The 247,754-nt window shown below is 42.3% G+C and overlaps 5 protein-coding genes across 7 annotated transcripts; 3 read left to right on the plus strand and 2 right to left on the minus strand.

The window, feature by feature from the left end:
- The first annotated feature begins 2,063 nt into the window (after positions 1 to 2,063).
- On the plus strand, positions 2,064 to 13,715 carry SLC19A2 (solute carrier family 19 member 2). Its single transcript, XM_051781000.1, has 6 exons — positions 2,064 to 2,346; positions 2,461 to 3,066; positions 6,202 to 6,424; positions 9,803 to 9,995; positions 10,865 to 11,006; positions 11,236 to 13,715. Exons 1-6 carry the CDS (start codon positions 2,158 to 2,160, stop codon positions 11,359 to 11,361), a joined length of 1,479 nt encoding a protein of 492 aa, XP_051636960.1. The 5' UTR covers positions 2,064 to 2,157; the 3' UTR covers positions 11,362 to 13,715.
- Positions 13,716 to 17,677: 3,962 nt separating this feature from the next.
- CCDC181 (coiled-coil domain containing 181) lies at positions 17,678 to 26,632 on the plus strand. Its single transcript, XM_051780998.1, is given in 7 exon segments — positions 17,678 to 17,802; positions 20,740 to 20,900; positions 21,421 to 22,398; positions 24,346 to 24,492; positions 25,125 to 25,279; positions 25,858 to 25,963; positions 25,965 to 26,632. Coding segments are annotated over 6 exon segments (1,581 nt in total). The 5' UTR covers positions 17,678 to 17,802; positions 20,740 to 20,762; the 3' UTR covers positions 26,022 to 26,632.
- Positions 26,633 to 27,938: 1,306 nt separating this feature from the next.
- BLZF1 (basic leucine zipper nuclear factor 1) lies at positions 27,939 to 35,306 on the minus strand. The gene is made up of 7 exons (XM_051781033.1): positions 35,202 to 35,306; positions 33,762 to 33,819; positions 32,007 to 32,446; positions 31,168 to 31,367; positions 29,705 to 29,833; positions 28,921 to 29,140; positions 27,939 to 28,739 (listed from the first exon to the last, which is right to left on the minus strand). Exons 2-7 carry the CDS (start codon positions 33,778 to 33,780, stop codon positions 28,554 to 28,556), a joined length of 1,194 nt encoding a protein of 397 aa, XP_051636993.1. The 5' UTR covers positions 33,781 to 33,819; positions 35,202 to 35,306; the 3' UTR covers positions 27,939 to 28,553.
- On the plus strand, positions 35,297 to 124,791 carry NME7 (NME/NM23 family member 7). Of its 3 annotated transcripts, XM_051781035.1 has the most exons (13): positions 35,323 to 35,403; positions 48,550 to 48,609; positions 53,273 to 53,380; positions 56,791 to 56,957; positions 61,972 to 62,082; positions 65,572 to 65,622; positions 68,068 to 68,275; positions 71,581 to 71,686; positions 86,973 to 87,037; positions 87,880 to 87,948; positions 91,516 to 91,617; positions 110,207 to 110,314; positions 124,344 to 124,791. In XM_051781035.1, the coding sequence occupies exons 3-13, from the start codon at positions 53,378 to 53,380 to the stop codon at positions 124,374 to 124,376; spliced, it is 1,023 nt and encodes a 340-aa protein (XP_051636995.1). In that variant the 5' UTR covers positions 35,323 to 35,403; positions 48,550 to 48,609; positions 53,273 to 53,377; the 3' UTR covers positions 124,377 to 124,791. The 3 variants fall into 3 exon arrangements, with proteins under 3 accessions (XP_051636994.1, XP_051636995.1, XP_051636996.1); XM_051781034.1 differs by lacking the exon at positions 48,550 to 48,609 and having other exon boundaries at positions 35,297 to 35,403; XM_051781036.1 differs by lacking the exons at positions 35,323 to 35,403; positions 48,550 to 48,609 and adding an exon at positions 35,595 to 35,706.
- Positions 124,424 to 139,358, minus strand: ATP1B1 (ATPase Na+/K+ transporting subunit beta 1). The gene is made up of 6 exons (XM_051781068.1): positions 139,210 to 139,358; positions 136,505 to 136,633; positions 129,361 to 129,516; positions 128,452 to 128,636; positions 126,486 to 126,566; positions 124,424 to 125,831 (listed from the first exon to the last, which is right to left on the minus strand). Exons 1-6 carry the CDS (start codon positions 139,307 to 139,309, stop codon positions 125,565 to 125,567), a joined length of 918 nt encoding a protein of 305 aa, XP_051637028.1. The 5' UTR covers positions 139,310 to 139,358; the 3' UTR covers positions 124,424 to 125,564.
- Positions 139,359 to 247,754: the final 108,396 nt, after the last annotated feature.

Here is a 247,754-nt window from a genome sequence, read left to right on the forward strand (position 1 = left end):
TTTTTCTAGTAGACTGGGGAGATGAAAAGAGAAAATGTGGAAGAAGGCTAGGGAAGATAGAAGTAAAAATTCAGGGAATCAAATTTTATATTGTTTCCAAAGGCTGAAAGTATTCCATGAAAACAAAATAAGGTGAGTTCTTTTGAGAACAAAAGAAACCCTGAGAAAACCTGGAGTACTTAAACCAAAATTTTTGCAGTTTCTTTTTCTCATGCAGTTTTTGGGGGAGAAATCTAGGTTGCCTGGCAGACCGACTGTGTATCTCCTCAAGGAAAGGGGCTGAGCGAATGTAACAACTCTTGCCAATCCCCTGGAAACAGCAGTTGAGCTCCCGTGGCACAACACTAGGGATTGTTGTTTTGGAAGGGACCAAGGTCACCCATTAGATCCTGTGAGGAGCCTGGAAGTTGTGGGAACCGCTGTCTCTCAGCAGGGCACACCATGGGAACCCCAAGGTTTTATTCTTTCCTCCTGCATCTGCTCGGCATGAAATGATGACCCAGATCAGTAGCAATGCTCTACACCTCCTGCTAACAGCCCATATCCCTTTATCACCTGCTACTGAGTCACATGCCAGCAGGACAGAGGTGCTTAACTAAGAGCTAATTGAGAGGGAACTGTGTGTTTCTGTTCACTTCCCCGGGGTTATATGTTTATCAGTCATCGTTTTGGCTCATTTCACTCTAACCATGCCACATTAAGAGACCAGCAGTTCCTTGCACATGGCTGAGATGGATTCAATATTAACAGGAGCTGATTCTTTCTATGTAGATTTTTGCTTCAAGCTAAAGTGTAGTGAAATGGCCATTGACTTTTTTTTTCCTTCTTCTTTATTTTTTTTCTAATAAACCTTGCAGGTTTATTACAAAAGAGAACATACAGAGAACAACGGAAACTTTGCTGGACCCAGAAGATAGCCAGACAGCAGCAAACCACTGATGCCAAATGATACAGGACCAAAATGTTTATCTGTGTTTTACAGACAGCTGAGTAGTCTTATGGCCCCAAACCCTTTCATAGCTATGTTTATTAAGCTATGATGATGGAGATAGTAATAATATTCTGCAATTCAAGAAATTCTGTTCTGGGACTGAGGAACCTATTCTTGCCCACCCAACTGTGTATAGCCAGGTGCCCTCTGAAAAGCTTTCATTTTGCTTCCTTGATTACTGACTCCAGGTAGGAGGCAAGATATGCAATTGCACAGATGGGAGGCCTGACCCCTGGTGTGAATTTTCCATGGCATCAGCCAATTTGTAGAACAAACTGTAGGTATAGAGTGGGAAGCCCTAGCAGTGGTAGCAATGTGGTGGAGATCAAGGGAGTGGAGCACAGGGAAAGGCAAAACAAGTAGATAAAAAGAAAATGTGGGATAGATTGAGGAGCAAAACAGCAAATTGTTTAACATATTGGCAAAACTTTAAGAATAGTAGTCCTGGGCAAAGCTTTAGATAATGACTTTGAATGTAATAGTTTTATTTTCCCCTCTTGTCTAATATTCCTCCTGGATGAATAGGGTGCTGCTTCATTAAACCACAGAAGCTGTTCCAGCTCTTATAATGCTAAAGGACAATGTGGCAGGGGTCAGCAGCTGAACGTGCTTGGGCCAGGAAAGGAAGAATGAGCACAACACAGCAGGAGAAGCACTTCTTTGTTGAGGTGGTTTTCAGGAAAGGGTTGTACCTGTCCCTGGGGGGAACGGGGAGATCAGGAATTCTGGGGGGAGAGTGACCTATGGGGGTACCTAGCCCTGCCCTTCGGAATGGGGAGATGAGGAATTTTGGGGGATGAGTGACCCACGGCTGTCCCCAGCCCTGCCCCTCGGGGGAACGGGGCGATGAGGAATTTTGGGGGTACAGTGACCCCCGCGGAGCCCCGGCCGTGCCCCGCCGCCCCCCGCGCACGTGTGCTGCCGGCCCCGCCCACAGGGGTGGCCGTGCCCAATCAGAGGGCGGTGCGCCGCCCCGCCCCGCGCGCGCCGGCCAATGGGGTTGGGGCGCCGCTCCGCCGGACGGCGGCGGGAGGCGCCTCTCGGGAGGTGACCCGGGACGGGCCCGCGGCCACCACCGGGAGCGCGTCCGGCCCCGGCAGCGCCTCCACCCCGGCCCCGGCCCCGGCCCCGGCCCCGGCCCCGGCCCGCCCCTGCCCCTGCCCGGCATGGCGGGACCCCCCGGGGGGCGGCCGGCGCGGCGCTCCGCCCGGGCTGCCGGCGGCGGCGGCGTGTGCTGCTGGGCGCTGCCCACGGGGCTGCTCTGCGCCTACGGCTTCTTCTGCAGCGTGCGGCCGTCCGAGCCTTTCCTCACCCGCTACCTGCTGGGGCCGCGCAAGAATCTCTCCGAGACACAGGTACGGCGGCCCCGGGCGCCTCGCACCCCCGCGGGGTGTGTCTGTGTGTCTGTCGGTGTGTCTGTGTTTAGTTTGTGGGTGCTGGGGGTCACCGCCGCCTTCTCCTTCCCGCAGGTGTTCAACGAGATTTACCCGGTGTGGACTTACTCCTACCTGGCGCTGCTGTTCCCGGTGTTCCTGGCCACAGACTACCTGCGGTACAAGCCCGTGGTGCTGCTGCAGGGCCTGAGCCTCATCGTCACCTGGTTCATGCTGCTGTACGCCCAGGGGCTGCGGGCCGTCCAGTTCCTCGAGTTCTTCTATGGGATGGGGACGGCCACCGACATCGCCTATTACTCCTACATCTACAGCGTCGTCGATGTCAACCTGTACCAGAAGGTCACCAGCTACTGCCGGAGCGCCACCCTGGTGGGCTACACGGTGGGCTCGGTGTCTGGGCAGGTCCTTGTGTCGGTGGCAGGATGGTCCCTCTTCAGCTTGAACGTTATCTCCTTAACCAGCATATCCATTGCCTTTGGCACAGCATGGTTTCTGCCGATGCCACAAAAAAGCCTTTTCTTTCACCACGTCTCGAGTCAACAGCTCAGCTGTGAAATGAAGGTGATGGACTGTAAAAATGGATCGGCCGTCCAAGATCATCCTGATGTGCAGAGCGCACCTGGCTGGGAGGATGAGACAAAAGTTCCCTTAAATGGGGAGGGTCATTCAGCAGAGAAACAGGTGAGTTGTGCCCTGGGTTTTCATAAGGAGAAGATGCCATACTGATGTGGTTGTCACACATACATATGTGCATATATGTACGTAGCCGTAGAGATGTAATATCTAACATCAAAAAAGTATCCGTTTGCTTAGCCCACTTTCCTTATTTATGGTACAGGGAAAATTATTACTGGCATTCTTTTGCTGTTTGAGCATGGTAGGCTGCTCCTTAGTTTTCTGAAATTGCTCTCCATGTCTTCCAATGCTATAATTAAAATGCTCTGGGCATCAAATTGCCACTCAATGGTACAAAGCAAGGGATGTCTCTGGGGCACTAAAAATTCAGTATATATACAAATTCTGTGTGTGCTTCTGGATGCATCAGTGACTTGCAGAAAAGAGACAATTCTTCCTGCACTCTCATTTTGACATTTGTTTCTTCGACTGTTGTGCAAGTTGTGCAGTAATAAGCTGTGTAGTAATTGGATTTTATCATATGATCCTGGAAGGAAACTAGTCTAGGAAGGGAACTGCAGTAATTCTTGAGAGCACTTGGAGACAGACATTGATGATTTATAGATGGTCAGAATACAGATAAATTACAGGAAACACCTTTGCATAATAGCAGCTTAATGCAGCCCATGAGAGCACTGAGGTAGTGCCCTGACTTGTGGCTTTTGTAGGCTGCCTAACCTCTAGCAAAGTCATTTGTATGGAAACAAGTGTGCAGACACCCTTGTTGGGTGATGGGATGTGTTGGGTCCCACAAGGTGATGAGTGAGCAGCCTCCAGTTTGGAGGCCCAATGTGTGTGTGTAGTTGCCTGCTGGGCAGGTCACTGCTCTACTGCTCCAGGGAAACACCTGTAGGGGGATTCTCAGCAGGGGGATTTGAGGGCCTGGGGAAAGGTCAGCCTTGCTCCTTGGACAGAAGGAGGCCTTACTTGTTCTGAGAACAAGCCAGAAGGTAAGCACGGCTATTGGATTAGTCAGCAGTGGGTATTTCACTTAGCAAGTAAGCCACAGTTAGCTGGTTTGGGGGAGGCAGCATCCAGGGCTGCTTTCAGCTTCTCCAGCTACAGCTGAGAATTAAAAGTATTAACATTCCAGGGACTTAATCCTGCCCCATCCAGCACGATCTTGTGTGAGCAAAAGTGTTTCTAACTGTGTTATGCTTGTGTGCCGAAGGACATTTGTTAAGACAAGCTCTGTGCCAGTAATGACTAACATATAACTTATCCATCCCTTTTGTTTATCCTACTCCCACTCTGTAAGAGTACATGTGGTTCCAAAGTAATGGTGAATAGTTTAAAGAAGGAGCAAGTACACCCGTGTAACTCCCCGGAGTTCAGTTATACTTGGTGCTAAAAGTTGAGACTATCGTCACACTGGTGTGTGATGATAGTCTTCCTTCCTGAGGTAACGACAACCATATCTCACAAACATCAATGGCTGTAGGAATAATTACGCTGAAGAAGCACTGCCAGGTGGTAGGAGGGCAGATGGGCCTTTCTGCTTTATCAGGCACATGCTTGGGCTGAATGTGCCGAATCAGCTTTTGCAGTGTATGTGACAGTTAGTTCCCTTCCCTTGTTTTCCTGTGCCTAAACTTGAGCTTCATGTGAAATCTTCTGTGTGGGCATTATGTGCTAAGGTCACACTGTCACAAGGTGACCTCTTCCCAAGTTGTTCTCTTGGGCTTTGGAGGAATGGTCTCTGTATGCAGAACAAGAGTTATGCCATTGGCAAAGCACCAATGAAACTTCATGTGTTTAATGAAGATGCTTAGAAATTAGTGACCCTTTAAGGGGTGGAAGAAAGCAAGTTCAGGACAGGGTTCAGGCTGTGGTCTTTGGGAGTGTTAGTAGAAACACTGTAAAATGAGTTTTATTGCTCATGGAAAATAGTCTTTCCCAGGCACGCTGCACAATTCCCCCAGGCAAAGGGCATACCGCCAAGAGCCCGAAGTTGCTGCTGCTGTCTGGAAACCACGCTGAAACTGGACCTGTGACAGCACAATGTGCAATAGCTCAGTCCTGTGACACTGCTGTGTGTTTCCCTGCGGGGAATCCAGGTTCACAGGGGCCAGAGATGCTGGGTGGGCCTTGGGGCTCTGCCCAGTCTCACATAAGTAGTCTAACTGCTCCTCTGAGTCACCCAAGAAGGGTCTTGCTTGTTTGCACAGACTCTGTACATGTGTGCATGCAGCAAATGTTATCAGAAACTCTTGTCTACGAAGTAGACATGCTCTTTTCCTCTGCTGCTGTTGACATAAGTTGGTAAAGAACAGGACTGTAACAGTGTGCATGTAAAAAGCGATTTTGATTGTTGTCATCCCCTGTTGTTAGAATTGATCTATTTTCAATTATATTTCTTAAGGGTCTGCCCCCTAGTGTGCTCTTTCTGGACTGGAAAGATTCATTTTTTTACCTCATGCCATTTGACAGGGCACTTAATTTCATGCCATTTGTCAGGACACTTGTATGTACAGGAGCTGCCATTTGTGACAGCAGTGTCTGGTGGAAGTAGCTTCTGTTTCTCTTCAGATCCCCAGATGATATCTCTCACCTTCTTGAAGCCTTGGTGAGCTTTAACAGGGGTAGAGTGTGTTGTAATGAGATTGCTTCTTTGAATATTAATAAACTCGAAATGTTAGTACCAATGAAAATCTACTTTTTTTGTGGGGAGATATACTCCTCTTTCATGTTCTTTGTGCTACAAAATTTGGATCACGACTTAAAAGTGGCAGTGATGGTTTTTGCCTTTATGATTTAAATGGCTGACTTCTGATCCTGTCTTGTCCAAGTGGATATCGTGTCTTGTTCTTCTGTGTCTCTTCTCTGGTACCTTTCTGTTGCTCATATAACATCAGCAGTTCCTGTTCCCCGATTGGGAGAGCTAGAGATGGAGGGATGCTTGGGACTGAACCCTTTCTCTGCACTTAAGGGGATGGCCCTAGTTAGTGCAGAGACCAGTTCCTGAGACTGTGGGATGAGGAAGCTTTTTATTCATTACTGTGTGGAGGTTTGTGTCCAAGAGTGGTATTGTCACTCATCAGTGATCAGACCACCTGAAACGGGCAGTTTTGTGGGTCAGTGTGAAGTATTTATAAACAAAAACTTTACATTTCTGTCCCCTTCCTTCTCCAATCTATGCAGGAGCAGAAAGTAGACATCGTAAAGGTGCTCAAGGATCTCTGGCGGGACTTCCTGCAGTGCTACTCCTCCCGGACCATGCTCTGCTGGTCCGTGTGGTGGGCACTGTCCACCTGCGGATACTTCCAGGTCATCAACTACGCTCAGGGGCTGTGGGAGATGGTGCTGCCTTCTCATAGCACAGACATCTACAACGGTGCCGTGGAGGCAGCCTCGACGCTCCTAGGTAAGCTTCCCTGACAGACACAGCTAGGGTGCTCAGTGTTGAGTTAGTCACTGCACACAGCTCTGATTCCTGTAATCCAGGACGTAGGTGTTTAAAGGAGCCTCCCAAGTCAGTCTTCATTCTGAAGTATTTGGCAGAAGGCTTCAGGCCTGTGGCTGGCTGTGTGTTCTTGGCTGTCACTATGGCAGTGGAGTTATGCTTGGTTTAATTACTTAGCATCAGACTAAAGGTCCTGTGCTTTTGGTTTTCCTTCAGCAGTGTAGGGAACATATGAAGGTTTCCTGTACACATACAGCATGCAGTGAGCCATGTTTAGTCATTTCAGCACTGTTAAGAGGAGAAGCTATTAAGATGAAAGAAGTTGGTCGACTTGAAAGGGACAGGTAGGTCAGTCAACACAAACATTTGTTTATTAAGTTGTTCAATACTGTTTCATTACCAGAACTAGGACAATAGTTTTTTCACATAGCTATCCTACCCTTAGAGAGGCTTTCTAGATATTGCTGCAGCATGTTCCTTTTCTTTGATGGACTCATTGTTCCATCATCTGCTGTGGACATCCCGTACTTGGGGGCAAAAGAAACCAAGGTATACAAATAAATTATTAGTACTTTCTTGGGCGTACTCACCCGCCTCTTGAAGTTTGGTAGGATGTTGTAGCTGGTTTATAGTTCTAAAAGCTGGTCTACAGCCTATTGTTAGTTGGCTTTGGAACTGTTGGCAAGTTGATTTTGAAGACTTTGGCTATTCAGTAGTCCTTAGTGTGCTAAACCTGCACTTAAATAGCACAGTCATACACTGTTCCTCCACCCTAGCACAATGCTATGGCTCTGGTTTCTTGTTTGAATTGGCTTCCTCTACCATCCTGCCTTGTTCCCAGGAAGGAAAAGAATCGGTATCAAGGGAAGGAAGACCCATAATGTGGTCAAATGTCAGCAGATTTAAAAAAATGGAAAAAAAAAAAAAAAAAGAAAGGAGGGGTATTTTTCAAACCTTACCACAAACATCTTTGCTATAAAGGTCCTTTTTAAAAGGCCTATGAACAATGGACCTGTTAGAAAAAAAGGTGGATGGCACTAAACTCTTGTAAAACTGGAGTTTTTAGTTTCCCATTTTGATTTTTTTTCTCTAGTATCTTTTTTATAAATGGTTGAATCATTTTGGGTGACGTTTTCTGAAAGCAAATTAGCCTCTGGCCCTGAACTGCTCTAAAGACAGAACCAGAAGATCCTTTCAGTTGACACAGATTAATTGCTTGAAAGAAGTAAAGTTTAGTGAAGTAATAGTCACAACTAAAAGCTTGAAGTGTATATCTGGACTGGAAGGGACCTGTTAAGGATGAGCATGCAGTGACCTGACTCCCCAGGCACTAGAGCAAATGCTCTAGCTTCTGATTTCCAGTTAAAATTTATTAATGAGCAGTTTATTTATCTCTGATGTCATGCCATGGTTGTATTTTAGCACAAAATCTTTGCTCTGAGCCAAAGAAATCAAGTTTTTCTAGTGTTCTTGGGTAAGGTTAAGCTTTTTGTTCTCTTCATCATCTTATTAGGTCCTCTTTGCACCATACCTTGAGTTTGAGTTCCATTGTCTTTGAAGGTGGGTGACTGGAGCTGCGGTCGGCTTTATTCAGTGAAGCCTCAGACTTACAGAAGAACATACTGTTTACTCCTCTCCCTTTAGTAGATATACCTCTCCTGGTGCATCCCAGATCTGATTTTTCATCATTTTCATCACTTTCATCACTCTTAGTTATGAGCAGTGTTTGGCAGCCTTTGTGTCAGATGGTGTTGCCATCCTTGCCTGTGTGGCCCTGCAGAAGGGTTTAAGTTGAGCAAGGTGACTCACGTCCCTGTTGGCTTCCTGTCCTGGGCAAGAGAAATAGTATTCCTTCTAGGGAGGTCAGCTGACTGTTAAGCTGCATTCATGCACTTTCTTGGGAATGTCCTTTATCAGGTTGGGTTGTGAAACAACTGGATCAGCTGCAGGTGTCTCATGGCAGGACACAGATTGAATATCTTAATTAGGTGTCAGGCTGATACAACCCTTACACATAGGGAGAGCACAACTTCATGAGTTGCCATGAGATCCCAGAGAGTCATGTCTGTTCCCAAATTTCAGAATTGCTAAGACAAGTAGGAAGAAGGCCCTAGGACTTTACCTTCTTTTTGCATCTCAGGGTTTTGCTACAGGGGAGCCAGACTTTCAAATGTCAGTCACATAGTGTCATAGCAAGCACTGGGAAGAAGAGTTTAGTGGGGGTAATAAATTCCTTTCCCTTGGCATAGCTCCCTTCTTCTGTAGTCTGCAAGATTGATGTGAGGCCTGATGGGATCACAGGCTTGTGCACACTGATGGAACACAAGGAGTCTTGGTGTGCTTGAAGGTTTTCTAAGATAATAGGGCATCTAAGGGCTACAAAGAGCTTAGATGCTGCACTATAGCACTTCTGTACTTATAATGCTGAATACAATCCTGTTTTTCACGGATCCCCAGTAAACCTCCCTTTGTCAGTAGGCTGTTTGTCTAGTTTGCTCTGTACAGCGGTGCTGTTATGCTGTTGGTTGCTATTTGGCTTGTTTGCAGAACAAGGCCTACCCCAAATGGGAATTTTCTATTAATGTAATATGTATTTAGGCTTCTCAGTAGCTACAACAGTGGTTCTGCATGAACACCTTGTCTGCTCATTGATTTGCATGAAATATCACATATTTTCCATCTTGTGATCTGTCTTCTCTCCCCATCTCCCCTTCATAAAATCCAGTCAGAGTTACAAACCTGTTCTGATTTCAAAGGATTGTTCTTGCACAATCAGTAGCGCATGATTGTACCCTGTGATTAGGCTGCATCCCAGGAGATGTGGATTTGGACTCCTCTTCTTACTTACTCTTACAGCCCAATGTGCTGATGACAGTAAATGTAGGTTTTTGTGCCTCCAAGGAGAGAGCTCTAACAGCTTGTGCATCAAAGTAGGTAATGTCTTCCTACCCCCCTAAAGCAGCACAAAATAATTAGCTGAGTGCTTTTGAGAACCAGGGTTTGCATTTCTCAACAGAAGTTGCCAAATTGACAACACTGTCACAGTCAAGTGCAGAGAACTAAGCAGCAGTGGCCTGAGTCCTGGGGCTGTGGAGAGGAGACTTCAGAGGCCGTCAGCATTGACATTTGTATTTTTTTTTTGTCTTTCTGTGAAAGCGAGTGGGAGTTTACAGGGTTTCAGGCAAGGGAGGGGTCAGGAAGGAGAGCCTCTAAGGTGGTCACATTCATGTCCTCCACTTCAATCATGTTTGGCTGTCAGGGCTGTACAACTCCTAATACACGGTCTCCAAATTGCCCCAACTGCAATTACTAATGGTTATGCTTTCCTTCCTCTCACAGGAGCTGTTGCAGTCGTTGTTGTGGGTCACATAAAAACATCCTGGGCAATGTGGGGTGAAGTGGCACTTGCCCTGTTCTCCTTTCTCATTGCTGCTGCTGTATATGTCATGGACACTGTTCATAACATCTGGGTGTGCTATGGATCCTATGTTGTCTTCAGAATTATCTACATGATGCTAATCACGATAGCAACGTGAGTATCTTTTTTAATACAAACTGCTCTCAATGTTACAGCTGTTGTGAAAGTGGGGTATTTTCTGTGTAACAAGAGTCTATTGCAAGGGTTTGTGTGGTGATTCTGGTTGGAAACTGAGGCCTGGAGATATATTTAGCTGGCAGCATGCCCAAGCTTAAAAGTCTTATGACACTAAACTGACTACTTTTAAATATTATATAGTGCTGTTTGCCAGGGGGATGTTTTTTACAGACATGGCTGGAGTGAAGTGTTAACAGATGAGGAGAGGATGATGCTTTGTGTTAAAGCATCAACTCTTCCTAACCTGTAAGGAGGAAAACTTCTTCAGTGTTATTTGTCAGTTTGGGGAGGAAAACACTGTTGTTGAACCACACATGCATAATCACTACGAGACAGCTCAATATGAGGAGTGATGCTGAAACTGGTAACTGCAAAGGGAATTCTGGTTAGGAGGATGCCAGAGGTTATGGACCACACTGCAATGGATTGACACTTTGAGACTGCCAGCATCTCTATGAGATCAGAGTGTGTTGTATCATGTCTGCATGATGAGACCCTTTACATCGAACTGGAGGGCTACTTCAGTAACAGAAACCCAGAGAGCTCCCAAAGTGCCGTTTTAAGGTTTTTTTGGTTGTTTTTTTTTTTTAAAGTTTTGCATGTATCTAAGGTTCTCTTTTAGCTTCTAGTCCATCATGAACCTGTTTAGAAAAGTACACTATCAGTGCAAGGTAATTTAGCTGTGAAAAATAGTGGACTGGTCCATGTAACTCCTAAGGCTGCATAGTTGTCTAGAAACATCCCTCCCATTTGTGCAGTCTCTTTTTCCCCTGTCCTTATGTTTCTGGTCATCCCTTTCTTTCCAGGTTCCAGATCGCTACAAATCTCAGCGTGGAGCGGTATGCCCTGGTGTTTGGGGTCAATACTTTCATTGCCTTAGCACTTCAGACTGTGCTCACTTTGATTGTTGTGGATGCCAGTGGGCTTGGGTTGGACATCTTCACCCAGGTATGACAGATGCTCTTACCTCAATTGATGGAAGGCAGGGAGGGAGGAAGGTAAACCAAGCTGTAAAGCTTCTCAGCTGCCTGTTTCTGGATCAAGGGTATGTAGAGAAATAATCACTGATTTCTGATATTTTAGAGGAGGAAGGGAGCTTATTTATTAACCTTCTTATAAATTTGGTAACTGCTTGATTTAACCACTTCTTTTTATTTTCTTTTCCTTTTCTCTGCAGTTCATGATTTACGCCTCTTACTTTGCGGTCATCTCACTGGTGTTCTTGGTCAGTGGCATATGCAGTATTGTGAGAGCTTACAGAAGACAAGAGCAGATGCAAAGCAGATCTCCTGAAAGCCAGTAGCGCACCAAGCGAAGACTCTTGGTGACTACATATGAAGATATAGATCTATTTTTAATCTCTGCCTTTTCTTCCCAAAACAGTCACCTTAAACGGTATTTGATCCATATTTATACTATATTAGTAGCACATTTTAGAAGGCAAATGTATTAGCTCTTACATAAGTAAGAACAAATATCTTCTTTCTAAAATGCCTTTCGTTCTTCTGTTGCATGTATGGATGTGCAGCAAAGAACAGTAAAGCTTTCTCAAAGAATGAGAACCCTGGGAGGTTTTAGTCTAAGGCTGTCCGTCTGCAGGCAGCTTTGTCTAGTCAACTGCTGCTCTCTCTGTCACTGAGGTGCTGCTGCAGGGCAGAAGTGAGGGCACACTAATGGACCTCTCTGTGGAGAGCCCCAGGCCTGGGACAGGAGGTGGCCTTAGGGCTGTACTCTGCAGTGTGGCTCTCACTGGGGCTACCCTGTGATGCTGGGTGCTCCGTTTTGAGGACTGGTACACTAATGTTTCTGCACACACACATGCTTCCTTGAGGAGCTTGTACTGTTTGTTTCTCCTGCTCCTGTCTTCTGTCGCCCCTTCTGCCAGCCCATGGCTGATCATGGTGCTTCCCCAAAAACATAACTGTGTCCTGGGGCAATTTGTAACACTGCTGGACTGGTTATCAGCAAAACTACTTGTGCCAGTACCCAAAGGATTGTAAAGCTGGAGGGGAAGTTAAGAGGGAGTTTAAATAGACGAGATGCTAATCCAAGGGACCCTTAGACAACTTTGCGTTTGTCCTTTAGGGCTGCAGGTTTCTGTGATTACAGGAGTCACTGCTTCACAACCCTGGGGGCTGAACTGTTTCAGTGGGATGGTGGATGTTAGCACTAAGAAGTAGGGTGACTTGCAGGATTTTAAGCTATTCTTTGTGGCCTTAGAGAACTGTGACTCTGATGACTAAATAGACACCTTCAGTTATGGTAGTTAGCACACTGACTGTCTGAGGCTTTGAAAAATGATGACTTATGGTCTATCAGTTTTTTCCCCCTTATTATAAAATGCCTTTATGCTTCTGATGGGTCTCTGTCCACTAATGCTACCTCTTCTTTCCACGTGAGCAGAACAATGAATGTTTGGAGTGGGCAGTCCTTTTGTTTTGTCCAGTTTAAGCAATTTGGGACTTGCATCATGTCTCTTTTTAAAAAATAATTTATTTTTTCTAAATTGCTTCAACACTGGGAAGGAGTTGCACAGAGTTGTCCTGGGCTTGGGCACCTGGATACTCAGGTGCCGTGATCAGCACAGCAACAGATATCTGCAGTATACTGTGGAAATGGCCTGTGGACTGTCCCTGTTGCTGTGAAGGTTGTGGTGATTTTAAGTGTACAGGAGAGCTGGCAAGGGAGAAGATGCAACACATCGTGCTTCCCTCCATGCCTTCTCTTTGTGTGTTGGTTAGAGGTTCTTCCTACTTTCAGCTGAAGAAGCAGCTTTGGTTCATCACTTGCTTTTAGTGCCATGGAAACTTCACAGCATTGGGGTTGGGAAGGTGTTTTCCCTCTGACTGGGACATTTCTCATCATTTTCTGTGAACCTGAGCCTTTATCACACAAGGTGAATGATTAATGTGTTTGGGATCTGGGGCCTGGGGACCCCTTCCAGGCTGGCTGCTCAGGGTAACCCACTCCCCAAAGCTTCTCTGTGTTTGCAGGCTGCCTCCTAAAACAGTCCCCTAAAGAGGGCTCAGCTGCACTGGCATTTACAGACGTAAACTTCAGCCTTATCCTGAAATGGAAACTTGAAGCCACCCATGTATATATTCCTTTCTCTGCTGTTTTTTGTTTTAAAAAAAAAATCTGAAGCCATGAAATGCTAGCTGATGAGCTGTCCTGGTGCAGAGGTAGTCTGTCCTTTGAGTTCCTTGGTCTGATGGCAGTTGCAGCAAGGCCAGAGGAGTGGGTGTATGGCACTCTTGTCAAGTGACCCAAAGGAGCAGCTCAATTTTAATCATGTTTTTCATACAGAGAGCAAATCTTTGATGGGGAACAGCCCAGTTATTTTAAAAGCAAGCCAAAAATTAACTAACAAATTACAGCAATAGCAATGATTTGTCTACCAAAGTAATGAAACTGTGGCAACTGCAATAGAGAGGCATACTACACTGTGTACATCTTCAGGTCTGCTAATGTATGGGAGCCATACCTGGATGTTGTTCAGGTTCCTAACTGTGCTGTTGCTGTGGTGATGAGGTGACTATAAAGCCTGACTGGAGCTGTATGCAGAGTTAATGATGCCTATGAAATTCTGTAACCATGTTGACATTGTTGGTTTCTAATTGAATAGATATTTTTGTTAAATAAAACTACTTCGAGATATCCTGTGTGGCCAGTGTTTGTTTTCTATCTTGATACCTTGCTAATCCACAGCACTGCTGCTTCAGGTTTTTCTGAGCATCTTTGTAACAAAGAAGAAAACAATATAGGACAAAACACGCAAAAAGAAGGTAGTCTTCAAGAGGCTGGTAATAACTGGCTGGCTTCTGTAGGTTTGCAGAACTCTGTGCAAGTGTCTTGTATTAAAGATTCTTAATTGCTGAACTCTAGTTCCAGTGCAGACTGGTCCAGTGAGGTAAATCATCACTCACTGATGTAGGGTAACCCTGGTCAGGATGCATCAGTCTCACTGAGGGTGACAGCAGGGGAGAGCAGGTGGAGGTTTGCCATGCAGGAAGACCTTTTTATTTACATTGACCTAATTACAAAATTGAGGCCTTAAGGAAGAAATGCTGTAAGTTCTGCATCCTGGCATACCCGCACTTGTCTGCCTTGGAAAGCTGTCCCTGCATTGTGCTTCTAGATGTCTTGCACCTCATAGTACAGGGTGGGCTGGAGGGCAGTGATCTCTGAGTACGTGCTGCCAGTTTGATGTAGGTTGGTGTGGGTAGTAGTCCAGCAAGCCCTCTGCACAACCCGAAAGGCAAGAGAAGAGGGGTGTTCTGGGGAGGAAAGGTGGAGGGGAGGCGTTTTTAGGATTGTTTCCTTCAGAGCTTTATTGCGAGGCAGGAAGGATAGGACTGTCAGCATGTCCAGTTTGCTCTGACTTTCATTCATCTGCCGTCCCTGGGTGAATGCAGGAGTGAGCTGTGCAGGGATGAGTTTAACAGTGTGAGGGATTAAAATCTCTGCTTGTATATGTCAGGAAGGCAGCTAGTAGCTCATACAGGCATATAGCATTACCCTCTCAGGTGGATTCAAATGTTTCACATGCGGTGCTGGTGCAAGGTGCTGTGACAAGAACCCTGAGGCTGCTCCTGACTTCAAGAGAAGCAAGTCCACATCAACAGTGGCAATCCTCCTTGCTCCTCCCATCTCATCCTGCCACATCGTGTACAGCTGAGAGAGCTGGAAAGGGACACACAGCTGCTGTGAAGGAGCTGAATTTCTGCATTGGAGATACAGCATGCAGTGCAGTTTGATGGAGATGAGATAAATACACAGCTCTGCCTGGGAAGCTGTGGCTGTTTCTTTGTTCCAGTTGATGCTCCGGGCTGCTGGAGGTGAGTGTTACTACTGAATCTGTGTGTCCTGCATCAGATCTTACCTGCTGGTAAGATCAAGACAGTACAATTCCTGGACTAAAGCTAAAGAGGGGGTTTAGTTCCTGGGATCACTGTTACATTGAGATGTGCTGGGCTTGTTCTGTCCAAAAAGCAAGAATAGTAAGAGCTGCCAAAGGCTGCTGTTTCGGGAGCAGCACCCACTGCTGTCCCTCTGGGCTAGCACTGGCTGTGAGAGCCCACCAGGGCATGGCAGGGCTACACTCAACCCTGCTGTGGCTGTGTGCATATGTGACAGAGCTGGCTGCTCTGGTGGTGCTCAGGGAAAGGGAAGGGCTCCGTATGGAAGGGGTTGCATTTTCTTCTCTGTTGGTGTGATCACAGCCAAGTACTGGGAAAGAAAGAGGGAATTTGGCTATGGAACTGGGAGCTCTGGACCCTGTTCCCAGTGGCTTCTAATAGTGTCAACTGTTTCCTACATAACATACAAAGGTGGTAAGGTGCTTGTTCACCATTACTCTGGAGGTGTTATGCAGCCTTTCTCTGTGAAATGTACTCTCTCTGCGTGAAACAGTGTTCCCTGAACAGTGTCTGATGCATTAGTGACATGGAAAAGAGCAGCCAACATGTCGGGGCTGGTCCTTGGAGCCCTGCACTGCTTAGCTGCTTTCATAGCATTTTTCATAACCATTCTCTGTAGCTTCTTCACAGATGGGAACATCTGAAAACCTACATTTAATGACATGTGGGTTAATGAATGCATGCATGAATTTAGGTTGACCTCATATCATTAAGTTATCATTACCAAGCATCACAGCTTGATATTCAGACAATGGGGTCTAATCCTTGTCTTAATCATACTGATTTGTTATTAGTCAAATAAAGCATCTCTTGTGAATAAAAGCATTAGCACTGGCTTTTAAGCTGAAGGATAGTCTTATGAAAAAAGCAGAGTGGAAAGCTTTGGTATTGTGCCAAGTTCTCTGAATTTTAGTGTGCTATAAATTTGTCAATGACACTTATCTGTAAAATGTGGAAAATCAGAAACTCGGTGTATTGTCTGCAAGGGTGGGATAACTGCATGCCCTAGATGAGGTCAGTGGTTGAAGTAATTCCAGGTATAGAAAGAACCATTGCCAAGCAAGAACCATACCCAAGTGTTATCTCCAGTAAATATTAGGGAGTCCTTCCAGCCCACTGGAAACAAAACCCGTTTCTCTTTCTTGCTATATGGTGTAGAATAAGCAGAAATCCTGAGGTAGTGGAGTCCAGCCTCCTCCCATGGCATGTGGCCTATGATGACAGATGTCTTCAGAGATCTCCTGAACCCCACCTTGAAGGGGTTTAGCTTTTCTATCCCATGTGACTGAGTGAAAGGGTAACTCTACTCAAGTTACTCTGAGAGTTATCAAAGCCCTGGCTTCGTGGCTGTTTTCTGCATGTATTTTCTTCCATTAACATTAACCCTTTAGTACAGCAGGGATCCTGCCCTCTGAGGTCTGTGGCCTTGTAGACTGTCATCCTTCACTTTGCTGTGCCAGTGTACTCATTTCCAACTGGGAGCCATGGCTGTGTGAAGAGAGTGTGGTAGGCACCATGTCAGTACTGCCAATGAGGACAACTCCCTCCCTCCACCCCTGGGGGGGTCATGCTGCCACAGCCCAGGGCCACGTTCTGGCAGGAGGGTTGAGGAGGGTCATCCCCCAAAATATGGTGCTGGGAAGCATCTTGTGATGCTGCATGAACCTTGGTCACCCTGGAGAGCTGCCGGCAGCTGCTTCTCCTTGCAGGGAGCCCTGCGTGTGCTCCATGGCGAGTCTGATGGTCACAGAGCTTGTTGGGGACCTGCTGACCACAGGGATGTGGCATCCAATACCCATGGGGGCTGTTCAGTCCCCCACAGAGGAGGCTGTGATGTGCCACCTCCCCCTCAGCTCTACTGAGGATCCTGACACCTCTGCCAGCTCCCTGGCCCTGAAGGTAAATTGGGGTGGGGTTTTTTGTGTTTGGGTTGGTTGTTTTTTTTCCAGACGGGAATTAATTCAGGATGTTTTCCTGATTTTCTTTGTTTCTTTTTTTCTCCCCGTTTCCAAGTTCTAGGAGCAAAGTGTGGTTAACACAGAGAGGTGTTTCTCTGGAGAGTCACTGCTTGTCTGTCATTAGTGGTGAGGCACTGGAACAGCTTGCCCACGAAATTGTGGATGTCCCATCCACGGAACCACTCGAGGCCAGGTTGGGGCTCTGAGAAAACTGGTCTAGTTGAAGGTGTCCTGCCCATGGCAGAGGGGTTGGAACTAGATGATCTTTAAGGTCCCCTTCCAACCCAAACCATTCTGTGATTCTATAATTCCGTGATTAACAAAAGCCCGAATTCTGACGCTGCTGGCTCTTGCGCTGATCCGATTGCTCATCATGAATAATACAACACAGAAACCGAGGCTCTTCCCTGGCAAGTGCATAATTTAACAGCATCCAAGGGCTTTCATCTGGACAGGGAGAGCCGCCGGCCGCTCTCCTGGGGAGGGGGGGATGTCCCCCGGCGCCCCTCAGTGTTCTGCTTCCCGTCAATCCCCAGGCGTTAAATGGAATTGTGTCACACGGAAGGGGGGGACAAGGAGGGGGGTCGCGGCGCGGAGCCCCGTCTCCACGGCAACGGGGCGGCGGCGCCTCTCCAGCGCCGTGCCCGGCGGCGGCGGGAGCGGAGCGGGAGGAGGCGTTTGTCCCTCGGGAGCCGCCGTGCGGTGACCGGCGCCGCAGGGAGGTGAGGGGGGGCGGCCCCGCTGCTGCCACGGCAACGCCGCGGGCGGGCGGCGGCGCCTCCTGTGCCCCGGGCCGGGCAGCGGCGGGACCCGGCGGGACCCGGGCAGCGGGCGGGGCGGCGCGTCCGAGCGGAGCAGGGGGTGCTGGTGAGGAGCTTCCACACCGCAACGGCGCTGGGCTCGGGTTTGCGGGTCTGTGTGCCTGTATGTGTGTGTGTGTGTGTATGGTTTAGCGCGAAGGGACAAAGCGACAGAAATCCATCGCTGTATCCCGCCTTTTGCTATGGCGGTGCCTGAGTGTAAGCACGTAGAGGTGTCACTAAGGTGTGCGGAACAGTCCCCCCACAGACACACCCCGGTTGGAACAGAAGCAGGTGGAAATGAAGGTCTGAGATTTTCTGAATACTTTTGGTCCCTCTTAAAGCTGAATCACTTTAGTTCATGAGACCCCAAATAGAATAGCAGCTGAATCCGGATTTTCTGGTGCCATCAGCATAAGAAAGACATGCTGGAGCAAGTCCTAAGGCGTCCAGAAAGTTGATCAGGAGACTGAAGCACCTCCGCTACAAAGACAGGCTGAGAAAGTTGGGCGTGTTCAGCCTGGAGAAGAGAAGGTTGTGTGGAGACCTCATAGCACCTTCCAGTATCTGGAGAGGGACTACAGGGATGCTGGAGAGGGACTCTTCATCAGTGACAGGACAAGGAGCAATGCGTACAAATTGAAAGAGGAGAAATTTAGGACAGAGGAAATTCTTTACTGTGAGGGTGGTGAGGCTGGAACAGGTTGCCCAGGGAGGTTGTGGATGTCCCATCCCTAGAAGCGTTCAAGGCCAGGTTGGATGTGGCTTTGAGCAACCTGGTCTAGTGGGAGATGTCCCAGCCCATGGCACAGGAGGTTGGAACAAAGTGATCTTTATGGTCCCTTCCAGTCCTTATCTTATGTGATTCTATGAAACAAGGACGTAGAACTGGAAATTCGCTCTTCAGCCATGACTACTTTATCTTACAATAGAAGAAGTTGATTTTTATGCTGGTCCCCTTTATTATACTCTAACTAAATGAATTGAACAGTTTTCAGTGTTTGTGTTGAGTGCCACAGGCTAATGTGAATGTGTTTTGTTAAAGGCACAGTTCAGCTGTGCAGGTTTTTTGTCCGCTTACCATAATGATGAAGTCATAGAGAAATAGTTCTTTTGTGCTCAATATGTACGAGAGCAAAGTAACCTCTATTAAGAACCCAGGTACATGTCACCACCCAAACCAACGATATTTGTGAAGGAAAGAGCATTTTCCAGCAAAAATCATTACATGTCATATGAGGTGGTGCAGGAAAATGATCGAAATAGACATGGCGTGGAAAGCCAAGGCAACAGGCTGAAAGAGCTCTAAAAATTTAAATTCTGAGAAATCTAGCATGAAGGAGTGACTCTGGTGGCAAGTGATAGCTTAAAAGAAGTGAAAAAAAAAACTGCCAGATTTTCTCGAACAGCATATGGATCAAAGAAAAGAAAGACCTTTTAAAAGTTTCTGTACAAGTTTGCAGCAAAAAATGCCCAGCTCTATTACCACTTTTTTCTCTTAGACAAATCTTGACTAAATTTTGAAGTCTAAAAGAGCAGCACTCTTCCTTGGATGAAAGGGTTTTTACAAAATGCATTGCAGAATGCATAGACAGATTGGAAACTCCAGATGCAGCCCTTTTTGATTCTGAGGTTCTATGATTCTGGAAGGGCAGGATGGTCATATGGCAAGAGCTGTCTTGCTGTTCCAGGGCCATCCAGAGCTAACTCTTACACCCATATTGCGTTGCCATAAGCTAATGCTCATATCATAGAATGTTAAGGGTTGGAAGGAGCTTTAAAGATCATCGAGTTCCAAACCCCCTGCCATGGGCAGGGACACCTCCCACTAGACCAGGTTGCTTAAGTTCCCATCCACCCTGGCCTTGAACACTGCCAGTGTTGGGGCATCCACAACCTCCCTGGGCAACCTGTTCCAGTGTCTCACCACCCTCACAGTGAAGAATTTCTTCCTAATATCTGTCCTAAATTTCTCCTCTTTCAATTTGTACCCCTTACTCCTTGTCCTGTCAAAACAATCATGATCTTTAGTATGTTGTAAATGGCATGGATTTGTCCTACTAGAGAGACACTCAGAAGTGGCACCTTCCAGCCATAGCAGAGGGTACAAAGAGGACACGAACGTTCAAATAATCAAGAGGGTTTTTTTCCATATTGCTTTTGTAAACAGTAATAAACAAATTAGGGAGGAAATTATGAGTGGTTAAAGCTGTCAAAGGAGCAGGATCAGCTCTCTAGGCTGCTGACTGTCTCCACGTCTTTTGTGTCTTTAAGATGGAGACAGATGCCTCCTACTGAGTGAGCTGAGCCGAGGGGTAGCAGGCAGTCAGCCTGGAGCACCAAGCACCGGCTTCTAAGCAGTCCTTCAGGAGCTGATGGGATCTGTGTGCTGGCAGTCCCAAGATTGTTTAAAAGACTCAGTCCTTACAGTAGCTCACCTTCAGTTTTGTCATGAGTATGACTATATCCAGCCTGGCTAACAGCTTAATGAGTATTTCCCTTTGTTACCCTACTCAGAAATTCAAACCAAAACTGAATATTTTTCTCAGCAGTCTCAGGTGGTGTCTGTGTAACTTTATTTGCCCCCATTACTAGTGGAAGGGATGTGGTTTGAAAGCTGCTGTAAATGCTCAGGCACTCTAGCAGGAGGTTTCTGTCAGGAGTCCAGTCAATGAATGTCTTATTTTAATATGTTGTTATGAGAAGCTTTTTGGTAATTTGATCTAATGTAAGCTGTGGCTCACATGGTTCTTCTAGGACTTGTAAGTCACCTTAATTTGCTTTAACTTAAATCTTCTCCTAGTAGCAGGAGCTGGAAAGGCCAAAATCATTCACATTTATAAACCATCAGTGATCCTTAGTCCTGATGTGCTGTGGCACTGTCTAACGTGGTTGTATTGATACTGCTCACAAATTTGATGTGGGTGCCAGAGGAAATACCAGTGTTCTATATTTGTGTGCCACTGGAGTTTTAAAACATTTTATTTTCTCTCCTTTTTTGTAGTACTACTCTAACACATCACCAAAATGAGCGAAACGGAAGATCAAGGAGATCCAGCAGATATCAGCGATTTAACAGAAAATGTAGAATATGAGGATGATTTTGAAAAAGACCTGGAATGGCTAACCAATGAAGAAGAAAAAGGAAACCTTGTTGAAAGAGAGGTATTTGTTACATTAAATGCTACTTGTCTTATATAGAAGACAAAATTGAGTAGTATTTGGAATCATAAGCACAAAATTCAGTATCATTTGAAATGTGTAGGTACATTCACTGAACTTTGACAAGGAAGGTTATTTGGGATTGTAGTGAAAAACATTTCAGTGAACTAACTGGTTTGGTTATAATTGCCTTTAAACAGAAAATTCAGTGTTCATTGAAAATAATGTTTGTTTCAAAAGTGCTTTTGAGTTCCTTTGTGCAACACTTGTTCAGGTTTTATGCTGATTTTACCCTTGCTTTTATGCACAAGCCATGGTTAGTTAAAATTTGCGCAAACGTGAAGATGGAGAAAATACAAGAGAGTTGTTAGTGCCAAAAAAAGCTGTTAGTATATACACTATTTGACAGCCTTGTTTAGAATTAGAGTAGTTAGTACTGCTGTTCTCTGTTGCTGTTTCTTTTCTCTTTCTTTGATACTGTTCTTTGTTGAGAGAAGAGACTAGTTTATTTTAATTTTTTTAGACTCCTGAAGAAAATGAAGAGGATATCGAAGAACAAATTCTTAAAGCTGCAGACAGCTTTGAGGAAGTCATTGAGGAAATTGAAGAAAATCTAGATCAGCTTTCAGAGGCAGAAGTAAGTGAGACAGTGAGATACTCCACCAGTGAAGAAAGTTTGGAATCCAGGTCAGATACTGGACAGGAGGGCTATGGGTCTGATACCAGTGGAGAAAGCTCTACCCAGGAATCCAAGCTGGAAAGCCAGGATGAACTGAGTGAGATAGCAGATGAGGAAATAAAGCGTTACATCTTAGAAAAGATTGAAGAAGCCAACAAAGAGCTGGAGAATCAGGCTCCTGTGGATCAAAACAGAGAACGGAGGTTAAAATTCAAGGATGAGTTGGTGGATCTTGAAGTTCCTCCTCTAGAAGATTCTGGAGTTTATAAAACTGACTTTGCAGGAGGAGATGATGTTTCAAGTGTGCTATCTCAGTTGCATATTTCTAATGACATGGGACAGGAAAGCACATCCCTTTCACCACGTGCTGGCATAGATGAGGACCTGACAGATGGTAAAATCCTAGTGGAAAAAGATGGGAAGTTTGAACTCTTAAGTTTATGTGATATTGAAAGCCAGGGCTTTTTGCCCCCAATAAGTGTTTCTTTTACTGATATTGAAACTCACCATGTGTCTCCAAAATCACACTATGATTCTTTTGGCACTCTCTCTCAAATAAAGGAAATACCTCCAGTAAGACCAGGAGCACGTACTTTTTCTCCTAGTGAAGAAGAGTGTGTGTATTTCCCTAAACCTCCATCTAACTCTAAGTATCGTCCAAATTCTGCTGTCAATGCTGCAAGAGGTCTGGGAAAACAGAAGAATCCACAGAGGACTCAGTCTGCAGATGTGTCCGTGAAAAGCTCCACTTACAGTCTTTCTCCCAGACAAAAAGAATTACGGAAGCAGATAGAAAAAAGGAATGAAAGACTGAGGAAAGAGGTAAAGATATAGAGAGACACAGTGACCATCCTGTTCCTCTGCATCACAGAGATCATGTGCTCAGGGCATTATTCCATTTTTCCAAGATAAAAGAGTTAGCAATAGCAATAATAATAATAATAATTCTCTGAGATTTGTAAAGAATCTTTCAAAGCTCCTTTCCCACAGAGTGGTGTAGGATCATGCCTTGCTCAGAGGAGAAATTAAGTCTTTATTTAATATGTCCTTCATAGGTAGGCTGCTTTATGCTATACTGTGCTTACTGCTTTTGCTTATTGCCTCTACCTAGGTTCTGTTACAGTCCCACTATTCCTGGAATTTAGCACTTGGTGTCACATCTCCACAGATTACACTGCAATGCAGGAAATTTACATTAACCACAGGTTAATGGCAGGTTCACAGTTGGGTGCTCGTGAAGTATGAAGTAGGCAAATATATGGGAGATTGTTCAGTCATAATATAAAATTTACACAGGAGAATGACTGTGAGAACCCTTTTAATTCTTTCTCAGCTCCTTACTCAGAAAAAATTTAATAGTCAGCCTCTGACAGCTGTAATGAGGACTTCAGAAATCTTTACCAAGGATTTAAAAAACTTAGATGTTTTTCTTCTCTTTGCATTATGATGATACAATTACAAAAACATAACTTGCTTTGTATGCTCTATAAAAAGAGCCTGAAGCATCTGCCATTTTTCTGTGCCATGATGTACTAAGTAAGCTGGCTAAAGTAGCTTCCAAGGTTGCTTTCTATCCGTGGAAATAGGTCTAGCCTGCTTTATTTGAAAAGGTTGCTGAGGCTTAGCTCAGTAATGAGGGGTATGAAGTGTGACGAGCGATTGATGTGTTTTCTGTGCACACACAAGACTAGATCTCGACACCATGCTGTGTGTATTTAAAGTAAAAGGTGGTGTGGTGGAGGCAAGGAAGGTTATTTTCATAACAGCATGTGCTAAATTTCTTCCTCTGTTGGCTGACTTACAGAAAGGTAAGGATGTGTTACCTTATTTCTTCATTCTTGAATGGAATTCTTCCATTCTGTGATGGATCTCACAGGCATGAAACATTTCTTGACATTACTGGAATCCATCTGCTTTATTTTGGTGGGGTTTCTTTCATTCCAATAAATTACAAATTGTAAGTTTAGAGGATAATCTGGAAGTTGTGTGTAGGTAGGAGGAATGGCATATATTTGCAAGAAGAATAGATTTCTGCAAGTGTTGAAATGAGTACGGATTGTAACTTTTGTGTCAAAGAGAGTAAATCCTGGTAAAAAATGTCCTAATCAGCTTCCTGAAGCATTCATTGAAAACTTTTCTCCTCCTTGTAGATACTTCTTTTCAGCTAAAACGTGATTAATAATTAAAAGAAACTTTCTTACATTTTGAAAAAATCAGTTCATTTTGTAAAAAATGTTTCATTTTGAAAAAAAGCGCAAAGCTATTAATACTGCTTAAGTAAACATATTACAACTTCACATCCAGAAAAAAGTCCTTTTTTATAAGGTAGTGCCTGCAATCCATAGGTAGTTAAATATCCTCTAGGGTTTAGTCACCCATCAAGCCTGAGAGCTGCATTCATTTTTAAATTGCCTCAATTTGAAGTGATTTTAAGCCAATCTGAGCTATTGGGCAGACTTAATTTTAAAAGTTTTCACCTGATGCTATTTAAATGTCTGTGAGTGGAGATGTATCATGGAAATTGAAGTAATCACAAAAAGGATTAGACTGAAAGCATCTGAATGTGTCATGAACCGCAGAAGTGCTCCAAGTAATTTCTTCCTAAAAGTAGTATCAGCTATGATGCAGTCTTTGAGTATTCCCGTTTCATTGGTATTTTAGTGTGTCTCTCATATAATTCCAGTGGATTATTTATTGCCTGTGAAGGTCTTTGCAGATTAAGATGATTCTTTTAAAAGCTAAGTTTATTCACCTTTCATTCCACTTAAGGAAGAAGAAAGACAAAGGGAACTAGAAGAACAGAAGAGAAGAGAGAATGAGATAGTTTTTAAAGCTTGGTTACAGAAGAAGAAAGAACAACTGCAGGAAGAAAAGCGAATTCGCCGCGCAAAGCAGCTGGAAGAGTTGAGCATCAAAGTAAGATCTTCATAGGGGAAAGCTGGGATCTACAGTGCTCTTGTTAAATAGGAAAACCAAATTCTAAGCCTGTGTTCTTAGCGAAGTGTAGAAAATTTACAGCGACAGGGAATGTTCTTGTTACATTGTTTTCAGTGAAGAGCCAGATAGACTTGCATGTTTAGGGTTGTTCTGCTTGGCAGGGTGGCTTGAGTGGTGGAAGTGGCATACATGAACTTAACTATAAAATCACAGGGGATACAGTGATACTCCTGTTTATCAGGGGAATGACTTGGGTGAACCCTGCAGTGAACAAGCACCCAGAAAACTCTGGGAAGCATGTTCCTAGCCATCAGAACTTGTTAATGCACATGACCTGATCAAAAGCTGGAGATTCAGATACTGTTCTTAAGTTCCTCTGCATTGCAGTGATGGGTTTGAACAGCTAATTTCAGTATCTTTTAAACATAGCACTTTGAATGCTGGCTCATGTATATATCCCATGCCATATTAGCATATGCTCTAGTTTGCTTATAAAGTATGTTTTGTGGAGGGGAGATGCCAGCAGAGTTCAAAAAAATTATTATAATGTGATTAATATAAAGATCCTTTAATGATAAGCTGTATGTATACATGTCTTTTTTATTAACTAGGAGAGGAATAGGGATCCAGAAGCAGCCTACAATTTATGGCTTAAAAAAAAGCACCGAGAACACATGAAAGAAAGACAGATACAGCTTTTGAGACGCCAAGCTGAGGAACTTGCCTTTTTTCCAAGGACAGAGGAATGCGACAGAGCTTTTAAAGAGTGAGTAGGGTCATTCCTAAGGAACCATATCTGAAACTTTTGTAGTCTATAGCTTGGTACTGTAGTTATGGTACATTTTTACTGCTGAAGTCCTTACTGTTTTGGGGGGGCTTTTTGCATGAATATGCCCTTTTAAACTTACTTACAGTCTAGCAAAAATACATCAATTCCTTAAAGTTGTTAGTTCACTGTTGTGAAATTACTTGTCAGGACCTGAGCTGAAATAGCGAATTGCTTTTGCTAAAAAAGGGATCTTCTCCCTAAACCCTTTTTGCCTGCTTTGGAGCAGGCTTGGGCTGATTCAGTCCATTAAATGAGTATAATGTTAATCTGCCTTAACAAAGTGGGGGAGGTAAAGATAGGTGCAGAAGCAGGAGAACTGGGGTGGAAAGGTAGTGCCTCCTGTGTTTGGGTGTGGCAGCTTTTAGACTGTCTTGGCCATGATACCTAACGTTACCTTGCAGGACAGGGTGACTCCAGTTTTGGGGGGGGTTGGGGGGGCAAGTCTCCTTTGAATGGATGATGTAAAATTTAAATTGCAACTGCCAGTACTTCTGGTCCTCCTTCTCTCTCCACAGATGGCTCAGAAGAAAGAGAGAAGAAAAACGAGCAGCAGAACTAGCTGCTAAAGAGAGAGTAAGGCAGCTTAGATTAGAAGCCAGAAGAGCAAAGCAGATGCGGAACATCCACTGTATTTAGTTTAGAGCCAAAATCCTTTCACTTCACAGACCATTACAGTTGAAAATTTGATGTAACCACAGAGTTCTTGATGACAGTCTTCTTAATTTTTATGGCTTGAGTTTTTGCTCTTTACAGTAACTGACTTTTTGTGGTGTATTTAAAGCTTTCAATTGAGTTTAACAATTACCTTCAGTGACAATGATTTTCCTATTTATTTATTTGTAATTTTGTTGAAAAGCCTGCTTTTATACATAACTCAGGGATCTTCTTGGTTTAACCAAATCTAAATGAGTGCAAGATCCATATATGAGGGTGGCAAATACACATTCCCATCTTTTAAAAGCACTTTATACTTAACTCCACCATGAATTCCTGGATGCAGGCTGTTATGTAAGATGTTGGATTTTTGCTGGATTAATATTGCTATGTGCTGCTGCTTGTGATGAAGGCTGTACCAGGTGTTATGTTGTTGGAAAATCATGTTTCTTGTACTACTTCCTATTGATCTGCTGACCAGCTCTAGACCAGAGGACTATTTTCTTTTTAAGGTTTAAGGAAAGTGGTCATTGAAGGCTAACGTGTAGGTGAGCGTGCAACAGTTTGTAAAACTTATTTCTGTGAGTCAAATTCAGTAGTTTTGTATTCCATGGAATTAAAAGGTTGTGCAATTTATGACCTTTCCTAATATTAAGGAGGCTAGGTTCCCTGTATAGATGTCAATGTTTGCTAAATTTATTATAATAAACTACGTCACCTTACCCAGCTAAATTGTGAACTCTTGACAGAGAACATGCCAAGGTCACTCATGAAATCATAAAGTCAGTGAAAGAGGAGGAACTTTCTGTCCAGCTATACATCCAACAGATTTCATGGTCCTGGCATTGCTCTTCTATTTTTCCTCATTCAGAATGTTTTCTGGAAGTACTGCAACAGACAGAAGTGTAGTAGATGCAAAACAGATTTGCTGTTAGCATTTTTCTCTTTTTTTTTTTTTGAGCTAGTTACAGGCATATTGAGAGAGTACTGGTGTTGGACTGGAGAGTGCTGTCTTGCAGCTTTTGACAACTTAAATAGAGGGCGTGGATGCAGATGAAATTTCACATGCTAATGAGAAACATGAGTAGCAGGTACCTTCCTCCTTCCTGTACCTTCCCTGACACCAAAGGGAAGAAATGCTTCTTGTATCTACCAAGCAAATCCGGGGGAAAATTCACAAAGGTGCACACACACACACACACACACAGACAGACAATATCATCTCCCTAACTGTAGTAAGCTACAACAGAAATGCTTCTTGGTTCATTACCTCAGACCAGCAGGGTGAAGGGTTTCACAGGTCAATGTCATATAGTTCCTTTTATGGTGCATTGAACGGGGTCAGAAATATCACTATATTAAATCCAAAATTGTAACTTGAAAGCAAGCAAAGAAAGTTTATTGTAGTTTTCATCACGCAAACCAAAGCATGATCAGCAACAGCAAGAACTTGTAACTTACTTATCTGACCATAGTATGAGAATCAAAGGAAAACTGGGTAAAAGCAACCATTTCAGAAACCCCTCCCCTAAACTAGACAGCTACATATGGTAAATCTGGGGGTCAAACTGAGAAACTTAAATAGGCTTCTTTGGATTTAGCAGATTAGCTGCTAAAAGTTCTCTTCAAACATATGTCAAGAACTTCAAACCTACATCAAGATTATAAAACCATACAAGTAAAAAAATACTTTTTTTTATAACAGTACTTGTGCAAACTTGGTGCTTATCTTCATCTTCCTGTAATATCTAGGAAGACCTTAGGCAAGGACTGAGTACTAACATTAGGTCAGGTTTCAACACCATGTACTAAAGGAAGTACATCAGTCTGCCTTTTCTGAGGTTCAGCTATGCAACAGCTTCACTCTAGAAGCTGAAACAGCTGAAAAGCCATTATTTCAGCTTTATGAAAACACAAGAATAATTTCCACACACACCCCAAGTTTTCTAGAATTCATTTGAAACCAGTTACTATTTATATATTTAGCTAGAGTTCATTCAAGCTCCTTCTCTTTCTTGCCAGGAGGGCTGACACTGCATATGCTCTTCCCTTCAGAGCTTACAGCTATGAAGAATCATTGCACATATTCCTTTTTATTACTAAATTTAAAAGGCTGCACATAGACGTGGGGATGGTTCATCCCCTTGGCTAAGATTTAAAAAAAAAAAAAAAAAAAAAGCATGGAGCTGACCATTTTCCATTACTTTTTTTTTTTTTTTAATTTAGACATAACCTATCAGCATGTCATTTACTTTGGTATACTTATACTTCTGTCTCCCTCTAAAGGGAAATTTATTAAGATTTGCTAATAAGACTATAAACCTTAAATAGTCATGCCTTTGTAGAAGAAAATAAGTAGCTTTCCAGACTGAGAAGAAGTATCCCAGAGCCTACAGAAATCCTGCCAGTCCCTAACTTCAAGAGGTAGAGAAGCAGAAACTGCATGATTTCCAATGTTAAACCCACCCATTATGAAAAAAAGGACAAAGGGAAGCATGCTGAACATCAACTAGTGTAATTCTTCAGGAGTGCATGTGCAATTGTCTTGGCTGAATTTTTAAAGGGCTATCAGCTCTCCTTGACAGTGATTGCAGCAATTGAAGGTTACATCTTCGTATCTTGTATATGGGTGAAACCTTCCAATACTCTTCTTTGAGGAAAGGAAGGAAGATGGTGAAGCCTCAGAAAAAGAAACTTCTGTTGATGTTTCTGGACGTGCAGCTGGATCCAGTACACGTAACATCTAAGGATGAAAAAATTGAGACTGAAAATATTTCTGTATTGTTTGATGGGTTTTTTCCTTCCCTAACAGCTAGGAAGGATTTCTGCTCAAAAGCAACTTTTCATTTTTTTTCCAAGTTGAAATATCTATCTATCTGTCCAGAACCTCAATATAAAGACTGACACGTATCAAGAGTTCTTACCATTTCGGCCATTTTCTCAGCAGGGGTATTGCAAAACTCCACACTTGTTGAAGTCTTTTTTGGACTGTTGGTGCCAACATTTCCCAGAAGATGTGAGCTCACAGCTTTGGCTAGCTTACAGTTCACAGCTGCTAGCTCTGTTGTAGTGTAAGGCTGGGCACTAGGGTAATATGTCTGTTGTCTCCCCCATTGAAGAGAGACCATGAGCTCCTCCAGCAGCCTGTGCAGGAAGGAAAGAAGCAGGATTAGTGGGCTTTGTAGTCTATACTGTATAATCAGCACACAGCACACTTAAGAGGAATTGTCTCTTCCCAAGACTTACTGCACAAGCTAAATCTTCACCAAAAAGGTGTTTAAAAACAAGGAGACAAACAGGCTATTCTCCAAGACCTCACCAAAACACTACTTTAATAATGTTAAAACTTATTTGACATCTGGCAGAATAAGCACTAAAAAGTCCACGTAGGTAGAAGAATCTCTATGTTTTGGAAGGAGACAGAGGAGACTTGAAGTCAAGACAGTAAGTGATTAAATCGAGAAAGCCTAAGGATATGAGTGATGTCAGTTCCACAGTTTATTACCCCTAAGACTTCACACCTCAACAGAATGGAGAAAGAATTATGTTACTTTTGCTCTTTCAGGTCTAAGACTATACATCAGCATAATTAATTTTTGTTGACTATCACTGAAACAGGTGAAAGTTATTTGATTCTTCTCTGGCCTAGAATAAACTGGCAAAAATGAAGTTGGCACAGAGGTAGTCTGGATTAGAAAAAAACCATACTTCTGTGTATCAATCATCTCCTGACGGAACTGATCCCGTTCATTTAGCAAGTCCTGGATTGCACTTTGGGCATCCCTGGTTTGACGCTGAAGAATTGCTCTGGTATTAGTTAACTCATCAGCCATAACCCTGCAAAAGAAATCTACAGTCAGTAGTGTAAGTGAACAGTTTGGAAGTCACCTTTGTTCTACTACAGATCATCATCTGTCAGTTCAAACTGAGGATTAAGCTGCTGTTCTCTCTCCCCTCCCCCATACAGAGCCTGTATCAACCTAATTACAAAGGACAGGTATTAAGAATAATTTCTCTTCAACTCCAGTCAACACAAGTGCAAAATTCTGTTTTGACTCACTGAGTTTAAACAGTTTTAGGTCACTTAATACAGATCTAATGACAGACATTTCAAAATACCTTTGGTAAATTAACGTGGTTGACAAGAATACTGTGAAAGAAAAAGCTGAATACATTTTTGTTTTACTAACATTTCTCACAAGTATGCTGTAATTGCATCTGTTCACACTCATCTCTAAACATAGCAGCTATGGCTACAGGCTGCATTCATTTACCTCTTTGCCTTTCTCAGGGGCAATGACTAGATACCAGATAAAAGTGTTTAAGAGCTACAAACGAGACAGGTGTTGTCACATTTTGCTGTTGCCATGAGGCTTGGCACTGACCCCTCCAGCAGGCATTTCAAATGCCTGTGATATTCCAAATGCAAAAACCAGGATGACATTTAAAAATCTGAGATAAAAATGAACCAGATTGTTGCAATATTGAAGAGTGTTACTCTAAGCACATTGCTAGGACTCACATCCCTGACCTCAGAACTCCTATTAATGCTAAAAAAACAAGTTAGGATAGTAACTCTTGCTTAGCTAGGACTTGAAAGTACTTACCATTCACCCAATATGCTGAAACTTCTTAAGACCAGCAAATTAAAGGGAGGAAATTGTACTCTATTACCACTTCCTTCAAGCAGCAAGGTCTTTTGTAATATGTGCTAAGCATCATAATTCAGTCAGTTATATCCAAGCACAGTAGAAAATTAAAAATCCTACAACACTATTTACAGTTAAAAGTCCAATTCGCTGTCAAAGGATATTCTGACTTTCAGAGCAGCTTTTATGGTTACAGAAGTCAAATAACAATGGGATTCTGTGCAGTAACACAGTGCTGCACACAGTTTATCAGAATTAAGAACTTCTCTTGCTATGATAGCAAGAACTGTAGTTGAGATTTTAGGAGGTTTGGGACTCACTGTATAACCTTTGAAAAGTAGGACTATTCAGATTTACAAGGAGTTTACTTTCTTTATACCTTTGTTGTATACTCATGTGTCATAGTAGATGTCAGTACAGCTGTTGTGGCTGTCCTCTGCACATGTAAGCACGCTGCAATGAGTGCATGTGATGAAAGACTGAAAGAGAATGCTGTTATGACAGCTCTGTGAGAGGCAATACCTGCTTGCTAGGAATTTGCTTCGCCACACGTCACATTGGATAGACATGCGCTCTAATTGTTCAGACAACTGAGACATATTCCGGCCCAGGACTTCATTTTCTAGGATGAGCTGATTTTTCTCACGAGCCATCCGTTCAAAGTGATACTGCAGATCGTCCCCCACAGAAGCAACAAGTAATTTCTTCAGCTCCCGATTGACCTAGAATTAGACCAGACTCTCTTGTGACTATCAGCAGAGAATAAAACAATTCCTACTTCCAGAATACAGTGCAAATTATTGTAAATTGCTAACAATAAATTGCCTTTCTCTTTACAGAATGGGATGCATCCAGGCAAGCATAAACATTTGAGCCTAATGCATGTTTAACGTATCCTTCTTTAAACTATAACAGAGCAAAAGAGGAAGAATGAAAACCTGCTACAACAAACACAGTTTCAGTAGTATCTGACTCCGGAATCAGTAAGATAACAAAGGATTAGACAAGACATCCACAGATACATTATATAGAAAATTATAGTCACCCCTTTCTATAGCGTGACATTTCTCATTAGTGGTTGAGAAACAAAATCTTTTCTCATGAAAGGATTCATTTCCCTGCAGCCCCCTAATGTGTTTCTCCCAGCTTCAAACCTTTGATTCTTTCATCTGTTGTCAGAGAAGCAGGACTCGATTACTTTGATGTACTTCTACTCTGTATCTTAGCTGGTAAGTTCAAAAAGGAAACTATATGTTTCAAGGCTAGAGTGTCATAGCAGTTCTCTTTGGTCACATTCACAAACTGCTTATATAAACGAAAACAGTTCAGCTGTGTGAGAGAAAATACCTTCAATTTCTTACCTCTGTCTGAATACGCAGCTGATTAGAGAGACCTTCCTTATCCTGTAACAACCGCTTTTCTGAATTTTTCAGCTTTTCAATTGCATTTTTAAGCTCTATCCGTTCTTTCTTGGGATCTGTGGCTCCATCCAACTGATGGAACGTGTCTCCTTTATGTCCCACAGATTTAGCTACCTTAGCATTTTTAGTTGGAACAACATGGGTGATGGCTGCTTTGGGGACTAATATACGAATAGCTTCAATTTCCACTGATTTGTCAGCATGTACTTTCCCCAGCTGCAGAACTCCAGGACTCAGGGAAGAGGCTGTCTTTTTATGTGGGCTGTGGTGGATGTGATGGTTCATAGTGTTGGCTCCAGTAGTTACTTCCACCGATCCAGCTGTCTGCTCCATTTCCATGCCATCGCCAGGTCCTCGAACGGGCGATGAGGCCTCATCAACTATAATTTAGAAATTGTGGAGGGAAAGTTTACCACCTTTCAACTTGGTTATAGTCTCACTGTAACTATTCCTTAATTTCTGTACTTCAAAGTTACAGATTTTAATTGTACACTGCACATGTAAAATAGTCTTTTGCAGCAGCAATTATCAAGCACAAGTCAGAAAAGTCATAGAATGGTTTGGGTTGGAAGGGATCTCGAAGCTTATCCATTCCCCTGCCACGGGCGGGGACACCTTCCATTAGACCAGATAGCTCAGTGCCCCATCCAACCTGGCCCTGAACATTTCCAGGGATGGGGCATCCACAACTTCTCTGGGCAACCTGTTCCAGTGCCTCACAACCCTCACAGTAAGTTCTTACTCAAATGTGCATTCCTCATTAAAACTAACAGTACAGGCCACAAACATTGATCTGAATTGCATTAATTTATATTTCATGCTGCCACACAAGATTAAATGCAGACACAAAAAAGAACTTGCATGGAAAAAATTCTTGACAACATTACTCATAGGCTGAAAGCAAAATCAGGTTTTGGGAGCTGACAGAATCAGAGCAGTTTCATTTTAAAAGCAAGAAATAAATGAAAAACAGCTATTAGCTAGACAGCTGCTGACACCTTAAGAAGTTTAGCAGACTTTTAAGTACTACCTAACATGTGTCTTTAGCTGTCCAAATGAAGGTTTAAGAAAAGCCAACAAGCCAGTTCTGCTCCACTTCTAATCAACAGACACCAGCATTCCCAGTAATGCTGCATTCTGCTCTACAGCCCCCAATATGCACATTTACATTTTTATTTAAGTTCACTAAGTTTTCAGCTGAATGAATTACTATTGTAGTAAAGTTTCCTCACAGTAGGTGAGAGACAGAAAGTTTCTGAGAACATGGCTACACATACTGCTTTTTTCCTCATACTGCAGGCAGTAACGTGAGCCTGTGTCCTTTATCCAAATAATGGATTTCAAAAATGCTGTGGTAACACCATTATATTGCCCTACTTTCCAGTTAGCTGAATCAGTACCAAAAGGTTCTGTATACCAGAGGAGCACTGGCAGATAAGTATACAGATGGCAGTACCAGTGACAAGCTTATTTTTCAATACAAAGCTGGATTAGAAAAAGTAACATTTAATTACTGTTCTACCCAGGCAGCTCTGGTTTTCACTGCAATAATGAAGTCACAGAATTACTTCCTCATAGCTACGGAAAATGAATAAGTTTAAATGAATGGAGTCGTGTACAGCATAACTTGTATTTAGAATTCCAGTTAAAAGCACTTTTAGCCCAGCCTGCTTAGATGTCATATGAACAACCTACCTTTTTCTAGAGACGTCATTTTCTCTTTAGCAGTCAGCTCTTCCTAACTAGGTTAAGTCTGAGGAAGAAATGAGGAGAGGGGTGGAAAAAGTCTTTAGCAATGTAACAGTGACAGTTAATTTGGATTATCCTATTTTCTAGTACAACCTCTAAACTCCAGTTCAGTAGCAAAGTAAAAACCCATCCCAAAACAAAGGAAAACACTCCAAAATTATAAAAACTACATCAAGACCTAAAGAGTTAAAAGGAAAAGGCTGTGACACTTCTAGCACTTGTTTCTTTTTTCATTAAGAGCTGCAGTTCAACTTCTTTCTCTTGCTCCTCATCCAGCTCCTGTTTCCATGCCCCAAATTTCTCTTTCTCGTCTCCCTCCTTTTTTCAGTGAGCCCTCATCTTTCCCCTTAAAATCCTGTAACACTTTCAGAGTACAACTGCATAACCATGCAAAGGTAACCTAACCACAGAACCACAAGGGAAATCCTACACTGAGCTTCAAGCAGACCAAGAGGTGAGGAGGAAACAATGGTAACTGCACAGTTGCACAATTGCTTTAGCCCTGCTTGCTAAACACAGCTTTTTTGATAGTGCCAATTCTAAGCCAAAGAAGTCTAAGCCAAAGAAGTCAGTGCCCTGAGTGGCTGCACATGCTTACTCTAATAGACGAAGTCTACCACCAGCTTGGCCCAAACTACCATCCTGGCCATTCTCTCCCTTATCCACCAATGGTACTGACCATTGCCACCTTCACCCACAGGCCCACCCACTCTCAATTCTACACGTCGCTCATCCCCTTTTTCTTGGGTCTGTCACTAACTACATTAGCTTGAGATCAGTATAACCCTATTTGGTTTTGGTTGTCTGTTGTGATGAACAGAAGACAAAAGAAACACCTTTCCCTCCTTGAGCTTTCTCAAACTATAGACACGGGAACGTCTCGCCATCTGTTGCTGCTACAACTGTAATTGCGTCTTACTCATTTAATAGCATTACACATTAATCACCACTGCTGTTCATTCCTTTTTGATTGAGGATCTCTACTCACTTGAGGAGAACGAGGAGGACAAAAGAAAGAGACAAGAATACTCAATAAAGGGCTCGTTATGAGCATTTGGGCTTATCTGCTCCATCTGAGACCACCTGCTGACAACTCTGCTCCTTCAGTGTTCGCGTTACAATCCCGCCCTGTTACGTGCAGAGGCCGAGTAAGCCTCTCCACGTATCCCCCTCTTACTACATCTCCGCAGGCAGAGCTCCTTCCCTGGTTACATCATTAACACCACGGCCCCTCCCCGCTGACGTGCCCCGCAGAACCCCGGGCCTCGCACAGCCACAGCCACAGCCACAGCCACAGCCACAGCCACAGCCACAGCCCCCCGCCCGCCCGCCCACCCGGCCCCGGCCCCGGCCCCGGCCCCGGCCCCAAAAGCGCCCAGCCCTGACCGTCCCGCAGCCCCGGCGATGTCACGACAGCCCCGACAGTTGTAGCACCCGCGGCTTCCGGGGCGGGCGGGGCGCCCCGCGCGTCGTGTCCGCTCCCGCCCCGCCGCGGGGCCCAGCGCGGGGGCGGCGCTTCAGTTGCCGGGGCGGGCCGGGTGTCGCCATCATCGCCACTATCGCCGTCATCATCGTCACCATCGCCATGGTGAGCGGGGCAGCGGGACCGGGGGCGGCGGCAGCTCCGCGGAGCTGCGTCCTGGGGCGGGCGGTGCCGGTTCCGCTGCCGGGGTGTGCCCGGCTCCGTCCGGCTCCGTGCTCAGGGGCGCCGTGGGGTGCAGCCGGGGCGAATTTTAAGCTGCCGTTCGGGCTCGTGGATGCCCAGCTGTTGGGAAGCTGTTGGGAAGCTGTTGGGAAGCTGTTGGGAAGCTGTTGGGAAGCTGTTGGAAAGCTCTAGGCCGCCCTGCGTTAGGAACAGGCTGGTTCAGGAAGTCGGGAGCGAAGGCAGCTGGTGCGTTTGAAGGAGGGAACGCGTTTCACGTGCGACAGTGTTTATTCTTCACCGGATCCACTGTATAGTAATGCAGGGCAGACGGCAGGATGTCACTGCAGGGGCACTAATAAAGAACCAGTTTGCACTTTGATATCAGGAAAAGGTTTTTTCACCTCGAGAGTGGTCGTGCACTGGAACAGGCTCCCCAGGGAAGCGGTCACAGCACCAAGCCTGACAGAGTTCAAGAAGCGTTTGGACAACGCTCTCAGGCACATGATGTGACTCTTGGGATTGCCCCGTACAGGGCCAGGGGTTGAACTCGATGATCCCGATGCGTCCCTTCCAACTCGGCGTGTTCTGCGATTATAACGCAGCTCAGCTGAGTCCCCTTTTCCCAGGATGGCATGGTAAACCCAGTGTCGTGAAGCTGTTTAAAACTGAATTTCGTATTCAACCATATGTGCAAGACACATGTAATAGCCTGGCCGATGCACCTGCTCACCGTGTAACACCTGCCTCAAGCAGGTCAGGTTTGCCCCAGCCTGTGCAGCAGCTTTGTTTGCACCTCACTTTCAGAACGCAAGATCAGCATTTGCCACTTAAATAAGAATGCCACTGTTTGTTTTCAAATACAGGCATTGTAAGTCTTTTAATCCAGGCAAAACTGTAATTTTTGATTCCCTTGTTGAATTTATTCACACCGGCAGGAGTCCTGCTTTGTGAGTTCCTGCAGATGTCGCTTAGGTAAAGCGGTTGCTTTGTTGTAGCTGACTGTCACTGAGAGTGATGTGTTTCTAACCTCCCTTTATTTCTAGGGTGACATGAAGTGAACTGATTCATTATAACAGTGTTGAATCTTACAGCAACCTCTAACAAAACATTTCATGGTGAATTTGTTTAATTTCTTTTGAAAAGCCTTCAGGACCCACATGATCTGTTGACATAATTCCATTGCATGATGATTTTTATAAACTCAGTTCTCTGAGTGTTTTTCTTGTTATATTCCATGCCACAAATGATGCCAGGGATTACATGTTTTGTCCTTGGTGGGTATAAAGATATTCCATTTTTGTCTTTTATATGTGAAAGAACTTGAAGATTATAACTTCACCCTTTCCTCTTTTCACATTTTTCTTTAGTAAACAAATTTTGTTCTTTTAGCATTTTCCTACTGCTTATATGGTTTTAAAGTTTAGATATTTTCCACTTTGTCTGCAGTTTTCTCTAAACGTGGTGTTTAACCTGTAGGTTGCTTGCCAGCTGCGGTGTGTTTCACTGCTGCTGAGCAGTGCGTTTGTTTCTTAGATGTTCATATTGCCAAATTCTATCATTTTTTTCCTGAACTGTTTTGCACTCTCACTCTAACTGCAACCCACTGTAATTATCAGATTTTTTTCCCTGTGATTTTGTTTTCTAGATAGTTTTTCCCCTTGTATTTGACTTTTTTTTTCCTGATCGTTGTTGTAGTACTTTGCATCTGTCTCTATAGAATTTTCAGATTATCATTTTGAGTTCTGCTTCTAAACTGCTTGCAATCTTTCCCACCTTAGTTGTCAGCCCAGATTCTAGAAGTATGCTTTTGTAGTTTCATTTTCAGTGTAATAAGGAAAATAGGAAATAAAGCAGATGCATGGCAGATCATTGTGGAACACCATTTGACTCCCAGTTTGCAGTGGAAGTATTCCACTATACACATTCCTATATGTAGTAGTCATAACAGCTCTTCAGTTTAGGCCCTAATGCCTTATTCAGCTTGTGAGGCTCTCAGATGACTTAGATTAAAAACTCTGTCAATGCCCTGTTTGTCACACCTGTGGCTTCTCCCTTCCTCACTGTGTCAGAAAAAGATTTGTTCTTGACAAATTCACATTATCTGCTTTTTATTATTGTCTTCTTAGATGCTCAGTGACTGAGTGCTTAATAACTCGTTGCATTATCTTCCTAAAGACTGTCTTTCTTGGGACTCTCTCTCTTGCCCTTCTCCAGTGCCCTGGGACCCTTCTCTTTTGTTTTTCTGTGGCCTTTCAAGTGTTAGAGTCCTGTTTATTTCTTTTATACTTAAAAAGCCATCAGTTTTCCCACTTACATACCCTTCGTCCTGATGTTTTCTCAAAATGCATTAAGAATAATTTGTCTGCTGGAAGCTGATGGGAAAACATGTTTTGGGAATGTGTGCTGCCCAGTTAGGTATGGACACAGCATCCTGGGAAAGGATAAGTTATGTGACTGTTGGATGCCATGAATTTACACACCTGATCCATCTCAGACTTTTTCAAAACATCTTTTCTTGGAGCGACAAATAAAAAAAATATCGTATCATGCTTACACAAAGATAAAGGTTATAACTTTCAGGGGAATTGGTTTGTAGTGTATTTGTGTCAGACCTTACACTTCAGTCATTTGCAGGCAATGCCCTGGAAAGTAGTTGTGTGCATTGTAAAACTGGGCACATCGCTGTGGTGGAAGCCAGGGTAGAGGGAGAAATGTTCTGAAATATCCCACAGTTATTTGTCTAACAGCACCTTGGCTTTACAGGTCTGCTGATCATTGGGAAACAGCTTTCACTGTCATCAGGTGGCAGTATTTCAAGTCAGTTCTGATGCACTCTGGCATCTTGATTGTGATTGTGTGACTCATGGCTGCTGTGGACAATGAGCAGTAAATTCCCAAAGGGAAACCTGCTTATCCCCATCTGATGTGCTCTCCTGAAATGCATTATCCTTTAATGGTACCTTTCATGTAACCATGTGCAGAGATGAATTTGTCCATCATCTTAATAGTGTTAGTTTCTTTTTATTAATGAGTTTGGTGCACTCTGACACTTGAAAGTGTTCCAGATAAAGAAATGCAGCATTTGCCAGAGAGCAATGGCTGACCTGCCTAACTGATGCCATCTGGCATTGATTTTGTGGATGTAGAAACAAATGGTTAGTGGAATAAAAGTGTACAACTACCTTAGTTCTTTTTGCAAAGCGGGGGAAAGTGTATGTGAAGTAGACTCTCCCAGTTGCCCGAACTTGCACTCTTGTAATTTTGACCAAAATCTTGAATGTATCAGGGAATGAGCAGTTCAGCTCACTTCAGCAGAAAATTTTGCAACTTGTATGTTATGTTTGTTACTGTTATCATCATCATCAGTTCATTGGTAAAACCTGCATCTTAGAGAATAGCAACATGGAAAGCCTCAGTTTAGACGAGACAGGGAAGAAAAATGAGTAATTTTTTAAAAATGCTTTCATTCATCAGTGGAAAAGACTGTTTTGGAAAATGGGTCTTAGAAAATAGGAAGTGAATGAGGAATTTCTAGAACTTGACAATGGAGAGTCCTGGGGTTTTCATGGTGTAATGTGATTTTCAGCTGAAGGCTTTATAAAGGCAGTAGAGCTCATGGGGCAGCTGTGGAATATACCTTTGTTTGCAGGAGTTTCATTTGGGATCCAGTAGTCTAATTGCACTGGATGAGCTGGTAAAATGGAATAACTTTGAAGATCTGTCATTCAGAGCTATCATATAAACAGACGAAACTGTTTCCTGCTAATAGACTTTCCTGAACAAGTGCACATTTATAAAATGACTTTTCTTTTAATAATTTTCAAATTACATACTTTTTGTTGCAAAATAGCTGCCATTCTGTCTGACATTTGCAGCATTTCATCACAGGGAAAAATAAAATGTTATAATGCAACATGAGGAAAAAATAAGCAAAATGCTATCAGATAGCCTTTAAGTACTTATTGCATGCTGAGTCTTCCTATGACCATCAAAAATATGTCATGGTTTCTTCTTGAGCTAGTGTTTCCAAGTAATGCTAATTTACTTCTTCAGCAGATAGGCTGTATGCATTGCAGAAGATGTAGCTGGTAAAATAACAGATTCTTTGGCACTCTGTCAGGCAAATGAAAACTGTTAAAAAACCCCATAGCTTTCCTTTGTTCCAGGAGCTCATTTTGATTTCTGTGCTGACATCTTTATGACATTATATGCTATATAAAATGCCACCCTACAAATATGAAGTTGACAGGTTTAGAATCCATGGGATAAATTACCTCCTACTGTAGCCAAGTCTTGGCTTTGGCTTGCAGAAATTGCCATCTCTCTAAAAGTAATTTTAGATGCATTGGTGGCTCTTCTGATAGAGTGGCTGAAATAGGTGACATTATAATAGTCAAAGTTGTCTAGCATTACCTAATGATAAATTTAATACTAATCTCCATTTGTCACCCAGAGTTGGCTGGCCAGATCCTTTGGGTTGTGGGTGCAGATCTTAATAACTTTGACATGTCTGTCCTAATTGTATGCTGGGGTTCTTTTTTTTTTTTTTTTAATATGTACGTTGTCAGAAGGTCAAGAAATTCAGGAATTACCCAGTGAACCATTGCCAGAAATAAAGAAAAGTTAGGAACTTTCAGTTGGTAATAAAAAAATAGTAAGATTTAATGACAGAGACAGTGGTTATTTAGAGAATTGTTCCAGGCAGATTTGACATGGATAAAATTTATACTTAACAGCGTTGTGTCGGAGTTCTTAATTTTTGAAAATACATGTAGATTGTTGTTAATAAAGGAACCCAATAGGTCTATGGAGGATCTGGAGCAGCTTGGAAGGAGGGACATTATCTTTGGGCAAAGAGACGCCAAACTATGATAAGAATCACAGAATCATCATTTAGGTTGGAAAGGACCTCCAACCTGCTCAAAACAGGTCTAACCAGACCAGGCTGTTCCAGCCTCTCTCCAGGCAGGTCCTGAACATCTGCAAAGATGGAGATTGCACAACCCCTCTGGGCAGCCTGTGCCAGTGTTTGACCACCCTCTTGGTAATTTTTTTTCCTGGTATGTGACTGGAATGTCCCACTTGTGTCCTTTGCTTTTTCTGCTGTCGCTGTACACCTTCAGGGATAGTCTAGATCCATCTTTTTTGGATGTCTTTCAGTTAGGTAGTTGTGCTTTGTGTGTTGTGTTCTCCAGACCCCAACTGCCTTGGTGGCCAGTGGCTACTGAACCTTTTATCTTTTTCTGTTTGATGGTGTCTCTTTCCTATAAGCCAAGGGAATAGTGACCCTCCAAAAGGTGAGTTTGGCTGTTCAGTTAACCATTTTAGCTTCACTTTCTAGAATAATATGGTGATCTAGTATAGCCAGATGGGATACTCTGTTAATCATTTACTGGCTGGTGAGAAACAGTGGTAGTAAGTGGTGTGTTTGAAGGGGGCTTTTTCCATGAACCTTGATTTTTAACTACAATTTTGGCTGCCAAGAATAATTACTGAAAGTACTATTTCCTGGAAGTAAGCACTGTGCTTGGCCTAATCCTCCCAAACTATTGTTTGTTCACCTGTGTCCTTATACAGATGGAAACCAGAGGACCTGGTGCCTAAGCAACACACCACAGTCGCTCAGTAGTGTTTTGTGGTTGAAACCCAGTAGTTCTCTCCCAGCCAACAAAATGGAAAGAAAAAATAGCATAAGGTTTGACAAAGGGAGTAAATTTTGTGTGGTTGGGCTTTGAAACATACTGTTACAGTTTAATACTAAGAATGAAAGCTTATCAAGGATTTGCATGTATAAAGAGCATATCCCTGATCAGATGAGCACATAAGAGGTAGAAATTTTTTTTTCCTCATACCATATGCCTAATAGAAATGTCCCCAGTATGAGATAAATTATGTAAGATAGCCCTTGCAAGTTGTCCTGGAGTGGACAGCTCTGATACTTGTCTAACACCTGTGGCACAGACATTTTTGGAGGCTGGATGTTTCCAGCCAGCATGGGTTTAGGAAAGGCAGGTCCTGCCTAACCAGCCTGATCTCCTTTTATGACCAGGTATGACCTAGTGGATGGGGGAAAGGCTGTGGATGTAATCTACCTAGACTTCAGCAAAGCCTTTGATACCGTGTCCCATGTCATTCTCCTGGAAATGCTGGCAGCCCATGGCTTGGACAGGTGCAGTCTTGGCTGGGTTAAGAACTGGCTGGAGGGCCGGGCCCAGGGAGTGGTGGTGAACGGTGCTGCATCCAGTTGGTAGCTGGTCACTAGTGGGGTTCCCCAAGGCTTTGTGTTGGGGCCAGGCCTGTTTAATATCCTTATTGATGATCTGGATGATCTTAGTAAGTTTGTGGATGACTCTAAGTTGGGCAGGAGTGTTGGTCACCTGGAGGGCTGGAAGGCTCTGCAGAGGAATCTGGACAGGCTAGATAGATGGACCAAGGCCAGTTGTCTGAGGTTCAGTAAGGCCAAGTGCTGGGTCCTGCACTTGGGTCACAACAACCCCAGTCAGTGCTACAGGCTGGGGAAAGAATGTCTGGAAAGTGGCTTGATGGAAGAGGACCTGGGGGTGCTGGTTGACAGCAGCTGAGCATGAGCCAGCAACGTGCTCAGGTGGCCAAGAAGACCAATGGCATCTTGTCCAGAACATTGAGGTGTTGGAGTGAGTCCAGAGAAGGGCAATGGAGATGGTGAAGTGTTTAGAGGGTAAGTTGTACGAAGAACAGCTGAGAAAGCTAGGATTTTTTAGCCTGGAGAAAAGGAGGCTGAGGGGGGACCTTAACGCTCTCTACAACTACTTGAAAAGAGGTTTTAGGCAGGTGGGGGTTAGACTCTTCTCCCAGGCAGCCAGTGACTGGACGAGAGGGTATAGCCTCAAGCTGCACCAGGGAAGGTTCAAGTTGGACATCATGAAGAATTTCTTCACTGAAGGGTTTTTAAATGTTGGAACGGGCTGCCCAGGGAAGTGGTGGAGTCACCGTTCTCCGGGGTGTTCAAGAAATGACTGGATGTGACACTTAGTGCTATGGTGTGGTTGGTAAAGTGATAATCAGTTAAAGGTTGAACTCGATGATCTTGGAAGTCTTTTCCAACACAGATGATTCTGTGATTCTGTGAAGAAAGCCATATGCCCACGTGTCAGCAGTTTTCCTGTGTGAAAGGTCCTCATCACCCAGGCTGTTGTGATCTGTTGCTTTATCATTTAGTCATTTCTACCTCCACTTAAAAGGTTACTCAGTTTGAGGCATAGTACACTAGAAAATGATGGCAAACAGATGACTTACTGATCATTTCAGAAGTTAATTCTTGAGTTTTAAATAAGTTGCTCAACCTGTCCCTGGGCACCAGAGGGTGCTCCTGTATTTGCCAAGAATTGGCTCTTCCAAGATGTGTTCCTGAGAGCCTGTTGCATATTCTTTGTTTGCATGGATTCTTCAATAACTGTAACTACCTTAAGTATCTTTTTAAGAAATCACACTTTTTCTACAGAATATTCTAACACACTTGCAAAGAGAGCCACGTGTGAGAGGTCTACACGTGGGAAATGGGGAAAGGTGGGTAAGCACACTGGAGGCTGTGTACCTGTTCTTCCACATTAACGCTGCACCTTTAAGTATGATCCTTTGCTAAACTTAGTATCCCTCCTATTTTTATCCTTTCCACATATTCTTTCTCCTACTGTAGGGAGTGTATTATGCTGTTTGTTTTCTAGTTACACCAATGCTGTCCTCGCCCTGTCCCATGTTCTCTGTTACAATACACTCCGATAACTGAACCATGGTCTCCAAGTCTGAACATCCCCAAATCACTGGTGAGGAGGAGGAGAATTGTGGTCTGGATGCAGCTACTGACATTCTGGGCTAGCAGTGTTTCCTGGTGGCAGCTGCAGGGGCAGTGGGCCTGGCAGCATTTTCTGACTTCTTCCGCAGGTGCCTGGTTCCTGTGCTGCAGTGAAGGTTTTGTGGAGCAGGAAATGAGGAGGAACTGACTGAGCTGCCTCTGTCATGTTTTTGTCAAAATCCAGGAGGATTTATAATGCTTAAATAGTACAGATATTTTAGCTATTAAATCTTGCTGTCCTTCTGTGAAAGGAATGATGGTGATGATTATTCCCATTTTACAGAATGACAAAGTGGGAAATATGGCCTCCTTTTTTAAAAAGTGCTGAACATCAAATGCTCTAGTGCAGGGGGCAGGTGAAACTAAGCAACTTGATCAAAGCTGTGTATGGAATAGGAATCTCTTAGTCAGTGTCTTCATCCAGCAGAGACCTTTGCATCTCCAGGGAATAGCAGTTAGTAAAAAAACTGTCATGACAGAAGTCTGTGCTCTGAAAGAGAAATAAATCTTTGAATTGTAAAACAGATCTTCATAAGATGAACCTGTAATAGCCTGAAACGATTGGCAGAGTTTAATAATATGTTTGTACTTACCCACTTTGCCTTTTGTACCCCACAGAAGTTTTAATTTTTTGACTTTACTAATGGGAAATTGCCGAACAGCTTTTGTCATGAGAATTTCTGTTAACTTGTAACTTGTCATTAGTCTGACTTCAGAATAAAGTATGACCACAACATCTCTACTAGCTGAAACCTGGATTTAGTTCAGCTACCTTAGAATCAAGACTTAACACAATCTGAGGGGAAAAAAGGAGTTTTTTAACATCAACATTTGGTTAAGCAGTAGTGCAGACAAGATGCCTGCAATAGTGAATAAGAGACGTCAGCAGTTGTTTGTCTGCTTCATAGGATCATAAATGGTTACTAGACTGTTATAAGCTCTGACTGCTCAAGGTAGGCACAGCATGTGTGGTCTTTAGAGCATTCACACAAAATCCTGAGTGCTAATTGCTTGTAATATTGGCTGCTGAGGGATCCTCCTCCTTTAGCTGTGATTCCAAGGCAACCAACTAGTTCTTGTTAAAAACGCTTCTCAGAAGATTATTATGAGCTGAGATAATCTGAAAATGCTGTAGGCATTATACTACTTCGAAGTGCTGTTGGCAGCTTTGGTTTAGGTTTTGTAGGTGTTTCCTTTGAAACCTCTACTTCCAGCTGCTTGTAACTTTTTCAAATTTTAACCACTCTATGTGAAAATTTCCAGGCAGATTCTATTGGAGGTTGAAAATTTAATGGACTACCTGAATAAGAATGTTTTGGGAGAAAATGCTTCAGAGTCCTAATTAAAAATAAATAAATAAATAAATAAATAAAATTTTTAAAAAAACAACAGTGTTCACTTGAAACACTTCAGTTTTAAAAATACTGGAAATTGAAAGCTGAGAGTTTGCCAGACGAATATCTATGTCAACTTTTATGTTAGGCCAGGTTTTGAGCCTTTCAGAAATGTTTTTCCTGTAAGTACAGTACCTATTGGAACTTGTAATGGGATGTGCACAGGTAGCTCAGTGTATGCATAGCCCTGTTTTCCTTTCTGGGATCGAGTGTGGGCGCTGATCTCCTGGTTGGAGGGTGAAGACAGCTGAGCGTTCAGCAGCTGACCGTGGCAGCGGTAGTTGTGCCACTAATGGCTGATTAGGGGCAAAGCACCTAAATTCTACTCTCGGGTGTAATTAGTGAGATGACCTGCATTACAAATGCTGTTCTGAGTTGGCGAACAGCTTTGCTGTTGCTTAAATCACTGTGGGACTCTGCTTGAGTTAGTGGAGGCAGATGGACACACAGACCTGCTGAGCACTGCTGACTACTCTTAGGGGAATTAGCTGTGATCATGTGATTAAAAGTACAATAATACATACTATGATCTGCAGCTTTAAAAACATGCATTAAATGGCGATATATTGTCCTAAAGACAAGGTTTACCTGGTCTTCCGAAACTAAACTAAAGTATGGCATCCTTCATGTGTTTTAGGCATGTAATTGCAGAGGATTGAAGTTAGTGGTTGAGAATCTGAGTTCTTGATTCTCTTAGAGACTGGGGGGAAAAAAAGGTTAGGTTACACTAATCATGCCTACATGCATAGGAAGCTTACATAATTTGCATAATCTAGTAATAAAAGAAGATTTCTTAGTAAATTGACAGAACAGCAAAACAGTTTTGCTGATGTGAGACAGAATTGCAGATTCCTAAATCTGAGAAGAAAATTTGAGACCTTCAAGCTTCTAGAGTTGTGTTTATCACAACCCCTGAGTATATGGGCATGGTTTGCTGAACTGAGATCCCAACTGAAGAGGAAGATTCACTTTGTTAGTCCTACAGGGACAGAAGTATCCCCATGTTACTTGGCAACAGATGCTCCAGGCAGCAGTAGCCATATGAACATATTTAGTCCAAAAGGTACCTGAGAAGCCTAAGTACCAGTAATACTGGGAGTCGAATAACTGCGCGTCTAAAGGATGTAGCACAAGTTGCAGGAGGGTAAATGTAAATGAGTGTTTGGCTCACTTAATGGATTTCCAGATATCATTAAGAATGTTACTAATCTAGCCAATTCTTAATTAGTTTGAAATAGTCTAGAATTTGTGTGAAATTTTCAATAGGTGGGATTTGCTTTCTACAAGGAGAGCATTAAAAAGGATACTGCTTACAAAATTCACCAGTGAGCTTCTGAATGTGAGACTTGGATTGAGAATTGTCTGGAGTCAAGACATTGTCACGGAAATTGCAGTTGCCAGATGTTTCTCTATTTGAAAGCTGGTCTTTTGATTTTACTTTTTTGCTAAAGAAAAGCCTGTTGAAAAAGTAGTGGGAGGACCAACAGCAGTGAGGGGGAGGCAAAATTGGAGTTCTAAAAATTATTCCGACTCGTGTGTCAGAAACATGAATAGAAGAGGAGGAGGAAAATGAGCTTTAAGAGACAGAGCTAATTGAGCGCACTATCTACACAGCGTTGTGGATTTAAGTTTTGCCTGGAAAATATCTTGTATTACACAAACTGAAGGTAGAAGATGGCTTGAATAACAAAGCTTGGTAAATGTGTACTATTGGGAATTCATTCTGGGATTTAAGGTGCACTGCAATGCTGAAAATTAGAACACTTTCTACCACTGAGAATGTTATTTGTTAAATACCATCAGCATGTCTGAGGAGTCATGTTTCGGTTTTGCAAAATTGTTGCTAACGTTCAATGTCTTAGCTACTTCTGTGCTTTTTTTTGACTTTCCCTTTCACAAATGGGGATTTTTCCTGTAAAGAATTACTGGTGATGGAAAATTACTTGTAGTATGCAAGTAGAATTTTTTATGCAGCTTCTTTCTGTCTGTCTCAGAAAACCTAAATTTCTATGATGGCAGTTTGTTGTGCGTATCTGACCCCTTAGTTTTCCTGCTGGGAAGTTTGAAATTTGCTGTCAGATTTCAGTCGGATTTGGTAGAGGGATAATGATGTTCCTCCAGGTTTCACAAGAATGAAGGGGGTGAAGAAACTCTCTAATGTGTCTTTTAAGAAAGTCTCTACTGAACAGAACCATAGTTAGACATCAGAGAGTCCAAGTGGGTACAAGCCTTTATTAAATGCCTGAGCTGAAGAGAGGCTGTGGTCACAACAGGGATGGGAAATATGAATATAGAGAACTAGACCTCATTGTTTCTCATGCTTGCAGAAGTACTCGACTTTTTATGTAACATTTTATTACAGATTCCAATTGTTTTAAGTGTTTTTGAATTGTCTTTTTCATCTTTATGTCTGCAGAGGACCATTTTATTGAAGATGTCCTTACATGAAAGAGTAGCACTCCTAACCCACTGGTTGAGACCATCTTTAAAGCTAATTGAAGTTACATTTTTTTGGTCTGGTGGTCTGAATTTATGAGTGCTCAGTGCTGCTTGGAAGGCTTGGCGTAGTGTAGGACCTGCACCTAAAAGCATTCAGCTGAAAATAAGGTAAGGCTAGCCTGATGTTTAAATGGAAGAAATGGGAAAGCTAACAAGTCAACCATTTAAAAAAATCCAAGTGATGCTAGGGCTCTTAAGAAAGCAGGTGACACTGTGACAGTGCTTCTGTCATTGGCCTGCTGGGGGAGTATAACACTGTGAGTAGCTACCTTTGAGGAAGGCAGGGGCAGATCTGGTTGAAATTCCTGGCTCTTGCTCCTCAGACAAGGAGTTTGTCAGTGACTTCCTTTTCATTTGTGGTGAAGTCCTCCTCAGGACTAGGAGGTAGAGTTAAATCTGAAGTGGTGATTACCTGGAAGATGACCGAGTGATTGGCTGTTTATGAGCTTTGAGGAACTGCTTCAAATAATTCGTAACAGGGCTTAGATATCTGCTGTAAGAATTTGATCACACATTTATATACATTTGATTATACATAACAATAACTTCAGGACCTTATTCTGAGAATAATGTTCTTAATGAAGGCAGCTGGTCAGGTCCCCCACTTCACCCCACTGTCTGAAGAGCACGAGGCCGACATCTGTCAAAGGAATGCACCAGCAAATATGGCAATAGTTGGGGTTTTTTGGTAGAACCTATAAAGAGGAAAGACAAGGATAAAGATACATGTTGACTGGCCATTTCAGTAAATACTTTTTTTTTTTTGCCAGAGGGTGGTTGGCAACTCTCAGACATTTGTGATTTTTTTTTTTTTCCTCTAGAAACATAAGATAAGTGTAAGCACTAATGCATAAGCAAACCACCTGATGTTGGAGTCAGTCAGCCTTGTTATATCTTCACCTGAAATGTTTTAAAGTAATTTGTATCCTTGTGCTTTGAAACCCATCTCATCTTTTATAAAAATATTCTTGCTCTTCCAAAGTATTTTTGAGAGTTCCACCAGCCTGGTTTGAGGAGGGAACAGGTTGTGAGAGAAATGTGCCCTTAAAATTGTTGCCAGAATTTTAGGAAGTTTCAGAGCAATCTTTCCAGAAAGCTTTTTTGGTGTATTAGGAGAAATACCCTTTCAGAGTGAGAATAGTTCTGTCTGCTGGTCCATCCTGTTCCCAGTGATTTTCATAGAAACAGCTTGATCCGTGCTCGACTGCAGGTTTTCCCCATGACAGCACGGTTTTACAAAATATAGAACAGAGATATAAGGATGGATTGGATTCAGCTTTTACTGAGGTTTGTGCAGGCTTTTTATTGCTTCATTAGGAGATGAGTCAAATCCTTTGATTCTTTTTCTCTCTGGTCTGATTTCAGAGTCACTGAGTCACTGAGAAAATTGAAGGAGCAGCAGACATGAAGCTGCGCACGTAAAATGTAGCAATCCTTTTCATGACTCCTAAACCAATAAATATGCGGCCGTGAGCCCGTGTCAGATACACCATCCCTGCCGAAGTTCCTGGTGGCATATGTAAGCCTCAAGGAGACCAGGTTGCTAAGAGCATGTCGAGGTGCACTTTCTAGATTCCTCAGGGCTTTCTAATTTTAAGAAATATTTTGTTGCTGTTTCACATGAAGTTCTTTCGAGTTGAAAAAAAAAATTCAATAGCTCCTGATTCCCTGTATTGCCAATTTTAAGAGAAACTCCAGCAAGAAATTTCTAGTCAAAACTAGAGAAGAACAGAAGTACGTTCCCCAGAAGATTGCAATAGCGTGGCAGTCGCGAGGCATCTTGAAGCTGGAAAAGCAAATCCAGATAGATGTTCTGCATAGTTCAGACCAGAGGGATAAAATTGTTTCTCCACCTTCCCGTGAGAGTTCCTTAGTCTCTGAACTGCTGTTCTACCACTGCTGCTTCTATTGAAAACATTTGGAAGATCTCCTTTTGTTTTACTGTCAACAGAAGCCTTTTGGAAGTTTAAAAGGTTTACAGGACAAGGCATCATATCCTGTCCAGCTCCCTAATCATTCTACTTTCTGGTTATGAGCATCCTTGGCAGTTTGGTTCCAGACATATTATTTCCCTCTGCAGCAGAGTTCTCTGTGAGCACAGCTCTTTGCTGAATGCTTGGATTTAGTTTCTAGAACTTGGTCCCATGCTAGCTAAGAATGACTGCTTCCCCCATCACTTTCAGAACTAAGTACAAAATTTATTTTTTTTAATTCAGCTGTACTTGAATAAATGTTTCTCATGTGCATAGAGCCATCCTACTGCAAATTCACACATGCCGATATAAACAAAAAAGCGTAAGCTAGCAAAACCCACATGCATTTAAATGTTTTTCTCTGCAGCTTCTAAGAGGAAGAAAAAAAATATTCTTTCCATCTTCACAGTATGTGAACTTCTGACATCACTGATCTCAATGGCCTTAGATTTTACCATGGAAAGAAGATGTAAAACTTGAGCTCAAGACAGCTATTTTAAAAGTATCAGTATATAAATATAAAGTGCATAGTCACTGCTGGGCTTTTTAATATTGGTGATTTTTCCACTTATGTGAACAGTTATGAAAAAATATTTCTCCTCCATTAGGTATTGCTTGGTTAATTACATAGTCATGAGAGCAGAGGCTATGTGTGATTTTAATGAGGGTATGGTACAGAAATGAATGGAAACTAATTCTTTAAAGCAAGAATTTTCTGAGTTATAAGGTATTTATTTATTCACTTGATTTGTTATTACTTGAGCTGTTCCCAGGAACGTGATTTCAGTAGTGACTAACATGTTCCAGATATTTCCTGTGGGAATGAGGTATCGGGGATCTCTGGTCAAGGGCTGTGATATCTCCCTCTTTCAGGACTCAGTGTTGGTCTGGAGCAGTGTGGTGCATTGAACATGATACCACCTGACAGGTCATTGCTGTTCTCTAATCACTCTTCCCTGGACAATTATTTTCTCTGAGTTTCCTTTGTTAGGAGGATGGACAGAAGCTAAGGATGAAACTTAGCATGTCTCCCTTAGTACTTTCTCATCTTTACAACTCCTTACCATTTTGCAGTCAGGGCACACTAGTAAAGGGTATGTTAGAAAGTTGTTTGCCATACCTGTTCTGTTTATTTAGTGGTAAACTGATGGCAAGTAAATGTCCAGAAAAGATAATTTTAGGGCTGTGAAGGCTTAAAATTTTATTGCAGTTCTTCCAGTGATGGGAAAATGGATAGGTTTTTGTGTTTGGGTTTTGCCTCCTAAATCCTACTCCTCCTTTAAATCAGTAAATCAAAATTTCTGTTCTCATTTAAAATCATATATTATGAGCTTAATATGTACTCACTTTTAAAAACTTGTGTTTTTAAATTAGTTGGTGTTTTTAATGACCTGGAGTGACATTTTTACAGAAATACCTGGCAAGATCTTCCCAGAATATGTTCATCACATTGTGATTACATTCAGTATTGTAATCTATCTGGTTTAAGACTATTTGCATGAATCTGCAATAGTAAGATTGCAGTTCTACTGTGTTTTACATTATACTTATTTGGTAGGGTCTTCAGTTTGCTTTTAGGGTTGAATTTCTTCACTTTGGGGTGGGTGCCTTTAAAACAATTTACATGTTTGCAAATGTATTCTGTTTCCAGTTATCTTTACAGTGTTTGCAGTAAGCTTTTAACTTCTCTACTGCTACTGTTCTCTACATCTCTACATTACATTTATTGTAATAGTTTTATGCTGGTACAACAGAGGAAATTCTAGTTATAGTCCAGGAGAAACTTTAGAGGTTTTGTTTTGGTTATTTTAGAAAACTGCTAGCTCTCCATATTGTCTAGATACAAACCAAAAGTGGATTCAAACTGTGCTGCTTACTGATAACATTTACTGTGTTTGGGTATTAGCTCTGTAGTTTTTTTCAAGTCTAAGTAGCATTTATGACCTTGCCTTTGCTTATGATGCCAAGAGAAGATAATACAAAATGATGATATTCAGCTGAATAAGAAGTAATGACCAGCAGAGACTGCTGAATAAAAAAATATTAATAGCTCAGACACTGAGTAAGATTGAATTGTTCAAGGTTGGATGGGGCTTTGAGCAACCTGGAAGATGTCCCTGCCCATGGCAGGGGGATTGGAACTACATGATCTTTAAAGTCCCTTCTGACCCAAACTGTTCTGTGATTCTGTGGAATAGGACTGTTTTTCTTTTTAGTCAATCTCTTTGGTAGAGAATTGCTTCTTTATAACATCCATCCTTGACAAGGTGATGGTCAAATTAATTGATCAAGTGTCTTGTCTTCCAGTAGTATGAGTATATTTAAGATCAAGGTTGAAATCAGTAATTTATTATTGTCTGCCAACCCTTATTTATTGCTTACTACCAACAACATACCTATGTAGAAAAATCAAGGTATGAGTTTTGACATAAGAGTTTGTTTTGACTTCTATATCTCCAGAACAATGATGATAGCAATGAAGACCCAAGCATGACTTGCTTAAGTAAGAACCAGAAACTGGCTAAGTCCCTGGTTTTACTGGTGGATGCTGCACCCAAAATAGGAGTCTAACTATTGTCAAAGGCTGCAGTGTGTACTGTACAGATAATACAGAAGTTATAGTAGCTCATGTAAAGAAGGTTTTCAGAGCTGTACAGACTTCTACAGATAGAAAAGGAAGTTTTGCATCCCTACTGCATGAGTCTTTCTGTGGTACAATCGTATCTTTGTTTTGCAGTGTCAGGGTACCATAAAGGCTGGCAGGAGGGTGGGGCACTTGCTAAGATGCTTTTAACTAAACAGGTACAAGTATTCATCACATTGTAAAATTCTAAGTTTTTTCTTCATTATCTCATTCTTTCCTGCTCCTGCTTGTGTTAGGGCTTCAACCTGCAAAAGCACTTATTCCTAAGTCAGTGGTAAGCTGAAGATGCTGAAAGAAAAAATGCACTGACAAGAGAAGCAAGATCATGGTGGTTGTTTTGTTGTTTTTTCAAATGTCTGTGGGCTTCCACTCACTAGGAAAATTATTATTCTTTTCCTACTGGTTTTCCAGAATAGTTAATGGAAGCCCACAGGAACTCTTTCTGTCCTGTTGCGTTATGAGCTGTCATTGTAACAACTGAAATGCTGCTGTCTTCTAAAATCTGAAGTACTAAAAAGACCTACCTGGCTGCAACTTAAGCTACCAGTGGTTCCTCAATGTTTATAATGTTTAAGAGTGCAGATACATGTAAAGAGTGGAAGCCCATGGCAAGACCATGCTTGCCCTTAGGAGTAGCAATCAGATTGAGAGGAATTGTGGAAAATAAAAATTAGAGCTCCGTCTAACAGCCATAAAATAACTGATATTGCATCAATAGCTGACAAACATATACCACTAAGAGGTATTAAAACTGCACGTCCTCGTGCCTCGCGTCGTCTTTCTGCTTACTTTGCTGGGGGGGGTTATCCTCTGGAGGATGAGGAGTGGGGAGAAACTGTGCATGTGGTTACACTTGTAGAATTACTGCAATCTGTCTCTCTCGTCGCACTCCTTGAGGGCAGAAAATGAGTTGTAAATGAGGTTGGGCTATTTATGCTTTATGTAAATTTAAGGAAGTTAAGTAGTGAACCAAACTAATGTTGTCCTTAACTTGAATATGTTTATCTCCTCATTAAGAGGAGTTTAGTTATGACTGTTAAGGAAGTGGAAAGTGTTTTCTTGTAGGATGTGTAGAAAACGTGTGAAGAGTCTGTAATTTAGTTGTAGGCAAACACTTTTTTTTTTTTGATGAATGAAGGTAAATCAAATACTTTGATGAAGTTAAAAAGTCTAACAACAACTTCTACAATATTCCGTACTTCATGACTGATGAAATCAGAGTAAGTTATGAGATTGCCTGGAAAACTGCCATGATCCAAGTTCCATTATACTTAAAAGGTGATAGCTAACAACTGAAAAGATGTCACCAGCTGGGGTAGGCAGAAGATAATACGCAGAGTGTGCAAGTCCATTTATTAGTGATTTTTTTTTTTTTTACTTTTCTGATAACAAATGAAGTTTTTTTATTTGTGTGTTTTTACATATAAAATATGTATGCTTTTGGTAATAACCATTTTTGCCCCTTTTCCAGAGTCAAGATGAGAGATATGCTTTCATTGCTGAATGGTATGACCCAAATGCTTCACTCTTTCGACGTTATGAACTTCTGTACTATCCAAAAGATGGATCAATTGAAATGGTAAGAATGAAAGAAAAAAGAATCTTTTTTCATAACTGTAATATCCAATTAAACATTTCATAAAACAGCAAGCCACTGCCTATGCCTATTAATTTTCCATGTAAGAAAATACTATTTAAAATGTATCTTGCTCTGTTTCTAAAACTAAAAGGAAAGTAAAAATACGAGTTCACAGTGAAGTGCTATGTGGAATAGCACTCATGTTTATGATTTTTTTTTCTTTCTTAATGCTTGCTTTTGTGTGGAGAGATTCATTTGCACAAATCTGTTTTCATTCAATCTCTACTTGGGTTTCAGAATTGAAGCTCAGCAACACTGACCTAGTGCTTGAGAAGAATTAACTGAAACTAATTCGAAACAGGGGAATAAGCTTCATCAGGAATTCCAGAAATCTCTGAAGACTAAAATGTAAAAGAGTCTAATCAAAGTGGAGGAAATGGCAGATTGCTCTTAATTTGGTTTTAATGAAAAGTAGGACATTTCAGGCAGTGGGATCTAAATTTTTCCATCAGTGGTGTTGCACAGACCTTTCTGACTTGTGATTCATACAACTGATCCCCATTTTTTATTGATAGCAGATGAAAACAAGCATTTTGCATTAGCAGGCATGTATATAAAAATATAATGTATACTGTAAAGATAATCCTCATAAGCCAACCAATGCTTTGTGCTTCCCTTTAGGAATGAGTGAATGGTTTGGACTATTCCAATTTTTAATGAAGACCTAAGAAGATAAGAATAGCCTAGATTTGGATATTCACATTTAATAATTTAATTTCATTATCAGATTTTAACTTTCCTGCTATAAGTATCAAATGGAAAAATAAGAAGCTAGTGAAACTTGCATTTTCTTAACCCAAACTACTGCTTGCAGAAACCATGATACTCATCTGTACAAGAAGATGCACTTTGCATTTGATGGTTTCTTTAAACAAACTCTATCATAATGTTGTCCCATTTAAGTTAGTTCTTTGTATGATGTCTGTATGTGCACAGTTGTCAAAATGTGAGGATTTTTGTTTTTTCTTTCCCAGAGATGGTTTAATCAGTCAGGAGTTGTAATAATCTTCCTACACAACCGCGTGTGGGCTGCTGAAATTGTTGTTCGTTTCATCTAGACATCTCAAAATCAAGAGCTTTCAAGGTGTTCCTGAACTACTTAATGCCCTGTCTATGGCTTGGTAAACTTCTGTGTTTTGCCAGTGTGCTCTTAGGGGAAGACAGTATGGTATGCACGCAGTCACAGACTGCACGTGTCCAGGACAGAAGTTAAAAATCAAAAATAGATGTGAACACCCTTAGAATATCTCAAAATCACTTTTGGAGTGAGTTTCTGGATAGATGCTACATTTAGAATTCTCTTCTGGAGTTTTTTTTAAATTTCTGCAGAATTCAGGGATTCTTTGTTTCTTTAGTACTGCTTAATTCTTCTGCATCTTTTGATATCTTCCTGAGGAGATGACAACCCGCTCTTACCTTCAGCGTGTCTGAGAAGAAGGAAAGTAATAGATATGAACCAACTTTTCCCCACTTATGAAAAGGATGTTTTTTCCCCTTTCCCACCTCCCTGACAATAGCTTTCTTTTATCACACATGTCAGCTGAAGGTGGAGCAGAGCTGTTGAAGGCATTTGTTACTTGAAATCCTGAGCTTACCTCTCCATTCTGTCCTGTCTTGCTTCCTGTAAACAAAAATGACAGCGGGAATAATAAGAGAAGTTTCCTGCTTGCTTTGCAGCTGGGAAGAAGACAGCATAGATTTTTGTCCAAGGACAGCAAGCAGCTCTTACAGTCAAACTGGATCTCTTGACAGAGGTGCCCCCATTCTCTGAGTTTCCATAGTTAATAACTCTCATGGTGAATTCTGAAAACCTGAATAACTTTTCTTGCTACAAAAGATTTCCTAAAAAGAGAGAAGAAATCTTTAAAAAGGACAGATTCTTAGCAGAGAACTATTTTGTTTTGGGTAATTTATTTCTATATGTACATGGGCAGCAGGGTAACAGTGCAAACAGTCTTGTATTTCTTCTACTGTGGCTTATCATTCACTTTATAAAAAGATCTTTTAAAGAGATCCAGAATTCCACTCTAAAGAAGAATTCTTTAACACAGGTAGATCCTCTTCTTTTCTTCTTCTTGAGAAGAGAGAGACAGTACAAGGTGCTTTTCTAGGAACCATTACTTAAATAACCAAGGAAGTGTTCAGATTTTTAGTCAAGATACTGAAGAATTTGCATATGGCCAAGATAGTTAACACTGTTCTTGCCAAAGTCCAGGAGAAAACACTTAGCTGAATTCAAATGATATTTTTCTTTAAACATGTTGTCATTTCATTCCCTGCTGCACTTGAATAGTGAACACTTAGTAGGAGCATGTATGAGGAGCTAAAGACATTTCAGCAGGGAATGATTCTTCCTGATAATCATGCCCTCAGCAGGAGTAAGTATCAAAATAATTTATATTCTCTGACCTGCAAAGTTTTGACTATTCTGAAAAAACTTTTTTTTTTTTCTACCCTTCTAACAGAAGAGAACTATATTTACACATTTCAGAACATGGAGTATGCAACTTTGCTCTTAAATTTTTTCTTTCCCTCTAAAATTTTTGGGAATGATATGCTTTCTTTTAATGCAATTCTAGTTGATGTATCGTTGCAGTGGAGTACAGTACATGTAACTTGAGACAGAAGGGGAAGTTTAGCCTGAGGAGGACAAAACTCCTCTTTTCATTGGATTCCACTTCCCCCGGAAATTGAAGGCATCTGTAATATCTACCTGCGGTGAAGAAACAGTTCAGCAGGTTACCTGTTGTGCTTTGCCAGCCCACCCAGAAAACTACATGTTAACGTCTGGCTTCTTGCTTGGAATGATGAGATATAAAGCTGAGTGGCCTTGACAGGCTTTTGAGCTCGCAGCTCTAGGCAGTGAGAACATCTCAGCCAAGTGTTGCAATCATCTACGCGTCCCTAATTCTGAGTCCTACACAGTCAAATAGAGCATGGTATCACTGGAGCGATGCCCTGAAGAGGAGACCTGCCAGGGTGTATCTTGATCATTGTGGTACAAACCATTGGTCTGTGAAACAGCGTGGATCTGCTGAGGGAACTCCCAGTGAGACTGGGCAGAGGCATCCACGAGGCACCCGAACCTTTTATCGCAACTTGAATTAGAACAGAAGCAAATTCAAAGATAGCTGTGAACCTGAGACTATTTAAATGGAATACATTTGTAATTGTGGTTTAATCTTCTAAGTTTTCTTGGTATACCTGTAAGTTCAAAGGGTTAGGAATTAAATCAAGTCAGTGATCAGATTCAGTCCTGCAGTACTGCGGAAATTTCTGAAGGTAACAGTTGAGTTTGCCTATTACTAAATATCTTGCTGTGGTAGATTTTAATATTCTTTTTCCTGCAGTACGATATGAAGAACCGCCGCACCTTTCTGAAGCGCACCCCGTATGAGAGCTTACACCTCGAGGATTTATACGTGGGAAGCAAAATTACTGTTTTTTCCCGTCATCTCTCCATAGTGGACTATGGGAATCCATATACGTCTCGCAAGCTTGGGAGCCGCAAAGAGAGGTAAGAAGGGAGGATTTTGAAATCTCCCTTTGTGGTTGGGGTTTCAAAGTAGTTGTTTGCTAGAAATGAGGTAAGTTTTCTGTGCTAATAGTGGGGAGAAAATGTAGCTACAAGTTTGCATGCGGTTCAAAGTGATCTGACATACTGAGAACTGGAGAGAAGCAAAGTGGTCTCTGCTTGTGGGCAAACCCATGACTCCCACAGTTACCTGAGTGTTACCTTCAGGGCCAGCTTCTCCATGGTGTCAACTGCTGGCTCCTCTAGGTCTCTTAGGAGAAAAGAGGGGGACAAGGAGGAAAAGAGTGGTCCTGTTCAGCTTTGTTACTCCCCCAGGGCAGGCAGCAGTAGGATTCTTGTGATCTGTGGATTCTCTTGGGGCAGAATTAATGTGGTAATTCTGATGTGTGCTAGAATTCAAAGACCTGAACCTTGTGAAGCTGCCACCTGTCTCTCTGGGATCTTTGTAGAAGCAGAGAACCTTACCACTCTGATCTGTGTGAGAGTAGCAAATGAAAACACTAGAGACCACTCACATTCTCTATTTTTCCCCACTATGGAGGACTTTTTCTGATAATTTTTTTCAGCATCTCTCAGACTCTGTGTGCATGAGGACAGAAAGTTTAGAGTGAGAATGTCAATAAAAACTACAGGCTTCTTTGTTAAGACAAAGTTTGTTTATAATGGGTGAAGATAAGACTCATCACATATTTTTGGTTTAAAGATTTGCTTTGGAAAAGATGTTAAGAGCCCATCCAAAACCAAAAATATCAGGAAGGACTTAATAAAATGGCACTAAGATTAAATTTACAAGAAATTTAAATCTGGTTTATTGACAGTGCAGGTAATATCTGAATCTGGAAATTAAAAAATTTTGATAATTTACCCCATCTTTTTTTTTAAAGCACACTGAACATTTTCTTAGGTATGATATTCCAGTGAGCCCTATTCACCTACTTGTTCCCTCCTGCTAACTGGGCTTATTTTGAACTCTTTTTGGGGAGTTGTACATAACCAGACATAGAGGAAGAGTTTCAAGTTTTAACACACATCTTTGTCTTAACTGCACAAAAATATTGCTGTGAGAATTCCTGCCTAATATCTTTCCAGAAAGCGTTCTAGTACTTTTTCTCCAAGCTGGGGTTGGGCAGGGTGAAAGAGTAGCAAAGGAGGTAGAGAACACCAGGGGATGGATTTTGTATATATGGCTACTTTTGTTGTTCCTCAGTGGAGCCTTGGGTAGATTATATCTTTATATTAATGTGTATTTTCTGCTCTGTCTAAGCTAACATAAGCCCTGCTTCTGATGCAGGGCTCGTGCAGTTATACCAAGAAAAGGCAGCTTATGATAAAATGACATTTATTCCTGTAGGAGGCATTGCTGACTGCAGGGCAACACTGTAGTTGTGTCAAATGAAGTGGTCTTGGGAGGGGATGAATTTTTGTACTGCTCTACAAAAGGAAGAAAGAGCATTTATGACATGTCAGCTGTTTGGAAAACATTTTAGGAATGTCGACTGAAAGATAACATAGATATGCAAGTGCAGTTACATATTCAGAATAGCCCAGAGGAACATAGTGAAAGATGCCTTACACAGGGAAGGGATTGTCAAAATCCAATTTCTTCACAGAAGCTTTCACTGAGCAAACAGGGTCATATTAAAAGAGTTTCCTTAGGCAAAACAGTTGCATATGAGTTATTTGTCTTTTTGGCCTGTTCCTAGCAGGTTTTACAGCAGTTATTAGTTAATAGAGATAATAAGATTTCTGCAGGGCTTGATAATGCCTAAAATAATCTGTAGTTGGAGTTCTATTAATAATTTTAAGGTTGTTGTATGAGGCAGAATATTTCCCTGTATTTTTCTTGCCTTTGTGCTGTACAGGACTTTGGCAGTTCAGTTCAACTTTGGAAACATGTTCTTTGGTCACTGAATATGTATGCAGACAGAGGCCTTTGAGGGAGACTGAGGAATGTATATTAAAAAGAAAAAAGACTGTTTTGAATTAGGGACCTTTATTTTTGTCAGTAAAGCAAATATGGATGTGACCCTAGGTACATGAGTTACAAAAGAGATATGTAGAAAAAGGCTATATTTGCATAGGCCCTTCCTAGAATTAGGCAAAAATTATTAAGACAGTTTTATGGAGTTTCAGTTTCTATAGCTTCTTTTCTTGACGGTATATCATAAGGAAACCATCACAAACAATAACTAAAATGGTTAAGTGAGCATGGGCTTGCTTACAGTGTGCCACAGAAGGAATCATTAGCATGGGACAGCGATTTCTGTTTCTGTAGTGTTTCACTTGTGATCCTGGGTGGTTGTAACCTGAGGTAAACATTTGTCTGCCTAGTGTGTCCTGTCTAAGTAGACTATACTTAGAGTCAGTATCACTGGTTTTGAAAATGGTGTTAGAAACCTTGTGTGTCAACCAGAAATACTTGTATTCTGTTTTGATTGGGATAGGTTATTCTTAGGCTTCTAGTCATTGACATAATCAGTGTTTCTTCCCCTACAAGACATAAGCCACTGTACATGCAGCAGTCCTATTATTAGAAATAAGTAGATCTCAAAAGCATAGTCACAACATGCTCTGTGCATTGTTCCTTTGATCAGTTCTCATCTTCTGTTGTTTCAGTACTCACTGCAGTACTGTCTCACAGTCCCTCTGAAAATGTAAGCAAAATAACTTAATTTTCATTTTCTCCTTTGTTCCTAAACACAAAACTGTTTCAAAATCCACTTTGTGGACTGCATCCTGTCAAACCACAAGAAACATATTCCTAATTAAAACTAAAAATAGGGCACATGAATCAAAATCCAATCTCAGAAACAGTCTTCAGCATCCTGAGCTATACTTTTTGTACCCTGCATACGTCTGAGAAGCTCACGCTGACATGTTAAAGTTTATATATTAGTGTTAGAGAAAAGGTATTATAAGAGTTGCTCATTGCAGTTTGTATTAATGTGTTCCAGGTAAATTGCTTCATAATGCAGTATTTCTTTACGTATTTGTAGGAATTACAGTATTACTATAAAGGTTGAAAGTAGAAGGACAATTTATTTCTAGCATTAGCAGTCTATCTCAAATAGCCTGTGTAATAACACAGACTCAAAAAGTGTTCCTCGAGGAAATGCAAACGGCATTGGAGATCTCATTCCAGTGGTTAGATCCTTATTGTTCATGGGAAATTACAGTGTAGAGAACAACTTATGCCAGGATGAAGGTTTGTGTCATCGGTCAAGCAGGCAGCTGCTGCCCCTCATGGTCCTCAATCACATGGTACACCCTGTCATATGATAAATAATACCACAAAATGAGGTGGAGCTTCTTTGGGGAAGAGGGGGACAGGCTGTAGGCTGCATGGAGTGTGCTGGCAAACTGTTGAATGTTGGTGAGAGGCCAGACTTTGCTGATCTGAAGATAAGGCTAAACCAGCTTTAGTTTGCACAACAGTGTACTGAGGCATAGTCTTGGTTGTCTACTTCCATGCAGTTCCTGGCCGCATCCTTAGTCCATCTGTCTTTTCATGTCATAGTTCCCAATGGATCTGAGCCTAGGGTGATCTATGTATATGAACTTCATGATGCTTGAGGAAATCTGTTTGTTTTTGAGCTCTGAAGGTCATCTAGGTCTCTCCCTTAGTTTCAGATGAAATGTCGAATACATTCAAATCTTCCGCGTTACATTTCCTAATCCTAACACCTCCCTTGCTTTACAATTGTTGTGAAATGGTCTGTCTCTTGCCAAAGCATCTGTCAATCTAGGGTCACTTAAGGTTCAGAGTAAATGTAGTGGAAGTTCATCCCCACTTCCTATATCCTCGGCAAAAGCTGCTTTCTGTGCTATGCAGGTATATAAAATAGGAAAAAAATAATTTTCAATTATTTGTCTTCCATTTAGGGAAGCACTGCAATAAAAAATTGCCTCTTGGGTAGCCTTCTTTATTCAAAACAGTGTAAAAGATGGAAAGTGCTCTTTAGGATTGTCAGAGATGTGGAGTTTCTGTGATACAGGGTTGAATAAATATGTTGGTTTGTAAGCTGAGCACATTTGAAGCTGACTCACCACAAGATGAATGCAAATAGAAAATGCAATTTTACAGACCTTCTCTTTGTGCTTGTTATTTTTGATTAATAATACGTTTAGTGCTGATGGTGTACTGGGTGCTATGCAAAGCGCACTAATAAAACAGTCCTGGCCTTGGGGATGTACAGTGTAAAAAGATAATTACCCATAAGACAGGATGTACTTGAAAACAAAGATGTGGGGGAGAGTGTCGAGATTTTTGAATTGATGTCCCTTAGAATATAGCTGTCAGTTAGTATAAGAGATGTGATACCTCCTCTGCCATCCTTTTATTGTGTCTATTAACAGTGTCAGCTATTCGGCATGCACTTTGTATGCCATGGAGTTTTTGTACTGTACCAAGTACAATAGAATCTTCTTCTCACTGAGCACTACAAATATTTAAAAAAGAATAATAAAAAAAAATCATTTAACTTTGAGTTTTATGGAAGAGGCCCATCATGAAGTAATATTTTTAAACAGAGAATTTTAGCAGCTTGAATTTTATGTGTATAATGATTAATGTTAGATAGAAAAGGAGCTGAGCAGGGAGGGATTAACAAATCAGTTGTGTTCTAACCCAGAGCTGTGAGTGAGGAGCTGTAGAGATATCCATTTGCTAAGGAAGAAGTGGTCAAAATGATTGCTCTGACAGCGAAGTCAGTAAATAATGACTGCTGGTGGAACACTGTGAGCTGGCTTGGACCAGAGAGCCAAGGAAATTATAATGCACAAAGCTCATTCTTATCAGAATAATGTGTTGCACAGGCATTCAAGAACAGCATGGAAATCGATGAGACACTGGGACTAGGATATGTGACTGTGACAGAATTTCTTGCTTTGATGTGGTGTTTTTTTGTCTGAATATAAACCCAACATGCACACCAAATGCTCTAAGGAAAGTAGTGTTGGCTGTGTCTCTCTACTTTTCTTTTTTTTTTTCCACCAGAACACTGGCTTTGATTAAACCTGATGCAATGCACAAAATTGGAGAATTAATTGATATCATTATTAATTCAGGATTGACAATAACTAAAGCCAAAATGATGCTGCTTTCAAGGTAAGGATTTTTTAAGGTTAGCTTTATTGTATTAAGTATTTTTGCAGTTAAGAATGTTCTCTAAAACTATTCTGTGTTGTTACACACATCAAATTTATTCCAGTGAGTAACAGAGGTAAGACTCATCAGTTTCATAATCCTGTAGATTTCTGAGGGTATGTAGAGATTTAAACTAAGTATCAAAAAGTGCTGTGCAAATGAAGTATGTAATGTCTCTTTATGAATCCAAGGTAGTTACCATATCTTTAGCATTTGGCGGCGTTTACTACTGACGTGTCTTTGTCCTCACCTCATGGCTTCTTCATACAGACTGTGTTGCTGACTACAACAGTGTTGTCCTTAAAGTATGTGGTTTGCTTGCTCTCAGTAAATCTGTTGTCTTAATTTGTGCTCTCAGATTCATGCTTGTTTATGACTGGAAGTCCTAGGCAAAGCAAGTGATCTTCTGATGATGTTGCAGAGTTGGACAGATTTTACTTGCGCATCTTCCTAAGCCTCCCAGCCTTCACTGTTCTCCACTTGCCTCATTGAACCAAAAGATTTAAAAGAAGGCATGCTGCAGAGGAAAGAGAACATGATCATTTTACCTTATGAGACTTTCCTAAAGTTACTGCACTATTTCTCCTTTATTGCTTTGCATATACAATATATTTTTGAAAAGAAAAGCTATGTCTTACATAATACCGTATTTATGTGTTCTTATGGTTTAGCTGTGAAGTCAGGAACAAATTTCCTATACCTCAAAACCTTTTTGGCTTTATGAAATACTGATAAAACAACTATGACTTCTTTCTCATCTCTGCATTCACCTGCTGCAATGTTTGATGATACTGGTCCCAGATCTTTTATTAAACAATTCCAATTCATGAGTTCAACCAAGTTTCTAGTGTTGATTTACAATTCACAGTGTTTTTCAAACCAGCTTTTTCTGTCTTCCTCTCCTGCAATCTGAAAGATTTGATCTGATGAGTTGTTTTGTATGGTGCTTTATTTCAGTGTCTATCTGGGAAGCTGAACTGTTGAGCCAAGTCAGGTGCCTTAGAGTTGACTCATACTGAAGGGAAGAAACCGAGACATGAACTTTTATTGCCTATTTCTATATAAACATTTCTGGTTGTCTTGTATAATTGAAAATAATTATTAATAAGCACAAGATTGTGCTGTGATACTGAATGTATTTAAATAGTGCCTTGAGTATTTTGTGGTTTCTTTGCATACTCTATTTCTTGAGACTGTGCCATTTTAAAATAATAGAACTATGGCTTTGCCAAAGTATCCTACCCTTAGATTTCTGCAGGCATTCTTGTTCAAATCAGCATTATCAACTACTGCTTTCTTTAAAGGCATTATTAACAACATTTATCTGTCAATCACTGTTAAGTAGATTCATACCTTCTGTAAAAGTTGTAACCAAGATATGAAAGTGTGGGCAGGCACTTGTTTCTCTAGTCTCTTCGTTTAATCATATGTCAGTTCAGTCTGTTATACCCATGTGAACACTGTTTTCCGTTCCTTAAAAACATAGAACTAATAATGAAATTGAAAAGGATCTAAGTTACGCAGCACAACTGCACTTTAATATTTATTTCAATTGAATTTAACTGAGCAGTAGAGCTCAATTTGCTTCAGAAATATATCCCTCAAATACTTCTTTGCATTCAGAAATTATAACACTTAATCTCTTTGCATACGCTTTTCATATTTGCTTTCCAAAATTGTTGGGTGAATTAGTTTTAGAAGTGGACTTTCTGGTGAAATAGTGAATTGTAGGCAAAAATTTTTACAGAGTGTAGGTTTGAAGCTTGAGATTGCGAGAGTTCCTGTGTCTAGCATAATTTTTACATCCTGTTTCTGCCTTAGTTAGGAAATGGAAAGAAAGCATATTCACTATATGTTTAATTAAAATCTTTTGGATTCTTAGTGGCTCATACTTGCACTGAACTGAAAGCAACAAACCGGGAATTAATCAGATCATTTTAATAAAAAAAACTAGAGAAAGATGCAACTGTTCTAGCATCGATAAATGTTAGGACAATTAAATTCTTCTTAGGTCCTTCTTGATGTTATTTGTTTGCTCTGGCAATATTTGGTGTAGGTCTGGACTGTAAAGGGGAGAGAGATGTCAAAAGTTCCATTTCAGATGACAGAACCATGCCTTTGTTCATACTTGGAATCTTTTATTTGAAAAATATGCAGGCAGTTTCATTCAGTAAAGGGAGGTGCTCAAAGTGACCAGAAAAAATTAGAAGACTGTTTCTGTAGGTAAAAACAATTTTACAATTTGGAATCTTTTAGCCCCCTACAGCACTGCTTTGCTTATGAACTTTGTACCCAGAGTAGAGGCCAGCAATATTGCTTCCTGTCACTTGTCAGTCCTCCTGAAGAGCTTGTCCTTCTCCACAAGTTCCAGCTTCAGAAAGTGGCACACACCAGGATTTGGAGCAAGCCATGACTGAGCCTGTGTTCTGAACTGGAATTTTGAAGTTCCAAAATAGCAGGTTTAGAGCTGAAAACCTCTGTGGATTTTTCTAGCTGTTGCCATGCAGAAAAAGCGATTTAGTAAGCAAGAGTTAAACATGAGAAGCAACTGGGGAAAAAGACAGAGAAAAGAGTAGGTTGGCTGGTTGCAGGGGGTGGTGGGGTGAAAAGCCACAAAGCAGTATGCCCATCAGAGGATGGATGGTGGAATGTCCTGTGGTGGTCCCCAAAACGTGTATAGTTCGGTAGTGTGGCTGTGGCAATGCAGAGCTTGGAACGGGCCACCACCCTGTCTGAAAAGGGTATTTTTTTGCTTCCTATGCCTTTATTTACCTGGCAATGTGAGGAGACCCCTCATTGCAGAAACCCCATTGCTTTGGAGGAAAGCAGCGTGTAGTCACTGAGGGGATGTGCAAGACCAAATTGAGTTTTTAAGTGTGAAAATGTGGGAGAAATCAAGTTTTAATCTGGAGGGCATTGAGCTGCCTATGGGACTTTTAAGGTTTGAGGATACTGTATAGAAACCAGGTTATGCAATATTTTGTTGTGCACCAATGTAATAAAAAATTAGCCTTGATAAGGAAATGTTCCAGTGAAGCAGATAAATTGTTTGGTTTTGCTTTAAAGTCAAACTTCATTAACCAATATTCCTTCTACAGATGAAAGATGAAAAAAACAGCAAATGGCTTGGCAAGAAGGTGACTCTTCTGCATTGTTTCTCAGCCTGAGAGTGTGGGGACCATCAGTGACCCTGAAATGGGCTTCAGTAATTACTTCCTTCCCAGAGCAGGAGCACAAGGAGTCACCAACTATACCTGTAGCCGCACAAAATATGACAGAAAATCAAATGTAGTTTCTGTTATTGGGCATGAACACCCAACAAGCTGTCCAGCTTAGGAATACATCACCTGTAGAAACATTCTGATGAATGATAGTTTGTGGTTTTCAGGGGGTATTTTATGTGTATATGTGTGTGTATATAGCTACATCTATGTCTTTTTACTTTTCCAGAAAAGAAGCAGCTGATTTCTACGTAGACCATCGAGCAAAACCTTTTTATCAGTAGGTATATCGATTTCAGCTTGACATATATTAAGCTTATTTATTGAATACACAGGATTTATTTACTATATTTGTTACCACAGGACCATGGGAAAATCAGAGCTTGTCTTAGTTGAGTGGAGCCCTTTGCAAAGTATGCATCCCTTTCATCTTCCTCCAGGGACAGATCCTTATTTCAGCTATTCAGGGTTTTAACCCACACTCTTTGCAGCCTGATGATATCAGGGGAATGTCTTTTGTCTTTCAGAAGTGAAAATGCTTCTAGCAAGGCAAAACTTCAAAGCCAAGGGAAGGAGCATCTTCAGGATCAGGGTGGAGCTTGCAGATAATGAGAATTAGGGGGAACACTTAAGCTGTAAGAATCAACTTAGTAGCAAGTACCCCAAGTCATAAGCGACTGGAAGGATAGTGCATGGGGCAGTTCTAATTGTACTGCTACCTTTGGGCAAAATGTCATAATTCCATGATGCTGGACTGCTCCACGTAGCGTGAAAGACCTTAGTCTTTCCATAACTGACCAGATTAATGCTTATGACCCAGAGCTTTTGACATTTCTGCTTTTCCTAAAAGTGCCAGCTTTCTTTTCCTCCCTCTGGATTTGGTAGTCTGCCTCTTCTAGGAAGAGGGTGCTTTGTGTTTTTCTGCCATGTTGATGCCTGGGTTTGCACTGACTTGGTCAAAAGACCTGGTTTCAGTACTGTCATGAAATGCTTGAGAATTAGGGTCAGCAACAGTTCTCCTGCAACAGCAGCTGATTTATTGTGGGTCCAAACTCAAGCCCTTCACAGAGACATGGCCCCAGGCTATGTCTGACCATGTTGGAGGTCAGAGGACAGATGATTTAGAATTGCCTTTTCTTTGCTGAGTAAACCTGCTTGAATATGTTGATAAATAAGTAGGAATTTTGCCTGCAGTGTTATTTCCCAGATGTCTATCTACACTAATGGCAATTGTCTGAGGAACTGAAGCCTTTGTCCACTGTGATGTGCCTGTCTCCCATTGTACAGTCCTATTGGCTGCATCTTCTGTATAGGATTTTTCTCTAAATTAGAAATAAATTTTTCCAAACCATTACAAATCAAATAGAAACAGGAATCTTCAAGGCAGTGAAATGTGAAATCTACAACTCATTTATCTTTAATTTTGTTTTGCTTGCCTTTAAATTCAGATTTGGTTTGCAAGTTCACTAGTCAATGTAAGTCTAGTGAATAATAGGGAAAAATAATAATTCTACTTGTTTGGAAAATGATGGTTTTCATATTAAAGAATTTAATTTTAAAAATATATTTAATATACAAGGATTCGTCTGCACAGTAAACAGTGTTGTCGAAATTGCTTTTTTCTTGTGTGTATGTAAGCGTAAGCTATTTTACTGTGTCCTAAACAAGCAGTCTCTGACCAACAGAACCTGAGTTCCAATAGCTTTCTGCTGTGTAGTTTCTGTATGTAACTTTTCACAGTTTTAATATCATTTCTTTGGCAAAGAACTTGTAGTATTTCTCTTCTTTTTTGCCCAGTGATCACTGCATAAATGATCATTAGGCAGAAGATGGTTGGAGAAGCATACTCATCCACAATTATGATTGTGTAAAACTCTATTTTTTTAACAAAGTAGTGCAAAAAGCATTGACTCAATGTTCTCCTTTGTTGATTCTCTCCAGACTACACAGTGAAAAGACAGGCTTGTTGGTATTCATGTTTTGGAAAGACATAGAATTATAGTTGTGACACTTTGTTTAGTTTTTAAATAGAATGTTTGGTTTACCAGTTTTGAGTGGTTGTTTTCTATGTGAATGAGGTGGTCAGGAGAGGAGGCAGGCTGCTTCTGACAATTTCTTCTCCTTGGATTCATCCCATTAAAATCAGTTGATTTCTGCTTATGCCAGGATGTAATAACTCACTTCGTGATTAAGTCCTTTCTTCCACACAGACTTTACAAGTCTTTCCCTTTTCTCCCAGTGTGGACTTTGGCTGGGCAAAATCCACGGGAGAGGTCCATGGGACAGTGGAGAAATCTGTCTCAAAAGCAGTGCTGATGTTCTATCAGTGGGGTACCTACACAGGTCATGTGCGAGAGCCTTGAAATCCTGCTGTGCAGAGGAGACATGCTTAGGAGTCATTCCTGTCAGACAAGTGGTTAGCGGGGTCTCTCTTTCACTGTTGCTAGGACACCAGTACTGATCCTTTACAAATTCTTTTGAAATCTAACATTCTACAAAGTAGCTTGAGTGGGTTTGTGTTATCTGGTTCTTTTTCTATAACCATTATAAGGGAATGTCTGCACATGACCTAGTCTAACCTCCTCCTCAAAGAAGAGTCAACTTCAAAGTTAGATCAGGTTGCTCAAGGCCTTGCAAAGTTGTATTCCAAGCATCTCCACTGGATCATGTTTTTGTTGGGTTTGATTTGTAGCATGGATCACCGTGTGCTGTTTCCATTTTGCAGTGAGCTTCTCCAGTTCATAACGAGTGGTCCCGTTCTTGCTATGGAGATCTTAGGAGACGATGCAGTTAGTAAGTGGAAAGCAATAGTGGGACCAGCAAACCCTACAGCGACTGAAACTGATACACTGGACAGCATCAGAGAGAACTTTGGACATGGTGGCCTAAGAAATGCAGCTCATGGCCCAGATTCAGTTGCTTCAGCTGCTAAAGTAAGTTTCTGACTTTCTTGACTGAAGTTTGTTTTAACTTTGTCTTTTAACAATTGGGTTAGGAATCTCATTTTTTTTTCCACACTTGAGTTTGGAACTAGTTTCCATATTCTTCATGGAACCTTGTTAGCATGGAAAAATAAACTGTCTGAAAAGAGAAATCTTATTTATCTCTGTCACAAAGGGGAACCTTGGGCACTTTGATCAGGAGGGCATGCCTGGTCATTTTTAATGTCTTCTGTACATCACAAACAATGAGTTAATTGCACAGTCTGCGTAGTCTACCTAGAGCCTACCATTGTTGGTCATAAAAAGGAAGGGATTAAAAAATTAAATCCTTTTGTGCCCTCCTGTGTTTTGCTTATCTGTTCTCCTCCACAGTCCTCACTAGTCCTCTGCCTGCAGCCTACTTTGCTGTTACTGTTCAGAATGAAAAAATATGAAAACAGACCACTCTGTAGGGCTTTGTGCTTTGAGAGGTAATATATTGAATATGGCTTTGAGGAGTGTGGTTCTGTTTTGCTTTGTTGGCAGTATCTTTCCTTAGTGCTAAGAAAAAGCCCTGGAACTGGGTGATAGGTATTGCCAGTGTTTCTGTAGAATTAAGGAGATTATTTGTGTGCATTGCTGTGGGATAGACATGCTGATAAGTGATGGCAAGAATAAAGTTTATCTCATGGTTGATTGGTATGTTGCTGTGGTGTTTTAGCTGTCGACCAGTGGGGAAAAGATAGCAGTTTTTGCTTCCTTCATCCTAGTCTTTCCTCTGTTTGAACAGCTGCAGTAGTACAGCTGGAGAGAGATCTGCCTCAGAATACCTAAAAGCTGCTACGCAGCGTATACAAGAAAATGTACACAGAGATCATACGCCAGTGATGAGGGCAGGGTTGGTCAACCTCCTCTTGTGGCTGACATTAGGCTGTGTGGTGTAGCAGGCTGAAAGCAAAGCATGGGCAGTTTTCTGCTGGTCAGGGACTCATCTTGCTGATCTGCACTGTGCCTGAGCTGCTGGATCCTCTCCAGTGCCTCTGGTTTTGGCAAGAAGTCATATACTGGACCTGATGTACTTTCTCTTGTGGCAGACTTGGTGAAGATGTTACAGAGTCAAAAAGAGTTCAGATAAAATTGATCTTTTCTGATGAAGGAGAATTATAGTCAGAAAAGTCTTTGAAGTTCTGATTAAATAGTTAGATGTGTTCAAATATAAGGGTGATAGTTTCTCTTTGTTCTTGTGTACTACCATGACAACTGTGCCAGCTTCTGAACCGAGAGTGTAGGAAAGAGCATCTATTAGCATAAAATCTTGATTAGGAGCATAAGTATGTTCTTTGGTTTAAGTTTGTTGTTCTTTTCACATTTCATTATTTTTGAAATGCTGTCTGAAAGGCCCTGTTCATCTGCAGCATTTTTATGGCACTGGGATTATTTTACTGAACCTCTGTAGGTATGTGCATCTTTGTGGTGTTGATGATACCGATCTTCAATAAATCAACCAAAATTGTGAATTTAATGCCCTTGTGCCTATTTTAATTTAGTAGGCCCAGCATTATATGGCTGTATAGCAGTTGCTATGGAAACTAATTGGCTGTGCCTTGCAGAAGCTTTTCTGAAAAGAAAGGAATATAAGATAAAGGGACCTAAATGAACTCTTCTGACAGAAAACTGAAGTCCCAAACACATTTAACGAATGTATTATAAGCTGAACAGTTAAACTGGAAGGCTGCATTGTTCTTTTGGGGGCTAAGTGACAAGTGAAAGTATGTCTCTGATACACTCTAAGCTGCTGTCTCTCTGCAAACCAAATTTTGTATTTTCTTTAAATCAGGAATAAAGGGAAAGCAAAAGAATTTTATTTTTTTTTTAAGGCTCTACATTGTTATAGTTTGGCTTTTCATTATGCCAGTCCTTCAGCATTATTAAGTTAATTTCCTTTTATGTATTTTAATGGATAAAACTAAGTGTTGAATAGTATACATATTTTGCTGCCTTTTCCTGGCCACTACTTTTAGAGTAAACAGAAGTTAACAGAGTGGGACAAGGTCTTTGAAACATGCAGCATTTTATCAGTATAAGAATGTAGGCAATGAACCCTTTTGTCTCAGATGTGCCCACTCAAAATGTGGATTATTTTCTAGCAGAAAAACAAAAGCCATTTTTCCTTCTATGGAAAGATCCATTAGTTTGAATTGTATAATTGTTTGAGTAAGGATTACAGAAATTGTCGAAGTGCTGTGAGCTGAAGACTGGGAGATAGGTAAGTCTATTCCATTTGAATTGAGCTAGTAAATTAAATGAGACTTTTCCAGGAAATGACCTTTAGCATTGCTACTGTTATAAAGGAAAAAATCAGATAGATTTGGCAGTAGTATTTCCTGCATGTATTTTTTTTCCCTGAAATAGAAATTTATCAATTCTCTTACTGAATTTGACCAATAGGTCTGAAATGGAATCTGTGTTTTGCAGATTGTGTAACATATGGGAATAAATGGTATGGAAAAAGTGTGAAACTGGCAGTGAACAGTGAAAAAATATCACTGAGGAAAGAAACCTGACTGTCAAGCTCACCCTAATATGGTCTAAGGCCCAAAGCTTTATGATAATTAAATAGTGATGGTGGGAAGAAAAGAAGTGATCAGAGGCAAAAAGGTTCTTTTGCTTTATCCCAGAAATCAAAGCAATTGAGTTCATCAGCTGCAATTCAGTAAGATTCAAAAAAAAAAATAAAAATAAGGTCAATAAGGCATGAGGAATGAGTCGGCAATTTTAGACAAAGTTTAGTTGTTTAAGAGGAAAGGGGAAAAATGTAAATAAATGGGAAGGAGGTCAGTTTTGTATATGGAAAGAAAATGTACTGAGAAATGGATAGTAGTTGTATTTTTGCTTATATGGTGGAAAAGATGGTTTGAAAAAAAGGGAAGACAGAATATGTGTGTATGGGACTGTATTTGGGAAGATAGTGAGGAAAGAGAGAGAATTTGGAAATCTGGGAACACCTCTACCAAATGATTGTGGCAGCAGCATTTTGAATGCTCTGAGTGTAAACAGATTGCATTGCAGAAGTGAAAGGGAAGACATTGCAAAAAATATTCCAATCATGTTTTTATGATTGTAGCAATGGTGCCAAAGATGAAAAGATACATTTGAGTAATAGTATAGGGAAGAAGTATTTGTAGCAAAAAAAAAAATACCTGTACTTAAGGTTTATCTTCTGTACTTATGGATACTTCACCTATTGTTACTTATGATGAAAGCTGATACATGCAGCTAGATCAATCTAAAATGTATTCAATTACACTTGTTTTCAGGAGCTGGAGTTGTTCTTTCCCTCCAGTGGGGGTCGTGGACCAGTGAGCAGTGCAACATTCACAAACTGTACTTGTTGCATTATTAAGCCTCATGCTGTTAATGAAGGTAAGCAATGCAGATAGCAGAGGGGAAAGCAGTGTATGCTTCATTGTATCCATGATCATTCCTACATCCATTTTTTGGGAGAATGAGACTGCCAGAGCACAGAGTATATTTCATAGTACTTACAAAACCATGCAGATACATTGTCCTTCGTACACATTTAGTGTTTCTGTGGTTCAGTTCCATGAAGAGTGAGTGTGTTATGTGCTTTCCATGTGGATACTTGTTAATTTCAGAATAAGAAGGGAGAGGTGAAAAAAAAAGGCTAAAAGCATACATGAGATTTGATGAATCTTATTGTGACAACTTACCTTGTCCTTACTCCTGTCTGCCCACCACAGTCACGTGCTGGAGGTTAGCATCCTTACAACAGAATGAAAGCAGAACACTGGCTGTATTGCAGGGCCTTCCACTCATGCAGTAACACATTAGATTAAAACTACTCACAAAGGGAGATTTGTGCTCTTATGAGTCTTGTTCTGCTGAATGCAGTGGGAATGGAAAGTAGAAAAGGCTTGTTAGTGAAAATTAACCAAAGACCTAAAGGGTTTGGTGGACTCTGTGATGTTTTCTGTGCCAGAGAATGTCCTGTGAGTTTGCCATATGAGTATTGGAAATGTTTAATGCCCTACAGTTACCATACAAACGTAATCTCACTCGTGTGTCCTGTATTTAGATGTAGGAGCAGTGAGTGCAGTAAAATGTTTTGGCTCTGGCACTGAAACAGTATTTTTGAATGCAGAATAAATATTGCCATGTGAGAATGTTGAGTTTTTTTCTTAGTAAGAAGCACAGCACACTGCAGCATTTCAATCACTTCTCTGTGGATAGCTGAAATGGAAACAGCAGAAGTGGCTGGAGCAGTTTCCAGGCCTTTCACACCTCATGTGGGATGTCTGGAGAGCTTGCTGAAAAAAATGAAAAGGCTTTCACAAGAAAGAGTCTCGCAGTTGCTGCTGATAATATCCCTGTTATCTTTTCCAGGCCTTGCATGGTATCTGCTACTGATAAGTCTGCCACGCAGCAAAGACAGAGTGATGTTCCTTTTACAGAAATATGGGCAGCAGCTGGGTCTATGACTTTACCTAGCTACCTGTTTGCAGAGGACAAATTTTTATGTGGCAGGATGAATATATAGATGACTTGGACTGTGCTTTTCTATACTTGATATAATTTCTATTACATATAGAGGCTCAGACTCTATCTTAGTGAACTCAGGTTGTCTCTTCCTATTTTTAATCTTCTTTGTCTCTGTAGATTTCATAGTGCCCTGTCTATTACTCTCTTTCCTTTTTCTTGAACTTCCCTGAATTTTTCTGAGTCACCAAAAGACAAATTCTGACCCTGTTTGTACTCACCTTTGGGAGTATGAGTGTCTGTAGGAGCTGAGGGTGATGAGAGAGAGAGAAATAGATAAACAAAAAATCTGTGCACACCCAGCTTTGCAATGTGAGCTCTAGAAAGACTGGCCTAAGGTTCAGCTTAATATCCACTATATACTTCATTTTCTCACACCACAGAGGGCTGGAAAGGCAGATGACAGCTGCCAAACAGAACTGAAATTTGAAAGACAAAGTGTACGTTATCTGAGCGTTCTCCCTCCATGCAGCTTTGACAACTACCTTGAAGAGAATTAAGAAATCAAAACTGAATTTTCTAATATAGCAAAGCTTTTTATGAATCTGTTGTGGTTTAGCCCCAGCTGGCAACTAAGCCCCACACAGCCACTTTCCCCAGTGGAATGGGGGAGAGAACCGAAGAGTAAGAGTGAGAACACCTGTGGCTTGAGATAAAGACAGTTTAATAAGAAAAGCAAAAGCCATGCACACAAACAAAGCAAAACAAAGAATTAATTCACCACTTCTCATGTGCAAGTGTTCAACCATCCTGAGGAGAACTGGAATCCATCACATGTAATGGTGACTTGGGATGACAAATGCCATTACTCTGAATGTTTCCCACTTCCTTTTTCTTTCCCCAGGTTTTATTGCTGAGCATGACATCGTATAGTCTGGAACATCTGTGTGGTCAGTTGTCTCATCTGTGTCCTTTCCCGACCTCTTTTCACCCCCAACCCACTCACCCTGTGAGCCTCACCTTGGGTACCAAAAGGGACTGTTGTGGTTTAAACCCATCTGGCAACTAAGCCCCACACAGCCGCTCACTCATTCTCTCCCAGTGGGATGGGGGAGAGACTTGGAAGCGTAAAAGTGGGAAAAATTGTGGGTTGAGATAAAGACAGTTTAATAAGCAAAGCAAAACAAGGAATTCATTCATTGCTTCCATTGGTAGGCAAGTGTTCAGCCACCTCCAGGTTACTTGGAAAGATGCCACAATTCCGAATGTCCCCCCCACACTGTTCCATCTTATTCCTCTGGCTTTATATGCTGAGCATGACTCTATAATGTATGGAATATCCCTGTGGTTGGTTGGGGTCAGCTGTCCCACCGTGTCCCATCACAACTTGTTGTGCACCCCCAACCTAGTCACTGGTGGGATGGTGTGAGAGGAAGAAAAGGCCTCCGATGTGTGTAAGAGCTGCTCAGCAATAACATAAAACATTCCTGTGTTATCAGTGCTGTCTCCAGCACAAATCCGAAATACAGCCCCATAGTAGCTACTGTGAAGAAAATTAACTCTACTCCAGTCAAAACCAACACGTAATTTTAAGTTAACATCAAAAGTGATGGAATTCAAGGACTGGCCATGTTTTTACTGTACTGAGACCACTTGTCCCAGCTTGTTTTCTCCAATATTACTTTGTATGTTTCAAAACCCACAGGCACTGCACCTCTTAAAGAGATTATGAGACTGAGGAGGTCTTGTAAAACTTTGCAGAAGTCTCACTTCTGATGAAGAGTTGGTCTTAGGAAGGGGTAGAGACACTGGCTGAGCAGTGACCTCTGTCTTTGGCTGAGATCACTGGTGTGGATTCATATTGCAGCTGGACCTATTCCAGTGTGCAGTTTTAAGTGAGATAGATGGATCATTCTTCACAAGGGTGGCAGGAACTTTCCAACATCAGCCCAATAGGCCAGGATTGTTGCAGGGGAGAGAATTTATCTTTCTTAGCCTGTCCTCTTCTGTCTTCCTTAGTGTTTTTCATATTCTTCTTCAGCTTAATTTTGTGAATAGCAACAGAAATATCACTGAGTGGCATCTCTTGGTGCACATGGTCATTTTACAAAGCATTTTTTATTGTCACAGTTGGAAGAATCCCAACAGAGTAGAGAGCTGTGTGCTACCTTTACAACAGTTTTTGGGAGTCCTCCTCATCTCCCTTTTAATATCTGTTAGCAACTGTGTTCAGTGATACTCGAGACGTTCTGGTTGTACCAGCAACGTCTCCTATGTCTTCCTGTATCTCAGTTGAAATAGGTGCTATAGCAACTAATGAGCTGCCCTTTTGGCAAAATTGCATGCAGGAGACTGCCTGGTCTTAAAAATGAACTACTTGCTTACCCCATCTAGCTGTGGCTGTCCACCCTGCTGTTTTGGTGGGAAGGAGCTACGTGGAAACACAGTAGGAGGAGAGGAAAGGAAATCTTGTGTGGCCAGTGTGAAAAGGTGGTTTGGCAGAGCCAGAGGCGTAGAGAGGAATTTATGTGGATCAAAGCAGCAGAGCTTCTTATGCATTGGAATTTTGATTTGTGCTCTACAAATTTTCAGTACTGAGTTTCTAAAAATAAACCTTTTTGCCATTTCCTATGCACTGCTGAGGCTTTGAACTTCACTATCTAATTACCATGAATATAAGCTGCTCATTACATATTTACAATTACTTGAAGTTTCACTTACACTGTGGAGTTTATGCAGAGCTTTAGTCTTTATTTCCGCAGAAACATTTGACAGAATTAATTATTTGAGGTTTGCTTTCTGGTTCTTTTTCCCAGGGTTTGTTTTTTCTCCAGGGTCTGTTGCATAACTAATTCTTAGAAGGAGAAATCTTCTGTTTTTCTATCCTGGAAGATGGTTTGCTTGAAAAACAGCTGTAAACTAGGGTGCTTTTCAGTGAGCTTACCTTGCTGTCAAAAGGCTGGATGTAATTCCTAGTTTATGCTGGTTAATTCTTGGACAGAGTCCTTAGGAATTGACCTTGATTGCCATAGGGGGTTTATAGGGTTCCTATCCAGTGACAAAGTAGTGGGAAATCAGTATTGGTTTTATCTCTGGCCTTGCTGACCCTCTCCTGACAGGCATATGGGAACAGCTGTTCCCAGACAGCTGCAGCAGCGCAGCCTCACCACCCGCAGGACCTGGTGCAGCGACCACCCACTAGAGAAGTCCTGTAAGCAAGAGTGTCCAACTAGTCTGCCAGGCTGCAGGGAACCCTGAGGCCTGATAAAGGGTGTCAGGGGAGTTATGTGAAGTTTAACTTCAGCTGTCAAGGGTGCTGGTAATGCTGGAGAGATGGTATCACAGAATAAGCTGAATTGGAAGGGACTCACAAGGATCATTGAGTCCAACTCAGCCCTGCACAGGACCATCCCCAAGAGTTACACCATCTGCCTGAGAGTATCATCCAAACACTTTGTGAACTCTGTCAGGCTTGGTGCTGTGACCACTTCCTTGGGGAGCCTGTTCCAGTGCCCAGCCACCCTCTGGGTGAAGAACCTTTTTCTACTATCCAACCTAAACCACCCCTGACACAACTTCAGGCCATTCCCACGGGTCCTGTCACAGGTCATCACAGAGAAGAGATCAGTGTCTGACTCTCCTCTTCCACTCATGAGGAAGTTGTAGATTACGATGAGGTCTCCCCTCAGCCTCCTCCAGGCTGAACAGACCAAGTGACCTCAGCCACTCCTCATATGGCATCACTGGCCCTCTAGGAATGTGCATCATACATATCTCTTAAAGAAATAAGGCAGTAGCTATTTTGTCAATCTGGTGTCAGCATAATGTCTTCTGTGGAGGATCAGAGATGGGAAAATGACTGGGAAGGCCATGGAAGGCAGTGTATCCCAGAGCTCTGAACTAAACACCTTTAACTCATTCTCTGGTGGCTCCTCCCAGTGGAGATGAAGTGCTTCCCTGGCTGGCAGCAGTGAGATGGTTGTGTTTTAACTCTAAAGAGGATTTGCAAGAGCAGTCTGGTTCCTCTTTATTGGGAGCTGGAATGCAAAAGCAACCTGATGCTACTCTGTGCACACTTGTTGTAACAAGGGAGATATGTCATGGTTTGACGCGTTTGGCATCTGTCAAACTTTTCTTTTAGTCTTCTGTTCTCTGGAGACCAATTTTCAGTCAAGTAAGTGGAGCTCTAGGGTTGTATGGCTAAAATATTTAATAATTTGAAATTTTTAGTGTAGATCTGTGTTCTGTAATCCTCTTGCTTCTTGTGCTTCTGATACTTCAGATGCAAGATCATAGTTGCAATCACTTAGATATTCTCTTTTCGTAATTCCCCTCATGTTACTGGATCTGGAGGTATTAAAAGTAGTGCTCAGAGGCCAAAATTTTAAATTCACCAAAATGATTAAATATCAGTTTAATGCCCTGAGGACAGTTATGACTTGACTCTTTTGTGAGCAGAAATAGCATCTTATAGATCACTGGGTGGGATTAGCTTTAATGTATTTATTTGTAACAGTTTAGTCATGTTTGCTGTAGGAATTAGAATTTGGTATTTCATGATTGGTTTAAAGTTTCTTTCATGTGACCTTTAGTTACTTCTTTTGAAAAATAAACAGGGGAAAAATTTGAAAATAATGATGATCAGGCTAAAGAAGTGTTTTATAGTTCACGTTTTGAATGTAGGTTGCAGCACAGAGCTTGAGAGATGAAATCCTGCTGTCCTTTTCTGCACTCTCAGGCTGCAACATGGGTTCTCCTGACGTTAGAGTTTTGCTTGAAACAAATTTGGGGCTAGAACTGTGCCATGAACTTGAAAAGCAAAACTGCTAGTCAAGACTTCATTGGACCTGATGCAAACTGAAAGGTCTGCCTAGAGGCAAGGGCGCTTCTATGGTCTTGAGAGCTCTTAGGCATGAGACTGATTACCCAGACAGGCTTGTTCTCCTAGTATGTGTTAAGTTTGAGATTTTGTTCTAACTTTTTTTTAAAGTCATGGTTTGAGATAGCCCCAAAATCCAATTCCCTAGCTCCATGACACTCTTATATAAGTAAAAAAAAAATACAGTGACATCTTCCACATTATTCTTCAACTAAAATTTAAGTCTTATAGAAAGCAAAAGGAACAGGAATGATTTCTTTCCAAGTGAAAAAGATATTCTGTAGAAACATGGTTTTAGACCTATACTGAGTAGATGATAAATCTTACAGACCTCTTCTATCTTAGTAGTGAGTAGACAGCTTTAGAAGCTTGTAGAACTTTACATTGATTAACAAAATGCTGCATGACAGGTAACCATAAGAATCATATTTCTTATTTATGTAAAGCCAGAAAAATTCCAACTGAGAGTAGTTTGTTGCTCCAAAGACAAACCTAACTTTGGCAAAAAGAATATCAAGGACTAGTTCAGTCTCAAGCACGTAGAGAAACAAGGTTTACTTATGTAGGATCTCAAGTGAAATTACTGTGTAAGAGAGAGTGAGAAGTATTGTAGAGAGCGGGAATCCAGCTTTGTAGTGGATTATGTGTCTGACTGCAAACAACTGAGAACTGTTCCTGACACGTGATATACTTGCTGCTCTTTGAAAGAGAGAAAGCATCACTATGATAATGTCCAATTCACCTCTGTATTATGCTAAGTATAGTTACATGTATGTACTAAGGAGATTAAATAATCTGGAAAAGAAAAAGAGGATGGGATAGTGGAGGTGCAGATCTGTTGTCATTCTCAGGACTATGTATCTATTTCATGGTTTTTTATCAAGACAATTTGTATTCATTAGATAAGATTTTTAAAAATTATAAACAAACTCTGGAAATTGTTTCTTTTTTTTTTACCATTTTAGATGTAAGTTTGACTAATTCATTATTTTTATTTTCAGCAAACCTAGAATTAGAACAGGGTTTTCAGAAAGCTCTCTTCTCATGCTTGAGAAAAAACGAGGAATGCAATTTTCTCTTAAGTAATCTGAAAGTATATGTTCTGTTTGTGACAAGTATTTGTAATAAAAGGTGAGGTGCAGATACTGTGGAGTTCACCTCGATGTAGGTGGAACTTCTCTTTGGATCTTGTCTGCAAGGTTGAGTGCCAAGAGGTATCAGCGATAGCCTTGATTCACCTAACAATTAGAAATCTGTAAGGAGCTATTTGGAGATAGAATCTCAAAGTGGAAAAAAAGTTGTAGGATGAATACAAGTCTTTGCAGATACTTCAAAGTACAGTGGATTGTTTGAGATGTGACCTCTGGGTCATGCACAACATGGCAATCTTAGTGCTGCAGTCACGTGAAAACTATCTAGTAAAGCCCTGTGCTTTCAGATGCTGGCCTTCTTTTGCAGACAGATTTGTCCAGGCAGAAGATGTATTTATGCAAAATAAATGCAGTTTGTTTCTTGTGTTTTCCTTGAATAAATTATATACAATAGGGTGGTGAAGCATTTGGTGGTGTCTAGTGGTGCAGGGGTTTTTTAGGTTGGCTGGGTTTTCTTCTCTTTTGAGAAGCTAGGAAAAAAGTGATTAACATGAAAGCAACCTACTTTACCACTCTATCACCGCTTTTTAGAAAAAAATTCTAGCTTCCATGAGAACAGTAGTCCCTCCACTTCCATCTGTGTTTTGAATTCTTCACTGTAGTTGCAATGATGGATATTCCTTGCCTGGGGTGTTTGTTTTTGAAGCTAAGCCGATGTTGTTTCTTGGTTATTTCCTGCATAAAGTTTTAGCAGCTTGGCATTGGATTCCCAACTTAAACTAACTTTGGATTTCAGTAGCTGGTGGAGAAGTGACATTTAAGTATGAAAAATGTATTTTACATTTGAACTGGTTAAGGTAGAGGGGGAGATGAACTGAGTCTGGAAATCCTTTCTGACAGTTTGAGACAGGAAGGAAGAGGAGGATATATACTGAGAGAGAAACAAACAAATCAAATGGCACAACCAGTCCTTGCTGAAGCTTATAAATATCCTCCAACTGGAAAGAGTGTTTCCCATTTGTGTTTAGCAGACTTGTATTAATGGCGTTTATGTTGATGAAACTTATCTCTCTGCAGGGATGATGGTATTAAAAAAGACATTAGAAATTAGTGTTTATTACTACATTTTGGGATTTTCACTCTTAAAGGGTTAGAGAAAAGTCAATTCTAACAGTGGACCAGGGAATTTCGGGCTAATGAAACTTCTTTCATATCAAGGAAACTGATGAATCAGAACTCTATAATTTCCTTTAAATCACTCAGTGATGATATGATGGACATCGACCAACATGTCTTTTTTGAAGGAGAATAAGCTTTGCTGATCTCTGCATTCTCTGTTTTCTGTAAAGGAAGGTAAAACAGAGCCAGATAGCCTAATTCACTTGAATATCAGTGCCTTCGTCAAAGTTCTTTGCTGTTAGGAAACCAGAATTTTCCTTTAGTGAAGTAATTTGTACGTTCAAATCTGTGCAGCATAACCATAAATGTTTCCCTGAATGTTGGACTGGACATGGGCATTAAAAAATTAAAATTAAAAGGGCTTTACAAATGAAGTCTTGTCACCCATCTAGGGGCCAGTTCTTGTCAATATTGTCACTAATGGCTTGGATGGGGAAGGACAGAGCAAGTTTGCAGTGTTCACAGATGGTGCCAAGTGCCTACTGCAATTTTGAAGGATGTGATTAGAATTCAGAACATTCCTGATGAACTGCAGAAGTGAAGCAATGTGAAGATGATGAAACTGAATATAAACTGCATAATACTACCATGGAGAAGGGAAAATAAATGCACAGATATAAAGTAGAGAAGAACTGGCAGGGTGTCAGTGAAAAGTCTGTAGAGAAATGGTTGGAATACTGATGTAACATAAGCAAAATCAGCGTTCACAATGTTGGACCCACTAGTCCTGCTCAGTACTTGTGAGAGTCCAACTTGTGTGTCATGTCCAGTTTCTGGGCTCTCTGTTTCAAAAATAACATAATCAACTGAGAGCAAAAACAATTAGAGATTTAGCCAGTAAAAACTTGAAGGGTTTAATTTATTTAACCTGGAATGGATAAGAGAGGGATATACAGCTTTCTAGAAGTAAATTTACAAAATATATGCATATTTACTAATTTAGATGAAAAAAGATTTAATCGAAGTATGAAGGAAAACTTCATAGTTTATCACTGGCCTGATGTCTGGTGATTTAACAGAACCAGAATTTACCAGAAATTTTTGAAAATGTTTTAGAAAAATGAAAAAAATGCAGCTAGCACAGTCTAACTCACTGTACCTTGCAGAAAAAAATAAATATGTTGAAATCTCTTCTGTTACTGCCCTTTTCAAATCAGAGTGTAAGGAAAAGGGCAAGGTACTGGATCTGAAAACAGACAAGACACAGAATGTAGGAATATGTGATAGTCTTTTGCCAAGTCAAAAATAAATTATAGAGCTTGCAGAACATTTACTATTGATCTAGGACAGTGAGTTGGCAAACCTTCCACAGGAAGTGGAATATAAAATTAGTAAAGGCTGGAGCAGATTATAGGGCATCTCATGAGGGTTTTAACCTCCAGAGTTAAGTTAATTGACAGTGCAATAGTAGATTAAAGTTATTGTTTATAATTATGGACTAATACACACTCCAAGGCATAATTTTAACGACTTCCTCTCTTTAACTCTAACCATTGTCCCATGCTTGGTGTTCAGTAGGGATAACCAGATAAAAAAAGAAAGAAATGTTATTATGTACGTGAGTGGTTTGAATTACAATACTGAATGCCACCATATAATCCAGTGGTACAACCTCAGCTAAAATATCATGTTTAGCTTTTTTCACACTCAAGAAATAAGCAAAAGTGAATGAAAGTTGTTATAGGCATAGAAACATTCTTCTGACTGGAGTGATTGACCATAATCTTCTTAAGTGAAAAAAAAATTAAATCAGAGTGGATGTGCTGAAGGAGTACAAAGTAATGAACATCTTGAAAGAAAGAGCAAAACAAGCTGGATATTTCTTTTTAAACTTTCTCTTAACACAAGAACAAAGAAAGGCAAACCTAAGTCTTTCTGGTTTTTTGTAGATATGCAACCATCAGTTTTGAGTTCAGCATAACTATTGCAGAGATATTGATCTTTCCTTCTTAATCTTTCTTCTTCGGATTCCCATCTCAAATGGCGCACGCTGGTACGTGGATACCAATGGTATCCAGCCAAATTCCTGGATACTTTCTGTAGCCTGGCCATGACCTTTGACTTGAATTTCAGTATGCACCCTTGTATCCGAAAGTTGTGTGACTCTTACCGTCTGTTCCCATGCAAGAATTCCCAGAATACGTTTTTTTCCCCTACAGATTTTCATCATTCTGCGTCTTAATGCCCTGTCTGGCACCCGCAAGTGTGATCTTGCCTTGTTCATAGCAGTTCAGAAAGTTGCAGCTGGGATTAAGCCTTTGAACCTTTCACCCCCTTTGACTCTTTCTATCAGTTCCCGTTCTCAGTTGCATCATATGCTCTGTTGTTTTGGCTTCAAGGTCTCCTAAGATTTACTATCTGCATAATTTTTCTCGTGCTAGCAAAATGCTGACTTCTATTCTTCAGTAAAACAGTGGTGATACCTTTTGCCTTCACCCTGTTACCTTTTAGCATTTTCAAGTGAATTTTGTTTGTGAAGATTTTCACCAGTGCTGCAGTGTTGATAGGGTTGTCCATGAGTATCTGTAAAGCTGCCCTTCAAACTTCTTGAGGTTCTCCTTTAATACCAAAGCCTAGACTGAAATGAGGAGTGATGGAAATTCTTGGATTCTGTCACTATAAATGATATTCTCTTACCATTTCCTCACATGCTCCTCTTCATCTTCTGGCTGTATCTACTTGTCTTTTTTTTTTTTAGATCCTTATGGTTAGCCTGAGTAGCTTTTGAGCTCCTCTTCTGCTTTGTTGGCCCGGTGTCTGTCACTCAGAAGACCCTCCATGACTCACTTGGTGCTCCAGAGCACAGATATAAAAATGACTGCATGTCCTTTTTCACAGTGGAACTGGGAGATCAATAGTTGTAGGTTATCACTCTGATCAAACTTTTGGGGAGTCTAGAAATGGTGTTTTTATATTGCATGGTAAGAGTGCCTAGAGCCGAGTTATTCCTAAATAGAAAGAGAAAAAGATAAACCTTGTTTTTCAGGGAATGAGTTGACCAACTGATAGGAAGAAGTGCACCTTATGAGAAGGACATCTATCGTTTTCTTACTGCACAGTGTTTTTCAATGTTGTCTGAAACAAAGATTAGTGAAAACTTCAACTGAAATACATTGCAGGAGGGCCCAACTCTAAATCTCGCTTTTCCGTCTTCTGGAATTCAAAAAGGACTTTGCTTGGAGTTAAGCCTGATCATGATTCGCTGGAGTTTTGGGACAGGACCTTAACACTTGGCCATAAAGAATCAGATAATTTCATTATACTGCGAAGCAAAATTGCGTTTTAAAATGTAAAAAATAGACATGAAATGAAATTGCTACTTATAGTGCTACTTTAAGCACCTGGTACTGGTTACTTTTAGAAATATGTTACTGGATTAGGTGGATCATCAATCTGATCAGTCATGGAAGTTTGTGTATTCATGTAAAAAAAAACTGTTGTTGTTCCAGAGGAATTATTTTTAAGTATTAGAAGGGTTTAAAAACATGACATATGGAGGTTGAGATGAGGAAGCTAGTTCTTGCCTTGCTTTGAAGGCAGTCTGCTGTCTTGCCTAATAAGCTTTTAATACTGGAATGGTTAAATTGGGAAACTGGCCAAGAACAAATGGAAGAGAATGTAACATTCCTGTTTGTAGGGCTGGTGGTTCGTTGTGCACTGGAACTGAAGAGCACCAATAACCTAGCTGTTGCCTCTCATTGATAAAAGTGATATTAGGTTAAAAGTGACCTTTATTAACTGTTTTATTTTATCCCAAGCCATAATTCTGCAGACAGTTGTAACATTTTTTAGTCTGATGTCTTCCCTGCTACTTTCTGTTTCTTAGTGAAGGACAATTTTCAAATACTATGTATTGTAAAGCAACAAACTGTAGAAGATAAATGTAAATGAGGAGGTCTTGGTACCTTAGCATTTTAACTGATTAAAATATGTCAGAAGATTATCTGTCCTGTGTTAGGTGTGTAGTAACATAATGCTGCCCAGAAGACATAGTGTGTGCCTGCTCTCCTTTTCTCCCTCTCACTTTCTTGTTTTTTTGGATTAGTATTAAATTCCCCCAGTTGTATTCAGTAATGCTTTTGATTCTTTTGTGCTTTGGGACTGAAAAGTCATCATAACTGGTGCCTAATCTGCAGCTTTGATTTGGGTTCTTAGTGTAATCACATTTTAAACATACACTGACCCTGTTTGAAGGGTCCTTAGAAAGTTGTTTTTTCACTACAGATTTGGATTTTAAAGTCAAAAAGAATTATTGGAAGCTGCTGAAATGGCTCTCTAATTAGTTTGTCTTTTCCTTAGCCTTATCTGCCCACAAAGGAAAGGATACATCCTATTTCAGTCATGGAACTGGCTTAAAGCCTGAAACAGATCCCAGGCTGAGCGTTGAGCTTCCACTCTTCTGTTGCTTGGGGATTGCCTTTATGCTTTTTATTTCTGTTTTGGTTCAGGTAAAATTTGAAAGGAAAGTGTCCCTAGGAGAAGTGATATGTGTATTGCCTACACTGGGACAAGGTAGGCCAAGTCACTGGATTTGTAGATTAGTGCTGCTACTGGCAACTTGCTTATCCTCTGCCTCAATTCCTGCATCTGGGAAGTGGAGCTAACATCCTGCTTTGCAAACATAAATGAAAGATGCCTGTTCCTCAAGGCACTTTGAATTTTTTTTGGTGAGGCATCTGTCTGTCTACAATGGTGACAATAAGCCCTTTGGTTAAGCCTTTTGGGTGTTGCAGGTGTGGCTAATCTGTTTGGAGCAACAAAGTGCTCTGTTGCTGTGGTGAGTGAAAGTGAACTCAGAAATACAATGTAGAGGAAAATCTTGGTAGGTTTATCACAGTTAGTTATTAAAGAAACCTTGCATTGAAGGCCTTTTATCCAAAGTACGTTCCTACTTTTTTCTGTCATTAAAGGAACCTGTCTCCTCTCTAAATAAAATACACGTCTTAGTGACTTCAGCAGAGAAGCAACCCAGAAAGCTGAATATTTGAGTCCCCCTTTCTTTCTCTAAAACATGGATTTTGCTTACAACTCATAAAACTGCTGAAGACAAAATTTTGTAAGAAGCAGTACCCCAGAACCTTATAATTAATTTTAATTAGATACTCGTGGGCTGTGAGTGCCTCTGTGAGTGGCCCATTCTTGACTGAGAAAGTGCAAAATGGACATCTGTCAGGCAAAGCAGCTTTCTCATACATTCCTCATAGCTTTTTCTCTGGCTTTCTCGTACATTCCTCATAGCTTTTTTCCTGCAAGTGGCAGTGACCATTTATCTACCAGTGCCCTTTCTTCACATTTGTTGTTTTCTGGTGAAGCAGATGACTCATATATTGTCTCTGGATTTTGAGAATGAGAAAATGTTTATGCTCTGTCACATAATATTTATTAATTTCCTGAATGATTCCCAGTTAGTCACTTAATCTCTTTATAAACTGGCCATTCGTCTCTGAAATCAAGACAGTAGGCTCAGTGCCTCAGTGCAACCTGTGTGAAAGCATTTGAGCTGCTCAGCCTTTCCAGCAGGGTGGACAAAAAAAAAAATACAGCTCTGGTTTCTCTCTCTGACATGGTCTTGCATCTCCTGGGCAAACCCGCCCAAGTCCCTTTACTACTGTAATTATTTTTTTTTTACCATGAAAAAATGGTGAATTTTTTTCCTGAGTTCACAGGAGTATTATAAGGAACCTTTCAGCAGTGCTCAGGAGCCATGGTGGAACAGTATAGTGGGACAGGAACTGCACCTGCCTCCACTTGTTTCTATGTTCTGTGAACCCAAAGAGCTCCATGGACTGAGCGTGTACCAAAATCTCTGGTGTTCCCTTGAGTAGTTTGAAGATTTTTGGAAGAAATATGCACTGGTTTGTGTAGGGAAGGATTTTCTATATAAACCTTAATGTAAAAATATAGTAGCAGATACTTCAGGGACAGGTTTTTTCATTTTCATTTGTAAATACAGTTTTTGAAAGCCCTCCAACTATCCATTGCATTTATTGAGAACTCCCACTGACCTTTTAATATAGTAGGAAGCTCACCAATCCTATGCCACAGGTATTAGCAGACTGTGTCTTGAGCATGCTATAACCTTGGTACTAGCTTTGTTTTGTTCTCATCTCCTAAATTTATGTAGTGCTAAATATGCTGCAATTTAAAGGCTAGTTAATAAAAGGATTTAATGACCAGGAGTCAAATCCTGTTGTTGTCATTCGTTACAGGGTATTCTTCTATGGTTAATTCTGTTCTGAATAAATGCCCAGAAATTTCTAGCTTCTCACAAAGTGTACTAGAGAATAGGCATTTGCATTCTATAAAAACAGTGATTCTATGAATTTGACTCACACAGAGTACTGTGCTTGGCTGACATAATCTTCAGAATGGCCTGATCTTGTAAGCACAGGCAAATCTAAAATACACATTCAGTGGAAAATCAGTGGTTCTTGTTCTGCGAAGTTTAGTGTTTTGTTTTACAACATCGTTCAGTCTTTGAGCATGCATTCTAGAGAGAATAAAGCAAGCAGTATGATCAGCAATAGCACATTTGTGAGCTATAAACTTAGAAGGAGTAGGTTATTTTGCACTAACGTGTTTTTCCCGTAGAAGACATGAAGTCTTATGCTGGTTTATTGGCAATATTTGTTATCATCCTGCATTGTTTCTGGCTTAAAGTAGGACCTGCAGCCCGGTGAACACTGTATAAAAAAAAGACAGCCTATGCTCTGACTTGATTACTGATTAAGCATTGGTATTACCAATGGATCTTCATTAAAAATAAAATCTTGATCTTGCAGCAACCGGGTATTTTGCAGTTGATCCGACACAAGCAAAGGCTTCAATAATTGCCTTGTTTTGCTAAAATTCTTTTCAACAGCTGCATGGAATTTAGTTGTTTGAAATGATAAGCATGTCACTTCATACAGAACATAGGGTATGTGAATTCAGCTCTGCTCTCTGCTTCCTTTCACAGCACTACACCAACACTGGTTTTTCAGTTTGAAAATAAGCAGTATATACCTTTTAGTTGTAAATTCTGCTTTTAAAATTGAATACTGTATTTTCCATCTTTCTTCAGGGCTTGCTGGAAAGATTATAAAAGCCATCCTCAAGGGAGGATTTCAGATCTCAGCTTTGCAGATGGTAGGTTTCCTTTTGTGTTTGTTTTTATGATAAACAGAAGTTAGAGAAGTGCTCTGTGCACTGCACAGGTGTCTTCCTGCAGTATAAAACCCTTGTGCAGACTAGCAGTGTTTTGGGATCAGCACTGTCCTTGTGATATTTGTGTTTTATTGTTTAGTTGATCAGCTGGTCTGTTGGTATTTGCTCGGTGACCTTGAACCAAGACACTTTACCTCTCTCCATCTGAGTCCCTATAGTTAGATGGGGGGATAAGGATATCTGTCTCTTCTAGAGCAATTTGAGATACCTTTACAAAATATACTAGCTAAAATTAATGAAACTATTGTTAATATCCTTCCTTAATTTTTTAAAATATATTTTTAGTATGGATTATGGGAATGCTTTTAAAGATACTGTAAGGATTTTGACACCCTGAACACCCTCAGCAGTTAAAGGAATTTGGCACAGAGATTGTTCCCAAGAGTAGTCCAGTAAGTCCTGCCTTTCAATTTTTGCAAAAATTTCAGGATCTGAAATTCTCCTATCACTCAAATCCCCATCACAAATGAAGAATAACCCCTTTCCTTTACTAGCCAACAAAAAGATGTTGCATGTCTTTGTGGGATAAGCCTACCCTAAGCCATCTACTTACATTTCAGATGGAAGAAGATATTGTGTGCTATGTTATCTGTGGCATCATTGGCTAAGTTTTTGACAAACTCCATGTTGCAACAGTAAAGCCATTCCTTTTACCTAGTAAAAATTAAAAGAGAATTCTGAATATTTACTGGTTAATAAGGGGTGTCTGTCTCTTGTTGTTGTTGTTGTTTAATACAGCCTGGCTAAAATTTTGGTTTTCTTAGTTCAACATGGAGCGTCCAAATGCAGAAGAATTTTATGAGATTTACAAAGGTGTTGTCCCTGAATACTTGGTAAGTTTAAGAAGAATCTGTTTGAAAACAGAATATGCTTAAATGAGGAAATGATCACATTTTTTGTTGCTTGGGATTGTGATTTGACTTATTTTATGAACAAGGTATTTATTAGTTTTAGTTTATTCTCAAATAAATTAATGAATCTTGAAAATTGGGCTATGTATGTCATCACAAAGGAGAGCCTTTCATGAAAATTGTTCAGCCAAGGAGTTTGTAAAATCTGTCACATCTGCATCTTTATTGATTTGATATTGCAGTCGTGGTGTGGACCAGAATATATATTTATTATTTTATTTACAGTGAGGCTGCTGTATTTGAGGCTTTCCTAATGACACTTTGACCTATTCTTTGATTTATTGTTCTGACTTTTGTAGATCTTCAGAAAACTTAAGAAGTTTAAGATATGCTGTAATCCCAGTGGACATCTAAGGCTCTCTATAGTGTTATGCCTTGTTACACGGTCACATAAAATTTTCTGACTGCAAATAGAACAATGGGAATACAGGGAGATGAGCTTGTATTTCTGTATCACTTTCTGTCAGAGGATTTCGGTTCATTTTACTCATAGGAATTTTTACTTTACTTACTACCATGCTATGTACTATGCAAATTATCCTCAGTTTTTAAATGGTTAAATTATTAAAGATTTTCTACATATTTACTAATGTTACTCCAGACAATTACTGATATTACTCTGGTAATGAAATTTTTCTTTTTTTTCCCCTCCTTTATGATTGTTCAGTCTAACTTACTTCAACAGAGTTTGTAGATTTGTCTTCAAGTGGGTTAGGAGTACTGTTAGTTCACTCTCAGATTGGGGAATACCCTTAAGGTCTCCTCTTATAACATTATTTTTGACAAGGACCAGAGGGAGATTGCACAGGCATACTTGTAGGTATGTGCCAGAATTAAAATATGGAAATGTCTGAAATTATTTCAGGGCCTGAAGAGTCCCATGCTACTGCAAAAGTCTCTGCTTTGAAACAAGTTGGAAATCCTCTACCATTTTCTGCAACTCTTTTATACAATCTCTGACCCTCTAACATGTTGCAAATGTTAGTTATATAATTTAATTGGAGAGTTACTCAGAAGGGAAAGTGACATTTAGACAGGGTAAGTTAATAAATAAGATATCTTTTAGGGGATTTCAAGAAAAGTGAGAAGCTAGGGCTCCATCCTGCAAGCTGTATGTGCTGAATTGACTCAGCTGAAGAGAACTTCCAGAGAAGGCACACATGGGAACAGCAACGGATATTGCCAGTGCAGGCCAAATAGGAAGAAGTGTGTTGCAAAATAGGATATTGAAGAAAGAATATGACCTTATATATGTGACTCAGAACCATCTGTTTTGATCTAAATTTTATTTATCATTCCAAAATAACTCAGCACAGAAGATACTGGCGTCCAGAAATCCTTTTAAAAAACTCTACTCCCATTTCCTCTAGTTACCTCTTGTCGGTCAGATAAAGGCTTGACATTGTATTTAAAGTATTTCTTTGTGAAAAGAGAAAGCTGTACAACTGCCCAAAATGTTTGCTTTGTTGGTCTCCCCTGCATGGGATTTTGCATACTATTGATTACTTATTGTGCTGTTTTGCTTTGTATTTCCTGCTGTAACCAGAATAAAAAATGGGGTAAAAAGAAGTGAGATTATTTTAGGTCAGCTCAGAATCCACTTTGTTAATCACAAATGCTTGAGCCTGATTCATCTCCAGGAATGGTTTTGCCTGATCACAGACCATGCTGTATGACAAATAAACTATTTGCTAAAGAAAATTTGATTTAGCTGTAACTGGGAGCCTTACCAGAGAAGCAGTGTCTGCTATTTAAATTCAACTCTAAACTTCATGAGGCTGTGTAAGCTAGACCAGGTCTGTCTGACACAGTATAGTACCACCTGCCTTTGTGCTGGTAACTGGTCACATTCGCTGTTGCTGGTGGGATGTCAGTGCTGATACAGAAACAACAGAAAAAGGAGAAAGAAGAATAACCACAGTTTGCAGAGAGGAGTTGCAGAATTGATTCAACTAAAGTTAAAAGCCTGTTTTTTCTCCACTGTCCAGTTATTTAAATGATGGAGTTCAGTGAAATTGTGCTGAGTAATGACTTTGCGACAATTTACTGTTTCTTAACAGAATGAAATTTGTTGCTCTTTGACCTGTTCTTAACAGAGGATCTATTGGTGATAACAGGTTTTCGAATTAAAATATTTATTCATGTTGTAGAGCATGAAACTAGTCTACACTCTTTTCATGTCCTCGCTGGAATATTTCTACCTAGATTTCCTAGGCTCAGGCTGATGATAGAGGCACTTGACTAAAATTCAGAGTGGGAAGATTAGACACATATTCTCAGCATGGAATCTGTTATAGGGATAGAAACTTTTTGGAACAGTGTTGCTTGACTCGGAGTGTTTGTGTATTTAGTTTCTGTCACAAAAAAAAGGCAGAGAAGGACTTAGTCTTTCTTTTCCTACTGCTCTTCTGTCCACTCTGTATGCTATTATTCTTTGCCATGGCTTATCCTTGACATGCCTGTGGCTGGTGGACATGATTGCAATACCTTGCTTGTCCTTACCCATCCTCCCTTATTTTCTTTTGTGTTTTCTCCTTTCCTCTTTCCTCATTGGTTTTGATTCCTTTAGTTGTCCTAATTTGTTTAAAACTTGTCTGCCCAGATTTCTAGACAAGTATGCAATTATAAGGGCATGATTTAAAAAAGGAAGTCAGACTAGAACATCAAAATAGATTCTTTCTGCTTGTGAAACCTATACCTCTAATTAACAAACTCCAAATTGGCACTAATGCCCAGAGTTAATTTAAGCTTATGAAAAGTAAGACCCATCTTCATCACCCACGCGGAACTCATGATGTCTCTTTACTCTCCACAAGGCTCCAGGGAAACAGATTATCTCAGTGTAGCCAAGACTGTGGTAATAGTACACCCCAAGAATGTTGCCAGATCAAGGACCCTTTCCCTAGCAAGTTGTGCCACAGGCACAGGTTCTGTTGGCTTGTGTGTTTTGGCTTCTATAGTAATAGGTGAGAAAAAGACTGTGAGAACCAAAAGTCCAGGAGACATTTTAGTGGCTTAAAGCCATCGGACAGTGTATATTTGGAAACAAATATAGGGTATGTACTGTGCTTCCTGTAGGGAGCACTGCAAAGTACATTGCTACCTGTGGAACTGGCTAAATATAGTGTGATTTTTCAGGCTTAAAACCCAGCAAAGTGCATTCCATTGATTCAGTCTAGTTTGACAAGTTATGGGGCACTGCCATGAAATCCAGGTCCAGATCAAAGTATTGTGAATACTGTTATATCCTGTTGAAGCTGAATGTCTGGTTTTTCTCAATTTCCACCTTCTAAACCAAATAGCAAAATGTAAAATATTTCTTTTGTTGTGAATACTAATGGTATCTTTGTTTTGTGTCTTTGCTTTCCCAAATGCACCAATTTTTTTTTAAGTGTTCCTATCCTGTAAATTTAGACTTTGTTTTAGGCAGGAATCCAACCCTTGCTAATGCCCAAAGAAGCTCAACTTTGTTTCTTTCTTCTCTTCCAGGAGATGGTTTCAGAGTTGTGTTCAGGGCCTTGCATAGCAATGGAGATTACACCATCTGAGCCTCCAAAAGTGTTCAGAGACTTCTGTGGTCCTTCTGATCCTGTAAGTACTTTCTTGAGTAATAAAGAAAGCTTAAAAATGTTATGCTATATGAATTAAAATGTCAAAGTATGGTATGACTGCGACATACTTGCTGCATTCATTAGAAACGTATTATCTTATTATGGAGGTCAAACACTACTCTTAGTGGACCACTTTGAAGATCTTTTAGCAACACTTCTGATCTTACCTAAACCAGATGATAAAATACTGTGATGATATTTAGGTGAAAGGAAAGCTAGCTAAGCAAAAATCTCTGTTAAATATTCACAAACACTCTAACATAAGGCTTCAGAGCCCTGGAACAAACAATTATTGCTTGTAGATGCCAGTGTAATCAAATGTTAGTCCACTGCTGTCTATGGCATTCTCCTGGGATGAAACTCTGAAAGGAGAATTGGTTCCTTTCATTTTCTGAAGGAAGCAAACAAAAAAAGGGTATCAAAGTTCTTATACCTGTTTACTTCTAGCTTTTATTTTTCATTTGTTGAGGTGAGTAGTTGGATATGTGTGATACTGTGTGCAGTTTGGAGACAAGCATAAGTGCTGTCTCAAAAAGTTTGTAGATTTTTGTTAAACAGGCTACTATATCACACAAGAACCATGAGGTGAAATATCAAGATGAAGCAAATGAGGTCAAGTTTTGTATGTTTTTCTGGTTACGATGTTTTAGTTGTAGACTGAGGGGATTTACCAGTTTTCACGGAAAAAAAATCACACAGATGAGTGTTTGAAGGGAGAACAAGTTATTTAGCATATATTTTTCTTCAGATCCAGAGTTTCCATTACAGAAAGCACAAGTTAAAGGCATTATCCAGCCCTTTTTTTCCCTCTTGTATTTGGTAACATTCAAATGTTTCTCTGCTGGTTTAGCGTCTTGTAAGCAGAGCATAAGCCATTTATCTTTTAACTGCAGGATGCTAGTAGTAATGTACACAATGTGGTAGTTTCAGTTTTGTTTCAAATTCCGTGTGTAAGGTTTCTGGTCTTTAAAACTTTCAAAGATGCAGTCATTTTATTTGGGCCTATTATATCCTTTTCATGTGTCTGCTTGTTTAATGCCTGATATGTTATTTTGGTTATAAAAGACAAGTGTACCTATACAAGGGGAATTACACTATTTTTCCTTACTACTCACATGGAAAGCTGTCATAGCCATACAGCATGTGTGTATGGAACCGTTGATGAGCTGAGGAATCTGAGGGATGTATAACCTGATGGCTCCTCTGGGCAGCAGAGGAAAACAGCAGAGGGACCTAATTTCCTGTCTCCCAGATCTCTTTTTAGTGACCTACTGATGCTACTTGTGTTTCCCTTTTAATGGCTAACTGTGTGACTTGGGAAGTGAAAATGAGTTTTGGACACTGGTTTCATAGCAGTTACGTTAGTGGCATGTTTGGAAGACAGGCAGCTGTGTTATATATTTCTATCTACTATTTTATGTAAGAACTGCAAATTAGTTGATTCTCCAAGCACATAAACCATATGTACAGTAAGTACAGCTGCTTTCAAGGCTGATCGTTGCCTGAAATTTATCTGTCTCTTCAGATAGGGAAGTTGAAGCTTGTCCTTGAGGAAGAAGGGGCTAGGGTGTCTCAGTGACTTTGGTCATTCCCAACTGGAATTGTCACAGAAGCTCACAACTGCACTTTGTGGTTACAATATTTGTCTCAAATACCAACGGCAGAAGCCATATCAGCAGTTTCATTATCCAACAAGGTTATATACAGACCATGAAGATAAAGTGGACTTGATATTCTAGTGGTTAAACTACATCTAAGTGTCATGCAAATAGTGCATTATCATTGAGAGACCTCAATCTCTCTGTAACTTGTTTGATTGTTTATATATGCTGGATCCTGATGTGTGTGCAGTCTGTTTATAAACACGGGTGTAGTTCACTACAAAAATGTACCTGTTTGACTCACTTGGCTTCTGTTAAAGAGTACCCTATTTGGCAAGTAGTGCCATTGACATCACTGTCAATGACATTACTCTCAAGGCAAAGGTGATGTTTGAAGTGAGCAAAGGTGCTGGAACTTGACTTATATAATTAATCTCTCCAAATCACATGTGCTGTTAATTGTATCATAGATACATAACAAATGTAATAATTACTTTATGGCAAGTCAGATATCTAAACCAGGTACGAATATTAGCAGCCCTTTCAGTCCGTTTTTGGTTTTACAGGGTGTATAGGGCTGAAGAAAGAGTTAGAATTCTTCTATTTTGAGGATTATGTTTTAATAAGATAGCCATTTATACCAAGTGTACAATGCTAAAAATGAAATGGAACTTTGGGCTGTTTTCTATAACGGTAATATTTTTTTAGCACTGCAGGTCAGTAAAGCTCTCTGCCAAAAATATCCTTCATTATAAACCAGCTTATAAATACTATATTAAAACCTCCTCTGTGGTAGTAGGGAGGACAAATAACCAAAAATCTGGTTTGAGCCTCTTTGTAGTAGTGTAGGAATGGCCTATCAAATCAGGAAAGCAGGCAGTGGGATAAAGATACGTCTCTCTAAGGAACTGTGCTGGGTGTGCTCACTCTCCAAATTACTGTGACCTGATTGAAGGGCTGTGGCACAGATTGCAGGCTTGTGGAACATTTGTCCCTGGTAGGTAGTATATGCACTAGGATATGTGCTTTTCTGCAGATCTTGCTTCTGCTTGCGTTCTTCTGCTACATTGGCGCTTTCCTGCTGAGGGGTTGACTGTCTCACTGCGCTCCTGTTGAACTGTCAGCATCTTCAGTTGTACTTGTCTTAGGCTCCTGGAGTGCAGCTCCTTCTTTTGTGTCATTGGTGGTCTCTTCTGAGGCCTTCCTGTAGTCTTTCAGATTAGTTGTGATGCTCGTTCTTGTCTTTGAGTGCAGCCTCTGGCTTAGCTGTTCTCACAGCCAGGTCACAGACTGCCTGTGTGACTTGCTCTTGTTGTCTCTCTGTGCCTTGTTCTCTCTGTCCTGAACTTCTGTGGCTAATATGTGGGCCTTAGGCATGGAAGGCTCTCTCACATTTACTATAATAAACCGGTATTTACTCTTCAGTTATTGTTGCAGCACCCCTATAAAAGGCCAGCAATCATACTGATGCCCATCTTGAAAAGGTTTCTTTGCAAGGTTAATAAGTGCTGTTTAAAAAAAAAGATCTCTGAATTTTACACAAGGCTGTAGCTTTTCAAGGAGGGGAGGCACCCATAGGCTCTGCTGTGCATCTGAAGCTATGAGGTTTGATATTGACATCCTGTGAGCAGCTGAGGACTTTTATTTACATATTTAAATTTAAAATAGGAATGGGATTGCTGAAATGAGTGTGAGTTTCACTGCTTTTCATGGTGTGTCTGAATCATTTAAGCCCTTTTTGAAAATACACTATTGAATCTTGTTATGTGTGATGTTAAATTACGGGTCTTGTGCTGGGTGTATTTCACTCTGTTTCTACTGGTGCAGTTCTGACATCAAGAGAAAAAAATTGCACCCGTGGTAAAGAAGTTTCTACTCTAGAAAGCTGAGAAGGGGACTTAAAAAGTTAATTAAATAGGATTGCTACAGAACACAAATTGTTGGAATTTTCAGTATGCAGTATCACTTAGAAATGAGAGTGAGTAACTGCAATAAAAATTCGACAGAAATGAAGCTGTATTTCTTCTTCATTGTAAAGAAAGGAAGTGCTTGGAGGGGTAGGGGTAAATGTAGCACAGTGTGCATTATCAAGAAAGTGATTTTGTTTAAGTGCAGTAAAAAAAAAAGCAACGTGCATTTGATTTGATCTACATTGATTTGACTTTCTTTAATATGGACCAGGATGCAAAGTCTGTAATGCAAAACCTTGGGACAGGGTGATGGTGGCCAGGAAATCGTGTCACTGCTTGAGTTTGCATTGATATTTCATTTCATAATGTTTGTATATTTTTGGCCTCCGGAGCACTGGGAGGCTTTTTGTTAACACTTTGGTCTGAAGCTAGAGCTTCAGTTTTCACATCATCTTCATGCAGCTTCTGCCTTGAAATAGCTCCTGGTAAAATTTTTGTCGAGATGGAATCGTTGAGATGGTTACTTAGTATTTGTAAGATCATTGTAAAATGCTGTAGAAATCAGGTATATTGCATTTATTTTTTCTTTTGAGCTTTCTTCATACACAAATTAAAAAGTTGGTTAGAACATGCAGTTTCAGGAGTCTTCATCAGCTACATATTCCTGACTGATTGCATAACTTTTAGTATTCTTAAGAGCTTTTAGTTGGGATTGGCAGTACATTAAACGTGACTCAAGTACCTTCTGTTGTGAGATATTTATTAAAGTGATGGGATGTGCTACAATATTTCTGCATCCAGTGGGCTGAAAAGGGATTTTCATACACTTGCTTTAAATCCTGACTTGCATTCTTTTTACATTGGGGATTTGCATTTTCTGGATAACAGTGTATTACCAGTCTTTTTTACTTTTGCATCAAAGAGCTGAAAGGGAGATTAGATGATTTAAAACGAAGCAGTGAACTGAAAGAGCTGGAGTCTGCTTTAGCTCCATTCCTGACCTCACTGTGTGACCTTGGACAAAAAGTTCAATATGTTTCTGCCTCAGTTAATCACATCAGTTAAATAGGGATAACAGTATGAGCCAAAGAGCACTGTTTCTGTAAGATTTTTGTTTGTATAGACCTCCTGTGAATCTCTAACACTGAAAAACTTCTATATGCGAGGCCAAAAATGTTCATGCTCATTCCTAGAACTACTTAGCAGCATGACATTTTAACATTATATCATGTAGAGAATAGTTCAATGGAAGATATAAAGGAATATAAAGATTATTTTTTGAGCTTCCAAGTACTCATCTTCTGGTAATACCTTCACAGTTGTTTTAATGTGGATTCTCCCTATAACCTGGTGAGCCTTGCTAAGAGTGGTGACAATGAAGTACATAATGTGTTTCAAGAGAAATAAGATTTTTTTCTATGTCATTCTTTAATGAATAAGATTTTAATATAATTGATTATCTGCTCAGATAGTCTGAGTCATGTAATAAAAATAAAAACTTTCATTCAGATCCAGACCATTATCAGCTAGGGTAGCAAACGGACCGATCAATACCAGTTATAATATCCTGCTGTCTAAGCCAGCAATGGGAAAGGCATGACTGAATTGCTTAGATGTTATTTAGGGTCAATCATCTGACTCTGTCCTTTCAGTTTTTAATTTCCACATCAGCCTCTGCAAGTCTAGTGAAAAAGTGTTCTAGACAGTGCCAAGGCCTCTTACTTGGGAGAAATAGTAATTTTTGCCTGAAGAGGTGTCTGTGGAGGTAGATTCTTCCCTCTAGTGCAGCCCATTTTTTTTTTTGAGCTGATGCTACTGATTCATAAAGCCCAAAGTCTCTATGGGTTCAGGACTTCTGTCTTGTTCCATGTCAGCCCTCTGGGCACAGGCAGGGGATCTAGAAGATAGGAAGTGTTAAGATAACTGTGCTCTAATGACCCACAGCTGTAGTGTGACTGCAACTGTGAGTTGTCACCACTGCTTTAGACTGTAAATATGTTGGTGTACAATTTGTAATTTACCTCCAAAAGTGTTATAGCTTCTTGCCTGCGTCTGTGTGGGTGCCAAACACCATACCTGTGTCAGTGAGTTGCTTTCCCTGGTTTAAAATGGATGGAGTCTGTGGTAGCTGCACCAGAAATGTGACTGATACAGAAACATCATATTTTTCTTCCTCTCAAAGCTGTGTGTAGCCCTGGGAGCAGCTGAGAGTCAACTATCCAAGAATTAATTTTTACAGGCAGGAATTCAGTGTTCATAGTAGGTTCTCCTGAAGTTTCTTTTGTTTCTGAGTAGGTGGTGCAGAGGTCTGCCAGCCCTTGACACCCTGCCAATGCTCCCCTGTTTACTTTAACCACGTGTGTGTATGTGCTTTGTAGGGGCACATTTACATGAACTGGTTCCTATTTTGATGTGACCTTAGAGCTCTTTCTTCAAGCCACCCTTTGCAGGTTATGGGCAGTCCTTTGATAGGAAAAGGGACTTCAGCCTCAGGAAATGTGTCTTTGTGCGAAGATTAGAACAAAAATCAGAGCAGTAGTGGAGAAACCTTTTGCTGGCAAGTGGCTTGCTTTAAATGTGACTTGTTATTGCCAGAAGGTTGCTGTCATATGATGGCTGTTCAGTGTCATGTGGAACTGGAGCTTGTAGGCTCGCTTTGATTCTTGATGGGTAGGTGCATGTGTGTTGAAAATTGCTGTTATTAGTGGTGACTGACAGTCTCCATCAGGAGACTAAATACTGACAGAGCCCTCGAGACCAAACTCTGCTTTGAATCCGATGTGATTGAGGCGTGTTGGCAAGGTTACAGTTTGGAAAAAAAACCCTTTTATCTGCCACTCCTTGTCTGAGGCTCCAGAGCTACTGAACTTGAATGTGTCAACAATGAAACTTTTGCTACCTAAATAAATCCTGGATGTGAGGTCACTGGACTTGGATTCAGTGGTCCCAAATTACAGTAATTTGGTAAAGCAGATAGTAAAAGATACTGCATTGTTTGTTACCAGGCCCACAGAGGCATAATACTGGAGGAGTCTGCTGCTTTCATCCTCTGGAGAGAAGGTGCTGGTGACCTCTGGGAGAAGACTGAGAGTACATTTGCATCTGATTTCCAGTTGCTAAAATACTTTTTGTTTTTTTCTTAACTGGCTACCAAAGCTCCTCTAGCCTATGTAGGGGGTTTTTTTTGTAGTTTCCTCTGCTACCTGATACTCTGATATTTTAGTATCACCTGACAACAAGACACTTTCTTAACTGCAATTTCTGGTCATTTTCAGGAAGTTAACAAGATTTTGTCAAAGATTCTGTATGCCCTCCTGGAAAGTAGCATCAACTTTAGAAGCCTCAGGGCTCCCATCTGCATTCCCATCTTTACCTTATGTCAGTCTGCCTCTGGCTTTGAACTGATTCTTCCTGGGTACCTCTTGCCTGATTCCGGGCTGGAATAGTTTATCCTATTTTAGCAAGAGGAGTGAAGCTTAACATGAGCCCAGAGACTGAAGGAGAGCAGGAATGTACCACAAGCATTTACAGCACTGGTTACTGATCTTCCTTGACTTGCTGTGCTACCAGAGAGACCTCCTAGCTGCTCTCCAAAATGGCTAATGTGCCAGGGTATCCTGGAGCTAGTGTTTTGGGCCTTTCCCTGCAAAGCATCACAGGGCTAGCCATTTTTAAGAGTTTAAGTCACAATTAGAATATTTCCTTTTTAAGAAAACTCAGGTTTTTGATCAAGGCCTTTGTACCGCTGAGCTCTGCAGACACATGAAGACATGTAACCTAATCTGAAGTCACAACGACTAATTGTATCTATAGGTAGGTGGGAAAGAAGACTGAAAGACTGGCTTAGAGATCATGAAGACTCCCTTTGCACTCAGACTGAGTGCATCCCAAAGTAGTAGGTGGGTGTCATTAAGAAGTGATATTTTAAGCATCTGTGATGAACACAAGATTCTTATACATGCTCTGAGTTACATAAATTTGTCTATTCAGCCTTGAGGAAGTGAGGTTTTTCTGATTGCACAGGGCTTTGGTTATAGCTGTCCCATCTGCAGGTCTGGTTTTGCAAAATGAATGCTTCCACATCCTGTTTGGATTGCATCTTCCTGGGTTTGTTCTCTCCAAGCTTTGAATACATGCTGTGCGTTAGAGTGGTGTCACAGATTTAGTATCTCATATTGATGGATCGTATTTTATTTGAAAAGTGACCACACAAAGCTTTAGAAGTGCTTACCTAGTTTCCTTTGGCATTTGCTTGGTTTGTTTTTTAAATAATACTAGCTAATACATTTTAAAATACCATTTCTTTATTGTATCTCTGCCAACATATCTTAGATGGATTGAGAAGAAGAGTTTTGTTTCTCACTACTGTAGAAAAATAGGTAGGCTTCTAACATATCAGCTGATCGTGTGATACCAGCCTGGTATAGACAAATACACAATGTAATTTTACACTGCTTGGCTGATCAAAGGTAATCCACAGGGTTCTCTCTAGGTTTCTCACAGCTACACTGGGTTAAAATGTGATTTACCTTGCCTATGGGAGGGTTTTAATACTTTTAAAATATAAGAGTACACCCTCTCTTGTGAAAACAGTCTTTGTCAGCAATACAAAGAGCTGGTCATCAGAATTGTTAGGTTGTAGTCTCCTCAGTCTCCTCCTGTGGTCAGAAGATGTCTACTTTCCTTAGTGATTCCCTGTCTTTTTGTTTTACTAGGGGTTTTTTTTCTCCTTCCTACTTCCTTTGGACTGCTCTATTTAAGCTTTTGCAGTAGCTGCTGAGGTTTCTGAGAACAGATTCATTAGTATATTCAGTCCAAAAGGGCACTAGGTAAGAACCTTTTTGAGACCATGATGGTTCTGGGTTAATTTCAGTGTACATGGTTGTTTTCTTTGCTTGCCTTGTGTTCTGCTTGGTTACAGCAGACAGCAGATCACTCTGTTACCTTGGACAGCAATATTTTTGAATATGTAAAGTCCTAGAAAAGAAGCATTTGGGGAAAAAAATTGCTTCATAGGCTCAGTTCTTCCTTGGGAAAAGGGAGCAGTGTTTCCAGACAATATGGGAAGTTCTGAGGTCACTCTCTCTGGGAAAGAAAATTATACTGTTGCTGCACTAAACAATATTTTCTCCTTCTTTAGTTTCTTAGCATTCTGGTCACAGTGACCTTGTGTGTTTGTAGAATCTTTGATTTGAATAGATTAAGAGCATTTGCTTACATGCCTGACTCAGGTTTTTGTTGACTGTAGATATCCTTGTCCTTCACTCAAATTTGTCCTGACTTCTGTTTGGAACATACTGGTTATGTAGTGCTGTTACATATACTTCAAGTTATGAAGTAATATGAATAATATTTCAGTTTAAAAATATTAGTAAAGTAATAAAGGTAGAACTTTAAAGGTGAACAGGCTTTTTCTAGAGCTCTGTAGATAGCAATTAGCAAGAGTCACTGCACAAAGGTACTTGATGAAAATGTGCAATAGAGAAAGTTATAAAGGTGTAGAAAAAGGGCAGTAGGACATTTTTCCATATAACCATGATGATGTCGTGATCTTGAGTATCCTGAAGTTGACTGTAACTGTCCCAAAAGGTTTCATGTTTTTCAGTCAGTAGATTATGAATAGTCAATTCTTGGAAGTGCGTGACTTTTCTTCTTTTATTCTTATCCCAGAGGACTGCTTATTCAGGCTCTGCTTGGTTAATAACATGGTGGTAGAGCTAATAATAACCAAACAGAAAAGGAGCTGCAGAGCACAGTGTGTCTTATATACTCTTGATGATAAATTGATATACAAGAGAGATTGATCTGAGGGGAATTGATCGTTGCTGGAAGGAGATCTATCAGTTTTTCAAACTGGTTTGCCCTAAGAGGGATCAGTTGGCTTTCTAGGTAGCATAGGTGGTATCCTTGTACTGTACATTGCAACAGGGTGTGTATGAACTGAAATTCCCTAGGTGCTTTGCATGCCATTGTAGTAATGCAAGAAATACATGCTGTGGCCAGAGTGTATCTGCAGTTATTTTCTGCAGATATTAGTTAAGGCTTCAAAGTGGATGAAAACAAATACTGTGGCCTCAGCCTTCCCTTCTGTAACAAAAAGAAGTAGACTGGTTTTACATTCATGACGATGAGGGGTATTATTATTATTGTTGTTGTTCTTGTTGTTATTGTTATTATTATAAATCCTTCCCTCTGCAATTGCTGACAGCCATGAGAACAACTACAGCAATAGTTTTCATTCCGTATCACTGGTGTCATTGCCTGGGGATAGAACTGTTAGCTAAACAAAGGCATTTTAAAAGCTGGATATAAAATGATAAATTCAAATTCTGAGAAGCTGCTAAATAACTTGGGGTGCAGCTTGCTGTTCTGTTTGATTCAGGCTGACATTCTCTGTTCCACTGCAGGGCCACCTGAGCTGAATTTTTATCAGCTTCTTTCACTTACAGTATGATAGACTGCATCCAATGGGATGCACGTGGGACTTCTCTCAGATACTCCTAGTAAGAAGTTTTCCCTTTCTGTGCATCCATTGACTTCCCACATTAAGGGACTAGAACGTGGTCAGGGTGGAGGGTGGACAAGCAGCAGTTCTTCATGTTCCCCTAGCAACTCTCAAGTTCCCAGAGGTGACATGGCATGGCCTGAGTTCTGCAGACTGTGGCTTGTCATCAGACTGCTACACAAGGATTAAAGCAGCATTAAATCAGGGAGAGGGAATATTTGAGGAACTGGTCTAGAATTCAAAAGATCTGAGCTAAAAGTTAGACAGTGAACTTGTGATCCTTGTGAAGTGTGTATTTCTTTGTGCCCCTGGGAAATTAGTCTCACTGTCTTGGTTTCATGCTCCAAAAAATGGGGTACAGTCTACTATTTTCTGCTCTTTGTGTCTCTTCATAGAAGTTTTCCAGGCCAGCAACCATCTGTTGGTATGTATAGGCACACTGGCTAATACAACTAGTCCTGAACAGAGCAGGGGCTTTTAAAAAGTAGTTATAACACAAAAAATGAGGGATTCCTTCCATCAGAACAGGGCTGCTCACAACTGTGCAGGAGGAGATGGCAGCATTGCTGACTCCAGGGTTGTATTGGATAGGCTTTAGGGCACAGAATGGAAGGGAAATGTCTGTTCCGTGCTAAGCATCAGATGAAATGGATCTCTTGGGTTTGCAGCACACTTGTGAATTTTTTCTTTCAATCCATCTTTGTCTTCTGTTGAAGTGGATGGTCTGAAGTTGGTTCAGCTAGGGAAGTCTCAGTAGAATTCCAAAGGATTTTTTTCTGCTTTGCAAAGTGTAAAGCTCAGATACCTGGCCTGCTTTTGCAAGTGAAGAATTACATCTCAAAAATGTCAGAGGAAAAGTTAATTTATAATTATTCTTGTTCTTATTGGGGAAAACTCAGCCAAGATATCTGCAGACTAAAAATAATGTTTTGCAACTTCATGGTGACATTCACTGGAGGCTCTCCAGATATTTTACTAACATGAATTAATAAAATCCCAAAATATCCTTTGCTGCCTAGTATTTTTTTTATCCTTGTTTTACAGATGAATTAATAAATGGATGATATTCTGATGCCTTGAAGGCACTGAAAAAGCATCAGTAGGACCATCTCACCTTGAAAATTTAAAGTAAAGCAACTAATAATCAAATTTACAGCTGCACTGTGTGCTCAGATGTCTTGCTTTTAAGTTGTAAATGCTTCCTTTTTCCAGCTTGTCAAGTAATGTAAATATCCCTAATGTCACCCAGATAATGTGACCAGATAGATAGCTAGATATTCATCTTTATTCCTATTTAGCAAGCAGCTTATATTTGATATGTCAGTTATCTTCAGGGCTTCACCATCCAGTCTAGTTTACACTTAACTCAGGAGCGTGGCTGCCTAAATTCAGAGCACTGGCAATGGCAGATAGGCACCCAAGTGCAACAGTGAATAAGTTTCTGAGCAGGGCAGTTATCATTAGAATCACTTAAACATCAACCAGAAGCACCAAGACCAGTGAAAATACTATCTCAGGCTGGCAAATGTGCCACGCTTGCTGCCCACAGAAGAGAACCTGTGGAGAGCTGGTGCAGCACCTTTGGGCTGCCAGAGAGGAGGAGTGGCAGGGAATTCGTGGGAGTGAAACAGAGAGAATCAAAGTGCCTGAGGGGATGGAGGGTGAGAAGGAGACAGTGTAACAACTTGTACAGACTTGTGAGGTTCCGAAAAACTGCCAACACTGGAGTATGGAAGATAATTTTAGGTCCGTTAACAAAACTTCCAAAAATACAGGACTTCAGGCAGATACAGTTCAGAGGTTGGCTGGCTTTAAAATAAACAGAAAAACAGATGGATTTTTTTTTTCATGCAGACCAGAGTAGGCTTTCTTAATAGACTATGGTTTGAGTACTTGCTGCTACTGTTGCAAGACTGTTTGATTTTCGAAGGAGTTGTGCCTCAGATGCACTTCTTACAGGCTTGCAATTGAAAATTTGACTGACATTTGGATCAGATCATTTCATTTGCTGAACAAACCTTTGCAGCCATGCTGTTTCAAGTACAGAACTCTATGGCTCAGTTAAAGATGAGAAACTTGTCAGGATGGCCAGTAAGTGATCTATTTTGCCATCAACCAGAAGACAACCTGAAAATCCAAGTGAAATGCACAGTGCTAAGGGGAGAGGAGCTTAGGCTAAATATTATAAAGACTTTTAATGCAACCTTTCCAGGCTTTTGAATTTGTTTTGTGATAAAACTTAAAAGATGAGAGGAGTTTAGTGTGTGTGTTTGAAGGAGGTTGTTTTGGCTTGATAATTTTTCTCGTGATATGTGGAAAGTACAAAAGTACTTTCAGGTAATGCTGACTCCCTTGAAGTCTGCATAAGGCCTTTGATACTGACTCTCAGTATGTACATGACATTGCTGCAGCTCATGTGGAACAGAAAGAAAGAGAAAATGTCACTGTCAACAAGCAACTTCTGTTCTGGATTGGTTTTTGAAACTTAAGCTGGAAGAAACCTCTTGCATGCTGTTTGACATTGACCTGGTTTTGTATTTAGAACCTTTATGAAGTAACTTTCCACAGGCAGACCCCAGGTTTCAAGGCAAAACTCTTCCCTAGTTAAAGTTTTTACGGTGGCAACAGCACCATCTTATGTAGATTTTTTCTCCAGTAATTTAGACAGAAGGCTTAGCACTGCATTTAGGTGTGATGAAATGGACCTTGAATTGCTACAGGAGTAGAAAATCGATGATGTTGATTTCAAAGTGGCTTACTGCTTGGAACTGAGGAGCATAAACCAGGACAGAGCTGGGGTAACCAGTGGGAAAGCACACACATCACAAGTGATTGGCTCGAGTTTGTTGGCTGCAAAGAAAACACGTGAAGCAGGCTGAGGCAAGTTAGCCTTTTTGGTATCCTGCATGAGGTCACCTGTGACCACAGATTTCATTTTGACAGTTAAGCATTTGCCTTTGGATGGGAACTTCTGTGGAGGTGGTATCAGACTGATCAGCTGAGGTGGTTCTCAGCAACAGTAGTGTTAAGGTGTTTCTTAGCTTCAATGAACATTACAAGAGATGCTTGTTTAGTATTGTACTCTGCATGACAAAGACTGTGCTGCTTTTATCCCGTTGCTTCTTGCTGATGGCTTGTGTAGGAATGAGTATTTCGTCCAGCTTCCTGCTGCAGCCAGCAGTATGTGATATGACTTGTGCTAAAATGCCCTGAAAATAAAAGCCAGCTGAAGAGCTATAATGATGAGAAAAGACAGACATTTGTCCTACCTGGCTTGTATAACTGCTGTGCTGCAAAAGTTGTTTTGGTTGTTTTTCCTGAAAGGGCTTATCACCTTCAGCTCACTACAGAGGAGGCTCAGGTGCCTTGCTTGGACAAGGCAGTAGGCTTTCCAATGCCTCGAGTTCAGCCAGACAAATTCCACAGTGAGTGGAATTTACATTATTTTGTTTGTTCACAGTTAATGTGTGTTCTGTTCTCTTGACAAGGGCAAAGCTGGTCCTTAAAAGGAGAAAGGCACTTCCTTGTCTGCCCAAGGCTGGCTACTGCCTTCTGGATCAGTTGGCACCCTCAAAGGGAAAGAGGGACCATCTCTTTCATGATGGCAGCGGAGAACTGCAGAAGGAAAAAGCTTCATGAATGCAGGGTGGAGAAAGCAGAGGTGGTGAGACCATCAACATAAAGCCTTCAGAAAGTGTGATGAATGAGAAATGCCAAGAAGAGCAAGGAGCAGGCACACAGTCAGGGCCCAGCTAGAGTAGGAAAACTATTTTACTGAGGGCTTAAAGGGGACTTTGCAGAGTCTTTTGTAGGCCAAGAGATTCTCTGAATGCTGCTGGTTTGAAAGCAAACCGAAAAGAATGAACCTGCCCTATGAGCACACTGTGGGTAGAGAGGGTTTGATCACAAACTGTCTTATTTTTGTTTTGCTTCATTCAAGAAGACCAGTAACAAATTTTCAAGGTTCACTTGTTCTAGTTTATGTTCAAGTAGAACAAAATTTTAGGTTTTAACAGTTCCTTTGTGTTGTTTTGATCCATTCAGAGTTTGTACTGTTTAAAGGCAGGGGTCTTTTAGCCTTTCTAGATACCAGATTAAGTATTCAGGACAGATGCTTTAAGAAACCTGGCCAAATTTTCTTGAAATTTGCAGTTTAGGCTAAATTTTCTTGAAATCTGAGGTTTTGGCTGGAATACATGTTGCTGTTCTATATAACTTGCCATCCAGCCCATGAAAAAAACAGCCATTTGGAGGAAAAGCAGTTAATGAGCTTTGCTTATGAATATGGTTATGATGATTTTTCTGTCGGATTTTGACATATTACTGGCATTGGTGACATTTTTGTTTCCTTTCACTTGTATAGAAATAGAAAGACTTTAGAAATGTGCTAAGTGCTTCATACAGGCAGTGTTGCACTGGACACAGTTACATGCCAAAGAGAAAGGAGATATATGCATTTGTATCTTGTATAGGATAAGGATCTTCGAAAGGCTCTGGGTAGAACAAAGCCCAGCCTGTAAGGTGTGATCAAATAGCCTGCTGAATAAGACCAAAGAGGAGGAAACCTTTTGGTACAGCAGCCCTGGTTTGTTTTGCCACAGACAGTGTATTCTTTGTGTGAGGTGCCAGTTTTGTGTCATCCCCATTTACACATGCACATGAAGTTCCAGCACACGCATAGTAGTCTCCTGTCGTGCATATGGTAGAGCTGTAGCTGCTTGTAACTCCTCCATCATCCTACTCTCAACTCCTTTCAAGAAGTTTTTGAAAACCAGTGCATGAAACACATACTCCAGAAACTAAACTCAGCAGAAAGCTTAGGAAATAGAGGCTTAAAAGAGGGATGATGGGATGTGGTGGAACCAACCCAAACCCCACTATTTGTATCTCCCCGTTGTTGCCGATGAGGTTCTGTAAATAAAATGATTGGTAACCTTCCTGTCATGAACCAGAAGACTGTATATTAGTACTTGCTATGAGGAATAAGTTCTATAAGGAACTCTCTTCCTCCTTCCCTGAAACATTCACAAGATTTCCAGCCATACATACACAAGGACACCTATATATGAGCTGTGTAGCTCTTTGTATCTCCATCATTTATGGAGGCCTTGTTCCTTCATGGTTCTTCAGTGGTGTAGCAAGAAAGCATTGGAATAATAAAACTTTGGAAATGACAATTATTTTACTTTTTTGGGTTATGTAAATATAAGTAAAGACTGCATCATTCTCTTTGTTAACCAAGAGTAAGAAAGGCTTATTTAAGTTCTTATTAATCAAGTACTAACAATGTACAGTGCTGGAGGACCTACCTTTGTGTACTTCTGATGCAATGCAATCCCAGGCAGAACAGAATGAGTCCCTTTTTGTGCAAGATGGCTGATGGGTTTCAGGAGGGCAGGAGAATGTGTAACATCCTGCATTGAAAAACTGAAGAAAGAACAGGAGACTGTGCAGTGCAGCAGTAGGAGCTTTTGCCTCTGTTAGTGAGAGAGTGAGTCCACAGGTAGAAATGTGAGGTCTTTTGTTATGAAGTTGTGAAGTAGAAATGAGAGCTTAGGACAAATGATAAGTCAGGACACCATAGCTGCTTTTAAAGAACAAAGATTAAAAAAAAAAAGTGGATTTGATGAGAAAGATGGGTCAAGGGAAATCTTTCAAAATTTTCGTAAGAAGCAGCACATCTGGACCTGTTGGAGGATGGAACAAAAGATGGAAATCTTTTGTTTGAGCGAAAGAATTTGATAGACAGCAAATAAACAGAATATGAAATACCAAACTGTAGCTTTTTAGATCTGAGCTGTTTCTTGCTAAATGGTTTGCAAAGGTTTCATAGCCACAATAATCTTTTTTCTTATGTTCCCAAACTTTCATTCAAATGATTGAAAAGCTCCATTGCTATTGCTGGCTTCCAGACAGCTAGTTGATACTGCAATCAACAATTGTTTGAAGGAAGGCTTGATTAAAGTGTCACATAGCTATAGTTAACTGGCATGTGACTTTTGTTTCTCCAGCAGACTTCCTTATCTCAAGCCTTTAAGGAGGACCATGTAGAGGAGATTTTTTTTTTCTCCTTGGGGCTTTTTTTTTTTTAAAGTGAAACTCTTTAACTTTCCTCTGGAACAAAATTCGTTTGATGTTGAGTGTTTCTTATTCAAATGTCCTTGACATATAAAAAGATCTTGTATAACCTGTGATGTACACACATTAACAATGAGGAACTGAAACTTCTCCTCATGTCATGTTTTGGGTTATACACACTCCAACCTTAATTGTCTTCCGGGTTGGTAACAGATCATAATAACTGTTAATTGTTAGGACAGAAAAATATCTAGGACTTGCTGGGCTAAGAGAAGATCTTGCCCTTAAAGTCCAGTTGTCTTAGTTTAGTAATGAGACGTGACAAATGGGTGAAGCTGGAAAGTGGGTAAAGGGTGTTGTCAGATAATGCTCTTGTGAGGTCTTTTGGGACTAGCTTAAAACATTCACTGCCATCCCAGAACAGAGCATGCACCATGAGAGTGGTTCTCGTCTGTACCTGTGCAAAGTTTTCCAGGTCAACCAAGAGCTACTGATGAAGTCACTTTGAACCCATTTGACACTGAAAGTTAAGAAATGCTTGGACAATCCAGTTTGATGACTCGGCTGGGGGAACAGTAACCTCCAGCTGTGACACTGAAACAAACACCTGGGAGTGGCACAGTGAAACTACACTGGCCACTTCCAAAGTGATTACACCCTAATGTACCCAGTGCCTTTTCAGAAAGGAACTGATGTAGGCTCTGTTAGCAAGGAAATAATTGTTTTCTTTGTTCTGTAGCTGTAGTGTGAGCTTATCATCCACCTCTCCCCTCACAGGTACTCACAGGAGAACATCCAGAGGGTTTTAAGGAGGGAAAATTGGGTTAATGCCATCACCACTGAATTTCACTGTGCATGAGGCAGGCTTGGAGATGAGCCTCAGGGTTTTGAAAAGAGAGGCCAACAAATGTAGCACAGGTGGCATAGGAAAGGGGTTAAAAGACAACACTGCAAGGTGATAGTGCAGAGAAGTACATCAGGACAGAATTATGGCTTGAAAGAAAGAGTGTGGTGGAGGGGAGAGCCAATAAAGGCAGTCCTCTGTGGCACAAGATGGGAGAAATACCACAGTAAAGAGATAGGGGAGGAATGTTATCTCAGGACCTGAGTAAAAAGGCCTCTGAGAGGCCTAGGAGGTATCTGGCATATAGATGAGGAAGAGTATTGAAATGTTAATTTCAAAGAACAGAGAAAGATGTAGAGAGAGTCTGGACTGATCCTTAAAGGGGACCAGATGTTGACAGCAGTCAGGGTGTCAGAGGAGAAGACTAAGGCTGTTCAGGAGCTGGACTTCACAAATGTCATGTTTTGAGGCAGGTAGTTCAGTGTTAGGGGAGGCAATCTGCAAGGTAGAGCACTTGTGTCTGCTGACTAAGGACAGCAGGCCTGTTCTTGAGAGCTGCAAAGGTGTTAACATGAGCTAATTGTGTTATACAAGTGCCAGTGAGGTGTATCTGCAGTATGAAGGATCCTGTGTTTCACCCAAGATGACTTAATTGGCCCAGTTTCAAGCAGGTAGTTTTCATAGTTTTGGTCATGTTTTTTCAGCAGTTGACTTATGTGTGTAGTACAGGCTGGAATTTCTCTCTTCATAGAATCATGGAATGATTTGAGTTGGAAGGAACTTTCAAGATCATCTAGTTCCAACCCCCTTGCCATGGGCAGGGATGCCTTCCACTAAACTAACTTCCTCAAAGCCCCATCCAACCTGGCCTTGAACACTTTCAGGGATGGGGCATCCACAACTTCTCTGGGCAACCTGCTCCAATGTCCACCAACCTGCTCCAATGTCTCACCAACCTCACAGTAAAGAGTTTCTTCCTAATATCTAATCTAAACCTAAAGAATTTCTTCCTGGTATTTAATCTAAACCTACCTTCTTTCAGTTTAAAACCATTCCCCTTTGTCCTATCACTACATGCCCTAGTAAGCTCCAGCTTTCTTGTAGCCCCCTTTGGGTACTGGGAGGCTGCTATAACGTCTCCTTGGAACCTTGTCTTCTCCAGGATGAACAACTTCAGCTTTCTCAACCTGTCTTTATAGGGGAGATGTTCAGTCCCTCTGGTCATCTTCATGGCTCTCCTCTGGGCTTGCTCCAGCAGGTCCACATCCTTCTTATGTTGGGGGCCTCAGAGCTGGATGCAGTACTCCAGGTGGGGTACTCCATACTACGAGTGGAGCAGAGTGGGAGAATCACTTACTCTGACCTGCTGGCCACGCTGCTTTTGATGCAGCCCAGGATATGTTTGGCTTTCTGGGCTGTGAGTGCACATTGATGGGTCATGTCAACTTCTCGTCCACCAGCACCCCGAAGTCCTTCTCTTTAGGGCTGCTCTCAATCTTTGTTTTCTTTTAGAGTGTACTACACATACTTTAATAGCACAAAAATGTTTTACTTTATAAGATTATTTGTGTCCATGATATAAAAGAACAGTGTGGTTCACAAAGGTCTTCTGGTTTGCTTGTGTTCAATAGGAATTAGCCCGTCACCTCCGACCTGGAACTCTGCGTGCTGTCTTTGGGAAGGACAAGATTCAGAATGCTGTTCACTGCACAGACCTTCCTGAAGACGGGCTTTTGGAGGTAAGACCCGCTAGACAAACGTGTGCTCAACAACAGGAAGTTGTTAAGTGAAAAGCTATTCTTGACAGTCTTTGAAGCTGGTGAGTAGCTGTGTTGAAGACCAGACTAGACACAAAAGCAGAAGTTTTTTAAGGGCATTTAACTCATGTAATTCTGATACTATAAAAAAATCATCCATGCATTTTTCTTGAATGAATATAGTACAATGAAGTATTTAATTAAATGAAAGTCAAGGGTCCTCTCTTTGTCTGAACATCCTGTGTCCTTGGCACTGAATGTAAGCCCTAACGGTGCTCCTGCTGGGGCACCTTCTTAGCCCTTGGATGACCACCATGATTCCTGATCTAGATTGTTTCTACAGTGAGCTCGTGTGGAGCTTGGAATATTACAGGCACTAGGGATTTAGGTTCTCCAAATAGAGTCCAGGTTTATTTTTAGACAGTCATACTTATGCACATCATTTTGTATTTCCTGTGTTTTACGTTAACTTACTAATTATTATCTGATTTTGGCTTTGTATGCTTTCATTAAGGTCCAGTAAAATGGGAAAATGTTAAATTAGGGGAGTTTATAAAGACAGAAGTACTCACTATGAAAACCAGAACAAGCTCATTCACTTAATTCCGTGCCTCAAAACTAAGGTCTGTACAAGGAGTTGAAGTGGTGTGTAATCATTTCTTCAATGGATCTCTGTGTCAGTGAAGATGTTTTTCCAGTGCATCCATAGCTTGTGTTTTACTGGTTACATGTATTTGTGAGTGTATTGCTGTCAAGTTACAGCAGAACTATGGAGCAGCAAGAATTGTCCCGGCTTGGATAATTTTACATTGCCAAAATAGTGGTTTCATTGGGGAGTGAGGAAGAGCTGACTGCATCACCATCTCCCTTCATGAAATAATGTGTGAGATAAAGTGCTGTTTGCTAGGAAATTGCATCTAGTTTAAGGCATAGACTAGTGAAATTCAATACTTAGAAAGGCAGCCAGTATCAACAAAGTTGCAGCTTTTTAAAGCATTTCCAAGGTGTCATTAAAAATGGACAACTTCCAGTATCTCTGAGCTTAAATTGAGCCCAGTGGGTTTGTACAAAGAAAACCTTGGCTGTATCTGTTGGCTGGTGTGTGCAGTGCTTGCACTGTTAATGCTAAAGCAGTTTATTAGGGATTCATGCCACAGTCCTAACTCTTTTTTGGCCACATGTTCTGTGTGCACATCTGCAGGGTCAGCAGTGCCCAGAGGACCTTGGAGACAAGATGGAGGGACTGCTGCTGTTACCACTTTGTGGTTAGAAAGCTGAATAGGTTGGTCTGTGTGTTAATTGGTTTTGGGACTTTTGGACTTCCAGAACCAAATGGAAATGGAAAGGGGTTGATCTACTGTCCTATCATGAACCTTAAATAGATTGTATTTATGGAAGCACAATAAAGGCATGTTCCTGTGTAGAAGGGAACACTCCAGAGCTTTCCTGAGAACTCAGGTAGCCTTAGTGTCAGATACTGCTTATCTTAAGATTTCTCCACCCTTCTCGGCAGTTTTCATCACCCATGGTTTCAGATATAACTGAAATTTGAAAAGGTTTTGCAATGGTAGCTGCTGTCTGATTGTCCACAAAAGGAGACTTCTAAGGGGAGATGAGATATGTAATTGAGGGTTAGATCAAATGCTTCCTGGAGTTAATAGCAAACTCTAGGTGACTTTGGTGGTTTGCACTAAATTGACTGTCACTAGGAAGTGCAAGGTTGTGACCTTTCTCCCAAGAATCATGACCATGGAGTACTTGGGGAAAGGAGAGAGCACAACTGTCTTGGGAACAGCAAGGACTAATTAGCTAAATAAGGGTTAGCTTGTGCACTTAGTTTAGAACACTATATATAAATAATATAGTACAGGAGTTTTTCTTTTTTTTTTCTTAGACCTATTTTCCATGGACCTGGAAAAAAGGAAAGTTCACTTTTAATCTTAAAACCCCCTCAAACAAACAAACCAACCCCAAAAGCAAATACAAGCACTTAGTCCCACTAGTTTGACCCTTAACTCCTATTTTTGTTCTACAAACTACTTGATGTTTTAGGCAGTGACTAACGAATATCAGAATTAATGAATAACTCACTTTGGCTCAAGAGAGGAGGGATTATGCAGTTGAGCCAAAAACACAACTGGTTGCAATGGAAAAATCAGTGTATTTTCAGTTGTAGAGCTGTAACTGCTCTTTTTATTACTAGTTTAGTGATAAAAGAGGAGGGTGAATATTGCCCTGAAGCCTCTTAGATGAGTTGTTTGACTTACAGGGTCAGGCACTTACTTTTTCACTTCATAGACTTGTGTGTCCTCATATCAGTACAAAATGTATTTTCACAAGTGACAATGGATAGACACAAATAGCTCAGAACAGTCCGTTTTCTCAGGCTTGTCATCAGTTTCCCATTTTAATGAGGAGAGGAAAGAAAGGAGGAAGTAGAGAAGGGAGACTGATAGCAATGGAGTATTTGTGAGATGATGGGGTTTTATGAGTGATTCACAAGTGAAGGCTTACCCAGGAGTTTCTTAATTTTTCGTATCAACTGATGTTGTGTAGGACATTCTTTCAGAGCAGAGGGTTGCATTTGTTTCCCACATCCAAATCAGATACTGCTCTGCCTCTTGTCAGTTTGGTTTTTTCTATTTTTTATAAGGGAGATACTTTTGGAGCAAGCAATCACAGTACTCACCTACATTCATGTTCTTTCTGAGTCAGGTAGAGCAAGGACTGGAACTTGCATATTTTATATGCCAAGGAACTGCTTTATTTAGCAGACTAGAGATGTGTCATGTACATGTGTTGAAAGATGATTCTGTTTCTCAACTCACCTGAGGAACATTTCTGATAAATATGTTGTTGAAATAGAAGCTTGCAAACCATTGGATCTGGTGAATCATCATTCTCTAGACAAATTTCCTTGAAATTGGTCATTCCTGGAAAAGTTTTTAATCAAAGTACTTCATACAAGGTGTTGTGGCTAAAAGACTTCACAGTTTACGTGCCTCCTTAAAGAAGTGAAGGCAAATTAAAAATCAGTCAGTGAAGATCATATTCACATCACTGGAAGTACAGTGAGTAAAATTTCCCACAGGAGGTGGTGCTGTACACACACCTCAGTCCACTGGCTCTTAAGTGGCTGAGTCCTTTTCAGATTATGCAGGAATCTACATAATTTACAAAACAGTAGCCTAGAACTGCAGTTATAACAAAACCAGTATTTCTGGGCTTTGGCATGCTCTGCATATACATTGTTGCTCCTACTGTGCAATTCAAAGTTTTTGGGTTTGGGGTTTTTTTGTGTGTGTGAGCAATTCCAAAAGGGCATTTGTAATGCTGCAAAACGCTCCAGGGATGATAGACTGCATGCATCTGGGGTAACCTGAAAGGTCTTTCCAGGGCGGTGCAGCCTGCTGAGCCACCCACGCTGGCTTTATGTTCTTATGCCGTGGTGTTGGGGCGATCAAGTCGGTCTCACGGGGTCTCTTGGCATGATTACAAAATCTTTAGTAGTCGACATGTATTTGTGTATGTGTACTTACATATACTCTAGTGTCCCTAGGGGTGCTCTTTGCACTGGCACCTCGGGGTGCTGTGTCTGTGCCACCACATGGCTGCCAGGTGCCGTCAGGCTCTGCCTTGGGCAGCAGGACTGCGGGGGGAGATGTGTCAGCTTTCAGTGTCACGGGCGGCTTTCCAGCCCCGCAGTAGCAAGGTCCTCCTCGAGTATCATTTGCTGGCCTTCTCACTGGCCTCAGAGCTATTTGTGGCACCCACAGACATGAAAATAACCTATCAAAGGGGGATGACTTTGCTGTTATCAAAGAAGAGTGGGTTTCGTCTGTCTTCTGAGGGAGCTGTCATGATTGTTGGATTTTTTCCCTGTCACGTCTTTGAATTGCAGCTGTGCAGTGGTCAAGAGTAAGGCTGGGGACTGGCAGACTGTGCAATGTACCACTGGAAGCTCTTCGTTCCCATGCTCAGCCTTGCACCAGTGAGACTGGCTTGCTGCTTCTAAGCCTTTAAAACAAACTGGCAATATCATCTGGCTATACAGATCAGCTGTGGCGTTCTGGTAGATGGGGGCTCTCCGAGTTCTGGCACTGGAAGTTCAGCTGCCTGGATCCAGCCTTGGGGAGATGGGAGGTGATGCTGTACGATAAACGGTGACAGGATGGGCCAGTTCAGCAGATGTGTTTTGTCCAGGCAAGTGCTGTGGACGATGAAAACCACGATCATTTTCCTCATTAAGACCTGGTATTAACTAAATGCTCTGCCTAGAGTTAAGAACTGCGCTGTGCCTGAGCTTTTGGAGCAGCATGTCTTCCACCTGCTGCAGGCCAGCTGTCCTTGGTCTGGCATTCCAGACAGTGCCAGGAGAGGCATGCCTTATGCCTTCTTTCCCTTTGCATTTATTCATGGAGGCTGAGGGCAATGGCGCAGGGGGGATGTTTTAGCAAGCTATTCAGAGTGGACAGGGTAGCACTGTCCTTGAAGTGGAGAGACATGCTTTCCATAACCACTTCTATAAGAAAAGAGTCGTGTTACAGTAGTGCTCTGCTGGCTGTCAACTTGCATTTTCCTGTTTGCTTCTTCCTCACCTGCCTGCTGCCATTATCTGGACCTGCGGGCATGCTGCACGGTGCTTGTGATCATCCACCCTGGAAATGCTTTCATATCGGTCATGAGCTGATCTGTGGGTTGAGGTTATAGTGCAACAGTTTAGGATGGAAGGTATCAGAAGGATGCAGCTCTGCTCACCTAGTCTTTTTTGGTGCATCAAGGTGTAGTCCATGCAATTTAATAAAGCATGTCAATGAGTAACTCTCAGAAGCGTCAATGTGCTTAGTGTGGAATTTGAGTATGTCACACTCGGAACAAAGGTCTCCTGCATTGCTTGTTACCGATTAACTTGTCTGGTATTATGCAAGCTGCCTCTACCAGCTGAGAACTAACTCTCCCCATTCACAGAGCAGCCAAGCTTGTAAAACATTACACAGCAGAAGTGCATAGCATGGCAATGAACCTTTCACTGAGGGCATTCCAGCCGTGCCGCATTTCCCTCAGGAGTCTTTAAAATATTTTAATAAAGAAGCCATTGTTTCACTCAGTAATACAGCAATTTTGCAATGAAGTCTTTTATTAGTGGCCCATACTGAGCTGCATAATCCAGGGTAAAATGCTTTTCAGCATCTCCAGTGAAAAGAAATAAAAATTGGACGCGTTTGGGTGAGGTTGGTTTTGGCTCTTTTTTTTGCAAGTTTTCATAAAAGCAGTAGCTATTTTTGTCAGTTGGAAATATCAATCTCTCATGGTACAAAACGATTTCTAGAGAGGTCTGTTAGATAATGGTTATTATGGTTCAAATGCTTCTCCATTTTAACTTTCTGAGACTTTTATCCAACAGCTGTGGGAACAGGTTGGAAAGAATCTGGAGTACAGGAAAACTTAATCTTACTCAGTGGTGTTTTTACGTATCGGAAGATGTTAGCCAGCACTGGAATGCTGTCTCACAGTGTTTCCTGATGCCGTATAAATACTTGTACAGAGAATTAAGTAATCTCTTTGCCTAGGCCTATCTGAAGAGAAATTAAGAATTAAAAATATTAATAGTAGATGGATGGATTTTGAACACGTGTTGCTAGTTTCTCTTTTAAAAGTATAAATTATGGTATTCTGAGGTCACTTGCACCTAATTTTGAGCATAGGTTGTATAATTATTATACTTGTGGGCCAGACAGGCAAACCAAACTAGGAACTTGTTTAAACATAGTTGTGAAATAGTTCACCTCTTGTGCTTCCACTTCTGGGTAAAATCCGAGGTCCAATTACTCCTTGTTCTGCCAAGTCTGGGGTTTCTAAGTGCCAGAGAGAAGAAGTTAATGAGTGTGAACCAAGCGGCTCCCAAACCTCTTCAAGTTTCACCTGATCCTGAAGGTAACCTGTGTGATAAACAAGGCTTGGCTTTTGGCACGTGTTTGTGTTGCGCTGAGCAAGGTAATTTTGTGGAGGGGAGGTCAAGGCGGAGGGAAGGCGTGACAATTCTTGATAACTCATTTGAGGCCCAGTTTGTGTCTTTGAGGCTGCTGCCTTCTTTCTTTCTCTCAGCATGTTTTCATTTTAGACCAAAAAGCCCAGATCCTCTTCCATTACCCCTCTTCCTCCAGCTGAAGCATAGCAACAGTTGGGCTGCACCTCATCTGCATGATGGGCAGATTACAGCAAAGAAGAGAAAAAAGCCCAGGGGAATAACTAATACAACAAAAGCAGTAAGAGGGTGCTGTAGTTACACAGGTACGTAGAAGCTCAGAATATAATTAGTTTCTAAAGCAAGGGGCCCTGCACTTTATTTGGGGCATAAGAGAAGTACCGTTGTCCTGTAGCAGACACTGTTGTGAGATGCATATACATTTTTATGTGGATTCCTGTTATTGACCTCAGCCAGTTGCACCTCCCACCTCTCTCAGAGATCAAATAGGCAAATATTAGTACTTCCTGTACCCCTTCCCTTGTCAGTGCAGCTTCCTTGACTGACTGCTGTAAACCAGCAGTAATTAAGAGGAGAGTTTGTCAGCTGTCTGCATTCATGTGTTCAAATGTATGTGGAACATGGGAGGACAAACCCAAAGCCAAACATATGTTAATATGAAAGAAGACTGTGAACAAAATTTCCTGTATCTCATGGATGATAACACCATGGAATATCTTAAGTTTAGAATTTTGTCAACCTCTAGAAACCACTTCTTCTTTCATAAGTAATAATAACTCATGATTCAAAGTGTAGCGTCATTCCAGTATTGGTTTTGTGCTGTCATAGAGCTGAGGGCTTAGACACTGGCTGTGTTGGTCCTGTGCTAGCAGCTGTGCAAACACAGAACAGGATGGCAGTGGTCACCTGACAGGGGTGTTGGCTGTAGTCTAGAGCTCCTCAAAGTCGCCTAGCATCTTCTGGTTTCAAGTAAGAGCTGCGTTCTTTCTTTCTCTTCTTCTTTAACCCTAAGTTCACTGGCATATAGGCAGGAATGATGTAGCTACAAGTGTGTAGGGAAGTCTCTGAGCAAGAGGCAATTCTCTTAAGTGGCCAGAGTTTTCTGGCCACTAAAAAACTACTAAGTGGGCAGTTTTCCTTCCACATTGATGCCAATTACTGCTGTTCTGGGGAGAGGCAGTGCGCCAAGACTATCCAACCACAAACCAGGAACTGCAGGCTTCCTCTGGTAACTGTCTTACTCAGTCCAGCTATTGAATAGTAACTTGATCACTGAGGAGTCAAGACTCTAGTTCTGTCATGATGGTAAGTGGTTTAGCACTCAACGGGAGTATTGAAATCACAGAAAGCTGCTGAGATTTGAAACAAACTCTTGGCCTTTTAATACAGAGCCGTTCCACAGGGGAATGGAGCTTCCTAGATTCAGTGACATGTCTCAGAAGGTACTTTGAGCACTAATGCTAGGGGAATTTATGCCATTAGTTTGATGGAATGTTTCCTATCAGCACAGGGAGCCACAGTCAACTCAGGGGCTTCTGATGGTGCACAGAAGACCACCATTGATGGTGCTTTTGGTAGTTTCTCTCAGGATATTTTGTTACTCTCTTATCTGTCACAACTTTTACACTGTTGCCAGATGTAGCCTTTTGGGTCCTGGCCAAATAATACCCTGCCGAACATCGTGGCTGCTCAGGAAGAGCTTTAAATGCTGGCTACCTTTTGCTTCATTTATTTGTTGACTTCTTCCATCTTTGCTTGAATCTGTGATGTGAGTGGAAACACATTGTTATCTCTCTAAAACCACTTCCTCCTTTATCAGCCATAATCTGGTAGCTCATGAGGACCATGACTGTCAGTGCTCTCTGAGCAGGCTGGAGAGCCTTCGCTGAGCATTGCTGATGTTTGTGGCTTGTATGAGCACATCTAAACCCAGCTTTACTTAGATACTTCATGTGCTAGCAGCAGGGGCCCTTTCCAGTGTTTTTGTCCAGTGCTCAGGACGCGTTTGCAGCTTGCACTAACACTGGTGGTGCCTTGCGTCTTGCACATGGTCTGCACCTAAGCTCACTAATTTGAGGGCATCCTACAAGACTTTTACAGGAGCTTCTGATTTTGAGGCAGGCACGCAAGGTAAGTGTGAAGTGCAGAGGCAGTAATCCTCTGTGATTGACTCAGTGAGCTGCTTGGGATTCTTAGGAAAACAGTACTTGCTGTCACGTTTTAGTTTTTCATGTGTGATGGGAGTGGGGATCTTACACTTTATTTCATTCCAGTGGCTCTACCAGACCAGTGATATGTTCTGATGGTTACCAAAGATGTTGCTAAAGAAGGAGTAGAACTGGTGGGAGAGTCCTGGGCTACAATATTTAGTTCCTGCTACTGAGCAGTTAGTTCATGTTGTGAAGTGGGGAGATTCAGTGAACCTGTACCTTCTTGTTAAATCTACGAATATCTATGCTTCAAAAATCAGTGGTCTGGGTCAGCACAGTAGCTACGAATGATGTAAAAGCAACACCTTGTTATTTTAAATAAGTTTTGGTGATCACTTATTTTTCTTAGGGTATATCAGAGTAAACAGCATAAAACTCACTTTCTTGGTGTTTTGATTGCGGTGTAATGAACTACTGTCTTGTCCTCTCATTTCCATCCTGTTTGGAATTCAGATTTTTCTTATCTTTTATTTTATGGTACAGTTTCCTAATAGCTTTCCTTGCCTTTCTCTTCTGCTGTGTTTTCGGAGTTGAACATAACCATATGCAGTATTTGAGGTGACTGTGTTAAGAGCACACAGCATAAAAGCACAAAGTGCTCTATGTTACCCTGTAGTGTTTCTTTAATAAAATCTTCCATTGTGAAGTTGGAGGGTTTGGTGCACAAGGGATTTTGTCCCAGCTTTACTTAAGAAATTAGCTTTGATAGTTGAAGTGTGTGTGTACAAATTGTTCTGCCTTGGGCAGCCTGATCAGCTTTATTTCTTACGTTGCATGACACTTGAGAGAGAGGCAGGAGTGATGAACTTTCCCTTGTTTTTGAACAAACTTCCTGGGACTAAACCCTCTTCAGGTTTATGTGGGAAAATAATTCTTTATTTTCCAAACACATGCTACAGCGAATAAGAAGGCTCTCTTTTTCGACAACCATTTTTATTTCTGGACTGCTTGTGGCTCAAAGGATGGTATGACTCCATGGGGCTTTTGGTCTTTAATCTAATGATTTAGTCATGTGAATCAGCTGAGTGAACTGTAACTGGAGTGCACTGTGGGTGTTAGCAAGTGTGCTTGCTAACGGCGTTGGCAAGTTCATGCTGATGTACAAATCAAGATTAATGGGCAAAAAAGAGATTTTTTTTTTTCTACTTGTGACCTCAAACTGAGATAACATGTAAAAAATTATCAGACCTAAGTGTTTGGGGAGCATGTACTGATGCTGAAATTTCAAGTCAGCAAAGACTCTCTGGATCATGTGCTTAGATGCAGTCAAGGAGATACAGTTTTGTGGTGGTTTTGGGGACAGGGTACTGGTGAGCATCTGTCCAGCTGCATGGAAAGCACCGAGATTACTGACGTGCTCTACATGCAAACAGGGATGAAAAAGACTTTCCCAGCTGCCAGTTTTGGTTTGGCAGAGATGAGGAAGGACTGAAACTGCCGTCATCTTTCTGGTGATGGATGAGAAGTGAATCTGTGAACTCAGCATTTTTCTTGCTAGTATGTCTCCCTGTCAGCCCCCTTTCTTTTGCCATGAATGATACTAACAGGGCCTCTTACCAAAAACAGCCAGGACACGGGAACAAGGGGAATGGACTGTGAATGTTTTGAGGTATCCTTTCAGTGCTGAGGTTTTCTTTGAGGAAAGCTGTAATGCTGCCTGTATGAAGTACTGGTACAGTTCAAGGTGTACCTTGGTCTGTTCTTCTGTATACGAGAGCACCTGACTCCAAAGCTGCTCAGCAGGCACCTCTCATCAGCACTGCTGTTTGCTTTGTTTTCTGGGCATAAGGAGAATTAAATTGTAGGTGCCTGTAATTCTTATACTTGAAATCTTCAGGACACTTTGTGTCTGTGCTGCGTCCTGCGTTAATATTAAGATGTTTTTCTCTCCCTTGGAAAACTGTCTCATTTGTTGCTTCCCTCTTTTTTTTAATTTTGCCCAACCTTCCCATGCTTTTATTCAGATGATAGTTGTTTGTACTCAGCCAGGGCATTAGACTGGATTTTGTTATTGCCTGCTGTATTAACTCCTGAAACTTTGGGGTACTGAGTGGAAGTGCTCAGAGAGAGCAGCCAACTTTGTTTACGTGAGTTTTGCATAGAGTGTGTGTGACAAGCACACTTCACAGAACTGAAGCAGCTCTCAGCCACTCCTCGGTGAAGCAGTTTATAGGGTCAGAGCCAGAAGGTCATGGTTATTCACCCGTTGATACTTCCTGAGCATTATTGCTATTTGTCCCTGAACAGGAGCTAGAGAGGGCATAGCTGCAATGCTGTAAAGCAGGTAGATGGTTCCTGGGATCTGTAAGGGGAGTATTGATGTTAAATTTAATCCTGTCTCATCCCTGGGAAGGAGTGAGCACACCTGAATGTGAAGGGCATTTGGGTGGCATCTGTGAAATGCATCAGATTGTTTTCAGATCTGTTCCTGGTGTGGGTTTGCCATCCTTGGGTCCTGTAAAAAGACCAGAGGTGTGCTAGGCTCAGAGAGGCTGACCTTGCCCTTAGGCAAATGTGAGGCTTGTTGTTTTGTACAGACACAGCTCCCTTTTTTATGGTTTGTACTATGCTCAGACCCTGGCAAAGAGAGTAACTATTTCCTAAAATACAGAGTACTTTGGAATGCCTAACCCCCATCTGGATGCTTGATGCAAGTATCTTCAAGTTCTAGATCCCCTTGGAAAAGGACCTGGTGCTTTTAGAATGGAGGTTCTTCAATCTGTCTCCAGCTGGGGCCTCATAAGTTGGGACACCCCAAATCTCCTGGTAATGCTGAAATCCTTGGTATTGATTCTTCTGCATAACACCATACTTGTTGCCATGTGAGTGGGGTAAGTTCTGGTGGTTTTTGTCCAGCACTGCCATGCTCCCAAGGGTGAGGTTCTTGGAGAGAAGGATCCTTCCTGTGTACCACAGGTATGCCAGCTCTTAACTGGTTTTACTGGGAGCTGGGTGGCAGCTGACCCACATAAAGATAATTATATATAAAGAGAACATACTGGCACTAGTTTAAACAGTATACAATACATAGTGTGCTTGTTCTGATGTCCGAGCCTTGCCAGTACAGTCTGTGTGGATCTTCAACAATTCAATAAAAGCTAATTGAGGAGGAAGAGTGTTTGCACAGGTTGTAAGTAAGCCGAGTTGTTTAGCCTGGCCTGGGAAAATTGGTCACACAAAATCCAGGGCCTTTAGGAACTAAAATAGCGCTACACCTTTTTGTTGCTAATGGCAGGTGAGCAGACGTTGGGCAAGGACAGCATTCACGTGTGTCAGTGTGTGCTGCAGCCGTGGATCAGGACTGACCCCAGGGGAGGCTATGCAGCTGTGGCCAAGGCAGCCCAGGCAGGGGTGGAGGTTGACTCAGCTCTGTTAAACCTGCCCCATTGCAGGGAAATGGGCTGTGGTGGCAGCAGTTGTATCAGCACCCCAGGCTGAGGCTGGACACAGAGTTATTATCCACAAAGGAGCAAATGCCACTGCACTTGGCCTTTTTCTTTCCTGTTGGCACAGCTCCCAACACACGCTGTGGGTCGTGCCCAGCCTGTGCTGGCCAGGTGCCCTGGACCAAACTGGGAACAGAAGCCCAGAAGTGCCAGTGCTCAGAGCTGTAAAACTGGTAGCTGGTGTGTGTTAGTGCAAATGTTTGTGCAGACACATCCATAAAGGCTTATGTTGTTAAATATATATGTGTGTGTGTGTGTGTGTCTTTCTCTCTCTCTCTCTCTCTGCTTTTTATCTTACTAGTGGTTTTGTGTGTCTCTCTTAACTATGAAATGCAGGTGTCCCATATAACAAGAAGGGAGATGAAATTCACTTTAATGGCTGCAATTATTCTTTACTATGTTGAGTCAATCTGGCAGAAAGAACAACATGTTCAAACTGGCAGTTTATAACATAATGTCCTATTAGGCAGTAAGGAAGGCGATGCCTTTCTGAGGAGACTGGAGTTTTACAGACAATACAGCACATATTAAAAGAAAAGTCTTGATGGCAAAGCATATTTCAAATTGAGTTGATGAGATGTCACATCTTGACCCCCTCCCCTGCCTGCAGCCTCCCTGCTCCCAGGGCTGTTGATCAGCCACTTAGCCCAGCAAGACTGTGACAGTGCCAGTTTGTGAAAGGCCATTTTAGTATCAAGACTGTTGTGTACCAGAAGTACTGGTGCCACTTGGCGAGCTGGTTGGCCAGCCAAGAGACTATACCTGCTTGTCACAGGGGTGGGGTGAGGGCGTAGAGTGAAGGTTTTTTTGGACTTTGGTTGTTTGGAATTTTTTTCAATAATCCTGCAGCCTTTTATTGCTTTATCTCTACTAGGTCTGACAAATTACTGCAGCATTTCTAATGGGAAAAGGGGATCTATCAGAGTGTGTGTCTTTTGTGGGGGGTGTCGGGGTACGGTCCTTTGGTATCAGAGTTGTCCTGAAGCCTGTGAACAGGTGGGTCTTTTCAGTGGGCGGCTGCCAGGCATGTGCAGCCCTTCTGCCTGGTTAATTAGTGATCTGAGCAGCCATCCTGCTTTCACTGTGTGGTACAGGAAAGTGATTGGGGCAGAGATATTGGGTAAAGGTTTGTTTTTGCTTAATTTCATATGCAGTTCCTAAGACCTTTTCGACACTTGCTCACTGAAGCCAACAAAAGCACTGTAAGTTTTCCACAGTGTTCGTCCCAACCCCTGGAATAAGCCACTATCTTTATTAGTAGTTCATACTTGGACTTTGCACTTACATAGAAAATTAAAAGGAGATAAATTAGCTAACCGTGACTTGGGTCTTATATAAATAAAGCAGTTAGGGGGTTTTGTAGTTTATTTTGGTTGGTTGATGGGTTTGGGGTTTTTTTGTTTTGTGTTGGTGGGGTTTTATTAACTGTCTCAGGCTGTGAACCTAAGAATTGATTTGTAGGGACAGTTGATCCTACCAGATGTTGAGCCATGCAGCAACACCCCCACTCCTCACCCAAAATGGTGGCAGGAGGAGCCCACCAAAATGGCTCAGCTTTCCCAAAGCTCTTGTTGCAGATGGAGCTTCCATCAGGAAAGATTGTAGAGCTTTCATCACAGCTTGTTTGTTAAGTCCTTGCCTTGCTATAAACATAGAGCAGCAAATGAAACAGCTGAAGGTGCAATTTCTGCCGGCACCTGCTCCTCGGGAACAACATGAAACATCTTAAGGAGTGCAGAAACCAGCATGGTCTATACTGAAACCAGGCTTTTCCTTCTAGCAAATGGCAAAAAGCTTAGCATCTTGCTTTTCTGGTACTGTGAGTTTAGATTAGGAAGTCTTTATCAAGCCGCTTGCTCTAGGGTAGTCACGTTTTGCCACATTACACAGAGAAATTCTTCCCGTAATCTGCGTCATGCAGCATAAAGCGAGCCTGACTCCTGCAGGAAGCCAGCTGCCATGTTTTGTCACATCTGAGCAGCCCCATCAGGCACAGCCTGTCCTCAGTGCTGGCCACTGGCCCAACAGCAACACAGTGCAAGTTGCTGCCATGAAACTCTCTTGTGACCTCAGTGTGTGCCCTGCCTTCTGGCTACACAGCACACACTGCCTCAGGAAGCTTTAACCTGCACTGAGGATCAACCATTTTACTTGTAGTTATGGCTAGAACACATGGCCTGTGCCTCCAGCTGTGGAGAGCTTGCAGTAACAGGGAATAGACTTCTTGGGTTCCGTGGCCAGGAGAGGGGATAACAAGTAACTAACAGACACCAGCGCTAATGTGTAACAGCTCAAGGTTTCAGATGTTTCAACTCCCTTACACTGAGACCATCTGGGACTGATAAAAGTGTATTTTCTCTTTGAAATAGGTGCAGTACTTCTTCAAGATTCTGGACAACTAACAGCCTCCATCCTCACCTCACCCCTTGCAAAAGACGCACACAGAACAGTGTGTTCATTCATTTATTTGTCCAATGTTTCAACCTGACTGAAATACAAGATCAACAAGAGCACTGTACTCCTGGCTATTATTACATGTTAGAACATAGAGTTTTGCACTTTAGACAACATTTAACACCATTCTATGGGGTACTGCATTGCTTTTATAAAGTTTAAAATAAAGTTTTATTTTCAAACATGTGACTTTGGTTTATTTCATACATTACACTTTCTTGCAGAAAAAATAAAATTGTACAACTGCATAAATATAAAATTCTTCCACCATGAAAATGGCTAAAACATTCAATAAAGACATTAGCACCACAGTGTGCGATGCCTTCAGCAGGAAAAAAAAAAAAAAAGAGAAAGAAAAGAAAATATACAAAGCAAAGAGTTATGCCTATCACCGAGTAAAGTGATAGCCTGACCCAGTCTCTCACACAGCATACAGGAGGATGAGGGAAGAGGTGGAGAGACAGCATTCGCTACAAAGCACAGTACACAATCATCTATTCTCTTTATCTTCACTTAAGTTAGTTTCCCCTGCCACCCCTCCAAATAAAATACCCTAACACCACAGAAAAGCCAGAAGCCTTATGGAGTGCTGTTAAATATCATCTCACAGGTGGGCCTTTCTTTGAAAAGGAACAAAATAATGAGAAGTATCATGCCAGTTCTAGTCCCATTGAGTATTTACACCTTGGACAGCAAAAATCTTTGCTCACAAGAAGTAGAAAACAGATACAATACATGGCTTGAAAAATGACCAGAGTATGCACCTATAGTACTGTACACTAAATAAAATACACAAGGCAGCAATACTTAGGGGCCAGAAACACTGCTTACTACAAGTCAGTTATGGAATCATAATTTACAGTAAAAATGGGCATGTCCCAAGGCTCAATTTTGTTTTCTTTTGTCATTTACAGTAGAATAAATATTTGTCGCTATTGCTACACTTTGTTTACATTCTAACCTAGTAAATGCAGAAAGCTAGTGTAAAGCATATAGATTACGTGTAGGTCCCATACGTATGACAGTTTGTTCAAGACTAGTAGGTTTTCTTTTTTGTTCTTTTTTTTTTTTTAACCTTTTTAAATGGCTAGGAGGAGGAGGAGGAGGAGGGGGGAGGAAGAGAGTTGTGCTTACAATCAGCTGCTTTTTATGTCAAATTTAATATCAAAGCGTCCCTGGAAGCGGTCCTTGTCGCTGTAGACGATGTTCTGCCCGTAGGCCCTGCACTCCACGCGCACCTCCGTGTCGTAGGTCAGGTTGGTGAACTGCACGGCCACGAGCGGCTGCAGGTACCGCGGCTGCAGCAGTTTGCCGTAGTAGGGGTAGTACTGCAGGCCGAAGCCGGGGTAGCCGCCCATCCCATAGTACTCCACCGTGCCTATTTTGTCTGCATCTTCATCTCGCTAGAGGTGGGAAAAGGAAGCACAACCAATGACAATCACCCACGCTCCTCCTTTGGCAGCCCTTTTCCCTAGTGGCGTTTGTTTTCCAGCAAGACTGCGACCTCTGCTTTGGTCATCACTGACCCCCCACCTTGGCAGCACGAGGATGTCCCAGTGGTAGAGAGGACAAGTCAGTGATATCTAATCAGGGCACACACAATAAGCACCTTCCTGCACACCTCAGACAGGAAAAGGGTCTTGCTTTATTTAAAACTACAGCCACTATATGCAACTGGAAACTGCCACAGCTTCCTGTCGCATCAATGCACAACCTTTGGCTAAAGTTTGCTCTTTCTCAGCTGCTTTACAAATGCCAAGTATGAAATCTCTTCCCTGGAATCCCTTTTTCAGGTCCAGTACAGCACCTGAAAGCAAAATGGCTACTTCTCAGGATACCTTTAGCTATCTGGCCCTACTTTTACCGCCCACTGTGAGGGCAGCACAAACTCATCCAACAGTGGGACTTCGAGTAGCTTCTGTTCTGGAGGGGGAGATACCCCAAGCAAGAACCACCCCATATGTCTGTGGAAAGGCAGAGAGGGGTAACTATGCTTGGACAAAGACTTTGTCATCCCCTGCAGCTTCATGACTCTGCTCTATTATATTTCAACTTACCTTGGCAGCGCAGTGAACTGGGATGAGATATTGGTTGTATTTTGCCATAACCTCGACAGGGAGGCTCTCGTTTTCTGGAGCCTAGAAAAAATCCAGAACAAGGGGACATTACAGAGTGGACCCTCCTCTGCAGATCAGAGTACCTTTGTGGCAGCAAAGGTCAGCAGAACTGAACACGTTAACTGGAATCCTTTCTAGAGCAGTTCCAGAGGCAACAGTTCCTGGCAGTTCTTGGGACAGACAAGTAGTGTAACACAACTAAAACCAGGAGAACTTAACCCAAGCAGAACTGTTGTCTGTTCTTACAGCTTTACCTGCTGTGGATACAAGTTGGTCAGGCTATTTTTAATTCCCTGGTGCCACTGGGGTAAGCGTTTCACAGCAGAGTGCCTATAGCTAGCAGGGCTTGTTTGTGCAAAGCTCAGGCAGTGGCAGGAAGAGATGCACTGTGGAAGATTTGCCACCCGCCTGCCAGGTGTGTGCAGTCAGAACTGGAAATGCAGAAGAAAGAGCAAAGAGTGGCAGTCACACCCTGTGTTGCTGAACTTCAACACCACCTACAAGGAAGGACAAAAGTTCTGGGTGTCAGGGCAGGGTGTGAGTGCCAACTCTGATAGCCCAACCATTAACCCAGTTGGTCTTTGGTCTCTTTAAGTGCAGTAGTTTTGCTTGACAACCTTGCAGTTTCAGATCTGCTTTACACACACCTTGCCCAGCGCAAGAGTTACAGTGTCTCTGCTGAGCATGTAATGAGGAATACAAATACTGCCATGGATACACATGTCATTTCTAAATGAAACATGAAAAGTCATTCCTTGACTAGAGCCTCCTGTCTAATGCAGTCTGGAGCTCTCCAGAGCTCCATGGCAAAGAAAAGAGGAACACACCAAGCCCTTCGCTTCCCCAGCCAAACATGCACACCTCGTGTCATCCCACAGCCACTACATACCAAGCACAGCACATTCCTTCTAAAATGCACTCACTGTTTTCACCACAAAACAGATAAACCAGAATTAAACTCATTTATTTTAGCATGGGACAGGCTCCAGTAGAAGAATAATGTTCCTCAGGACTTGTTAGCTAGACTGCACCATTCCCTGTCCTCGACTGCCCTGACAGATGGTGGTGAAGACAGCGTAGCACACCATTTGCACTGTTCTCCATTACAGAAGATGGAGTGGCAGGTTTTGCATGCCACCTTATTCAACAGCACATTGACACTGAATTCTTGAAGAAATTTTTAGCATCTATATGTGTTGGGGAAAAAACCCAGAAATAAAAGCCATTGCATGTCCAGATTAACATCCTTCAGCATTACTGCAAATTTGCCTTCAGGTGCAGCACAGAGCAACCAGGTGACAGAGACATCCCATAGCCTTTGGGAAATCATATTAAATAACCTATAGATCTCCTCACCGTTCTTGCAGCTGTGCCTGACTTTCAAATGTGGTTTACTCTTTATAACCTGTGTTTCAGTCTGGTTGTTAATATTAGCACTCCATCATTTAATTAAGCAGTTTTAGCAAGGCAGACAAGTCTACACTGCCTGAGGAAAGAATGGAGTGGATCAGGGCATGACACAAAGTACTAATGTTACTACAGATAGAGTTGGTCTGGGATGGTCCTATGGAATCATACAGTAATTTAAAATGGGGTTTATGGTTTGAACAAAACAGCCTGTTACAGGAACTCCATTAGCAGGCTCAGAAGTTACCAGATCAATAACCAGGAAGCTGTACTATGTGGTTCACTGCTACTTGTTACCATCTTGATGTGCACCAGTTTTCACTGTTTTGTAATGAAAAGTGTTTTAAACTCAATTACTTAAATGGTCTCAAAATTTATCCTCTGCAGAAAGGGCTTAATACTGATCTCTTTCCAGAGACTCAAAAGCAGGCACAGCAAACCTGCAGCCAACTCCTCCTCCTGATCAGTAGCTTCTGCTAGAAAGGGAAGAGATACTTGCCTGAGGTTTGAAGCCAATAATTCTGTTGAGCTTGACAAGGATGCATGGTTTGCCATCCCTGTACCCAAAGGTGGGATCGCTTAATCCAGAACAGTTTTCCAGCCATTCACGTTTGAATTTGCAGACCTTCTTCTGACCCTGGACATCATTATACGGTCCTCTCTCTTTGTAGTCAGAAGGTGTGTCTGTCACAGCAGGGGAATGAAAAGGAAACCATATGCAATGTGATCTTTTGCTTGTCAGGAACAGCAATGTTTATACTTCCCAGTGTAGTTTGGATTTCCCCCTTGCCCAGGCAGTTAAGTGACACCACAGACCTACACACAGCTGCCTGCCACGTGGGAGCTGGTCCCAGACCAGCAACTTTTCACAGGGGTTTGTTTTATAACTTCCAGAACACAAGAGAAGATTTGAAATCACCTGGCTCAGAGATTCTTTTTTTTTTGGTCACCTTTTACAAGCAGGTTCCCCTCAGATTTGATATGCACATATTATGAGGTGATAATCTCATTTACATGATTCGATATAACCTATTAAAGGTTAACACTTCCCAGATGTTTGGCTGCATCTCCTCAAGAGGACCAACAGTGGGTTTAGCAAAGTTGTGAGTAAAACCCCCATGGCTTTCAGAGAGGATAAGGTCAGCACCACGTGCTTCAGAGAGCCAGCTGCAACTTTCTCCAAGTGAAATGTGGGAGCCAGCCATATAACCTCTACAATAAGCTGTGGTCTTGTCCAAACAAAATTAATGAGCAGCCATATGACTGAAACCAGAACCTGCCAGTTTACCAACATGCAGCAATAAAGGGAACAGCTGAAGACCAAGCCCACCACTGCTCACTCTCAGCTTCTGGTGAACCTGACACAGAAGCATCAGTCAGAATCCTATAGGAAACAATCGAGACTTACCCCCACAGTCCTGAAATACTATGTTTTCAGTTTGTTGATCAGCACTGTAGTCCTTTAAGAAATTCTCGAGGTTCCTTACATACGCATCGTAACTTTTGGCATCACCAAAAGTAAAGGAAATTTCTGTCTTTTGAACCTGAGGGACTTGAGTCAGTCCTAAGAAAAGCAAAATCAGGAAGAAAACATTAAGTACACCTCAGGGTTACACAGCCTCCAGGCAATACAATGCACACCAAGAACATAACTCTTAATAATAAGCTCTGTTTTTCAGACTTATGAACTTTGAAAAACAGCTTGAGCTCACTAGAGAAGTTCATATCTCCTCTTTCTAATAACAGTCTTGCATATTTATCACAATGTTTGCATTAGGTAAGCAGACAAAACCCACAAAATACAGAAGGGAGGCTACAAGTCAAGGCTCTCCTCAAGAAAAAGTCAACCACAGGTCCACCATGCACTTCCACCTCCTCCTCAAGGGCAGAAGGGAAGCTGTCTGCATGCAAGACCAACCACACAGAATGTACATATCCCTAACAGGTTGACTTAAAAGCCTGCAAAACACACTGTGTTTAGGATACATCTGAGCTGTCCACTCATAAACCCTTGCAATAAAAGACAAGAGAGGTTCCCCAAGTCATGTCACTAGCTGTAATCCACATTGCCTTTGTGTAGTCTTGTAGGATGCAGGGCAGGAGACATTTTCTCCCTCAGTAAACTCATCAGCCTGATAGCTGCCTCCGCTTTTCTCACTGCCTAAGTGGGTATTTCTGGCTGCAGAACTCATCTTCTGAGCTCTATCATCAGAAGCTCATCACCAAGTAGGTGAGTAGGAAATGCCACTACACAGAAGACTTTGTTTAAAAGACTCTCCAGATTCTGAACTGTATTAACTGGCTCTGCTTTAAACTTTAGGAGGATGAATAGAAAAATAATGCATGGAAAAGAGAAGGGACTATAGACAAGAAATGCCTCCAGATGATGAAAAGCACCAACTTCTTTTCCCTTCATTGTGGAACTTGGAAGTGGTTGCTCCTGTGCAATGTTTAGGTCACATTTTAATTGAATATATTGACACATGGCTAACACTTTAAAACTTAAGTAATGGGAACCGAGTTCATGCTGCTTTTATGGCAGCCACAGTAAATATTGAGGTCTTGACTTCATTTCAGTTTGTCATCTTCATTTTAGTAAGATCAAGAAAAGGAGCAGGGGAGCAGCATTTGCTTCGACAGCTTTCAGAACAGGCCTGTTGCCAACAAGTTCCTCTGGTGCAAAACTCCAGCAGCTTAGCTGGTTGGCCCCAACCCACAAGAGCTTGTGACTCCAGCAATTTTTCCAAAGCTAGTTAAGTGCTTCTGCTTAGTCCCTCCTCAAACCAACTCACCACGCCCCCACCCGCCCACCCCCCCCACTAACTTGGAATTTGTAACCTAGGACAAAGATTAGCTTTGTTCCCCTAAATGCAGTTCCCAGCCACTAAAGATTGCGAGACATCCAGCAAGGAGCTCGAGTGTTTCCCATTTTATTCCATGAAGCAGCTTTAACTGCCCAAGACTCCCTCTGATACAAACGGACGAGGTTGAGTGTTAAAAGTTTAGAAGCAACTTACTATTCTACTAGCAAAATTATATCCTGCCTTCCAAAGTCATTGGCTTTCAACCCCCTTTCAAGCAATTACTTGTTTTCTTGCTTCACAAACAGTTATAAATGTATGTAGAATAAATACACCAGATTCAACTTTAGTAAGGGACTTAAATCCTATTCTGCCAAGCCTTTCTCATGTTACCACTCAGCTGGGAAGCAACAGGCTCAGAGTCACCTGAAATGGCTGTCTAGAATTGCAGGAGAGGCAGGCCAGATGTTGGGTACTCTTCCCAGGTCTGCCTTTTCCAGAGTTCAAGTTACAGGTGTGTCATTCAAGTGTATATATGCACACAAAAAAAAAAAATTCAAGAAAGCATGGCTAGGCTTGTTAAGCTTGGTCAGGCAAGTTAAGCTGTTAGTTTTGCTCAGCACCTCCCCACCTCTCTTTCCTGTCTTGGCCAAGGTAACACATAAGGGCACCCACACAGGCCTGGCAAAGGTGAAGTGAAGGTCAGCAACACACACCCTGCCATCTGTAAAAGCCACCCAGAACATCCCTGTTCTCTCTTTAGGAGAGCCTGGCCACTGATAGGTACAGTCCAAAGCCAGCCCTCTGCCCATGGACAAGTGACTTGGCTGGGAGAACAGACTCCAATCCCAAAGCATCCACACAGAACTGCACTGAAGCCCAGGTAGTACCACCATAAAGCTCTCCCAGTGGCCAGTACAAGGGAACCACCATTCCTGCCAAGTAGCCTGTGGCTATCGCTGGGCTACTTTCTGCCTAACTAGGGGCATTTGCAGGTACTCTGATGAACTAGACTAGACCAGACTTTGGTACAGCAGTGCTTTCTTTGTTTAGGACAAGAGCAAAGTGGAGATCAATCTTCCCACTTATGAAGCAAGGAAGTAAATCTTCATGAAGATGAAAGACTTGTCATGAAAAATACATTTGTAAAATTAGGATAAAGTTATTACTTACTGGCTTCCACCACAACCTCCTTTCTGACATGCCTGCAACTGACTGAATGCAGAGCCCTAAGCACTGATCTATTACTTCCTTCTTTGTTTTCCATCTGTACATCTCGTGGTCAAAATAAAAGCTTCAGTGCTGTTATCAGAGCAGAACAATCATTGAATTCTTCTTAAGCAATCTTGTGTAAAAAAACAAGTGTGTTGTATGATGACAGAAGGTAACCTCTGGAGAACACTAACCTTTCTGCAACAATCACCCCCACTGAAGCAAGTAGGGACAAGAAAAAAAATTACTAATCTGAGCCATTACAGTGCTACCTCCCATGGGCTACTAGACATCCAAGTAAGTGTGTGGCTCCACTGAGTTACTGGCATGAATGAAGCTCTAAGGGGCCTCATGCACATGAGGAAGTCCTATGGAAGAAAAGAAACAAAGCCTCAAGTGCTTTCACAGCCAGGAGTCTAAACCCTCTTCCCACCTTCAGACTACAATGTATGCACACAGTTCCATATCTCATGTTATTACCAGAGATGCACGATGGTGTCACGTGTGGTGATGCTCTTCCTCCCACAGGAAGGAATCAGCTTATTGCTAAAATACTGACAATCTAGAAAGCCGCTGCAGTTGGCTCTTAAGAGTTTCTTGCTGGGAAATGATTCATTCCCATCTTCACTTGACTGACACTGTCCACATAAATGATGAGTGATGCCTTGACTTGGGAATGGACACCACTTTCTGTTGGTTTTCTGTGAGTATACAAGGATATGAAATACCAAAAAAAAACGCATGTAAAGTCACTTGGATTTTTTTTCAGCTACAGTTCCACTTCCAAAATACTGTTGCAGATTAAAATCACATTTATTCAAGTTCATTTAAAAAACAATTCTCCACAGAGATTTTATCATTTTAAGCTGTAAGAGTAAGACTTTGGGTGAATGTGTCCTCAGGGTGAAGAGGAAGAAACTAATAGTGGGAAGTCAGGCTTGTTATTAGGAATGGTTGTATAAGTCTGTAGTAACCTCTCTTGCTTCATGATACAATGGTCATTTCTAAGCACCATGTAATCTTGGTTCAGAATGAGTCTGAACACTCCTGGGATGACACAGATGACAAACTCAGTGATCACGACATCCTACCTTCCCCCACCAGCTCACTAAATGAGGATAGATTTTAAAAGCCTCCATACCAAGCAATGCCCTTCCAAGCTTCCCGTCACCCTCTACTTAACCCCCAAAGTGCAAAAAGCAGGTGCAAGTGTTCTACAAATGCAGCAAAACCTGGTTGATAGTAACACGCCTGGAATTGAGATTCAGAGATGTTTCCAAGCATAGGTGTTGAGACAACAAGAGATAGAAGCAAAGAAGTGCAACTTCACAGGAGGGAGCACATGCTCCTTTGAGGCCTTCCTGCCACCTCCCTGCTGCTCTCCAGGCTAAATAAACCAAGTGGGGGACACATACCAGAGCAGCCTTTTCCATGACGCACTCACTGCCCAGGCAGCACTTGAAGCAGGGACACCTGAAATCCCCTGGCGGGAATTCTTCCTTCCAGATGCCACTTACAAAGTGCCTCAGGCAGCAGTGAGCTCCGTCCCCTGTGCCAGCCCCAGGGATGGGATAACCAGATGCTGTTCCACGGGATTCGCACCACAAGATGGCAGGAGACACAGCCCAATTGATATTGGGATGGGGAAGGGGAGGAGGAGAAGGGAGGATTATTTTTTAAACACTCAGTACACTGTTTAGGAGGCAATATCCTCATCCTTCCCTATTAGCAGGGTAAGTCCTCTGTGCTTAAAGTGGAGTCTGAGCCTGCAGCACACGTGGAGCTGGGAGGTGGGGCTGTCGCAATGGCAGGGCTGGACAAGGTGAACTGCACCATCCCTTCCCCCACCGCAAGACAAAAGAAGGAAAAAATAGTATAATGGAAAGGTACAATACTCAGCTTGCCCTGAAGCCCTGCATAACATTCCTGTTGTGTTCAATGCAGAAACCAATTACCATATTAATGACACTTGGCTACAAAAATAGCACTTTATGGCTTTCAATGTTATACCCATGTCAATAACTCAATAAAACACCCTGTAGGTTCTGTTGCTGTTACGAAATCTGTTGTATTTTGGAACAAGAATGATATTCTAGCAGCCCCTACAGCATTTTTTCCTGCAAACCCTGAAGGGAAGTCTAGTTCCCCCTTTCTCGGATATTCTGGGCTGACACAACAGGGACTTGCCCAAGAAGGACAGAGCATTCTAACAAGAATAAAACCCGGTTTTCTGGCTTCCTAGAAAATCCAGGGCTTTATCAAGCTGCCAATATACTTACTCAGCTTGCAAATTTTCCCACAAGAACTAGGAATTAGAATTGCACAACATCCTATTTTATACAGTTAATCATCTACAGATGTCTTAGATCACAAAAAATTTAAGTTTGGTGCTCACCAAGTGCAGCAGTGAACCCGGTCCCATGTGTGTTCATTGTAAGAGCAGCAGTTGTGCTTGCAGCACAGGGGAGAATCCTGCACAGCAGGGGAATATAGGCATTGCTGACCTCCCAAAGACAGCAGTGCAGCAACTCGCTACCATGTCCATCTCTCTGAAAGCTTACATCAAAGGGCTATTTTTGACTTGTGGTCTAATGGCTGCTGTGCTACAGGACAAGGAACATACTGGACAGAAAGAGCCAGCCTGCACGATGCCTTACACCCAGCTTGTCCACATCTGTAGAAGAAGCTGTCGCATAATGCCCTGCAAAAGGGCCCAGTGCTATTAATGTAATAATTATTTCCTTGAAGTTGTACGCATGTGACATTGCAGCTTGGTTCAAAGCCCTTGTTTACTGGCTGCCCACTGTCATATATTCAGGGAGCTGGATATCGTTCTCCTTGATTTCAGTACATGTCCTAAAAGCCCATTACAAAAGATTCCCAATAACCTTTTCATTGTTCCTCCATTTTGATTCCTGCAGTACACGCTACAAGAGCGTCTTGAAATTCAATTCCTTTTCTTTGTTTAGGAAAAAAAAGAGCCCCAGAAAAACTGGTGCAGTATGCAATTAAGAGATGAATAAAAATCCTCCACAGGCCGAAATCTTTCACAGAAATTTTACCAGAGTTGCTTTGAAATTGGATTGTAAACTGCTATTTCACAGAAAGCAAACAGTTTATCTAGAATGAGTAATTATGTGACATCTGGCTAAACAGCAGGTCTATCTGGATGAGACCCAAGATCCATGGGCTTCTTCGCTAATTATTTCATGTCTGGTGAGACCACTGGACTTCAGCCGGGGAAAAATACATTATTAAGTAACAACTACCCCACCATTAGCCATGTTGGCTTTTCAGATGCAGCTGGGCAGTATCAGTGACAGTCTTTCCTGCAAATGTCAGGGCCCGCTAGAGATGAAAAGACCACTTTCAGTGCTTAAGGCAGCATTTACCCCAGCCATGGTGGTACATGAAGAAGTGCCACACTCTAAAACAGCAGTTCCAGTCTCTGTTCTGTCTTTAAAAAGTGCTGGTGGAAAAGCACTTATTTGCAAAAGATGATCCTTCGCCCAGATATAACACCATTTGGTGATGGCGACATTCATTCCCTGTGTTTAGGGCAGAGATTCACAGCACTGCAGACGGCAGGGCTGTAAGACACAGTGCAGCACCAGAGCCAACTTCTGTAGCTACAAGCCATCAGCCTCACAATTGTCACTTAAATACCGCTGTTATTAAAAGCTTCTGAACTGTTTTACAGAGCAACTGGAGACGGATCGTTAGGATCCCCAGTGCCAAGCAGCCTCAAGGTCATTTGTGATGTGGGAAAGCAGCAGTTGCGCAGCTCCCCCCCGCGCTCTGAGCCGCCGCTGGCTGCGGCGGGATCGGATAGCGCAGCGCAGCCTGGACAGGCGGAGCAGGGAACCTGCGGCAAGGGCTACTCACTCCATTTGCCCCCACCCAAGGCGGGTCACAGACACTGCTAAGGCCATCATTTTAATTTTGAGCAGAGATTTCTTTTGTCTATGTAAAGACAGGTCATACAATAGCAGCTAAAAGACCCACCTTTAACCTCCCACGACGCAGTCAACTGAAATACCCACTAGTGGAGGCTACCCCCACCTCTAGATCACACACTGTAGTTCAGTGTTGGATAATACAAGTCAGTAAGCACAACCAGAACTGGGATTCCTCCTTGTGCATGCCAGTTCCACCAAAAAAACCCAACATTTTGCCTTTGTCCCTTTCACTTACCCATGTGAACAGAGTAGCTATGAAGAAAGAAAAACTGAACTTAGCTTCCTCATACAGCCAGTTCCTCACTCTATCACTTTGGCACAGGGGAAGGGAAAAGCAAACCAAGTTTAAGCTCCTCTCAGAGAGGAAACATCTTTCATGTGATGCAACCTTTAAATCTAGCAGGATTGCCTTCGAGCCCCAGTACTGCTAACACAGAAGGCTGAGAACATACCCACCCCCTACAAATATGTGTTGCAGCAACGACATGCTTATTTCATCCTCCTTCTTGAGGTGAGTAACCAACCCCGCCTCCCCAGAACAGCTTGCACCAAGTCAAACACAGGCCTCCTATTTAGTTACCTGGAGGTGCCACTCGATCCTGGTATTTGGGCTCAAATTCACTGACAGTGAGCAACATCACTTGGATGGTCCCAATGAATATACCTGCCAGGCAACCGTAGAAGATGACATAGAAGAGGAGGATCTTAACTGCAAGAGAAAACAAACAGAAAGAGAAATCAAATCAAGCCCTCACAGCAGTCACGTTTCAGGACAGAATTTCCCACCTTTGCCACTTATAAGGAAGAGCCAGCACACTGAATTCAGACAGACATATAGGTAACAGTGAGATTACGCCCTGATGCAGACAGGAAATGTAAATCACTCCAGTTGTTTGGGGGGCAGAAAGCATGAGTCCCTGAAAATCTAGAAATCCACGAATCAGGATTTGGGATCATAAAGACTAAACCACATTCCCTCGTATTTTAAAGGATCCCTTGGCTGACCCAGAACTACCAAAGCGGGTTCTTGCATCTGACAGATTGTGATCCAAGTGCCCAAGAGTAAAAGGCCATACTATGGATGTGCTTGGGGTTCAGAGCTATTTCTGGGAACAGTAGCAGTAAATGTTTCATTCAGGTTTACAAGCAATTGTAAAGCCTGATGTCTCCTAGTAATTCAAGCTATCACTTCCAATAAAGACAACAGGAACAGAATTCAGGCCCAAATTAGCTCCAGTACTCCATCTCAAATGTAGGAAAGTACTCATAACATGTCACAGTACTGCAGATTCACCAGCCTTGTGTACCTACAAAGGCACTCTGGCACTGGTCACACCAATTAAAGAGTGAATAATAAAGAAAGATTTGATGTAGTTTCGGTCTAAAGGGAATATCTTGAACAATCTTGGGGCGGGGGGCAGAGGGTAGGAAGAACAGAGAAGAGACTAGAGATGCAGAATGGCTCAGACTCCAGGTATCAGTTACCAGTTTACAAGGATTATCTCAACTGCTTAACTGCACAGTAACATGCCATACTATGCATCACCAGGCTGCCCACAAGGATAAACCAGCCCATGCCAAGCAACTATATGCTAATCAGGCTGCAGGAAAAAGCAGAGGCCAGAGTACTTGAGAGTGAGCCTGCTTGATCTCAGACTGTCCTTATCTAGTTACAAACAAAACAGACGTGGTTTATTTGAAGGACCTGAAGTGATGAGCGACAAGGAAAGGGGAGGAAGGAGTAGGTGGAAGTATTTCTCCTCACTCCCCAGCCCCATCATAAAAAAATAAAGCTACCTCACTGGAGAAGCCTCACAATGAAAGCTGGCTGTTCTGGTCGTTTAAAGTCTATGAAAGACAGGCAAGCAGGAGGGACAGCCAGCGACACAGAGGCTGAGGAACACTGTCAGAAAGGCACTCCATCCTCTTGTCTTCCTCTTGTGCACCAGAGGCAGAGGAGGCAGCCAGGGCTGAAGGGCAGAGCTGGGTGAAGTAACGTGGTGCTCCAGGAGTTAAAGCACTCTTTGGTATCCAGGCAGCGTAAAGCAAATGGCAGTGACGTCAGGGACGTGTGGAAATTTTTTCCAGAGCACGGTCATAGGAGGTGCTGTTGTAACAAACCAAACACTAATGCTGTTGTCTGCAGCGTAATGCCTTTGAGTTTTGTAACATCAAAAGGCAAACGCTGGGAGGTAGCTTATTTAATCAGGTTTCCAGCCAGGATGCTCTAAACGCCAAAGACACCTTAAAGGTCAAAACCACTCCAAGGCCTCAGAAAAAATGCAGTGGGTCTAGGAACCGAGCACCATAGGGTTGAAATAGAAAGCCTCCTGCAACAGGTAGGCTTATAACAGAAGAATCTGATCATCAGCCTGCAGATCGACTCAGCAAACGCAAATCAGTCCTAGGCAGATAGGCATGGGCACTCTGGGAGAAGGACCTGGTTCAGCCTCCGCGTTTGAAGCACTGCGCAGTTGCCTGGTGCCTCAGGAGCAGAAAATACCTATCCATGCGCACCCACAACCCAATTCTGCTCACGTAAAGATACGGCAGATGCCTGCTCTAGTCCGCACGCCAGAGCTGGCGGCTCTGGATGTGGCATTCCGGCTGATCCATTACAACAGGAGCTGAATTCAACATCGCAAGGGTAGCAACAGCAGCTGTGGTTGGCAGCAACTGGAAGACTGTCTATTTGCATAAAGAAATTGTTAAAAGCCTCTGTAGTCTAAATGCTATTTGTACAGCACCCAGGGATACATCATGAGCATGTAATCAGCAATGCACATAGAGCCATTTCCTTCTTGCGGAGACATTAGAAGTCAATTGCTACCTCTCGGCGGAGTAAAACTCGCTTGATTTCATTTATCCAGAGAAAATACAAAAAAAAACAAAAAAGAGAAAAAGCCACTGTGCAGTCTACAGCAGATGAGGGCTGGGAGGTCAGGTTCCCCCGACGGCGATGCTCCCGGGCCGGGCCAGCCGCCGGGAAAGGAAGGAGACCCAAGGACGAGGCGCCCTCAGACAAGGTCGGCCCGACCCTGCCTCACCCCCGGCCCCACCTGGAGCCGCACTCGGGGGTCGGCGCCCGCCGGCCCCCACGTGGTCCCACGGGGCACCGAGGGGAGCGGGCAGGGGGACCCCGTCCCTCCCTCCCTCGCCCCGCGGGGACGCCCCGTCCCCAGCCCCCCCCGCCCCGGCCGCAGCCCCGCCGCAGCCGGCGGAGGCGGAGCGCCGGGGCCATGCTGCAGCGCCCGCCGCATCGCCGCCCCCCGGCCCCGCACTCACACCAGCTGCCCCCGGTGCGGCCCAGCAGCTCCTTCTTCTCCGAGTTCCAGATGAATTTCTTCCAGTTGCCGTCACCGTCCTTGGCCTTCCCGCGGGCCATGGCGAGCGGCGGGGCGGGCGAGCGGCGTGGAGAGTTCTACAGCCCTCGGGGGGCGGAGCGGGCAGGGCCCGGCCGGGCTCCGCGGCACCAGGAAGGTGCGGGTGGGTGCGCCCGCCCCGGCGACGCCGGCCCGGCGGAGCAGAGCGGGGGAGCGGCCGGGGGGACGCGGGAGCGGCGGGGGGAGCGCGGCGGAGCGCACGGGGCACGGAGCAGCCGCGCTCCCCGCGCCGCGCCCCTTCATATACACCGCGGGCTCCGCCCCGACCGCCGCCCCGCCAATGCGCGCCCGCCGATGGCCCGGAGGAGGGGTCTGCCGCGGGTGGGGCGGGCCCCGGGGGCGGGCGGGGCGCGCTGGGGGCGCGGCGGCGGCGGGAGAGGCGCCGGGGGGCTCTGCGGCACCGGCTCCGGCAGCGTGAGTGGGTGCCGCCGCCCCGCCGCGCACTCCAGCTCTGATCCGCCGGGCTGGGTTGCGGCGGGGCGGGCGTCTGTGTGTGTGCCCGTCTGTGTGCGCGGGTGCCCGGGGGTGCGCGCACCCGCGGGACACGGGCGCGCGCCCCTCGCCCGGCCGTAGCTGCACGCGCACGTGCCCGCCAGTTCCCGGCGTTCCCGCCCCTCCCGCTCCCAGCGGGTCCCGGCTCCGCGCGACAGAGCTGATCGGCCGGGCGCTGCTGAGCATCGCCTCACTCCCTCCCCTCCTCCTGCTCCTGCTCCTGGCGGCCCCGCACGAGCCGCCGGCCCCGCCATGCTCTGCCGGGCTCACGTGTAGCGCGGCTGCGGAATATCGAACGGAAACAGCGCTCCCCTCCCGGCCCCGCTCCGCCGCCCGTGCGCTGGGAGCACCTGCCGGGAGGGGCGGCCGGGCAGGGGCTCCCCGGGGACGGCGGGACCTCCCCGTCCCCTGTCCCCCGTGGGGGGGACGCGACTCACACACGCGGCAGCCGCAGCCGCCCTTGCGGGGTGACCTTCAGGGCGCTGCACAAACGCCACGCCGCACCCTCGGCCCTGACCGCAGGGGCTTGGGGTTTATCTGCAGGGACACCTCTGCGATCACAATTAACTACTGTGCCTTGATCCCACGGTACCATTACAGGACAGTTAAATTACATCTGGAAGTCCAAGCATATTGGTTTTACCTCTGAATTTCCTATTGGATTGCAACATTGTATTCCACATTTTCTTACCCTTAAGCTCCTGATACTTTAACTCCATCCTCCTTTTTTTTGAGATCTGGGAATTGCGCTGAATGCGTATAAGATGGGCTGTTCCTTGGTACCACCTATCAGGTGCTTGTTCTGGAGATTACCTGCAAGAATGACCTAGCCTGGAACTGACCACCACCCTACCACCCAGCCAACTCAAGCATGTTCTTCTCAGCTCTCAAGAAGTGGCCACCATTGTCTCCTACCCTCCCTGAGCCATTAAAACTAGTAGTCAGGGGACAAATCATAATGTGGTACCCTTCTCCAAGTGATCCATGGCTACAGACCAGAACCAGCCCCTGAAGCAACTGAGACCTACTTTTTTAGGCTGTCATCCTTAACTTACTGCATCCACACTGGGGCCAGGTAGGCCAGATACCCTCAAGGTCACACCACCATTCATGGCAGTGGCTGAGCATGGCCTCCTTAGCTTCAGGCATAAAACCAGATTTCTCAAAGCCATGTAGGTTAGAGGCACAGAGAGGTCATGTGCCTAGAAGGCTGTATTTAATTGGGAGTGTCTGCTTTGCTGAATGCTCCATGATAAATTATACATGATCAAAGGGAACCAGGTGTGCCACATGGATTTGCATCCTACATTAGGAGAATCAGCTCTCAGTGATATTCGTGTGATGGGAAAGAACTGGTCAACCACAGGGAAGAGGATAACTGGAATCCCTCTTTTCTCCTTGGTGTCTGGTCAGAGCTGGTCTTTCAAAGAGACCTGTTGATGGTGGGTGATAACAAAAGCAAACATAGACAGCAGTATCTGATAACCAAGTGATCATCATCTACGCTGCAGGGAGGACAGTATTACTTACAAGTTAAGGCAGCTGTGATTACAATCAAGCCAATAAATAGATGAGCACTGCTGAAGGAAAAAACACCCATTTTTAACTTCCCAGATCTCAGCACAGTTGCTGCTCTCACCAACTAGTCTGTTTTTCCCAGCTGCTGGGACGCCCAATCTGCACTGGCCACTGGGGAACTGAAACACTAAAGCCCTGGGTACAATTTACAGCCCAGTTATACTACTCTACACAGGGCAGCAGTTTGGGAATTATGTATAGGTGTGTGGTGGTGTCACCCAAGCATCAAACCTACTCACCAGACAGCCTGCCCTTGAATGCTGTGTCTCGTGTTATCCATGGGCCAGGACCCAGTTCATCTGGTCTGCAGAGGAAAACACCACATGAGTTAGTTCAAGGTACATGCAACAGCAGCAGCTGGTGCAGCCCTCTCCTAATTACCTTCTGCCTGAGAAAGGGGGTCATCCAAAATAAAATAGGGATGGGATATTCAGGGAGGCTCATGGTGATACTAATATCAGGGAAGATTTGAACAAGAATACACTCTTCCACAGCATGACTGCAGAGAATGAGTTTGGAGAAAGCAACTAGAGAGTATCTAAATAACTGTATCACAATTACACTGTAAACGGCCACCCAGAAACATGATCTTCCTCTGAGCACACTCACACCTTCACTACAAGCTCTAGTGGTACTGGTGAACGCCGAGCTGCGGGAGCTCCTGGCTTCACCAGTGTTTGTTCAGGGATCACTGGGAAACTCTCTCCTCTTCCTGCAAGTGTCTGTATTTCTGTATAAATACACAGAGAAGTCCTGTTGGGTTGGCAGTGTCCAGCGATATCAAATCCTCATGACTGCACAGGTGGTGTGTGCAGGATCTGGAATGGGCAAAAGGCTCTCCATGAGTGTTGCACACCACCCCTACAAGCCCTTTCACACAACCAAAGACTCTGTCCCGAGTATGCTCAGTACACACACTTTACTTGATGTCTGTGAATTATCCTCTCAGAATCAGCAGATCTAATAGGCAACAAGGTGCCAAATTTTATTCAAATTTACTGTTTGTTTGGCTGTGCAGATATCAATCAGGCTGTCTCTAAGGCCACTACTATATGATCTGATCTTTTAAGGTGATAAGGGCCTGAGGCAACACTGGAAACTGCCAAGAACAAAATGTGCAAAGCAATGTATGTCCAAGAGATTAGCTGCAGGATGAAGGATGGGGCTGGGGAAAGCTGTGCACCAGCACCTAGGAAGGAACAACCTACAAGACAGAAGTTGCTAAGGGTTTTTCTCACTGCCTTAAGCAGTTAGCATGTGAAGAGCACCCTGATTTTCTCCGGTGGGTTTGGTCATAGCCATCAATGAGATTCCTGCTTCCTTTGGGTCTCCTGCCTTGTGCTACTTGGAGAAAGAACTTAGGGCAAGAAAAGCTGTCTCACTATGGAGCAGGAAGATGAACAATTACTTCTAATGTAGCAGCAAAAAAGTAGTGCCCAAGCACAGAGCAAAACAAAGTAGTGATTTATCTGGCTTGGTGACTATTTGTAGGGGAAATGAGACTGTGCTGCTGGCAGTCACATGCAGGAACTCTGGGAAATGTGTGATCTAGAAACATCTCTGATAGTGGCTGTGGATGATCTGCAGCAGAAGGAGTTAGGCATGCCAGGGTGGGGAGCCTCTCACAGACTGCAGGACCAAATCCTAACGATAAGGTGACAGAAGATTGTGAAATGGCCTCAGAAAGTTACTATTCATGGGCTGCCACTGCAAACACTGCCACTGGGGCTCCTCGGGCTGGCATGCCCAGGAGCTGGAAAGGGCAGTTGGCCAAGAGCTTGGCACCAAGCCTGCATCACACACAACAGGTGAGGGAGGGTGAGGAAAAAACAGGCAACAAGAGCTGCTGCAGCCCCCCAGACCACGATCAAGATGCCTGGTGGCAAACAGGCATTATATACTCTTCCAGGAGCTACAAGAGGCCTTGAAGGGGAGAGGTGTGACCCTTGAGAGCTGCCCTCAGTGCCCCAGCAAGGCATGTGCTGGTGGTTTCATCCCCACATCAGTTTCTTGGTCTTACTGGACACTGCCTTAGGATTGTCCTCCAACTCTGCCAACCTCTCTGAGGTTCACGAGAAAGAAAGCCCACTCAGTGGCTGCTACACGATTTAACATCAACTCAAGCAGAATATGTAGTCTCTCAGAACACAGTATGACAAAAGTAGCTTTCAAGTCTTCCTTCTTTCTCTCCTTGTCCCCCTTACAGATGTGGGGTCACTAGGGATTAGATTTATAGACATATGCAGTGATCCTCTGAGCACAATGATTACACTTGAACAGATTAATTGTATGTAGCTATGCAAGCTGAGGTAACTAAGTTCAAAAATTCGTGAACTGGTGGGCACTGAGAAAGTAAATTTATGTAGAAATAGCTTCCCCCGAAATCCAGATATGGGGCCACTATTCTTTAATATCAGTTCAATAGTTGTGTGGGAGTGCCTGCACAGCTCACACTTGGATAAAAACATTGTGGAAGACAACAGCTGATAAGATAGATAAGTAACTGTAAACAGCATGTACGGATGGAAAACCCAAAAGTGTCTGAGAGGGCATTTACCCCAAACCGATCTTACTGAAGAGGGAAACAATCACCAGGCCTTAGCTGATCACGCTAAAGAGGATGGCAACTGTCAGCTGGATTAAACAGTAACCAGGGAATGACAATTTTGAGGCACAGAATGAGTTGATCTGAAAGGCTATACAAAAGAAACATAGAAAATGGTAATGGAGCAAGGAGAGGCCTCAGACTGCCAAAAGCCAGTCTGGCACATCACAACCACTGTTGAGCTCAGATGCAGCAGCTCCCCATTCATGAGACGCTGTCATAAGCTGGCACCCAGCATGTGGCCTGACCCTTTGGGAGGGTGTGTGTGACCTGCTGGCATGCCTTCTCACAGCAGGTGCATTAGCTGATTGTAGTGAGTAGCATGGGCACCCCCAGAGCTGGAGTGGCCACAACCCCAGTGGGAGCGGGGTGTAAGCGGGAGGACCTGTGCTCCCAGAGGTGGCCCCCATGCCACTGACAGAGGAGTTGGTGCCTGCGTGCCTGGAGATTAGTTACAAAAGTGTGTTTAGGAACTTGCAGGAATTTATTAGTGTTTTATAAGTGTCTAACCTTGTGGCTGAACTGCTGTATTGCTGACATAGATCCTGAATGTATAGTGCACAGAATATCCTTAATAAATCAATAAATCATTTCAGTCCTGATTTGGTTTAACCCACGTGAGCTGAACCATTTTTCCCTGCCTCAATGACCAGTTGGTGAAGGCTTTTCAGTAGTCCTGGCAGGAGAAGGCCTATATGCTCAGTGACAGAAAAAAGATTCACCTTGTGTTGAACTGGTGACTATGAGCAGAAAAAGGGAAGGTTTCTGTGGTGGACTGGCTGGCAGGTGGAGACAGAAAAGGGAGATGCAACAGAGACGATGTGCTGTGTGCCTGATGTTTGATAACTGGGATGGATACTTCTGGTGGACGGTACAGAATTCTGTTGGATGCTACAGTGAAATCTGCCAGCTGTCAACAATGGAGGCAACACATGGAGACAAAAGCAACTTGTGAAGGCAGCAGAAGTCAAATCATATCACCAGAATTTCTTTTTTAGACTGATGCGGGAAAAATTACTCTGATCTCAGAGAAAATAATATGAAAATACTTTCTTGCATGAAATCCACCCTGTTTTCGTTGGCACATCTGGAAGTGATCACCACACAGGAAGCAGCATTATGCAGGAAGTAGCTATGAAGCTAGCAAGAACAGTTTTGTGACAGTGGACACCTGGAGCCCTTACTGCAGCAGCAACCAGTTTTCTGGTATGCAGCCACCAAACTTAGGCAGCTATGGGAACTCAGCCACAATTCTGGGGGACTGATACGGCTTCACCTCTGCTGGTCCTAACAAAATGGTCCCCATTCGGCTCCTACTGGAGATAGCAGCACGGTGCACCAGTAAAACAGGCTGCCTTTAGTTTTCTGTCTTGGCAGTAAGATCGTGAAGCTTCTCTCTCCACTCAGTCCTAACTATAAACTCTGATGGCAGGTTCTATTTGGGCACCAGCCTGCTTGTCTGCTCCAATTAGAGCTCTGCTGTCTACAGCACCAGCCAGCCTGGGATATCCAGCATGAAACCAAGTCAAAGAATGAGAAATAAATAAACTCCAAAACTATTTTGAGGCCTGCTCTAATGGAGCTTAAAAACAAAATCAGAGTGGAAAAACATTTCTATCTTTAGCCATCAGGAGCAAGACTCATCTAAGCAACACCACACAGGAGCTGGCAATGGGAATAGTAAGTTAAGGTTCAACTTGTTCCTAAATATCAGTGGGATGCTACATGATTTACAATGCCAGCCAGAGGCCTTTCTCCTTCTCCTCATGGGAGGTCTTTTCCCTAAAACAACTCACAGATGTATGTGATAATTTTAAAGATTACTCCAGCGTTGTTTTCACTAAAAGTTCTTATCAACTGAAGGTAGATGTCTCTGCAAACAGAAAAGCCTGCTGCCCACTCTGGGCTTCTTGGTGGACTTTGCTTTGCTTTGGGTTGTCTGGTTCCACTGTGACATTCTGGGATGACCAAAACTGTACCATCACTTGCAACACAGTGACATATCACAGGTGAAAACCAAACACATTTCCACTGGAGAATCTCTCTACAGTCCCGAACATGCAGTTATCATGACAAAAGACATCGTGCAGCTGTGATGGAAACTGCCTGTCTTCATTCTGCTGAATACAAATGTGGTGGCTTGGTAACCACATTGGAGTCTGAAATTCCCTTTTCTCTTTTAACCAGTCCTGTGAACTGGAGCAGATCACATAGCTGAGGCATTCGCATACAGGCCAAAGGAGGCAGACACACATCTAACAGGTGTTTAAAAAGCACTTTTCTCATTATAATTCTCATATAATTTCTTATTGTAATCAGTAGGAGCTAAGAACCTGACCTGTGTGAATGACTTGAAAAGTTGGATATTTTGTGGGTTTAGATGCTTGTGTACCTTGGAAAACCTGCTTTGCTTTTGTGCTCAGATAATCAGGATACATTTGACATGGTCATTTGTAGCAGACCTGTGTCAAAATGAATCCATTCTGCAACAGCATGATGGGATCTGGGCACTTGTGTCACTGGTGTCCACAGATTGATCAGCCATTTCTCAGAAAATCTCAGTTCTGGCTGAGTAGGACACAAGGACTGGGCACAGGGAAGTGAACACCATCAGCAAACCATCATGTCTGCACTAGCAATGCGGCAGGTAGCATGTAGCGATGCTGCTGTTATTTACATGAGGCAGTACTGTTGTTTTTCTGTTATTTAAACCCTATTTATCATCTGAATGACAGAAACCCTTGGAGGATATAATCGTGACAAGACACTCAAGTCATCTAGAGTTTTGAGTTGCACTTTTTTTCTCATGGGAAACATCCCCAAAATACCAACATGCAAATCTGTTCTTCTGCGCGGTAAAAGAATTCACCAGGCAACCAGGACCAGGAACTGAACAGAAATTCGTTTTTCTCCCCACCTATGTTTTCTTTTGAAAAAGCAGTCACTACTGGTAATCAAAGATTAGCTACTATTGCCTAATATTCAAAGCACTTCACGAATGAACACTCAATATCAAAATGGCCTTAGCTAACCTGTTTTATTATAAGCTAGTTTTGGTGACTGTAAGAACATAAGACTGGCAACACCTGGAACACACCAAAGGTCCATTTAATCCAGTGCATCTTCTCCAGCTGTGGTCAGTCCCAAATATTTAGAAAAAGAGCTTAAGAAGAGGGCAAGTACACAGTGACCAGTGTGACCTCCCAGGTGCCAGTAGTCCCCCGCCTAGGGATTTCCCAAACCAGGCAGTACACTGACAGCTAAGTAAACTGGGCGTAGTCCTCACCTAATCTATGTCTCACTTTGGAGAAGCAGTTTGTATCCAGCATGTTGCACCACCCTCCAGCTCGGCAGTGTGACTGCAGACTCTGCAAGTTCACCTGAGTGAGCTTTAGAGGCCAACAACTGCACGGAGGTGACGGCAGTGCACAGCTGGAGCCTGCCCTGGCCTGTCCACTGCTGCGTCTCATTGTGGTTTAACAAGATGGTTGAAAGCTGTTCCTAGTCTTGCATTGTAAGTCACCACAAGCCTCAGGGGGCCCACAGATCAGCCGCCCCATGGGGTGTGCGGTGACAAGTGAACCATAAACTTCAGTGGACATGTGGTAGTTTGCCTGATGAGTGAGGTACCTATCTTACTGTCATGATGGTATTTGAGCAGTTACCCACATGTCAACACCACCAGACAACATACTAGCCTATAAGAGTACATAAAGAGCTCTGAATCTTTGACCCCAAGCTCCTTCTTCAGATGCAGCCTCCTAGCCCGTGGGAATTGCCTCTCATGTTTCAGCTAAAACAACCAACTGAGGTGGCCTCTATGTCACCTGTGGTGACTCACAGTCTGCCCTTGCTGCACGAGGCTTGCCACATGGAAAGACACATTCTGCTAGGCACATTCTTAATTTATAAGCACTGATTATTGCATAATGGATTGGAGAGCAAAGGTCCTGGTCTATATTGTATTCAAAATGCCATCTGGAAAGAGGCTGGCATGGTCTGTAAGATGGCTGCTTTCTTAAACCTGATAGCTTTGTAAGAGAATCTTTCATTATTAATGAGGCAGAATTTGATGATAAAGATGTGTATTTTATTCTCAAGGAGAATGTTTTTGGTCACTGGAACGGTGATCAGTGGCTTAATTCCCACAACAAGCATGATTATCCTGTTATAAATGATTATCCTGTTATAAACGTAAAGCAAATAGTTTACTCAAAGAGCTTTAGATGTCATTAGTCTCTTAGAAAATGCATGTCAGTAGGCCTCATGTGACTTGGAAAGCAGTGTGGCTGTTTAATGTAACTTTTGCCTCCACTTAGGTCCACTGGGTGCCTATGACTGAGAGCAGCTGTCCTTATACTGACAGCCCTGTTCAGGTCATGGAGGCTTTGACCTGCCTCTGAACTGACAGTCTAAAGCACTGGACAGATACTGCTGTTTCAGTTCTTCAACATTTATCTCAGGGATCAGGTTTCCAGAAATCTGCTGCAGTTGAGTTCCCATAATGAAATGGCACAGCAAAGTCACCCACATCAGGCACTCAAAACAAGCCTGCAAATCCCCCTCTCTCCTCTTGACTTCAAAACACAGTGAAGAGTAAATGCATATATATTGTTATGGCCCCATTTCTTGCTGGTAGGTACGTGTGGGACATGGGAAGCTGGTGGCAGAAGAAAGAGCAGAACCAGTGTTTTGGTACCTTGGCTATGGCTCCATGCAGGTGAGGGCACCGTCCTTGCTAGCTGGTATGTGTCTGGGAGAAGGCTGCAGCTGGGAGCCTCACACAGAGCCACGTGCAGCTGCCCAAAGCCTGTGTGTGCTGCACTCATAGGAGAGAACTACAGGCATTTGGCCTCCTGCCTCTGACAGAACAAAGTGCCTTCTAGGTATCAGTGAACTGAGTCTGGCAGCATTGCTTTTCTAAGGTGGTGAAGTCCCCATTTCATCAGAGGGAAAAACTATGGGTTTACCTACATGAAGATACTCCAGAATCCTAATTTGAATGAACTTTGCAAGCTAATGAAACTTTTAAAAACTTAATTAAATCACATTAAAGCCTCATGTGGGCATTTTAACTTAAGAAGAACATTTAATTTAGCCCACCATTATTCTTACTAAAAATGTCCACTTTAATGCAGATGACTCACCTATTTGAAATGCATGCTTCTAGTTCACCTAGATGACTTTTCCCTCCATTTTCCATTGTAAAGAAGCCATTCAAGAGAGAGAAGGAACTTGCTTGGGATCATCCAAAAGAAGTGCCAGGAGCAGAACTGTGGGAGGCCAGACATACATGAGTATTCAGGTAAGAAGCTTTTCTCTCCACTGTCATTCTAGAACTGCTGGAAGTGCTTTTTGCAGATCTAGCCCCACTGCACTCTTTTTCTGCCCCTTACAGATCAGGCTTTGCAACAGACTCAAACAGCAGAGGCAAGACGGGAAGAGTGAACTAGCTGGTGTCTTGCTCCAAGCAACACAGTGTAGAAAATTCATGAAAATGCCACGGTCCTTTGAGACTGCAGCCTAGGGATCATTTATTCTGCCCTTCCAGTGTAACACAGACAGTATAATTTCATTCCATTACTTCTTCAGTCAGGCTGATAGTTTATCTGACTGAAACATAAAGTCAGAAATTTGCTGCAGTCAAATTTTTCAGGCATTTCGTTGGATACATGTTTTCCATTAAAACCAATTTTCCTTTTAGAAAACTACTTTTTTATAATCTTTTTTTCCCTCTGACAGACATGCCTTTCTGTGCAAAACCATAGTCACTGCTTTCTTGGGGATGCAGCTTTGGCCTATAGCACTTATTTTTTTTTTTTAAAGAGGGGAAAATCCTATATCTTTCCAGGAGCCTGAAATTATTACACTAGCATGAATGCAAATTTCTTCTAACCTCAAATACCTCTCTCTTATTGTCACTGCTATGCCTAGGTTCTTGAGGACATAGAGTGAGTCCGTTTGTCTACTTTAATATGCCAGCAAAGCAGTCGGAACAGAAATACCAAAGCCTGCAAGTTTTACAGGATGATCCCAGCCTCAGGCACTCCACAGGAGCCAACAGGAGAATCTGGTGGGCAGCTTAAAGACTTCTTCATATATAAGCCACAAATTTAGACTTTTCCCCCAACCAAACGGCAGAATGAGGTTGGGCAGTGTAGAGAGATTCAAATATACATTGGAATAAAACATAAAAATGAGCAAGACAGAAAAATGGTGAATAGCATCTATAGGCTAGGTAATTTACTCTCAAATATTATAGTCTTAATTTGAGATTTATTTATTCTCAAATATCAGACTAGACTTACTGTGCTGGACTGTTTCTGCATTCTGGGATCATCAGTAATGTTCAGAACATATATATAAGCACTTTTCCAGTGCTGGATCTTCACACAATACTTAGGACAAGAGCACTACTTCTTACATTTTCCTAAGGCAGAAAGTGAGAAATGGGAAAAAGTGACTTGGCCTTGGCCACACTAGACAGATGTTTACCAGAGAACTGGAGGCAACACTCACAAATCAAACTATAGTTATACTTTGTTTGGCACCATAACACATAGACCCATCTGTCCAAAGCTCACAAGGTCCGCAGCAGAGCTGGGCACAGTCCTCAGGTGGAGGTCTGTAGGCAGACAGTTCTCTTGCAATACTCATAGATACCCACCCATCTTGCCTTCTCTATTGCCAGTATCCCTTGGATCTAGATCTTTCCTCAGGCTGCCAGTCCTCCATCTGGAAAACTACAGTGCTCTGAAAAGCACTGTAGAAACAATGTTGGAGTTATTAACCTCTCAGGGACCTATGCCTAGACCTTTATTACAGCACCCTTACATGAAGCTGAATATAACAGCATATTCAACTGAGTCTATGACAAATGCATTAGTTTGCCTAATTTTCTCATCTGCCAAAGGACAGAGTTGGAATTATTCTTTCTGAGCAAATGAGTTTTAGCTTTTCTCATTAGGTTTTCATAATCTACAGTGCACAGACTGGGAGGAAAGAGCTTTCAGCAATTTTGGCTAAAAATAAAATGACTAAAGGTTAAAATCCTGAGCAGGAGGGAAGGTGTAACTGGTCCAGAGAAGTTTCCAGCCTCCTTCTAGCAGTCTTGACTGCACGAGGAGTTTAACAATGCCAAAAAATGACAGAGCCAGACAAATCCTTACCCGGGTAGTGGAATGGGCTGTTAGGTCAGATACTGTGACTGACACAGACTGATCTAATATAAATAACCGACTTAAAAGATGAAGGGCTTATCTGTACTGAAGTGTCACTTTTACCTTGGTTATGTCACTTTAGATCACTCTGGTGAGCTAACTTTATGGTGACACTAGAGCTGTGAAATCTCACATGGTCTGAGGCAGACACAGGGATCTATTACATAGCATGGGGCATCCTGCATACATGTTTGCATCTGTCTTCTGACCTAAAGGACCATCCATTCTCCTCCAAACCACAGCACTGTGCTCTGTGTGCTGGAAATGAAGTAAGCTGAGTTGAACGCACTCTTGATCGCATGGATGCACTGTCTGAAATTAGAGGCAGGTTAAAAGCCTCTCATGTGTCCTCCTCAAGCCTAACTTTGCAATAGATGCCTACCTCTCTCAGGAGTTGCACCAAGGACACCAGATTACCACCTAGATTGAGTAGGTGCCAGCACCATACAGCTGGAGTCGCAGCCAAGCTGGACTGTGTACCCTACCATGCCTGCACCACATGATATATTCAAGGTAGGGCTTGCTGGTACAGCAGTGAAAGCCACAGCTAAGAGCACCAAAGGAATACATCCCTTAAAATGAAATGAGGTATTGAGACAAAGATTTTTTTTTTTTGGCTGACATAACTGTGTCAAAACCAAGGCTTTAACAAGCTCTTTTTTTCACACTCCTATCCAGCTCAGCTTCACAAGCAAAGTGATGAAATGTAGGCCAAATGCTCTGCAGAGACAGCTAATCCTTTTTATTCATATGAGAGCAATCAAATATACAGGATTGACCATAGGGAATGTATGTTGCAGCCCACGGACAACGAAAGCAAAACATGCTTCACTGTCTGCTTGTTCTCGGGAAAGTGGGACGCGTGTTTGCTTGTGCACAATCCAGAGCATGGATGGGGCTTTGGGAACTCAAAGAGAAGGTCACTCTTACACATCTCCACACAGCATCACCTGCCTTGCCCTGGACTGCAGCTGTGGGACATCGACCCAGAGATTGCCGGTCGTGACCAAAGCACACACACAAGGGGAATGAGGGAGCAGTGGGAGAAGGAGAGGGCCTGTTGCAGGTGCAGGGAAGCCCTTCCTCACAAAGGCACACGCAGCACGCAGGTCCCCAGACTGCTGTTTGTCACACCACATGTGACAGAGAAAACGAGACTTAAGGAAGATGATGCCACTTGTAGTATATATCCTATGGCAGATGAGCTGTAATTCTTTGCCTGTACAATGTTAGAAAGCGGGGGTGGTGTTTTTAAAGATATTTTCTATACTGCAGCTAAGAATGGCAGGTTTCACAATGAAGCTGTTGTTCAATTAAACGTGAATCAGTGTGTTTGCAGACCTGACTGATATAGGGAAGTAATAAAACAAAGACACTAGAACTTATCAGTAATTCTTACCATTCCTTAATGATGTTTCTAATCTATGCCTTTGACCCTTCAGTAATTCTACTTGGTTCTCTGCTGCTGTAACATTTACAAAGTAACTGAAAATTTTATGCCAGTTGTTAGCTTATCATGTTCTCTTTTCAACAGCCCAAGACAAAGGCCAGTATATCATAAAATAAAAGTCCAACTCCATATTTAGACTTCTGAGTAAATGACTTGAATTTGAAATGAGCAGAGCTCACAATCTCTCTCGCTGCTTTTAACAGAAACTCAGAGGTTCCTGAAAAATCAAGTCTTTTATCAGACTTTCAGATATGGTCTTGGGGACATGGCTTTTTATGTATAGGCACAGGCCTTCAGTGAACTTCGTGCCATTAGTACAGGTATTGGGCAGGGACACTCCTTAGACCTCATGAGGATGTTTGTGCTTTTTCTTCCAAATCACTTGAGGGACAGCTTTGCATTCCATCAGGCTGGTTTAGCCCTAGAGGCTGGATTACCAGAGACTTCTGTTGGCCTGTGTACGGGTCTGGACAGCAAAGGTGGGTGAGCTGTCTTGCTGGCATCAGTCCTGCAGCAAAGCCCTGTTTTCTGCCAGTGAGTTATAGACTGGTATGGAGCACAGCCTTGACACACACCACCTCCACAGCAGAAACACCCTGGAAAAGTGTTTGTACAAAGCTATGGCTGAAAGACGAGCTCTTTGGACTACACCTGCTCTCTGAGCAAGCATGGTCACGCTCATATGTCAGTACTCTACATTGGTAAAGCTTTCACTTCCAAGAAGAGAGAAGAGTTAAAACATTGGCAGACCTATTCACGCTATTGTAATGCTATTTAAAATTGGGAGTTGTGTTGGTATGGATTTGGTTAAGTGAAAAACAACCTCCTCTTGACACATATGCATAACCACAACTTTTGCACAGGCATGCAGCTGTAGATGAAACACCAGCTTGAAAAGTCTTGGCGACCTCTGGGCAGTTTGCTCACATGGCAGGATTATGCAGAAGGAACTGCATAAAATAAAGTTACGAAGTGGCAGATTCAAAGCTAACAAAAGGAAGCGCTTCATCAAATGCATAATTAAATTCTGGAGCTTGCTGCCAACAGTGCTATGGATGCCTAAAACAGATTTCAAAAAATGATTTTACGAAGCTGTGGACAGAGCTATTAAGTGCTATTAAACAGCAAGATTCTAGGAAGCTTTCAAGAACCCACAGCCTGGCAACTACACCAGAGAATTACCACTACATGCTTGCCTTTCTCGTATAGTTTTCTCTAAATATCTGCTGTCAACCACTGATGAAGAGAGGATACTAGAGTAGACAGACATATAAAGTGATCTAATATGCCCATTTTTGATTTGAAACCTCCTACATTGGCAATGATTTACCTTAATGATGAGGGTTGTGAACCGCAGGGATTCACCAACTGTTTTACAAGTAGCTGAGCCATCCATGGAGCCCAGGCAACCTCTTCAAGAGACCAGCTCTAAATCAATCAGGAGATAGTCATGTCATGTTCTCCCCAGGTTAATTTATCCAGCTGTTTGCCCCTAGGAAGGTAGAACTTCTCAGGAACTTAGTTCACCTGTTGCAGGCATACCCTAAGGGGTTCACCCAACTCAGATGCAAAGGATTGCAGCAAGCAAAGATATTGATTCCAGGTCTCCCAAGTGCTTTGCTGGCACCCAAACACCTGATCTGTTGTGCTTCTCAATTCAGGAGATAAGTGCAGGAGAAGGAGAAGGAGGTAAAATAGGTAAGAAATAATAATTGTACAATTGGCTAAAAGGATATTGCAAACTTTTATAGGTTGGCATATCATCAACCCCACACCCCATCCCTGAGGTTTACAGTGCACACCTCACTTTGATGGCCTTCTTTCTTAGTGTGAGCAGTCCTCTCTGCACAGAAAACTGAACATGCCTGGGAATTGTGCTGCAATAGTGGTCATTACTGCTGGAATACATGAGGTCAAACTCTGTTCTAGCAAGGAATTTGTCCTCTGAGCTGTAACACGGGTTGGACTCGGGTACACAGGTGAGACAAAAACATGCAGTAACATGGTTAGCAGAGAACTGGGCTGTAACATGACCCCTTGGCATAGAGATCTGCCTGCGTAAATGCCACTCCGGGCATGACAGATGGAGGGAAAGGAGTTTCCAATGCTGCTACATTTTTCTATTGCTCACAAATGTAACAGATCCCAGTCTGCTGTGATTCCTCCGAGTTTTCCCTGAACCACTGTAACATCTTATTATGTGCTACTTGGCCCCATGGGCAGGAAACCCCTGAGGTAACTCCCCAGGGAACACCACTGGGAAAGGCAGGTTTTATTTCTGGTTCTGCCCTAGGATTTCTCATCGTTGTTTAGGAAACTGAAGAGGTGACATCTCTGTGCCTCCACTTCTCTCTTGCAAAGCAGGGCTTGCGGCAGTTTTTAGCCCCTCAGGAATGTGAGGAGAATGCAAAGATTTGAGGGAAGCTGTGAGGTACTCAGATTTGGTGGTACCAGAGACTACCACAGCACATGAGACAGGCAAGCCCTGTGTACGGCACCTGATGAGCAGAACCAGGATGAGCATTTTCACCACGGCAGGTGGCTGCAACTGAGGCTCACCCTGCCTATGGCAGGCTTCCTGCATGAGCTGAGGTAAATCCAGACTTTTGTCTCTTCCACTATGCTCAAGCTTTGCCCTAGAATGGCAGCAGGATAGATTGCTGACCTGTGTAATGCTGGGTCAATAGCTCAGTATCCCAGCTAGGAGAGGACTCTACACCAGCATCACAAGCACCTCGTCCTGGCACAGCTGCAGAGCCCAACGTCAACATCTCCCACCTCCAGGTCACTGCTGGGAAGAATTACAGTTTCTTAAGATTTCCCCAAATAACCACAAAAGTACATGTTCCAGAACAACTTGTTCTACATCAAGCCATGTGGTTATTTCATCTATGGTGGGCATTGGAGGAGCTACTTTATCATCAGCTGCAGCAGGGCTGACCTGTTTCCTGATGTTGATTAAGGAAATAAAAGTCACCAAACACAGTTCTTCCTGAAGTCCTTGTGTGAAGCTCTTCCTCTCTGCATGCTCCCTACTGATTGCACTGCTTTGCCAAGCCTTTTTAAAGCTTCTCCATTGTTCTTCGGGTGCTGTCAATCAATCACGGTTGCCTGTGCACACTGGCAAGCTTTGCAAAGGCAAATATGCAATTGAGATCCTTAATTAACACCATGTAAGGTTCAGATGTATTCACCGGGGAAGGGATGTGTGAAAGAAATCAAGGAAGAAACAGAGCAGAATGGGGGGAAGGGATGGACCCTTTCCAATGATTTTATCTGCAGAAAGATATAATTAAGCTAGAATAATATGCAAGCTTGTTTAAAAAGAAAATGAACATCAAGAGAAGCTGAAGCTAACAACCAGCTGTGTCCTCTTTGAGAGTTAAATGAATTAGCTCCAAAGGCAGAAAAGAAGATGAAAAATAGGTTTTGTGTATCTTAAAGAAAGTGAAATCTACACCCACTGGTATGACACTGCAAATCTTCCACTTAATTTGCATCACAGGGGCAGGTCTTGTCACTAATAGAGGGAAATGTCTCCCTATTTGCCCGTTAAAAACATATGCTTTGCTTCCGGTTGTTGACAGAACTAGTCCTACCCTTCCACTTTCTCTCCAGACCAACTCAGGCTTCCTCTGCCAGCTTTGCTGCCTGGAGTATGTCTGAAAGGCAGTGCTGAAGGCAGGGTGACCAACAGGTAGGCTGAATTTGAGACTGAAGGAAGATGATACCATAATGTTCATCAAGATCTCACTGGGGTGAGGGGGAACATGGTGAAACGTGTTAAACTGTCAGTTTGAAAGAGAACCTTTAGGTAGTGATCTTGAATGTGTTTAAGAGAGTTAGCTACCTAGGTGATCTTCTCAGCAAGCTGGACACTCAGTTCCTCTAGGGTGTGTCTACACTAAAAGGAGTTTTACAGCATATGTATATATTGCTAGAGCCATGACAAAAATATTTCAGTAATGGAGATGCCATTCATACCAGAGAGAAGTTATTTTCTCAGCTACCTGAATAGACTAAGCTGCCTTTTTTTTTTTTAAAGCATAATTGAAATTATTTTAGAGCCAGGACTGTGATGAGTGTGGCGCATATTCTCCTGTATACCCCAGCTAGTATACCCCAACCAGACAGCAAAAATTTTCAGTACTGAGTAATCCATATGGATATTATCAATACCACCATTACCCTTTAGAAAGGGAAAAACAAACCCGGGGACAAGTATTCACTCCAGTGTGAGAAGTCACACAGCTTTGCTGAGGAGACAACAGCAGCAACTCCAATTTTCCCACTTCTTATTTAATTTTTCCCTTCAGTGGTCTGTTTTCAGCCCTCAGGACCTTGAGGATGCCAATGGTTCATTTATGATTGAGAAGTTTCTACCTCCGTCTAAGTACTACCAGAAAATAAGTTTATACCCATGAACTAAACCCATCAAGAATTCACAATCCAATCTGCAAACTCTGCAGGACAATGAAGAAGCTGAACAGCCTTCAGAGCACAAACAACACAAAGTACCTGAACTCCTCCAAGTCACAAGCAGTGACTTGTCGGTTTTCCCTCACTGCTGTAGTTGTCTATTAAACAGACATGTAAAATATTACACTACTATGGATGAATTTGCACAAATGTTTGTTTTCCCTTCTTTCTTAGCTGAAAGGTGGGAAGAAAAGCATGCATTTCTATAGTCCTGGGTACAAAACTGGTTTTGCCTAAATGTAGAGCAAACCAAAGGATCTATTTTTTCAGCAGACTGACTGTTTTTCGAAAGGGAGTGACCAAGTAAGCATATATTGCTATGATAAGACTGAGAAGACCAAAACAGGTGAAAGGCTATCATTCCTTGCCCACTTGAACCCTCTCAGGTCTGGCTGAGATTTAACCACTCCTTTGACAACAGTCCAGCCCATTCATGTGAACAATACACGAGAACTCACAGCAAAGCAGGGAGTAAGAATTCCTAAATGCCTGTGTTGAGAGGGTTGAGAGAGCTTTTCTAATTGAAGACATGATCTATCAATCACAGTTTACTTTAGTGGAGGGCAGTGAGAGTGGACTGGTCAATACATGTCAGAACACAGACAAAAATGAGATTAAAAATTTAGAGATGTGGAGATCTTAATTATTTTGGGAACAGGACAGGGCAGTAACTAATGTCAAGCAGTTTTTGAATACAAGGGTGAGCACTTGAAGTGCTGGAAGACTTTTAAATAGGAAATTAATAAGGGACAAGCGGAATAATGATATATTGTTGTACACTTTGTATGCAGATATATAAGGCCTGTGTTATTCTTTAAAAAAGGACAAATAGCACATAAAGAAAATAAGCAGCTACAAAGGAAGATCTGGATTCATAACTTATGCACCAATACAATTACCTCCCCCCCTTAGTTTTATTTGGGAGAAATTATTTAAAATTCCTTGAGTTTTTAATTGCGGTTTCTCAGGCATTTCTAATGGGTCATATTTCAGCTGCAGCATAGTGTTTCTGGCCTTCTATTTAAGTAATACTTTGCTTTGGCAAAGAGAACAAACATGGTCTGGGAACAGTCTACAATCTCCTCCGGTCAAATTCACAAACATAATTCTAGGCTTTTATCTCCTGCTGGAGTCTGCTGCTGAAAAAATTACATTATTATATATGTGATTGTTAAGGTAATCATAAAATATGACATATTGACTTTGTTAAAATAAATACACACCCCCACCTGCCCCCCAGCTAGCAAAACCATCTTAGTCTACATCATATTTTGGTCAGCTCTCTGACTGGCAAAACATTTCTTTGTCATCAGTGGCACACTAGGATACTTTATCCTGGGTTTTATCCATGTACTCTGGAATGTTTGACATGACTATAAATAATTCAGCGCTGACACATAGATTTTCAAAAAGATTTAGTCTCAATTATAATGCAAGATAAAGCCAAGTGCCTGGTAGAAAGAAGGCAGCATGAGAACCACGCTCTAACCATTTTCTTCACCCGAGTGACTAAGCAGTGAAGATGGCCCTTCTGAGGCCACATCTTTGTGGGAAAATGCACCCAGTTGAAAAGCTGGAATAGGCAGAGCTGGTGGAAAATCCCTGGCACAGCTCACAGCCCCCGATGGGGGAGTCAGCAGCAAACATTTAACATTCCTAGCCTGAATAGACTGACTTCCTTTCCACAAGTCCTGGCTTGTGGAAGGCAGAATGATCTGAGACAACGCACTTACAGGACACATTTCTCACTGGAATGCATTGTGGAAAACAAGAGGTTAAAAAGACCATATAATCTGTAGTAAGAGGGGTGGGAAGTTTTCCTGCTCCCAGAATACAAGCAGCCTGTGAAAATTCCCAAAGAAGAGAGGCCCAAGAGGAAGTTTCTTAATTTTGTCCACACCATCAGGGCCTCTAGGCAAAAGGAATTTAAAAAAGAAAAGGAAATAATCCAATCTGGCTTCATCCTTCTAACCTGATAATAGTAAAGACCAAGTCTTGGCTCAAGATCTAGGATTTGATATTTCTGCTTGTTCTAGGGAGGCTTCTTTGGCTTAATGACCTCCAGAGTAGGAAATCCCAGCTGAGACTGATTGGTAGAAGACAGGGGATAGCTGTTCTTGCCTGTTGCCCTTTTCATCATTTAATGCCAGTCCTCAGAGCAGAAGGGGCCCAAAAAGCTTTTAAGGCTAGGACCACATATATCTGGCCTCCTGCATGACATTTAGGCAAAATTCCTGTCAGCCACACAGAACTGCCTCAGTGGCAAAGCGTGTTGCTGCATTTACAGCAACATCAACTTTCCTTCTGGAGTTCAAGGAGAAAATGCTGCAGAACAGGACTCCCACCCTTGGCTTTTTCCAGTACCTTTAAGGGCAGCTTGGGACAGCAAAAGAGAGTGACCGTGAGAGTCATTTTTCTGCAAGGACACTGCTCCCCTGCACACCAGCCCGTGGCACCCGCTGTTGCCCAGGGCAGTGCCAGGCACTGACCCTGTGCACACGTGGCTGGAGCTGACGTAAAGCACCTCTGTCCTTCCACTTGGCCTTGCAGAGACACCTCACGTGCGATAACTCTGCCCCTGCTCCATCGGTCACCTGGGCTGACCCGCAGCTGGACCTGGCACCCGCACATACTCTTTCCTGCTCGCTCTGGTGCCCCACTGGCTTCCCACCGCCCACGTGCCAGGATGTGGCCCTTCATCAGTGGAAACCTATTCCCTTGCCTACGTGGCCCAGCCCAGCTCTGCAAAAATCCCAAGGAGGAGCAGGGTGCTGCTACCCTGCTGCTGCCGTGCCCTGAGGAGGTGCTGGAGGACAGCCCTGGGGCTGGAGCAGTCTGGCACCTGCTCTGGTCTGGTATGCTGACCAAACCAGTTACACCAGCACCGCTGTCCTCCCAGCCCCCACACTGAGCTCGCCAGGACACTGGGAGGCCTTCAGGCAGACAGGAGTGGGGATGGGACCTGTGGAGCTGCTGCAGCTCCTTGTTGGGTATTATCCAAGAAGGAAAACCACGTGGTACCTTGACCCACATGGTTTGAGACCAGCCATTACACCCACTTGCTAACATTGCAGGGTTAAGTTGTAGCATAAACAGGGCTGTGCTATAAGTACTGATACACAGCTTAACTAAGCAAAGACCATCTAAAGAAACAAATGTGAAGCTCTCCACAGGGCCTTAGTTATCCTTATGCCTCCCATTTTCCAAGATGAATACTGTTTTGTCCCCCTGCTCATAACAGCCTTTTAACATCTTGGCCTTGGAGACCTTTCTAGTAAAATTTCCCATGTCTCCCAGCTAGTTCCCTTAGGGCCAGGACTCTTTCCAGAAGTCTTGTTTGTTCCTTTCCTTCAGATATCCCTACTGTAGCCTGGGATCATGCACTGATCTCATTTTTCTTGTCCATTTCTTTTGATACCTCCTTAACCCATCTTCTCCTCCCATTTCCCTCTTCTAGTGCTCTGCTTGTTCCCAGTTTCAGAGAAGGTAAAGCAGAGATTCTGCTGTGGATTCTGAGGGGATGTGACAAATGTTCTTCTGCTGGGAAGAGAGACTGAGAGAGAGAGAGGAGATGTGAAGCTTGACTTACCAGGCTGATGACCAGGCATTTTTTCCATGGCAAGCTTTTCTGAGGACTCACGCGGTGGGTAGAAAGCAAATGGCTTTCAGAGATAAACAACTAGTGTTTCACCAAAGGTGACAAGGAGCATGCATGACCAGGCCAGGTCAGATGTGTGGCTTCAAGTCCTCTTGTCTGTCCCAACACCCTCCACTCTGCTGTGAGCCATACATCAGCTCTCAGCGTGAAAGACATCTGGTTCATAGTAGAGGGTGGACTTTTCCTATCAGTTTCTGTGGTTTTCACTGCTTTTCCTCCTCATCCGTGTGAAAGAAAGTATATTATCCTCTACTTGCACTTACAGGTGATCAGAGGTTGCCCTTCGTGAGAGATGATTGCTTGGGTCAGAACTCCTGGGTAGATGTAGAGCAAATGTCAGATATGAAGGGAAAATTTCCAAAACACAGTAATTTCACACCACCAGGTCAAAGCCCTTCTCTTAAAGGTCCCTACCCTTTTCTAGGTGTTAATCCATTGATGAGTTTTCTACAAGCATAAAAACAACGTAAGCATTACTGAATGAACTGACTTTATGCCAGGCACACATTCCCACACATAACTGCTGTTTTGAAGTCACAACCATGCTTATCCCCTTCTCCCCTCCATTTTGACTGCATTTGAAAAGAGAACATGGTTCCCTGGGTACAAATGACACAAAATGCCAATGTCCTTCACTCATCCTTGCAACACACGTGGCAGCACTGCTTTGACGATGCACCTGCCTTGGCCTGCAGCTCACCTGCTATTGGCTGTTGTGCAAGTGCTTCCTGGAAACCCTGCAGTGTTTTTCCTCTGAAGCCGGCAGGGGCTGAAATTGGGTCAGGTTCTGAATGCAGAATTCAGGTTCTGAACCATCACTGTAGGGTGAGGGTAGCTGGCTGAGCCCGTGCAGCTCTAATGCTTGCCTTTTCTTTCCCATGCATCACTGATCTGTACTGGAGTGGTGTCCCAAGCTCTCTGGGCAGCCAGGTGAGGAGTAGGTAGGGAGGTCTCAGTTTCAGGGAGTTTATGCTTGATGCCATTTGGGTTACAGGGATGGGAGCTAAAGTCCCACTGGCTACCTGGAAGCCTCATCCAGACATTGCCACCTGCATTGCCCACGTACCTGGGACAGCCCTGGCTGCTCACAGGACAGACCATGCAAACATTGTAGACAAAATGTGCTCCAAGCCATAACTTATTGCAACACTTTTGGGGTTATAACTTAGATGTGCATTGTGAAAAACAGGTAGCAGAAGGGGTGAGAAATCAAACCCCCTGTGGGTGCCCGAGTGGCTCCTGTATACTCTAATAGCCTCTTCACCTTACTGCACTACTCCCAGTGACCTTGACTTCAGCAAGAAGGCTGACAGCTTAAGTGAAGCACAGACTAGCAGTGATCAGGTGTCAAGTTCCAGTCACTGACTGCCTGCAGGATGAGCAAAATGACTTTTAATCCTCAGTGCTTCACATCTCACTTGCAATGGGCCCAAATTAGCTGTTTGGTTATGGGGCTGAGACCTAAATAGGTGACTGAAACTGCTCTAACCCAAAAGAAAGGGCAAGAATTTGGGAGGCTCTGGCATAACTGCTTGACCTGCCACAAACCCGCCACATAACCATGCCCAAGTCACCCAGTTTTAGCCCTTCACGTTGCTTCCCTGAAATCGGGGCAAGCACAGCAGGCTGCTGGGGGTTGGTACTCTGAGGTCTGTAAGAAGTTTGGCCATTGCAGGTGACACGTGCCCCAGAAAGGTCTACAAGAAAGAACTGGCTAGAATTTACACCTGCCCCTTTCCTTCAGCACTTCACGTGTATGGGTGCAAAGTCCCAGTTCACCCAGAACGAATGCAGGACAGGGACATTTACTCCAGTCCTGCCTGTTTCCCATATCCTGTGGATAAGAAAAAACTTCAGGCACCAGGGTTGGGTACAAGTTACCCTCATCAATGCTAAATTCACTTTAAAAGCAGTATCATCAGTTTTTTTCTCACCTCCTCCCTCCCCACAAGTGCATGAAGTGTCTTTCAGGTAAAAGGCCATACCCAAGGATTCCTTGAGATGTTAGCACAGGAAATCTTGGGTTAGAGAAAGCTGCTGTTGTTAGGACAACATGTATCATAAACCCTGCCATTGCTGCATACTCCCTGCCTGGTCCCAACCACTCTCCTTATGCTTCACGGCCTCTCTCCCGCTTGACAGGCTGCAAATGAGGTCAAATGCTCTGGAAATGGTTTGTGGCACTCTTTTCTGTATATAATAAAAAGCCCAAATGAAAGCATTTCTCAAGTCAGCACTATGAGAGCAAAGATGCCTAAACTGAAGTTTTGAATTAAAGGTGGTGTTGATCAAACTGCTACAGTTGACTGACTTTGCACGAACAAATCAGTCCATGAGTCAGTGAGTCATTCATCTCTGCAAGGACTGAGATGCCTTCCTCTCACCCATCTGAACAGCAGATCTGGTTAATGACAATACATGACTTACATTCGCATCATGCATCCATTCCATAGCAGCTTTTTAGCTGCAAATAGCAAGGCTACATGTCTGGCCCTGTGCTGCTGCCTGGTGAAGGAGAAGGCTGTATATAACCTATCAGATATGCAATTGGAGGGCACAGTAAAACTGAGGGAAGGGAAACCAAGTCATAACATCTGGGACATGCCAAAGGTGTACTGCTAACAAACTGCAAAGAAAAATTAAATCCATGTGATTAGAACCAGCGCACAACGTGTCCAGATCTCATGATTACATATCTCACTGAAGACATGGTCAGCAGCAGGTTTTTCTAGCAGTGGGGGCCTTTCCTGCTTCAGATATGAGATTGCCACCTACTGACCAATTGTCCTTACTTGGGGCAATACCCTAGAACCCGACCCTCCATTCTCCCCTTATCAGAAAGACTCCACTACATTTAGTTTGTGCTATCTGATCAGATTGCAAACAGAGGTCATATAACTGTACAGACCATTAAGCACCAATTCACTTGGGCAGAAGTAAATGGCTCCATTTTACTGAAGTACTACTACTCATACAGTTCACCTTAAGCACAGGGACATTATCTCAGCAAGGCAATGAAGGCAATAAAAATGCAATCTGCCCAAGACATGGTTCTTGCTGGGGAGATCTGGATATGGAAAGTTATTCCAGGTCTTTCCAGATCTGTGCTGCTTAGTGTGTAACGGGAACACCTTGCAAGCAGCTAGATTTATGTGTCTGGGACTGGAATATTTGGACACATGTTGGTTTGTGGTACCCTGCCCCTATCTGCCAGATGCAGAGAGTAGGCTTTTAGATGACTTCTCATCCAAATGCATGTGAAAAAGTATCCCTGCTGGAAACCTCTCACTGTAGCACAGTTCTGTTTGTGCTGGAAAACCCAGCTATCACCACCCAACAAAGCCGCAGAGTGCTCTTGGAGGGGTTCTTCTCAGCAAATGTCCAAAAATAGCAGATATTGCAGAAGGGTAGAAGGTCATGTAACACCCATGCTACAACACTCTTCTGAGTGCTGTTCGTTACCTACGACAAGCCAGCCACTCCTTTTCTTGTTGCTTGCTAGGCAGTTTCTAATTCACATAGTCTTTCTTTAGCTGCTGTTTTGCTGAGTATCTCACACATTTTTTGAGGCCCAGTTTTCCTTCACAGAGCTGGGATAGCCACATTGGACTAAAATCTGCGCATTTCCGAGTTTTCTCTCTCATTTCAGTTACAGCCTCTGCCTCTGACTCAGACTGGTGTTTCTGATAGGATCTCAGAGAGGGAGGAAACAAGAATAAATAGCATCACGCCCTCCTCACGTGGGTTGTGGTGCAGAGCTGAAACAGAAGATGAGGAAGAGCCTGGGCTGGAGAGGGAGGGGGCTCAGCTGAAACTAACCCACATTTTGAGGATTCCTCCGCTCTAATGGGGCACTGAAGCAAGGGTATTACCAGCCTCTCCTTCCCTCATACCGGTACCCAAACTGGCTATTACTAGTTCTTAACTATCAGAAGCATGAGCTGTCTGTCTTAACCTCCCAGACCTGGCAACAAAGCTGCCTTAAGAGGCAATTAATGCTGCCGGGCAAGATGAGGGTAGGTTAGCATGGTAAAGGTCACGGACACTCAGGAGCCCTGGCCAAGGGTGACGCTGTGTGTGCTTCTCTCCAGGGAGCAGCATTAAGGAGAAGTCAAGCACAGGCCACTTTGAAAGTGTAACACTTTGAAACAGTGGCGGAAAGCTAAATAACTTTACTGGCATGGAGGGATAGAGAGTTTAAGCATTTTGACAGTAAACAATTTTCCTCTGACCTGATTCAAAGCCTGGTCTGGTGAGATTCAATGGTGACTCAGCCTCAGAGGACTGATTAGTACTCTACATGCCAGGATATGCTGGCCTCAATTTGGTTCTTTGGAGATACCTGCACGATGAAGAGTTCTTTATAAATGGCACATATTGAGAGTTTTAGGAGGCCACTAGGTTGAAACTGAGACAGCCACTTACTAATACAGTCAGTACCTTTCAGCCAGAAAGCCTGATGGTATCCAAACCCAGGATTTCTTGGTATCCCAACAGGGTCAAACTGGAACGAGAAGACACACACACACAGAGTTTTGTGAAGCTCCCCTTAGAAAGGCCCCGTATGCCTGTGGATGTCCTCAAAACAGTATCAAATGCTTACCTACAACTTAGTTCCTTCACTCCTCAGGATGCTACAACTTTTAATAAAATGTTAACTTACTGGTTGCACAGTTTCAAATCTCATTCTTTGCCTCCACCAAACAAGGTACAGCTACCGGGGCAGTGGTGTAGCTAGCAAACCTCAGTACTGTATTTGCAGTTCATTTTCTCAGGCAGTAATAATAAACCACACCAGTAAAAAGCCTCCTGCTGCCGCTTTTGCCTCTTATCACTGCATTTACAGTAAAGCTTGTGCTGATTGCAGTAGACTGGTGGAAGGTGAGGGAGAGAAAAAGTATTTTCCGCATTCTTAATAGCTCTATAATTTCCTAGTACAAGATAAGGCTAGGTTGTGTCATTGATCCCTGTAACACAGGACATCCCAGGGCAGATAGGAGGTACATAGAGGCAGGCAGCCCATTCTGGATGAGGGACAGAGCCTCACAGAAGAAAGGAGAGCAAAAGCTCACACAGGACTGAATCCAGACCAGGAGATTGCTTTTCTCTTTTCAGCAGGGCTATTACGGTGGAGATGAGCTCTAGTATGAGGCAGAAACAGCTGTTTTTAACAGTGTGTGTTCATTAATATCTCTTCAATTGAAAGGACAAAATAAGCAGTTGGAAGGAAATAAAGTCCAAGCAACTTTCTCTAAGAACTCAAAGACTTCATGATCAACATCCCAAGACCACCACGAAAGACATCCAAGAAACAGACTCAGTGTTTGTGAAAGTTCTAAAAATTGAAAATTATTTTCAAAAACCTAAACATTTTCTATGAACATTCCTATATGCCCTAATACAACAAAACAAGAGGAAATTTCTTCTTGTTTCCAGATGACAATTCTTTCTCAAAAGGGGAACGAAACAAGGAGAGGAAAATGAAATACTGTACACTGGGAAACACTGAATGTTAATATTTACCTGTCTTGTTACATCTTTTTTCTATTGATACTTGTTGACATGTGGGCCTCTTTCTGGTTAGCTGGTTTCTGCCTGAGTTCATGCATAGAAGAACTTGACTCTTGATTTGGAAGGTACAACTGTAGTATATTCTGATTTTCCCAAGGCCAGCCTGGGGGAAAAGAAAAGGAACAATGTGTCACTTCACACCTTCACCTCATTCTTCTTGGGCTTTTGCTATCTCAGCCTGTTGCACGTCACAGTTTGAATAACACTGCCTGGCAGCCCAGAGCAGCTATGGGCCAGGCACATGTTCCCAAAGGGATTTTCCCTCTGCTCTTACGTGAGCATCTGGGTGCCTCTTGGTTTACATAACTCTGAAAAACATCTGGGGTTACAAACTCCTAATACCTCAATTTGTTATGGAAATAAAACATGCTTGTAGGATAAAGATGCTGTTTGCAGGTTACACCACTTGTTGAGTCAGAGGGAGGAGGAAGAGAGGAGAGGTCGGGTTATTCTCTGTCCCAATTCTTTTGATAATGGTTCCAGGCAGCTGATTGTGCCCTTCCTGAAGTACACAGAAAGTGCCAGAAGACTGCTTTCTGCCAGCCGAGCTGAGGGTCAGGCTCTCTGCACAACTGAGTGCAAAGGAGGGCACGTTTCAGAGAAGTATTTTTAGTGCAGGGGAGATGATGGACCTGGAAAGGGAAGGCACTTCTCCAAGCCTGAGTTGGGCAAGTGCAGGGTGTCTGCCAACCCTGTCCCTCTGCCAAAGCACTGCCAACCTGGAAAAAAGACGCTTCTTACAGAGGTGAGCAAGCTGTTCGCCTGACTTCCCAGGCTCCCCCTTCCCTAACATCTCTCCTCACTGCTGCAAATTGCCCTGCCAGTTTTTCAGCCACAATCTCCCGCCTGGCAGGAATCCAACCCAGCCCAGCTAAGCAGGAGGCGCCTCTGCACCCCCGAGCCATGGGCAGCCCCCCTTGCTGTCCCCAGCCAGCCCATGCAAGGTTTGAACCAGAAATCCAGCTGAGAATCACAGACTAGCATCAACCCTTCCCAGGAAAAGAGGTTGTTTGTTTTCTTTTTAATACAGTTTCTATTGTTCAGGAGATTAAGGATGTAGTGGAGGCTTGTGGCATTTTTCCTCTGGGATCTAATTACGGAGGAAGAAAAATGAATTTGTATATTTATTAACTCTTCCAAATCCAAAATAAGACATAGGAAAGGCCCCAGCAGAGGCATATTTAGCCATTGCCCATCTTCTGACTGTGTCTCCTACCACATATCCAAGAATGTGGTAAGACATAGAAAAATACACTGATAGCTGTTGGAAGAACCCAGTGAACCTCCAGCACTCCCCTGTGCCAGTGGCAGTTTGCCAGTAACTGGATGATAGTTGTTACCTAAAAATCTGCGTACTTTTATACAGGAAAGCTGTGCAATATTTTCCTTAAAGCTGGAATTCCGGGTATCAAGGGGTTGCATAGGTACTTTGATCAAGTGGAAATGGGATTTGAGCTGTCATGACTGCGTAGAAAATCCTGAAAACAGAAAGTCTCTGTACACCAAAGTCACCCATATTAAGAGGGCATAAAAAGAGGATTTTTTTACCTATTTATTTATTTATTTAATAATTTGATTTCTAAATTCTGAAGGCCTCTTCCTTGATGAATAAACAGCTGAGATTAGTAGCAGTGCACTCAAATATTTTTTCTTTGCACAAATATAAGCATATTTCTTCAATTTAAGGCACCTTGGCTCTCTTCTTTTCAGAGACAGCAAGCACACAGCACTCCTATGATCTCCACTAAGCCCTCTGCCTACCCCAGCAAGAGTCTGAAAACACTCATATTTAAAAGCAGGTCCAGTAAAAAAAAAAAAAGAAAAACATCCTGAAGGCCACCTGCAGATGTATGTAAACTCAGCTAGAAGAAATGCTGCTGATGGGCTGTGCATTAAATTTCTCCTTCATGGCCACTGGTACACCTTAGCTAGCCAACTCACTACTTATAAAACAAGATTAGATATAAAATGCAAAATCTTTACAGAGAAGACTGCAATAAACCTGATTTCTCATGCACCTTGAACCATCGTATCTGCACTCAGTACCAACTCCAGGAAGGGCCGCTAACATCGTAAATATTTTGATTAACACAAATGAATGCTTAGAAAGAAGCAGTTGGCCACAGAAATTTCCTTTGTGTTCCTCTTGCAAATCACACTGACGCACAGTGTTTGATCTCCTTTGACTAGCTGGTTTAGGGTACTTATTACTTACACAAAAGCGGCTTCTGTTCTGAGGACTATGCTTTTGAGATCACAGACTACAAAACTATCAGTCACAGAATGAGATATTGTACAGGAAATTGGTACTAGTATTTACTTTTCTTCTCCTATAGCCATAGATTCACCTGAGGGATTTTTTTTTAAAAAAGATAATAAATCACAACAATGTGTTTAGGAGTGCTCTAAAGTAACCTGTGATAGAGAACACATGCCACTGTACCAGCTAGAGATTCACTGATACTCAGTTGAGATGAGCTATCTAAATTATTTCCCATTTTGCCATTTCTGAATGATGCAGTTACTTTCTGGCCTACTCTTAGATACCAGGACATACTAGTCTTTAGATAACTGAATACAATCACACATTTTTTTTTCAGAGTGGTTTCCTTTATTTTAAAATACATCTGGTTGGACAAGCACTGGTTGAAATGGCTTAATTCTTCCTGTAGATTTCGAGGTGGGTGCCTTTCTCTGCAACTGGGCTATTAGAAACCAAATAATCCCTGGAACTCAGTGATATAGATAGGGATCATGAGCAGAACAAAGAATTTTTCCAATCTTAAAATCATTACATTCAGGATTCATTAATGCCTGAGATTTATATTGCCCTGTATTTAAATCTTAATGATGACCTCTTCCAAAACATGGCCAAAGTAAATGAGGTTACCCCCCTCTGCCAAAAAGATGTGACATAAAATTTGAATGTTCCTTAGCTTAATTAATCTGAAGAGCAAGCTTTTCCCTTTCTAATTACATTGCCCAACTCTAGTTTTGCAAATTGCTGTTTAGATAAACTAATTTGTGTGCATATTTGTGCAGTGTCAAGAACTATAGAAAGAACTAAAATTCTTCTTTCATTAAATTCTAGAAATTAGTTTTTGCTATTTTATTCTAGAAAATCCTGTAAAACAACAATCTCGTAGTGAAGAAAAGGAAAGAACATGTATTCAAATAAATGCAGTCTTAATAAATTATTTGTGAGCATAAATACTTAAAAAATCTACAAGTCTTTTCTGTATAAATGTGATACACAGGCAAATGAAAGAACACCAATTAGTCATCATCTGACACAACCTTATGCAACAGTACCCTCGGCTAATCATATAGGAAGAGATCAGAAAGGAAGAGGTTAACCTTTTAATTGGTTATTTACTGTTTCGATTCCAGGCAGCATTTATGTATCTGCATAACACTGGAATGGCTTAGGAATAATAGTGGGTGTGCTGACTGTAAATAAGCTGCAAGCTATAAGCCTATGAACAAGCCATGATCTGATGTAATAAATCACAAGTCAGACGCTCTTGTGGTTTGTGACATCACGAGCACTCAAAGTGCTATTTATAAGCTCTATCATGCACTGTCCAAGATTATTGCCAGTTCAGAAATTAAAATGTTTAGGATTCTTTTCGTATGGTCTTTCTTAGATAGGGTGACCTATTTGCAGCAAATTTAAGCCAACACAAAGACAGGATTGCTTGGGGCCACAGGTCAGGTGAGGCCAGGCACTTGCATTCGAGGGAACCTAGTGGTGTTGAGTACACAGGAGTTGTGCTGCTGAGCTGACTATCACCGTGGCTCTATCAAAAGCAGTTTTTCTTCCAGCTTCACTAAGGTGACCTAAAACTCCAATAGGGAAATATTTGAAGAGTGCAGGGAGAAAAACACTGAAGGTCAATGAGGATAAGATTATGAGAAAGCAACAGAAAATTATCTGAAGGGATACAAGGCTGCTACTGCCCTGTGATCAAGTGGTGCAGTTTGCAAACATCACCACCCATGACACTGGTGTGGTGACTCTTATGGAGGAAGATGGTAACAATCCAGTTCTTTGACATAGTACAGAGTTAAACGGTTTTGCCTACATCTGCTTTGGTTGTAGAACCTTATGTTTCTTTAATACAACTACAAAAGCAGGTGAAGCACCACTGTAATTCAGGGAAATGCTGAGCTTTCTTTCCTACGTATTAGATACCACCGTATGAGTAGCAAAGATTTGTCTGCTTCTACTGATGGCCTTACTCAGATCGGGATCAAATTATTTCCAGGATCGGTCCCTTCCACAGAGATCAGGGCAGCAGTGGGGCAGCAGCGGAGCAGTGTGGGTAGCTGCTGGCACAAAGGCACTTCCAAGATGGCTGCAGAAAGTTGCTTCATGTGTGCAGGGTGTCAGAGAGCAGGAAACCACAAACATTTCTAATCTGTCCAAAGAGAGACACTGCAAAACCCTCAGGCATAATCACTGATTCATAAAACTGACGACAGGAAATGAGAGTTAAGCTAGAAGGAAAGAGAGAGTAAAAGCAAGCCCAGAGGCTTATAACTATTTAATTCAATCAGGAGAAGGTAACAAACGTTTAGTTAAAAGCAGCGTTCGTGTTTAATTACTGCAATTATGCTGAAATATATTATTTTGTCACCAAATTGACTGCAACTTTCCTCAGTGCTTAATGCATTTATACTGCTAAGCAGCACACAGCCTCAACACATCACCAGGTGCTCCTCCCCATCAGCTGTCCCAGCCCACCTCCAAGGTCTCACCTCCTCTGGAGGACACTCACAATGGCCAACACGTTGCTCTGGCTAGCCTTGGTTAAAAAGTGCTATTTGAAAATGCTTTAGGTGAAGTAGGTGGCCTTCCTGATACCATGTTGCATGACTGTTTACCACATAGTTTATTGCCGCCACTGCTCTAACAGGGGTGATCTACTGTTAACAGCAAGGTAACCTTTGGGCACCTCCCTCCCTCTCCCTCTACAACTGGGGAAATGTGGAGGTCCCCAGGTGTAAATATCTCCTGTGCTACCTTACTGGACTGGAAGACCAATGTACACATATTTTGTTTATGTCCAGTTTTTGCAAGAACAGAGCCTGTCAGCAGACACTATTGTTGTTACTCTTCAGAAGAGGAAGCCCATTTCTCTGGTACAAAGGCATCAGTGTTACTGCCAGCTGAAATTACAGGCAAAAGGACTAACAGCAGATGCCAAAGAGCTAAAAACCAGAATACTTAAGTAAATCCTGTATGAAATATGCATGATACGATTTCCTTCTGCTTTCAGGATCAGGTGACTAATTGTAATTAGCTGAGTTGTTGAGGTAAAACCATCTCCTAAAGGAACTGGTAAAGGATTTCCTGAAATAGCCCTCTGAAATTTCCATGTCTCTTTTATGTTCTACCAAACAAAACTATAAAGCAGCCAAATAGTTATGAACTGAAAGTGTCTCCTCCCATTCCCTGCTTCAGAAAGGCAGAGATGGTGCTCTCTTAACCTGATTGATGGCAGCAGCTTACCCTTGAAATGACTCCTGTATTTCACTGGTATAGAGCAGGAAGGAAGTATAGAGCATAGGAGGAAGCAGGAGTGACTTGTCACTGCTGTGACAAAGGATTACTGCTGTGGGAAAGTTTTATCAAAGAGGTCTGCCCTCCTCTTGGGCTTAAACTCAGTCCGTCCTAGTTTCTGGCAAATGTTTCCAGTCAAGCTAAAAATTCCCGGCAGTAGTTAGTTCAGATTTGGCATTTCCTAAACATATTCATCTCAGTAGAACAGGCTGCTATCTCAAGGGCTTGCAAGGGAAAGTAAATGCCTGGGACCTGCAAGGCTGGCATATCAGGAGCCTGGTTAACAGGCTCCAATCGAGCACTGATGGCTGGAGATAGCAACCAGAAGCAGTTCCCAGCTGGCAGGGGTTCAGCTTCCTGTGTGACATGAGTCAATGGCACTGGGCCAGGGACCAGCAAACAAAGTACCTCAGTACAGCAAACAGAGACACTAGGGACCGGGTGGCCTAGCAAAAGCTGGGCTCTTCTCTGGGTTTTTAGACACAGCCTCCTGCTGCTGGGGCAGCAGCACTGTTCAAGGTTTTTTGATTGTTGGGACCGCAAGCAGAGGACTGTGTGAGTATAAGGCTATTTAGGAAGTTTCATTAGGGCCAAGGTGGGCATACAGAGAAGCAAAACTCTACTGTTGGCTTGCTGACACTACTAATCTTATCTTCCACACAATGCCACCAGAGATTCAGAATCACAAACAACAAGTGTCAAGCCACTAGAGGCATCTGCCCCTCACGCAGCCCTATAAAGTTTGTGTTTTGGCACTAGAACTGAGTGCAGTCCCACAGAAAGAAACAGAGCCACCTCTCTGATCAAGCCTTTTGCACCCTTCCTCTCTGTTACAGATGCACACAGAGTGCCAGGACTGAACATGAGACTGAAGACACCCTTGACTTTAAGAAGCTTTCTCATTCTTCTGAGGTCTAAAATGCCACACCTAGAAATTTCTGAGACAGGAAGAGTTAGCATTTCAAATAAGCAACCTGATATTCAAAGCAGTTGTCTCTGACAGATTCCAAGTCTTTAAAACAGGGTTGTGCAGGGACATAAGTGAAGAGAAAACACTTGGATTAATGAAAAAAGTGAGTAACAATAGATTGAATTAATCAATAACCACACAGACACCCTCTGGAGCCACTGCCAGCCAGCTGGAAAGTTTCTCTCTTGCGTAACAAAGTCAAACTCTAGGTGCTTTATTGCTCAATGGAGATTTTTTTTTTAAGCCTTAGGTTTGCATTTCATCTGGAATTACTGACCTTTCAAAAACATTGACCCCTTTGTGTGCACTTGCAGGGTTTTTTTTCCTTCTGGTGAAAGGATGAGAGAAAAGGTCCAATGACATTGAACTGATAAACAAGGTGTAGGTGTCTCAGAAGTATGTATGTATGACTTCTCCAGAATGAACAACGTGTGCTAGAACACATTTTGAAAGGTGGACTCTGAGCTGATAGCTCCCGAGGACATACTTGCTGCCTGTGTCCATGAACACATGCTGGGAAATGTCAAAAAATATTTTATTTTTCTCATGATAAGAGGCTCTTCCAACGACTATACAGGCAGAGAGCTCAAGACAGAAAAACCGTCAAACTGAAGAGACAAGATGGCCATAAAAAGCAGAGCAAACAGTACTGAAGAGACCCATCAAGGTAACACTGAGCAGCACCTATAACCTAGTACAGGAGTGGCTTATCTTAAACCAGAAAAGGGCACTCCTTTTCTGGAATAACTACAACTGCAGGTAGAGCCAGATATGTCAAGGAAAAGCACCACCAAAATGAAACACAGAAAACACTAAGTTTAGCCTAGTGAGAAAATCAGCTCTTCCAAGGCTATCATTCCTGTGGCATGTGGATTTAATACAGCCTGCCAAACCAAACAAATCAAATACATACAGAAGGACAGCCTTCCCTCCTCATGTGACCTAGCCTACTACCCTCAGTGGGATAGCCCAGGTCACCCCCACATAAGCAGATGAATCAGTTGTACAGAAATGGATTCACTCCAAGTGCAGTTTCCTTATTCCTCTTCCTGGTACCCCTCTTCATCTCATATAGGTAAAGGAAAGGTAGACACTGATTCCTGATCTTTCACTAGTGACCTGGTATTTGGGAACCCAGGCACTGGAATTTGAACCCCTGTTCCACGGTTCCCAGCAAGTTCAATAATAATAGGTCTCACAAACCTTGGGCTAGATTTGGTTCACCAGTGCAATGAAAAGACACGTCATACCTCCTTACCAATAATTTTGAGATCATATGTTTCTTCTAGAAGCTCTTTTCCAGTTGTCAGTAACCTAAGAAATAAAGTGTTACCCTACAGTACAAATTTGCTGCCCTTAAGTCATTTGACTAGGCTTTTAAGATCCAAACTTTCCCTCCCATTACTTTTCCATACACACTCATTCTCCAAGTTGCCATAAATGTTCTGAATCAAATAGATATTTAAAAAGTACAAAGAAAATCCCACTGGAAAATGATACATACTTATAGAAGTTTTACAGCTATGATCACTACTTAGATTCCAATCACTACATCTAATAAAAATAAATCCAACAGTCAAGGACTAAATTCCACAGTGACATCAGCACTGTAAGTTATGTAATGCAATTGTGATTTTACACAGTGAGAGACTATGAAAGGACCAGAGAACAGCAAGTAGAGTAAAGAACAGAGAATTGTAGGTGTATGGAAAACAGTGGTTTCCCTTCTTATTTTGCAGTTTATAACAACCTTGTGTTAGTTGTTTTCTTTTTTTTTTTCCTTTTCTGGTCAACATCAGTAAGCACTACTGAATGACAATCTGTATCCCTATAGCTCTGCACCAAGTTGGGTCCTTTTGGATTGGTTAAATGCAAAGAGCTGACCCCCAGTGAGGCAAGCTAACCAGCTTTTGGATCCAGGCTATGAGCTTGCATGGGAGAGGTAGGATACAGAAAGTGTCCATTTCTCTAAGCCAAGAGTTCTGGATTTGATGTTGTTCTGCATTTTCATTAATCTTTTTCAGTGGTCCAAGCCCTCTCTAAAGCAAGAAAGGGATGAAAAATAGTCCTAGATGCAGGACCTAGATGCTGCAGTATTACAGTAAACAGCTGTTCATCCAAGAAACTTGAGAGCAAGCAGAGGTCACATGATTCAAATAGTCTTTTGCATTATTCATTTCTGGACCACACTGAACAAAGCCCCTGATAGACAGAGAAGTGTTGACAAACATCTAGACCCTAGGGTGGATCTGAACTCTGAAACTGTTTGTTCTGTGGGTTTCCCATCAGGTTTTGGACTTCTCTGCCCTGTGCAGTGGAGCATGGGACAGAGCTGCTCGTGGCAGAGCTGAGCCAAGGCTCCTTTGCAGATCCCTGCAGCATGCTTCTGTGCTGATATACTCAGTTTAAATGTGGATACAATACAGCTACTTTCATGCACTTCTGGCCCACAACATACTGCTTTCAGATCTGAGTTGGTTAGGGAAGGAAGTGACAAAAAAAATGAGAGAGAGACCAGGTATCAGGGAGCAAAAATAACAGATGTCATCTAAAGATAAATAGCAACATACCTTATCCTTAACATACCTTATACCTGTGAAGGGAGCTGGGAAGTACTTTCCTCCTGATACTTTCACAGATAAGTTACATCAACCTGCTTTATCTCAGGGGACTCCTAGAAAAATATAATCTATCTAATCACATAACAACATGGGAGGCAGGGAAACAACAATGAAAGTTGTAATCCTTAGCAGGTGAGAAGCCTTAGCATTTTTACTCTTGCAGCTTGAGAAGATTTCCAGAATGAGTCCCTCATTTAGCAAGGATGTTCATATGGAGCAGCTGTGAGGTCAACCACAGTCCGTTGTGAGCTGGACCAAGACTTATCAATTCACGCCAACCTGGCTAAGCAGTCCATCCTTCCACGCCATTAACCATGGTAGTATGACAGAGCCTGCTCTTTTCACCACTGGGCACTTTAGACAGGACTTTTAGGTACTATAAGCTTAATCTTCTGGACAGTATAAGTTAATTAGGTTCAGTTAACACAAAGCCAAATAATTTTTACAGAATGTGGGCAATTGTTTTCTGGCATAAATCAGTGATATGTACCTATTACCTCAATTAAGTGATGTTATTCCAAGTGAAAGAGGTCATGTTAAAAGCTGGAGTCTAAAGTGAGAAATGATCTTACAGATGCAGATCCAGTTTCACTTACCCTTGCATACATAAGAGGAATTGCACCAAAGATAAGGGGGTGCAATTCATTGCTATGACCAGATCTGCACTGCTACACTTTGTCTCAACTGGTCCTGATTTAACTGCTCTCCTTCCTGATGCTTAGATTGGAGCACACAAATAATTCAGCTGAATCAGACTATTCCCGGGACAAATACAGTTTGCTGGACTGGAGCCACAGTTCTTATCATTTTTCACAGTTAAGCTCACAGTGTTTCAAGTCCTATGCATATGCTTGAGAGCTTGAGGTAGGATCTATGACTGTTTAGGAATATCTATATTTGACATGGAAAACCCTTTTTAAACAGGAAAGCATAAAAGACAAAACCAAAAATGAAACAGAACCACAGAAAATGAACAATTAGTAAGTTACTCAGGATGAAGAAACAAACCTGATGAAGAAAGAAACCTAATGAAGCTATCTCAAAGTAAACATACTAGATTTTCATGTATACAGTAGCAAACCATATGGAGTTTTATTAACTAAGAGAACTTACTCTTGAGTAAATCCAATGTTTCAACTCAAGTCCAGTGGATACTTTTTAAAAATGGTCAACAATCTTAAATGTAATGCTTATACCATAGGTTACTGATAATGTAATTTAAAGTCCATGCATTTTACCTGTGTGCTGTTCAGATTTTCCTCCTGACTTTGGACAAGGAGTATAGACATCCTAATTTCACAAATTTCTCTCTTATTCCAACTTTGAAATAGTGAACCACTTTAGTTATATCAGGGTATTTTCATCATAAAATTTGTTACTTGATGTTTGTTATTTGTACATTCGTGAGTGTAGTCACTGAGATGCAGGCTGGATCCCACTGCCAGCCCTGAAGCCACCTGTTTAAACACAGGATAAGCCCATCTTCTCCAGTTTGTCCTGTCACAAAACTAAGGACAAGGAGTAGAGTTTTTTTCCCTCTTTAATGTACTCAATCCAGGCCACTCTTCACAGATGCTCCTAAATAAAACTACAGGGTCAAATTACACCTATAATCTTTAAATATTCTTGGGGCATTTGTTTTCCCCCAAATGTTTCCCTTTCTAGATTTGGTTACTTTGAACACAATGGAGATTTCCATTTATTTATGTGAGATTATAGCTTGCAGTTTAGCTGTTCTAGAACTGCAGACTTAGTAGAAATCATAGAAATATTGGGCTGGAAGGACCTCAGCAATCCCTTCCTTACCACGAAATAAACATGACAAGACCGTCATTGACTAACAAATCATTGTTCTAAAAGGACTCCATAAAAAGAGACTTCACCACTCCTCTCTTCCTATTTTCAGAATAAATCTCCTTCTGATACTTCACCAAAATCTTTGTTTACGTAAACAAAGCTGGCCACTATTTTTTGCACACCCCTCCTGTCACGGAAGCTGAGAACAAATTAATCCCTGTCCTTTTTATAGCTACATTAGAAGACGGTTTTCCATGTTCCTCCTCAAATTTCTTTTTCCTAAACCCAGCAAATGCAATTTCTTCAATAATTTTTCTTTGAACAGGTTTTCTGGACCTGTGACAGTTTTCATTGCTCATTTATAAACCCACCTTAGTCTCTATCTGACACAGAGACATGCTCTGGATAGGCTGATGGTTTCTTTCTCTGATGTTAGCAGAGAGCTTCTTAAATACATAAGATATGTCAGATGATAACACCAACTGGATCAGGTTTTCTCCAGCAAAGGTGTATATGCCTTTGTCTTTTGATCTTTGTGTGACTGCATTTGTAGAACATGTTGATACAGGGCTTTGCAAAAGTGGGTAAAGCCTTCAAGCCTGCGCAATGCTGTCACCATCCAAGCTTGCTCGGCCCTGGCAGATGAACTTTAGGATTAAAGGGTGGGTTCAGTTCAGCACATACTGTGTCTCTCTAGCGAAGAGAGCAAGTACATATAGGCAAATACAGAAACATTCTTTTTAGAATTTTTTTGGTATTATCATAAGAGTGTCCCAGTACTTTGGTATGTCCAGCACACCATAATTAAAATCATTAAAATGCCACAACTGTACACATCACATTACTTCTGTTACCCTAATTCTTGATCTCACTCCCTCAGTCTACTTGTTTCCTTCACTGGTTGTGTCTCATCTTTGACATCTCATGGGCATTTGGTGGGAATGCCTGTCCTTTACTAGATCTGCAGGCTGTCACTTAATACATTGGGAATTCAACCTGGTAAGAGTGTGGGCACTAAAACATGGTTTTTTAAGTAGCATAATGATGTATCAGATGGCAAAGCATCTAAGAGCATAGATGTCAAGGAGAGTTAATCTGGTATCATTGAAACTAACAGGAAGAATTCAGGCTGAAAAAGAGCAGAGCAGAGCACTCAGTACAGAAGGTCCTTTGCCCTGTACTGAGAAGCCCAGTGAACAGAAGCAGCTCAGGGAGTTGCCTGCATGCTGGCACAAAGAGCTCCATGAAATCACTTGTTAAGCCGGAAGGGAAAGAGGTGAGGTTATGTTCAGTACACGGATGCAGCTCCTTAGCAGAAGTGGCTTTGGTCTTGGATTGTCATTGAACCTCTTTGTTCTCCTCTGATTTATTGAACAATGTGATTCTGTTTCTCCCCATGAATGTAGCTCCTTATGGGTTACTGCAGTTTTGTTTATTCTTTACATAAAACTTAGAAACTGGGGGTTTTGCGGGTTTGTTTTTTTGTTGTTTTGTTTTTTCATTTGTTTTGTTTTGTTTGCTTTGGTTTTGCTTTTTGGTTTTTGGATTTTTTTGGTTTTTTCTATCTTAATAGCAGATGATCTTGTCTGGTCTTTTATAATTGTCTTGTGGCTCTCCAGAAAAGCAGATAGCAAGGTTGTGTCCAGGTCATTACCATAAAACATAGTCAGGAGGAAAGTTAGGGTAAGTCAGGCTATTGTATATCGTGCCATACAATGTAGGACAGCTATTTAGGTAATCACTTCTCCCCTCACAGGGGTTCAAATTGTCATCAGTCTGTTCTCTAGCTTGCCAGCACAAAATCACTAGGTGCTACAGAAATTGCAGGTAAGCCTGAGTTTAACAAGTTTTGTGCTTACAAACAGCATCCCAGTGAGATTCAGGGACACAAATGATCTGTTTAACAAGAGGTGACAAGTCACTCCACAGTTACTAGGCTGGCACACTTTTTCACAGCAAGCCAACTTTATAGGCATCCTGTTCATCAGTGCCAGAGAGGCTGGGAGAGGGGTAAAAAATGCATAATGGAACTGTGATGGTCTGGGGAGATGATTAGGCCATTTAGTCCAATGTGCTTACCCCTTAAATATTTTGTTTCCACTCAGCCCTTTTTTCTCACTGTTTCCTGAGATCCTGTGATTCTCCCCCTTCTGCCTGCACACACAGCTCTTGCTTGATCTCATTTCTGTGACATTTCAGGCACTCTTCCTGCTGACTTGTTCCATCTGGTTATTACCCTTTGAGTGAGAAGTAGCTCTTGCCTGCATCTCTGCTGAGTCTCCTAGTCTGTGTGTGGAGTGTTTCAGCTCCTCCTTTCTGAAAAAGCAAGCTTGAGCAGGGTTATAAATAGGAGCTTTCAAGCTAATGAGATGGGGTGCGGGGGTGAGGAAAAGAGAAACTGCACTGAAGTCACTTCAGAGGCAGATCCTAATGCTCCTCAGAATGACAGCAAGCACAGCCACAGAGGGACACTGGGAGAGGAGATGGTTAAACACTGAAAGGAGGAAGGGGTTCAAGTCTTGGCTCTGCCACAGGTTTGAATATTACTTGGGAAAAGCCATACCTCCTCTCAGTTCTCCATGGGCTGTGTCCTCTTCCTAATTCCCTCCCATCATCCTGCAAATGTACTGTAACAGTTGTGGGGCAAGAACGGTCTATTCCTATGCATTTACTTGCAGATCAGTAAAAGAAGATTTGTCTCCTGCTGTGATTTCTCAGTATTGTCAGGATAACACAGCCTTCTGTTTAGAGGCAGTGCCCTTGCTCCTATACACAACATACTCTCGCTGGGGCACAGTATGCACCTTGCACTTTATGACTTCTTTCCCCTCTGTTCATTTTTATTATTCTCACTTAGGGCTGGTAAATAAAACAACACAAGTCCTGCTGGGACTAAAATCGTTGTACTGATTTTCAGCCCACTTTCCAGAAGGATAAGTGATTTCCCTTATCTGTACTATGAAGACAAAACAGAGCCAGGGTGACCTAATTCGTACAAATGGCATGTGGGTCAGCAGCTTCATGTCTGGACAACGCTCTGCGTGGGCTGCATGGTTTGTAAATGCCAAGTGTCACTTTATTTCAACTCTAAACCAAAAAGCAGGGACCTACACCAAAACAGCAGAGGAGTGTCTGTGAGGCAGCTCTCTAATGCCATATGAGTATGTGCGATAAAAGAAAGGTGGTGACCGGACACACTAAAGGCAGTAACAAACAGCACATCCCACTCCTGAGAAGCCTTTCAGTAGTTACAAGATTATTAGACAAGTACTGTACACTTGCAAGTTCTAGAACTCAATATGACATCAGCAGTACTTAGTAGATATATGGAGGTGACATGAGGTCAGATGTAGAATAAAAACTGCATACAAGTACAGTGGGTCACGGATAATTGTCTAGGGTTGTCCCTGAATGCCTCCAAACACGAAGATTCAGCTGTAAATCACAGGGTGTTCTGTCTCTGTCTGCAGTGGAAAGAATCCAGATTCATTCTGGTGCAGGACAGCCAGAGTACAGATATTATGCTTGAAATACTCCGTGTACCTAGAAAAGAAACGATGCCCCTTTATCTCTTATTTCTGTACCTCACACAGACTAAATCTAAAGCATGCCGTTCTCTTCAGCCACCAAATTAGGGCTGATTCCTTGAAGAGATGACAGAAGAAAGTCCTCTGCTCCTTGTATTTTCTCCTTCAGAAACTCCTTTCTGAAGAGGTTCAGAAGCTTTCATTTCCAATCATGGAAATATTTTAAGATCCTCGTATACTGTCTCCCTTTCTGAGATAAATCCTTTTTTAGTGCACAGTTAAAACTGATCACTAAAAACAAACTGTCTGCTTTCCAAACACCCAGCTGCAAGAACTGGCTGTTGAGGAAAGCAGCAAGAACCACCTAAAACATTCTGGCACTGTGAGATATGAAGGTTTTCAGGAACCTGTTCAGCATTTTAATGCATATCCAATCAGCAAGAGAGCAGCCCTCATTTATCTATCCCATCTTAGAAAAGCAATATCCAGATTGTTCCTATATTTCTATCCATAGGGCTAAAAGGCATGTTTAGTGAGAAGATGAGACTTTCTCCTACACCCAATATTCACTTCTCCATGTAAGTCTTGCAAAAACCTTCATGACCTCTTACAGAGCTTCATCAGCCCAGTAGCTCACTGAGGAGGTGTAAGATAGAGTGATGATGTCCCACCTGCTGGTTGCGTTCACACAGCAATTTGGAAAGAGAATGAAAAATTTAGTCCTTGTATTTTATTAGGGAAACGTGATGCTCCTCTGAAGTCTGTTGGCAAAGTTAAAAGATTGATGGTGTCTTTAACAAATAGGATGACCCACAGCCAGCTCACGCAGTTTAACCGGAGACATACAGAACTTCTCGATGGAGTACTATGCTACTATTGCCTCCTGTAGTACAGGAGAAACAGGTCTTCTACACACAGAAAAGGAAATTTGCTCTGGTGGCAGTAGGAAATGGAAACACAAAATCTTCAGCACTATTACTGCTGTCATCACTCTAGGAAATCCGCTTTTGTCAGCGTCCCAGGAAAATGTCTCTCTGTAGTAACACAGTACCTCAGGAAAGGTCTTTTTCAGAACTTCAAGCCAAAGAACATGTTTCATTACCTGCCTTCTCAGAAACCAGTTTTCTATCCAATATTGCTTTTATGGCTCAAAAATATTGGGCTATGTACTTGTCTCACCTCTCCACAAGTATCAATCACGCTTTCTGCTTTGCAAAGCAGAAACATATTTCAGCATGCTTTATACAGTTGCAAGTATAGGTCCTGCTTGCTACCCCATTTCCTGACTGCCAGACCAGTGCTTTATCCACAAGAACGCATTGCCTAACAACAAGGAAATGGAACAGGACTGATTCTGCATCCTACTTCTGCACTACTTGCAGCCAGGAATAAATCTGTTCATTTCACCAGCGGATCTGATTACTGATCTAGTACTGTGGTTTTCAACCCATAGTATTTGAGATCCCAGGGGCCTGTGAATTATATATTAGGAACCCAGGGATAAAGACCAAGAAAAGAAAACCTACTCTCTCCACAGGATCCTACACTCTGCTGGAATTTTTAGTGGCTGGCAAATTGGAAGAATGTTGAAAACCGTTTGTCTGATGTAATAAGATATGTTCCCTCAGTCACAGAACTTTGGGGAACTGCTGAGGAACTCCGCCAAGTTGTAACAGTTGCAGTGCCTAGTTAGCACCTGTCTGTGAAAGCAGCATTTGTAACATAGCTATGGGTACACTGAGTATTCAGCAGCTGTTTCTTATTCCATTACTGGATGAGACATCCCATATGAATGGCAAGCTTGGCTTGGGGTCATTTTAAGCCAGTGTCAGAATTATAGAATCATAGAACCACAGAATACTGGGTTGGAAGGGACCACAAGGATCATCTAATCTAACCTTTCTTGGCAAAAACATGGCCTAGACAAGACACGCCAGCACCCTGTCCAGGCAAATCTTAAAAGTGTCCAATGTTGAGGAGTTCACCACTTTCCTCAGGAGACTATCACCATGGCTGATTGATTTCATTGTGAAAAATTTTCCCCTTGTGTCTAACTAGAATCTTCCCAGAAGTAACTTGTACCCATTACCCCTTGTCTTTCCATGGGACCCAGAGCAAAAAGGGAGTCTCCATCTTCTTTGCAGCCACCCTTCTAATGCTGGATAAACACAGTGATAAGGTTTCCCCTAAGTCTTCTTTTCTCAAGGCTGAGAAAATCCAGTCACTTCCTCAGCCTTTTCTCATAAGGCAGGCTTCCCAGACCTTTGATCATCTTTGTGGCCCTCCTCTGGAGCCTCTCCAGCCTGTCCACATCTTTTTTGTATTGCAGGGACCAAAACTGAACACAGTATTCCAGGTGTGGCCTGACAAGCATTGAGTAAAAGGAGACAGTGACTTCTTTATGTCTGCTGGTGATGCCCTTGTTGATGCAACCCAGCATCCTGTTGGGTTGCTTTAAGTGAAGACAGTGCTGCTGTGGCACATTGAGCTGTTGCCCATCAGGACCTCCAGGTCCTTTTCCATTGAGCTGATCCCCAGCTGGGTGGATTGCAGCCTGTGCTGCACTCCCAGATTATGTTTTCACAAACCTTACATTTGTCTTCATTGAGCTTCATGAGATTCTTGTCAGCTCACTCTCCCAGCCTATCTAGGTTTTCCTCCAGAGTAGCTCTCCCTTCCAAAGTGTTCACTTTCCCACTCGGTTTGGCATCACTGGAAAACTTCATCAAGGTATGCTTGATCCCATCATCCAGATGGCTGATAAAGATGGTAAACAACCTTGGGTCCAACACGGATCCCTGAAGGACCCCACTTGTGACAGGTTACTAGTTTGAAAAGGACTACCACACTCTGGGTGCTGCCTGCAAGTCAGCTCACTACCTACTACCCAGACCCCTTGTCTAGACCATACACATCAGTTTCTCTAGGATGAGGCAGTAAATTGAAGGAGACACTGCTCTAGGAGAATGCAGCATATTAAATCACATGAAATTTCCCATGTACAGGAAACTGCTTGTTGCACAGAGAACTGCTGCGGGCTCCTCTGACCCCTCCAGCTCCCCATAATGCAACCAAGTCTTCTACAAGGTGTGCACAAACCACTTATAGTGAAGTCCCAAACATATTTCAGCAAAATATCTTCCTTTGGAAAATACAAGGTAAAGTTGCACCGTCTCTGCAAGAGCACACGCTGATGGCAATTACATTGTGTCAAACAGAATGGAAAAGAGAATTTTCCATTTTCAAACTTTCTAAGAAGTAAAAAATCAACAATGAGAAGGAGGAAAAGCACTCTCAGACACTCTGAGTGCTCTAGATGAACCTAAATGACACGTTTGAAAAATTATACTTTAGAGAAAATATTATGGTTCAGTAAAAAACCACACACAAAAATAAAAATGTTGTAGAATAAAATTTCTTTTTTTTTCTCCTCCAGGTTACTACCCCAAAAGTCTTTGTGGGATCAGTTCCCTAACTTGGCTATTTTCCTTGCCTTCACAAGTTTTCTGCTCTTTGCTATAGTGCTGGATGCTCACTTCACCTTTTACATGTGAATCTTCCTACCACACCTCAAAGCTTTCCCCGTGCTTTGAGGGGAAACCTCTGTATAACCTCTGTCCCTTTTCGTCATAGCTCTTTGCTCTATTGGGGCAGATAACTGAATGTAAAGGAGGACTTAGGAAACCAGGAAGCTCTGCAGAGGAAGAACTTTCCTCTTATTAGGATAATGCTGCTATTAACACAGTTGTTTGAATCATGGAGTTAAAAATTAGTTGATTATAGATACCCATGCTTTGTATAGACCTTCTGAATGGTTCTGATGGGCTGTCTAGACTATTCACTGTTAGTATCTTTCTGTCAGTGGCAACTTTTACCATTAAAAGTGTGTAGGGAGCAGCACTGATGAGGAAAGCACTCTTCCTTCCAGCTCCTGCTTGTCTTTAGCTTTGCCCACACTCTAGGAGAGATGCTTTCTTCTGTGGCAATGCATTCTCAGTAGTCTTTTGCATCTGATGAAAAATGCACACACTAAAATACCATTAGATTATAAAAAATGCACGAGAATACTACTGAGAGGAATAGCTAGTGTCCAAGCTTAACCCTGCATTGTGGCATGTTAAAGAAACACTAGATAGGATCCACTCAGAGCAACTGATACATAAAGGCACAGCAGGGAAAGAACCAAACCCAGCTGCAAGCTGGTTTATACAATATCTAACTAAAGACTTAGTGGGACTAAGGTATCTGTCCTCCCTGCTGTGCCTGGTAGCAACCTAAAGTCCTATTAAGTGCCTGTGTCTTTACATCACTATTCGACTTTAAAAAAATTCTTTCTTGACTATAAAGCCAGAGCTATTCCAAAATTGATACACATCAAGACAAAAAGTGTCTTAATAGGGACCATTTATCCTTACTTTCTCATCAGTTATCTGTCATAGTTTCTGAAGACTAATAAAAGAACTAAACTTCACTAAATACTACAGTTGAGGATACCACACAGCTCCTGCTATGTGTTCTCAGTAGTCTGCAAATATCTGTCTGGAGAAGATTGCTTCAGTTTTTAGGATGCATTTCCAAGGTCACGAGAATTTTTACACCTCTTACTGCTGGGTGCTCAGTGGCAGGTAAAGGATGTTGCAGGTAATGGAAACACAGATTGAAGCTAATTATAGACTGATTAACTTACCATGGACTTAATTGCTTATTAGAAGTCACACCTATGTCTGAAATGGAGGCTACAAATCTTATGATATGTAAAGAAATATCCACAACTTGAAGAATAAATATGAAAAGCTCATTTGGGTACAAGGAATAGGTATTTGCACACAACTTCTTTCACTGTGTTACACATTAAAGGTTGGACTGAATGATTTTAAAGTTTTTTTCCAATCTAAATGATTCTTTGATTTCAGTACCAACACCTGGAAGCCAAATCTAAGTGTTCAGGTGTGGATGTCAGCAAGGGAATTTATACAAGAGCAGTTCTCAGGCCCTAGTTTTGCCAAAGAACAATACCAAATCACAGTGCCAGGCAAGTATTTGTATAGGGGGAGCACAGATAGGAAGCTTTATTTTCATGGAACTCTATTTGTATCAAGCAACTCTGCAAGTTCTACTTTCACTACAGAGCACCAGCTCAAACTACCCTCTCTTCCTGTCTTGCAGAATATGTTGTTTTCTGAGTGCTCCCCAGCCAGAGACTGCACACTGGCATCAGCAGAAGTGCCTACAGACGGCCACATGGAATCTGGGTCCTAGCTTATAAAGTTTTTGTGCTATGGTTCTGCCTAATTTCAGGACTTTTCCTTCAGTTTCCTTCCCCACTCTTGCCCACAGGCAACAGTAGTCTCCATTACCTTTTTCAGTAACATCTCCTATTTCTCCATGGAGCTCTAGTAGGCCAAACTCAGGGCAAGTCTAGTGTACTACAGTGAGCACCAGTGGGGCTTTTATTACCCACCTGGCAGTCCAGGCTCAAGAAGGTACCATTTTTTTAATGTAGTGTGGTAGAGTTGACAAAGCATCCTTAATTTTCCCCTTCCAATCATCCCTGTTCATCTTTTTCACTCTAACAGTAGTAAGCTCAAGGTAATCGTAGAATCATTTAAGTTGGAAAAAACCCTTAAGATCATCAAGTCCAATGAAGTGCATTTGTCTGTAAACTGCAGCAGCTCAGAAGCAGAACTGTGACACCTCACACAAAGGTGTAGACCCTGCTCTCTGGCCCCACCCATTTGTTAGATGCCTTGTGCCAAATCATAGCTGCTTTCTATGAGGTGATCTGTGGCTTTGGACAGTTGCCCTGCTTGCTCACTCTCCCCTTCAACAGGCTTCAACTTACTCCTTTGTCATAATTTCTCTCCTCCTCAGTTCATACCTGGTCATAAACAGTAGCAGATAAAGTCGTGCCAAAGGGGACACTGTTTGTACATTGCGCTGTACAAACATGAAGCTGTGGATAACATGGTTTTCCCTTTAAAAAAACACTCCTTTGTCTCTGAAAGGGAGCTCTTTTCATTATGACGTGGTAGCATAATGAATTCCCTGCACTGAGACATTGCTCACAGCCTTGAGACAAGGCACAAAGAGAGTGCAAATAAATGAACAATACGGTGGAAGAAACAAAGAGCAAAATAAAAGCAAGCAAGCAATAAAGGGGGGAAAAAGGAGAAGCAGCCTGCAGTGTTTAAAGCTGTGCCATACAAAACAACCACCATACAAAATGATGCAGAATTTCTACAGAACAGGGCTGGCATTTCTACAGAAATGGAAAGTCCAATCAGAAGAGCATGCTGACCCCATGAGCAAGGACAGAGCTGGTAATTAAAGGACAAGTGCTGTATAATTTTCACATTGGCCTAGTGTATTCCACCTCATGAGATCCCACAGGGTGCTACAAGGACTTTTCCTGCTCCCAAAACCCAGCCATATTTGGGGTAACAGGTTAGCAGTGTACAGCAGCAGCATATAAGAAAAAAAGTTATTTTTACTGTTGCTTGGGTCCTCCCTTCTTTTGCCCCCTCACTTCCAAAAACTCTTCTAAAAACAAATATTCCTCACACTGGTAACTCTGTAAGATTGATTGACTCCCTTTAGAGAGCCATGAGGAGTCTTCTACCCCAGAGCCATACAGGTCTGTGTGGAAAAAAGAAGAAAAAGTAAAGATAAAATATGTATTGCAAAGAGCAGGGTGCACTGGTTGTTGTATTGAAGGCTGGCAGGAACAGACATAGAATCATACCAGCATGCTCAAAGCTCTACTCACAATGTCATCCATATTCTCTCAATGCCATTTTAAATCAGGTATTTTTTTCTCACATAGCGGTTTGCTCCTACATCCTCCTCTCTGATCCCCTCAGACCACTCCCCCTCCACAATTCATTCTCACTTCTCTTCCCTCTTTTCTCCTTAATCTTCCCCCACTCCTTCTAGTCATCAAAGCAACTCCCTTCTCACTGAGCTCCCATATCAAATCCCCCAAAAACCTGCACCAATGTAACTGGAGAGGAATTGTTACCTGCTGAATGGTCCTATGCAGACGATAGCCTTTCCCACCACATCAGAGATGTCTTTGGAGGCTTTTTAAACAGACACACTATCTCAGTCTCATGCACAAAACATTTAGTGCAACGATACCCCAATCTCAGTGTTTCTGTAAAATAGAGCTCTTGCTTGGTTGGAACAATGTGCTGTATAATGTATAGTGTGCTGCATGGCCAACTGCGTTCACCAAATTCTACTTTCTTGCTCCCATGCTAGGTATCCTATGGGATGGAGAAATGTGGGTCTCTGATCTGTCTCCTGGCTGTTTCACAGTTGGCTCAAATTCCTCAGCCCCTGGGCTGCTGCATGATTCCAGCCCTTCTCTTGTGTTAGACCTAGAGATTTCTGCTAAGAAGGTTTGCAGCCAGATCAAAGCTGGGTTACCAGCCTTGGAGCCTATTCCAGCTTTCTGGGTTACCCAAAGTAGCAGCTGAGCTGTGCAGTGGTTGGTGCAGGGATCTGATGGCGAATCTCCAGTACATCAGTGTGATGAGTGTTATGAGGGCAGTGAACCTGCAGACAAATCAGAGAACCCACTGAAAGAGGTTTACCTTTGCATGTTCCTCTATGAACAGATTTCTGCAAAAGAAAATGTTTTTATAAGATCTTTCTGCTCAACTTTTTTATGGTTTCCCTTCCTCCTTTTCTCTCCTGTCTGTAATTAGCTGTCAAGTCTTGGTGCAAGTTTTCTGTTCATTTGCCTTTTAAAAAGGTAAAAGCCAAAACATCCAGAAGATAGGCAAGAGCTCATTTCCCTTTTTCACTCTGGTTGGACTGAGATGCCACAGCTACGCAACTTGGCTTAAAAAGCCTTAGTGTTTTTCACCTTTAAACACTCATTCATCCTCCTGGCACTTCAGTCTTGCTTGAGCTGAACCCAGTGTTTGTTCACCTGGCTGCTCATTTATCTCAGGATGAAAAATAACTTTCCCCTCAAAATGGCTGTCTGACATACCACATAAATGCTTGTACCAGAACCACAGATGGGACAACTGAGTTCAGGGAGAGGAATGACAACAAACAACTTGGTGAAATGTGAGAATTGTAAGATTTCAGCTGGTTACTGCAAATCATGGCCTCACTGCTCTGAACAGTTGCAGCCTGGTAGACAAAAATTGCTCAGCCAACTGCATACTGAACAGGGTCAAAAGCTTGACCCATAGCTGTGAGTCTTCCCTCTACCTTCCCGTAATTAAACAACAGAAATGTATCAGCCAACTAACAACCCCTCCTCCCTCCTTTTTCTCCAAACATGATTCTTACACAATACAGGCGTCTTCCTCACAAGAGGAAGTTCATGCTCTAAAACTAGCCATGACCTGCAATGATTCTTGTTTATTACTTTCTGCTGGAAAATGTAGAGTAACAATAGTGATATCTGTTCTTCAAGGATATTTCTTTGCAAGGTAACTGTAAGGATCTCCAAACCTTTTGTAAACAATCTTTAGCAATGACTCATAGCACCTTCTCTCAATGCTGTTTAATGCTGAAATGGAGTTTGACAGTATAAAGAAAGTGATGGCAGCAAAGCCTTCACCAACTGCTGCTTCTACCTCGTTCTCACTCCTTCCTTGTGCCATTGCCACCTCCCAGCAGGCTGACCTTGAACTGTGTGCTACTTTATAAACCAGATGGTGTAACTTCCAACTGAAAAACAAACAAACCTAACATAGGGGTTTTTGTTAGTGTTGTATTGCTTTTTAGTCTCAGTAGTTACCAGGGTGACAATAGTGCTTGGAAAATGCTGACTAATGATGAACATAGTGGTAGCATGCAATGTCAGAGGAGCAGGAATGAGCTGTGGAGGAAGGAGAAAGTAAAGGAGAGGATGATGATGGTGGGAAGTGAAGAAGCAATACCTGAAGCATGCATTACCAAAGAAGACTTTGTCATCAAGCCCCATCCCAAGCACAGAGAAACTAAATTACTCTTCCACAGGAAAAGAGCAAGTTATTGGCAGAGAGCATAATTTTAAGAGGTGGTGACACCTGCTTATGCCCTCTCTCAGCTCCAGGCACACTTCTGCCCTGCTGTCTTGTTTGAAATCACAATGAAAAAGTAACTAGTACAAATCCAACTGGAGGCTGTCCCACCCAGGTATAATATCAATAGCTGGTAGCTCAGAAAAGTTTCTATACTGGCTTCTAAAGAGAAAAGAAACTATGACATTCAAATGCTTGAGCCAGGCCTTGTTTTTAAAGGCAGCATGCACATACACACACAGATGATCCATGTCTGCCCTCTCCCCTTCCTTTTTTCTCTTTGCCTCTGCTACCACAAGAAAATTGCACTAGTTAGGTTTGAAAGGGATCTTAAAAAAATTTTTTAAAGTAATTTCTAGAGATCAGTTTTAAAACAGTGCAAAGGGCTGTGTAACTAACTCTTAATTTTCAGTTGAGGAAACCTCAGTAGTGCACAGTCTCAGATGTGTCACTAAACTGGTACAGTGGAAATGGTAAAAATGTCTGCATGGATGCTTAGCTTTCTGTGACAAAAGCCTATATGTATGATGGAGGAAATCTTTTGCAGAACCCAAGCTATTCCACACCCACTCCATGTGTGCAAGCACACGGTATCCTCTGTGTGGGAGGCTGTTTGGACACTGGGGTGCATGGGAGCAGCAGGGGCATTGCTCCAATCCAATCCACAACTCACTGGGGGAAATTTCTCCCTGTTCTTTTTCCAGAGGAACAGAAACACCCCCCCAGCCTTTTATGAGATCCAAACAAGCCTGCCATACATACTTTGTGTATCAGAAAATAGGATGGAAGGATGTATTTTAAAGCTTTGCAACTCACATTCAACAGCAAGGCCTAGCAATTTAATAAGCAATTCTATGCAAGCCTATGATAGTGTTAAACAATTTCTTGGATTTTACTCTGTGAGCTAGCTTGGCTTCCCTACTTCATTGCTGGGCTTGCTAAGCTTAATATTCTTTCTAACCTTTGTACCACAGAAGGCACTGCAATCTCCAAATCAATGCCCTTATTAGGCTAGCACTGTTCCCAGGACAAGTATTGCTGAACATCAACCACTTCCCCAACAGACACCCTCTCTGTTTCCCTCTGCCAATTCCTTCCTGTTCATCATCTCCGTTCGGCTGATGCCCACATTCCCTCACTCCTGTGGAAGCACTGCCTTGGCTCCCAGCTTGGTACAGCTGGCAGGTCCCCAGGGTCCAGACAGAACTGTGGCTGCCTCCATCACATTCTCTGGATTAGAGTTGGTCTCTTTTGGGACAAAAGAGAAGCTGCTCACTTTTCTTGGGCTTTTCTGTTGCTGTTGAATCACAGTTATAGCTTCCAGGCCAGAGATATCTGGGGCACTGGCCTTCTGGTCACACTTCTATCTTTTCCTATTCTCAACACTTCCAGCATGAAGCTTGCGTACCGGGCTTTTGTTGTACTGGAAGAGAGTGGGTTTGGCTGCAACACAGAGAAAAATGCTCCCCTTGCTCTCCTGGGTGCAGGCACATGGGTAGTTTCCCAGTCAGCATGGCCTCAGCAGTTTGCAGACAAGAAGTAAAGATGCTGTTGCAAAAATTGAAAGTATGTGCTGGCACGCCAGAGAGAGAAGTCCGCACTAATTAAGCTAATATTTACCCTAACTGACAAATTGGGGGAATGCTTGTTGTCTTTTCATATCCTTGAGGTGTGCTTGCTGTGAGACAATCCATCATATTACTGCTAGATCTGACATGTGTGCAATGGCCCACCTTCAGGCAGCTGGAGATGGAAGCAAAGATGCTCAGTATGATCTCACACACTGCTACCATTTGAATTAAAAGGGCATCCTTCCTACAAAGAAGTGCTGGTTATGTCTTTCCCTCTCAGTGGACCTGAAAAGGAATGTGCAGGGATGTAGCTAGGAGAAGGAAAAAGTATTGCAATGGAAGCATAAGGAGAAATAATTGAGGTCATGTGTACACAGGTGCAGGGCTGGACATAGGAATGAAAAAAGCAGGTAATTTCCCAGAGCAGGAAACCAAAGCATGTGAACCAGCTATGACCCAGCTGTCTAATTTGCCTATTCCAGAGTGATGGAGAGTCACACTGTCTTCTGCTGCCACCACCTCTGGTTGGGTACAGAATATATGGACAGCTGTTATTTCCAGTATCAGGGCTAGCAGCATGATCTGTCCTTGCTCCTCTGATCTCTACACAGTGTCACCACCACTTCTCTTCCCATCCATAACCCCTCCCTTCCTTTCATTTTCTGTCATGGGAGTAGATCTTCGGATCATAGATCAAAGGAGGAGTGTTGGTTGATGAGAGGCTGGATATGACCCATCAATGTGTGCTCACAGTCCAGAAAGCCAAGCGTATCCTGGGCTGCATCAAAAACAGCGTCGAGAGAGGTGATTCTGCTCCTCTGCTCTGATCTCATGAGACCCCATGGTAGGTACTGCATCCAAATCTGGGGCCCCCAACATTAGAAGGACATTGATCTGTTAGAGAGAGTCCAGAGGAGGGCCACAAAGACAATCAGAGGGCTGGAGCACCTCTCCTATGATGACAAGCTGAGAGAGTTGGGGTTGTTCAGCCTGGAGAAGAAAAGGCTCCAGAGGAGACCTTGTTGCAGCCTCCCAATACTTAAAGGGGGCTGACAAGAAAGCTGGAGAGAGACTTTTTACAAGGTCATGGTGTGATAGGACAAGGAAGAATGACTTTTCAACTGAAAGAGGATAGGTTTAGATTTGATACTAGGAAGAAATTCTCTACAGGGAGGGTGGTGAGGCACTGGAACAGTTTGTGCAGAGAAGTTGTGGATGCCTTGTCCCTGGATGGATGGATGTGGCAACAGGGTCTAGTGGAAGGTGTCTCTGCCCATGGCAGGGGGCTTGGAACTAAATGATCTTAAAGGTCCCTTCTAACCCAAACCATTCTATAATTATATCTCAGTATCTGTTCCTCTTATGTCAGCTAAATTAACTTTTGTTATGTCGCTGAAAACCTGACACTGCTCTGGAGAGGTGATGCATTTATTTAAAAGTGTGCTCAATTTCCAGTGTGAAGGCTTTTGATCTTACCAAGGACAAGCTCCCATTTAAAAATCAGGTTAGCTGCTTTAGCTCCTAATGGGAGGACTGCTACCAGCAGTCTCTGGTTAGAGGTATGATGAGTAGCCTCACAGCAAGGAAGGCTGCTCATCCTTTTCTTTTCTGGCAGAGGCACAAAAGCAGCCTCCCTTCCAAGAGCTCTGTAACAAGCCAGTTCAGTATTTGTCCCAGGTTGGCCTCAACACCTGGCATCTGGCACAGTATGCAGCTGAATTGCATTCTGGTGAAAGTCACCCTCAAGTTCACATGCAAAGCTTACTCCTAACACAGCTGTGTTATTAATTTGTTGAATGACAGACAATCGCTAGGGATGCAGGTAATAAAGGAAGCAGTATGTTTTAAAACTTAACGAAAAATACTGATATGAAATTTCAATAACTTCCAGTAGGAACCCATCACAAAAGAAGCTCTGTTTACGGCAGCTCCTCCATGCCAAAACATTTAGTCTCATTATTGTAGATGCTTAAGCAATCATGTCTTAGATTGCTTTGTTTCATAGCAGAATTGATCACGAAAGATTATAAACTGAGCAGTAGCTCTGCAAAGAAAGATACAAAAGCACACTGTTGAAGAGTTATAGAGAAATTATCCAAGTATTGGATAGAAAACACTCACAGGTGTAGACTTATGATCATATGACACACTAAAAGAACATCACCAAGGGGCAAAATTATCCAGTCATGGATAGGAAATGTCAGGATTAGAATCTTTGTTCCCTGTTGGAGGTAAGGCACTGTGATATAATCTACAACTGCAGGATCACAAACTGTTTTGTCTGAGGAACCCATATGACAGTCTGCACAGGGAAGGGATGAACTTTAACACTGACTCTACAACCATTGATACATGGCCTGCACACTACTGAGTCACTATGCAATAGATTCCATTTGGATCAGATGCGAGCATAAAAATCGCATTTTAATTATCTTTTCAGCCAAAGCTCACAAGATTTAATGCCGTTAGAAAGCGTTCAATGCATATAGAGGACTTACACCAGCTGTGGAAGGACAGACCATACTTGACTCATCATGAAGTCAGTGAAGCGCAGACAGACTGTGCATGATATACAGTCTGCCAGAACAGAGTGTCCCTTTACTTCTTTAAAAAGCATTTAACACAGCAGAGTAAGTATGCACCATTTCAGCACTGTGCATCATGCAGCCCTGGTACATTCGCCCTGGTCCCAGAATTGGACTCACCATCTCATACAGTCATAGATCGAATAAACAAACCTGCTGATCCTTGCTGCCCTCATTCCACATGAATCTCTGCACCTTGCATGCTGTCCACCAAGCTGGGCCCTGCTTTGAATGCACAACAAGTATTTTCCCTCTAGGTATTTCTCCTTGGTGCTCTCAGCACAGTATCACAGCGCAGGTCTCTGCAGCACAATGAAGTGCTAGGCCAACTTACTGGGACCAGCTCTTAGAAAACCTGAGCCCTAACTCTTTCTGTCCAGCAGGTCTAAGATATAAAGGGAATTATTTTTTTTCAGGGTTCTTCCTCATTCAATAAAAGTGCAATTTGTAATCTTCTATAAAGTGGAATTCCTAAAGAAAAAAACATAGTCCACTATAGCTTCACTTAACTATTTATCTCACACAAAACTTCTGTCAGCAATGCTTGCCCCTCTGAGGCAATTCTTTTTTTCAGACTAGGATAGTGGTGGAATCAGTACCACATAGCTGTGTCAACCTGTGCTGCAAAGAGCAGATGAAACCATTTGACAGCACATGGATGATTGGATTTTATTCCTCAGTTGTCTTCTGCTTTATTTCCCTTTCCCACTTGAGAGCATTAAACTGAGGGGGAGGTAAACATTAGTTTTTGCTTTTTTTGACGTGATTTGTTGCATAGATCTTTCAGGGCTCACTATGGGACTAGTCTCTGGTACTCATGTCTGTTAGATAGCACGTTCTTTCCTCTCCCTCTATCCACACTAACCTGCTGATATATATCTGCAAATAACAGAGGATAAAGCTGCCTTCAACATTCATCCATAAGGCTCATAGAGAAGTCCTGCCTGAAGTCTGCAGGGACAAAAGTAAAGGAATTCAAGGGACACTTTAAGAATTATTAAGTATCCTTGCTGGGAAGGAGATTAACTTCATGAAAATCACAGCTGATCTCTATTTTCCAATTTTCACGTCAGACTTATATTGACTGCAATTTCAATAGCTGTGATGACAGAATACAGCTCACTCCGTTCTGGATAGTGTTTTTTGCTTCAGCTTCAAGAGGTGAGGGGTATCATCCAGCCTTTGGAATTGAGAAGCAGAGGTTTGACAAGAAAGATTATCTAGTTTTGGATGCAAGCATGGACAAAAAGTACCCTCCTGACCTATAAGTCTTCTGTATTTATATTCAGCAAGTTATTTCAAGCTCTTTTAATTCTTTGAACAGGAATAACCTTAAAAAAATTCTTCAGTCGCCTTTTGAATCTGCTTCTGAGGACAAGCTAAGAAAAAGCCTGTATTTTGTCTCAGCCCATGTTTCAATTAGAAAACCCTTTTAATGCTGAGATTACTTTCTTTGCCTTGGAGAATTATTCCAGGATTCACACTTTCAGCCCAAGGGTGAATACTACATATTCATGTCCACAAAAATTTTTGCTAGCATTGGGGTAAACCCTTACATCTCCTCCTGGACTTCCCTGTCCTCTGGATCTAGTTTTGACTTCTGACTTCCTTACATTTTTCATTCCAGCCTCTAAGATTGATTCATTTTCTCCATCTTTTCTCCTGATGACAAGAGAAGCAGTGTGGGAGACCACCACCTCTGCAAAAACACCTTTGATTCTCTCACTTTCTCTGGGCTCTTCTGTAAAAGAAAGCAAAGTCTTATATGGCAGGCAGGCACTATGCTGAGCTCATCACTACTCCATAGCTTTATAGAGACAGGCTGACAGCACAGACCAAATGAAGATTTTGGTTCTGAAATGTTTTTCTTTGATAGTGGTCTTACTCATTCACCTTCTGATGAAAACTATTTCTTTACTAAATCCCTATTGTCTCAAATAACAGACCAGTAAAACCTTTACAGCTTTACATTTTCTTATTTCGTGTTAATTGCACAGGTATTTTTCTCTGGATTCTCAGTATGCTTTCTATTTTTGTTCTGCAGTTCCAGATAACGTTTTATGTGTGCCTTTGTTTGGTTCCTGTGTGACTTCCCATAATTAGGGATCTTGTGGGGACAATTAGGAACCAGCAGAACATGGTAGGTTGTTTAAATTTCTGGTCTCTCTAAAACATTAGCTCTTTAGAAAAGTTCAAGCCAGGCTACAAATACACAATTTATCTCTTCTCTGTCCTTTATGTAAGCTGTTCTGCAATTTCTTACAAAATTGCTGGATGCAGTAAGATTGGTACTGCATTTTGTTCCAGAATGATTGCACCTTTATGACATGTAAATCTGGATATACAATCCAGAGCTCTCAATAATTAAGTGTGGCTATCTAAAGGCAACAATTAACATTTCAGACTTAAAAAGTTAATGTCTTTTATTTCTAAATTCTGATCTGGACACAAATTGGACACAAAGGGTCCAATTTCTGTGTATGTTTTACTCTGGAGATTTTAAGTAGGTGAGTTGACAAACTTGTTAGTAGCATGCAGACACCCTTTGCTAAAGTCCAGTGGCCTTAAAGAAAGTCTGGAATTTGTCAGATGCAGTTTCAACTCTCTGACTTTGCTGACATTTTCAATGTAGCATCAGATAATCCACATAATACTCCTGTCATACAGTTTCCTTTGAGTCACATGGACACAATAACAGTATTTTTCCTCACAAGGAAGTTGGTAAGGTATTTATAATGTAAAGTGGTGAAGTCATGATGGTGCTGAAGGACTTGGAATGACTGGTGAAAGGGGAGCAGGGGAATGTTCCCAGTCTCATCCTAAAATGACAGAGGTGAAGCAGAGCCCAAACCCCCAATCATCTTTGCCTATGACTAATGTATCTGTTCCCAATATACTCTAAAAACTAAGTTAAAAGCTGCAGGAACACATCTGGCATGGTTTTATTCTTTGCTATTCAGCTGTATTTCTTATCAGGAGTTTCTGCAGTATTATCTAAAAATTAGGAACACATCAGCATTACCTCTTCAGTACAAATGCAAACAGCCCCTTTCTTTTCACAGATAGAGCTTGTGGCACTAGTAAAAGGGACTTTTAATTCAAAATTGTCCCTGGCAAAGGATTTTCCTGAAACTGTCCCAGGGTGAATGAACAGCTGTAGTTTTTTTCTCTCTTCCGTGTTTGTAAAGATCTTTACTAGAGAGACAGTATTAATGCTATTATTAATTAAGTATTCCTAGCAATGTGCCAAGCATGTTCAGCATCTTCCAGACAGCAATACCCACTCAGCAAGGTCCATTCTTACATTTCCAACTGAATCAATGGCAGAGCCATCCCTCCTTGGAGGACCTCACTGCCAATGAGCAGATAAACCCTCAGGAGAAGTGAGGAGTTGTGATAGGATGGTGAGGCCAATCATCTGGCTGTGGACCTCTTCAACACTAGACAAGAAACACAGGGCTGCAACCCTCCTCTGTAGCTTGAGCTCCAGAAAGCCTTTCAGCACAACTGAATATAATGCAATAATATAATTTGTGTAAGCAAAAATTAGGCTATACGGATGATTATTAGCAAAGCCAACATTTTCCAACACACAGCCACAGGATGTGTGCTCAGTGTCACCAGCTGTCGGGCCCTCTGTGTTTCCTTCCCAATCCAGGTCTTGGCTGCCATTTCTCTTCTATGTGCCCTGAGCCTCCTCTGTATGCAATGGATGGTCACCTGCCTTTGCCTCTCACATGAATGCTTCCAGGCAGGCTGTTGCAAACCTCTAAAACTTCTGTCAACTGCTTTTCTTCAAGTTGGAGTGGGCAATGGAAACAGCCACTTCAATGAGCAGATACGAAGCACTAATTAAGAGCTGGGACCTAATTCAATGATCTAGGGAGAAATCCAGAGACAGCAGTGAAAAATCAAAAGTAAGCAGTATGGTAAAAAGCACTTCAGATGGTAAAAATCATTTCAGATTTTCAGATCACCTCTTAGTTCCACAGTTGATATTTAGGAACATCCTTACTCTGAGGAAACTCGTGTTTGCTCTGAGCCTTGATGCTGCAAAGCCTCTATGTTCACGTGTGATAGTCCCCTATTTGAAAGAAAAATCAGGGAAAAAAAAGCCTGAAAATTATGGTTTCTTCAACATGTTGAACATTCATCATAGCTGAACTGTATGTCTTGACATGTCCTGACCATACACTGGGATCCCTAACCATGCAAACCATGACTGGCACAACTATAAGTTAAACTGCTTATAACAGTCTAAGCTTTTAGAGCAGTTTAAGATAACTAAGCCACTTAAAACTCATTAGTACTAAGAGTTAAACAACATCAAAAGGGTATTGGAGATCCTCTATTACAGACACTTTAGCACTGCAACTTTCTCAAACAAAAACATTTTCAGCTTCATGACTGCATTGCAAATTTTTGTAAGTTGAGCACAAGTGAAGATCTGCACTGTGATTGTTTGTTGACGAACAATCTTAATGTAGTCCAAAACACAAGTAAAATTTTAAGCTGCTGGGGTTATCCACCTTTTAATATTTATCCCAGGAACAAACTTTACCAGAAAATGTGAAATACTATCTTGCTGGTTTTGTTCCTATACTGAAAAAGAGTTAGATGGATATTATTTCTTGACATCATTTGTCTCTGCATTTTTCATAATTTTTTACATAAGTGTGTTGGGGAGAGGATTGAAGAACACCTATGACAGTTTAAGATGGCTTGAGGTTGATATAACTGCATTACTGATGAGTGGCAAAGCCTCAGAAAGGTATCTAGTTCATTCCTAGAACTTCGTGTTCTGCATTTTAGAGGAAAAACTCTTAAATACTTCTAAATCAGTGAATTTTTTCCAGGAAGCTTATTCTATTATTTCTTCAGCAGTAACCCCATCTTTCCTTAGAGAACAAATTATCTGATCTGCACAGGCAAAGTTACCATTGCTGCTGTGGGAGGAGAGGCAGGTGTCAGGGCAGAAGGAGGAGAGAAAGAAACAGGAGAACAGGGGACAGATCTGCTGAGACTCTGTTCTTATTTACCAGGGCCCACAGCAGCTGCCAGGGAAGGACTCTGACTCCTTCTGCAGTAGCAACCACTCCAACAGTACTCAAAAGTTTTTGTACTGGCCAAGCAGGCACTGTGGCAATCATCACTTTTCCACCCACAGCAGTCTGCTGCCCCAGGCAGACCTGCTTTCTCTGTGCTTGCAGTAGATCTGCCTCTAGCTTCTCCAGACTTGTGGTAGTATCAGACCTGCTCCTACAGCTTCTGTCAGAAGATGAAAAATGTTACTAAAACAGCATATGCACATCAAAACCCCCACTTTTGCCTTTTCTTTTTGATACCTCATTATTATGACAAAAGGTCTGATATCTTGCCATAATGCTTGCTTTTAGCCACATATATGCTCTTTATTCACTATGTAGTAATATTTTCATTAACATAAACCAGAGGGAGAGGGGATGAGAGGAAGAAGCCTGTCATAAAGAAAATGGTAACACTTTGAAGCTTCTTAAGGAAGAGTTAGAAGTCTCAGAGGATACAGGTTAATGAGCAGAGTCCAGAGGTGGATGTAGCTCTCTAGTAGGTCACCTTGACATTATAATTTCTGAACTGTTTCTCTATACTCTCCACACCACTGTCATGCCCTAAAGCGGAGATGAATACAGTTGCAATGGCAGATGTGGCTTTTGAATGGCTACAGTGTTAATGGTAGTGTGTGAATTACATTCGACAATGCTTCCAAAATATTGAAAGGAAACTAAACAACGGCAACATCAAAATTTCACCTTAGTCCTCACAAGGTTTATCTTATGTAGCTGGAACATCAGCTCCTCATCAGCCTTTCCCCACCTGAGACAACAGAGAAACTACTCATGGTGGAAAACTCATATCTGAAGACTTTCACTAAGAAGAAAATAAAGTAAATCATGTGCTGAACATGAACAACAGGCCAAGACTTTATTTCTGGATCTGGAAGGAAAATCCTGCCTGTGGCTGACCCTCTTCTCTCTGATGCCTGTGCTCTTTGCCTGAGGCCAGGCAGGTGCTGCCACTGCTGTGACACTACAGGTTATGCTGGTTTCCACGTGAAAGGCTGGTACATTTTTACAGAATTTAATTTCCAAACTCTAACTCTCTTCTAACCAGGCACAGCCTAGGTGTTTCAGTGCTACTTTTTTCTTCAAATTTCAAGAAGTACTACAGCAATGACAAAGGCACATCTAAAAAGCAGAGCAGCTTTGTATTGACTTCCAAAGAAGGTGAAGGAGTGAACGCACCAGTGCTCTTCAATTTACAGTAAGATTTCTAATGTGGGCAGTGTACACATTTTGCATCATCTTGTTCTCTGAAATGGATGATAATGAATTTATTTTGTTTTAAATTAAGTAAAAGAGGTCAAGGAAGACACCCAGCATGGAAAATTTCAGCCTGAATGATCAAGTTTAGCAGAGTTACCAGCAACTTCAGGGGGAAAAAAAAGGAAAAAAAAAAAGAAGAAAGAAAAGACTCTTGTAATAGAAATGATTGCACAACCCTAACTGTGGGTGAAGGTAGCTATTGCTGCCTAGGATGAGTACATTTGAGAGGCTGCCTTCTCAAACAAAATCTTCCAGCAGTAATGAGGCATTGTTTGGCATTGTATTCTTGAATAGCTTTAGCAAACACAGAAGACTATAGACTAGGAGAAACAAGGTGGATAAAAAGCAAAGCAAACCAAAACAAAGGGCTACTGTAAGCTCAGAGTATACTTGTATTTTCCATACAAGCCGTATGATAGGACATCATAATTTCTGGAGCAGGTCAGGATTATATTTCTGGTTTTAGCAGAAGGGTTATAAAAATGCAGTGACCGAGTTTCTAGGTTGTAATGCAAGCTGTCATATATTCCTCCTTCTTCCTTTCAAAGTGTGATGACTCCCCAGTTTCACTGAAGTTTTAGTGAACTCCTCTTAACTTTCCAGGCATGTTGTTCATCTGGGTTTAGTAAGTGCAATACCACTCAGGAGAGGTCAGGATCCTGCACTCTTCACTGATAGTTTATAAAATAAAATCTGGAGTTTAGGTCACTTGAAATGAAAAGTCTATCACTCTCCTTCCAAGTTACCATAATTGGATAACTAAACAGGACAGGAGATTAAAATGTACTTGAATTAAAAGGTTTGGACTAGATGCTACAGTTTGTCATGAGATGACTCATCTACCATTGATCAAGGCCTGTAATTTATTAAAATACTTTTCTCTAAGACAGAAAAAAGATGGATAATTTGTCATTGCAAACATGAGTGGTACATTTAAAATATTTAAAATTATGTGATTTCTGCTGTGCGTATACCGTAGGATTTGGATTTTTCTTTTTTTTTTTCCTTTTTCCAGTAGCTATACATATGTGATGGCTTACTGTATTTATTTTTCTGACTCCCTCTCTCAAAAAAGCCTCTTCAAACTTCTTGTTCTAACAGAAATCTTGACCTGTCACAAAGAATTAAGTAACATTGTACCTTCTCACAAAGAATAATAGAATTTATGTGTCTCCTTAGACCACATCCATTTCTGGAAGTTAGATGCTAATAAAGGCTTGAACTTGTTAATCTTACTTCAGTAAAACTTCTATTCAACCTGCCTGGTTGGGTTTACAGCCAAATTGTTTCACAGCAGCTTCAAGTGAAGTGCAGGTCTGTGTCAAGTCAGGAGGCAGAACTGCTGACTTTGTTGTGGACTGTGCTCCTGTTAGCTCTCCAACCAATGAGAGGTGGTTGTTAATCCAACCCTGGAAACTGTGTATCAAAGCAATACAGAGTTCACGTGGATCATGAAAGGTGGGAGTCAGGAAAGAGCATGTGTCAGGTTGCCACCAAGACCAACCTTCTAGATTCCAGATGAGGGGTGGAACAAATCCTCTTTGCTCTGTGTCTACCCTGGGAAACATTAATTTCTTGTACAATGTTTTTCTGTACCTGAGTGTTGGTCTGAAAGACCTTCCACACAGAGTAGAGAAGCAACAGCACTGGAAGGGAGGTGCTGTGTGAGGATTTTGCTAGCATGGAATGAGTGTCCCCAGCAATAAGCTGCAGTGACTCTAAGAAGACAGTGATGCCACCTTGAAGAGGCACAGCCTCTGAAGGCCACAGAATTCTTGGGGAAATCTGCATATGTGGTGGATACTGATGAAAGATTGGCTTGTCAACTCCCAAATCAAAGCAAAATATGCTGCAGTTCAGTAGACCACCCATACTTAGATCTGATGAGTTCCTAGATCTCTGGAAGAGAAAGCTTTTTCAGTCACACTGTATTTTCTTGCTCCAAGGATTGTAAGGTTTAGTAGCCTCAGAGGACTTCTACAAGGGTACAAACCGGAGGATACAACTCGCCCTGGTATTTCATTCCTCCCATGCCACGGTTTTCTTCGGGAAACCTGGGTCAGCTAGGTTGTACAAGACACTCAGAGGCACCAGTGCACCAGCTCCAATTGCCCTGGGATTAATTCCTTGGATGTACCTGTTGCATCACTAGGATCAGCAAGCTGTGAGGTACCACTGCATATGCGCCAGCACTCATTGTCATCGTCTGTCCACCCACCCGGCACAGCCAAAGCACTGTGCATTCACCACAGCCCATCTGTATGTCAGGTAATCTTAGTTTGCTCCTGGCTTTCTAACCATCCTGCCCAGGATTCTGTTTTCTGCACTGCTGCCCAATTTGCCCACAGCTCTTGAAAACAAAGCCCTTCTTTATTTTTTGTGAAAATAAACAAGCTTTTGAACTTTGGTGTGTTCATCCTGAAAGACAAAAGAAGATACAGGACCAGCCACCTGAAGAAATGTAAGCCACAGCCTGTCACACAGATCAGTGAGTGTTTAGGTGCCTGCATTCCTTCTTGGATTTGGCCACTTGCCTGACAGCACTTACCATCAGACTTAGTTTTTCACCAACTGTTTCCTGCAACTCACAAGGAAAGCAAACTCCCACAGACTTCCACAGGGTTCTGCCAGCGTAAGGCCATCTTTTTTCAGAGCAATCCTCCTGTAATGGTGAGAAGAGATTTGGTAGAAAGCCTAGGCTAGGGATTTTCTTCCTTGAATAATTAGATAATTTGCAATAGCATTCTTAGTGGTGTTATTAAAATGCCATGACTCAGATATAGCTGTGAAAATGCTAAGGACCTGATTTATTTTACTGTTAGTAGAGTTGATTCATGTGCTTGGAATTTTCTCTTTGCAGGGTCAGAATAATTCAAAGTCTTTATCTTCACCACTGCCGCTAGTCAGGTTCATTTTTTGCTTTCCACAGCAATGGAAAAGTTTCAAATTAAGACATAATACACTGAAATTGAGAAGGACATCATGCTGGATTTTCTTTCTTTTCAGAATCTTAGCTAAACTACAGTGAAGTTTTGACCTTTTATTTAGGATAGTTCTGTAAACAAATGGGTGGATGCATGCATGATCTTAGCAAACAGCTGCTTTAAATATATTATGGGCCTCAATGTGGCATTGTGGGGTGCTGCCTAGCTTGTAAAAAATGGGATTACCTGAATCAGCACTCATTTGCAAATTCAGAGCCTGAGACTTGACCCTTAAGGGCTCTCTCTCTTTCGTTAGTGAGCTCGCAATTTATATTTTTTAACTGACACAAATTTTCCTATATCAAATAATGCATTTTTATCTCAGAAGAAGTGTTAGGTCAATGTTTTGGACTGATGAGAGATTAAAATAGTAACATGTTCTAACTGAAATGATACAGACCTGAAAAAGCTTGGTATGGAGGAAAAACAACCAATGAAAACCCAACCACACCTAGGAAAAAAGATATACCCTTGCTCCAACAGCTTAACTCCTTTTTTTCTTTTCCCCACCACAGGAAAAATTGTGATGCTTCTCTGTTCCACTGGCAGAGGAAAAAGGTGATTCTGGCTGATTTGCAGTATTCCAGCCAACCACAGGAGAACAACATTGAACTCATCACAATTCAAATGTCAGAAAAGCACGGCAATACCACTAAGCCTTATGAATGAGGTCCCAGTGAGATTTCAAGGAGCATGGGATGGGTATTTCCTTTTCTTCCTCTACTAGTTTCATGCCACTTCTCTGTATTCTTAAGATCAAGCTGCCCTGTCCTTTAGTGAACCTGCTGCCCCTTCGTAGCCTTCCACAATCACCTGCTGTGACAAGCCTACGGTCACTTGCTGCACTGCCTTGTGTGTTGATATGGTCAACAGTGGTTAAGCCAGCAGTGCCACTTCTGGACCAGCTCCACTTAATACCACCAATACCACTTGCCAGTCTGAACACCAACTGGCACTCTGTACACTCAGTGCCAGCCATTTCAGTGTGGTCTCTGCAGATGACACTCACACACACCTGATAGAAGCGGTGAAGTCCCCGCTGTTGTCTGCACAGCCACCAGACAATAGGGGGGAAGTGTTTTTCTTGCAAACACTTGCACTTCACCTCTTTCCCAAACCCACCCACCTACCACTGAAGGTCTGATTCCCCAATTCATCCCCCAGTCACTCTTCATAAGTTCAGTGTACTTTCATCTCTGCTAATGGTCTCTTGTGCTGGGCCAGTACTTGTGGACCCACTCCACTCCCTACCCCCTGCCCCATGAGAACCCCTGGGGCAATCTCCACATCCAAGCAGTACTCAAGACCTTGCCCCAACCTTGCATTCAGTCTCTTCTGCTCCTTTGGAAAGACTGAGGTATGTATACATGAAACTATGGCAAGAACTTCAGCTGCAAGACTTTCCCCTGTCATTTCATATATGAATAAAAGCTTCCACTCTCCTTGCCACAAAACTGAAATTAGTTTGGGGCATGCTGTTAGAGAGTAACTATGATTGATTCCTGCAATTGCTCCATATCAGAGGTGGGTAAGTGAATGTTTACCAAATGCTGGTACTTTGGAATTTGCACAATATTATTAGAGAGATTGGCATAATAAAACATTTGGGAATCCTTTGATCTAAAGGCTGCTCATATATTTCAGATCTGAAATATCCATGGTACTAGAATATTTGTTTATGTGTACAGTCCTAGACTACCATGCAAAGCACGTGTTGTTCCTGACTTTCCCTTCAGCTCTGCTAAGTCAGGCATTTTACAATTCAGTATCACCTGGCTTTGCCCTACACATTGCCACAATCTATTAATGAAGAAAAAAGTCTACTAATTTTTTGCTTAAATAAAAGATTAGGATTTAAGAAAAGCCGTATTGCTAGCAACACCATGTGTGGTACAGATCTTCAAGGATTTTAAAAATACTTGCTTCAAGGTGATCGTAGTTGTTCTCAGAGAGGAACTTCCGTGTAGACTACGATATTACACATCACCAGGTGTATTACCTTTGAACCAGGTTGGACCTGCTGTTACTGGAAATAAGTAATTGTACTAACTGGATGGTTAGTTCTCATAATAGTCATTTTATAACTAGGAAGAGTACTTAGACTGTAGCCTTTCAAATCTCTGAATATATTACAACTTAACTACTTGGCAGGATTCAGGGGACAAAAAAACCCCTGAGTGACACCTTAATGAGTTCTTACTGGCGATACAAATATTTGGGCTTCTGGACAAAAGACGATTATAGGTTAAATGATATTTGGATAGCATCACGTGGTTGATTAAAAATGGAATAAACTGCTAATACAGTAAAGAATGCATGTGTTTACAGGCCTGAATCCACTTCTGAAACAAGAAGAGAAAAATTTCTGAGAAGTTTTCTCAGTTTATGTACTACTGTGTACAAGTAACACATATGGTTTCTGTTAGGTATTTTTCCAAAGGAAAATGAAAGGAAAAGAGACAAAAAAGGTGAAATAAATCTTACTTTAAACCTAGGGTTTATTATTAAAGGGTTTGGAGGTTTTTGGAATTGGAGTTCTAGTCTAATAAAGTGTTATGCAAAATTACTACTAAATCAACAGAACTGCTGCCATGGAAATGGTTCTACAGCAACTCTTCTCACTTCAGTGAAATGCAGTAGGGCTTATTGCTCTGCCATCCCTTCTGCCCTTGCCTGAATTATGCACTGTGAATGCAATATAATGGGCCCATGGTAAAAGCACTGAGGAGGCAGGATTTGACTTGCAGAGCCTTTAAGAATGTTTATGTGGAAGACTTGATATAGATCAATGAAGGGTTTTAAAGGACTGTAGGACTCTTTTTTTTAAAGATACTTTTCATTTTATATAAACTTCATCAACAGAGGCTAATATGTCTTTGCTCCCAAAATGATATCCCAGAAATCAATCCGACATGATGTTTCTTTTGTGCAAGGTGACAAAGGGGGTGCAGTACTGGATAGTACAGGAAAAAGAGAATATGTGGAGCATCTGTGAGTGTTGCTCAGTTTCTGGTCTGCCATTTCTTTCACAACCCAAATCACATCTTCAACCTCAGCCTGCACAGACACAAACAGGCTAGTTCTAGACTGGCCAACAAAGCTACAGAAAAAGGCATAACTACCCAAGGACCTCTTGTCAGTGCCAGAGTAAGCACTGGACTGATGGAATTGTACTACCACGTACCCTGCTGCCTCACCTAAAAGTGGCCTAGGTCCATCTCCATGAGCCAGTGTTTTCTCCTCGGGAATAGCCCCAGCTCTGTGGTTGTGGAGCAAGTGCCCGCTTTATCTCTCTGGCTTTCAGGTTCTTATTCATAAATCAAGTACCTTGTCTGCTGTTACTGCCATGAAGAAAAATGCTTGAAACAAGCATTGTACCTTGGACAGGAGAAAACCTGGCAGGCACCTAACTGACCTGAAATGTGACCTGCAATTCTGTCCTTTTGTCCTTTACTGCCTTTCAAGTGCTCATTTTATGGTATGGTCTCCCACTTTCTCTTTTTTGTTTTCCCCAAAAAAGACAAAGCAGAGTGACATTTCCCACCCTTCCACTCTCCAAGCTAAGAGCAGTTCACCTCTGTAGTGTCTTCTTTTTCCCTTGTAAGTGGACAAATATTTTACACAGACTGTGTGTTCTGGACAAGTGGTGGGCGAGTGCCACAGTAGTCAGGGGAAGCATCTGAAACTCTAGATACCATTCTCAGCTTCAGAGAGCACCCATCTCTCCTTGTAACAAAAATAGGCCAGAAATACAGTAAGAATAGACCTCTCTCATGGGGTTTTGGTACAAAAAACCTGTTTGAGGCCAGAGATGTCTGAAAATTTGTAAGAAAAGGTTAAAAGAAATTTTGGTGCTCATAGGAGAAGAGATTAAAAAAGGAGAAGTAGAAAAGTAAAAAAAAAAATGAAGAAAGTAAGAAAGGGAAAGGGAAAGAGAAAGGAGACAAAGGAAAGGACCTCAACATTTCAAAGGAGAATTTGTTGTTTTTTTGGTTAGAGGTTTTTTTCGTTGCTTGGGTTGGGTTTCTTTTATTAATTTGTTCATGCCCAAGAACTAGTAAGCCTAATGATCAGGACAAGCACTTCCCAAGGCCTCCTCCTCACTGCCCTGCATCACATGCAGTCCCCTACAGAATCCAAGAGTACAAAGGTGTTGTGAAAGACTATGGAATCGGAATGGCAGGACTCCTTATGTTCTTTTGCTTCAGCAAGAGGATTACACACAGCACAGGGAAATGAGACATAAATCTCCTCTAGCCTTAACACTGGAGATAGATCCCTGTTGAGGGGTTTGACACTGTCATGGGCAAAAAGTGTCAGCACTAGTGGGAGTGAAACTAGTGGGAGTTTAGGGCATGCAAAATAAAAGAAACGTAGGATGGGCACTGGAACATATTCATGTAGAGCCCTTTGACAACAGTGGGAATCCCTTCCTGGGTTCACCTATTCCGGACCAGACTGGAAATGCCAGCCAGAAAACAAAGCAAAGAGATGGTACTATTGCCTTTCATTTATTTAGACTTATCATAATGTAAACAGTCATGAAACCTGAGCAAGCAAAAGCTCAGAGCACACCTTATGCTTTGGGGATGTTTACAAATTGCCAGTCCCTTATAAATAGAATAAGAAGGAATTAGAAAAAAAAATCCCTTGAAGATATTTCCTGGTTCCTGCTTAAGCATGTGAAAAAAGAAGGAACACTTACTCAGTTTTGACCAGTTCCAGATGCACACCGTCACCTCCACATGGGACTTTGCTTTTGGTAATGCTTGTATCCATGTTTGCCATTCAAACTGACAGAGCCATGAACAGCAGAGGCAAGCCAAAAGAAAAGATTGCAGAGGGTGGGAAATCAGGCTTGGCAGCTAGTGGGCTGTGGACAGTCCTAAGCAGTGCATGAGAGGTGCAAAGGGAGAAGGAGGATTCACCAAGATGGTTTGGTGACATGGGCCTTCAACCAGAGCTAATAAAGAGACCTCTGTTTCTCTGCCTTTCATCAGCTTTTTGATGGAAGAACAGCTCTTATCCAAAATCTATTTGGAGCCAGTCTGCAAACTCAACTGCTCTTTAAAAAAAGCTGCCATTCCCTCAACAGCATGATATTTCTGTTTTGATATGATTTCCTCATCCTGGTGGTGCTGTAAATCTGGCTGCACGTGAGGGCAGAAATATCCAAACACGTGGTTGCCAGACTTCTCCCTTCAACATATCACATGATCTGCAAGGCCAGGTCACACTAGCAACCACCAAGTCTGTATCTTGTCTGAGGCATCAGACAATTCCTGATTCTTAAGAGGCAAATTCATGGATGATTCAGCACTGTCTGTGAGGGAGGGAAATTTATTTCTCCCTAAATAAATCAACTACACGGCATCCCAGACCTATTGCCATCAAACTCCATTTTCACTTTTGCTTTGAGCTTCACGCACACTTCCCCAGTCACACGATAGCTTTCCTTTCCAAATCTTGGGTGAACTCTGTCTCATGAGAGCCCACACTCTTTCTAAAAGGATCTAGCAAATCCCTTGCCCTTGTCATGCCACACGTCACAGGACACAGCCCAAGAGCCCATACCAAACTGCAGCCAGAAGCCAGGCATGTTCAGCTGCCCTGGGGAGAAAGGTGAGTGAATGGATACTCCTAGTGTCTTCCTTACAAGTCAAACAGGATTTGAAATGTTGCAGGACCTTCCAAACAAGTGAATGTAGTCCTTTATGAAGCTCATGTGGAGCAGGTCAGTTGGACTTGTGAATTGCGCAAAGCTTTGCAGGAGACAGAAATGCTTTGATGACTTCTACAGTGGTGTAAGGAGCTATATAAACATATTCACCCTTAATTTTCCAGACAATCCCAAGTACTTAAATGTTTATTGTTATCAATGACAATTGGAGTCGTGTAATTCAGCAAAGGTTTTCAGCATTTCATTCCCATCTATGTATTTTCCTTTTGGTTTATCCACATTAAAAATTTATCAGGTGGGCCCAAAAAATACCCCATATGTGCAAATTTGGGGTTAAGAATAGCCAAGGAAGAGGGATCGACTTGTGTAAATGCCTTATGGAGAGGGATCCAGGAGCCACCTCACTTCAGTTCCCCATTTGTGAAATGGCAGTGCCTGTGCTGCTCACTTCTTGCCCTGGCAAAGGGCTAATACTAAGGGGCTAATACAGGTCCTGAGACTTGGCCCACTCTTCCTGGGGCTGGTGTGACATACCTACCAGCTGGTGCAGCTGACTCTGACTGCCCCCTAGTGCAGGGATCACAAGTGTTGAATAATTTAAAAGATGGGGATAGCTACAAATGGAACAGACAACTGGACCTGAACAGTGAGCCAATTTGTGCTCAAGTATCAGAGGCCTATGGCTGGCAAGGAGACTTCCAAGTTGTATTCCAGGCACACTGGCCATGAATGGGAGGCCACCAATCTACTTTAACAGTGCAGAACAGCCAGTTATGTCTTCTGCTGTAGACAGAAATTCTCATGCAAACCACAGGTTAATCAGTAAAATATCACCAAAACAGAAGCATCACATCATAATTTTACATTTCAGAAGTGTCAGAAATGGATTTTGGGTGTAATGTATTTAGGAGAATACTTGGCTAGTTCAGCCTGTCTCACATGTCACTGGTTGACTACTGAACCAATTAATGACCCTTCTCACCTTACAGGAGGTTTTAGAACTTCTTTTCCATAAAAGAAGACAGTATAGTTTTGAACTACACAAATCCATTGAAGCCCAAGAAAAATATCCTTCTGAACAGCACTGGAATCAATAACTCCAGACAATTTTAAATAATCTTGATTTTTCTTATTGCTTCGATTTTTTCTTATTGCTTCGGGCTTTAGAGACATTGTTAAGACAGAAAACAGAGCAATCTCATCATTAGATTCAGCAACTACCTGCAATTAGATACAGCAGGATAAAATTACATTACTGGAGAGAAAAGATCTACTTATGGTGGTTCCAAATAGACATCTGAACTATTTATCTTCTTCTGTACACCTGGTCTATTCTGGCTATACTTTTTATAATGAGATAAGTAAATCTGAATGAACTGGGACAGAATGACCACATCCTTGGGATCCATTTGATAGCTTCTTGTTGAAAGGAGGCATTATAATTAATAATGTGAAAGACTCAGAAGAGTGGCAGTGGACTACAGAGCCCTTTATTTTTAAAGTTTTTTTTTGTGGCAGATCAGTTCATGCAAGATCATCCAGTCCATGTTATTTTCTCTATGAGAGGCCAATATGTGGGCAAAATATGAGAAATGGTATGAATTTGTCCTGTAATCCATAATGGATAGAATTTATTTCAAAAGCATGGTGCCAGTGAAGCCCCATGAGACAGTCAGTGGTAGTAATGGCCTTGGCTCTGTGGCTGCATTTAACTCACATGAGATGTATTAATAGCCCCTACCTGCCTCTAGCTCCCCAGTAGTTACTAATACACATTCATGCACAGATTGGCCAGCCTGCTGCCCATCCCTATATCTTTGGCTGTATCACTGTGAAGCTTCTCACTCTTTCAAGATTTATCTAACCTAAACAAGCTAATTACCAGCAAATATTACCATCTCATACTCCTCCCTCTTCCCAGTTCTTCTAACATAGAAAAATGGGACCTATTATGCTCTCATCCATCAGCCCAAGGTACTGTGGCCAACATCTACTTTAATTTCAACAATTCAATTAGATGACTGTGCAGAGCAAATGAACATCCTCATCTGGTTCCTGGTGGAGAGTTACCTGTATAAAACCACATTGCTACATCCTGCAGGTATGAATTCAAGGACAAATACCGTGACAGAGTCTAATTATGATCAGAGCTGGAACACATTGGTAGAAATTGTTACCACTGCTGCACCAGTTCTGTGACTACTTAGAAGATTTTACCCTCAAGGGAACTTTCTAACCCACAATAAAAGCACCTGAGCAGCTCCCTCTGATCACCCAAAAATATACTTCTTTTGAGCATACTATTTGTACCAGGCTTGCTGGGGTACCTTTTGTGAGGTCTCCATTAACTACATTCGATTGATCGGGCTTCAGCAGCAGACTCAGGAAGAGAATCTCAGGTTTAAAAATGTTTCTTTTTTGTGGCACTACACAGCCCTATTTTCAAGTTAACAGCAGCAACATCTGCACACAGATAGTACAACTTCCCAGTAATAAAGATGTGCTGACTCCTTGGTGTTAGTTCCCACTGGAAGAGCTGGGAACATAAACACTCACAGCGTGGGGGTGAATGTTTACCACTGGGGCAGCAAACTGAGACTCTGACTGACAGCACACAGATAAGAGGAATTCTTTAAGCAGTTGTTTCTTGAAATGAATCTTGTGACAAACTCAGAGGTCTGGTTAAACCTTTGCAGAATCAGACAAAAGGATCATCAAATAACTGCAGTTTTCAAGCTTAACTATTCCTCAGCTCCCTTGGAAGGAGTGTCCCTGTGCAAAGTGATATGTGCAGGCATACTTGCTCTTCCTCTCTCTTCCGGAGGTATTCTTAACAAACGCCTGCTGCCACTGCTCCTGCCATTGAGAAACAAGGCTCATTTCAGACCCATTGGGGTTTTTTGTCCCTACAAATGCAGTCATATAACAACACAACGAATGCAGCAGTTGTGTAACAATTCAGTGTATTTGACAATAGCTGAAGGAGAAAGAGCATCTGAAAGGACAAATCACCAAACATTCCACCTCTGTTAGGAAAAAAAGAAAGGTCCCACTGTAAACCGAGTTGGAACAGACCAACTTGTTTGCTGAGAGAACAGTCTTAAGTGTAATACTGATCATGGCTGCACAATCTTCTCTTAAGCCCTCCTTCGATGTTGTATTTCAACACTGTCCTAAACGGAGACTGTCTAAGAAGTATGCATAAATCTCATGCCAAAATATGTCTCTATCTGCCTTCAAATCAGAGTCATGGGAAAAACCCACACTGGCTTCAGCAGAGTTTGCTCAAGCCCTTCATGTATCCTAACCTACTGCTGATAGCTGTACCTGTCCCTAAACGACCCAGATGTACCAGATGATAGCACATGAACAGTGTATCATACCGATCATAGTATGGAGCAATAACTTCAATGTTATTAAATTATTTGTAGCTAAAAACTAGGCATGTAGAGATAAGAACAGCACATGGTACTTTCATAAGAGTGTAAGGGAGCTTCATGGGCTAGTGGATACTGACCCCACTCCTTTATGCCCTGTGGCATAAACTCTAGCCTGTGGATCCCACTCTGATTTCAGGACCTGCTATTGCTCTTCTGAAGTCAGTGCAGGGCTATTATTGTACCAAGCATGAGAATAGGTTAATATTATCCATTTTTTTCACATGTTCTTATGCATCAGTAAATACAAGCTTGAAGGAGCTTATGCTTAGTGAAAAGGGATCCAGCTGACTGAAACATATTGTAAGGTCAGAGTATGCACACAGGCTGGTACTCCTGGTAGCAAATGGTAGCTCCTTCTCCAGCTACCCTGCAGTAACAGCTGCACGTGTTTGGATGCAAGCAAGGAAACAGTCCACTGTCATTACTGTTTCAGAACAATAAAAATAACAAGACACATCTGCTTTTCAATTATAATTACTGTTCTATAGCATTGTGCAAGATAAAAGTTCCACTCCCAATTCCCACTTCCGTAATATAATATTTAAGAATAAGATGGAGATTTAGTATATCAGATAATCTTAAATTCAGTTTTCAAAGTAATATTAACCTTGCCTAGCAGGGCTAGTCAGACGGCAGAATGTACCAGACTATAATTCTGGCAAATAGTTTGACACCCTAGTGTTATTTTGCCTTTTACTTTAGGAATACACACACACTTATGCTAATGGGAACACAAAAGCAGAATTGAGAGGAGAATTCTCTAATGTAACTGTTTGAAAAACTTGATTTATATCACTGATAAACTGATAAGTATTCTTTACAAGCCCAGTTCCAATACTTTCCAGCAAATATTTTTGGTACTTAATACATAATTGCTTCCCCATAACAGCAGGTTCTAGCAGTTCTTAACTCCCCTGTGTTTTAATCACTTAGGCATCACCATGATTTTTAATATAGAACATTGTGAATTTAAAGATGTCTCAGTCACACTGTAGTTACAGTGCAAGCATGCTGTGATGTTGAACAGCATAGTCACAAACCTTCCTCACTCCTCTGCTGGGCTGGGAAATATGCTACCCAGATCCGTGCTACTTATTGCCCTGAAACTGTCCTGGAGTTCCACCTCCACCAATATCTTGTAACCAAAAATGGAGCTCTCTCCCTACCCCCAAGAGGTTGCTAATTAAAACAGGTATTTTTAGATGCTAGGTATACTCAGATACACTGCAATTGATACTATAAATATTTTCAGGTTTTATTTTCTTATGCAATTAGTCTCTAGAAAAAGGACAGAAATTTTACCTTCATTGTAATGATAGCCCAACTTATGAAAAGATATACTAGATGTAGAACAGAGGAAAAAATAAATCAGAAGGCATTCAATTACTTCAGTAGTTAGCCTTTCAACTGCATTAGTGGGTGATGGCAGAAAAAACAAAGAACTGCAAAGCAGCAACTGAGTGGCTGAACTTATTGCATCATCAGTTCCCATTACATTTTACAGATAATTTTATTTACCCACTTTTTGCACTCCCTTTTAGTTTTCCCTCCCAACAAAGAAAGCATTTGTTGCTATATCAGCTCAGGTTAGAGAGAGGCTTCAGGGAAGAGAAAATGAGAGTATCTGCAATTCCATCAAGTCGCTAGAACTCAAGTGAGAAACATATTTATAATTCCAGTGCTCTGGGTTTCCTACAGCAGACCAGGCAGACAGAGACATCAGGGGAAATTTCTTGTCCCCACATGGGTCTGCACAACACTTTCCCACCACCTCTTCACCATGTCCTGGTGTTGTGTGTCCTGTGTGCAAGGTACAGAAGTAATACCTGAGTTATGTTCTGGCTTGGAAAGGAACCTTGGAAAGGACTACAGAAGGCTACAAAAAATGCTAAAATGATGGGAACCAATGGAAGAAGAAGATCCCACTACTCCCCCATTTCTAAGACTCATAGTTTAATATGGTAAATCAAAAAATGGTTTGTTCAATACACTGTTCAATACATTGCTTGCATTACTGGCTTTCACAGCTGTATAGTACCCAGACATTCTCTTGATGTTGATGCATTCATTTTCATAAGAATTCTCAAAGAGAAAGGCTACAGCTGTTAAAAGTTTTTTATAGATTGGGAATGGAGAGGCTGCTAAGAACTGAATGCAGGTCTTTGAATCCTGAACTAATGCTTAAATTTTTTAATCTTCCTTCCCTTTCCATCCATAATTCCGTTTGTTAAACATCCACTGTGACACGGAGTAGCCCAAGAAATGCATTAGGACTTTCAACTGTGTACTTCTGCTTGTTTTATTGTCCTAAACTCATCAAACATGAGAATAAACTTCAGTAAAAATGGTCCAATGGACAGACAATTTTAGTGCAAGATCTTTGACGCTGGAACTCATTTTCTGCAATGGGACTTGTTTTTATACACTGCACTCAATGAGGTCTTGTGTGCCCTCCAGGAAAGCTGATCTGGTCTCTAAAAAGAGAAGATGCAGTAAAGAGAACTAAAGAAGAAATTAAGTTGAAATCCACATTAATCGGTTAGAATGCCCTTGATAGCCATTCTAAGCAATAGTAAGTGTATTTTGTGTCACTGCAGTTTTGCAAAGAAGATAGATGCTTTTATAGGGATGAACACATAAATATTTCAGATGATAAGCTGCATACATTGTGGATGTCAAAATTCCTAGAGCAAGCAAGAAAGCTGCTCTTAACCTTTAGCATTGGTCTGTCATTCAGAAAGATGTAAGCCCTGGACACAAGAAGGTCTGGTCTCATTACAGGGAAGAAACTGAGGCAGAGACGCTACAGTAAAATACAGTAATTCACTGTGGGAGACTTAAGCTAGATTCATTTTCCTGTATGTAGGTTATTGAGCTACACAGATCATTGTTATTCTACATAAAGCTACAATAATGTGCTTTACACTCAGACTAATACATAACACTGTCTTAAGTTACGCATGCTAGTGGAGAGATTTGGATAAATTCAGAAACATCACTGTAAACTGGTTGAACTTTGCTAAGGTATTAGGTTTAAGGGACATGAAATTTAGTGACTATTTAGTAAGTTCATGTAATTGTAGGTTTTATGAAAGGTAAAGAAACATTGCGAAGGAACAATATTGAAACTCTTTGTTCATCTCTTAACCAGACAAGGAAACTGGCAGTCAGGCAGTCAAAGTTTCCCTTTCAGAATACCAGCCACTGTGTCAGCTGATTATTATCTATTTGGAGACCTTTACCCCATCTACTCACCTGATTTTTTCCCCTTCTTCTGCTAGGTCTTTGTGGGAGACTATTTTGGGACATTATTTTTTTCAAGGGCAGCCATCTCTGTGACATCTGTTTGTAGAAATATCCTCCCCTGCACCCATAGATGAGGGTGCAAGGGAGGATATAGGTGCAGGTGCGGATGACTTTCACTGCTGCCTAGAAAAATGTTTTCTGAATTATGTTTGGAATGAGGCAAATGAAGTAAATTCAGGCTAAACTAGGAATGTGCTGCTACTCCACTATCAACTTATACTCCACTGAAGTGGAGCCCAAGTCCAGGTATGTATGCACAGAAAGGTATATACCTCTATGTAGTCAACCCATCTATCCTAACAAAAATTGAGAAAACTGAGAAAATCCAGAATGATTCATGTCTGTATGAGAAGCCAGGGAACTTGAGGAAAAATGTTAAGTTTATCTGGTTAACTTTTAACCAGAAATCCACTCTCATCTGAATTACCAAAACTATTATACATATAGTTGCCAATAAAGAATTCCACAGCCATATCTGCTGAGGGGATAGCAAAAGTAAAAAATGATCCCTTTTTCAGGCCAGTTTCCTGCAGCCCCTTAGAGCTAGCAGGTGTGGCAGAAGCCAGTAGAAAGGACATGATCAGTTTACTCCAGTCTCAAATATAGCCTTAATCTAAGATATAAACTTCATCTCCCAATGAATATAATGCAGCTTTTTGGAGCTAGTTGGTATGATCAACATATTCTGCTTAAGTAGTTCTAAGTCATTTTTTTTCTTCTACAGGCACAACTATTTCAGTTGGAAGTGTGTTCCGTCTCTTTTTTTTTCTCCCCCCACATACTGAAATGGTTGTATTGGCATCATACACCTTTATACAAATATAATGTTCATTCACAGTAAAGGAAAGATCTTTAACTCCATCAGGATATTTAAAGCCACTGCAAATTCTTTGTGTAGACAAACCACATAATTTCCAACACTTGGAGATTTCATCTATCACAGTTCTTGAGATTTGGCTTGTCACAGTATTGGAGAGCTTCCCAAAACTCGCTGTCATGAAATATTGTCACAATGTGCAGGATTCTTCCCTACAGTACCGCTTCATAAAAGCAGGCACAAGTTACACCCAGGAGCCACTGGCTTTCAAAGCCTACAGCCCTTTTGCTTCTCTTCCACAAAGCTGATTTTGAGCTGCACTTGCTGCAGCTATTCTCTCCCTCTGCTCTTGCACTGTAGACTTTGCTCTGCTCTGTCTGACATTTCTGAGTCATTATCTATGTCTTAATATTCATCTCTGAGTGTGTATGTACAAGTGAAATTATGGAATTAAAAAGCTCCACTCTTAATAACACTTCTTAGCAGAAAAGATCTAAAATTGTGTCCTTCCGTGATCCTTGAATGGGCTTGTGTTTTCTCTGTCATGAGAAGCTGGAATGCATTGCATCAGGTTTTGAAGACATGACTATCTGTGGAGGATGCTAAACTTTCCTCTTAGCAGGGAGAGAATTACACTGATTTTCAGTGCTATAAATTATTTTGGAACAGGCAGACAGCAAATCCAGTCCCAATAGCTCAAAACTGCTCCCATGTGCTCTGATCCTTTAACCCCGGCCCTAGAAATGGCACTACTATTGCCTCCATCTGCTGAGGACTCCTTTTCACAGCCTCAAGGATGAGTTTGGCTGGGACAAATGCTGAAAGCAGGTGGGCAGTAAACGACTTGGGACGAGCTTGAAGGCATCTGCTCCCACCAGCTCTTTGTTAGCCCCGGGAGAGATGAGTGAGCCACAGCCACCTTACTCCACAGCAGCCAGAGCAACACTTCCTGCCACATTCCTTTGCTTTTCAGCTGGGACTTACCTTATCAATCTTCCCTTTTTTACTGCTGCAAGGTGACAGCTAGGACAACAAGGATAATATGAAGCTGAGCAATTCCAAAGACAGGAAAACACCTCCATGCATCTCCCCCAGATAATTACAGAAAATATTTAGAAATAAAAAACAATAACTTTTCTTGATTCCTGGTATGAACCTAACATTTCTATTGTCTCTTTTCTTTTTTCTGTTTTTTTTTTTTTTTTTTAAACTAATCACTCCTAACAGTGTATCCTTCAAATGCTCAACTCCTCATGTAGTTTTGTCATACCTGGACCTGAAAAAAAAACAAACAAACCCAGTGTGATGTAGATTGTGTCTTAGAGCTCATCCTATTCAAAAGTTTCTGGCTAATGAAAGAGGAATTCCATAAGAGTAGAAGGTAAAAGGACGATGTGCCCAAATAGAAATGTGAGGACAGAGGTGTACTGGGACCTCAAGACCTTCAGGGGCAGAAAACCACAGGTGCTGTTATACTGAAAGAAGGCCTGTGGAAGATAAAGCCAGGAGAATTTGGCACAACAATCCCACTACTGAGTATTGCAACAGCCTCCAGGAATGCTCTGCAAAGATGTCCCACACGGCCTGCATCAGGCTCCAAGGACAGCACTGGCTGACCCTCACTGGGCACTTCAGCCAACAAGCCACATTTGGGAAAAGTACCATCTTTGGGGATATGATAAAAGCACTGCTTCCAAAGCAAGAAATCTAGCAGCTGTAGATCTCCTAACTGTAGTCATGGCACAAATTTCTTAGGAGTCCAATCTTGCATGTAGATGGCAATTAGGCTCTTAGATCACTCAGGTTAAAAAACTTCACAGTGGACCATCTGTAATGTGCAGGAGCAGTAGTCCTGGCCAGAGGCCACAGATTCTTTTGTATACCCATAGAAACTCAGCTGTCTGGGAACAGACTGTCTGTTGCTACTCTATATGGAAAAGCTGCCTGTGACCTCACATTCCTAGTGATGACCTCACGCTGGCTCTATACCAGTGATTTCTATGGGATTATTCCCAGTTTATCACTGGGACAATCTGGCTCACTGAGATGAATGTGTGAAAACTGGCAACTCTGAGAAGATGCCACCATGCCCTGACACCTGCATCTCCTACGCCTGAGAGACAAGCCCTGAAGAGGAATACCTGCCAAAGAGTCTCCACCTCACATTATGCACTATAATAAAAACTCTGATATTTATGCTGCCAAATTAACAGAAATGATCATCACAAAACTATCTTGGCAGTGTCTAATAACAAGCCTTTTAGAGACCTGTATTTTTTCCATAGCTGCAACTCTTCAAAAATGTAATGCTTTGTTTTGACTTGACTAAGGGCTGGGGTGGGTAGGTGGGTGGTCTGAAATCCATATGGGCCGCTTTAATTACCTTAGTCACACCAGAAGCTTCAAGTTGCCACAGCATCCTCTCTGTTTTTCCTGTTAGCAGTGAAAGAACCTTAAATTGAAAATAAAAAATAAAAAATTCCAGTTTAATTAGTTACAAACCACTTTTATATTGTGTTTCCCTTTCTAGAGATACTCAGCTTATGAGGTGTTTGCTGCCTGGTAGCTGGTTTCTCTGACTAAGTTTTTAGAAATAAAGAGCTTGGCATGTTTCATTTAGTTATTATCTCACTGACTTGAAATAATACTTACTTATTTATTCCACTTTTCTGTGGTCTTGCTTGTTCATTCTTATTGAGCTTCACTTGTTAGTATTTGGATGGGAGACCTTGAAGAAAACCCTGCTCAAAGGTTGATCCAATGCTCTCACATGGTATCCTGCAGTCTTACACTTCCGAAGATGCTTTCGATGCGCCATAAAAGCAACAACAGACCAACTCTTTAAAGATGCCTTTTCTGGAGTGTCACTATTGGAAATGATGTACCTAAATAAAAATTCCTAGTACTTCCTCCCACCATGAATGTCCTAGCAGCATCTGCTTGACAGTTTTCTTTTTCCTGAAGCAATTTGGTCTGTCATGATGTCATGCAATATCTAACAGCTGCTGTCAACCAAGAAGCAGCTACAGACCCACAGTGGGTGAAGTTTCTTCAGCCCTGGAATCTCCACATTCTTGCAGTCCTGAAGAGGGTTTCCTGTCTTCCAGCGTGAATCACTTCCTTTTGATTACCGCATCCAAACTTGTGCCAGGCAGGTAGCATTTTGAGACTCCAGAATTGCACAAACACCATTTGGGAATGTTTAAGAACAAAATATAATTTACTTGGGTAGAGTACAGCCACATTATTCATACAAATCCACTGCCAAGAGAGTCTTGTCATAATATACCATGTATTTAGAAACAATTAAATGAGATAAAAAGTTCGTCCTTCTCATAATTGGTGAGACATCATAAATCCTTGGTTCCAAGAACTTCAGCCCTATACCATAAAACTGCTAATTTCTTTATGCTTTCTCTCTCTTTACTGAGACTTCTGTATTCTCGTCGAGTGTTGTTTCTGTGTCCTTCTGTCTGAGCTTGAATAGATGCACTCTTCCCTCTTTTTTCAGGACACTCCTATACTCTCTGTGGTGGCAGCCCTCAAGTACATCAAGAGGAGCCAGAAAAATGCCAGAATGGGCCCAGATTAGCACCAGCAGGGAAGTAGTGTATATGGCTGCAGGGCTTGAGTCAATACATATCAAAATTATTATTTAGATCTGTCCTCATATTACCTTCAGGCCATAAATCAGCTTTGTCTCAGTGATAGAGCCTCTTTATACCATTTTGTTTTCTGCTGGTGATCCTAAGGCTGCAGAAAACATGAAATGCAAGAGATGTTGTTATTACTGCACTGCAGCCTGTGAGGTGTGGAAAGAAGCCACCAGTGTGACCACATGGTCCTGATTACAGCTTGTGTAGGTGCTGTTGTGATGGAGACTGCACGTGGTGCCAAATAACCTGGGGAATTGCGTCCAATGGGCTTTTAAGATAAATGTTTTTAATTTCAGTAATCTTTCATTTCTTCCTTGGTAGTGGGTCTAGTCTTCTAGCTGAGCAACTGCATCTATTTTTGTTGCCCAGTGGGTTTAACTTCTAGTTTTGCAGACTGCACAGGAGCCACAGACTCTGGGTTCTTGGCAGATGGGGAGTATTTGACATGGTGCCTGACCATCTACAGTGATCTAGGCACAAGCAATGAAACAAGAGAGACCACTGCCTTGACTATATTGTGGAACAGGAGAGGGCCACAGGGAAAGCATACGCAGAGGACATACTATTTTTGCACCCCTGCTATTCTGGGCAGTCCCTTCTATTGATTATATTACCATACACTTCATGCTGCAAGGAAGGACCAGGTTTCATCAGCCTTGCGTTCAGAGGCTGGCATGTTTCTATCCGGAACCAGATGGAAGCGGAAGAGGAGCCTTTGAGAACCTACACGCAGGAGAAATAGTAACACAGCAGTCAACCTGCCCTTGTGTCAAGGGCAGCTAAGACTGTGTTAGCAAAAATAAGAAAGACTCTGCTGGGCCAAGTGCTATGCCCTAGCTCCATGCCTCCACTACCGAGCAACCCCCTGGCCGACAGCACTTCACTCCTGTCCGAGGGCTCATGACTGAGCACTGTAGCATCGACAGGACAATGGCCCTGGGCTGCTGGCAGGTTGCAGGCAGGTGAGAAGACACTGGCTGGCTGCTCCTGGGGGCTCGGGGGGACTGAGACCATGGAAGTTCCTAGATGCTGTCTAGATTTACAGGCTGGATATGTCAGGCATGGTGGATAGAGCCAGGACTGAAGCTATGTGCATGGTTATTGTTCTGCAATTGTATTTCTATAATCTGTGGTGTAGCTTGTAACAGCCAGTGGGGTGCTTTCATAGTGAGGGCTCTTATGGGTTATTAATGAATTGTGTTGTAGTAAAAGCAACAGTAAATAGAAGTTGCTAATTTAGGCATGAACTATTTTAAGGTTTTGTTACAGCAGCCAAAGATTAACTTGAGTTGGACATTGCTGCTTGCCTGGAAGGTCAAGTAAAACACCTGTATGTGTGAAGCAATGTTGCTGCACGTTACCAGGGGCCTCTGCTGGAATCAGAGGCAAAGGTGACTCCTGGGACTGGGCAGCACAATTTCTGACACATTGTCACAGCATACTACCACATTTTAAGGCTTCTTTAAAAGCTGGAGGTGTGCTGATGGAAAAGCCGGGGCACATGTGCAATCCCATTGTGATTCATTCAGGAAACAGAAGAGCTTTTATCTATGCAGATTGCCTGATGCTAAGAAAACCTCATCTTCACTGTCATTAGCGAGTTACTTTTGTGAAGTTTTTCACTGGTTTTGGCCACTCTGTTTCAAAGTGAAAAGCTTTTGGGAAGAAAATACACTGAAATAAATCAACCTGAGAGTTTGTATTGCACATTTCTTGCCTCAACTATCTTAAAATCCTGCAGAAATTTTATTACACAAATACACTGGCTACCATCTCATTTTCCCTTTTCCGAATCTCTGAAAAACACAATCTTTTTAAAAATCACAAATTAGGCAACTAGTAAGGGTAGTATTCATGTAAAACTATTTTTCCAAAAGATGGAATTATTTAAATTTTACCCCCCTGGCTTTCAAATCTCTAACTTTCACATTTTAAAGCTCTTCTCAGAAGCCATCAGGAAAGCATACACTAACTCAATAAAAGGAAAGTCGACCTTTGGTTAAGCCCATAACTCTGACATAGGACCTCTAATTACTGAGAAACTCGCATTAAATTAAGGAAATCTGAAGATAATTGCCACAGCTCTTGAGCAATCACACACACACACAGAGCATATTCTGAGTTGGAAGAATCAGCAACTGGCTGGCCTAGGAGAAAACTGAAACAAAGATAATGTCATACTAGATCTAAGCCAGCAGTGAGTTTCAAACTGGCCTATAAAAACAACAGGAAGAGCCTGTAAAGCTCTTCTCTGTAAAGCTGTTTCATTCCCTAAATCTGCCTTTGCTGTTAGATATACCTGAAGTCACATAGTTTTGTAGGGATTATTCAAATCAGAGACAGGAGTTTAAGGAATTCAGAGCATTGAAAAAATGTTACTCTTTATAAACATGTTTGGGAAAAGAGTTTGGTTTTAGCTTGCTCTGGTGGTCAGGGATCCTAAAGAAAAAACTGAGCCTTAGTAATATCCTCCTCCCCATCTAGATCAAAAGGTAAGAGGAATATATAAGATATTCCTCTCCAAGGCCTACCAGGTGGGCCACAGATACGTCTTTCAGGGCATGCTCCAAGGTAAAGCCGGCTCAACAAAAGCATCACCAGAGGCCACTAAAAATCTGTCTTTTCAGCTCCTCTCAGTCTTTTTTATCTTTTCCTTTCCCTAACTAATTCACTTACTTCATTCTTTCACCCCATTGTCTCAAAGCTTCTCATCTCTATTCCTTATTTCTATTCATATTCTTCACTAGATCTTTCTCTATTGTTCTCCCTTTGGTTTTCCCCTCCCAGTTCACCTTATTCCATCCCATAACTCTTGTTCTGTTCAGGATGTAGAAGAGTTGACCCAGATTTTGATCCTGAAACAAGATCTTACAGAATCACATCCTTAAACTATTTTTTTTTTCTGGTACTCATTTATACAGGGCTTTACCTTCCTGTTGATTTCTGACAACATAAGTCACTCTCAATAGCTGATTTAACTTGGGATCATAGGGCCCAAAAAGAGCCTACCAACAGGTATGTCCTACTGAAGAAATGTCTCTCTTCTGCACAGGCACATATTTTCCCTTCATCTCCTACCTGATTTGTGTGTGCTGTCTGTCTTGCAGGAGTGGCTTCCTTTTTTTAGCCTCCCCCCCATACAATTATAGGAATTTTATATATAATTTCCAAAATAGACATTGCTTTGCTACTGTCATCTCCTTTCCAAATACTGTCAGGCATTTGGCACTTCTGTGGCCTTCCAAATGATGGCACATACGTCCTCTGTCATGAGGGTTATGTAGCTTGATTTAGCTTATCTCCTCAGATCTGTGTCAGCAGAACTGAGAGCACATCTTGACATCCTGGATGAGGTACACAAAGTAGGTTAACTATCTGTCTTCACTTACAATGCAGCATCTGACAGTGAATGTTTAGCACCTGGTGTTTATCTATTTGAGGCTGTGGTAGTTATTTGTAGCTCAGACCAAGGGGTTCATGCTCAAGGGACTGTGATAGCCTCTGCTGAGTCAAAATGCACCAAGAGAACAGGACCAGCAAGCAGCTGTCAGGATCAGTGCATGGCCCATGCATGCACTAGGTTCCACTCCTGTTCCTGCTTAGGGATATCATAATAGTACCTAAAGGTTCACCTAGAATTAAGGGCTAACTAGCTGTACTAGATGACACACGAAGATACTGTGGAGGGCAGTCTGTGGTATAAAAAGTGAAGCACTGACACAGGGTAGACAAAGGAACAAGAAAGCGTTACCTTCCCCAGATCAAAGACAGGAACTGAGACAGTAACTGTGACTTGTCAAGGTCACACAAGAATTGAGCAACAGAGATGAGAACAGAAACTTTTATTTTTCCTGAGTCACAGCTCAATGTCTCAGTCACAAGACCATCCTTCATCTCTCACTCTTACGCCAAGGGAAGAACATGTCATTCCTATTTGCTCACTTAGCAGCAGTCTATAGGTGATAGGGTCCTTCTAAGTGAGCAGGGTACCAGCAAGAGTGAAGTCTGAAGCAATAGGAACACATGAGAGCTTGCCTCCCTGCTGGAGGCACATGACACAGCTGGTGTGCATTACAAAGGCTACCTGATTCCTACAGCACCCTCAGATTTCGTGCCTCATGAAGTTGACGCAGACAAGGAGAACTCACAGCCCGATCCCCCTCAGATTAGGTTTCTGAACATTTCCTTTATGGCATGTGGAGAGAATCTGAAGGAGAGCTCAACAGCACAGATATTTTCCTGGCAAGGGGAGAGCTTTGAAACTCTCAAGTGGTCCCAGAATAAACTTCATGACTTGGGAATGAACGCTATGTGCTGACAACATCATCAGTTCACAGCTTTAAAGGCAACCTTCAGGGCAGCTTTTCTTGGTGCCCACTGCAGGGCTGTGATCCAGCCAGATTTTCTGGAAAGAAGGCAAAAGGTTGCGTGGGATGACACTGTGGGATGCTTCTGTGGGCACGCATGGTCATTCCCATAGACATCAGCTGGGGCATCAAGGAATAGTGGGGGCACTCCCCCTTGAGAGGCAGATGTGAGTCCAAGCTTTCTGGTAAACCCAATCCTGCTGGTTGGAGTTCCTCTAGATAGGTTACCCTCAGAAACCCGGAATCTTACCACAGGGGAAATGGAGAGGAAAGAAAATCATTGGGACACAATCTGGGAGTGGAATTGCAATAAACACAGAGACATGGTCTAGGCTGGTATGACATAGCCAGACAGCTTACAAAAGGTGTTATGGATACCTAAAATAATCACAGAATGAAAAAGCTGTAGTTAAGTGATTCTTTGCAGAAGACGGACAGCAATTTAAATGGGAGGAAGGAACTGGTCAGATAGATGGTTTGGGATGCACGGTGGCTAAAGAGCAGTGTGGAGGATTAAAAAAGATTATTCTGATGGAAGTTGATGTGGGGGCAAAATTCTGGCTTTATTGAAATCCAAGAGAGAGAAAGGCTTCACTGGACTCTGGGTTTGGCTGGGGAGATATGCTGTGCTTGCAAGCCTGCAGGAACTGTTTTTGCTCGTAGTCGCAGTATGGTGCATGTATGGTACTGCTGTGTACTTGTATGCCATCTAGACCTGTTCATGAGAAAAACTGCTGGCTAGAAAGCACAAACTTGACCTGTTCATGAGAAAAACTGCTGGCTAGAAAGCACAAACTTGTACTCATATCATACACTCCATCTTCAAAACCTTTGAAAACCTGGGGAAGTTCTATCAGAAATAATGTGGCCAGCAGGACTAGAGCAGGAATCATCCCCCTGTCATCAGCACTGGTGAGACTGCACCTCGAATCCTGTGTTCAGTTTTGGGCTCTTCACTTCAAGAAGAACATTGAGGTGCTGGAGGATGTCCAGAGAAGGGCAAAGAAGCTGGTGAATGGTCTGGAACACAAGTCCTATGAGGAATGGCTGATGGAGCTGGAGTGGTTTAGCCTGGAGAAAAGGAGACTCAGGGGAGACCATATCACTCTCTAAAACTATCTGAAAAGAGGCTGTAGTGAGGTGGGAGTTTGCCTCTTCTCCAAAGTAACAAGCGATAGGACAAGAGGAAATAGCCTCATGCTGTGCCTGGGGAGGTTTAGATTGGATATTAGGAAAAATCTCTTCAAGAAAAGGGTTGTCAAGTATTGGAACAGGCTTACCAGGGAAGTGTTTGAGTCACCATCCCTGAAGGTGTTTAAAAGACATGTAGATGTAGCGCTTAGGGACATGATTTAGTGTTAAACTTGGCAGTGTTAGGTTAATGGTTGGTCTTGATGATCCCAAAAGTCTTTTCCAGCCTAAAGGATATTAAGAGTCTAATTAGTGTCTATCTGCAGAGATATTCCTGGGGTCAGGACATTTTCTAAAAGTGTGAGACCAGAAGTATCCACAGAGCAAGACAGACTTTCTTCAACAGGGACCCTCACTCTGCTCCTCACCTTGTCCAGTTGGATCCCCACCTCCAAGCTGAGACCATTTTTCCTTCTTACAGAGGGAAGAGGAGTAAAGACATTATTATTGTCTTAGTCACATCTGCCCCTAGTTTTAGGAACAGATCAGTTGCAACCAAAGCTACAAGCAAAAAAGCTGGTGACAGCTGGGTAGGTTTCATAATTGAAAGAGAGAAATTCTAGAGTCTTGCCTCTGAGATTGACTTTTACCCTTGCAGATTCTCCCACCTGGTGGAATGCAGTGTAGGAGACCACCACAGAGGAGCCATATAAAATTACAAACACACACAGATGTTGCTGCCTGCCACCATGTCCCTGAGCAGACATAACCTTTGCTGGAGTTTAGTTCACCACTTTTTCCCTGCCTGTTTCTTATGCTGTATCCCCATACTGCAAGGTGGTGCATTGCCACATCACCACATACTTATTAAAGCCTGTAATGACAGCCCCAGAGCCAGTAACTCCCACAGATACTTTAATCATGGGTCAAAGAAGGGGTAGCAGGAAACAAGCAGCTGAAAATCACTGACAGAGAAGGGGATGTGACAGTTAGACAGCCTGACAACAGAGGCCAAGCAGGAATACACGTGCAGGCAAGAGAAGATCACATCACAGGAACATTGGTTTTGACCACTGGACCACAGGGTTATAATCTCATGCTGTTATCACGATGTGATGCCTCAGAGAAAAGGGAACGAACTCACATCAGTCATTCAGCTAATGGGGAAGAGGAATCTCCCTGAACAAGCGAAAAGCCATGCATGAAGCTTTGCAAAGGACCAGCTGATATATGAAGTTGGCTTCCCTTTAATTATCTTGGCAATAACAAAAGTGATAACTCTCCAGGGGGCAAGACTGAAGTGCAGTAGTGGAGACAGCGAGATCTGAGCCCTGAAGTCTTCAGCAGTGTGTAAGCTCCTTAGTTGGAAGAGACGATGGGGGGAAGAGGGGCAGAGTGGGACAGAACTGTGGCCTGAGTCTTGTCAGAGAGTCTGTTGTTCAAAGCAGGCAGAAAGCTGATCAAAAGGATTGTACTGAGGCAGAGTGCAGCAGTGTTTCTTAGCCATCCAGTCTCTATTAAAAAAAAAAAAAAAAGAAAAAGATACAGCTCACTGTTTTTCCTTTACAGTCAACTAAACATTACACAAAAAAATTGCATATACCTTTATTTTTTCCTCCTGTTTATATGAGTTAAATAGCTTTTCTTTCCCTCCCTCTCATTTTTGTTGTTGCTTGCAAGCAGGAATGTAGGTGTGTATTTTCTTTAGGTGTATATTTTTACAGTACTTTGTAGAAAACCTTTAATGTCTTACCAAGCACCTGTCGTCCCTGACAGCAAGTTCATAAGCACTGACATGAAAGACCCAGCTTTATGTCTCTTGTTTCTCTTGTTATTTAGAAACAGGTAGGATAGAGCACATCTAAGTCTCTGGCCACCATAGCAGTCTCTAAGGGACGTATACCAGTGGCCCAGGTGGCACAAACCCTAAACTCCTTTTAATAACATTATCCTTGGATATGTTTTAATCTTTTTGCAGGATAAGAGTTAGCTGGGTAAAATGTTAGATCATGTCACCTTGCCCTCACACTTTTCTGAGGCAAATATTAACTTGATTCATTTGAAGCTCTGGTTCATTAAGATTAATAATTTCTCAAAATACTTAACAGCACTGAAAAGGTTTATATGTAACTAAATAATTTTAATTGCAAGCAATTGCTGCAATTATACCAAAAGTTATATCCATATAAATGGGACAGTGACAGGAAGATTGTGAAAGGCAAGAATCTCTGTAACTATCTGTACAGTCAGATATCATTTTCACAATATCATAGTTGCTTTTGAGACTCCCTACTTGGAAAGACACACATATTATGAGAAAGATCTTCATTCTCATCACAACCTAAACATATAAAAGTTCTGATAGTTCAGCGAAAATCTCCATACCCAAACCACCAGGTTTCCACAGGCCTGCTCACCGGAAGGCCTGCAGCAGCATTGATGGACGCTTTCCACACTGCACATAAATTTCGATTCTGAAGACTGCTTTCTTCTCTGACAACTCTTGGTGGAGTTGCCTGTGGCCCTTTGGCTCACTTGACAGCATGAGAGGTTTGTGTCCTGCTCTGTGGCACTCCTGTTTCTCCAGATAGTCTTCACTGGACCACAGATTACACTCACCAGCTGTGCCTGGCATGCAAGGGTGGCAAAGGGGAGATAGAGGTTGTAATGCTGCAGAAAAAACACAGAGCAAAAGCCGCCTGCTGAAAGGACCACAAGGTGGGAACTAATTGCATGAGTTTTACCCTGATGAACAAGACCTTGCAAGTGTATCATATCAGCTTCTATCCACTGCATAAATCAAAAAAGCCTGCCCAGCGCTCTTCCAAAGCCCTCTTCCCATTTTTACATGTATATTGCCTCAGATGGAGTCATAATAACTCATTTCTTCTATGTTCCTCCTAGCCACGCCTGTGCTGTTGCTGTGGTGATCTACAACTGTGACAGCTTCGAGAGTGATGGGTGGAGCAAATGGAAAATCATGAGAAATCAGAGGGCAGAGGCTGCAGCAGGGCATCTGAGCCATGTTCTTCAGCTGGCAAGAAGAAGAGAGTGAAGAGGACATGCAGGAGCTTGACAGAAGCAGACTAAAATGGAAGGGGAAAATGAAACACAGAAGAAAGCTAGCAGAGACGCTGGTTTTAGGGTTACACAGGGAGTAGGGATTTGGTAGACAGTTTGTTTTACTACAGACTTCACAAACAACTTTAGGCAACTCATCACATCAGTTTGAACACCAATTTCTCTTCTGTAAAAAGTTTCTGTGAGAGAAACTGTTACAAAATGTCCTGGGGATTATAAATACGAAATGGCAACCACCTTGTAAGTGAAAAAACCAGTCTGAACAACATCCAGATAAAAAAGAAGGCTTTCAACAGTCTCAGAAAAGTCAGAGTTCATGGAAGAAAGCAAACAGAAAGAGACAGGAAAGGCGTTGAATATGTTTCTGCTTGTCTCATGATGAATCTATACACAGTGTATGCAATTGCTATACTTTTAGGAAGCTCTTTTGGCTCATCTGTTGGCATCAGCGTTGCAGGGCTGTATTCCCAATTTGCAAATGTGGTGTTATCTCACATCCCTCAGTACCAGGGAAGGATAAGGGCTTTCTGCTGAAATAGTATTTTCATTTCCCTGCTGTCATTCTCTTCCTACTAAGTGTTTTCCAGTGAATCATTGTTTTGAACCTTGAGTTGTACTGGTGTGGCTGAAAGCATAGACTTTAATTTAGATAAAGTGGAGACCTCTTGGATATGGATGCTGTCAAATCAAACTGATTTGTGATTAGGCAAATAGAGCCCTGGAAACCTTTCAGTCACTGCATGCTATCACAGGAAGCCACAGAACGAAATGTCTTTCATTTGAGTGAAATCTTTTTAAAGCATCTGGCCTCTTTCCTTGCCTCTCCCATTAGAGACTGTTCCTGAACCTAATTGCTCAGATGGCTAGAAGCTTTCTTTTAATTTCTAGGGTAAATTCCTTTATGGTCATTTTATAGCCAGTTGTCCTTGGGATGTCCTTCAGCTTTAATAACTTCCTCTTCTGATTTTTACACTCAGATACATTTATAGAGAGGAAATCCAGGCTCTCTCATCCTTCATTTTGCTGACTCTAAAAGCCAGTCTCTCTTAGTTTCTCCACATAGGCTTGGAATCTCCCTGGTCCTGCTATCATGTGCTCACTCTTCAACTGTTCCCATTGGATCTCGTATTTTTGGGAAGTAGGCAACAAGGATTGCATGCCATTTTTCAGATGAGATTTCTCCTGAGTCCTACATACTACTATTGACTTTTCCTCCTCTGTCTGGATATGTTGCAGGATACTACTTGTCTTTACAACATGTTGGGGCTCACAGTCACTCTGTGGTGACAGTGTAATGTATTAGTAAGTGCAAGCTTTTGTCCTTCTCTGGCACTTCCAGCTCTTGAGCCACAACAGTGTTGCTGTTACAGATTCTGATACATTTCTGCATATTAAAGCTAATGTACTAGGAAAGTTAGCTACTGAACTCCATTCTTCCAAACCGATACTTTCCCTTTCTGTACAACCTGCATTTGTCTCCCCATCAGCCAGCTCTTTACCTACCTTCTAACTTTTCCATAACTTCTATTTTAGCTATTAATTACAAATATGTCACTTTGTCAAGTACTTTATTGTAGTCTGGACAGATAAGATGTCTATCATTTCCCCGATCCAAAATAGTTGTCTTATTAAAGAAAAATATAGAGTTATTCTGGCATGCTCTGCCTTTGACAAACTACTATTGCATTGTACATCACTGTTCATTTGCCTATGTGTTTTTTTATTATTCCCTCCTACAGATTGGCTTTGAAGCTGTAGGCACTGTGGTGGTCAGGAGAATGGGTCTGCATTTCCCTAGATTACACCCTTTTCCTTTTCTTAGAGATAACAGAAGTACTGCATCTGTTATTTTGCAGTCAGACAGTGCCACCACCAACTTGAGAGATTAATTAAAAATCCGCCCTGTAAGATTTGCCATCTCATACGCCAGCTATCTCAATATTCTGAGATATTCTGGTCCCTGTGACTGGAGCTGATCAAAATGCTTACGCTCCTGTTTCATCCTGCATGCAGTCATTTCCTTTTCTACACACACAGTGCTTGCTCCGTATTCTCCTTTGTCGGAATTACTGAAAATTGGGAGCGTTAACTCATTTAATTCATGTTGTATGTGGGTCACACCTATGATCCCCTTGTTACTTTCCCCAAGCATGAACATGTCCCTTCCACATCATGTCACAAAGGAATCATCTGTTGTTTCTTCTACTTGCCTTCACAAGGTGTATCTCAGGTTGGCCTTTAATCATTCTTAATTAATCTTTACAGCTTTAGCCCTCTTGCCCCCCCACATACAGCAACTGTTGCTTACTTCTTGTGCAACCTGTGCTTTCTGGGCTATAGCACTCTAAAGGACATTGACAAAACCAGTTTGGAGCCAATGTAAAAGAGATGTCACAGCGGCTTTCCTAGGTTTAATATTAGCCACATTCTAAACTATTAAAAATGAAACTTGTTAGACAAGTGTGTGAAGATACACCCTAAATCCTTCACTGAGTTTTAAATGAAAGCATTTCATGCCCATGACCCAGTTGCTTTGGGTCAGGGAGAAAGAAGTATTTTTCTCTCCTCGCCTGTTCTACATGTTCACTTATTTTCTAGATTGTCTCTTTTGTATTTTTAGAAGTGGATGTTGCTAAGGCAACCAAACTAGCTGAACATTTTGTTTCCCCAAGAACAATACATGTTTAAATATTCAGGCAATTTTCCATTGTTCAGCAGGAATGGTGAGATCAGTCAGATTATTCAGACCAGAGGAGGAAAGTTTAGGTTGGCCTTCCATTATATATAAAAGACTTCAGTGTGCTGACAGCCATTCAACAGTTTGGTTCAAGGAGGAACAATACATGACAGACACATAGACCACCCTCCTTATATACGAGAAATGTTTTGGTTTATTCCCCTCTGTCTCGCCCCCCACAATAAATTAAAGTATGTATTTCCAGGTAGATGAGTTACACTCACCTCTGTGTTGATGCTGATACAGGGCCTGCTCATGCTCTGAAAGCAAAGTATCAGGTGACAATAGTGTCATACAGGTCAGAAGGGGCAAAGAAAACATCTATCCACTTTATCACATCCTTCCCTCTTGCCTAATCTGTGGCTTTCAGGCTCATTTCAAACACCTGGAAAAGATCTGGAATATTCCTATGTAGCCAGCTTCTTGTTGTTACCCCCAAAACTGGGCTGGTGATGGAATCTTGTAAATGACTCCACCTACCTCTCCAAAGCTCACCAGCCTGGCTTCCTGGCTGACTTTGTTCCGGAGCAGATTACAGAGGGGCTGGCATAGCCCATTTCATTGGCTGATCTGTGATGGCAGGAACTGCCACCCCATAAGTGGCATGGAGCAGAGTGTAGTGTTTATACCCTGCAAGGGAACCAGAGCCATGCATGAGACTGAGATACCTTGAAGTGTGCTTCTGATTTTGACGTGAATATTTTCTGCATTGATCACCAAGTGTGCTTAGTTTCACTTTTCCCCATTGGCATTGTGAAATGGCTGAAACTATAAAAACCTGAAGAAAACACGATTATGGCTTAAAAATGTTTCTCAAAGAAGTGCCAAATACTGTTATAATGCTGAAAACAGCAGGAGAGGAAAAGGGCAGGAAAGAAATAAAGGAGATTAAAAGTGTGGAAGTGGTCAGCATGTAAAACTGCAAAGGCATAGAGGCACAAAACCCATAGCACAGTCAAGAAAGAGGATGATCCAGAAGCAGGGAGTAGTCTGATACTAGAGGATGGAAGGTGTAGAGGAGAGTCACAGCGGGAAGTTAAATGAGGAATACAGGTCTGAAGCTGTCAGTGACAGCAGAGATGCTGTGCAGCAGAGCAGGCACTCCTCCACTGAGTGACACACAGCACACGCCTGACTGACTAGTGTTACTATGAGATGGAGCTACTTATCCTTTCCAATATCTAGCTCCAGAAATGTGCAACTCCCTTTTCCTTCTAAATATCTTTTCAGGAGATGTGAGCAATAGACTAGTAACACTGATTACAAGTCATCTGTCTGAAAAGAGAACTCTAGAAACCTTTTTGTTTTTCATAATTTGGTAGTTTCCGTGTGTATATTTGGGCTCTTCTCTGTCTTCCTCTTTTTAAAAGTGAAGTACATCACCTAGAGCATTCAAATACTTTGGCCTAAAAGCTAATCAGTGCAAAGAGGGTTATGCTGTTCAAAGAAGAATGAGAAAGTCTCCTAGTTTATCTTGGCCGGACCCAAGCATACCAAACAGCAAGTAAGTGTCCTAGGATTGTCAAAGATACTGGGTTGAAATGGCAGTATTAGCATGGAGCATTAGTTTTCTGGAAACTAGCTGGTTCCTAGGAGGATGGACAGCTAGGCAAAGTCTGAATAACTAGAAAAGGCAATGAGTCATGGGTTAGCCTGACATAGCCATGGGAACCATAAAAGGGCTATATGAGTCACAAAACTCATAGCCCCAACACAAGCTAGTCTGTTTGGCTCTTTTCCACCCCACCATTTTTCCTGAAAGATAAGAAGAACTGGCAGATTAGATGTGGTCCAGGGTGGTTACACATCACATCATGGGTAACTAAACTGCTGCTAAAAGCATTGTTTGGGATGATTTCCACTGTGTCTCTCCTTCTCAGCCCTCACTCTCTGTGCAGACTGGACTGCCTATCTGACCAGTCTCCTCAAGCTCAGGGCCTGGCCAAGCTAGAGGACTAGGAGGAAGGTCAAAGTCCAAAATGGGGCTCATGGGGAGAAAGCGCTTTAGTCAGAGACAAGGGTCTTGCAGATGCTTAGACTGAAACAAATAAAAAGATGAAACTGGGCAGAAAAGAGTTGCTCTGAGGTCTAGGAAGGAGGCAAATTGGTGCACCTCGGTTCACGGTTAGAGAGATTGGTGAGAGTTGTGATCCATCACACTCCAATACATCTGACTGCAAGCAGAGGTCAACTTTTGCCTATAATCTACTGAAACTTTGGTACAACCAGGGCATGGAGCACCTGAGCTTAATGCTCTCCTGAGGAAGCTATTGTAGGGAGCAAAGGATGGGGAGAAAAGAAGTGGAAATTGCAGATTGGAATGGATTGGGAGGGGATACAAAAGGGACAAGGAGCAGAGGAGAAATACAAGGTGTGCTGGCTCTCAGTGCAGCCTATTTGTGGAGCATCGGCAATCAACAAAGCCTTTATTTCATGCCTACTGACTCTTTACATGACAGTGTCTCTGCTCCTGCCAGGTGTTACCTATAAATAATTCTGTCACCCAACTGCATCATGCGCCCAAAATGGGAAGACTGAGCTGAACAGGACTAAAACCCAGAAAGGATTATTTTAATTTAAGAAAGAGTGCTTACTGTGTGAAGAATCAACTACTTGCTGACCACAGACACTCTGAGGAGAAAGACAGGGGAAGGTCCCCCAGCAGTACTGTTGGATCAGAGCCAACACAGTGATGCACTCACAGTGCTAGCTGTGACAGATGTCTGCAGCGAGTCTCCCTGGGGCAAAAGGAAGAAGCCCAGGGATGTTGCTGCCCAGTTTACTGCACATTTCACAGAACCTGGCCTAAGCCAGGATTAGTTTCAAGACTGGGCATTGCCAGTGATATTACTCATATCACTTTGAGAAAATCACTTGCCCTCCATCTGTCTTAGTTTCTTCTCCTGTGAAACAGAGCCTGACTGTGGCTTTGCAATGCCTGACTGCTTTTTTGGCCCTGGCTTCTCTGACTGCTCTACAGCTGCTGACAGGCAGCCTGCAGGTGGGTCTGATACAACTTCTCAGAAAAGGTGATTATGGCTCAGAGAAGGCAGATGGTGCAGACATAGAAGACATGCATGCCTACCTTTTTAAAATCTTGTTTGTATTCATAAATGTGAACTCACTGCAAGGTGATTTATCCCTACCTTTCAATTAGCCAGGAAAAATAGCCTCTCTGATACAGAAATACTTGGATAGTTCTCTTGTGACCATTCCCCAGTGCAGCTGCCTGATGACAAGGCTCTGTGGCCTCTGCACGTGGCTGTTAATGCTGCTCCACCTAACCTGAGAGAACCCCCTCTATTATGCACAGCAGAAAGGACACCTTTCATAAAGGAGCAACCAGAAACTGCATTGAGGACAGACAATGTTCTGTACTGAAGAGTGAGCCTCCCAAATGATTTTTATTATCAGTTTTCTGAGGACAGCAGCTTTATATTTAGGTGATATAAGAAACACAAGCCACGGGCTTAGCGGGTTTTATGGATGAGATTACTTCTGTCACTTTTTTTGCACACCCACTCTTCCAACTACTGTTCTTTTTAAGAATTTGGGGAACATTAGGTAGGGGACCAGGAGAAGAGGGGATGAAACAGACAAGCTGAAGGCAGATGCTCATGTTAGTCTCCTGAAGCAGCTAATCAGATTTTCTTTCTATACAGTGACTATACAGTGGATTTTGCAATGCAAAAGGAAGAAGTTTAAAATAAAGCTGTGACCTTGTTCCCACCAACAGAGCAAGCTATCTGCAAATCTCATTTTAAAAAATACTGCAAACTCCAACATGAATGAAAAGGTTTTTAAGAGGGAGCAAAAGGGAGGTTTGGATTTTACTCCAAATTTCACTAGTTCCTCACTACAAGGACACTACAGTGATTTTGGTGCCATGAGTAAGAGGCGTTACATAACTATGCAAAATGCCAGAGATGTGGGGGCAAGAATCCTGTCGGGGCTCAGGTATTAGACTGTGACTCTGAAAATATTGCCATCATTTCCATAGCGAATCCACTGAGTCACAGAAATGTTAGGGATTATTCACACTGTGGGAGGAGCCAAGGGAACACAGATTTGGAAGGAGAACTTTTGCACGAGCCAGTGTCTGCTTAAGGCAAGCAAAGAGCACTTTCTGGTCTACCTGCAAATAGCCTATTTCAATTATTGCACAAACAAATGTTTATACACCCTCCCACACCCAGCACATCTTCGGTACCTGTGTACAAGGATTCCTTTGGTATTATCCCATATTCAACCAACTTGGCTCTCATAGAGCTTTTGTATACTACACAGATGCAAAGAATTGGCAGCATATCTATCCTTACATTGGCCAACCAGACTGGAACTCCTTAACAGCAGGCCCAGAGCTGAGGACACGGAAAGATGAGAGAGGAGGATCTCCATACGTGAGGGGATCTCCACACAGGCTTGAACAAGCAGCCTTTTGCTTTGATTTCAGAGTGATAATAATCTTCTCTACCAAATGACAGCTTAGGGCTCAGCTGCTGCGACACTGTTTTTGGAATCAAATTACTAGAAAGGTCAAAATCATTAACATGTGCTTTAGGAAGAGGGAAAATACCAGGCAAAACCTCTAAGCTTCCACAGCTGAAAGATGCCCCCTGGACTAGCAGATGCTATTATTTGCTTCCTTTCACTGTAGGCAGAAAGGTGTCCTCTCACCAAGGGAACAGAGAAGGAGGTCATTCTGCTTGGAGGTCTTTCAAAAATGTGCATAGCAGGAGGAGATTCTTGTGACTTTTTATAATTTAAAAGGCACAAAACAGTGTTAGAGGGAGTGAATGAATAGATTACATTCCTCTTACCTGACATGCCCCTAACCTTTACACCCTCTGTAGGGCCCCCTTGGCACTGTTGGGTATAGTTGTCCCACTGTTAAAAATGTATGAACTTATTCTTGCTCCCACATTCAGTAGGAGAAAATTAATATGGAGTTGGTGCTACACACAAGGGACAAGACCTAAGAAGAGAATTTTGCTAATGCTTCCATTACATGTGTTGTGGCATAAGCATAATAATGATTTAATGATTACATTACAGTTCTCCTTCCACAGGAGAAAAAAAAAAAAAGACAAAGGTTTCCACAATGTTTGAGCTACAGCTTTGTCTTTCTTGTTTACCAGACACCTCTGTGAGGCCACCTGAATACATCAACTGTCTCAGCATTTCATTAGTCATCAAGGCAGGTCAGGGCAAGGTGTTTTCCTTTTGAAAGCATTCAAAGAAAAGTTAAAACCTCTGTCTAGAAATAGTGTAGTTGATAAAGGAGCCTTACTTTGGATGCATCATGCATATTTTGCCTCTTTGAGCTGGGCCTCACTAAGTAAAAGCCAACCTTATGTTCTCCAGTGTATGGCTAAGACAATGTTGAACACAAGACTGAGAGACTGCCCTAAACTTTTAAAGTTCATCAAGACAAACAGTGTACATAAAGGCTTCTCTCCCACTGATGCATTCAAGCATCTCATCCCATGAAAGTAAGACGTCTCTATATTTCATACCCCAGTGATGCTTTCATATTTGTCATTTGCACCCCGGATGGATATAGGATTCACTTTGATATGGCAGTGCCAATGTCTCTAAAGTAATCTGGCCCATGAAAAATCATCTTTCTAATCCTTGAGAATGTCATGTGTATTAGCTGCAGCCTTTCTGGTATGAATCCTCTAGGGTGGATTCAATTTCACACAAGTCCTAGCAAGACAGACCATCCTAGGCTAGGAATTCATATCCTTCATAGCCTCTGCTCTTCAGAATGGCAAGCAACCACTGCTTTTCCAATGGCACCCACCTTTAAACCCATATATAATTTTTGCTTCATAGAGCAGGGAGGTTTGATCTTGGAATTTGGAGGTCAAATGTTTCAAGCTGTCTTCCCTATAACTCCCTTTCATATTTGTACAGCTTTATGTAAAATGCTGCATGTTCACATTCAGTCTTCACCTTCAGCTGCAGCATTAAGCTGAGCTTTTCCACAGCATTTTTCCTTACCCATTTCCCCTTGACCCACAAAAACCTGTCACCTGAGTTTAATGAGCCATCCAGCTTGGCTCAGGTTCAGGTTGTTAGCCACTGTGTTCAAAACTGTTAGTCTTCCAGTGCTTTCCTGCTCCTTCCCTTGGGCTGCGTATTCCTGGTCAGATACCTACTCATGACCTCTACATCTGAAAGGATCCCTCACTAGGAGAGTATATACCAGATTTGAACCCACCTGCAACGCAGTCTAATGGGCAGGCACTATTTCTAGTGCCTTGTCTCTAGTCTAGAGACAAGCAGACCATCTTCCAGTTCCCCGGGAGAAAATGGATCACTGGGGCACTGTGGGGCTGAGGACCTGGGAGGTGCTTGCAGAAGTCCTACAACCTCATTTGAGTGAGCACACTTTTCAAAGAACATGCTCCAGTACATCTTGGCACACGTATTTGCTTGGCCTACCTTAATGTGACTCAAGGTCATGCAACAGCAAAGATGTCCCTTTCATGGGATGTGCTCTTGTGAGTGTGCACCTTTGCTGTACGCTTTGCATGATCCCTGTCGCAGTTGCCACACTATTATCCTTACATTCATTACAGATCATTGTGGCACAGTCATTTTTCTTTTTTTATTACTGCTTTGCATTGCACTGTGTTGGTTAAATTGCTGCTACTGCAATCAAGTATTTTGGTTCACAGCGGAATAAATGTTTGAAGAGATGAATATTTACCCTAATTTACACTGTTAACCCCATACACAAAATGTAAAGGCTCTTGCTAGCACCTTCGCTGGAGAAAATATATCAGAAACAGAAAAAAATTAGGGAAGATGTTGCTCTGTGCTCAGGAAAGACAATTCAGGAAGATGGTCTGGAGGTCACATTTAGTTTGTCTTCAATATTTGAGAAGGAGAGAGCCTTTTAAACTTTCAGAAGCTGGTACCTGCCTCAGTACAGTGCCTCCTTGACTCCACTCTCTCCAGCGGAGACCCCTCACTCTTTAGGCCTGGACAGTTGTTTGGACCAGAGTGAAATAGCTGCAGTCATGACCTTGCTCTAGCCTTTTCCCATTACCATAAATGTCTTTGACAGTAGTACTTTTGCAGGTGTGAGGCAGTAGAAGGATCATGTCCATCTGGTGATGAAGTCAGGACTTGTCTTTGTGCAGGAATATAATAGATGTAATGAAAACACAAATCCCCTGCTCCTCTTTTCTCTCTGGGGACTTAAGCATCCAGCATGTCCGTGCAAATTTCCTCAAGGGATGAAAAGGGCTCAAAAATGAAAGAACTGGCTTCAGGCCAGCACTTGGTCCTTTGCTTGTTCAGGCAAACTCCTGAGATGCCCTATATGTGAAATGAATTGCAGACCTCTGCCTCCCAGGGAATTAGAGTTAATAGCTTAATGTTCTCACAGGAAAAAAAAAAAAAAGGCCATGCAGGCATTTTGAGTTGCCTCACTGCTATTTCTTCCTTAATGCAGTTTCAGGATAGATGGTTGTTAGGGAGAGGGAGTAGGATCCCATTTTGTATGCAGATTTCAGTGCTGAATTGAAGGTCTTACAGTCTCATGATGCCAGAGCAACAGCAGCAGTAACTGGCCATTCATTTTGCAGTGATCATCAGACGACCTTGAGATTTACCCAGCTGGGGCAGTATGGTTTCTATAAATATTACATTTTCCAGGATCGTGTTTTCAGCTGTACCAGAGACAATCCTAGTGAAGAACTAACTCAGCTGGGCATACCCTCCCTTCTTTCTCACCCTTTCCTTCTCCCCCCGCACCAGCCCTCCCTTACTCTGGGTTGTAAAAAAAGCCTCTGAGATTTCTCTTTTAGCACTGACCTTCTGGGCTATCTAATGATGAAGATAGAAAGAGGCTGCAACCAGACAGTGAAAAAAGAAAACCCTTTTGCTAGCAGGGAAATGTGTGAGTAATATACACACTGTTGGACAGTGGCCAAATCACTCTAGTAACGGCTGTTAGTTCCCCTTACCAAGAAAATGATCAAATGAGAAAGAGAAGCTGCAGTCGGGTGTCAGAAATGCTGAGTCGCAACGGGAGAATGCCGCATCCGATGGAAATTTACCCAGGAGCCAGCGACCTTCACACGCTGGGGACGAGGACTGAGGGCTTGCAGGGATATCCTGCCCTCACTCACACGCCGCTGTACTTCCTCCATGTCACCACCCAGCCACAGCATACCCCGAAAAAGGAGGTCAGGAGATGGGCTTCAAGACAGACTGGGCTGCCAGGACAGGCTCCATGGCATGAAACAAAGCACTGCTTATATAGTGTGCAAGGATGGCTGGCCCCACAGCATTGCCTCATCTATGGGGATTACTTGCCTCAGGTAATTAATTGCTGATGATCTGGCCCTTCCCCTGCTGCTTTGGTCTTGAAATGAGACAGTTGGGTCCAGCTGACCCATACCTGGGGCTACCACACCTCGAGACAGCAGGTAGCAAAGGGGACTTCACAGCTCCCTGCTTTTAGGACTGATGGACTGTGCCTTGTGTCAAGGTAGATCTTCTCCAGTAGCTGCTTCAGTGCATGTCCTGTAGTAATTTTCACATTATTTCAGGTACATACCGTAGCAGAATGCAGGAATACTCTGGCTTCACCCTTGTCAGAGGGTCTGAGGTTTGGGATACCATAAGAACATCTCCTCACTCCCAAGTACTGGTACATAGCCAATGGCTTTTCCTGCAAGTTAGCAGCCTCTTCATGAAAGATGATGAGAAATGGGGGAGAGGCAAGTGCAACAAAGCTGAAGGACAAAGGATTCAAGGCAGTAAAATAAGAGTTGTAGCTGAAAACAGAGGACAACTACTTGCATAGAGCTCGAAGACGGAAAAAAGTGGAGGGAGAGGTAGCTGGTGCTGCAATGATGGGGATGCTGGCTAGATGGTGCTAGCACATACTCCTGTGCTTTTGTCGTGGACTAATACAACATTATTACTGCTTTTCTTTTAGGCAGAGGTTTCCTTTCCATTGCAAGAGCTGGAGAAACTACCATCTGTTAATGGTACTGCTAAGAGAGAACAGGGAGTCCCTAGTGAAGTTCTTGCCTTTCAAAGGCAAAGGGCTTCTGGAACATGAGAAAGAACATTCCCTTGCAGTGCAGGGGAATGATAAGCAGCCAACTGTCTCAACCCAGCACCTCTGTGTTGGCTAAACATGCCACAAAATACGATATCTGCCTCACGTCATCCTTGAAATCACCCCTTCTTGTGCTGTGCTGCAAGAACTCGTTTTTAATCCTCTGGACTATGCTGAATTAGGCTCTCCTGGTTGTACTAATAGCGCCAGCTCCAGTCACCAAGGCAACAGCAGGCTCCTCAACCCCTGAAAGGAGCATATCCAAGTGGTGAGGTGAAGATCATGGCTCAAGCACACCCAGTCCCATGATCCACATGCTTTCCTGTTGTACATTGCACTTTTTGTTTGGCAGTATCCTGCTTGTGGCTGAGCATCCATATGGCCCTTCAGATGATACAAGTCTAGGTATGAGAGATCCTATGACTACTGTGCTGAGAAACCAATGGGTTTCTGGGGCACCCGCTGGTGGATTGGTTCTTGACACACCAGGTCCTGAGAAGTGTAGGCCTGTAGAAGGACTATATCCAAACGCCAGAGCTTGGATTAAATATCTTCTAGCCCTCCTAGTGAATATCTGTAGTGAACAACGAAGACTGAGGGTAAACTAGATCTTGAAAGAAGACTCAGACCCAAAACAAACTCCCTATATAGCTATGGCTTACAGAGTCCAGCTACCACTAGAGGGAACAGAAGGCCACAGTGAATGACAAAATTATAAGACTGCTCTCTAAAATGAATGCAGTCAGTGAGAAAATACTATCAGATATTCTCCATTAAAACTGGAAAATATACCTGAAATAGACATTTCCTAATCTGACAAGAGGAAGAAGTGGAGACCAGAAATGGAGAGCAAGTAGGGATTTTTGTATCTTTGCGTATCCTCCAAGCCCCATCACCAACTCCTCCTGCAGGCAAAGGATTAAAAGCAGACGCCTCACATGCAAGTCTCCTAGCTAATGGGAAATTAGGCAAAGCTGCAGGCTAGGACAGCGTATATTTTGTGGTGGAGAAGATATCACCTTTTTCATATGTATCAGAAAGATCCTAAAGCATCCCAAACCCTCTCTTTGCAGTAGGAATAATACGTTGCGCATCAAAGCAGAACCAGAGGTGTTTGCTGTCCTGGGCTCGCTCCTGGGTGCTCTCTAAAAACATTGTTCTGCTCTGGGCTGCACTGTCCAGCCAGCCTTGCCATGCACAACAGTGGGAAAAGAAATAACCAATATGACCAGCTAGAAAGCTCACACAGTGATTCTCTGTAAGTCATATGAAATCTGGTCCAGTCCCTGTGGTGGCACTTTTCAAGTCTGAACTTGCCTTTACCTTTTCCTCCCACTCTGAGGACCAGTCCACCTGTAAAGGTTAAGGTCAGCTGAATAGTGCTGTGGGAAGGAATTGAATTCTTACTGCCTCTAGCGTCAGTCATTTTAGCTTATGTTCATCTTCTTTTCCTGGTTGATGGATTTATGTGTTTTCATCCTCTGTTTTACTATGTCAGGAAAACTGCACTGACTTCTCGCTTCTGATTCACACTGCTGTAATCAAGACAAGAAGCTGGACTCCATGTTGTTGTTCCTAGGAATGAATGGTGAAGATCTCTTTTGATCTGTGCAACAGCTGCAGGGAAATTTGTAGTAGAAACTGCCCCATTACTGCCCTTTGCCCATACGACTAATCTTGATCCTGTTGTTAACTGCTACTAATGTATTTCCTAAGAAATATACTTTTTTTAGATTCAGGCAGCCAGTTTTGGTTCTCTTTCCCTCTTGTGCACAAGTTTTCCTATAATTCCTGTTGGTGCTACCCTGCATGGCCCAGAGTGAACCATTTCCCCTCAGACAAGTAAATCTCATGCAGCACTGGGTAGTGGGTATCAAGCACCTGCCAGTCATACTTCAGTGAGAAACTTGGTGCAGAGGCCACCAGCTGAACATCAGCCACAGCACAGCTCCAAAGCTAGCTATGGTTCTTTTCCACTCCTCTCCTAGAGGAAGAGGAAAACCTTGGATTAAATATGGCTACAGGCACCACAGCTGCATAGCACAGAAATCAATGGAATTGTATGAAATCTAGTCCAGTCCCTGTGATGGCACTTTTCAAGTCTGAACATGCCTTTACCCTTTCCTCTCACTCTGAGGACCAGTCCACCTACTTGCATTGCCTGCCAAACACAGCAGTACATTTCTCACCCAACACCAAGAATTTCACCCACAGATTCACTTAGATGTGCACACACACAAGTGTTACTGACACCCGCACTGATGGCCTGCTTTCCTCTCCATCCTCAAATGTCAGTCTCACAGAGGTTCTGAGGCTGACTCACTCAAGATTACATACTTTGGCCTGCCCATGACCTGCACATCTGAGCAATTCTCCTGGGCCAGCTTCATTTCAGAGCTTAGCAGGAATGGTATGTCTGGGAAGAAAGCATAACTCCTTTGTCATTGACAGGGAGGCCTCTGGGTATCCTTTGACCTAATGCTGCTGGTGAGATGGGCTGATGCCACAAAACACAGCACCAGGAACAACTCAGGGGTCAGGGAAATGCCAGCCTGCAATTTCAGATTTCCTATAGGGAAATAAGGATGGTTTGCCTCTATTTGGATGCCAATCCAGACTTGAAATTTGAACCATGGAAAAACAGCAGAGTAGCTAAATCCCAGATCTGGAAAAACAGCAGGGTAGCTGAATCCCAGATCTGGAATTGGGTTTCTCCCTAATCTTTTCAGATGAATGCTTCAGGATTTTTCTTTCTATGAGACGCAATGATGCCCAAAAAAGAGCATTATGGTCTCATCCCATAAAGCTGTAGATTCTCTTATCAAATGTGTGGTTATGATTCATTCTTGACCTGCTCACCATGGGAAGACCATTTCTAAAGCAGAAGGTGTTTTCACAGCACACAAGGCTAAGAAAAAGGATTTTTCTGTAGAGAAAATTATTAGCAGTCTAGAAAAACTTGTCCTGTCCAGACTTCAGTCATTTCTAGGAGGTCAAATTTTGTAATACTCTGACACCACAGATGTCACTGGGAACTTTGCTCTTGATATCTGTGGGACCAGGGTTTATTTTAAGGGCATTTCATCTTATAAGAAACCAAAAGCACTTCATACACTCTGTGCACATAGGCATTACCTAGCCATTCAGGGAAATGCTATCTCTGTAGAATGACCATGGGCTGACAAGACATCCACATGCATATAAAAATTACCATGTCAAGGCACTAATTTTTCTGAAAATTTTTGCCTCCAAGAGCTATGCAAATCAAGTGGCTCACCTTCCCTTTCTTGTGGTGGAAAATAGGCTGAATCAAGAGAGTACTTACAAACAGGACTTGACAAAGTATGTCATTCTTTAGAGCAATTAGGCCCAGAGCATGGGATAGATGTGCACATCACCACTCTTCCCTGTGTTCATGTCTTAAGATCTGCTTAAGAAGTTTGACGCTGACCTACAAACAAAAAATGGCTGAAGCACTTGAAGTAGGCAAGGGCCAAATAAAAAATGAACTCTCATGAGCCTAGTCTGTAACTCTTAAGCCAACCTTCTTTTCCTGGAACCAGTCTGATGACAAGATATCGCCATACCTTTGGCAGGAGGTCACACCCAAAGAAAGGAAAAGGAAGCTGTGAAGCCATACAGTACCTTAGCACAACCACTCTTATGCAGGTAATTCTCAGGGATGTGAGGAGCCCATGCCTTGAAAATGGAGAGAAACTTGCCATATGCCTGAGGACCTCACAACAAAATTGTGCACTTCAATATCTGCACTGCTAGTCTCTGATTTTGAAGGGATATATGAATTCATATCTAAATAGGGAGAGGGATATATGATATTTTACTAAATAAATAACTTTTTTGCACTCCTGTTACCTCATCTTTACCAACAAAAAGTTGTGGTGGCTGTCTGTTTGAAAGCTTCTGTTAGACAGTTTTCTTCTCTCCCTGATGTTACAAAAACAAGGCTGCTGTGGGCTGCAGGATGATAGTGGACCTCAACAAGGCACAAGATAGCTCAAGCAGTGCAGATTGGTGATTAAGCATTAACAAACATCAGTACAGCAAAGAGGATATCAGAGAGCAGCAAAACACGATCCTGCTTAAGAGGTCCGCTCCAGTGAGACACAGAGTATGTCACATCTTACACAGTAAGCCCTTTTCCCTTCCCACTCTTGGCAAATCCTGTCTCCTCTCCAAAGGACTTCTCTTTGCAAACAAACAACAGGGGTGAGGTTTACACAAGGGGAATTCTTGAGCATGAAATGCAGAATGCGAAAGACAACATCAGCCAGAGGAGTCCAGCAATCCATTATCATAAGCTTACATGAGCCACATTTTCCATGTTTCCACGTTTCTAAAACACAACCAAAGTAGCTAACATCTCTTATGTGGCAGGAATCCAGAGAAACAGGCAAGCCAAAGCAAGACTGGGCAGTCCTCCAGCAGAATGGGTTAGCTTCAAGAGCTGAAGTGCACTTAAAACTTTAAGGGGGAACAAGAGGCCAACTTTACATGCTGTTCTATCAGCCATACATGGATTTCCTAGCTGATGTGAAGTTCCTGTCTTCAGATTAGTATTCCACCATTAGACTATAGTTTCATAGATATGAATTACAAAATTAAGCAACAGGAACAAGTTTCATCATTCCATTACAGCATGGCTGACACCAGCTATTTCCAGTATACTCTGTGCTCCACACACAGGGCAAATGTCCCCCCAACACAGTAAGTACTACTTACTTAGCAGTAGTCCAGGGCAGAAAGCAGGAAGGATTGCTTCTGCAAATGAAGAGTGTTTGGGAAATTCTAAGACAGAAGCAACTAACTAGCATCTAGCAAGAAGTGGCACAGACATTGTGACGGTCTACTCTTGTGGAAAATAGCATAACAAGGAGCTAATTTCTTGTCCCATCTGAAAAGTATCAATTCCACCAGTACTAGACCATCTAACACGAGTCTGCTGATCCACTTGGAATGGACTAAATCCCTTGAGACTCTCTCAATCGTGTTGTTACTCCAGTCACTGATGCTTTTCTTGGGTAGAGCTAATAGGAACATGCTGCAAAGTCAGATCAGCTAGTAGCCAGCTTATCAGCGTGGGGCTACTCTTTCTTATCACTGTTTGGCCATGCCTTATTCATACAGATAACTGGTGGGTGATGTAAAACAAATTAGCAGAAAAATAGGTCTTTAAAATCAAGATTTTTTTCCTCTGAGCACACACAGACAAAAGACAGAGTTTCAGAGATCTTGTGGTGCTTTTAGGAGAGAGACAGGAGTTAAAGGCATTTTAGGGGAGCTTTGTACAGGCAAGTAATCTCAACCTTAGTGATCTGCAGTGTTTATGTTGCATTGACCAGGATAAAGGGGAAAAGGGCTACAAGCCTGCTTATATCAACCCAGTGCAGAGAGAAGAGCTATTCACAACACAAAAACACTGTTGTGACACTTTGTACTGCTGACAGCCTTATTGAAGGGAGCAAGAATTGATTCAGTTTGGAGACTGAACTCCTACCTCTATCCAGGAGTGAATGTGAGGGAGTAGGAGCACTAGAAAAGAGTAGAGGAGTAGAAAGGGAAAAAAAATGTTCCTCTCTTACTGAAATTGGCAGACAGCTTCCTGGTGTCCTTATATTGGCAAAGAGCCTCCCCTCCTCCTTAGCAGCTGCCCCTTGCTTCAATGTATTAAAAACAAGATAACAAATCTATCCATAAAAGACATTTACACAGTGCCTAAAATACGATGAGTGCCCAGACCAATAAGAATCAGAATTTTGAATTGGCTACTCTTACCTCACAGACTACATTGCCCAGAGGTTTTTCAAATAACCACGTGCAGAAGTTATTTTTTTGAGAAGGATAAAAAGAAAAAGCCAAAAATCCACTCAAACCCTAAACACGACCCTTTATCCAGCTGCAGTGTACACAGATGACTGCGAGGTTTTTTGGAGTGCACTGCAGGACAAACACTGAAGATTTCATTCAGGAAGAATTTGTTGGTTTTTTTTTTAATTTGGGAATACTGAAAGAAAATTTATATTAGGAATCTTTGTTGAAAAACAAGCTGAGAAAAGATTGGAACTCATCCCCACATACTACTGCACATAGTGATACAGTAGATACTGAATCCATGGAAAGTCCAATGGAAAATTGTTCTTGAAGTCTACACATACTGCAGGCTCCACAACATTTCAGAATGACCTGTTTATAAAGGAAAATACTAATGGCCTATAACACAAAGCCAAAAGCCAGCACTATAGTGGGCCACAGGAAAAGAAAAAGCAGGAGAGATGAGAATTACTGACAGTGTCCAAGGTCCCTGATATAGCTGGGAGTTTGCTATGGAATTTCCTAGTTGTTAGCAGGACTGGCAGTGTGCGAGTGCTGCATGGCATATGCATACATGAAAGGAGTATTTAGGGATCAGATCCAGATTCACAAATATGGCAAATAAACCTCACTTTCAGGGATAAGACCTGCTGAAAGAGAGGATAAGGCATTGGCAAAATGGTAGCACAAAAGGAAGACAGGAGGAAGATTAGACACAAAGAATGGGAATAGGGAAGGAAATGGTGGTAAACTGCTGGGGCTTTGTAAATCCCAGTTTTGTTACAAACTCAGTGCAGGACCTTGATGACAAGTGAACCTCACCATGCTTTTCCTGAGTTCCCTCTGTCTGTAAAATAGACACAACATTTCTGTACCTCAGGATTCTTAAATGGAAAACACTAGAAAGCTATAAAATATTACAGTGTAAAAAGGTATCAGAATGGCATAAAAGAGAAAAGCTAACTCAGAAAATAACCACTGGGATCTGTGGAAAAATGTAATTTTGGGTGCCATAAACAGCTGTGCTATTTATATTCTTAAAATGGGGCATGGCTGAGAAAAGCAGCACTTTCTTCTTACTACCGCTGTGTTTCCCAGCAGACCTTCCTACTGAAAGAACAGACACTGTAAACAAATAAATGCTGATGTGATGGTGATAGTGATTGATGAAGGAAGATCAGGATCCCATTGTGTTCAGCACTGTGAACACCTAATGATCCTTACTCAAGAGTCTCATATTTAGACTGTAAGCT

The sequence above is a fragment of the Manacus candei genome, unplaced genomic scaffold (genome assembly GCF_025592945.1).
Source record: "Manacus candei isolate 608988 ecotype Guabito, Panama unplaced genomic scaffold, ASM2559294v1 h1tg000014l, whole genome shotgun sequence".
Lineage (NCBI taxonomy): Eukaryota > Metazoa > Chordata > Aves > Passeriformes > Pipridae > Manacus > Manacus candei.

What these genes read in the sequence shown, in the direction of transcription:
- SLC19A2 (XM_051781000.1), top strand. Translation starts at nt 2,158, where the DNA reads ATGGCGGGACCCCCCGGGGGGCGGCCGGCGCGGCGCTCCGCCCGGGCT. An exon ending in AGAATCTCTCCGAGACACAG is followed by an intron (nt 2,347 to 2,460) that starts GTACGGCGGCCC and finishes TCCTTCCCGCAG; the next exon opens with GTGTTCAACGAGATTTACCC. An exon ending in GGCAGCCTCGACGCTCCTAG is followed by an intron (nt 6,425 to 9,802) that starts GTAAGCTTCCCT and finishes TTCCTCTCACAG; the next exon opens with GAGCTGTTGCAGTCGTTGTT.
- BLZF1 (XM_051781033.1), bottom strand. An exon ending in AGCTGCGTATTCAGACAGAG is followed by an intron (nt 31,368 to 32,006) that starts GTAAGAAATTGA and finishes GTCTAATTCTAG; the next exon opens with GTCAATCGGGAGCTGAAGAA. An exon ending in AGCAAATTCCTAGCAAGCAG is followed by an intron (nt 29,834 to 31,167) that starts GTATTGCCTCTC and finishes TTTCTTTTGCAG; the next exon opens with GGTTATGGCTGATGAGTTAA.
- NME7 (XM_051781034.1), top strand. An exon ending in GCCTCATGCTGTTAATGAAG is followed by an intron (nt 71,687 to 86,972) that starts GTAAGCAATGCA and finishes ATCTTTCTTCAG; the next exon opens with GGCTTGCTGGAAAGATTATA. An exon ending in CTGAAGACGGGCTTTTGGAG is followed by an intron (nt 110,315 to 124,343) that starts GTAAGACCCGCT and finishes TCTTTGAAATAG; the next exon opens with GTGCAGTACTTCTTCAAGAT.
- ATP1B1 (XM_051781068.1), bottom strand. Translation starts at nt 139,309, where the DNA reads ATGGCCCGCGGGAAGGCCAAGGACGGTGACGGCAACTGGAAGAAATTC. An exon ending in GGATCGAGTGGCACCTCCAG is followed by an intron (nt 129,517 to 136,504) that starts GTAACTAAATAG and finishes TGCTTTTCTTAG; the next exon opens with GACTGACTCAAGTCCCTCAG. An exon ending in CAGTTCACTGCGCTGCCAAG is followed by an intron (nt 125,832 to 126,485) that starts GTAAGTTGAAAT and finishes TCCCACCTCTAG; the next exon opens with CGAGATGAAGATGCAGACAA.